Source organism: Sus scrofa, chromosome 6 (assembly GCF_054392235.1).
Source record: "Sus scrofa isolate SSC_HxYL_T2T_F1_AM1 chromosome 6, Sscrofa_HxYL_maternal_Yorkshire_Landrace_v2.0, whole genome shotgun sequence".
NCBI classification, from domain to species: Eukaryota; Metazoa; Chordata; class Mammalia; order Artiodactyla; family Suidae; genus Sus; species Sus scrofa.
In genome coordinates, this window is record NC_139388.1 from 169,190,515 (window position 1) to 169,452,539 (window position 262,025).

At 51.7% G+C, this 262,025-nt stretch overlaps 8 protein-coding genes, 1 long non-coding RNA gene and 2 other non-coding genes across 35 annotated transcripts; 8 read left to right on the top strand and 3 right to left on the bottom strand.

The window, feature by feature from the left end:
* Positions 1-2,337: 2,337 nt before the first annotated feature.
* LOC146402995 (U6 spliceosomal RNA) lies at positions 2,338-2,444 on the top strand. The gene has a single exon (XR_014808790.1). It is a non-coding gene; the product is annotated as a U6 spliceosomal RNA (small nuclear RNA).
* A 1,224-nt stretch (positions 2,445-3,668) lies between these two features.
* On the top strand, positions 3,669-47,073 carry EFCAB14 (EF-hand calcium binding domain 14). Of its 10 annotated transcripts, none has more exons than XM_021096709.2 (11): positions 3,669-4,865; positions 6,506-6,654; positions 12,613-12,758; positions 24,558-24,656; positions 25,359-25,403; positions 29,129-29,362; positions 32,001-32,105; positions 35,271-35,357; positions 37,981-38,092; positions 39,116-39,241; positions 43,525-47,073. In XM_021096709.2, the coding sequence occupies exons 1-11, from the start codon at positions 4,684-4,686 to the stop codon at positions 43,698-43,700; spliced, it is 1,461 nt and encodes a 486-aa protein (XP_020952368.1). In that variant the 5' UTR covers positions 3,669-4,683; the 3' UTR covers positions 43,701-47,073. The 10 variants fall into 10 exon arrangements, 8 of the variants coding, with proteins under 8 accessions (XP_020952368.1, XP_020952370.1, XP_020952369.1 ...); XM_021096711.2 differs by having other exon boundaries at positions 29,129-29,239; XR_014808406.1 differs by lacking the exon at positions 25,359-25,403 and having other exon boundaries at positions 29,129-29,239; positions 35,271-35,858; positions 37,211-38,092.
* On the bottom strand, positions 14,421-14,606 carry LOC146402996 (small nucleolar RNA SNORA73 family). The gene has a single exon (XR_014808711.1). It is a non-coding gene; the product is annotated as a small nucleolar RNA SNORA73 family (small nucleolar RNA).
* Positions 47,074-51,241: 4,168 nt separating the features above from the next.
* TEX38 (testis expressed 38) lies at positions 51,242-52,717 on the bottom strand. 2 transcript variants are annotated; one of them, XM_084965749.1, is made up of 2 exons: positions 52,692-52,717; positions 51,242-51,963 (listed from the first exon to the last, which is right to left on the bottom strand). In XM_084965749.1, the coding sequence occupies exons 1-2, from the start codon at positions 52,693-52,695 to the stop codon at positions 51,392-51,394; spliced, it is 576 nt and encodes a 191-aa protein (XP_084821875.1). In that variant the 5' UTR covers positions 52,696-52,717; the 3' UTR covers positions 51,242-51,391. The 2 variants fall into 2 exon arrangements, with proteins under 2 accessions (XP_084821875.1, XP_003482142.4); XM_003482094.5 differs by having other exon boundaries at positions 52,601-52,717.
* Positions 52,718-56,444: 3,727 nt separating this feature from the next.
* Positions 56,445-84,441, top strand: ATPAF1 (ATP synthase mitochondrial F1 complex assembly factor 1). Of its 2 annotated transcripts, none has more exons than XR_014808408.1 (9): positions 56,445-56,790; positions 60,303-60,411; positions 64,462-64,512; positions 65,908-69,141; positions 69,659-69,709; positions 70,885-70,932; positions 73,361-73,456; positions 75,468-75,575; positions 81,574-82,457. XR_014808408.1 is itself a non-coding variant. In XM_003482091.5 (9 exons), exons 1-9 carry the CDS (start codon positions 56,459-56,461, stop codon positions 81,766-81,768), a joined length of 1,053 nt encoding a protein of 350 aa, XP_003482139.3. In that variant the 5' UTR covers positions 56,445-56,458; the 3' UTR covers positions 81,769-84,441. The 2 variants fall into 2 exon arrangements, 1 of the variants encoding a protein (XP_003482139.3); XM_003482091.5 differs by having other exon boundaries at positions 65,908-65,970; positions 81,574-84,441.
* A 16,892-nt stretch (positions 84,442-101,333) lies between these two features.
* MOB3C (MOB kinase activator 3C) lies at positions 101,334-110,030 on the top strand. Its single transcript, NM_001445418.1, is given in 4 exon segments — positions 101,334-101,512; positions 104,753-105,221; positions 107,546-107,748; positions 108,072-110,030. Coding segments are annotated over 3 exon segments (651 nt in total). The 5' UTR covers positions 101,334-101,512; positions 104,753-104,803; the 3' UTR covers positions 108,102-110,030.
* A 3,800-nt stretch (positions 110,031-113,830) lies between these two features.
* On the top strand, positions 113,831-160,252 carry MKNK1 (MAPK interacting serine/threonine kinase 1). 13 transcript variants are annotated; one of them, XM_084958126.1, is made up of 16 exons: positions 113,831-113,910; positions 116,672-116,832; positions 123,346-123,515; positions 132,659-132,765; positions 133,636-133,832; positions 134,955-135,056; positions 137,701-137,798; positions 141,401-141,480; positions 143,062-143,135; positions 144,682-144,786; positions 149,414-149,469; positions 153,486-153,581; positions 155,215-155,409; positions 156,237-156,401; positions 157,497-157,540; positions 158,930-160,252. In XM_084958126.1, exons 6-16 carry the CDS (start codon positions 134,957-134,959, stop codon positions 159,165-159,167), a joined length of 1,251 nt encoding a protein of 416 aa, XP_084814252.1. In that variant the 5' UTR covers positions 113,831-113,910; positions 116,672-116,832; positions 123,346-123,515; positions 132,659-132,765; positions 133,636-133,832; positions 134,955-134,956; the 3' UTR covers positions 159,168-160,252.
* Positions 160,253-166,000: 5,748 nt separating this feature from the next.
* On the top strand, positions 166,001-168,986 carry KNCN (kinocilin). Its single transcript, XM_084965178.1, has 4 exons — positions 166,001-166,282; positions 167,284-167,352; positions 168,004-168,078; positions 168,808-168,986. The coding sequence occupies exons 1-4, from the start codon at positions 166,132-166,134 to the stop codon at positions 168,885-168,887; spliced, it is 375 nt and encodes a 124-aa protein (XP_084821304.1). The 5' UTR covers positions 166,001-166,131; the 3' UTR covers positions 168,888-168,986.
* A 2,287-nt stretch (positions 168,987-171,273) lies between these two features.
* Positions 171,274-179,937, top strand: LOC110261236 (transmembrane protein 275). Of its 2 annotated transcripts, none has more exons than XM_084959089.1 (3): positions 171,274-171,463; positions 172,466-172,632; positions 178,858-179,937. In XM_084959089.1, exon 3 carries the CDS (start codon positions 178,946-178,948, stop codon positions 179,480-179,482), a length of 537 nt encoding a protein of 178 aa, XP_084815215.1. In that variant the 5' UTR covers positions 171,274-171,463; positions 172,466-172,632; positions 178,858-178,945; the 3' UTR covers positions 179,483-179,937. The 2 variants fall into 2 exon arrangements, with proteins under 2 accessions (XP_084815215.1, XP_084815214.1); XM_084959088.1 differs by lacking the exon at positions 171,274-171,463 and adding an exon at positions 171,470-171,806.
* A 15,269-nt stretch (positions 179,938-195,206) lies between these two features.
* On the top strand, positions 195,207-196,441 carry LOC146402997 (uncharacterized). Its single transcript, XR_014805196.1, has 3 exons — positions 195,207-195,359; positions 196,064-196,145; positions 196,303-196,441. It is a non-coding gene; the product is annotated as an uncharacterized LOC146402997 (long non-coding RNA).
* Positions 195,351-219,658, bottom strand: DMBX1 (diencephalon/mesencephalon homeobox 1). The gene is made up of 6 exons (XM_021096716.2): positions 219,604-219,658; positions 205,629-205,733; positions 204,521-204,686; positions 200,170-200,348; positions 199,585-199,933; positions 195,351-198,786 (listed from the first exon to the last, which is right to left on the bottom strand). Exons 3-6 carry the CDS (start codon positions 204,672-204,674, stop codon positions 198,329-198,331), a joined length of 1,140 nt encoding a protein of 379 aa, XP_020952375.1. The 5' UTR covers positions 204,675-204,686; positions 205,629-205,733; positions 219,604-219,658; the 3' UTR covers positions 195,351-198,328.
* Between the last annotated feature and the right edge of the window lie 42,367 nt (positions 219,659-262,025).

A 262,025-nucleotide genomic window follows, 5' to 3' on the forward strand; every position in this document is an offset into this window, starting at 1 on the left:
ACACTTCCTCAGTCCCACCTCACTCCCCTGAGCTCCTCAGGCCCCAGTTCCCTTGGTGACCATGTGACATCCACAACATGGGAGGGCCCTGGACCAGGTGACCCCTCTTGCCTGGAGCTTCTTTTGACCACAGAATGTGTTTGTGAAATGGTTCCTGAAATGGAGACCGTCTCCTGTCTATCCCCAGACCTTCAGGGAGGTACCAGTGCACTTGTCCAATACAACTTTCTATATGATGGAAGTGTTCCGTTATCTGCTGCCCAATAAACACTAGCCACATGTGGTTAAGGAGCACAGTGGCCAGTGAGACTGGGGAACTCATTTAAACCGTGAATTTAATGTAAATTTTTTTTTTTTCTTTTTAAGACCATACCCAAGGCACATGGAGGTTCCCAGGCTAGAGGTCAAATTGGAGCTGTAGCCACAGGCCTACCCCACAGCCACAGCGACACAGGATCTGAGCCGCCTCTGCAGCCTATACCACAGCTCACTGCTACACTGGATCCTTAACCCACTGAGTGAGCCAGGGATCAAACCCACAACCTCATGGTCACAAGTTAGATTCGCTTCTGCTGTGCCACATCAGGAACTCCCTTTCAATTTAATTTTAATTAAGCTAAATGTAAATTTAAATTGTTATATGTGGCTAGTGACTACGGTATTGGGCGGCATAGCTCTAGAAACAAAAGGAGACCAAAAAAAAAAAACCCCACAAAAAACAAAATAACTGCACCTCATTTGGGGGTTTCAAAAACACTTTCGCAAAAAAAAAAAAAAAAAAAAAAAAAAAAAAAAAAAAGGAGTTCCCGTCGTGGCGCAGTGGTTAACGAATCCGACTAGGAACCATGAGGTTGCAAGTTCGGTCCCTGCCCTTGCTCAGTGGGTTAACGATCCGGCGTTGCCGTGAGCTGTGGTGTAGGTTGCAGACGCGGCTCGGATCCCACGTTGCTGTGGCTCTGGCGTAGGCCAGTGGCTACAGCTCCAATTCAACCCCTAGCCTGGGAACCTCCATATGCCGCGGGAGCGGCCCAAGAAATAGCAACAACAACAACAACAACAAAAAGACAAAAGACAAAAAAAAAAAAAAAAAAAAAAAACACTTTCGCAAGCATCTTCTCATTTGTCTGTCCTGAGAAATAGATGTTAATCCTCATTTTGCAGAGGGGAAAACTGAAACGCGGAGAATTTGAATGGCTTCCACGCTGACAGAGCTAGTCAATGTTCAAGGCATGATTTCATCCGAGTTCTCTTGATTCCAAAACTCCACTCATACCTCTGTATAACTCGGCACCACATATATCACATATATATCAGATCATCTACCTGCAGCTCTAGACACACAAAGATAAATAAGAGAGAGGTCCAGACTTTGGATAGGTATCCCTAGACAAAGATTCATATGCCACAATACGAATGTGACTATAATAATTACTCTACATGACTTTTTTCCAAGTAGTTCAAAGCACTTTCCTTTAAATGCCATCTGCATCTGATGACTCTCAGATTTATATTTCAGGCCCCAACCTCTACCCAGAACTCCAGATAGATGTATCAAACAGTCCATTTGAATAATGAATTGGGAGTTCCCGTCATGGCTCAGTGGTTAACGAATCCGACTAGGAACCATGAGGTTGCAGGTTCGATCCCTGACCTCGATGCTCACTGGGTTAAGGATCCGGCGATGCCATGAGCTGTGGTGTAGGTCGAAGATGTGACTCAGATCTGGTGTTGCTGTGGCTGTGGTGTAGACCGGCAGCTACAGCTCCGATTAGACCCCTAGCCTGGGAAGCTCCATATGCCGCAGGTGCGGCCCTAGAAAAGACAAAAAGGAAAAAAAAAAAAAAAAGGAATATTGAATTGGCTTCTCAAGCTTGCCCCAGATCTGCTCTCCTTCATCTCAGGAAACAGCAATGCCTTTCCTCCAGTGGTTCTGCTGGTGGTTCCACCCTAAGATCCTTCTCTTTTTTTGCAGTAAATATTGTTAGCTCTTTTTTTTTTTTTTTTTTTCATGGATGCACCTGTGGCATATGGAAGTTCCCAGGCCAGGGACTGACTCAGGGCTGGAAATGCCACTTATACCACAGCTGCAGCAATGCCACATCCTTAAGCCATTGTGCTGAGCCAGAGATCAAACTCATACCTTCACAGCGACCCGGTCACTGTTGTTGGATTCTTAACCCACTGCACCACAGTGGGAAATCCAATTAGCTCTGTCTTCAAGAAGCTTTCAGAATGCTCACCATCTCCACTACTGCCAGCATCTTTATCCTTCCCTCACTCTCCTCCAATTCTCTTTCCCACACAGTAGCTAGAGTGATCATTTTAAAATCTAAGCCAGGGCTCCCTTTAGCAGCACATATACAAACATTGGAACAACACCGAGAAGATTTGCATGTCCCCTGCGTAGGGATGACATGCAAATTCGTGAGGCATTCCATATTTGTTCTGCAGAACAGAAACAGATTCACAAACTTTGACAACAAACTTATGGTTACCAAAGGGACGGGTGGGGAGAAGGACTGTCCTGGGGGTTCGGGATTGGCATATCCCACACAGCAGCATATGGAATAATTGGCCAACGGGGACCTGCTGTATAGCCCGGGGAACTCTACCCAATACTCTGTGATAATCTATATGGGAAAAGAATCTGAAAAAGTACGGATGTGTGTATATGTATAACTGAATCACTTTATTATACAGCAGAGATTATCAACATTGTAAATCAACCATACTTCAAAAAAACTTTGAAAAATTGAATAAATAAGTAAATAAATAAATACATACATAAATGCTAAACCAGAGCTTAAAGCACCAGTGGTTTCCCAAAGTTCTCACAGTGGTCCATAAGGCCCTGCATGATCGGGCCCCTGATGCTTATCCGACCTCATTTCCCATCCTGCTCCTCTTGCCCTTCAGGTCCAGCCACACCAGGTCTTCCAGGTCACTTTTTCCTCCTGGCCATTGCACAACTCACTCCCTCGCAGCCTCTCAGTCTCAAACCAAAGGTCCTCTTATCACAGAGGCACTCCCTGTCCCCTTATCATATTTCAATTTCCCCCATAATATTTATCACCTCCTGACATTTAATATGTCGCTGCTCTCCCCCCACTGCAGTGTAAACTGTAGGATTAGGGTTGGCACTTTACTGGATGTCTGGTATTTTTATTTGCTAAATCTGGCAACCCTAAGCAAGTGGTTATTTTGTTCATTGCTGTATCCTCAGCAGTAGAATTGCTCCTGACACGTGGTAAACTCTCAATAAATATTTACGCAATGAATGAATGGACGTGTTCAACCGGGTCATTAATCTGTAACATGCCTAAACCTTTAATAAACAACATGCGAGCCAGAGGGTTGGGACGTCTAAGCTGGGTTAGCCCAGTTCACAGCTGGCGGTCGGAGAGGCCGATGAACTTCCTAAGCAGGTGGAGCAGCTGGGAGCTTCGCCTGAACCGCCCCTGCGCCTCCTGCAACCGAACACTCCCGAAGTACAGTGAGCGATAAATCCCCGAGGGCTTTTCTGCGGGTAGGACCTCCCCAACTAGCAGGCGGGACCTACCCGCGCAGGAGCCTGGGCCCTTTAACGCCCCGCCTCCCCATCGCCCCTCGCGCGCCCGGTGTTACGTCACCGAACCTGCGGCCAATGGGAGCGCGCCTTACTGGCAGGCGGTGCTGGCACCGCTGCCAAAGGGGAAGTGAGCTGGGGTTGGAGCGATGGCCCGGGTCTGGACCCCGCGGCCGCCGCCTCCGCCGCCGCCGCCTCCGCCGCCGCCACCAGCGAGTCAGGAGCAGCTGCGTCCGGAGCCGAAGCGGGGACCGGAGTCGCGGCTGCAGTGGAGGCGGCGCGTTTGAGTTGCCGAAAGTCGCCGGTGCCGGAATACCTCAAACTCGGCGGGAGCGCTTCAGGTGGGCTGAGCCGCTGACGCCCCTCTTGACCTGCCCCCAGGCCCAGACACCAGGGCTGGGGTCTCCTCAGGCGCGGGACTGGTTCCTCTGAGGCTGAGCCCTGCAAACAAGAGCTCTGGATCTTCCTCGGCCTCCGGCTCCCTTCAAGCTCAGGACGGAGGCCGGAGATCGGTGATCTCTCAGCCCCGAGCGTTTCCTGTGTCCGGGTTGCAGTGGCTGGGAGCCCCCTCCTGCTGCCAGCCAGGAAGGGACCAGTGCGACCCCACTGTCTCGCTCTGCACCTCCTCCTCTTCTCCCATTCAAAAGCAAGTTTCTTTCCCTTTCCACTGGAAATCTTGCCCCGGAAGACCAGAACACCCGTCCGCGTGTCCTTCCCCAGCTCCTGAAGCACCCTTATTAGTATTATCTACTGACCAGGGCTGAGAATCTCTCGTTCTTGACTTTTTATCCCCCTTGGGAGACAAAGGTTACCTCTCCTAAACACCCTCAACTAATTGACACTCCATGCCCAGGGCTTTATCCATTTTGATCACCAGCCCCCAGGACGTCTTTACGTGACTTCCCCCAGCCATCCATCTGAGTTCCAGTTTCCTCTGGGCTCCAGTCTCTAGTCCCCAGCGGATCTGGTCAGTCCCACCCCTGGGTGGGAGTGACCAGAGGGGCTCTGGCCCAGAATTCCCCACCCTGGAAGGCAGCTCCAAGGCATCGAGAGAATTGGGCATCGGGTACGAACCTGGCAGCTCAGGAGTGGGTGCCCCACTCACCCCACACAAGAAGATGAAAAAGCGCAAAGAGCTCAATGCATTGATCGGCTTGGCTGGGGATAGCCGGAGAAAGAAGCCCAAGAAAGGCTCAGGCCACCGCCTGCTTCGCACCGAGCCTCCCGACTCAGACTCTGAGTCCAGCTCAGAGGAGGAAGAGGAGTTTGGTGTAGCTGGAAATCGCTCTCGCTTTGTCAAGTGAGTAATGCAGTGCACAGAGGTGGAATGGGGAAAAGGTATCTCCCAACACGACCAAGGGGGCAAATTAAAGGGAGGGAGAAGGAAGTTCTTAAGAAAAATTTTTAAAAAGCACGTAGACCTTGGAAGGCACAGAGGCAGAAAAGCTATTAGGGAGAAGGTGAGTTCAGGTTCTGGATGAAGGATAAGTTAGAGATCTGTCTCTGAGTGTACAAAAGAGAGCTCTGAATCTAGGGTAGACAGTGGACTTGGGGAATGAGCCAAGAGCCCAGAGAGACCAAAGTGGGAGTAGCAAAGAAGCCAAGAATAGGGACAGAGACCAGAGGAACTTGGGGGACCAGGCCTTCTGCTTAAGCGTAGGAGAGACGGGGGTCTTAGGACTGCAGATTATTTTTTGCACTCTTGACGGGTCTGAATCTCGGTGATGGGGGAATATGGTGAAGGACATCCTGTGGAAAGTGTGAGCCTTGAGGGTAGTGGAGGGTGGGGGACAAAAAAAAGAGGCAGCTTTTTCTCAGACCACTTTTAGCTGTGCAGCCACTAGACAGATCCCGTAGTGAGAACAAGGATGTGGGTTTGGGGAGTTAGGGTAGGAAGGGCTGAAGGGCTGAAGGGCCTCTTCCAAGGAGCACATGAAAACAGTATTCTGAGGATGTGGAAGCAGGGGCTAGGCAGAAATTCGGAGTGCTAAAAGAGATTGAATCCTCTGTTTGAGGTTTGCTTGTTTCGAGGGGCTGTGTCCTTTTATTTTGTTAAAGGCAGAGTTTGGTTTCTAATGACCTTTGCGAGATGCGGTTGTTCAGGGCAATCCTAGGTTTGGGCTGTGAAGATCCAATGAAGTAGGAGTTCCCTGGTGGCCTAGTGGTTGAGGAGTCAGGTGCTGTCCCTGCTGTGGCTTGGGTTCAGTCTCTGGCCCGGGAACTTCCCCATGCCCTGGGCTCAGCCCCACCCCACCCCATCCCCCAAAAAGAGAGAGAGAGAGAGCTGATGAAGTAGAATAGTAAACTGGACTAGTTACCTTGTTGGGTTAGTTCAGATCTTGAATGGAGATTGAAGTTGGGTGTGAAATTTAACCCCCTCCTATGTTTCCTTCCTTCTGAGCCAATAAGCTGCAGCGTACTGGGTGTCCACTTAAATGTGCTGTTGTAATTTTTTCATTCGAGTTGCAGTTAAACTTGCTCAGAAGTTTGTAGAGTTTCTATAAGCGGAAGCAAGTTCCTCTGGAGTGAATATGTACTTGGGAGAAAGAGCGAGATGAGCGAATTATAGTTCAGGGACGGAAGGGCAGAGCAGCTGGTCTCTACGCTTCCCTGACCTGAGCCGTTTCCAGAGACCTGCACTGATGATGATAGCAGTGAGCTGCAGTGCCCACGGGTGCCTCCTGTAGCTCACAGGAACTCCCTCTGGTTCAGGCGAAGTTTGAAACCTTTGTCCCCAGTATATGAACTCTTCCTAGGCGATATTATTAGTCACTCTCAGCCTGCTATTCAGGTTTAAGTCTGTTACATTATGTTCCCTGGTAAACCAGCTGGTTATTCATTAGAGAAGGTAAGTGCATGGCCACACATGTATGCTATTTCGAATAAAACGGCATTCATAATCACTTTTGCACTTCTGGTTGAATTTGTTCTTATGATCAGGGGAGACTATTTACGATGCTGCAAGATCTGTTATCCCCTCTGTGCTTTTGTCATCCTCGCCGCCTGTGTCATGGCCTGCGTTGGCTTGGTGTGGATGCAAGTTGCTCTGAAGGAGGACCTGGATGCCCTCAAGGAAAAATTTAGAACAAGTAAGTGGTCACCCTTTTCAATGTGTAATTGTGGACTCTTCCAGGTTGTAGGACAAATTGAACCACAATGAATTAAGAGTTTTGTCCACTCTGATAAAGCAACTATATGTTCCTTTAAGCATTGTTACACTTCTTCTTCGTTGTCAGCTTGAATGCAGTAACAGTTACTCATTTTTAAATCCACAAACAAACAAAAACAGTGCTTATGCACCATTAGGACAAATAGCATTGCAGTCAACACTTAGAGTGCAGAAGGGAGGGGCTGGCTAAGGTCCTGGGCTCTAGAACCTTGGTCAACCTCCACCTGTTGCCACGTGAGAGTCCACAGCTGTAAAGCGGCAACAGTGACCCTGGGCTGTTTCCTTCCTCCCTCACAGGGCCCTTTGAGAAAGAATACGGGAGTGTCTGTCAGACAGTTTCCTCCTTAAAAACTTACAGAAACCTAGGTCTGAGCAACGCTAATAATGCTAGCCAGCATGTGTGGACTGCTTACTGTGTGTCAAGACACAATTACATACTTGTTTCATGAATGTTTAAGAGTTTAAGAGACTTGTTTTGAGTAGAAGATCTTTCTGTTTTTAAATTGTCAAGTTGCATTTTGCACATCCAGAGCCCTTTTTCTGAAAAGTGTGTTTGCGTGGTAGCTACAACCAGTTTCAACCTAAAGATCTTCCTTTAGCAACACTGAGATCTTTGGTTCTGGGTTTCAAGGGTTAATTTTCTAAACTAAGGAACCAGTTTCAAGTTGATCACAAGCACCCTATCTTGAGCAACGGTTAACATGCCAGGAAACTGACCACCAGGCTTTCTCAAGGTCATGAAGAAACCTGGCCCCAGAACTGGAATTAGAGTTGTTTCCTTACTTCCCATCTTAAGCCTTAGGAGATCCTAAGCTTTCTTTCACCCCGGCTTCTCTTTGCTGCCTGCAGTTATTTACGTTCCAAACCTGACCTAAGGACAGCTAATCCTTAGTGGGTGTGTTAATCATGTTTCTAGTGATGCTACTTTAAAAAGAAAACACTGAAATACTGACGTTGGTTGTCTCCTGAGCTCCTGATTCAGGGAAAGGGATTGGGCAGGCCACAATTCCCTGCCAGCATCATCCTGACCTATATGTTTTATCAACTGCTAGGGCCAGAGTACAGTGTAAGAAAGAATGGAATTTGTATTCCAGTTATTTTCCCTCTTGATATTGTCCTTAGAAGTATTACAAGGCGTTTTTAAGTCCGGTGTTTTCTTGGTAAGTAGTAAGCGTGACTTAGGAGTGACGTTCTGCAAAGCAGCGCTTAACCATAAATAGCCACTGATGACATCTGTCTGTGCCACTGTCTCTGTAACTAGTTGGGCCTCCTCCGTTTGTGCTGTAGCTTGTGGTCACACACAGCAGTTATTAATTCATATATTTCAAAACATTGCTCAGTTCTGCCTTCTAGGGATTCATTTTTTGGACTGTTCTGTACCTGGGTTTTCAGGACACCAGTGTAATTTATATCTTAACTGATCTTTTCATTTTCAGGAAGTTTCTTTGTTTAGAAATTTGTATTTGGGAGTTCCCACCATGGCTCAGTGGGTTGAGAAGCCTACTATAGCGGCTTGGGTCACTGCAGAGGTACAGGTTTGTGCCCTGGCCCAATGCAGTGGGTTAAGGGACTGGTGTTGTCACAGCTGTGGCACAGGTCACAGCTGCAGCTCAGATTCAGTCCCTGGCCTGGCAACGTCTGTATGCTGCGGTTGCAGCCATAAAATTTTTGAACATTTTTTAAAAAGAAATGCGTATTTGAAGTATGTACATGTAGTAGACCTGACGCCAGTCAACAGACATTTATTGAGAACTTATTAATACCAATCCCTGGAAATACTATATCCAGGAGGTGCCAGGAGCTGTCCCCTGGACTGTGAGACCTGCTTTCTACCACCGAACCTTCCCCAGGAACCTGACTGCATTTGTCAGCCGACTGAATGAAGCACATTCAGAATCGTCAGTCCAGCCACTCCGTGAGCTTTGGTTTGCCACAGTAGAAATGCCAGCACCGGGAATGTCTAAAGCAAGACGTCCCCTTCCTGGAGGATAGGGGTAGGGGCCGGGGGCATAAGTCAGTCTGAATGGCTGAACCATTGAGACCTCCTGGCAAGAGTTTTTGGTAAAAATCATTCTCTTGGCTAAATGAGTTAATCTTGTTCAACTAAAACAATCTTTGTTTGAATTATGCTTCTACTTTAAATGTATTTCAGTAAGTTTATTTCTTGTTTTTCAAGAGGACAGTAGAAATCAAGACCACCTTTGGTCCGGCTTAAATACCTTTGTGAAATCCTCAGAGCCCCGTGTTCTTTATTTCAGTAAACTCTCCACGACACATGTGAGGAAGGGAAGCAGGATTGCTGAAATATCTGAACAGAAAGCAAAGCAGATAGGCTTGGTGATTTCCCTTGTGTCCAAGGAGTAACTTGATCTTTAAGCTGAAAGTGCTGATTGCCCCTGAAACTCACTGCTCAGTATTCTTTTCTAGAACCGACCACACCAAAACACCTCCACCGTTGATCTAAAGAAGATTATTATCTATTCCCAACCATCCCTCCTAGCGCACAAGGCTAGAGTGGTGATCCAGGCAAAGTAGCAGTTTGGTCATTTAGTACAGAGCTTAAAAATGGCCTTGATGGAGTTCCTGCCGTGGCTCAGGGGTTAACAGATCTGACTAGGAACCACAAGGTTGTGTGTTCAATCCCTGGCCTCACTGAGTGGGTTAAGGATCTGGCGTTGCTGTGAGCTGTGGTGTAGGTCGCAGATGAACCTTGGATCTGGTGTTGCTGTGGCTCTGGCATAGGCCCATGGCTACAGTTCCAATTAGACCCCTAGCCTGGGAACCTCTATATGCTGTGGGTGCAGCCCTAGAAAAAGACAAAAAAAAAAGAAATGGCCTCTTGCTAATGAGGCCGTTAGAATATAAGCAGTCCGTGACAGCTGAAGTATACCAGAAAGAATGCTGGTCCTAGAAGCAGAAGGTTTGACTGTTGAATCCTGACCTGCTCATCACCAGCTATAAAATATAGTCAAGTCACTTATTCTTCTGAGCCTTCATTTTCCCTCCACAAAACATAAAGACGTATTTGTACTCCTCAAGCGCTTTGGGCACTCCTCTACCATAACATCTGTCATGCTCTGTAGTTATTCCGCGGCAACACCTTGCTGTCCACTAGACTGAGAGCTTCAGGGTCTTTTGTGTGCCCTAGAACCAAGTACAAGGGCTGGGCGCATAGTAGGTGCTCAATAATAAGATGAGTAATTGCGTACAATTTTATTGCAAACTATAAAGACATATATACAATATTGCTGTCCACATTCAAAAGGTACATACAGAAATCCCTACTTCCTGATCTTAAAAATTAAGGAAAGAGCTAGGTAAGTTCTTTTGTGTATTACTGTACTAAATTTTAAATGAATTGCTTTCCATGTTGAAAGACCATGAATTGGTAATCATAAGTTTTTATTTACTACACTTCCTTCCATCTATGTAATCAGAGTACCTTGACTTATCTCTCCTAAAAACCCCCCCAAATCAGATAATGAATATAATCCCCTCTTGACTCATACAGTCATTGGGATCCAGAGTGTTTTCAGGGCTTGCCAGATTTATAGGTTTATTAGTTAATAATTTTAATCCAAGTTATTTATGTGTTTGTCTTACTTCCTCTTCTACTTAAATCGTATAGATTACAAGAAAGAGAGAGACTCTCCCCCTACCTTGGGATGTTTGATCACTTGAGAATGGCAGGCATGTGTGGGATACATTTATCTTTATAACCTAACTGAATGTGTGTATGAAATTCAGTGAAATGCTAAGTGCTACGTTAATTTAGACTGACGGGTAAAATATTGTTACTGCATAAGCTGGATGTATTCCTATAAACTGTGTAAATCAAATGTTACATTAAAAGCACTTAGTGAAGTCTATTTATAAAGAAATCCTTTGGTACATATTTTGAAAAGTGAACAGAAATATCTAATTTCTTTTAATAATTCTGAATTTTCAGCTAGTGAGGGGTTTTCTTACGGTGAGGATACCACCACCACCCCAGTTTTTAAGGGGATTTTTGTTGTTGTTGAACTTGTTTGTTTTCTTTGTCTAAGTTAATAGGATACCATAAACTGCATTTCATACCCGACAATCATTTCACTAGACAAGCAGTTGATTTTGCTTCTTTGTACCTGGGACTGTGCTGGGCCCTGGGAACACATGACCACATCAGACCAGGTCCCTGTTCTCAGGTAGCTCTCCGTCAGTCTGGTAAAGGAGACAGACAAGTAAGCGATTACAGCGCAGTGTGTTCTGTGCTTCATGGAGTCTGGAGTGGTCAAGAGGTGATGGTGGTGCAAGGTGGGGGCAGCTATTGTGCTGAGTCTGGAAAGGAATGACCTGGGCTAAGGTGGCAGAAATGAAGAAGGGGCAGGCTAAGGGCATCGAGGCAGAAAGAATAGTGCGTGTAGTCACGAAGGCTTCAGGAGGTTGGTGTGTCAAGAAAATCAGCTTGGCTAGAAAGTAGAATGAAGTAACTATGGTGAGGAGAAGTATGGTTGGGAGGTAAACAGAGGCCAGATTTATTCAGTTAGTAATAATTACTGAAATGTGTCCGGTGTATTCTAAATGCTGACCATGCAGAAATGAACCAAAAAAAAGTCCTAGAATGTACATTTTAGTAAATTGTAAACTATCTGTCCTTTATGCTAGTTTTTGGTTTTAAAGAATACATACCATAGCTCATCAGATAAGTCTGTGGCTTTAAAAGAAGGATGTAGGTTTTACTCTGGAGGCCTCGTCATTATCAGTATTTTATCTGCTATGAAACAGAAAAAACACTCTGTAAAGAAAGAAGAGAAAGCACTTTCAGGCCTCTGCCTTCAGGCTAGCAAACCTGTCAACTTCCTAGATGTTGTTTCCCAAAAGAAAAGCCAAATAATATCCTACACTCCACCTAACATTTTCCTTTATTGTCTATTTCACCTTTAGCTTTCGGGTTAAGAAAACACTGTTTGGAGTTCCCGTTGTGGCGCAGCAGAAATGAATCTGACTAGGAATCATGAGGTTGTGGGTTTGACCCCTGGCCTTGCTCAGTGGGTTAAGGATCCGGCGTTGCCGTGAGCTGTGGTGTAGGTTGCAGACATGGCTCAGTTCCTGCGTTGCTATGGCTGTGGCATAGGCTGGCAGCCACAGCTCCGATTGGATCCCTAGCCTGGGAACTTCCGTATGCTGCAGGTGCAGCTCTAAAAAGGACAGAAAGACAAAAAAAAAAGAAAGAAAGAAAGAAAACACCATTTGCTGTTTATGAAAAAGATTTAAAATCTTAATTCTCATAACACTACTTTTCTATTTGAAATAGAAAAAAAAAATAGATTTAAACAGTTAGAGATATAACTTCGGCTGTCACCTGGAGCATTAGTGGAGTAAAGTTTATAAATCTTCATTGACCAATCATATAGCGCCTTAATTGAGCCGGTTAGTACTTAACATTTATTTATCACTTGTTGAATGCCTGGCAGCTGTGTGTAGTGCTTTACAGCCATCCTTTCACTTAAAACATCCTTCAGAAGTTGGTTAGGATTATCTCTGTATTACACATGAGGAAACAGCTCAAAGAATTTTGAGTAATTTGCTTAAGATAGTAAGTTACAGAGTTGAAATTCAGATCCAACTCTGCTGATGTTGTTTTTAACATTTTTAGCTCCCTGACTTTTAAAAGTTGTGTTGCCAGTAGTGAAATGCCCCAGTTAAAGCTTTGGTGTTAAAGATAGATATTTACATAAATAAAAGAACAGTGAGGTTGGCACATATGAATTCGGTCATTTTCCTCCCAGAATTAACTTTTATTAATCTATCTTCTTTCCTGCTGTCTGATCATTTTTTCCTCTTGGAGACATGAGGGAACTGTATGGCTGTTTATGTTTGTTCTTATTTTTGCTTTTAGTGGAATCTAATCAGAAAAGCTCATTCCAAGAAATTCCCAAACTTAATGAAGAACTACTCAGCAAACAGAAACGGCTTGAGAAGATTGAATCTGGAGAGCTGGGCTTGAACAAAGTCTGGATAAACATCACAGAAATGAATAAGCAGGTAGCAAAAATGTGATTTTATTTCTGTGTAAGCTGTGAATATTTCATGTGTCTGTTAAGCATGTATCTATAAATATAGGGAATTCACTTTAGGTTGTTTTACTTTTTGAAATGGTGTTTTGCATATTGTGATCCCAACACATTAAATTCTGGTAAAATAGGTGATAGTTAAGTATTTCCAAATATTCAAAATGTTAACCCTTTCTGCAGAGGAACAGAGTTTTACCCATTAGAGCAGTTTAGAGAGAGTTAGAAATTCCCTAGAGCAGTGTAGATATTAAATTTAAACACAGTGTCATCTAACCCCCAAGAAAATTTTATAGCTTGTTTTTACTCATTAATGAGAGCTTATTTCGTTCAATAGCATGTAAAAACTGAACAGACGCAGCCATGGAGTGTAGTGCTATATGCCATACTAAAACAAATCTGGGAACTGTCAGCAGGTAATAATTATTCTAGAATAGCATAGGAGGAAATGGCAGAGTTGGTGGAATACCTTGACCAGGCAAGCAGGCCTAGAGCCAAAACTTTTCCAGTCCCTAAATTAGCCACATCGCACATTGATTGTGAAAGAGGGGCTCTGCCAGAGGAAAAGAGCAGATTCAAAGGATGTTGATGGAGCACCTGATATGTACGTGGTGCTGCAGTCACCACTTGGTAACTCAGCCCCTATCTTCAGTTTCTGCAGTTCAGTTAAGAAAGACACGTGCACTGAAAAGAAAACTCGAGTATACCCAGAGTGCTTAAAAATAGATGCGCCATCCCTGTTGTGCTAAGAGGGTGTTCTCTTCTTCAAAGTGGAACCTCGAAGTTCAGATTCAGCCAGTGCCAGGGAGCACTGTGCTGGAGTGATGTGCTCGCGATGCTTTGAAGCCACCCTCTTCTTTCAGCAGTAGTTTGAGTGGGACAGTTCAGCACTTAAAACCAAAGATCGACGGCCCGGGGCTGTGGCTTTCAGACTTTTGCCTGGAACCCACAGTAAGAAATGTTTTCCATCATGACCCGGAAAACATAAACATATACGTATGTACCTGAAATAGAAGGGTCCCCTTTTTGGTATATAGTCAGTTACTATAATTCACAAACACTTCAGAAACTGTCGCGATGTCTTTATTGAGACATATGGGTCAGCATGGGCACCCACTTTCCACTTGTTAGCGAATCCAGGGCTCACCTGAGAATGGTAAAAACGGCCAGTGTCTTAGTGTCATTATGACAAGTTTTTAGCTCGTAGGAACCTGAGAGGGCCTCTAGGCCTCCCAGGTCATGAGACTGTACTGTCCCAACAGACCTGCCCACACTCAAGTGTCTTCCAGAATTCCTTGTCAATTTTAATAGGCATCTGGGCAACAGAACATTCTACTACTCTGCTGGTTGTTAAGGTACAGTTCCAGGGTTAAATATTGTACCCAAACTTAATATTTTCAAGCAATACAGGCTTATCCCCCCAAAATAGTGTATGACTTAGTCAGCTCTCTCTGCAAATAAAGGACCCCAAAGCACTAACTGCAGAGAAGTTAGGTGAGGTTCCTCTTCTCTCCCCAAATCAAAGTTTTTGGAACCCCAAGGGACTGCTGTAAAACAAAGCAGGTAAGAGCTTAATCCAGCAGTACAGCAAAACCAGTCACTCACTTCGGATCAGCCTAGGTCTGCATTGCTCGAGAGCTGTTCGCTGCAGCATTTGTCTCCCCCAGTCATTGTGCACAGGACTCTGAGAAGCCATAGGAATATGCTGATGCAGACTCAAGGTCCAGCTTCATCTCCAGCGTTGTGGGAAGGGACAGTACGTCACAGGATGAAGCCCTGTGCTCCCCTGTGCCACCTGGCCCTCCCAGGGTATCCGCATTGGAGAAGTTTATGAAAACAGTCACTTGCCCTTAATACTGTGCTGCCTTATGATAGCTTATTTTTTTATTCAGTTCATTTTGTGTGTGTGTGTGTGTCTTTTTCTGTCCTTTTTAAGGCCACACCTGCGGCATATGGAGGTTCCCAGGCTAGGGGTCTAATCGGAGCTGTAGCCACCGGCCTACGCCACAGCCACAGCCACAGCAATGCCAGATCCGAGCCGTGTCTGCAACCTACACCACAGCTCACGGCAACACTGGATCCTTAACCCATGGAGCGAGGCCAGGGATCGAACCCGCAACCTCATGGTTCCTAGTCAGATTCGTTTCCACTGCCGAAACAGGAACTCCTCAGTACATTTTTTAAAATTACTCATGAAGTAATTGATGGGTTGCAGCACCTAGGATTTACTAGTTAGCATTTATCCTTGGACTCTCGGTAGTAAGTGAAAAGCAGGTATTCACTCCTAGGATAAACTGTGGCCTTGCTCGTATTCACAGAGCAAATGGACAGTTTGGCCAGAGTGCACGTCAAGTGAAAGTAAACCACGGTGACGCGCTGAGAAATCATTAGCATCTCTCTGTGGGACACACTGTGGGTTCTTGGTGGTAGCCAGGTATGGAGTTTACCATTCTGAGGCATCTAATTATTCTAGAAGGTCGTGTATTGTGTTCTGAGCTTTGAGCTCAGTGATGGTGATGGCACTTAAGATGATAACTGCCACTCATTAAATGCCTTCTTTATGCAGGCCACTGTTAGATGCATTACATGTGAGGGCACCTTTTTTGCTTCTGCAGCTCCATGAAGTAAGAGGGACTTTCTCCATTTTACAGGTAAAACAGTAAAAGGGAGGCTCAGAGGGCCTCAGTGGTTTGCCCAGGTCATGCAGCTGTGTGACAGTGCTAACAGAATATGCAGGTTGCAGGAGCTGTTTGCTTTTCAGTCTTCCACCTGTACCTCCTCTGAAGGATACAGTAGGCGCTTAGTAGATAAAGCTGAAAGGTTGTGAAGTCAAGTCCCTACAAGGACTCCTAATCATTCATCACTGATGATTGTCTGTTTTAGTAACTCTCTTTGCTTGCTACTTAAAGAACACTCAACTTTAACCCGGGGCGGGGGCAGCATTTCAGACTTTAGAAGTGTAAAATGGTTTAATAAGCACCTGGTCTATAGTAGCTGTATTTAATTTTACTAATGAAAAGTTATGTAACATTCATGAAACTCATGACTCAACTTTTGGCCATAATGTAGGGCTTTTTCTTAATTATTTATACTTAATTCAACTTTTTTTTTTTTTTTTTTTTTTTTGGCCTTTTGAGGGCCGCTCCTGCGGCATATGGAGGTTCCCAGGCTAGGGATCGAATCGGAGCTGCAGCTACCCCCCTACGCTAAAGGCACAGCAACTCGAGATCCGAGCCGAGTCTGCACCTACACCACAGCTCACGACAATGCCGGATCCTTAACCCACTGACTGAGGCAGGGATGGAACCCGCAACCTCATGGTTCCTAGTTGGATTCGTTAACCACTGAGCCACGACGGGAACTCCTTAATTCAACTTTTTAGACTCTTTGAATTGCAGTGTGTGGGTTTTAGAGGTAAGTTCTATAGTGCTTGAATCTGGTCTGACATTCTAAAGGCAGTCCCAGGTGTCAGTAACGGGAGGGTGCCCCTTATCTCTCTATTCTGATGAACATATGCGACTTTGCTGTAGTTTCCCACAGATGTAGGCATTATTTCACCCAAGAGAGGAATTCTGAAAAATGGAATCCAGCTTTGCAGTTTATGGGACAGTAGCTGAGTCCTAGTGACCAGGGTGTGGTCCAGTTCTTATAAGAGAGTCAGCAGTCCTAAGTGCTGGTCAGCTCTCCAGAGCATACTCTTTGAGTGAGGGCGGCTGATACCCTGGGCCTCGAGTGATTGGAGCACAGGGAGAAGTGGCACAGCACCTCGTCTTACATTGCTTTGGCTTTCATGTCCTCCTCTGCTTTGGAGTGAAATGGCAGCTGCCAGCCAGGCACACTGGCCGTTGGCGAAGCCATTATCTTTCTTGAGGAACTTCTGACTGGCATCGGGACAGTACAGTACCTAGGAGAATAGTTTCTACCCAGGTCTCCACCCAGAACACAGCTTGTTGTCCCTTTAAGATCTGGCCAGTTGTCAGTGGAAGGAGTTGTCCCTCAGGTGGAAAAAGATAACCACATAATTGATAGGGGTTTGGAATAATCATATCCTATCCTTGCCCATCAAGTCGGTGTAGAGCCACTTGTGTATGTGTTTTGGGGCCCTGATGTTGGGACTGGGGGGAGCCCCTCCAAGTACTTTACGACTGAGCATGTTACGATGGTCTTGGAAGGCCCAGTGAGGGCATGGAGGAAAGGGCCAACCAAGGAAACCTGTCACACCCCTTCCCCAATTTTGTGATGTCTTTTTCCTATGTGTTTATTCCTCTCCCATAGTTAAAATTTCATGAGTAACATGTGACTGTATCCTTATGTAAGATTTAAATAGTTGAATAAACCTAGAGCTCTCAAGAAAATTCCCCTTCTTTGTATGTGCCCCCCAACACATAGGCACACACTCCCTGTCCCCATGGTTGTTCACTGTCAGTATTCTGGCTTGTGTTCTCCCAGGCCCCTTTATAAGCATTTAAAAAATCGTAATAGCTTTTTTTTTTGTCTTTTTTTTTTTTTTTTTTTTGCCGTTTCTAGGGCCGCTCTCGCAGCACATGGAGGTTCCCAGGCTAGAGGTCCAATCTGAGCTGTAGCTGCCGGCCTGCACCAGAGCCACAGCAACGCAGGATCCGAGCCACATCTGCAACCTACACCACAGCTCACGGCAACACCGGGTCCTCAACCCACTGAGCAAGGGCAGGGATTGAACCCGCAGCCTCATGGTTCCTAGTCGGATTCGTTAACCACTGCACAACGACGGAAACTCCAGAAATCATAATAGCTTTTAATATGAATTAGCTTATGGGTTAGCGTGCGTGTGTGTGTGTGTGTGTAACTAAATGGAGTTCCTAGGTTTATATTCCACACATCCCTTTGTTCCTTCACTATATATCTACAGCCTTAGTGATAGACATTTAGATTGTTTCTAGTGTTTTGCTCTTACAAATAAGAAAGCAGTAATTAGTCTTACACATACATTATGCACTTAATCTTTTTAAAATTTATTTTTTCTTCTAGTTTTATTGAGATATAATTAACATATAGCACTGTATAAGTTTAAGGTCTACAGCATGATGATTTGCCGTACATACTTCATGAAATGATTATCACAGTACAGTTAGTGAACATCCGGCAGCTCATGTAGATACACAAAGAAATAGAGTTTGGGATGGAAATGCTATAAAATTTGGTTGTGAGGATTGTTGTACAACTATAAATGTAATAAAATTCATTGAGTAATTACAAAAAAAGAAATAGACAAAAATGGATTTTTTTCCCTTGTGATAGAAACTCTTAGGATTTACTCTTTCTCTCTCTCTCTTTTTTTTTTTTTTTTTTTTTTTCCCCGTCTTTTTAGGGCGGCACTGCAGCATAAGGAGGTTCCCAGGCTGGGGGTGTAATCGGAGCTACATCTGCCAGCCTACCCCACAGCCACAGCAACGCCAGATCTGAGCGGTGTCTGTGACCACAGCTCACGGCAACACCGGATCTTTAACCCCCTGAACGAGGCCAGGGATCGAACCCTCATCCTCATGGATCCTAGTCAGATTCGTTTCTGCTGCGCCACGACGGGAACTCCCCGGATTTACTCTCTTCGCATTCACCTATGACATACAGCAGGGTTACTTAAACTTAGCACGTTGTGCATTACATCCCTAATACTTATTTATCTTGTGACTAGAAGTTTGTACCTTTTGACTGCCTTCCTCCTGTTCCCCCCCTCTCCCCCGCCACCTCTGGGAACCGCAAATCTGATCTCTCTCTCTGTCTCTGTCTTTTTTTTTTTTAGTTTGTTTTTGAAGTATAATTGACCCATAACACTAAGTTCCTGTTAGTCAGCACAGTGTTTTGATATTTCTGTGCCTGTCAAAATGGTCACCATGATTCTCTAGGTACTTGTGTGGCCATACGAAGGTGTTGCACTGTTGTTGACGCTGTTCCTCACGCTTACATTCCATTCCCCTCAGTCATTTTTTCTGCAGGAAGAAGTTTGTGCCTCTTAATCTCCCTCACTTGGTTCTTTCCTTCCCCCACCTCCCTCCCCTCTGGCAACCACCTGTTTTGTTTTCTGTATCTGTAACTCTGTTTCTGTTTTGATATGTTTGTTCATTTGTTCTGTTTTTTAGATTCTACATGTAAGTGATATCATACAGTGTTTGTCTTTCTCTGTCTTATTTTGTGTAGCATGATACCCTCTGGGTCCATTCATGTTGTCACAAATGGCAAGGTTTTTTTCTTTTTTATGGCTGAGATATATTCCACTGTGTATATTTGTGTGTGTGTGTACACTTTATCCACTTATCTTTTGATTGATGGACACTCAGATTGTATCCATATCTTTTCTGTTATAAATAATACTACAGTGAATATAGGGGTGCATCTATCTTTTCTATTTAGTGTTTTATTTTCTTCAGATAAATACCCAGGAATGGAATTGCCAGATCATGTAATAGTTCCATTTTTATTTCTTTGAGGAATCTTCGTACAGTTTTCCAAAGCGGCTACACAATGTACATTCCCAGCAACAGTGCAGGAGGAGTCCCTTTTTTCTGCTTCCTCGCCAACACTTGTTATTTGTTGTCTTTTTTGACAGTAACCATTCTGGTAGGTGTGAGGTGATAAATTCATTGTGATTTTCAGTTGCATTTCCCTGATCATTAGTGGTGTGGAACATCTTTTCATGTACCTGTCTCTGTGGGGGAAAAAGTCTATTCAGATCCTCTGCCCATTTTTTATTTTTTGTTTGGTTTTGGTTTTGGCTGTGCCTGGGGCATGTGGAAGTTCCTGGCCTAGAGGACCAACCTGTGCCACAGCAGCAACTTGAACCACTGCAGTGACAATGCTGGGTCCTTAACTCAGTGCACCACACAAGAACTCTGTTCTGCCCATTTTTTATCTTTTTGTTGTTGTTGTAGTTGTTGTTTGTGTACCCTCAGCAGATGGAAGTTCCCAGGCTAGGGGTTGAATTGGAGCTGTAGCCACCAGCCTACGCCACAGCCACAACAATGCCAGATCCGGGCCACGTCTGCGACCTACACCACCACTCAGAGCAACTCCAGATCCTTAACCCACTGAGCGAGGCCAGGGATCAAACCTGCATCCTCATGGATACTGGGTGGGTTCGTGAAGCGCTGAGCCTCGACAGGAACTCCTCTGCCCATTTTTTAATCAGTTGTTTGTTTTTTGCTGTTGAGCTGTATGAGCTTTTTGTATATTTTGAACATTAATCCCTCATCAGATATATCGTTTGCAGATACCCTCTGCCGTTCAGTAGGATCCCTTTTTGTTTTGTTGATAGTTTCCTCCACTGTGTAAAAGCATTTTAGTTTGATGAAGTCCCGTTTGTTTATTTTTGCTTTTGTTTCTCTTGTCTTGTTCTTCTTTCTCAAGATTGCTTTGACTATCTGGGGTCCTTTGTGTTTCCATACGAATTTTAGAATTATTTGTTCTAGCCCTGTGAAAAATACCATTGGTATTTTGATATAGAGTGCACTGAATCTGTAGACTGCCTTCGGTAGTATGGTTATTTTAACAGTGTTATTAATTCCTCCAGTCCGTGAACACAGTATATCTTTCCATCTGTGTGGGTCGTCTTTAATTTCTTTTATCAGTGTCTTATAGTTTTCTAAGTACAGGTCTTTTACCTCCTTAGTTAGATTTATTCAGAAGTATTTTACTCTCTTTGATAAAGCAAGTAATCTTGAGGACAGATGTCTAGAAATAAAATTTTTGACTTAGGAGTTCCCTGGTTGCCTAGCAGTTAAGTATTCAGCACTGTCACTGCCATGGCAAGGGCCTGTCCCTGGCCCAGGGATTTTTGTATGCTATTATAGCCAAAAAAAAAATTGCTGAATTAAAGGGTATAAATATTTCAAATTTTGGCCTACTTCTAGGTGATACCTAACAAGTCTTCTCCAGTTTACATTCCCATTAACATTGCATGCGAATGCCTGTTTCCTTATGTGCTTCTCAAAACTCAGTATTACTCATTTAAAGGCATGGGTTAAAACCTCCTTGATGTAATTGCTACTCTTACAAGGCTTAGCGTTTGTTGAGAAGATCTCTCTGGGGCTGAGGTTTCTCACCCATTGTATTTTTAAATAGAATATTGAAGACTAGTCTGAATGTTTGGAGCACTTCTGGAGAATCGCCTGTTTAAGTGCTTATTAAATTTCAGTATTAAGAGCTAATCCTTCTTTGGCATTTTGTTTGTATCAGGTGCTGTGCTAAGAGCTCTAGTTAATGTCTATCATTTAACCCTTATAGCCTGCATTAGTCATCTGTTGCTGTGTTACACTTGTCCCGAAACTTCATGAGAAAACAACAAAAAGTTATCGTCTCGCAGGTTCTCTGGGTCAGAAACTTGGAAACAGCTCAGTTGAGTTGCCCTGGCTCCGATCTCTCTAGGGTTTCAGCTCAGATGTAGGCCAGGCTGCATCATCTGAAGGCTTGACCTGGGAACGAAGGATCCTCTCTCACATGGCTGTTGGCAGGAAGCCTCAGTGTGTCCCAACACGGGCTTCTCCGGGGCTGCTCGAGTGTTTTCACAGTGTGGCAGCTGGCTTGCCCACAGTGGGTTTTCCAAGAGAGGGCAAAGAGGAAGATGGTGCCTCTTCATGTCCTAGTTTCCACAGTTGCCCACTGTCACTTGGGTCCACTTTATTCTGTGGACCCAAAGTGAGTCACTAAGTGCAGGCCGCACTCAAGGCAAAGGGCATCAGCTTCCGTCTCTTGAAGGGAGGACTGCCAAGGAATGTGTGGGTGTATTTTTAAACCGTCACACGTCCCTATGAGGTGATTGCTGTTACACCAAACTGCCAGCGAGGAAAATGAGTTCCCTGCTCACACAGCCTTATCTGCTGCTTCCTAGCCCCTGCCTCTGCTTAGACCAGCCTTCTCGGTGTTCCCCCCAGACACGCAGTGTTCACTCTTAGCCATTCATTCACTTGGTACATACTTAGTGGACAACTGTTTTTTGCACCAGGTGTTTTATGGAAAACAAAGCAGACATGTGTCCTTGATGACGTGGAGCTTACAGTCTAGAGGAGGAGAGAAACCTTGATCAGAAATCACGCTCATAAATAATCATGGTCACTTTGAGAAATGCTGTGAAGGAAAAGTATTCCTGGGCCTTTTCTGGCTGTTGCTCCCTGCCTAGTCCCTGATGCCACACTCACCCTTCTAACCTGGCAAGAATGCCTGATTTATTTCTATGTATATGTAACTTCTCTATCAGAGTCTGATCTGAGTCCTACTTCAATGAAGCCTGTCCCTTTCAACCTACGTATGTATTCTTTTCTCAGACTTTATCCACTATCACATTTTAATACTTGTTTCTTTAATGGTACCTACCGACTCCTAGCCCTCCCCTTCCCCCCTCCCTTTCCTTTTCTTACTCTCTTGTGCTCCTGCCCCCAGGCCTTCTTTCTATTCTTCAAATATGCCAAGGTCTTTCCCACACTGGGACCTTTGCCCTAGCAGTTCCCTCTGTCCTGAAATGTACTTCTTTTGATCTCTGTCTGGTTAATTCTTTATTATTGAGATCTCAGTTTAAATTTCATCTCCTTATAGAGGCCTTCTTTGACTGTCCAATCTAAAGTAGCTACCCAGTCGCTCATCAGTGATTTTCTTCTGGAGCTCCCTTAGGTTAAGTATCCAGCATTGTCATTGCGACTGCCTGGGTCGCTGCTGTGGTGTAGGTTTGATCCTTGACCCAGGAACTTCCACATGCTACAGGCACAGCCGAAAAAATTTTTTTCTTCTTCTAATGAATGCATCCCACTATCTAACATTTTTCTTACATAAAATTGCCCATCTCGTTGCACTAAAACATAAACACCAAAAGATCACTGACGTTTGTGTGGTTCACCACTGGTGTAAACCAGGGCTCGATAAATATGTGTTGCAGGAATGAATGAAAGGAAAATGATCTTAGGCACCTGAACACATCCCTCCTAAAAGGGAAGCGGGAGAAGAGTTCCCTGCTCCTCACTGCACTGCCTTGTTCAGAACACACTACTGCTCATCCCAGGAGCTCTCCCTAAATTCTGTACGTGGCGCTTAATTACTAAGTAATTACCAAGTATCTAATACTTTTCTTCTTTGTTCTTCTGTCACCTTCTACTAGGATGTAAGCTCCAAGAGAGCAGAACCTTTGGTCTTGTTTGCCACTTTCTCTGCAGTCCCGGGCACAGAGAATATGCCAGACATTTGTTGAAGAAAAAATAGGGGATCAGGTTTACTTTGTCTTATATCCATCTCTTACCTACCACAGGGTTAATTAAGTGTGTAACAAGCGCTCAGGGATTTTTGTGGTTTCTCGGAGTCCACTGTGAGTGTACTTGCTGTTGGTAGACCTGTGTCCTCATTCTCAAATTTGGGACAGGAAGGCGGGGTGGAACTAAGTTTTGAGCCACATTGTAAGATTATTAGAACATGATCTCTGTTGGGAGTTCCTGTCGTGGCTCATCGGTTAACGAACCCAACTAGCATCCATGAGGACTCGGGTTTGATCCCTGGCCTCACTCGGTGGGTTAAGGATCCAGCGTTGCCATGAGCTGTGGTGTAGGTCACAGATGTGGCTGGGATCCTGCGTTGCTGTGGCTGTGGCGTAGGCCAGCGGCTACAGCTCTGATTCAGCCCCTAGCCTGGGAACCTCCGTATGCTGTGGGTGCCGCCCTAAAAAGGCAAAAAAAAAAAAAAAAAAAAAAGTATGATCTCTGCAGCCTGAAATTGAGTATTTTACAGGTTCCGCCAGTCCCCATTCAAAAGAGAAGTCCAGCTATTTAGAATTCTACCCCTAAATAGCAGAAGGGAAGATACCTTTTATTTTGATTGAATTCCTGTTTTAATGCATTCAGTCTATCAGTCAGCCAGAAAGTCAGTGGGTATTTATTGAGCTCCTTCAGGGTACAAAGTAGCGCTTTGGTTGAGCTATTGAGTTTGAAATATTAATCACATTGTTAAACCGAAACTAAATCCCCAAGTAGTTGAAAGTGCCATTCAGGTTGTCAAGGTTCAGTTCCTGACGACTGCATTTTGTGATGCTGGACTTTTACTTTATAATATATGTTCCCACGTGAGCGGGAACAAAAGTTCAGTATATAACGGAGGTGGTATTTTTTTTTTTTTTTTTTTTTTACCAAAATGAAATCTTTCAGAGGTCCTTGAGCATTAGCTTTCTTCCTGTCTAGTTGTTGAAGGATTGAGTTGTAATCACTGCAACTTTTGGGTAATTTAAGGTTTTTGGATCTTGTAGCTGCCAGGAATGGAGTAAAGAATAATTCTTGCCTTTCCCTCTTTGGCACTGGTTTTTAAATTGGGTGGGGAGAGGAGTTCCCATCGTGGCTCAGTGGTTAGCGAATCTGACTAGGAACCGTGAGGTTGCGGGTTCCATCCCTGGCCTCACTCAATGGGTTGAGGATCCCGCGTTGCTGTGGCTCTGGCGTAGGCCGGCGGCTGCAGCTCCGATTAGACCCCTAGCCTGGGAACCTATGTGCCTCTGGAGTGGCCCTAGAAAAGGCAAAAAGACAAAGATAAACAAATAAATAAATAAATAGGGCAGGGAGAGAAGGGATGTTATTGCTGCCTCCCACATCTCACGTCTATCCAAAGTACCCTGTGGAGTCCTCCGCTCCTGTGAGCTGACGGGGTAGAATGTCTGGATCACAGAATCCCATAACATCCACAGATGCCTTGACAGCAGCTGCAGCTGGAGAATGTGTGAAGGGAGCATTCACTCTATAAATTCTGCCTTCATTGTTTGTTTCTCCTTTCCATTCAGATTTCTCTGCTGACTTCTGCGGTAAATCACCTCAAAGCCAATGTCAAGTCCGCTGCAGACTTAATTAGCCTTCCTGCCACTGTAGAGGGACTTCAGAAGGTACGTGCTATGTGTGGGCACTGAGATTAACCTTCTGTAATTCTAACTTCTTACAGATTTTCCTTGAAAGCCTGGCATTTGAAATCAGTTACTGCAAGAGGGAGTAATAGAGCATATCCTGTGTTCCAGAGAGTTCAAGTTTTGGTCTAGTTAACTGGGCCTTTAATTTGCAACAAGTTACTTTAGCTGTGGTTTATATGGATGCTTTTTATTTGGCTTTGAGTCCCAGGATTGCTTTGCTGGAACTCTGTGTTAACATATGTGGGTTTGCCTTTCAGTACTTACCTTTTCAGTCCACCATCCACGATGTCTTTATGAAGGCAGACCACTGGAGCGTGAGAGGACAGGAGAGTTGCTCTAAATTGCTATTATTGTTCATGGTTGAGAAAGAGGGGGGTTTTGGTGGGGTTTTTTGTTTGTTTTTGTGGGGGGGGTTTTGGTTTTCATTTGTTTTTTAAAAAATAATTTGGAAGAGCAGAAAGTAAAAATTCAGGATAAGTGTTGGTGACTCTGTGGAAGAAAAGAAACTTTCGGCCACTCCTGCCAGGAGTGTAAATGGGTAACAAGCATTTTTGGAAACAGTATACATTATTGTATAAAGGTAAAGAGGCACACCCTCTAAGCAAATCCCTCTTAGGTATTCCCTAGACTCTAGGGCCTAGGCAAACAGTAATTTAGAGTTTCTGTTTACTTGGTCCCTAGGATTCAGGCCTAGAGCAGGAGGCAGTGACCAACCAGATGAAGAATGTAAGTTTTGGGAGTTCCCGTCGTGGCGCCTTGGAAACGAATCAGACTAGGTCACGGGTTCTATCCCTGGCCTCACTCAGTGGGTCAAGGATCCAGCATTACCATGAGCTGTGGTGTAGGTTGCAGACTCGGCTCAGACCTGGCATTGCTGTGGCTGTGGCATAGGCCAGCGGCTACAGCTCTGATTAGACCCCTAGCCTGGGAACTTCCATGTGCCCCAGGTGCGGCCCTAAAAAGACAAAAAGGCAAAAAAATAAAAAATAAATTAAAAAAAAAAAGAAAGTGTGCTTCGAGCTGGGCGGGAGGGTGGGTAGGGGATGGACGGTGAATGGGAACACGTGCAGCATCAGCCCCTGCAGCAGGAAGCGGAAGAAGGGATTCTGGAGCAGAGGAACCCCAAATAGTGGGTATCAAATCTAGAATCTTGATTTAAAAGTTAGTGTGTAATAGTTTGATTTAATTATGTGCCAGGCTCTGGAAACATAAATTGTTTCTACAAAGGGATGAGAACTTCCTAAGCCATAAACAAAGCTTGCTATTTTGTGTGGGGTTTTTTTTTTTTTTTTTTTTTTTGTCTTTTTAGGGCCATGCCCACAGCATATGGAGGTTCCCAGGCTAGAGGTCGAATCGGAATTAGAGTTGCCAGCCTACACCACAGCCACAGCAACGCGGGATCCAAGCCGCGCCTGCAACCTGCAGCACAGCTCACAGCAATGCCGGATCTTTAACCCACTGAGCAAGGCCAGGGATCAAAACTTCGTCCTCCTGGATGCTAGTTGGGTTCATTAACCACAAAGCTTGCTATTTTATGGCCATACGACCTGTGTGCTCAGTCTCCATCGTCTGCCATTTGTCCAATATGGTCATCTGCTTACAATGTGAAAAAAAAGTAGGGACAACCTTGATGAGGCCAGATTCTTTTTGGCATGGTTCACAGGGCCAAATGGGGAAAAAGTGGTAGGCCCCTATAGCCTTTGCTACAGAAGCAACTCCGGCAGTATTGCATTTGAAAAGGAAATTGGTTTATTCTTGCATTCATTAATTCAGTAAATATTTGTGGAGCTTCCTCCAGTATGTGCCAGGCACTTTGCAGTTGATGAGAATACTAGTTTCAGAGCTTTGCGCGCGTTCGCATGGTTCTGTCAGCTGCTTCCTTAAAAAAAAATCTTAAACAAGAGCTTACTATCTTATTGCATCCTGATGGGCTCATACATCCAACCAGCGAAGATTCTTTAACAGTAGAAGTCTTTGAGTGTTTGCAGCCTCTGTAACAACAGAGCTTGCATAGATAACATCCCAGCTTAGAGACGTCTACCCAGTGTGTTGTTTCTCTGCAAATCTGTGCATTTATAATGTCAGTCACTACTTTGATTACAAGTGGCTCAGCTTCTAAGTGGTGGGTCATCTCAAATACCTAACTTTGGTGTATTTCATGCAGATTTTTTTTAATGTTAAAGATATCATCTGTTGTTCTTTTGGACTCTTGGCTGTCCGTATAATAAAAACACCCTTGATTAAAAATACTAGCGTTCCCATCATGGCTCAGTGGTAACGAACCCGACTAGTATCCATGAGGATGCAGGTTTGGTCCCTGGCCTCGCTCAGTGGGTGAAGGATCCAGCGTCGTCGTGAGCTGTGGCCCTGAGCTATGGTGTAGGTTACAGACATGACTCAGATCTGGCGTGGCTATGGCTGTGGCGTAGGCTGGCAGCTGCCTCTCCAATTGGACTCCTAGCCTGGGAACTTCCATGTGCCATAGGCGCAGCCCTAAAATAAAATAAAAATAATCACTAATGGGAGGAATTCCCGCTGTGGTGCCGTGGGGTAAGGATCCAGCATCATCTCTGTGGTGGCGTGGGTTCAATCCCTGGCCCAGCACAGTGGGTTAAGGATCCAGCCTTGGCATAGGTTTAAGCTGTGGTACAGGTCACAGCTGTGGCTCACATTCGATCCCTGGCCCAGGAACCTCCATATGCCATGGGTGCAGCCAAAAAAGAAAAAAAAAAAAAAATACTAATGGGACGCTATAAAATGAAAGATCAAAACCTACCCAAAGTAACACTCTTTTGGATGTCCCCTTATGACAGGCCTTTTTATTTATTTTATTTTATTATTTTATTTTATTTTTTAGGCCCACAGGTTTGGCATATGGAAGTTCCCAGGCTAGGGGTCAAATCGGAACTATAGCTGCCGGCTTATGCCACAGCCACAGCAACGCAGGATCCGAGCTGAGTCTGCAACCTACACCACCGCTCACGGCAACGCCAGATCGCTGACCCACTGAGCAAAGCCAGGGATCGAACCCAAATCCTCATGGATACGAGTCGGATTCGTTTCTGCTGTGCCATGATGGAAACTCCATGAAAGTCCTTGTTAAAAGATGGTTTCTGAATTATATTCCTAAGTCCCCATTCCACTTGGGCTCCTTAGGCCTAATGAAAGCAGGTAAGCTACTACCCATATCTAATTCTACTCACTAGTTACTGAAAGGATGCTAAAGCAGAAGAAAACATGCCACCACGTGGAATTTCCCCTTCATCTCTGCGATGCTGGGTTTCCCAAAAGCCAAAGGTGGTTCCACCCATTTTCACTCCAAAGTCATCGTTTGCTCCTGACAGTGGCAGTGTACAGTGTTAGCCCTGGCCATCCACCTGCAGGGCTTTATTGAGGCAGTTTGTGGGAGAACTTACCTATGGGTCTCAGATTTATAAACTAGTATTTTTTTTTCTAGGAAAGATTTAGCTTTCCGCTATGAAAATTGTGTGTGTGTGTATAGTTTCCTGTTAATTGTGTTCGTATAAGCTATGTGGAATTCATAGCTTGAAGATATTTCAAATAATCCTCCATGTGGGTCAGTGTTTAATGTAAAATAAAATTGCAGTGCTATACCACTATATTCCCACTAGGATGCCTAACACTGAAAAGACTCAGAGTACCAGTGTAGGAGTTCTCTTGTGGCCTAGCAGGTTAAGGATGTGTGCCCGAGAATGTCCACATGCCACAGGTGCAGCCAAAAAAAAAAAAAAAAAAAAGAGAGAGGGACTAAGGCTACCAGGATGGATGAGAGGATGGAGTAAAACAGTGGAGGATACATCTGCCACGTGAGCAGTCATTCACTTCCTAGGTATTGTGATGATAGAAAGTATATGGTGAAGGGAAGTGAGAGTGTATGCCCACATAAAGGCTTGTACGTAAGACTTCATAGCAGCTTGATTTGTAATAGTTAAATGCTGAGAACAACCTAAATGTCCATCACCAGGTCAAGAGGTAAACTCTGACCGATTCATACAGTGGAATGCTACTCAGCAACACGCTGAGTATCCATAATGCTGGGTGAAAGAAGCCATATCAAAAAAAAAAAAAAAAAAAAAAGTACCTGCTCACTCATTGGGTCTGTTTATATAAAATTCTAGGAAATACAAATTGATGTAAGCAGTGAAGCATATATACATATAGTGACAGAAAGTAGACCCGCAGTTGCCTGGGAACAGGGAGGGAAGAATTACAGAGGGCCACGAGGAAACTCGGGGGTGATGGAGGTTTATTATCTTGACTGTGGTAATGGTTTCGCAGGTGTGTGCGTGTGTCTGTGTATATACCGTGATACATACTGATGTCAAAACTTACCAAGCTGTGCATTTAAATATGTGTAGTAAAGCTTAGTAAAGCTGCCAAAACTATTTAAAAAGGAAAAACCACTGACCCTGCTGCATGTTTCCATACAGAGTGTAGCTTCCATTGGCAATACTTTAAACAGCGTCCATCTTGCTGTGGAAGCAATACAGAAGACTGTGGACGAGCACAAGAAAACCATGGAGCTCCTGCAGAGTGATGTGGTGAGGAAGTCCACAAACGCTGCAGGAAGCAGCACCCCTGCCTCCCCTTTTCTGTGTGATCGCGGGATACCAACTGTCCGTTTGTCTAAACAGACCCCGCCATGCACCTTTTTAAAAGACCCAGTAAGCAGTGTCTATTGTTTTTTCCACAGTCTGTCAATTAAGGTAGAGGGGATTAAAAGCTGATTCTTTTGCAAACGTGCTGGAGGGGATCCAGGGAAAAGACATCATCTTGAGAGTGGAATGGGCCAGAAGGAAAATGGAAAAGAAGGAAAAGGGAGAGGGGACGTGTCTTATTTATGTATCGCTACATAACAAATCACCCCAAAACTTAGTGGCTTAAAACAGCTGTTTATTATTTCTCACTATTCTGTGGATCAGGAATTTGGGCAGGGCTCTTAGACTGTGGAATGATTAGAGGCCAAGTGCAGAGGCACTGCCAAGGATGAAAGGCCGTCTTGGATGTTCCAGCTTTCAGCCAGACACCCGGTGACCTCAGCTTCCGCCATGTGGAACAGAACACCCCACTCCCACTAAGCCCAGCTGACCCACAGAACCATGAGAAGTAATAAACTATTTTCAGCTGCAAAGTTTGGGGATGATTTGTTAGCAGCAACAGATAACTGAGACAGAAGCAAACCCCCGCAGCGCTCAGGTATTGTCTTCAAATCTTGATGCTCTGCAGAGGTCAGCTGTCTATAGTCATTCAGAGGCCTTAGGTAATCTCTAATGGACACTCAGCTCCACGAGATTTATGAAGGGCGACAACAGACAGTACAGCCCTCACTGTCTTGCTAGGGAGACGAATTACATGTATGTGAATTCAAGACTGTTCAAGGCACAGAAATTCCCTAGTTTCTCCAGCAGTTCTAGATCTGCTTCATGTGCTCTTCAGACCTGGGAGTTTCAAAGTTAAACTGTGCAGTTTGTACCAAGGAGACCTCAGCTGTGTTAGAGCTTTAGAGGGAAAGGTTTTTCATCTTCTTCAGAGCAAGTACTCCTCACTTTTATTTAGTGGAGCTGACCCAGAGGAAAAAGCATTGATCTAGGTATCCAGACACCCTGGCTTCTAATTCCAGCTCTGCTACTGAGTAACTGTATGCTCCATAATACTAAAGACCTCTCTAACTTATTATTATTTTTTGCCTTTTCTAGGGCAGCTCCCGCAGCATATGGAGGTTCCCAGGCTAGGGGACAAGTCAGAGCTGTAGCCACTGGCCTACGCCAGAGCCACAGCAGTGCCAGATGTGAGCCACGTCTGCAACCCACACCACAGCTCACGGCAACGACGGATCCTTAGCCCCCTGAGCAAGGCCAGGGATCGAACCTGCAACCCCGTAGTTTCTAATTGGTTTCGTTAACCACTGTGCCACGACAGGAACTCCCTCTCTAACTTATTATTATCATTATCTAATATTTTAATATTTTTATACTTTTAATATCATTTAATGTTTTGACATTTTGTAGTCATTTTATATAATTTTAATCAGTTTTAATATCTCAAACATTGTCTCAAAGTAATTATTTTCTAAAATACTTTCTAAATTATTTTTTGAAATACTTTCTAAAATACTAAAATACTTTTTACTAACTCAAAAATTCATATTTTATAGAACCATGGAGATTTTTTTTCTCCTTTTCTCCTTATTGTTACCATTCGTTTCTTATAAAAGCAGGATTGACATGTCTAGAATTTCAGATTTCAAGGAAAATAATTTTTTTTGACCAGTTGCATTCTGTTATCATTAAATCTGCCTCTTTTAAACTTCCGTGGTTGCCAGTGGTAATCCTCCTACTGGCACACTTTATACGGAGGAAATTACAGGTAGGGTCTCTAAAAGATTAGCCATATAAAATGTTTCCACTAGAGGGAAAAATGTTTATAAACATGTTATACTTCAGTCTCTGCAAAGAGTCTTGAGCAGTGGGAAGGTGGTGGGAAAGGAAGGGTAACCCTCGAACATAAATCTTGGCATGTGCTGTTCAAGCTGAAAAACTAATAATGTGCATCATTGGTTGTTGTGCTCAATGCAGAAAGCCAGTGTTCCCGTGACTGGCTGTTCTTTGAATGTGCAAATTTCTTTTTCTTTCTTTTTTTTTTTTTTTCTTTTCTTTTCTTTTTATTGCTGCACCATTGGCACGTGGAGGTTCCCAGGCTAGGGATCCAGTCAGAGCTACAGCTGCCGGCCTACGCCAGAGCCACAGCAACTCAGAATCTGAGCTGAGTCTGCAACCTACACCACAGCTCACAGCAATGCCAGATCCTTAACCCACTGAGCAACACCAGGGATCGAACCCACATCATGGTTCCTGGTCAGATTCGTTTCCACCGCGCCACAACGTGAGCTCCTGAAGGTGTAAATCTCTTTCCTTCTGGGGAAATGATGACACTCACCAGGTTCAGGCTGCGTTGGTCCTGGAAGGTATAGTGAATCTGTAGCTTCTCTGGGAGTACAGGCAACACGAGGAAGGACTGGTTTCTGGGGAGTTCATTCTATTCAGAGATTGAGAAATGGAGGATCCCCGTTCCCTGACGTGGTCTAGCTGCTGATCTAGCCCCGCCTCGGGCTGGGCATCCCCAGAAGTACCTGATGCCCTCAGGCCTCGCACAGGACCGGTCACACTATAGGCTCCTGGGAAATAATTGGTTAATCTGTGGATGCCCTCTGCAAGAAGCTGGAATGTTCTGGGATCATCCCAGATGGTTAAATAGACCTAGTTATTACGTGTTGCCTGTACTAACCTCCACTCCTGTTCACAGAAGGAGCACATCTTAAAGGACACCAGTGGAAGCAACCAGATCATTCCATCGCCTTCAGCTACGTCTGAACCTGACAATGGAACCCACAGTGAGAATCTGAAACAGGTACTTTTGTCTCTAGCTTAACTCCCTGTGACCACAGTGAACTCCAGAGGCGGCCTGAGGTGTATGGGGCACAGTGTTGTGGCCCCTCGGCAGGCACCTCATGCATATACGTGTCTGCCTGAGGGCTGAGCAGAGAGGGCTGCTGTGTGTGGCTGTGTTACCATCCAAGATACTGCCCTGTCTCTTCCTTGGCACACTGATTTTTTTTTTTTTTTTTTTTAGGGCCACACCTGCGGCATATGGAATTTCTCAGGCTAGGGGTTGAATTGGAGCTGCAGCTGCTGGCCTACACCACAGCTACGGCAACGTGGGATCGGAGCCACATCTGTGAACTACACCACAGCTCATGGCAACGCTGGATCCATAACCCGCTGAGCAAGGCCAGGGATCAGACCCACATCCTCATGGATACTAGTCAGATTCGTTTCCACTGTGCCACAACGGGAACTCCTGGCAGTCTGCTTTTTCTCCTGCATGTTGATCAATGGAGGAAATGCCTCTTCACATCTTGAAAGTCATAGCGTGACGGGATAATCCCAGAACTGTTTATGAAAGGTAGCAATCTGGGCAAGTTAAAGATGGATGGATAGCAGACGAGTTCAGAGTAGTGGCTCTTTTGTGCGGCAGTATACTAAGAACATTAGAAAGCATAGCTTTGAAAATCAAGACTTACTGAAGACAACAGAAGGAAAAAGGATATTGAATTCAGGATCACATTAAAGAGAGTAAAAGAAATCTTCACTAAGAAGAATTCCTGTCCTGAGTTTAACACCCTTTAAAATCTGTGGTCATCATTCCTTTTTAAGCAGCAATCAGTACTAGAGGATGTCAATAAAAATAATTGAATCTTGTACTAAATAATGCACTACTGGTTACAGTTTTGCTACACGAGCCAATTCAGTAATTGGTATTGTTCCTAAGGTAGTTTTGTTCTGACAAATTAGGTTAATGAGCATTTCAGTTAATAATCCAGCAGGCTTTCCCGCCAGCAGGTGAGGTAAACCTTGAGAGATCGATTACCAAGCTCTCAGCTTTCTGGGATCAGAGAGTGAATCGTGTTGGTGTTCTCATCCCTCTTTCCCTCTCCGGTGTACCTGAGGTCAGGCGATTCTAGAGGGAGTAACCTGGGAGCAATTCAGAGTGAAGGGACAAGGCAGAGACAGGGGATTGATGGTCTAGAGCAGGAGAGGAGTTATCTCCACTAACTCGACGTGATCATCGTTGTTCGGGGCTGCTGGCCTGCTTGTCTAGGACATGTCTTTAGCCGGATCCCACAACTTGATTTATTTCCACTCCAGGATATCCTGTACCTCCACAACTTTTTAGAGGAGGTAAACAGTGCCCTAGTGGGGTGCCAGAGACAGACTGATCTTAGACTTGAGGGGATGAATGAGACAGTCAGTAATCTTACCCAGAGAGTCACCTTGCTGGAAGGAGGTCTGGTTGCTATGAGCGAGGTAGAAAGGCCAGTGAGCCTGTCCTTCAGCGGGTAAGCCACTTCCCTCCTTTTGGAACCTGTTCTCTGTTGCACTGTGTTTTGTCTGCACCTGGATGACCCTGCCTTCTGGCATATTTGAGAGGCTCCGAATTTGTGTTGTGCTTAATCCTTATCTCCTTTAATCCTTACACTGGCTCTGTGACATTGATGGCACGGGCGGCCCGGCGATCGGCCTGGTTTGGGAGGGAGGTGCAGAGAGGTTCGGTTGCTTTGCCAAGGCCTCACCGCAAGTTGTTGGCAGAGATAAGCCTCCTTTTATGTTACTGGTGACTCATCTGATAGGGAAGCTCCAGCACATATTCCCAAGTGAGGCCTTCTGGCTCTGTTCTTTTTCTTAAGTGATTAAGAGTGGGGGCAGAGACAGTGACAGTAACTAGAGAAGCTTTTTCATTTCCTTAAGCCTAAACTGGACTTTCAGACTTGTCCTGTGTCATCTGCATATGAGGGAGCTCCCGCTGCAGGTAATCTCAGGACAGCTATTTAAAACACATCAGGTCAGACCAGCTCCTCACCTTCAGAGATCACTGAATCCATCCTCTCCTTTTACGTGTGAGGAAGCTGAATGAGATACTGAGTCCCTCCTGCTGACAGATCGTATGGTTTACTGGTTTTCATGTTAGCACAAATAAAACGTGGTGGGTTTTTTTAATCACCTGTAGCAAATACATCGTGCTGGAATCTACGATTATTTTTTAGTAGCCGCAGGACCCATCCTTAAAGATTTCCCTTTAAGACACCAGCATGTGTAGAAATGGAAACCAGAGGCCGGAAACTGTACCAGTAACCACCAGAGCTGGAAGCAAGCCCACGAGCGAAGTCGACCTGCCGCTCACAGAAAGCAGTGCTCGAACTGGCTCTGTCACCGTGGCACCTTGGCATGTTGCCTGGACTTGGCTTTGAGGGTGGAGCCAAAAGACCTGAGGCTCCTCCTCCTTTACAGGGATGTGTAATTTACTACAAAGCTGTGAAGAATAAAGGAGCCTTACTTTAAAAAGCTCTTTTGAACTTAGCTAAACTAAGTGTAGTAGCAGCTAGGACTTTGGGTTGATTGGATGAGCGTTAGGCCTTGAAGGCTGGTTTTCAAGGCTTATAATAAGGAAAACTTGCCAGCCCCCAAACTCCCCAGTGTCCCTCCCTCCTCACTCTGTTTTTCTCTAGAAGAGGAAATTGCTAATAGTAGCATCTGTGCTGCTCTTTGTTCCAACAGCGTCTTACCCAACGTGGTTCTGTGTACAAGTTCTTTGCCTTTTATCCTTCAAAGTTTGTGAAGGAAACAGCTAGAAGCACGAGTTTCAGCTTTGTCTCTCAGGTCTTCCTCCCTCGCTCTCATTCTCTTGCTTGGATTTCCAGTGAAAATGTTCTAAGACCCTGTAAATAAGTTTGTTTAAAAAGTGCTGGCAGGAGTTCTTGCTGTGGCACAGTGGGTTAAGAATGTGACTGCAGTGGGTCAGGTCGCTGTGGAGGCATGAGTTTGATTCCCAGCCTGGCACAGTGGGTTAAAGGGTCCAGCGTTGCCGCAGCTACTGCTCAGATTCAGTCCCTGGCCTGGAAATTTCCAGGTGCCATGGATGTGACCATTTAAAAAAAAAAGAAAAAATGCCAGATGTTGTTTAAGTTTTAACGTTTGCCTTTTATATTCTCTTGTTTGGTTTCCTTTACCCTTTAAGTTGGATGATAGAGCTGCCACTCTGAAGAGAGAGTCTTTGTATCAAGTGACCAACAGAACAGAGTCAGTAAAATCCCAAAGCATCAAGGTAAATAATCGGAGGCTTTCTCTGTAGAAGGAAAAAATGCATCAGGATCCTTCTGCTTCTTTCTCAAAGGGAGCACTTTGGTCTTTTTCGCCAAAACTTCCAGACAAAGTAATTAGTATATTGATAAATAAGCAAATCCTTTATCAGGCACCTGCCCTGTGCCTAGCTCTTTGCTAGGAGCTGGGATGACCGCAGGGAGCAGGACAGACATGTGACACCTATTCTGGTGAAGCTCAAAATCCATCAGGCAGAAAATCATTAACACATAATTGAACAGATAATCTGGAGCATGACTCAGTGCCGCAAAGGAAGAGTAGAGGGTGTAACAGCATTAACAGAAACCAGGAAGGCTTCCCTAAGGAAGTGACTTTTAAGGGAAGGTGGTGGGTTATATGTACTAATGATGGAAACAGAGGTGTAGATGAACTAAAAATGATGTCTAGGAGTTCCCGTTGTGGCTCAGCAGGTTAAGAACCCGACTAGTATCCATGAGGGATGTGAGTTTGATCCCTGGCCTCACTCAGTGGATTAAGGATCCAGCGTTGCTATGAGCTGTGGTGTAGGCCGGCAGCTGCAGCTCTCCTTCAGCCCCTAGCCTGGGAATTTCCATGTGCCACAGGTGTGGCCCTAAAAAGAAAAAAGAAAATGATGTCTAAACTAAAAATTATTTCTTCTAAGATTTCAGGCTCTTTAAGGGATGGGGGGATATTGCAATCTCAGTACATATATAGTCCTTTCAAGCTTCAGCCACTTCCCTTCACCTTGTACCTTCCTTTTTTTTATTCTTCCCATATTGTCGAGATAAGGAAAGCAATCCGCGATGTGCTTTTATTCCCCAGGAAAAAGTTTGTTTTCAGCATACTCTGTGATCAGAGTATTGTTTAATATTATAAGACCTGGGCTAGGATAAATGGAAAGCCAGGAAGATTGTAACTGAGTGACTGAAATGTCATTTCAGATGCACATTGCGTTTGATATGGTCAAGGATGTGAGGGTCACAGGTAGTGAACTTGGAAATGAACCATGTGCCATGCAGTTTTCAGTGCAGTGCTCTCCATCTGTATTTGCTTTTCCTTAATAACAGTTTTGTGTTGTCTAGATAAAAATTACAAATATTAAGACGTTTGTGCTTTATAAGCTAGGCTTTTCTTGAGTTTTCTGTTTCTACCCCCCAAAAGAAATTTTTTTTTTAACTTCACCTAGAGAATGGGCAAGAAAAATGAAAGATCCAGGTAAAAACGTTGAGCCCCCCAAAAAGTAATAAGTAGTTACTACTTGAAAATAGTAGTGATTTCAGCAACAGTTCAGATTTTGACAGTGAATATGAGAATAAACTAGAGCTAATACACACTTTTGGCTGGATTTCCTGGCTTTACTTTCAGACACTTTGTATTTTTGTTACCCCAATGTCTTACTCCCTCTGTCATACCTCATCTGAGCATCCAAACTGAATGTAATTTCTCCTTGCCATAAAGGAATGAAACATTTAGTAGCTAGTTTTAGCTATATACATCCATGTTTCAGCTCCGTAAATAAACTAAGAGGGATCGACTATCCGGTAACTGTTCGTGTAGAATAAGGATCGGGGAGAAATAAGTATAGAGTGAGTAAAAGAAACGTCTCACAGTCAATATTCCAACTAAACATAGGATTAGGACTCTTCACACTAACCTTAGCCATTGAAAGCTGACCTCGCAGAAACCAGACTTCTCTCTTTTTTAGGCCTGCACCCGCGGCAAATGGAAGTTCGCAGGCTAGGAGTCCAGTCGGAGCTGTAGCTGCCAGCCACAGCCACAGCAACTCAGGATCTGAGCCGCATCTGTGGCCTGCACCACAGCTCACAGCAATGCCAGATCCTTAACCCACTGAGTGATGCAAGGGATCGAACCCAAGCCCTCATGGATACTAGTTCATTACCACTGAGCCATGACAGAGGCGCCCAAACTTCTCTCTTCTTCTAAGTAATTGTATTTTGTATATGCCAGTAGATCATCCAGGAATAAGGCAGGGTATAGGGGGAAATTTTTCTTTTTAAGATGGAAGTAAGGACTTGAATTAGAAATATGATAGCTCCTTCATATTCCTAACAGCTCCTGTCACCAGTTGAAAATTATCATGAGGGGAGAGAAGAAAGATCAGGGGAATACTTATGATTTGTTGCCTTTTTTTTTTTTTTTAAGGTGGTAAGAGCATAAAACTCTGCCTCAAGTGATCTAGTCATCAAATAAGATAGGAAAATTATTTTGTTAGTGTGAATAGTTCCTAGAAAACAACGTCCTACTCATTTAGGAAATGGGTGTCTCATCGTCCCCTGGGCAAGGGTACATTTCCTTTACTGCTGACACACGCGCGCCTTCCCCGGCTGCCAAGTGCACACAGTGAATCAGACCATCTGAGCATAATGTTCCCTTAATGGTCTAGGCTCAAATCCAGCCCGACCCTCATCAGCGTTGAGTAGTGCAGATAGCTCCAGTAATTGTCGATTCAGTCCTTCGCTGTGGCCTTCAGAGGGAGCCTGCTGGGGGTCAAGCACTGCAGGCTAAACCGGCTCTGGGAATATCATGAAGAATCAGCGAAGGTCTTCCTTCCTCCTTAAACCTTCTGTGATCTTTGTTTTGGGCAGAAAGAAGCTAGTTCAGATTCTCAGGTATCCAAGCTCCGAGAGAAGCTGCAGCTGATCAATGCCCTCACAAACAAACCTGAGAGCAGCAGGCCTCCGGAGACGGCCAATGAAGGTAAGATAGTCGGGGTTGGCTTCTGACTATTTCACGCAAGCTTGGACAGCTCACCTCCCGCACGGGGACGGGGGAAGGTGTTCCCGCAGGACTGATGGCACCGAGTGGATGATGCCCGAGCGCACCAAGGTGAAGCTGCTCCACTTTGCTTTCATTTAGAAAAAGCCCATTTTGCACATGATTTGTACTCCAGTCTATTAAGGGAAGAATGGGTAATGTTTAGCTGGAAATAGACTTCTCCATGCTGTCTGCATCCAATTATAGGCAAAAATGTTACTGCCATAGCGTCTATTAAACCAACCCAAAATGTTGTTTATGGGAGTCTTCATTTCTGTAAGTGCATAAAATTTACTTAAAAATTAATATTAGCCCTTCTGAAAGACCATTAACAAATAACGATGGGATCACTGGGCTTGAAGGGCCCTTGGCTTTAGGTGGGAACATATCTCATCAGTGTTAGCAGATGCATCAGCCTCTACTGGTGTAAGCGCTTTGAGCATGTAACCAAGGCACTAGATTATGTTGGCTTTGACCCCTACCCACCCACAAGTATTTTCATCTTGGAGAAAGCAATACAACTTCTCTTATTTTCTTTTTAGTGGGGGACAAACTATAGAGAGGCCTTGTCCTAACACTGTGCCTCATAATTGTACAGTAGCAATCTTTCAGCACCAGCTGCTCTGGTGGCACATACCCCAGCTCCTGGGTTGCCAGCTATCCAATGCTGTGCTCAAACTGAAGCTTGAACGCTTCACCTCTAAATGGGTATAACGCTGACTTGTACCATGAGACCATCCGATGGGACCACAGCTTCAGACTTCAATGTGACATAAAACTGATCTTCACTTACCCACAAAACTTCTCAATCCGTGCCTTTAACATCACCTAGTCACCATGCTACTTAATTCTCAGCTGTTTCTCTTAAATTAAGTACATTTGAAATTGCCCTGAAGGTGAACTTCAATACTGGTTGAATTTGGTGTCAGATTCAGTGATACTAAAGCTGTATATTGTTTGTTACAGAGCAAGTACAGAGTTTCACATCAGAGCCATCCACATCGCCAAAACGCCCACGGTCTCTCGGAGGCCAGATTGAGAAAGCTGCTCAACTAAGACCTATTTCCATACCGGGAATTTCTAGCATCAAAGGTAATTTTTTATATTATGAAAAGACAGAGGAAATGTTCAAAGTTAAAACTTTCTCACTCGTAAGATAAAGAATTATATCTAGGAGTTCCTGTCATGGTGCAGTGGTTAACGAATCCGACTAGGAACCATGAGGTTGCGGGTTCAGTCCCTGCCCTTGCTCAGTGGGTTAACGATCCAGCGTTGCCATGAGCTGTGGTGTAGGTTGCAGACGTGGCTCGGATCCCGTGTTGCTGTGGCTCTGGTGTAGGCTGGTGGCTATAGCTCCTATTCGACCCCTAGCCTGGGAACCTCCATATGCCATGGGAGCAGCCCAAGAAATAGCTAAAAAGACAAAAAAAAAAAAAAAAAAAAAAAAAAAAAAAGAATTATATCTAACATTGATTGAGCACTTCCTATGGGCCAGATACTTAATATGCTTTCTATCATGTATCCTGATAGCAGTCCAAGGAGTATTTTTAGTCATGTATTATACCTGTTTACTGATAGGGAAGCTGCCTAAGTCCACAAAGCACATAATTGGTTGAGGCAAAATTCACATCAAGGCAGCGTTGTTACCAATCTGGGTTCTTAGACTCTTTGTAATCAGTGAAAATTGCCAAGAGACCAGTCGAGGCGTTCAGGCAAGGCTCCCTCAGCACGAGGGCGTGAGAACGAGTAACAGGTGCCCTTGTTCTCTCTCCCTGGGGGAGGGTGAGCTGGTCCCTTAAATGGGGTGAGGGTAGGGCTGGACCTGTGGGTCAGACCAGAGTGGTGGCTTAGGTGGTGTGCCCACCCCCTTGTGGTGCTGTGTGCAGGAATCATGGGCAGTACCCTGCTTTTGGTCCCAGCACTTCAGAGTGGCAGTTGGGTTTTGGCCTTTTTGTCTCTTGTGGTTCATAATTTGCCCCATCTGCACATGCATGCAGTTAATTTTAAATCCATGATAGTTTCCTTGCATTCTGTTGCTAGAGAAGGTGGTTGTCCAGGTGCAAGAACTGCAGTAAAGGGTCCCGGGCCCTACATCTCAGCCTGTCTCGATCTGACATGGAAGTTTGTACTCTTAACCATTGCACTGTTTTGTCTCTCCATGAATGTGGGGTTTTTTAGGGGGTTTTTTGTTTGTTTGTTTTTGCTTTTTAGAGCCGCACCCTCGACACATGGAGGTTCCCAGGCTAGGGGTCTAATTGGAGCTACAACTGCTGGCCTACACCACAGCCACAGCAGCGCCAGATCCGAGCTGCATCTGCGACCTACACCACAGCTCACGGCAACGCCAGATCCTTAACTCCCTGAGGGAGGCCAGGGATCAAACCTGCAACTTCATGGTTCCTAGTCGGATTCTTTTCCTCTGTGCCGCAACGGAAAGTCCTATGAATGTGTTTTAGAGTCTTCATGCAGTCAATGAGTGCCTGGTTAGACTCGTGTAAGCAGTAGGAATACAGCATAAGAGCCAGTGTCACTTTCCTCACTCACAGATACAACAGTCTAGTGGAGAAGACACACAAGCAAAGACAGTGCTGTGCTGTTAGCAAAATAAAGTAAAAGTTGACCCTGTTTGTTAGAGTCCTCCAAAAATGGGGAGTCCTTTGGCTGAAAATCAGCAATCTAAACATTAGTGGAAAGGATATGATTCACAGAAAAATGTGTTTGCCTTGCTTCCAGCAGTGTGTTTTCTATCCCTGATTTTGCATTTGCTAAATGCCTGGAAAATCACCCATTCCTGGCACCCCACCTTTGCCTGGCTCTTCTCCTCAGTTTAGATACCTTTCCACCAGGAAACACTGTCTTACCTGCTAGGACTGGATTAGGCTCTACCTGTTTCTGCACTCATCGCATCTTGTGTTTGCACCTGTATAGTGCATGTCACTCTGTTGTAATTTCCTGGGGAGATATAACGTTTTAACTTCACTCCCAGCCCCCAGCCTAGGGCCTGGTACACAGGAATCTTTGTTAAGCAAATGAGTTATCTATAGGCTATAATTGACTCTTAAGGCATAGAAGACTTAAATTTATAGTTCCCTTTTGCAATTACCTTTTTCCCATCCCCAGTTTTTTTCTGTTTTCTGGCGACACAGGAGAGTGTTAAGCTGTGTTTATTGGTGATGCAAGTTACCAACTCATAGTCTTCATTATTATGTCAAGAATCAATGACAATAAATGGAAGACTGTTAGATTAAGAAATAACCTTCTTAATATCTATACTTTAATCCCTAACATAGGCTTCACACTTTTGAAGAACTACATTTTTTAAACGACCTGAGGCAGCAGATTTTTATTTGAATAACACTGCAAAGTGTATCACACATTCTGTAAACCATGTTCCGTATACACACAGAAACATTTTCTAGCTAGCCACTTGGTGGCAGGCATTGGGAACCAGTGTCTCACTGCTTTTCTGGCTTTCAGAGAATTTTTGAGATTTTTATTTAGCTGCTCTGCTGGGGCTGTCTTAGGACTGAAAGTAGGGACTTACTGAAAAGCTTGTCTGCTAAACTGCTTGATAGATTGGGCCTTGTTTCCCTCCCTGATTCAGGTCATTTCCATCCTTCCTAAGTACCAAACAGCCGGAGGCCTGTTGAATCTAGGTGCAGAGTTGAATAAATGAAGAAAGGAAAGGCATTTAGAAAAGATTTAAAGAAACATAAGCCTCATTGACTATCCTCTGGTATTAGAGACTGAATCTACTAAGTCATTCAGTGGGCACACAATCAAGCCCTTTTAAGTGTTATATAAGTAACTGGCCCTCCTAGACGTTCATTATAAGGCCTCTTAGCTGGAGGGAAAGGGGGTGGGGTTGGGAGAGAGAATTGTCTCTTATCACTCAGCCCCCAGCCTTAGCAACCACTGATCTCTCAGCCACCGCCTCTTTGGATTTACCTATTCTCGATACTTCACAAACATGGAATCATGTGTACATGGCCTCATGTGTGCTTCTTTCTTTCAATGTGCTCCTTTCATTTAGCATAATGGTTTCAAGTTTTATCCATGTTGTAGCATATAGCAGTAGCTCATTCCTTTTTATGACTGAATAATATTCCGTTGTATGAATATACTACGTTTTGTTTATCCACTTATTAGTTGATGGACATTAGGATTTTTCCACTTCTTGCCTATTAGGAACAATGAAGATTTGATCATTTCTGTACAGATTCTTATGTAGACAAGTTTTCGTTTCTCTTGAGAGTATATCTAGGAATGGAGTCAATGGGCCATATGATAACTCTTCAACCAACAGTATGCTGTAGTTTGTTTTACAGACTCAGGTTCTATCAATTAACTCCTTTTTTTTTTTATTATTCTTTGTAGGGTCACACCCACAACATATGGAGGTTCCCAGGCTAGGGGTTGAATCAGAGCTGCAGCTGCCGGCCTACACCAGAGCCACAGCAACGCCAGATCCAAGCCAGGTCTGCAACCTACACCACAGCTCACAGCAATGCCAGATCCTTAACCCACTGGGTGAAGCCAGAGATCAGACCTGCATCCTCATGGATACTAGTCAGACTCATTCCTATTGAGCCACAACGGGAGCTCCCTCAGTTGGCTCTTTGGATCTCTGCAGTCCTTTTCACCCCTTCAGCATAAGAATCAAATCTGGAGAATCCAGAAGGAAAGCCCTGGACAGAGAGGAGCCAGTGCATTTGCTTCTCCTGTGATTATCTGTCACTACTGTTTGGGGAGGATAGTGCCCTACAATATTCCTCTCTTTCTTTCTTTCTTTCTGGCCACACCTGCAGCATGTGGAAGTTCCTGGACCAGGGAGTGAACTGTGCCACAGTGGTGACTCAGGCCACTGCAGTGACAGCACTGGATCCTTAACTCACTGTGCCGCAAGGGAGCTCCTCCTCATTTTTAATAGGTCAAGAATTAGGAGTTCCCATCATGGCACAGTGGTTAATGAATCCAGCTAGGAACCATGAGGTTGCGGGTTCGGTCCCTGCCCTTGCTCAGTGGGTTAACAATCCGGCGTTGCCATGAGCTGTGGTGTAGGTCGCAGACGCGGCTCGGATCCCGCGTTGCTGTGGCTCTGGCATAGGCCGGTGGCTACAGCTCCGATTCAACCCCTAGCCTGGGAACCTCCATATGCCTCGGGAGCGGCCCAAGAAATAGCAAAAAGAAAAAAAAAAGATCAAGAATTAGTCTTTCTGACTTAGTGAAATCTTAAACTTACCTTTTAGGAACAAAGTATGCAAAGTAGCTTTTCTTTTAGTGCTTTAAATTCAGCTGAGACTACTTTTTAAACTGTTAATTGAATTTAGCTATACATATAGACATAAACATTTTTTGTAATTCCTTTTTAACAGATCTTGAGGATTTGTTCCACAAGACTGGCCAGGACATGGATGGGAAGCTGACCTACCAGGAAATCTGGAACTCCTTAGGTTCTGCTGTGCCAGAGCCAGAGCGTTTGAGAGCGTTTGATTTTGATGGAGACGGAGGGTACTCGCTCTCGGAGCTGCGAGTAGCTTTAGGTTTCTAGCCTCATCAGGCTGACTTTAGAAACGGTTATACCCAGGACTACCTAATAGCTATTCACTAACAGAAACCACCCTTTACCTACCCATCAGGCCTCCAGTCCTCCAAACTACTGTAGCAGACACATTGCCACCTTTTAACTTGTTTGAAAAAGCTATATAAAAGTTATTTTTTTAAAAAAAGACCATTTTGCTGATACTCAGAAATCTATGATTTCCTAAAACCAGTACGATCTTAATTTTAAAATTTCCAGACAAAAAAAAAAAAGTCAAGCCCTCTTTTTTTTCCCTCTTTCATTTTTTTTTTTTTTTTTTTGAGGGGAGAAGACTTTATCTTTTAAAACTGGAAAATGTGTACAGAGAGAATAAGCCGCCTTTTATATTTCACATAAATTTGCCTTAAATTAGCTGCACTTTATACAGACTCAGAAAATGTCTTTCCTTTGACAGATGGACCTTTTCTGTTTGTAAATATTTAAAATAGAAGAAAGAGTCATGCATATTTTGTGTGAAGTAGGAAGAATGGTTTGAAACAGGATGTGAACAAATGATTCATTTTTAAAAATCTCTGATTTGTTCTGGTAGCAGCTGAAGCTATGTCCCCATCTCCATAGACGACACTTTTAGGTGCTGCCATGGGGGGCGGCCTGGTGCTGGGGGAATAGATTTAGGGAGTGGACACTGAGGGGACAGTGCTGCCTCCAGGCTCAGGAAAGTCAGATTCTGGCTCTTTGTTCTGTCCTCTCAGCTAATCCCAGCCTGTGAACCAGAGAAGTCTTGTTGGGGATTTTCTCATTTTTAATCCTGTTTCAGGGCTTATGAGCATAAAAAGTTATCCGGTGGGAGCTACATTTTCCCCCAGAGTGAACTAGCTTATCTTCCCCCACCCACCCACCCAACTCTACCTTTAAGCTGTAACTGACGCTCGCTCGTCTCTGATATCATCTCTGTTCTGAAAGGCAGGGCTGAAGTCCCTTGGCCACCATCTCAGCTTGGCTACGCAGGAGCTGTAGAGGAAAGCTGTGCCTCTAATTCGGATCCAAGAAACGTGGTGAGATTTTACCTGGGCTAAGGCCAAAAAGGTGGTGAAATGAAACATGTGAAATCATACATCTTCTTAGCATTACAGCTCAGAAGTAGCTAGAAGCTGTCTGTCCAGAGATGCCAAACACGGCAGGCAAGCCTGGCAGCAAGTTTTTCCAAATTTAATACAAGCAGATACAATACTTCTCCCTTTAAATACTTCTGTAGGCCTAGGACTAAAGGCCTCTGGGCTGGAAGGACTTCTTCCTCCGTGTCACAGGTGTGTGTGCTGTGTTGGTCTTAGAAGCGATCTTTGGGCAACACAGAAGGGAAACCGCAAAGCTTGTTCCAGAGACCAAGTCCGGGAGAAACCAGAGACGCTTTCAGGGTCTAGATTCTGTAGTAGAGCTTGTTTCCTTTTTAGCTTTGTCTAAGTTGCCCTTCGGCCGTCAGTGCAGTTGAGCACCCTTAAATATATTTTAAGGGCTGGGTTTTTTCTTTAGATGATTTTTCAGCTTGGTGTTGGCAAACCTTGATTTTTTTCCTAGAAATACTAAAATTTAGTTAAAGCAGGGTGAAGCTTTTCCCGTGAATGTGTCTGCTTACCTCATTATGGCTCATGTCATGTCTCTCTCTCTCTCACAAACATTTTCTTTGCCTATCTGAGCTATTTTACTTTCTTGGAAAGTTTTAAATATAGTATAAAATTAGCCTGGCACTTTAGGTAACTTGAAGATAACTTACTCTTCTGGCTGCCTTTCATGCCCCCCCCCCCTTTTAATAATATATATATATATATACCCTTGCAGATTTTGTAACAACCAAATAAAATTCTAGCAAGAAATTGAATTATACTGCTATATTTGTATATATTGTACCATACATAGTATGTCTGTACCTGGAAGGTATTTTTTTTGAGAACCGATTTATACGAAATATACTTGAGGGTAATATAGCTTGTCCTTTTTAGTTTCAAATTCTTATTCCTAGGCAGATCCTTTGAGGACACCTTAACTCCTTCACTTTTGCATCAATTGTGGTATTTAGTTTATCCTCTGTTCTGCCCACCTCAAGCTTGTCTGTCTGCCGTCATCCCTGAACGAGGAGGGCAGCACCATCCTCTCCCCTGTCAAATTTGGCAGGAGTGTTCCTGCCGCACTGCGAATACCCTTGTCACACCGCCTGGGAAAGTGCCACATCTCCCAGGCAGAACTAGGACATCTTGAACTCCTTTGCGCTGAGTTGAGCGTACTCGTTGGCTTAAAAAAAAAGCATGCCTGGAGTTCCCTTGTGGTGTAATGGGTCAAGGATCCTGCATTGTCACTGCAGCAGCTTGGGTCATTGCTGTGGCACAGTTCAATCCCTCCCTGGCCTCGGAATTTCCACATGCTGCAGGTGCAGCCCCCCCCCCCAAAAAAAAGCATTCCCACAAGCCTATTATTCAGTATTAATTTGGGATTTTTATTTGAAAGTGAACTTACCCAGCCTATGAGTTCTATTAATCTGTAGTCAAGTCTTACCTCCCACACCTCAGCCCTGAGAGGAAGTCTGGGTAGCAGTGGTGGTGAGTCTGGGTTTGGTTTTGATTTCGAATTCTATGACCTCTTCACTCTGGCTGCTCCTAATCCTGCTTTTGTTAAGTTCCCAAAGCAAAGCTTCTTGGTCCTGCTTTTCTTTTGCCCTTATCTGATAGAATGTTTACCTAGAAAGCCTCCTCCATGAATGAGAACGGCAAGAAGGTATTATAGGAAGAGAGGACCTGGCTTGGGGATGACTCTAGTGTCGTGGCCTTAAGGACAGAGACAGGCCTGGCACTAAGGGTTGTGTCTGATACAGCGCAGCTGAGGGACACCCTTCACCTGCTGCTGCCGACTTGCCTCCGTTGTCATTCCCTCACTTCATGTTGCTGGATGGAACCTTCTCCCCCACCCCCACCACCGTCTCGCGGTCACAGTTGAAGATTTTGACTGTGATGGGCTCATACTCATAATGGCCTGCTGTTGATTTGTTTTTAGTGATGCTTTTGTTTGCTACACACCTCATTGGCTTGCTTACCAACGCCAGTTAGATGTGGTCCCCTCTTTCATATCCAAACCAGAACACATTTGGGTATTCCTGAGATTTTATAAAGCGTGTATTGTTTGTTATACGAACCTAAACTACCTTGTTTTCTCATATTAAGAAATGTAAATCTACTTTGCTTTAGTGGAGCTATTTTGGTAACGTTTAAGCAATTTTGGTTCTCTTTAGGGAGCAAATTCAAGGTTTCCACCCCTTGATTTGGGCTTTGCTAATTTCCTATCAGTAATACATCCATTTTAATTTATCTAAATAAAACATTTCTTTTTTCTCCCACTGTGTTTTTTTGTTTTTTGTTTGTTTGTTTGTTTGTTTTGCTTTCTAGGGCTGCACCGGCGGCATATGGAGGTTCCCAGGCTAGGGGTTGAATCAGAGCTGTAGCCACTGGCCTTCGCCACAGCCACAGCAACGCAACATCCGAGGCGCCTCTTTGACCTACACCACAGCTCACAGCACTGCCGGATCCTTAACCCACTGGGTGAGGCCAGGGGTCGAACCCGTGTCCTCAAGGGTGCTAGTCAGATTCATTAACTGCTGAGCCACGACAGGAACTCCCCCAATGTTCCTATGAGTAAAGGCTCCCCACCCCCATACCTGATCACTAAGAAAAAAAATCTGCTTTGATTCCTATTTTTATGGACTCTTTGAACGCAAAGCCTAAACAGATGATGGACATAATGTTGAAGAATCTTCCTGAAGAACCACCTGATTTGGCCTGAAGAAGTGAAGGCTTCAGCATCTGCACGGTCAGGGAAGAGTGAGCCCTGGCTTCTCTATCAACCAGAGAAGTTCCAGTTAGGCCTGTCTTTTATTTTAAGATTCAATATAGGAGTTCCCGTGGTGGCAGAGTGGTAACAAACCCAACCAGTATCCCTGAGGACTTGGGTTCGATCCCTGGCCTCACTCTGTGGGTTGGGGATCCAGCGTTTCCATGAGCTGTGGTGTAGGGCACATACGCAGCTTGGATCCCTTGCCACTGTGGCTGTGGCATAGGCTGGCGGCTACAGCTCCAATTCAACCCCTTGCCTGGAAACTTCCATATGCTGCAGGTGCTGCCCTAAAAAGCAAAAACAAAAAAAACAAACAAAAAAAAGATTCCATATAAGAGCATGTTTACAAGAAATATTTCAATGTCTTTGAAAAGAAAAAGGCTTGAAATTCATTGCAAGATAAGGATTATTTAGAGAGAGGCTGGGGCTTTTTTCACACACACACATTTTTAATTAGCTTTACACAGTTGCTAGATTCTGGAATGACACAATCTCAGTGAACTTTCCTCTCAGGAAAGACTATACATAAGAGCCTAGCTTGTTTACAAATGTGGTAAAATGATTTTCTCATTTCCAAAGTGAAAGGGACAATTTTATGCCCTGGAGCAGAGCTGAGTTTTTCTGCTTTGAACTGGGACCAAAGAGGCAGTGTTATTATCTTTGTCTCTTCTTTTAGGATATCTGCCAGAAAGTACAAAAATTAATATTCCCATACAATGGATCTTAACCTTTGGAGGAGCCATGCGTGAATCGCTTTGAGAAAGAATTTAAAAAAAAAAAATGGATGCATTTCTATGTACAATTTTAAGGGGATTACTGACCAGCCAGCACTTCCCCCAAGCCAATCCATAAGCCAAATTAATTACACCCTAACCACACAGTAAGTCATTTTCCAAGTGTTTTTGAACCAGATATCATTAGGGAAGGGATGCCATGATGTATAGTGGGAAGATCAGGGAACTTTGATGCCAGGCAGACAAATTTGCCACCTTGTTCCGCAACAGAAAAATGATAAGGCGTGGGAGTTCTCTTGTGGCACAGCAGGTTAAGGATCCAGCATTGTCACTGTAGCAGTTTGGGTCATTGCTGCGGCAAAGTTCGATCACTGGCTTAGGAACTTCTGCATGTCGCATGCCATAAGTGTGGCCAGAAAATATTGAAATGGCATACTATACAAAGCAATGTACAGATTTAATGCAATCCCTGTCAAATTACCCATGATATTTTTCACAGGACCAGAACAAATAATCCTAAAGTCTAAATGGAATCATAAAAGACCCAGAATTGCCAAAGTAACCCTAAAGAAAAACAAAGTGGGAGGCATATACTTCCCAGACTTCAGACAATACTACAAAGCTACAGTAATCAAAACAGCATGCCACTGGCACAAAAATAGACATATGGATCAATGCAACAGAAGAGGGAGCCCAGAAATAAATCCACAGATCTCTGTCAACAGTCAGTTAATCTTCAACAAAGGAAGTAAGATTATAAGTAGGAAAAATCTCTTAAGCAAGTGGTGTTGGGTAAGTTAGACAGCCACATGTAAATCAATGGGGTTAGCACACACCATACACAAAAACAAACTCAAGGTGGCTTAAAGACTTAAGGAATGACACCATAAAACTCACAGAGGAGATCACAGACAAAACATTTCTCTGACATGAATCATACCAATGTTTTCTCCCAAGGCATTAAAATTAACAAAAATAAATACAAGAGACTTAATCAAACTTACAAGATTTTGTATAGCAAAGGGAACCATAAAATGTTCTCCCTACAGAATGGGAGAAAATATTTGCAAATGCTGCAACCAACAAGGGCTTAATTTCCAAAATATACAAACAGCTTATACAACTTAACAGCAAAAAAAATAACCCAATGGAAAAATGCACAGAAGATCTAAATAGAGGAGTTCCCATCATGGCTCAGCGGTTAACGAATCCGACTAGAAACCATGAGGTTGCAGGTTCAATCCCTGGCCTCCCTCAGTGGGTTAAGGATCCGGGGTTGCTGTGAGCTGTGGTGTAGGTCGCAGACATGGCTTGGATCCCGCGTGGCTGTGGCTGTGGTGTAGGCCGGCAGCTACAGCTCCAATTAGACCCCTAGCCTGGGAATCTCCATATGCTGTGGAAGCGGCCCTAGAAAAGGCAAAAAGACAAAAAAAAAAAAAAAGATTTAAATAGACATTTCTCCAAAGAAGACATACAAATGGCCAAAAGACACATGAAAAAAATGTTCAACATCTCTGATCATTAGAGAAATGCAAATTAAAACTATGAGATACCACCTCACGCCAGTTAGAATGGCCAACATTAAAAAGTCTACAAATAGCAAATGCTGGAGAGGATGTGGAGAAAAGTGAACCCTCCTACACTGTTGGTAGGAATGTACGTTGGTACAGCTACTACAGAAAACAGTGTGGAAGCTCCTCAGAACTGCCATATAGAACTACCATATGATCCAGCAGTCCCACTCCTGGGCATATATCCAGACAAAACTATAATCCAAAAAGATACATGCACCCCTATGTTCTTAGCAGCACTATTCACAATAGCCAAGACATGGAAACAACCTAAATGTCCACTGACAGATGAATAAAGATATGGTACATATATACAATGGAATACTACTCAGCCATAAAAAAGGACAAAATAATGCCATTCACAGCAACATGGATGTAACTTGAGATTATTGTATGAAGTGAAGTAAGTCAGAAAGAGAAAGATAAATACTATATGATATCACTTATATGTGGAATCTAAAAGATGGCACAAATGAACCTGTCTACCAAAGACGAACAGAATCACGGACAAGGAGAACAAACTTGTGGTTGCCACGGGGGAAGCGGGTGGAGAAGGGACAGAGTCGGAGGTTGAGGTTAGCTGATATAAGCTGTTATATGTGGAGAGGATAAATAACAAGCTCCTACCGTATAGCACAGAGAATTATATTCAATGTCTTAGGATAAACTAGTGGAAAAGAATTTTTCTTTGGCCACACCCAGGGCATATGGAAGTTCCCAGGCCAGAGACTGAATCTGAGCCACAGCTGCAATCTACACCACAGCTGTGGCAACACCAGATCCTGAAGCCACTGAGTGAGGCCGAAGATCAAACTTGCATCCTTATAGATACAAGTCAGGTTCTTAACCCACTGAGCCACAACGGGAGCTCCTATACTTCCATTTTTTTAAGTGCCCTTGGAAACTGTCTCTTCATCTGTGAGAGGAGGGTCATGATATCTGTTTGGCAGTGTTCTTGTATTAGAAATAATGTAGAGACAACCACCTCGGAAGGCACTACATCATAGATTTAACAATGCAATTCAAGCAGCCATGCAGTGCGACTCATGGATTTCATGCTGACTGGTTTCGGCCACTACGAATCGCCGCGGCTCAAGCATCTTCAGCGGTTATCACTCTTGTTGCAACCGTGCTGAACATCCGACAGAATGGCAGTGCCTTTGGGGACCTAGCCCAAGGTCTGGCACACATTTTCTGGTCTTAAATACCAGATGGAGGAATGTCGAGCCCATCACAAGTACTGATTCAGTGTGTCTCCCCGCAGCCAATCCTCAGTTCCCATGGATGTGAGACTCAGTGAGTTTCAGCTTGATTTGCAAAGTGGCCCTATCAGACATTGCCCTCCTAACAAATGAGACACAAGGCAGCCTTGGACTTTTAAAACTCTTTCACTGTTTGACACCCAGATGGTCCCTGGTCTCTGGGTCAATACCACCTCCCTGAGGTCAGCTTCATCTCCCGAGCTCCCCCCATCCTCCGTGAGAGGCAGCTCCAATTCTGGAGCAAACGGCTTGGCCCTTTAGCAGTGCCCCCCCTGGGCCAGCGTGGGGAGGGAATGGAAATTGGCACTCCTTTGGGGACAGGTGGCCAAAGGGTAGGAGACCGAATGGTTCAGCATTGGGGGTAAGTTACACAGGGAGAAGGCAAAGGGCACCTCCTCAAAGACAATGGGGAGTGGGGAGCTGGCCTGGGGCCTCGGCCTTGGGGAAGGCAGGGGCTGCTGAGGGACCAGCTGCACTGCAGGTTGTAGGGGGATGGCGGCCTCCACCTTGGGGCTGCCGTCTTGAGCAGCGTAGCTCCTGCTCTCAGGGACGTCCAGCTCCCACGGACGATCTGAATTCTGGGCATCGGTCTCAGTCTCGGTGGCAGCAGGTGGGCCCGTGTTGATGGCTGCGTTCATGCCATAGTGCCGTCGCTTATTAATCCAGTACAGCAGCGGGCTGTAGGTGAACGTGGCTGCCCTCATCACCTGCACCCACTCCTGAGCACGTTCTTCCCGCCGCAGGTTCTTCCTCCGGTGCAGAAAGAGGATGCAGCCACCGGTTATCACAGAACACAGCCCCAAGAATCCAAAGTACAGTGACACCCACACTGAGGAAGGCAGTAGGAAAGAAAAAAAGCCAGCTGGCTGAGAGCTCCAGATGGGGGCCTGAGCTGCTGCTCACACGTCTCTTTATCAACCTTCCCATCCATTTAACCACTCTCTCCATTCCTTCCTTTTCTCCTCATTGACCTGCCTCATCATTCTTTTAGTCAATCAAAACAAGATTTCCAGGCAGTTTAAGAGGCCACCCTTAGCCCTTCACAGATGAAGAAAGCTCCGTTCTAAAGGGGTATGATCTGTCCAGGCTTCATCAAGCCTCTGGTTCCCACCCCTGGCCCCATCCAGTCCTTCCAAATGAGAAGCCTCACTAAAGGCAAAGCCATTAAGAAAGTAAAAGTTTGCCGGTGGATGGAACACCGATGCCCCACCCCGCTGCACCACACCCCTGACCTTATTCGGCCGCGATGGTTCTGGGATATTAACGCTGTCCCCTCAGGGTGGACAGAGTGACATGTCTTGCCCTCAAGCAATCCGTTTTCCAGAGGAAACCATGTCCTAACCCTTAACACTCTTCTGTGCAGGAAACCACTACCCCATCCACACAAAAGCTTTTCCCTGAGGGTCTGCCTCCCAGTCTAAGCGCACAAAGCAAGGAGCAGGGACTTGGGGAGGGAGCACATTTACCACCAGGGAGGCTGCGGTCCTCCCACCGGGCATCCATAAGGTTGAGCCTTGGTACCTGGCTGATGGCTCTGGGGAGGGAGAGCTCACCTACCCATCTGTCTAACCAGTAGAAGTCCCCAGAATGCCGGGGCCCCATTGTTCCCTAAAGGCGGGTCACTGGGTTCTGAGCACGCGGCATCCAAGGGCAGCATTGTGACGTCTAATGGAAGGAGGGGACTCCACCCGTGGGTTTCCTGGGCATGGTACATTTCTACTGCTTCTACCGGGGACTGTCGGCCCCGACCCCTGACCTATAGAGCAGCCCCCGGGAAAGGGCCCTAGGTCCCTCAGGGGCTTATCATTCCCTCGGCTTTAAAGAGCTGTCAGTGGATACCCATCCCCGGGGGACTGGTGCAGGGAGCACGCAGAGCACTGGGCAACCCTGCCCTTAAGTCCTCCAGGACCAAAGAGACAACCCACTCAGGGGAACTGTGTGGTCAGCAGCTCCTTCCTTTACAGCCTCTCTTTAGTTTCATTACCTTCCTTCAGCAAGTGCTGGCACATATTCCTGGGCATGAGGCCCTATGGGACCTCCCGGCCTCTGGCCCTACCTCTCTTTCTAGCCTCACCTTTCTCCTCGTCCTTCACACACCTCTGCCTTCTGACCAGGCCAGACTCCTCAACAGCCCCTGCTTACTCAACGCTGCTGGAGCTTTGCTCCTACTGCTCCCCCACCTAGGCGTGAGTACCCCTCCCCATGTCCCCTTCCACCACCACCCCCAGCCCCACTGAACAGCTGCTTATCCTTCAAGGCTCAGCTCAATACCATCTGCTCTCTGACAAGCACTCGTTCGGTTGGCATCCCAGAATCCCACCACCTCCAGTTGGAAGGCACTTTGAGACTTGTCTAGGCCAACTCCCATCAGATGCTTGGCAGATCTCCCCTACCCAGCACTGATCCCTGGGGAATTGCTTGGCTCAGTGACTTGCTCACACCTTCAGAGGCACCTTACAGGAACTCAGAAAATCCTGCCCTAATTAAGCCCAAGTCAGCCTCCCCAGAGGTTGCACCACTAGGACCAGCTCAGCCGCTTGGCTTCTTGCTTCCCTCTTTCAGGCCCCAGCATGTGACTTGGGGCACTAATTTGCACAGATTTCCCTCCAGGTTCCACTTACTCTGGGCTCCCCCCACTGGCTCCAGGTCACCAGCTCCCGCTTTGCAGACTCCTTTGCTAGTTCCTCCTGATCTCTAAATGTTGTGTGCCTTCGGGTTCAGTCCTCACCCTCTATCTACACTCCTTTCCTCCGTGATGGTGCTCACACGCATGGCTTTAAATATCCCATCTACACGGACAACTCTAATGCTGTATCTCCAGACTCACATACCCAAAAGGCAGGTTGAAAGCCCTCCTGGCCAGTCTATTAAGTGATCTCAAACTTAAGATAAGTTATCGCATTAAGTTACCAGGTCCCCAACCAAACTCCTAATCCTCCAGCCTCCAAGAGCCACGCCAGCCTTCCTCCTCACTGTAAATGGCAAGTCTCTTCCTCCAGCTGTTCAGGCCTGACCGTCACCCTTGATGTCTTCAATTGTCTCACACCCACATTTACCCCAGTAGCAAAATCTTTAGGCTTTGCTTTCAAAACCTACCCCGGGAGTTCTCATCATGGCTCAGCAGAAATGAATCTGACTAGTATCCATGAGGACACAGGTTTGATCCCCGGCCTTGCTCAGTGGGTTAAGGATCCGGTGTTGTCGTGAGCTGTGGTAAAGGTCACAGACACAGCTTGGATCTTGCATTGCTGTGGCTGTGGTGTAGGCCAGCAGCTACAGCTCCAATTCCACCCCTAGCCTGGGAACCTCCATATGCCATGGGTACAGCCCTAAAAAGACCCCCCAAAAAAGAAACCTACCCAGAATCTAACCACTTTCCCATCACTATCACTTTTGTCCAAGCATGACTCTGTCTCACCTGGTCTCCCTGTGACCAACCATCCCGGGTTTGCCTGGGGCCAAGGCAGGTTCCAGGACATAGGACTTTCGATGCTAAAGCCAGGAAAGTCCCAGGTAAACTAGGAAAGACTTTTCATCCTTGAGAGAGCTTGCATTCTTGCCCCCTTCACGCTATATTCCACCAGCGGTCAGAATGACCCTTTTTATTTTTTATTTGTTTATTTATTTTTTGCCATTTCTTGGGCCGCTCCTGTGGCATATGGAGGTTCCCAGGCTAGGGGTCCAATCGGAGCCGTAACCACTGGCCCATGCCAGAGCCACAGCAACGCGGGATCCGAGCCGTGTCTGCAACCTACACCACAGCTCACCACGCCGGATCCTTAACCCACTGAGCGACGCCAGGGTCGGATTCGTTAACCACCGAGCCATGATGGGAACTCCCGAGAATAACCCTTTTTAAAAGTGGCACTTCTCTACTCAGAACCTACAGTGACTTCCCATCTCACTTAGATTTAAAACCAAAGTCCTTAACCAAAGCCTACAAAGCCCTGGCGATCAAACTTCCTTTGCACAATAACCTCCTTACTAGTCCACAAGCATGGCAAAGCATGCTCCTGCATCGAGGCCTTTGCACTTGCCGTTCCCTTTATCCGCTGGGCTCTTCCCCCAGATATTCATACAGACCATTCCCTCGTTTCCTTTAGGTCTCTGCTCAAGGGTCCCCTTATCTCTGTCTCTCATAGCCTACTTTGTTTTTCTGCATAACATGTATCACTGCCTATATATTTATATTTATTGTGCCTCACCCACTAAAATGTAAGCTCCATGAATTAATATATGCCAGGAAATAAACACCTAAGAATTTCAGGTAATCATAACTGCTATGAAGAAAATAAAATAAGGTCGTGGTATAAAGAATATAAAGGACGTGCTCATCTCAGAGTTTCCCACAGCACTCCCAGCACAGGCCAGGGCCCAGAGCCCATCTCCATAAATGTAGGTTGGACTGAGCAGCATTGAAGGCACTGTCCCTGCTGGGTAGAGGCCCACCATTCAAAAACAGTTTCTATCAGGTAAGGCCCAAAGAGGAATACTTTCACAAAGATGGACTGGAGTCCCTGTAGTGGCTCAGGGGCAATGAATCCAACTAGGAACCATGAGGTTGCCGGTTCGATCCCTGACCTTGCTCAATGGGTTAAAGATACAGCGTCTCCGTGAGTTGTGCTGTAGGTCCCAGATGCAGCTCTGACCTGGTGTGGCTGTGGCTGTGGTGTAAGCCGGCAGCTGTAGTTCCAATTAGACCCCAAGCCTGGGAACCTTAGATGCCTAGCCTGGGAACCTCTGAGGCTTGGGTGCGGCCCTAAAAATCATAATCATAATCATAATGAAAGCAGACTGATCAGTGCCATCACAGCGGGCCTGCCCAGGCCTTAGCCTGTGCTTGGGCACCTGGGACACAGATGCTGACGTCACTGTCCTGGACCTCAGGAGCTCACTGGCACTTCAGGGTGATGGCAGGCATTGGGGGCGAGGGGTGGGGGGGAGAGAGAGCATTCCAGTTGCTTTATCTCCAATAAAGACTTGTCAGGGACAAATCCAGGTGTCTCTTTGGGGAGAAGAGTAGTTCAGTTTGGCTGGCGTTCAAGGTGGGTGTTAGGAAGCAGAGGAAGACATCAGGCACCTTGACAAGATGCCAGCCCTTGGACAAATCTCTCAAGCTCGGTGAGGACCAGCAGGTCCGATGACACTTGGCGCGCAGGGCCTGCTGGTCCCGGGCTCGGGGAGGAGTCGGGCGGGGACGCTGGAGCCGCAGAGCACCAGGGGCCGGAGTGGGGCGCGGGCGGGAGGCGCCTTTCCCCGGCCCCGGAACCTTGTGCGCGCGGAACCTCGCTGCCGGAGTGCGGCCGCGGCGGACCCGGAGGGCGATGGAGCGGGCGCGCGGGTCGCGGGCCGAGGCCGACGCGCCCGAGGAGGAGGAGGAGGAGAAGGTGGGGGCGGCCATGGCTGCCGCGGTGGCGGCGACGGGTGGCGCGGGCCCGGCGGTCCTGCAGGTGGCCGGCCTCTACCGCGGCCTGTGCGCGGTGCGCAGCCGCGCCCTGGGCCTGGGGCTGGTGTCCCCCGCGCAGCTGCGCGTGTTCCCGGTGCGCCGCGGCTCCGGCCGCCCCGCGGGGGGCGCTGACGGCAGCGGGGTCGAGGCCGAGCTCGAGGCCAATCCCTTCTACGACCGCTACCGCGACAAGATCCAGCAGCTGCGCAGGTGCGGGCCGGCGACGGGCGGGAGGAGGGCGGCGCGTGGCCCGCGCTTCTGATGTGTCTGTATCTGGCATCCTCAGTCCCTCTGGCAGCCCTACCAGGGGACCACTGGTACTGTTCCCACTCTGCAGATGGGTGTCTAGGCTCAGAGAGGCTGCGTCACTTGCCTAAGATCACACAGCTAGTGTGAGAGCCGAAGAGGCTGCGAAGCACCACTTGTCGTTCTGCTTTAGTTCTCAAGACGCTGAGGTCGACTCTCATGACAGACCTCAAGAGGTGACATCTTGAGATGGCCTGTCCTCACTATCGAAGTGGGAACATGGAGCCTTCCAGAGAAGGGACCTGACTTGCTCAAGGTCACATATCGAGTCAGCTGAAGCCTGGCCTAGAATTTGGGTTCCCAGGCTCCTAGCTGAGAACTCTGACTGCAAGGCAGCAGGGCATCAAAGATTAAGAGCGTCACTCTTGGCTCTCTGTCGCATCCTGTCTTTAAGATGAGGAAACGCAGGACCAGAGCAGGTAAAAGGCCTGCCAGAGGTCACACAGCTGGTTGGTATTTGTCTGACTTGGAATCCAGGGCTCTTAATGCTACCCTTCACCTTCCAGAGGGAAAAACCTGGAGATGAGAGGGGATTGAGGTGAGTATAAGGAGGCCATGGAGGGCCCAAAGAGTTCAGCTGGGAAGAGCTAAGGGAGATCAGAAGTGAAAATTAAAGGGGCTTGGCAGAGAATCTGACCGGCTGGGCCAGGCAGGCAGTTGTCTAATGAAAGGCAACCTAAGACTGATTCTGCAACGTTTTTACTTTCTGTCTCAGCTCTACTTTTACAGCCTTCGTTTACTGGTTCATCTTCACCTAGACTACTTTAGTCATCCTCTAACTCAGCTGCCGCACTTCCAGGCTTGGCCCCCTCCACCCCCAGTCGGTCTGGCTGCTGCTATAGTGATCTTTCTTGGAAAGAATAACAGAATAGATGAATGAGTCTTTTTGCTCTCCTTCCGACAGTATGCAGATGCACGCAAGTATTTGTCATCTTAAAACTTTTTCTGGACCCAAACATTCTTCTTTAGCTGCTTCTCCCTGATCCCTTTCACAGACAAGCATCTCAGAAGAGTGGTCTGTTCACACTCTGCACACTTCACAGCTCCCACTGATGCTTGTTCATGAACAAATGAGTGAATGCTTTTACTTTCCTTCTTCACTAGATCATGCCTGTCAATGTTTACACATACTGCTGCCCCCTGAACACTGGCTTTGCAGGGCAGCCCGGACGTCGGATAATGTCCGTACCTTTAGTGTTCCGTACAAGGCCCTCATGCTCTAGTACTTGCCAGTCTCCCTAGCTTCATGGACAGCAAAACTTCTTTGTGCGCCATGGTCTAGCACCAAGGAATAAAGGACTGATGTCGGGGGCAGGTGTTCCAGGTAAAGGGAGCAGCAGCATAAACAAAAATACAGAGGTGTGACACCACCTCAACCATTTGAGAATATTTGAGCAAATTTTCATTCTAATCCTAGCTCTCTAAAGTACTTATTTACATGGCTTTTGGTCCCTCTAGGCAGTAAGCTCCTTGAGGTAGGGACTCATTTCTGTGTCCCCAGAGCCTAGCAAGTTAACCAACAGGCAAGAAACAAGTCAAGTTTGTTGAATGAGTGAAAAGGAGAGACAATGGGATAGGTCCTAGAAGTTGAGTGAGATGAGAGGGCAGACTGTGTGGCCACAAGAAGGAAAAGAATGCGAGGTAGAGGAAAAGGGAGACGCGAAATGAAAGCTGGGCCACAAAAGGATCCGTTGAGCCTGGGACAAGTTAAGGAAAGAAGGAACGGGGACCAAACAGGGAGGTTGTCCTGAGATGTTTTCGAAGGAATTACTGTCCTAACTGGGTAGTGCTGGGCCGTCCTCCCTGAAGCCTGGGCTCTTGAAGCACCAGCTAAAAGTCAAGAGTGAATCAACAGCAGAGCAAGGCTGTGTGCTCTGCAGACCTCATTCTAGTCGGGTGTCTGGGTTTTTGCACCACACTCTGCACTGGGGAGCTGGGAGGACCTGCTCTAGTTTAGGCCCACTGTATCTAGAGTGTGCACAAATCAGCCGAGTCCACAGGTTCACAGATCACATGTGTATGAAGAGATGAGAAACTTAGGAGGTGACCTAAGAGCAGTGTTCAGATACTCCTAAAAAGAATTGGACATTTTCTCTTATTCCTGGGGCAGTGAGGGGTGGGTGGGTGAAAGGTACCAAGAGATTGACTTGGAGTGGTTTGGGGGTGGGGAGGTTGTTTGGCCGCACCCAGAGCATATGGAAGTTCTGGGACCAAGGATCAAACCAGAGCCACAGCAGTGACCATGCCAGATCCTTACCCCGCTCAGCCACGAGGGAACTCCTCAGAATGTTTTAATAATGAAAGATGCCTAAGGTGGGAGTTCATGGGGCTCCGCTACATAGGCCACCCCTTGCCTCTCCATCCTCTCACAGCACAGGCCTAGGTGCAGGTGTTAGCACTGGCAGCACTGACCTTGGTCCTGAGACGTGCAGCCCTGGCCAGGCAGGTTCCACACCCTACCAAGCGGGACTCCTGGTGCAATTCTTCCTTGAGGAGGAGCTGGCCAACTCTGGAGGGAGAAGGATCTGCCCAAGTACACGGCAGTGAAGGGGATGGCGTTTCAGTCACTATCAAAAGGAGTTTTGTGGCAGAGGAGTTCCCTGCAGTGCCTTGACCGGGAAGGACTCCATCTGAGGTTTGACCAAGATGTCCTTGGTTCTGCAACCTCACCCGTGACACTACAGCTCCCACGGCCCAGGATTTGGGGTCCCTGGGTGACATCTTCACCAAAGTGTGCATAGCCAAACATTGTCAGCTACATACCCTGAAGAATTCTTAACAGATGGCAGCCCCAAACTGGGCTTCCGGGCTGAAAACCAGCCCCATTTTGACATAAAGGACAAATTCTAATATTCCATCAACAGAAGTAGGTTCTTTGGAGAGAGAGTCAGAGAGAACTCAGGTGTTAAATCTGCAGAATGGGCTGCCCAAAGCCTCTGAATCTGCGGGATCTAAATGAACAGAGCTTTATTCTGTGGGAACATTTCTTCTGGTGGGAGAGGCAGGGGAGATGTCTAAGAACTAGATGTGTTCCGGTAAAAGCTTGACACCTGGGATTCCTATCTGAGGAGGTGACCGAGCAAGATGACCACAAAGTACCCTTTCCATCTTAAGGATTCAAATTCCAAGTACCCAGAGTGTTAAGTACCTGAGGGACCAAGCCCTGTGTCACCTTAGGGAACATCCTGCAGGAGAAAGATGTTAAACAGGCCCCTAGAGGATTAATAACAATTGAGTGAGTAGATTCCTTTGCCACTTTCCTGATTTGTATGCGAGTGATCGGGCCTAACTAAATGAAGACTCTTTCAGCCTCTGAATGTCTCTGTCCTCTCTCTGTGGAAGTGGAACATAGTGCTTTGTTATTTCAAAATCCAGAAAGGCCCAGGTGGTCTAACCTTTGGTTTATGTTTGATCAGGTCTGACCCAGTTGCTTTTGAGTCCCGACTGGAGAAGCGCAGTGAGTTTCGGAAGCAGCCAGTGGGGCACTCCAAGCAAGGCGACTTTATCAAATGCGTGGAAGAGAAGGTAGCACCTGCCCCCTTCTGTGTTGTTGGCTTACCAGTGCTTTAAACCCCCACTCCTGACCCTCATTTGGGGAGTAGGGTCATTGAGGGGTCAGCTGGAAAAACTGAACACAGACTCCCTCTACTCAGCTCAGGCTCTGTCCATAAATGGTGTTCTGCTTTTTCTGGTGAGGTACCATGGTCGTGGTGGAGATGGAAGGGGGTAAAAGAGTAGCCTCTGCCCCCAGAGGGTATGGTTGGGTGGGCAAGGCAAGGCACACGGGAGAGTGGGCTGTAGGGATCAGGGAAGAAATACGTATTTGCTAAATACGTATTTGCTCTTCTCATCCTTAGACAAGAATCGGAGCTACAGAAAAGCATGTTGAAAGCTCCCTGTCTGCAGGTTTTGTATCCACCGATTCCGAATCTATGATTCAACCAGCCATAGGTAGAAAATATTCAGGAAAAAAACTCTAGAAAGTTCCAAAAAACAAAACTCGAGTTTGCCACTTGCAGGCAGCTCTTTACATAGCATTTATTTTATTTACAACTATTTACATTGTATTAGGTGTTTTAAGTAATCTAGAGATGATTTAAAAAGTATAAAGGAAGATGTATGTAGGGTATATGCGAATACTCCACCGTCTTATTTAAGAGACTTGAGCACCCACAGGGTCTTCAGGGGCCTGGAACCAATCCCTCACTGCTACTGAGGGACCACTACATAGGAAAATTAATCGAATGCAGTACTTCTCAAACTTTTTGACCATGACCCATAGTAACAAATACATCTTACACTGCAATTCATTACACACATATGTATATGATTATAACTGAAACAAAATTTTTACAAAACAATGCTTACTTTCACATGCAGTGTGCTCTTATATAATTTTCTTTCTTTTCTTTTCTTTCTTTTTTTTTTTTTTTTTTGGTCTTTTTAGGGCCACACCAGAGGCATATGAAGGTTCCCAGGCTAGGGATCAAATTGGAGCTATAGCTGATGGCCTACACCACAGCCACAACCACGCCAGATTCAAGCCGTGTCTGTGACCTACACCGCAGCTCATGACAACACCGGATCCTTAACTCACTGAGCAAGGCCAGGAATCAAACCCCCACCCTCACAGAACTAGTCGGGTTCGTTAACCACTGAGCCACGACAGGAACTCCTAATATTCACCTTTAAAAATCTTTGGGAAAAAAAAACAGGAGTTCCCGTCGTGGCGCAGTGGTTAACGAATCCGACTAGGAACCATGAGGTTGCAGGTTCGGTCCCTGCCTTTGCTCAGTGGGTTAACGATCCGGCGTTGCCGTGAGCTGTGGTGTAGGTTGCAGACACGGCTCGGATCCCGCGTTGCTGTGGCTCTGGCGTAGGCCTGTGGCTACAGCTCCGATTCAACCCCTAGCCTGGGAACCTCCATATGCCGGGGGAGCGGCCCAAGAAAATAGCAAAAAAAATTAAAAAAATTAAAAAAAAATAAAAATCTTTGACCACAATCTACTGAATTGATTTCACAACCTGTGATTCAAAAAATACTAATCTGGCGGTTCACAGAATGGAATGGGAGAAGCCAAAGCCAGAGAGAACATATCCAGGTGTGGGCTGCATGGGCCTGAAACAAGGTAGTTACAGTGGAAAATTGGGATTCTGCATTGTAAAATGAGGTATTTATTTTTCTTGGAAAATAACTTTTTTGCATTAGGTATCCTGAATTTTAGGAGAATCTACTCAGTCTCTTAATAACTGGTTGAGTTGGAATAAGAACGGTCAGTGGGTTAATCATTACAAAGGAGGGGAGCAGATTCAACCTCCTGTGAAAAACACAGTTTACAACTTTATATGAACAAACAACTCCCTACTACAAATGTTTTATCAAATGTAATTTCCTATAACAAACATTTATTGTGTCAAAATTATAAGTCAATAGCTATTGAAAATATTATTGTATCATAAACTTTCAATATTTTATGGGAAAACTTTTTGCCCCTTTTTGTTACAAGACTTAGAAATACAGCTTTATGATGACAAGATGCAGAATAAGTGGAGATTAAATTATGGCAGCTCTTCGGTAAATATTCATTTAACTGTCTTTCTTATTTAGCTAGAGGGAGGCTCATGGCTCCCTTCCCAAAGCCTTCTCTTTGAGTCACTGGTTCCCCACCACATGACACCCAGCACCCCCTTTTTATAGTAAATTGTATTTAACTCTCCCTACTCTACCCTGAAATGAAACATAGACGATATAACCCACCTACGCATACAACTTCAAGGGGGGAAATAAATATAACGCCCTAACTGTAGTAAAGTATTTTTAAAAGAAAGTACAGATTTTTTGTTTGTCTGTTTGTTTAGAGCCACACCTGCGACATATGAAAGTTCCAGGCTACAGGTTGAGTTGGAGCTGCAGCTGCCAGCCTATGCCACAGCCATAGCAATGCCAGATCTGAGCCACATCTGTGACCTACACAGCAGCTCACAATGCACGTCCTTTAACCCACTGAGCAAGGCCAGGGATCGAACCCGAATCCTCATGGATACTAGTCGCATTCATTACCGCTAAGCCACAGCAGGAACTCCCTAAAGTACAGATTTCAGTATGCAGGCTCTTGGGCACAACTCTGGTGTGAGGCCTAATACAGTCCTCAGGGTCTTTCACCTGTGGGCAAAATCTCCATGAATTCATAAGCAGCCAGTGCTAACCGGTGCAGGGTGTCGTGCTGGTAGTTATTAAAACTCCTAAACCGTAAACAGTGTTGTTATCAGTGACCCACAGGAAATTCCATGATGTACAATCCTCTCTCAAGTTGTAGACTAGTTGCATTTCTGAAAAATTCAGTATTTACAAAAATCATGTTTAAAAAAAAGAAAGAGGAAGGAAGGCAGGCAAAACAAAGTTAGAGCCTAGGCCCAGATAATTGTAAAAAGGTTTTTCTCTTACAGGGATGTCTGGCTAGACATTGAAAAGCTGTACAAGATAAGGGAAGAGTCTTCGTTATGTAGAACTCTTCTGCAAAACTGCAGCTCATTTGGCCCCACTGCCCCCCATACATGCAGGTGTCACCATCCAGTCAATTACTGTGATAACAAAAAACCCAAACAAACACCCATAGATTTCCAAAGCAACTGTAGGAGAGTAGTAAAATACCCGTTTAAGTGCTTTATTAACTTGTTGTGGATTAACATGCAGTTTCAACTATCATTTTAATTATGTCATTTCAGTGGTTCAAAAGGCCACTATTTTTTAACATTTTAACATCTTCAAAATTATCTTAAAGTTGATGTGACGTGAAAGTACTGTGTTATTTAATCAACATCACTTTCTGATACATAAAATAATCATGCTTAAGATCGGTATTATCTTAGGAGTGCCCGTCGTGGCGCAGTGGTTAACGAATCCGACTAGGAACCATGAGGTTGCAGGTTCAGTCCCTGCCCTTGCTCAGTGGGTTAACGATCCGGCGTTGCCGTGAGCTGTGGTGTAGGTTGCAGACGCGGCTCGGATCCCGCGTTGCTGTGGCTCTGGCGTAGGCTGGTGGCTACAGCTCCGATTCAACCCCTAGCCTGGGAACCTCCATATGCCGCGGGAGCGGCCCACGAAATAGCAACAACAACAAAAGACAAAAAAAAAAAAAAAAAAGATTGAGTACTAGAAAAGACTCATCACTCTGCTGAGGCTGCCTGCCTTCAGGAGTGCCGCCACAGATAAGAAGCAGCTTGGAAAATACATCTTTCCATTTTCACCTCCTCTGTGGCTCACAGGGAAGCAGAGCACAAGAAACCCGAGCAGGCTCGTCCTGGAAAGGATCCCATCATCCAGAATGGCAGGGATAGAATGGACTCACTATTCGGATGGTGGTTCCTGACAGAACTGCTTTCTCATCTCTGTCTCAGAATCAGTGGAAGAAAAGTCTCACAAACAGTAACTCTTAGAACAGTATGTGCAGTTACTATATAGAGTGGAGAGAAGTTACTTAGGTACAACATTACTGAATGAGGTATCCTCACCTAGGGACGGTGGCTTTTTTCTTAAAAGTATAAGGTAACATCCTGTTCCATGGTATATTTCAGACAAACACCCTGGGGAAACAGCCTAAGAGCAGAGGATTCACCAAGGACAAGGTAGGCTTCTAATTTAATATTCTGATCTGAAGTCATGGGGAGCCTCTATGATAAGAGGCTGCAAGTTTCAGCATATTTACTGTGGTTCAGTGAGTCTGCGGTTTTCTAGCCATGGAGATGAGAAATACGTTTTGTTGAAGAAGAGTCGATTAACAAAGTTGTGATCATTTCTGCTGCATATTTCTGTGAATTTTTGTTACGATTCTGTTGTGACTTTGATAGGATTCCTAGCATAGGATGGGCCCTGGGGGTGCTAGAGGAAGTGTGAAGGAAATATAGTGATACCTTTCCTTTCTATAGGACGTAGTTTTGAAAACTCAAATAAAAACGTGTTTCTGCTGGAGTTCGCTTGTAGCAGTGGGTAAAGGATCCGGCATTTTCACCGCAGCGGCTTGGGTTGCTGCTGTGGCCTGGGTTCAGTCCCTGGCCCAGGAACTTTAACATGCTGTGGGTACAGCCAAAAATAAACCTCAAAACATGTTTACTCATTTTTTTTTTAATTTTTAATTTTTTTGCTTTTTAGGGCTGCACCCACAGCATATGGAGGTTCCCAGGCGAGGGGTCAAATCAGAGTTGTAGCTGTCGGCCTACACAACAGGCAAAGCAGCTTGGGATCTGAGCCACATCGTCAATCTACACCACAGCTCACAGCAACGCCAGATCCTTCACCCACTGAGTGAGGGCAGGGATCAAACCCGCATCCTCATGCTTGCTAGTCAGGTTTGCTAACCACTGAGCCACAACGGGAACTCCTACTCTGTCATTTAATTTACAGATAAGGAGCCGCTTCTGGTAGAATGGCAGTTAAATTAAAGGTAGCAACCAAACTTTCTCCTCTGACCAGCTGCAAAGCACTGCAGTGCTTATGAAGTGAGTGTGAAACATTTGAGAGTGGCTATGGATAACTCCCTGGACGTAGAACTGTGAAAATCTGCCCGGCCCGGGGCTCCCCTCTCTGAGCATGCGAGTTTTCTTAAACTCATTCTCCGATTATTGAAGATCTGCTTTACTCTCCTGACTGGTTGCTTCCCACATGGCTTTCAGATAGACTTAAACTGTGTTTTGTTTTTGTTTTGTTTTTTGTCTTTTTGCCTTTTCTAGGGCCGCTTCCATAGCATATGGAGATTCCCAGGCTAGGGGTCTAATTGGAGCTGTAGCCACCGGCCTACGCCAGAGCCACAGCAACGCGGGATCCGAGCTGCGTCTGCAACCTCCACCACAGCTCACAGCAACGCCGGATCCTTAACCCACTGAGCAAGGACAGGGACCGAACCTGCAACCTCATGATTCCTAGTCGGATTCGTTAACCACTGCGCCACGACGGGAACTCCAACTGTGTTTTGTTTTGTTTTGTTTTAATTGTTGGTGTTAATTGCCATTTATTTTCTCTTTCAGACTCTCAGTTCAATCTTTAACATTGAGATGGTGAAAGACAAAACTGCAGAAGAAATAAAACAGGTAATGAATGAAAGTAAGTTGCGTACTTTATCAAATGTGTGCCCTGTGAACCAGATCTGAAAGTAGAAGGGAGTACACATTTCCTGGCAGCTCTGTCTAGTCAAAATGAAAGGCAGTTGTTGGAAGCAAAAATGATGAATTACATGAAAACTAGTGAGTAAGAAAATTTATTCTTCTTGGTCTCCGTCCTGTGTATCTAATAAACTCACATTTCTCCTTTCTTTTCATTCCTATTGTCCACATCTTATTTTAAATCATCGCTATTCTATTCCTGGATTGCTGTATTACCTTTCTTTCTTTCTTTTTAATTTTTAAAAATTTTGTCTATACCTTTGGCATGTGGAAGTTCCCAGACCAGGAATCAAACCGTGTCAAAGCAGTGAGCCAGACTGCTGCAGTGACAATGCTGGATCCTGAGCCCGCTGCACCACAAGAGAACGTAGGTGCTACCTTTCTGAATAGGTTTCCTGCTCTCATTTCTGCCACTCCCATTCCCCTATCATATCCTTACCAGTTCAATTCTGAAAGTTCTACTTTGCATGGTGTATCGGAGAACACCAATACTCCAAGTTCCCTTTGTGGCTTGGAGTTCCCTTTGTGGCTCATCGGGTTAAGAACCTAACTAGTATCCATGAGGATGTGGGTCCAATCCCTGGTCTCGCTCAGTGGGTTAAGGATCTGGCATTGCCACAAGCTGCGGTGTAGGTCACAGATGCAGCTTGGATCCATCGTTGCTGTGGCTGTGGTGTAGGCCTGCAGCTGCAGCTCCAGTTCGACCCCTGGTACGTCCATATTCTTTGGGTGTAGCCCTAAAAAGCAAAAAAAAAAAAAAAAAAAAAGAACACAGGCTATGCTGCCAGTTTTAAGTCCTAGCTCTACAGCTTGCTAGGCGAATGACTTCGATAAGTTAGTTAACCTCTCTGGACCTCAGATTCCCTTTACAGTGGCCATAATGATAATCCTTACTTACCTCATAGAGGTGTTTGGGGAATTAAATGAGTTACTATTTGTAAGGTGCTTGCAACAGTGCATAGCACAGAGTAAGTGCTAGGTTTGTGTTTTTAAATAAATGAATAAAAATAACTATTATGTTAGTAACCTGCTCTCAAACGTGCAGTGACTTCCCACATCCCTTTGCTTGACGTTTAGGGTCCGCCGTCATTGCAGGACCTTTTGCAGGAGGCTTCCTGGACACCTCCTCCAAAGCACTCATGATCTATCCTGCTTGTTTGGTTATTCCATATACCTTGATTTGTATGGCCATTTACATTTTCACATCTGATTCTTTGCTCTCTAATTAGAATATAATAAGCTATTTATTGGCATTTATTTTAGGTGTATTGATAGAATCGAAATAGTTAAAAAAAAAAAAAGGCAGTATACTCTCCATCAGCTACTGAGTACTTTATGTGCATTCTATTATTATATGCTCATGACTCCCTTCTAAAGTAGATGCTATTATTCCCAGTTTACAACTGAGGAAACTAACTTAAAGAGATTAAGTAATTTAGTGGTAGAGCTAGGACTCAAACCCATGTCTGTCTGACTCTGCATCATATTCCCGTACAGGAAGTTGGGCCATTTAAGGTTGTTAGCAGTTGCCTTATATATTGTGGTGAACCTGTGTTGGGCCAGTTTCTCTGGGTTTCCTTTAGGAAACCATTCATTCATTTCGTCAAGTATTTTTGTTTCTTGGCTGTACCTACAGCGTGTGAAAGTTTCCCAGGTCAGGGATCAACCCTGCGCCACAGTTGCAGCCTGCACCACAGCTGTGGCAACGCCAGATCCTTAACCTGCTGCACCACATGGGACCTTCCTCATCAAGCATTTATTAAACGCTAGCATCTATGCCAGATGTAGAAATGAGTGAGAGAATCCGCTACTCTCAAAGAGCTTTAGCTTGGTGGAAATATAGACACAGAAACAAAACCAAAAAAAGGAACAGCACAGAGTTCCAACTTCTGTTACTAAAGGCTTACTGCAGAATCTCCAGGAGACTTCAAACTGCCTTAAGGAAGAAATGCGAATAGAAAGTGGACACCAAGCATGTCCTTCAGGGGAGAGAGAAGCCAGGCCCAGGAGGTCTGATCATCACATGACAAATATCTTTTAGACCTGTGTTTTTAGATACAAGTTTGTATTCATTAAAATAGTCATGAGGGAGTTCCCGTCGTGGCACAGTGGTTAACGAATCCGACTAGGAACCATGAGGTTGCGGGTTCCATCCCTGCCCTTGCTCAGTGGGTTAACAAATAAATTAATTAATTAATTAATTTAATTAAATAGTCGTGAGTCACTAAGGCCAACTATGTTAGGAAATGAAATGTCTTTCAGTCTTACAAATTTCAGGATTGATTCATAAACTACTAAAATAAATTAAATACACATAAGCAGGATATGCTGTCCTTAAAATGAGGAGACAGTGTTTTGTTTTGTTTTTTCTTTTTTGGCCACCCCCGGCATATGAAGTTCCAGGCCAGGGATCAGATCTGAGTCCCAATCTCAACTTGACCCACAGCTGTGAAAACACTGGATCTGGAACCCACTGGACTGGGCTGGGGATTGAAGCTTCTTCCCAGCACTCTCAAGATGCTGCTGATCCCGCCACAGGGGGAACTCCAAGGAGAGAGTGTTTTGACATGCAAAAAAAAAAAAGGCAGAGCAACCTTAGGCTGCCCAGAGAGTGATTTGGCCGGTTCCTAGGAGATTATAGTCCTTCTGTGCTTTGTGTTGGTGAGATCACACTTTGATTAGTATCTTCACAGTATCTTGAAGTATCTTGTGGACCCACATTTTAATGGGAATGTTGACAAAACAGCAGCTCTAAAGGAGGGTGACCCATTCTTCCACACCAGCTCGCTCAGGTGACACATTGGCTATGATGCCTTCTCCAACTTCTGTGTTTTTGCTAATGCTTGTCATTCTTTGCTTAGAGTATGTCCCTTATCTTCTGTCCTACCTGTTTATCTTCCCAGACTCCCCCTCACCTGACTAACTCCTGATCAATCTTCAGGATGCAGCTCAGGTGCCCCCTTCTTCTGGCACTTTTTCCCTTACTTGGGTTAAGTGCCTCTTCGTGGCTCTCAGAGCACCTTGGCTTTGGTTGCACTGTAATGCTGTTGTGCTAAGCACGAGCACAATTTCAAAGAGTCTTCACAATAATCCTCTGAGGTTGGTACTATTACTGTTTTATTGTTGATTATATTGATGTTATTTAGTGACTTTGAGTAATTTGCCCAAAGTAGCATATTCAGCAGATGATAGGAGCTGGGATTTGTACCTAGATCTGCCTGACTTTAGACTCTGGATTCTGAGTGGTTGATGTCTGACTCTGAGAAGGCTCGAAGTTGTCTAGGCAGAAGGGTTTGGGGAGAGAAGAGAGAAAATGTTTTTTAAAAAAAGAGTCTTTTACACACAAAGCACATCTTGGGAGAAATGATTAACAAGGTCGCAGAATCCATTTCTCTGACAGAAATTTGTTATTAAGAGTTACAGTTTAATCATCTAGAAGAGTAGGTGGTATTAAATCTTTTCTGTAATCATGTACTGGTAATAAAAGTATTACGTTGGGTTTTCCTCCCTGTTATCAAATAGCATATTACTCTGAGCAGTGAAAGCTGTCACCACTTCTTGGTGCAGGTTGAAAAGATTACTGATGTGTCACAGACACCCTCTCTTTTTTGTACAGATTTGGCAGCAGTATTTTGCAGCAAAAGATACAGTCTACGCAGTTATTCCTGTAAGTAGTTTGAAGGGGAAATTGAAAGTGTTATAGCATGAAGGTCAAGGCTCTAACCTTAGCAGGCAGTTGCCTTTACTTTTTCTATGTTTATTGCCTCTTGAGAACTTACATTTATAGCTCTGAGGGTTTTTATTATGCCCTGAGCACCAAAGATTGGAAGCTCCATATGGTGTATTTATGGCTCCTGTTTTTCCTCTTCCTGGTATAGAAATGTCTCTTTGAGTCAAGTCTCTGACAAGGGAGCATGGTGTAAGTTTATATTGCTGAGCAATTTTCAAATGTCTGTATTTCTTTTTGGTGTTTTCCAACGAAGCTGTTAGGATTTAGGATAGGGCCTCTGGCATAGCTTTCTTCCCTTCCTATCGACAAGTGACCTATATCTGAACTGACGTGGAGCTTCCTGCTAGTCTTTTGCTGGCATTTCTCCTTAGCAGGTGACATTTTGTCATTGTTGTCATGTATTTTTTCCCTTCTCAAAATTGCTGTCTTGGAGTTAGGCAGGGCGACAGCTTGACCATTGAGATCTCTGACCAGGAGGAAATGCTGTTGACTTCTTCTGGTGTGAGGTCCTGCTAACTTGTACCAGGAGAAAGCATTTAATGCACTGGCTTACCAGCTAGTTCTTTAATTGTTCTTCTCTGAAAAGGAAGTAGCTTATTCAGTTTATATCAAGCACCCAAATATATACTGAGTCTACATGTGTAAGTTTAAGGAGGAAAATTTATAGATGGAAAAGTAAAGCCAGGCCTTTTGGGTCTTGTGAGTATTTCTCCCCCCTTTGCACATATACCCTTGCCTTTCATGGGTTCGATGGTCAAAAAAACTGTACTCTTCATAACATTTTCGATCTCTACTTCTGACTCATTGTTTAAATAGGCCTGCTTAGCTCTCCCTCACACAGATTTAGTGAGCTGATGTCTCTGGCACTTGGCAGAGTTCCTGGAAGAGTTTCTAACTTTTGGAATATAAAATCTTCACACATAATTCTGATATTGAATCGGAAAGCACACATCTGCTTTTTCCTCTCTTTCGTAAGAAAGATTTGTAATTGATGGAACTTGAGATTGTTTTAGTTGTATTGCAATTCTAGAGTTCAGTCTTGGTGAATTTAAATGTGATTATGGCCTTTTATATTTTCTTATCTCTGAATTTTATTCTTTTCTAACCTACAGAAAGAGAAATTTGACTTGATCTGGAACCGGGCTCAGTCCTGTCCAACAGTAAGTTTCTAGTGACGATATGAGGGTTGCTTATTAGTGCTGCCAGACAAGGATGTTTTTTAACCAGTCCTCTTAATACTCCATGCACTCTCCCATGTTATAGTGCTCAGTTACTTAACAAAGATGCTTGCATGTTGATTGTACTGATAAGTGAGATTTTCAGCCTTGTGGAACAATGTAGGTTTGGCCCAGAAAGTCTGTACTGTTTAGCTCTGAAAGATCTCAGCCCTTTCTGATGTGGATCTTTATCAGTGTAAGTGAATATTGGGGGTAACACCTGGAAACTTAATCTTTTCAACCTCCTTTAAGTTTCTCTCTTTTTTTTTTTTCTTTTTTTTTCCGTGGTCTTTTTAGGGCATATGGAGGTTCCCAGGCCAGGAGTCAAATCAAAGCTGTAGCCGCAGGCCTGTGCCACAGCCACAGCAATGCCAAATCCTTAACCCACTGAGCAAGGCCAGGGATTGAACCCATGTCCTCATGGATACCAATCAGGTTTGTTAACCACTGAGCCATGATAGGAACTCTCAGCAATAAAAAATTTTTTAATTTCTACTTTTCAAAAGACAGAGTTATGAAAATGAAAAGCCACAAATTGGGAGAAAAATTTTGCAAAACATGTATTAACATATATTGACCTGTACCTAGACTGTACTAGAGACTCTTAAAACTTAATAAGATGACAAGTAACCCAGTTTAAAAATGAGCAAAAGATTCAGACAATTCACCAGTGAAGTGAAGTGGTTGATAAGCACCTGATGAGATGTTTCACCTCATTAGTCATAATGAGAAAGCAAATTGAAACCACAGTGAGATACCACTAAATGACTAAAATTTGAAACACTGACTATGGCAAGTATTGGTGAGCATATAGAGCAATGGAACTCTCATATATTGCTGTAATAATTTAAAATGGTACAACCACTTTAGAAAACAGTCTGGCAGCTTCTTCAAAAGTTAAGCATATACCTGCCATATTAGCCAACCATTTTACTCCTAGATATTTTCCTAAGAGAACTGAAAGCATATGTGCACATAATGACTTCTGTTCTTGGCAGCTTTATTTGTAATAATCAAATACTGAAAAATATCCAAGTCTATTACAGGTGAATGAATAAAGAAATTGTGTATATGTATACATAAACATCGTATACATATATAACAGAATAAAATTCAGCAATAAGAAAGAATGAATTATTGGAGTTCCTGTTGTGGCGCAGTGGTTAACGAATCTGACTAGGAACCATGAGGTTGCAGGTTCGATCCCTGGCCTTGCTCAGTGGGTTAACGATCCGGTGTTGCTGTGAGCTGTGGGGTAGGTCGCAGATGCGGCTCGGGTCCCACGTTGCTGTGGCTCTGGCTCTGGCCAAAGCCGGCGGCTACAGCTCTGATTAGGTTTGCTTAGGAATGGTTGGAGGGAGGAAGGTATGAATTACAAAGGGATTTTTGGAGAAACTTTTGGAGGTGATAGATGTGTTCGTTACGTTGATTATGGTAACAGTATACATACGTCAAAACGATTCTACTTGTACACTTGAAATATGTGTAACTTGTACTCCAAGTATACCTCAATAAAGCTTTTTCAAAGTGGTTTTTCCCTATTAGTCAGGCACTGAGGTTATCTCATCTAATAATAGTAAAACAAAGCTTGAGTGTTGGCAATAAGGAGACAATTCCGTGACTAATGCCTATCGGACTGGTCATACTTGGTTTTGTTCTGGCACCATTTTCTTCACTCCTCCCCCCAAATTCATCTTGAGCGTAAAACTCATTATTTCTTGGTGTTTATAGAGTCAAGCTTCAGTGTCAGTCTCAGATGATAGAATATAAGTGATGACGAAATTGTAACAAAAATTAATTCAGCAGCATTAGAAAGTTTAGAAATTGAACAAGACCCAAAAGTTTATCACTAGAAGAATGGATAAAATTGTGGTAAACTTCTGTAGTCAACTCCATATAACAGTGAAAGTAATGGATTAAAGTTACATTTATTGACATGAATAAATCAGAATTATTATGTGATGTGTAAAAAAAGTGAGTTGCAAAAATATGCATATAGTTTGAAAAGATTTAAGTTTTTAAACATGCAAACAATGTCATTTCTTGTTTATGGACATATGTATGCCTACACATTAAAAGCATAAAAACCTAGAAGGGAATGATAGACACCAGATGCAGATTAGCTGTTATTCTGGAATGGAGTTAGAATGGGTTTACAGAGAGAGCTTGAACTGGGTCTCTAACGCTTTCTTTCTTAGGCAGATTGGGAAGTGTGTAGGTGTTTTTTATATTATCACACATGAATTTCATAATTTTTTAAAAGTTTTAAGACCAAACATTGAAGAAGTAGAGTGAATGACACAGGGTGTTTGGACATAGAACAAATGGTTTTATTTATTCATCTGTCTCCTTGTGTATTTGTTTCCCACAGTTTCTGTGTGCACTACCGAGAAGAGAAGGTTATGAGTTTTTTGTTGGACAGTGGACAGGCACTGAACTGCACTTCACTGCGCTTATAAATATTCAGGTAAGTGGCTTGTGCTCATCCCCTAGACAAAAGAGGCCTATTCCTTTGTGGACCTACAGACCCTTCTGAGGCTTGAGAACATAGAATATGTACTAACTCTCAACGGTAGCATTGATGAGCTGTCACACTTTGTATGTTGGGCTAGCTTTTTTGGCCCTACTCAATACCTAGAAATTGGAAAGATTCCAAAACACCTTCTCTGACTATTTCTGGGTCTCTCCTCTCTCTTCCCCAGACGTCTATAACATGTACTGCATGTACCTCACTTAAGCAACATGGGTGAGTTATCACAGTTATCTTATAGCACGAAGGCAGACGCCATGTCTTACGTGTGTTTTATCCCCCAAGTCAGCATTTTCCAAGGTGCTGGATACGTAGTTTTTATTCCATAGATGTTGTTTAGTTTGCTTCCCTCCTTCCTTTTTTTTTTTTTTCTTTTGTTTTATTCCCAAATATTAGATTAAGAAGTTTGAGCCAAAGTATGAGAAACTTTTAAAATAAAAGTGTCTTATGTGAGATCATCGCTAAGATTGACATTCTGTATTTGGAGGCCAAATCTGGCAAAAACGAGCATGTTTTATAATGGCTTTGAAAGGGAGCACAAAGTGAGACTGAGGATTTCTCATGACTGTATCCCTTGTGACTGTACCCAAAAATTGTGTCATGTTTCTTTAAAGGAAGGAAGGGGAAAGAAAATAGAATGAGGGAGTAGCTTTCATTTTAATTCATCCAACAATCACTTATTGGGCACATACTATAATAACCAACATTTCATGTACTTACTATGTGCCAGATGTTTTATATGCATTATGCAGTTTAATCCTCACATACACCCCGCTAGATAGTTACTAATGTTATTTCTACTTACACAGAAGAAAGTGGATTCAGAGAAGTTAGTTCATACTGCTAATAGTATGTGGTAGAGCTGGGTTTGACTGACTCCAGGTTATTGACTCCAAAGTCTGTGAACCTAACCATTATGCAGTTGTGTTGGAAACTATACTAAGACTGCTCTCATGAAGCTCATATACAAATACAGGAAAAAGATCCAGGATTGTAATTATGATCAAAATGATAGTATATTTTATGTATATTTTGGAGAACTAAGATGCTGAACTGTTGAGAGTACAGTAGCAATTAATTAGGTATTGATAACTAAAAGGGGAGTTCCCTTGTGGCACAGCAGGTTTTGGACCTGGCATTATTACTGCAGCAGTTCAGGCTGCTGCTGTAGTGTCGGTTCAGTCCCTGGCCTGGGACCTTTCACATGCCACCAGCATAGTCACCCCCCTCCAAAAAAAAAAAAACCAGAGAGCTAATTAAAAGGACTTTTGCTGAAATTTTAAAGATGAAACCCAGAGATCTTTTGAATGTGTGGTTATTTCCTCCTACATTGTTTGAGGACCATAGCTTTCAAGGCAGCCTCTCTTCCTAGTCTGGACTGAGGTCTAGTAACCCCTGCCCTGTCCATTCTTCATGAAATTATGATGTTCCCATTCTTCCTTCCCCTCTACCGCCCACCCAGATCATATTTTAAAGCTGTACATTACAGATCTGGCCCATGTGCAAACTCTCCAGCTGTCTGCTACAGCTTAAAAGAGCTCAGTCTTCAGAGCCAGCCAAGGGGAGTAGATTTCAACTGTGAAATGCACTAGTCCATAAAAGTGGCAATTACACAGGCATATTGCTTTCTTTAGAACTTGATTTGGTAGCTGCTTGTGCCATTTTGTTTTTAAATATATGGCTGTGATGAAGGATTCACTGCCTACTGTAAACATTTTCTGGGAAAAAAGCCAAACCTTTTTCAATTGAAGACACAAATAACACTGTGCAAACTGTCAGTTTTGCTGGGCCTTGGCAGGCCTGACCACCCCCACATACCAGTCCTCCGAATCACTAGCCACCCAAGGGACTAAGAGCCAGAATTTCCTCCAGACTCTCTATTGCTCTGAAATTGCAGTTTTGTTGTGGTGGTGCCTTATTGAGCCGTGATAAGTGTTCCTCCTTGCAGACCCGAGGGGAAGCTGCAGCCAGCCAGCTGATTTTATATCACTACCCTGAACTTAAGGAAGAAAAGGGCATAGTGCTGATGACAGCGGAGATGGATTCCACATTTCTGGTAAGAATCAACTCTTACCATTTTGGATTTACCTGATGGCCCTTAAAGGTATCATTCTTCTGCCAAAGTTCACAAGTGGTAAAATTCCAGAGACCTTCATGTACCTATTTCTCGCCTAAGGTGATAATAATTTTGTCTTGCTCAGGCTCTTCCAAATTGAAGTTAGTACATATTCTCATTAGTTTATTCACAGTTTGGAAATTCAAAAACTCTAACAACAAAGTTTTCTTTAATAACTTCTTTGGTCACAAGACCTTATCTCATCTGAATTTGCTTAATAGCTAAATCTTCACTTACACTGATATGAGGCCACTAATCCTACTTGATGTGGAATATTCATGCATTTTACTAAGGAAATATTAATGTATTTGATTATGGTTGAGTTACATAATACAGGTATATGGTTTCTGCACTTACTACTTTTCTAAAATCCAAAAATTCTGACTCCAAGGTACATCTGGCCCTAGGGGATTCGGGCAAGAGACTGGACAAGTAGATGGCTTCTTAGGTGTAGGGAAGAGTTCAAAGTCCAGACGCATTCTCAATCTTTTACCTTTCTCCACACTGTTCACATGTACAGCATTCATCATACCTAGTGGCTTTCCCTCCCCCTTTTCCCATTTCCTGGGATAGATCATTGACCATATGCCCATAGGTAATCTGTTTGTTCTCTGTATATCTAGGCCAGGAACAGTTTTGTGATTACTCGCAGCCTGTTTGTCTAGGGCTTGTTCATTTCAGTCTCATTTATGGCAGGTTTAAGTCCTGGATGGCCTCCAGATAGCGAGCACTTCAGTGCCTCTTCCTCTTGAGGTTCTTTATGACGTCACCCACGTGTTTTTCCCAGGAAAAATACGCACAGGAAGGGAGACGTGATGGCCCTCAGCTAGTATCTCACAGTAGCAGTCAGCCCCAAGTCTGGGGCATAATGAAGACTCTCCTTCCCTGTCTGCTATTCCTGTAACTGTTCAGTCCCACATCTCCATTCTTCTACCCATCGCACTCAACTGGAAGTCACCCAAAATCCTATCCAAAAGAACGGAATTGCCATTAACTGAGATGACAAGCAGACAAGATTGCAGGAGGAATAGGTTTGGGAGGAAGATCAGGAGTTTGACTTTAGGCATGTTAAATACGAGAGGCCTATTAGATATCCACGTACTAGACAATTAGAATATGTGAACCTGGAGTTCAGGGGTGAGGTCCAAGCTGGAGAGGTAAGTGTGGGAGTTCTCAGCATACAGACTGTTACCTGAAGCTATGAGGCGGAATAAAATCACCAAGGACATTAATGGAGACGGAAAAGAGAAGAGGTCTGAGAACTGAGCGCTGGAGAGATGAGGAGGCGTAAGCAAAGACAATTAAAAAGGGAAGTGTCAGCGAGGGTGGAGAAAAACTAAGGCGGTAGAACTCGCTGGAAGCTAAGAGAAAATGTTTCCAGGAGTGGTGGTGCTCAGCGAGCCGGAGCTCACCTGCTGGTGGGCAGATGGGAAGGGGACTGAGCATTTTTAGACGTGGAAGTCTTGGGGACCTTTGCAAGGGCAGTTTCAAGGACAAAAGCATGATTGGAGTACATCGCGGAGAGGATAGGAAGAAAAGTCAGGAAGCGTAGAAATAACCATGTCTTTCCAGGGATGAAAGGGAAGGGGAGAATAGGATTAGGGTACAGGAAGTGGGAATAAGAGCGTTTTTTGGTTTTCTTTTAAGTGAGAGAAACAACTTATTTATTTATTTATTTTGTCTTTTTGCCTTTTCTAGGGCCACTTTCCGCGGTATATGGAGGTCCCCAGGCTAGGGGTTGAATCAGAGCTGTAGCCGCTGGCCTACTCCAGAGCCACGGCAACGCGGGATCCAAGCCGCGTCTGCAACCTACACCACAGCTCACGTCAACGCCGGATCCTTAACCTGCTGAACAAGGCCTGGGATCAAACCCGCAACCTCATGGTTCCTAGTCGGATTGTTAACCACTCAGCCACTATGGGAACTCCATAACATATTTATATGCTGATGGAAAGAGCCAGTAAGAGGGAAATATTGATAATGAAAGAGAAAGAGGGGAAAGTTGTTGATATGGGTAAGTCTGGGCATGAGGGGTTGATCTTTGTCAGAAACGTAAGAACAGGAGAGAAGCCAGGATAGAAGGAAGCAAATACAGTTAAATGCATAGAGGTAGCGGTAGCTTATAAGAAGTTCTCTCCAGATTGCTTAGTGAAAGGAAAGGTTATCAGCTGAGAATGAGGGTGGTGGAATAGGTATTAGACATCTGCGTAGGAAAGAGAAAGTGTGAAATTGTCTGGGGCAGGCCCGTGGGTTGAGAATATGTTCTACATCTTTACAAACTAAAAAAATATTTTGAGGCCTGTGAAAAGTATATAACATTCAAATTTCGTATCTGTGAATAAAATTTTATCATTTCTATGCTGTCGATGGCTACTTTACCTCTACAACAGAGCGTGGAGTAGTCGCCGCAGAGAACGGGTTTGCCAACATTTGATGCAGGAAGATGGGAGAGCGAATGGCCAGACAGATACAAACACAGAGAGAAGGGACTGAGAGTTGGGTTTAACTAGGGTTACGGCTTAGCCAGGTGATGAAATGAGTAAGACAGGGACCAGGAAGTCAAAGGCGAATGAATGCGAAGGAATGGTTGTAATTATTGATGTGAAATGGACACGGAGGGAAGTGGGAACATACGGAGGGTTAGAGGCAGAGTCGCTGTGCGTCTTCCTGCAGTTAAGGGGTTTTTGAAGCTGGGAGTGAGTATAAACGATAGCAAATAGTAGACAAAGTATGGATGTTTCAGACTGAGGTTTGGAGGGAATACGGTTACTACGTTTTAAGATTTGACACAGGAGTGAGTGATGTAGAGATTGTACTTTATTTTCTGGTCTCCAGCAAAGCATGGCATCTAACCATGTTGAAAGTGGACTCTAGGAGTTCCCGCCATGGCTCGACGGAAACTGACTAGTATCCATGGGGACGAAGGTTCCATCCCTGCCCTCGCTCAGTGGCATAAGGATCCCGCGTTGTTGTGGCTATGGTGTAGGCCAGCAGCTACAGCTCTGATTTGACCCCTAGCCTGGGAACCTCCATATGTTGTGGGTACGGCCCTAAAAAAAAAAAAAAAAAAAAAAAAAAAAAAAAGACAAAAAGTGGACTCTAGAGGTCAGAGAAGACCCTTTCTGCCTTAGCATTTTTACCAATCTAATGATCTCAAACTGCTGCACAGTTCCCGTAATTATTAAACTTTCCCTGGCCTTCTAACATTCAACAGCATACCAGACAACGCACATTTGCCTTTTAGAAATTGACTTGATTATGCGTTTCCAGTGTAGTATGGAACTAGACAGGTTAGAATTTAATGTAGAGGTACACGCCTAAGAGGCGGGAAACCCAGAAATACAAGTACATAATTCCCTGTATACTCGTGCATGAGTTTGCACTTGAGGCATTGTGTTTCCAAATATCGTAAAGCAAGTAGGTAGATTATACATGGAAAATAGAGGTTTCTTCTGAACCAATTAACTTCAGTGATGAAAATTTGGTATAGTATTCAAAACCCTTATTTGGTTCCGCATGTGTGTCAACAGATTATTTCACCGGAATGCAGTAAGTGTGGGGTAGAGACAGGAACAGGGTTAGGGTGGGAGCAGTTCTTGACCCTTCTTGAAAGAGGAGGAAATGACACCCCAGCTGAACCTCAAAGATCAGCAGGAGTTTAGCAGAGTAAAGGGGGGAGGGGGCGAATGTATCAGACCGTGGGAATGGAATACACAAGAGTTAGGAGTCATAAAATAACATGGGGTATTACAAACAGTTTGCTCCCACTGGTGGGTTGTGTTTAGAGAATTGGCTTTATCCTGAGGGTGCAAAAGTATCATTAAAAGATTTTGAATGGGGGGCTCTTCTCCCCCCCCCCCAGCAGCCCTGGGAGCTATTTGCTTTCCTTTAGTAAAGACTTTGCTTGCTTACAAAAAAATAAATAAATAAAAAAGATTTTGAATGAGGATTGACCCATCAAGAGTTGGATTTCGAGACCATCACCCTTAATTATTTGCTTCCCAAATATTTTTTGTTCTAGCCTGGTCAGTGGATCATTTAGAGTACAACTGCAGTAGTCTGGGCAAGAGGCAGTAAAGACCTAATCTGTAGCAGAAGTAGCAGGAATGGAGAAGAGAGATGATCCCAGAAATATACAGGGAATAAAATGGGCAAGACTTGGGAATATGATTGTAGCTGTGAAGGCTGAACGAAAGGGAAGGATCCGCTTTGTTAATATACCTCCTTGTTGAGCACCGTAGGGGACTAAGGTGTTTATCTCCATGGGTCTTGGAAAGGGAAGAGACTACTGCTTCACATTGAGTGGTAAGAGCAGGGGGCATGGGGTGAATAAGTGGCTGGGCGTGGGGAGTGCAGGGGGATTTTCCATAACCCTCTGTGAGACACATTTGCACACATCTCTGTCCCAACTCTGCCTACCACTCTAGTGGTCTTCTAACTCGTGATCAGAGCCCTTTGTCCGAACCAAATCTTATTATGGAAAAGCCCAGAATATAACAGCTAACAGAGAGGCGAAGGGACCTGGGGCATCTCCACCAAGCCCCTAGGACTCTGCAGTTTGAACAGCACTGTTGTAGCCTAACCTTACCTCCTCCAGTCTAAGCCTCAACTCGCAGTTGACTGTCAGAGGCCCTACGGTTCAAGGCCTTGGAGGGTGATGGTAGTAGCTGCCTTAGATTATGCATTTGCTTTAGAAATGGTTTGTTCTTCGGGCATGTTTGAATATAAGGAAGATGAAATTGAAGGAGTTATCGACCTTGATCAATCTTAATTATTTTAGCGCCCCCTCTCCCCCCGAAATAGTATCAGGGTGGAGTGAAGGGAGTACCAGCCTGGGAGTCCGCAAGTCTGGTCCTGGCTCTGCCACTTACTGGCCACGTGACTGTGAAGCCATCCCAGACCCTCAACTACTTTGGTTTCCTGGTCCATCAAATGAGGACTGGGTCGACTCTGAGGCCCATTTCAGCTCTAAAATTGTATTAATTTGAAATGTCCAATGTTGTGGAAAATGGCTTTTGATTGAAGATCCAGTCCGAGATTAGTGCCTGCTCGTGAGAATGACCTGAAAGGCCCGTGGGAGGGAGTGGAGGTGAGGGGTCTGGGGTGTTTATCCCCCTGTGTTCAGCCCTCTGTAGCTGGACACAGCGCACCTCTGACAGTTTCAGTAGAGACTTTCCATTGTCTTTCGGGCTTAGGTTTTGGCTGTGTGAATACTGTAATCATGAATAAGTGCCTCTGATCAGCTAGAACTGGAGGATGTATTGAAAGCAAAAGTAAGAGGTTTTGAGGTAATTCTTTTGGGAGCTTTCAAGAGGGTAGCCTGTGTCCTGATGCCACTCATGTTACATTGAGTGGTCTGGTCACCATTTCCCGGCTACTGAGCTTTAGAGAAGACGGCTCCTTCTCTTCCCCGGAGCTTCGCTGGTGGATTCGTTAGAAATGACTGCATAGCAAATTACCACTCCAAAACTTAGTGACTTAAAAACAACAAATATTCCGACTAGCACCCATGAGGATTCACGTTCAATCCCTGGCCTCACCCAGTGGGTTAAGGATCCAGAGTTGCCCTGAGCTGTAGTGTAGGTCACGGATGCGGCTCAGATCTGGCATTGCCGTGGCCATGGTATAGACCAGCAGCTGCAGCTCCCATTTGCCCCCTAGCCCAGGAACTTCTATATGCATGTACGGCCCTAAAAAGACAAAGAAGGGGTGGGGGGAGGACAGAGATCATACAGTATGATGCGTTTTATGTTAAAGGGAAGCATGGGGTAATTTGGGTACACAGAGAAAGGGCACCTCACCAAGACGTGGGATGCCAGGGAATCTTTCTGGAAGCACTGATTCCTGGGTGAGGTCCCCCACCTGCCACAGGACTCGGACACAGAGCTTTTGTGGCCCTGTCCCGGAAAGACCTCACTGTTTTTTTTTAACCTTTCAGAATGTTGCTGAGGCACAGTGCATTGCCAACCAAGTTCAGCTCTTCTATGCCACTGATCGGAAGGAGACCTTTGGGTTAGTGGAGACCTTTAACTTCAGGCCCAATGAATTCAAATACATGTCTGTCATCGCTGAGTTGGAGCAAAACGGACTTGGAGCAGAACTGAAATGTGCTAAGAACCAGGATAACACTTAGAGCTGTGAGCTTGGCGCATAGAATCTGCTCAGCCCTGGATGGTCCTGAGACTCCCCAACACTTGAACTCTCGGGAGCTCAGCATCTGCAATGAGCAGTCTCTAGTAGGTTGTCCTGTGTGCTTATTGGAAGAGGCGACATGGAGGCGAGCCCTGTTCCTTGATATCCAGGAGTGAAGGTACCCAGGCATTCTGATAATCATCTCCAGGTGTACTTGACGTTTCCGTTGTAAATGTTTGAGGTCAAACCAGAGACAGCCAAGGATCCACGAGATGGTTGGCCTGCTTTTACTCAGTGTACTGGTGCATTTGTATTCTGGCCGTTTGGACTGCACAGCTCCCAGTGGGTTAGTTCCTCGTGCTGATGCGGCAGGCTAGTAAGCTTGAAGGCCTGCAGTTAGATTGGCCTTTACCTCCTTTTCCCACTGGGCTGACCAAAGGCATAAGCCCGATACCCTATATTTGGACTCTAGGACAACCAGACAGTGCCAGCTAGATGCCCCCAGTGTTGCCTTTAGTGTAGCTTGTTTGGAATATCAGTAGATTTCAAGTACGGTTAAACACGCAGGTACCGTGCCTACATATTTTTAACCCATAGTTGGTGGCATCTGCTTCTCTAACTTGGCCTGTTGGAATTTGTATATTTGGAGGGGCTGAATTAGTGCAGTGTAAATAAATCAATACTTGTAAAGAGAGGATCAATCCAGATTTGCATTTTTTAAAAAAAGAATAACTCTAAACCATGCCAGTACTATAGAAAAAGTGAGTAGAAGCAAATGTTCCCATATTGGGTGTGGGAAAAATGTAGCAATAAAATAAAGTCTGGCTTACAATATTTGTTAGACTAAATAATGAAATCTGAGCTATGTCCATAGTGTCAGTGCTGTGGGCCGATTTCACCCAAACTCGTCTTTGGACCCAGCAGTTGCTTGAAATGCCAAAAGCAAGAAACAAGCTCTCCAGCGCCGGAAACGCAGGTTTGGTTTGTAGAGTCCCTGTTGGGCTCCAAGCTCAGTGATAGAAGAGCGTGCTGGTTACACACCAGCCTTCCAAACTCGGGCCCAGAGCCCCCCGTTTTGTCGTCAACACCTTTGTTATGCCTCTCCTTCTCTTCCTCTAACTGCCCCACTGCTGCTCCTGCCTCTGCCCTGGTGAGTGTCACTGAACACGGCGAGTGGAATGTAACCAGGATTGGCAGTTCGTGTGTGTTTTCTTTACTGCAGGAGACTTATTATAGGCTGGGCCTGTCCCCAAGTTCTTTAAATGGGATTGGACTTCCCATTATTTTCTGAGTTATGTATATTTTGTTGTACTTTTGAGTCTGTGTGTAGAAAGAGACAGGGAGTATTCATTTAACCTGGAAAGGTGGCTGGTCTTTCACAATTTCTCTAAAGGTTGAACTGTTTCCTAGTACAAATTCAGGCCTCTGGTCCTGACAGTTCATTTTTTTGAGAAACTTGAGTCTGGATGTTTTGAGTCCCAAGCATTTTTTATATTGGGTGAAGTTTCTTTCATGAGTATGTTTGCTCTTCCCTCTAGATGTACCCACTCTTTAGCCATAATACATTTCATAACACCTCCACCAGGGAGTTCCCTGGTGGTCTAGTGGATAGGATTCGATGCTTTCACCTCTGCAGCCCACGTTTAATCCCTGGGAACTGATATCCCACATTAAGACACTGCGACGGCCAAAACAAAACAAAACAACCACCTCCAGCAGAGGATGAGAAGATGATGGGAAAGAAATCAGAACTGGCTGCTCATTTTATTGTTCCTCCCAGCTTTGCCCTAAATCCCTACTCACCAGAGAAGGGACAGTTACGTTGGACATCTGGCTGTTCTTTATATGTACCTAGCCAGATCTGCCAAAGAACTAAAAGAAAAGCCTAGCGTTGATCAGTACCCTGGTACAACATGAAGTTATGGCAGGTGGACAGGCGTTCAAATTAAGTGACTCTGGGTTCAGTGATAGGGTTCATCAGCTCCGTAATGTTGAGCAGATTACTTAAACTCTCTAATTCTGTTTCTTCATCAGTAAATTGGGTATAATAACATCTACCTCATAGGAATATTTTGAGAATGCAATTAACTTATATAGAGACTCTCACAGAGCCAATAATTGTTAATGCCCTTCCTTTCCTCTACTTCCCCTGCCTCTCACTAAAGGCCAGCGGATGAGGTGATCATTCTTCATTCCAGTCTTAAGAGCAAACCTTATCTCACAGGTTCTCAAAACTTTAGTTTGCAATAGAATTACCTAGAAAGCAGACTCCCAGGTCCCAAACCCCAACCTGGTGAATCATAATCTTTGCAAAAGGTACTAGGAATCTATATTGTAATATGTGCTCCAGATTCTGATGTAGGTAATTAGCCAGCCACACTTTGGGAACCATTGCCGTATCAGTTCTTCACAAAAAAATACCCATTAGCCAGGTCTGCCTTTCCTGTGGACACTAATCATAGAATCACGTTCCTCTGCTCTTTGCCTCCCATAGTGGCCCCTCTGCGTACTTTATATTATATTTACTTATGTACGCGTATTTTTTCCCCGTTAGACTGAGAGCTCCTATAGGGCCAGAGTCTATCGCCATTCCCAGTACCGAGAATATGGCCTGAAACATGGAAGATACTCAGTTTTCTGTTAAGTAAATAAATGACATGGATTTTAGCCAAAACATTACCTTGTGTGTATGTCTATATTTAAATAGTTTGATTATGGGAGTTCCCTTGTGGTGCAGCAGGTTAAGATCTGGTGTTATCACTGCAGTGGCTTGGGTCACTGCTGTGGCACAGGTACGATCCCTGGCCCAGGAACTTCCACATGCTGTGGGCGTGGCCTAAAATAAAATAGTTTAAGAGGCTTTATTAACACACATAGATCAAAAACTTAGTAGAAATAATCTGCAAACCAAGATAGCAAGTTGAATACACATCTTTTATACCTGAGCTGATCTCCTGCACTTCTTCGGCGGGCTGTCTGCTCAGTGCAACTAGCGGCCGCTCACAGAGTGCCTGCCTGCTCGACAACCACCACGTCAGGTGCTGACGCAGGAGGGTAAATAGGATGATACCTGCACTCTAGCTCTGTTCCAGCACCACCGGTGCCTCTTGCTCTGATTCTGTGCCTTCCATCTAGCAGCTGGTCTTAGTTGTCCCTGTCTTGTTCCAAAGATGTGGATGCTGCTAATTCTTTCTGTCCCAAGCTGTTGGGAAGCGGGAGCCCCATGCTCTGTTTTTTGCAGGCTCTGCAGCACTGACCTGTTGTTCCGTCTTGGAGAAGAGGTACAGATGCGCACTCCCTTAGTCATTTGATTTAGAACAGGGTCAACATCCATTAGTATTTATGGAACTCCTATTAGATGCCAAGCACAGTTATAGGAAACTGGGGAAGAAAGCCATGAAGAGGACAAATAAGGCCCCTGTTCTCATGGAGCTTATATTCTTGTGGAAAAAAAAAAATGAATAAACCAATAGGATTATTTCAGATACCGGTAGTGCTATGAAAATTTTAAAATGTAATAAAATGTGGAGTGGCGGCAATACCAACGGTCAGGAACGCTGTCTCTGCAGAGGTGACAGCTGACGCCCGAGCTGGGGAAGGTGCCAGGTTAGGAGAACAGCAAGTGCTGAGGTCTTGAAGCAGAGCCAAGCTGAGCATGCCTGTTTCTGGGCACAGACTTAAAGGTTCAGTCCCGCCCTTGAGGAGCTCACGGTTCAGCGAGGCAAGACCCTGACATGAATACTAATTACTGTACAAGGCGACCTGACCAGTGCCATCCCAGAAGAGGGGCGAGGAGGGTTAGGGAACGCTGTTGGGTGCTGTGGGGAATGCAGATCTTGCCATGCCGTGGTGCCTGCTGGGAAGTACCTGTGGCTTGATAGGAAATAAAAGGTAGACAATATTAAAGTCTCAAAGAATCTGTGTTCCTTGCAAGAGACAGGTGGCCCTGTGTTTTCATAGTTAGTCTCAAAATATATATGCATTCACAAAACCACTACCATTTGTTACTAGGGGCTTACCATGTGCCAGGCACTGTGCTAAGCCCTTTTCTTGGATTGTCTTGGTCCTTCCAACAACCCAGTGAGGTTGGCAGGAACCTGCTGGTTGGTGGGATGTGCTGCTGCACTCCTTGCCCCTCCTGTCCTCCCCCACCTCCAGCTCAAGTGAAAGGGCAGCTTGCCAATCACCCTTAACCCCAGCTCCAACAGCCAGCTCAAGCCTTAAGGAGTTATGAGACGGCTCTTGAACTCACCTTTGCCTTGAGAAACAGATGTGCCAATTTTCTTGCCAACAACTGAAGAACAAAATGCACTCATTATTTCTGATTCATCCAAACTTTGTTTCAAAAGACATCACGTCCGGAGTTCCCTTTGTGGTGCAGTGGGTACCGAATCCGACTGGGAACCATGAGGTTGCGCGTTCGATCCCTGCCCTTGCTCAGTGGGTTAAGGATCCAGCGTTGCCATGAGCTGTGGTGTAGGTCACAGATGCGGCTCAGATCCTGCATTGCTGTGGCTGTGGCGTAGGCTGGCGGCTATGGCTCCGATTCCACCCCTAGCCTGGGAAGCTCCATATGCCGCAGGAGCAGCCCTAAAAAAGGCAAAAAGACAAAAAAAAAAAAAAAAAAAAAAAGAAAGGAAAAAAAAGACATCACGTCCTACATAAAGAAGAACTTCTTTGTGCTGTTTTATACTGCATGAAGCTCTTTGGTCTTCGTGATTCTCTTAATGTGGCAGGTTGGTGGCAGCATCTTTATCCCTATTCTGCTAAAAGATTTGATGCATGAAAAGGCAAGAGATGAATGAAGGTCACTGCGTTAGGAACCAAGTCAGAAATAGAAGTCATGCTCCAGACTTAATGGTATCATTTCTAACATCCACAGAGCAGGCTCATCCCTCACAGTCACAGGGCTACTTCTGAGCTCTCTGCGCCTCAGGAACTGGAAAGACTACAGGAAAAATCAGTTCATGCCACTTATGAATCCTCCCAAGCTGCCCAGAGCTTTCAGAACAAAGTCCTTTGGGTTTGTTTTTGGTTTTGGCCATGCTCACAGTATGCCGAAGTTCCTGGGCTAGGGATCAAACCCATGCCACCGCAGTGACAATACCAGATCCTTAACTGCTAGGCCACCAGGGAACTCCAGAACAAAGTCTCTTTGGATCAGCTCACAAGAGTTTTTGGAAACCGTTGCTGGTGATTTCCCCAGGCTCATCTCTTGCTAGGCCCCTCCCGTTCCCTTAGATCCTGCCAATCTGGATGACTGACCGTTCCCTGAATAGAACTGTGCTCTTCCTCAGCAGAGGGGCTCTGATCTTTGCATAGACTTTGGCAGCTTCAAATGCCCATGCCCCCTTCACCACGTGGATTCTTATTTGTCTTTCAAAGCTCCACTGAAGCCTCTCTTCCCCACTCCATGCAGTCCCTGCCCCGCCATGTGCTCCTCTTGCTTTCCCAGCACTTGTGTTCTGCCTTTGCAGGGCTGTCTCTCCCCCATAGACTGGACACGCCTCAGAGCCATGGAGCCTATCTTACTGGACGTTGTATTCCCAGTATCCCCCACGAACCCCTGCGCAGAGAGAAGATACCAGTGAATGTGGAACAAATTCCTCTTAGATGACTCCTCGACTCACCACCTCTGTCCACAAACATCCCTCGCACAAGGAGAGCCAGCCCCGGCCAGCACGGTGTGATTACTTCCCAGCCGCAGGCGGCCCTCTTGCTTGCTCTTATTGCAGAGGCTGCCTGTGCAAACAAAGCCAAGGGGCCTTCGAGGAGGCAGCCAGTGTAGGGTTTGCACGTGGAAAGAACGGAACAAACTAGTGGAGCGAGACAATGAGAGTGCCAGCCTGGTACGTTCAAGCTCCTGCCTTGGCTTCCGGGTCTTAGCATTAAAAAGATCTTAGACACTGTCCAGTCACTGGTTCGCGACTGTGCTTTCAAGAAATCCCAACACAGGGGTTCCCATTGTAGTTCAGCATATTAAGAACCTGACTAGAATCCCTGACTAGGTTCGATCCCTGACCTCACTCAGTGGGTTAAGGATCCAGCGTTGCCACGAGCTGCGGTGTAGGTCAGATCTGCAGACCTGGCTCAGATCTGGTGTTGCTGTGGCTGTGGTATAGGCTGGCGGCTTCGACTCCAATTTGACCCCTAGCAGATGTGGCCCTAAAAAGAAAAAAAAAAAATGAAAAGAAAAAAATCCCAATAGTTCCTTAGAGGTGGGGACCCTGGGTGCCTGGTCCTTACCCCCATCTCAGCCAGAGAAGCAGTGTTTTATTTACTGGGCTTCCCCTAAGCTGTCATTTGAAGAAACTGTTTCTAAGAAAGATCGGAAAAAACCGGGTCTGGTTGAACTTCCCACCCACGATAGAAACCCCACCTACAGCATCTCCAAGCCATTGGGCAACTGTTTGAAGGGACTGGACGCTCTCTGCCCTGCCAGCTGACCTGGGCCCTGCAGAGACAGCTGAGTGGTTGCAAGTTGTCCCCATCCTGCACTGTAACCGTCTCTCCCTCCCTTCAGTGGGCTTTGCTCTGCCTGCCATAGTTAGACCCTCCCAGAGAAGTCCGTTTTTCTACCCCACAGCCTCTCCTGCCGATGTGTGAAGATAGCTCTCAAGTTGCCTTGGAATCTTTTCATCAGATGAAACAACCTTCTACCTTTCCTCATATGCCCCCAAACCACAGCCCCTGCTTCTGGACAAACTCGCCAGCATCTGCCTCATGGCTGGGGCTTGGAGTTGAACCCAAGATAGTCTTGTAAGGTGCGCAGAGTCAATGCAGGGCAGCAGTCCTTTGCGAGTTGGCCTGGCCCATTTGACTGTCACCTCTCCACATTGCCACTCACTAAGGTCACCTTACTGACTGCACCTTGCCCTTCGCTGAGCTGTCTCCCCACAATCTGCTGTCAAACATGGCTTTTCCTACCTGGAATCTTGACTCTGGAGTCTCCATACACATCCCTATTTCATTTCATCTGTCGGGTTTCAGCCCAGTGTTCCCATAATATCTTGACTTGAATCTTGACTATTGTCCAGACCTCCTGTCCCTCCCAACAGATGTGATACTCACTTTTCCCTGATGCTCTTCTGTATCTGCCATGGCAGGAATCAGAGGGAAGTGGTGTCCCCTCAAGTGTTTCACTCACCCCTTACACAGACACACACATCCTTGCCTTCATTTGAAACAGCACTGCTAGGTCCTGTTTAGCTTGTGGTCCACTGTGATCCTCAGACCACTTTTGTTGTTATTGTTCCAGCCTCCACGGTATCCCATGAATCCCCACCTTGCATTCTTATTTCCTCAACCTACGTTTATTCTCCCATTTTGGTCTTAACCAAAGGAGCTGACAGATCTTATATTTTGACACTGACTTTGCAGGGGAAGGGAGGAAGCACAGAGGCATTTTCCTGAGCCTCACTTGGAGCACGACTCCCAACAGACTCCGAGACGTTTGCTTCCACTGCCTCTGTTTCCTCCATTTGAGCTTTTCGACAATTTGATCTTTTCAACAATACGATGAGGTTAACGTGACTCCCATTTTACAAACGAGTACGCTGAGAAGACAGCATCACAGAGAGTAAGAGTAAGGGCTAAACTGGCATTTCAGCTCTGCCTTAGGACAAGTTCCTCAATCTCTCTGGGCCTTTGTATCCTCACCCGTAAATTAAAAAATAATGGTCCTATCTCAAAAGTTAAGAAAAGGATTAAATGACATACGTAGAGTACTTAGCACTGTAGTTCACGCAAAATAAAAGGGCAAAATAGTACCTGTAAGACTGAGTACTTTACTAGGCACACATCCCCTATACAGAGGAGGGGGCACTTCTGCTTTTGGAACGCAGAGCTTCTGTTTCTAGAACACAAGTTTCTATTGGGCTCTTTTTCCTGAACTATGCTGCCATTTTCAGAAATTCCCTTCCAAGAATTTAGAGAGGCTTGAGCAATAATAGTCATACCGGAGAGCATGCCATTAGGAAGGCTGGATTCACTGCAGGTAGGAACAAGGAGGGGAAGGCTGATTAAGCCCAGACAAGAGCGTACAGGTTGGAGTAACCACTGTTTCTCTCTCTTTAATCACCAGCTGGCTGGACCCAATGCCCACACCTGGGCAAAGGGAGGGAGGCATGAGGGCAGGACCCGGAGCCCAACTTCTGACATCTGGGTCCAAAGCCAGGTAGAACTTCAAGTTCCAGGCTAAGGCGCCTGCCTGATTATTTGTGAGGGGCTGATCAGACCAAGCTACTTCTGATTACAGACCTCTACTTATTTAATTCCTTGTCAGCTCACTAGACATAACAGTATACGGCTTAAAGAGCCCAAAGCCAGAGTTCCCTCGTGGATCAGCAGGTTAAAGATCCAGCATTGTCCCTGCAGCAGCTTGGGTCACTGCTATAGCACCGGTTTGATCCCTGGCCCAGGAACTTCCATGTGCCAGGGGCACAGCCAAAAATCAAAATCAAAAATCAAACCAAAAAAAGAGACCAAAGCTTGTAATTTACCCACCTGAAGCCTCGCCTCTGAAATACACGTTATTTAGATCTGGATGGGACCTGGGAAACTATTTATTCAGAAAAAACAAAAACAAAAAGCCTCCAGGTAATTCTGAGGTTCAGCCTGATTTGGGGCCCCCTGCAATAAGTTATCGATGTTACAGCTGAGCAAAAAGGCCCCAAGGCAGCTGAAATGACTTCCTGTGCTTCCAGGGTATGGATGGCGACTTTCCGCCCATCCCTTTGCTGCACCCTTTCTCTGCACTTTCATCCCAGGCAACACAATTAGAAAATATCTGAAAAAGAAGGGTTTGATTATTGTCTGCTTCTAAGGAAGATTTCTGGGAAGAGGCAGCTGCTCTAGGCGTGCCTCAGGTGAGGTCCTTGAGAGAGAGCAGAAGGCGGGGGCCTTCTGAAACTCCTGGAGGCCAAATGGCTTTCTCATTGGATTCTCAGTGAGAGCTGAGAATTCCCCAGGGCACATGACCCCTGGAGCCAAATGCTGGATTACCTGTTGCACTGGATTGTTGTGCCTGGCCCCTGCGGCTGCGCAGAGAATTGCGTGTTGCCCTTGGAGGCTGAAGCTCTCCATCCATCCTGTGTGCCCTCGCCTGTGGTGAGTGAGCAGAGGTGGAGATATATAGAGAGCTGGGCAGGCAGCAATGATGGGGAATGGATGGGAACTCAGCTACAGCTCGGCTGGCAGACTCACGCTCCGTTGCAGCTGGGATTGATTGGCTGGAACTTTCTCGCCCTTCTCGGTTTGTCTCAGAGCCAGCAGCCTGTACTGTGTCCTCTGGGTGCCCTGGTGGAGAGGGCATTGCTGTTAGGGTCAAGGAAGCTCTCAGTATCTCGGTCTTTGTCCACCGTGTGCCTATTCCCAGAGGCTGGACACCCTCCGCTCTGGGAACCAGGCGACCGCCAGGTATCCTTCTGTTTCCCGAGCTCCTCCTCTCTGTGCTTTGGTTTCCTTCCTATCTCCTCCTCTTCTTCTTCGTCCCCCCCCCCTTTTTTTTTTTTCTTCTTTTTACAGCCAAACCTGCAGCATATGAAAATTCCTGGGCTTGGGGTCGAATAGGAGCGGCAACTGCCGGCCTACGCCACAGCCACAGCAATGTCAGATCTGAGCCGCATCTAAGATCTACCCCACAGCTCAATGCAGCACCGGATCCTTAACCCACAGAGCGAGGCCAGGGATCAAACTTGCATCTTCATGGATACTGGTTGGGTTCTTTACCCTCAAAGCAACAACAGGAATGCTTCCTTCTCCTTTTCTACCCTTGGCTCTCGCTACCTGAATTTCTAGATGCCATCTGTTTGGGATATGACCTGTTGCAGCAGATTTTGCAAGGGTATCAAAAGAGCAAGCAAGAAATCTGAGGGTAGTTGATGATCTTAATGCTGTTAATTGTTTAAACATAAATCCAGACACAAATGTCTGCATTCATCTACTTTCCCAGGGGACTTTTAGAAAAGTGTCTCACGCCCTTTCGGAGTTGTCCTCCTTTCCCTGATTTACTGGGTAGGTCAAACGAGTACATCTGCTCAGGCAATGTGAGGCAGGAGGGTGGACTGTGAGTGGAGTTGGGAGGCCTGGGTTTGCATCCCAGTTCTGCCACTTTCGGGCTTTGCCTCTTGGCCAAGTCATTTCACCTTTTGCTGCCAATACTCACCTCCCAGGGTTGTTGCAGAACTCAAAAATGTCTGGAGTAAGCATCCATCATAGATGATTGGATTAGGAAGATGTGGTATATGTACACAATGGAATACTACTCAGCTATAAAAAAGAATGGAATAATGCCATTTGCAGCAATATGGATGGAACTAGAGACTCTCATCCTGAGTGAAGTAAGTCAGAAAGAGAAAGACAAATACCATATGATTTCACTTGTATCTGGAATCTAATATACAGCACAAATGAACCTTTCCACAGAAAAGAAAATCATGGACTTGGAGAATAGACTTGTGGTTGCCAAGGGGAGGGGGAGGGAGTGGGGTGGGCTGGGAGCTAGATGCAAACTATTGCCTTTGGAATGGATTAGCAATGAGTTCCTGCTGTGTGGCACTGGGAACCGTATCTAGTCACTTAGGATGGAGCATGATAATGTGAGAAAATAGAATGTGTACATGTATGTGTGACTGGGTCACCATGCTGTACAGTAGGGAAAAAAATTGTAATGGGGAAATAACAATTTAAAAAAATAAAAATTAAAAAAAAAGAAAAATCATTAAAAAAACAAAAACAAAGCAAATGTCTATAGAGTGGTGAAAGAACTTTGTAAGCCAGAAATTTCCTTACAGCTATCAGTTGTTGCTACTGTTCCATGAGAGAACCCACTTTTCAGGGTTAATAACTCAAAGAGAAGACAAAACCTCACGGGCCGAACCAAGGGAGCAGACCTGCAAAGCTCTGAGACCTTTCTGTGCCAAGGGCTCCCTGCAGAGGAGGGTTGATTCCAGGCCATTGGTGTAACGCCGGAAGGCTTCCTGGAAGAGAGGAGTACACACCCTTCATTCCTTTAGCCTTGAGCAATGCTGCGCTCCTAGAGCTGCTTCTTGGAAACGGCCCAAACGCAGCCCATGACCAGCTGGATAACAGCTTTGGGAAGTCACAGGCTGTACTTGCCTTGGAATCCAGACTCCGTGGGGTGCAGCGTGGGGCTCCCGCTCACTGCCTGAGTTGCTGCTTCCTGGATGCAGGGGATACAGTTTCCCCACCTCCAGGAAATGAAGCCAAGAGGGCACCTAGGGGTTCTCTAAGACGCAAATGCAGGGCAGAGTTGAGGGTGTCATCTCCCATCTTTGTTTCATGCCCCTCCACCCCCTCCCTCTGGGGGGCAAGGACAACTTAACAGCTGCAGAAAGACAAATCTCTCTCCTCCCCAGGGCTGATGAGGAGGAGAAATGAGAAAATGCATGTCAAGCACAGGTATGGAGAGGGCTGACTGAATGGCTCTTATGTCCGTCCTCATTATTTATCTTTGGGCTGATCCCTGTTGCTCCCTGGGCCTCAGTTTTCTCGTGTCCTCTGCAGAGATTAGACTGAACGATAGCCAAGGACCTTTCTCCTTGAAGAGCCACTCCGTCTCTGAGCCGCTGCTTGCTAAGGATCTTCTGCAGGCTCAGTCTTAGGAACTATGAAGTGGGACACCTGGGCCTAGTGGAAGTTCCTCAGAAGACCGAGGCTTTGTCATCACGCCCAAAGCAAGGGCAAGCGCTGCATGTGGCCCCGAGACAGTGCCTGGCATCTAATGAGCCCTCCGGAAATGCTTATGGAATAAATGAATGAATGAATGAAATAGATGTACTGTTTCCACCCCACCATGCTGTCTGATGTTAAAACTCTACTAATCTACCACTGTTATTACTGGACGACATCGGCCCAGACCTCTTGGAGGTGCCCCATTTTTACCCCACCCCACAAGTGGCAGGGGGAATAGGAAGAGGTGGTCTTAGCACCCAGGATGCTCTAAGAGAATACCGTAGTCCGGGTGGCTTATAAAGCACAGAAATTTATTTCTCCCGGTTCCGAGGCTGGAAAGGCCGAGACGAAGGTCCACAGATCCACGTGCTGGTGAGGACCTGCCTCCTGCTCATAAACAGCTGTCATCTCACTGTGCGCTCGCACGGGGGGAGGGGAAAGGAATTCTCGGGGGCCGCTTCTCTCCGGGCGCTAATCCCATTCGGGAGGCCTTCATCCTCTGACCTCAGGACTTTCCCAAAGCCCCGTCTCCAAATACCATCACGGTGGGGATTAGGTTTCGACATATGAATCTGGAGGGATATAAGCATTTCAGTCCATAGCAGAGATGCTCAAACCTTAGTCTCCTGTATAAATACCACTGGGAAGCTTGCTAAATGGCAGATTCGTGGGCCCACCCCAGAGACACTGAAATAAAATCTTTATGAGCAGAGGCCCAGAAATCCACCCTTTTCATTTTATTGTTGAAATGTTCAAACACAAAGCCAATAGTATAATGAATCCAAGCCTCCATGACCCAACATTAAAAAATTTCAACACTTGACATTCTGGTTTCATTTGTGCTGCCACCCACTTTCCTTCAAATCCTGGATTTCATGTTATTTCATCCGTATGTACTTCTGTTTATATTTCTAAAAGACAAGACTTTAAAAAATTCCTAAAATAAATGACTCCTTAATATCAAAAGTGCAGTCCTATTCAAGTTTCCCCAATTGTCTCATTAATTTTCTTTATTTTAAACGTCATAGGATTTTTTTCTTTTTTTTTTTTTCTGCCTGAGCCACTGCAGTAACTACACTGGATTCTTAATCTGCTGTGCCACAAGGGAACTTAATAACAAAGGAATTTTTATTGAAATCAGATTGAATTTATTCATTAACTTAGGGAAAATAGACTTTTTTTTTTTCTGGGCCATTCCCACAGCATGCAGAAGTTCCCAGGCCAGGGATCAAATCCATGACAAACCAGTAACCAGAGCCATAGCAGTGATAACACTAGATCCTTAACCTGCTGAGCCACCAGGGAACTCCAAAATTGACATCTTTAATACTGACAAGTGTTTCTGAGAATGCTTATCTTTCCATTTGCTCATCTTATTGTGTATCCATCAGTGTTGTCAGAGTTTTTTCATATAGGTTTGCATCTCTTGTTAGATTTATTATATTATTTTATCATTTCTTGTTGTCATTGTAACTGAGACTTTCTTTTTTCCATTATATTTTCTAGCTAGCTGTAGTTTATGTATATTTTATACTCTGCTACCTTACTGAGGTCTCTTTATAGTAGATTTTGAGTTGATTTCTTGGGTTTTCTAGGGAGACAACCATTTTGTCTGCAAATAATATCTTTCCTTCCTCTGTTTCAATTTTTTTTTTTTGGGGGGTCTTTTTGCTATTTCGTGGGCCACTCCCGCAGCATATGGAGGTTCCCAGGCTGGGGGTCGAATCGGAGCTGTAGCCACCGGCCTATGCCAGAGCCACAGCAATGCGGGATCTGAGCCGCATCTGCAACCTATACCACAGCTCATGGCAATGCTGGATCGTTAACCCACTGAGCAAGGCCAGGGATCGAACGCGCAACCTCATGGTTCCTAGTCGGATTCGTTAACCACTGCGCCACGACTGGAACTCCCCTCTGTTTCAATTTTGAAACTTCTAATGTCTTTCTCTTACCTAATTGCATTGACTGTTACTTCCAATATGACGTTAAATAGTAGTGGTGACGCGGGCATCCTAGTCTTGTTTGTGACTTTAGTAGAAATGATTCTGATATCACTGCCTCACAATTATGTTTTTAACATAATAAATATCAGTATTGTAACTACTCCATTTGGCTCTGAAAAAGATATATTTTATTATATTAGGAAAAAATGCACCTAATTTCCATCTTACAAGAGTTACTTTTATTTTTTTACAGCTACACTCTTGGCACATTGAAGTTCCCTGGCCAGGGATCAAATCCATGTTGCAGTTGTGACAACCCTGGATCCTTAACCCACTGCACCAGGCCAGGGATCAAAGCCCTGCCTCTGCAGCTACCCAAGCTGCTGCAGTCAGATTCCTAACTGCGCCACAGTGGGAACTCCAAGAGTTAACTTTTAAAAATCAAGAATGAGTGTTAATTTTGTCAAATGTTTTTCCACCACCTGTGGAGATGATCACCCTAGATCCGTTAATGATTTTATTAATAAATTTCCTAATTTTTGGTGGTTTTTAAAATGGAAGTATAGTTGATTTACAATGTTGTGTCAGTTTCAAGTGTACAAAGTTTTATATATACATATAAATATATGTACATATAAATATATACACACACACACATATATATATATATATATTCTTTTTCATCTGTAGAATTTTCCTCATTCTGGATTTTGCTGATTTCTTCTCCATAGGGTCATTTCACTTATTCCACTATTCCCAGTCCTCCCTGTAAGTAGTAGTTAGATTTCCAGGCTTAGTCAGAATCAGATGGTTCTCTGTAAGGAACCCGCATGCTCACTGGGAATTCTGAGGCAAGTGTTACTGAACATACTTGGAGAAAGGATGCTGTGGAGGAAGGAAGAAAATGCCGTGGGAATTGGGGCAATCGGAGGAGGCTTTCCCGTAGGAGGAGGGCTTTGAACTGGGGTGGTGCTCCAGCAGGCAGCCCCAGAGGCTGTACATAGTGCAGCACCGTGGCAGAGGAGGGATCAGCATTGGACAGAACTTTCTGTGCAGGCTTCCTGATGGGTTCTGTGGAAGAAAGAGGCTGGCACACTGGCGAACCCTCCCACCCCCACCCCAACCATCACTCCCACTCCTGGGATACACTGGAGCTGAAAACCGATCCAAGTGATTGGAGGGCGGGGGCCTGGGGGAGGAGGCAATGTCTCTCAGGGCCGTGTTGGGGGTCAAGTTGGGGGGCTGAGAAATTGTCTTAAGGCCCTTATGCACCCCAAGCTTCCACCGCAGCCTCTAGAGGTCTTCTTCCCAAGAAACCTGGAGAGGGGAAGGCAATGTCTCCAACTCAAGGAGTGAGTGGGGAGCCGGGAGGGAGGAGGACCTTGGAGCGCAAAGCAAGGTTCTCAAGGTCAAGGGGGCCCTCCTGCTCTTCAAAGGGATTGAAATCCTCCAAAGCCCATGTCACAGGGCACTGAGCCACTATTGCTTGCACACTTCCCTTCCAAGAAGTGAGTGTAGCCGTCCAGGCTGCACTGTTGGGCAGCTCTGATGTGCCAGGGGTCTTGGGTCTCTGCCCCCTGCCCTCCAGGGTCACAGAAACAAGGGCAACCCTTCTTCTACACAAAAGCCTGCGAACTGTTGAAGGCAGCACCCTGAGAAGGACTGGCTGCAGCCTTCCGTTTTTACAAGAACCATCACATCTGATCCTCACGGCTCTTGCACGGGGGCATATCATTATCGTGGTTGTTTCTATATTATGAGAGCAGAAATAGGCTCATAGAGACCACACAATTTTTTTTTCCTTTTGGCTTTTTTAGGGCTGCACCTGCAGCATATGCAAGTTCCCAAGCTAGGAACCAGCCTACACCACAGCTCACAGCAAAGCCAGATCCTGAACCCACTGAGCAAGGCCAGGGATCGAACCCACATTCTCATGGATCCTAGCGGGGTTCGTAAACCGCAGAGCCACGAAGGGAACTCCAAGACCACACAATTTTGATGTACATGCTTCTCAACCTCGTCTTCCCTGTCACAGTTCCTTGAACTTTGACTTGTTTTTTATTTTTTTGCTTTTTTAGGGCCATACCCGTGTCATCTGAAAGTTCCCAGGCTGGGGTCGAATCGGAGCTATAGCTGCCAGCCTATGCCACGCCGACAGCAATGCAGGATCCAAGCTGCGTCTGCCACCTACGCCACAGTTCATGGCAACGCCAGGTCCTTAACCCACTGAGCGATGCCAGGGATCAAACCCGCACCCTCATGGATACTAGTCAGGTTCGTTACCACTGAGCCATGACGGGAACTCCCTGAAACGTGTCTTCTTCAACTAACCTCAATCCCTCTTACTGCCATGGTTATTCTTTGCTTTTTCTGTGTTCCGGGATGGAAGAGCCAGGATGGGAGATCCTGCCTTCTGGATAGGGAAGGGCAGAAGCTGAAATAGAAAACTTTTCTTGAGAGACTGAGGAGAAGGTGGGCCCCATCAGGCTGCAGGAGCAGCCAGATGCCTGATGGGGTGAGCTGGGGGTACGGTTGCTCATTCTGGGAGGAGTATGGGAATGGGGGGGCTTTCCTGGCAGAGGAGGGGCTGGGGAGTTCCCAGGGAGAGTCGCTCCATATCAGCGGAGTCACTGAGTAGAGGCAGAAGGAGGAAGCTGGTTCTGAGAAGGCACTAGACATGGTATGGCTAGAAGATGCTTTTGTGGTACAGATGGGGAAAGTTGAGGCCCGGAGAGGGGCAGGAGATTTCCCAAAGACACCCAGCGAGGCAGGAGCCCAGGTCTGGACTCCACTCCAGCCACTGGCTTTCCCATCAAGGAGCCCGGGCTGCGCGGTAGAAGAGGGTACATCCTCAGTGAGGTCTCTGACAAGTCCCGCCACGCTGTCAGACACGGCCCTGCGTGAGCGCAAGGAACAGCAAGGAACAGCGTGTAGGTATGCAGGGCTGTGGTGTTACGATGTGCCATCAGAAAGGGCAGGAGTAACCCAAGGACACACAGCTCATGCGTGGTAAACCCAAGACGTTCGTCGGGGTCTTCTCAGCCCCAGCAGAGCCTCCCAGAGTGAGCCACAGGAAGGGAGGCCAGGCGTTTGCGGGATCTGGGCTACCTCTGGCTTCTCCCCACTCTTCCACCTGCCTCCCATTCCACAGGCCAGCCCGGCGGCTCGCATTGAGGCAGACAGCTGGCAGCTCTGCAGATACGCTGGGAACTTCTGAAGTTCCCTCAAAATGGATCTATGTTTCCCACAACGCGAGATTCTGTGCTTTTCACGCTTCACCAAGCAACCTCCCGCCTATCTTATAAAACCCAGCTCGGAGGTACAGCAAATGACCATGTCCCAAGCCGCAGATGGAGCCACATCACATTCCAAAGACGCTCACAGACCATGACCCGACCACAGTGAAATATAATTAGAAGTTAACAAGAAAAATATAAACCTCCCGTAAGCTAAAAACCTAAAAAACACACTTCTAAATCATCCACGGGTTAAAGAGGAAATGACAAGGAAATTATGAAATGTTTAGAACTGAATGATAAGGAAAGCACAGCAGTTTCCATGTCCTTTCAAAGTCACAGTGCCAGGGCCCACAGGCCAGTATTTCCGTTGCCCCTTCGCGTCCTCCACATTCCTCGCAGCTCTTGGCCGCAGGAGGCCCACCTGTATGGGCTGCATCAACTGTTCTCTGGTCCTTGGCTTCTGCTAGGATTTGGCCAATGGGGAATCCTGGCCAGAAACCAGAGGGAGGGCACTGAGGTTTCTTTTTACCCTCAGTCCTTTGCAGTAAGATTGCCGTGGGCCGGGTACGCCCCCCGAGCCCAGGCCACAGCTCTGGTCAGCAGTGCCATCCTCAGGGCTCCCACTTTTACCCCTCCCTCCCAGCACCCCTCCGACCTAGAGTGGACAGCAAAGGGCTGCTAGTCCTTCGGTGATAAGCTATCCCTGTGGTTTCCTTACACCCTAACTGCACCTCCAAGTACTGCCTTCTTTACACGCGCCTCAAAGCGCCTACTCTGGGCATTCCATGTGTTTCCTGCAGATAACTCCGCTCCAGCAAGCGCTCGCCTCCGTCCATTAGCGTCTCACATCTGGATAATTGAGCTCTGACCTTGTGTCCTCTCTGTCCTGTCACCTTGGCTGACCTGTCAGCACCATCACCTGACCCCTGCTCTCAGGGCAGAGTCATGCTCAATAAGTGGTATTGATTAGGATAGCAAACAAATGGACGACTAGGTTTGAATTCCTTCTGCGTACAGTAGAGCAGGCAAAGGCTTGCCCATAGAGGATTTGGGGGCAGAGTTAAGACTCAGACTCAAAAAAAAGAGAGAGCTTTTGATGGGGACAAAAATAGGTATTCAACAAAAGAATGAATTCTCAGTTCATTCGCCAATAAAGAGCTGGAGTTCTTGGAGTTCCCTTCGTGGCTCAGCGGTTAACGAATCTGACTAGGATGCATGAGGATGCAGCTTTGATCCCTGACCCCTCTCAGTGGGTTAAGGATCTGGCGTTGCCATGAGCTGTGGTGTAGGTCACAGATGCAGCTCGGATCCCACGTTGCTGTAGCTGTGGTGTAGACCGGCAGCTGTAGCTCCCATTCGACCCCTAGCCTGGGAACTTCCATATGCCATGAGTGCAGCCCTGAAAAGCAAAACAAAACAAAACAAAACAACTGAAGTTCTTTTTTTTTTTTGCTTTTTACGGCCACACCCGCAGCATATGGAAGTTCCCAGGCTAGGGGTCTAATAGGAGCTACAGCTGTGGGCCTGTGCCACAGCCACAGCAACGCAGGATCCGAGCTGGGTCTGTGACCTACACCACAGCTCACAGCAACATTGGATCCTTAACCCACTGAGAAAGGCCAGGGATAGAACCTGCAACCTCATGGTTCCTAGTCGGATTTGTTTCCGCTGCGCCACGATGGGAAAGGAGTTCTTAGTTCTTAAGATCTACTGTGTGCCATGCAGCAGGCAGAAGATTGAGATAAAGGGGAGCCCATGGGGCATCTCTGCCATGTAAACGCCCGTCTCCTGCCTCCAGCTCTCCCCTATCCCCGCCTGCTTACCTCCCACACCCCTCCAGGGTGACTTCTGTGGTCTATCTGTCTGCTTTGGCCTTCCCACCCTAGAAGGCCTCCAACCTTCCCTCCTAACCCAGGACAAAGGTCCCCGGGCCTTGGGCCCACAGGGGGCGTCCTTCTGCTGTGGGCTATCCGTCTGCTGTCAGGGTGGACCCCAAGCAGAAAGGTAGTGAGAGCAGATTAGGTCTTGAAGCGTTTGGATTTGGTTGGAAGAAAGGAGGGAAAGAAGAGATTTCAAAGTGGGAACAGCTGGAACAAAGGTATGGTGGGGGGAAATGGGGTGACTTCACGTGAGGAGAATCTGCCCAGCCCAAGCCAAGACACCAGCCCTGGTGTGGGAGGTGAGTCTGTGATTTGGCACTTTGGGGGGGCTAGCCCTTCTGGTGCTGGGGTGACGGCGAGAGGCTCAGCTCATGGTTCCCTAGGCCTTCATTCATTCATTCATTCATTCATTCATTCAGCACAGTTATTCAGTGACTGCCATGTGCCAGGAGCTGTGCGGGAGCTGAGGGTATAAGAGTGGGTAGGGCAGATTTGATCTCTTATGGAGCTCAGGGACAAGGGAGGCCCAGAAGATTCTAGGCGGACAAGGAAACGGTCATTCACCATCAGCACTTTTGTTTCTGCTCCAGACGGAAGCTGGGCTTGTCCCCATTTCACAGTCGAGGAAGCTGAGGCTGCCTCCCTGGCGCTCCTGAGAGGGCCTGCGGCTTCGTTAGTGCTTGGCCCCTGGGAGGCCTGGAGCTTGATAAGGACTTTCCGGAAAGGCGGGTGTGTTGGAAGGGGGGTCCCCTTTCCCCGCCCCTTCCCCGCCCCTTGGCCACAGCGTGGCGGGGCCGGGAGGGCCGGGGCGGAGTTGGCGTCACCTCGGGGGCGGGAGGGCGACCGCGGACCCGGCAGGGCGGGCGGGCCGGCGGGCGGACAGTCGAGAGGACCGGCGCGGCGGGAGGCTGGCAGAAGGAGGCGACCGGGCGCTGGGGATGTGACCCCGAGGCCGGCCCGGACTCGCGCGCACCCGCCCGGCGGACCCGGTGAGTGAGCGCCCGCGCCCCCCGCGCCCCCGCGCCCCGCCGCGCGGACGGCCCGGCCTCGCTTCCACTTTCCTTTCTCCGGCTGTCCCGGCGTCGCAGCGGCCGGCGGCGACCTGCGCCCAGAAGCAGGCTGGCCGCAGCCCTCGGTCCGGGGCGGAGGCCGGGAGCTGGGAAGTCGGGGTTGGGGTCGGGCGCGTCGGTCGAGGAGGGCGTGTCTCTGGCGGCGGAATGTCAGGCCTGCTCCTCTGGGTCCTGCGCCCGTCTCTCCGGACCCGGGGCTCGGGCGAGAGGGGCGTCGGGGGCCTGGAGGAGGCCGAGGCGAGGGCGCGGGGGAGAGCTGAGAGCCCTCGCCCCTACGTTTCTCTCGGATCTCTGCCCTCAGCCCTCCGCCTAACCCCCACCTCCACCACCCCCCGCCACACACACACACATCGCTCCTCTAGGCTGGATTCTGGGTTCAAACTAGGTCCAAGATCCTGTTCCAGGCCTGGGGGAGTGGCCCGTGTGGCCCTGCAGGGGGCTGGGTGTCAGAAACAGGCAGGGCCGCTCCGTGGTCTAAATTTAAGAAACCCAGATTGCCCCCCCCACCGCCCCGGGAGCGGGTCGCCACTGGCCACTTTAGGAAGTGAAAGGACATCCAGAGTTAGGAAACAGGGGCCAAGGGGGGAGGGCCATGGTTTGGGAGGTCAGGAAGGGGACAGGGATTCTGTGAGAGATAGAAACTCGGTAAGGGAGTAGGAGTGGGACGTGAAGACGGACAAGGGTCTGTGATAGAAGGGCACCTATCCATCCCCCTGCCCCTGAACTTTTATTTTCCTGGGAAAAGACCCAGGCCTTGAAATTTTGCAGCAGGAAGGTGGGACTCCAGCTCACTGGTCAGGACACCCACGATGCTTGGGGTGTGGGGGAGACTCAGTCTGTTGGGGAAACAGGAATTAGGTCGTTCTCGTTAGTGGAAAGATGCTTCCCTTTCCCTTCCACTCCCCGCACCCCCTTTCCCCTTACCTCCACCAGACCGGAGACCAGCCAGTGCCATGTGAATGCCAGGTCCTCAAGTTCCCTTCCTGGGCCTGTTCCCCATCCACAACAAGTGGGTTGGGCCAGTTGGTTTCTCAGGACTATGTCAGCCCTATGGTTCTTGATTCTGAGCTTTCCTTAAAGCCTGAGCATCCGCTATGTTCCAGGCCCTGACCTTGGCTGGGGGATAGGGTTGGTGGGGGGACAGCAGTGGTCAAAGAGCAGCCTCCACCCAAGGACAAAGATCTGGGTTCAGTAGAGGGGGCTGTGGGAGGAGGTCACATCCAACCTAACAGTAGGAGTCAAGCCAAGGGACTGAGAAAACACACAGAGGCAGGAACCGATGGTAGGTCCAGGCAGCGGGAGGAAGCCCAGGGTGGCTGCTGTAGGGATGTGGGGTAGGACAGGTAGGGCGAGGTTTTGAATGCCAGGGAGAGGGTCTGTTGGTAGCTGTCAGTGAGGGGGGTGTGCACAGGTGAAGAGCCCCGGGACCCTGGCTCACTGTAGTGTGACTGCAGTGATTTTGAAAGCACCTGCTCCAAGCTGAGTTTAGAGTGCAGGTGGCTGCTAAAGTGCAGCTTCCTCTTGGGTCAGGAAGCTCAGGTCCCGCACTGGGGACGTCTTTGGGTGAGAAGTTGAGGGGTAGGGGATGGATGACCTGCCTCATCTTTGGGGATTTTTCAAGAGGACAAGATCCCGCCGGGAGACCTGCCCCTTCCCTCCAAACGCCTCTCTCTCTCGTTTGACTTGATTCCCCGCCTCCCGACCTGGACGTTGTGTGTACAAGGAAGAATCCTCATTTCAGACACGTCTCCTTCACCAGCTTGACTTGTTGTCTGACTTGACAACTCACATGTGCCTTTGGTTACACCCAGTCACTGCCTTCTTCCTACCCTCCCTTCCCCAAGCCTGTACCGCATTACTAGAGATGTGAGGGAGGAAAATACTCCAGGGTCAGCTCTGAGGTCAAGGCCAGGCTTTGTGGCTGTATGCAAACCTCGGTCCATGTCTAGAGTCCAGGGCTCAAGTTGACCAAGGTAAGGGTCAGTGTTTAGTCTATATTCGGCCTTAGTGCTCGGTCTGGGGTTGGGGTCTGTGCTCCTGTGGCTAAGTTCCAGCGGGTACCCGGGGCTACATTTCTCAAGAGCTCACACACACAGGAGAGGAGAGAACTACCCTGGAGTCCCAGGAACTTGACCTGTGAGTGACCCAGGAAGTTGCATGGGCCAAATCTCTGCCTGCTGCAGGGGTCACCCAGCAGTGGCGGATGAGACTAGAACCCAGGTCTCCTGCCTCTAAGCCCGGGGCTCTTATCACTGTCTCCAAAGTCTGTTCTGAATCTGAGATCCTTCCATTCTAAGAGGCAAAACAAATTCTTCTGAATTCTGGATAGGCCCAGCTGGGTGATCTGCCTGTATCTTCCTACCTCCTCCCAATGCCAGGCACACAGTGGAATATCTACTGTTGGGTGCAGCGGGAGGGGCTGGTGACTTGCACAGGTTCGAGTGTGGATTTCAGGCTGGAGGAGGCCGGCTTGGGAGGAAGGATCTCCAGCTGCTGTTGAAGGAAGCGGTGCCCTTCTAGACGTGCCACCCTCCCCCTCTCCTCTCGTGCCTGCAGCCACACTCGGAGGCCACCCAGCTGGCCATATGAGGGCTCTTTCCTCTTTCAGGGTAGTAAAAGGAAAGGACATTTTTGGTAGAAAAGTCCCTTCTGCTCCCTGGGAATCCCCGGTGACCGGATGCACTAGGGGATGTCCCAGAGGAAGACCAGGGGGGGAGGCCCTCCCCCCTACCCCCAGCACAATGCAGCCAGGCTCTCCCACGCTGCACCAGCTAGCCCCTGGGACCCCAGAGGTCACCTCCTCCAGGCCCCTGCCTCCTGGCGGGCCTACAGGAAGCCTCTGCCACCTCTCTAAATGGTCCACAGCAGGTCCGAGGAGCACCTGCTTGGAGCCGAGGTCCAGACGTCTCTGAGACGCAATGAAAGTGGAGAGGAAACAAAGCAAGATGCGAGGGGCAGCGGATGCTCGGCCGGGGGAGTGAGGGTGGCTGAAAAATGGGGCAGGACCCTGGCCTAAGGGGATGAAGAGGATCTGGAGGCCAGGCCGACCTGCCGAGCTTGGCCAAAAGCCCAGAGGTGAGAGGGAAATGATGTGTTGGGAAGTCAAGCCCACGTGTAAGGTCCTGACCACCGCGCTCCCCATGCCCTTGGCCCCGGCAGGGCATCCGCAGGACCTGCTCCTGGAGACCCGGCCCTCGGCCCCGCCCGGCCATGGCGCTGTGCTTGAAACAGGTGTTCGCCAAAGACAAGACGTTCAGGCCGCGGAAGCGCTTCGAGCCTGGCACGCAGCGCTTTGAGCTGTACAAGAAGGCGCAGGCGTCGCTCAAGTCCGGCCTGGACCTGCGCAGTGTGGTGAGGCTGCCGCCCGGCGAGAACATCGACGACTGGATCGCCGTGCACGTGGTGGACTTCTTCAACCGCATCAACCTCATCTACGGCACGATGGCCGAGCGCTGCAGCGAGACCAGCTGTCCGGTCATGGCCGGCGGGCCGCGCTACGAGTACCGCTGGCAGGACGAGCGCCAGTACCGGCGGCCCGCCAAGCTCTCGGCGCCGCGCTACATGGCCTTGCTCATGGACTGGATCGAGGGCCTCATCAACGACGAGGATGTCTTCCCCACCCGAGTGGGTGAGTGCCGCTGGCAGACAGGCCGGGCCTGGCCGGGGAGGGGGGCAGCCGGCGGAGCTCGTGGCGCGGATCAAGCATTTGGTCTGATGGAGCCACGTCGTCGTCGCAGAAGAGGAAAGGCAGACCCGGAGAGACGGCCCGGAGCGGGCGTCTTGAGCTAGGGCTGCCCGACTCCCAGTTTGGGCCTCTTCTTTTCTGAAGCCGGAGGGGCCCTCCAGGGACCGCCCTAGCGTGACCACTATGATTCTCAGAACCTTCCAGAAGAGGTGCACCAGGGGGCTCCTAGCAGGTCGCCCTGCTTGGGCTGATCTGACTTGCTGCTCCTGGGAATTCCCTCTGACTCTTGGCCCCAAGAAAGGGAAGGGGGTGGGGAGTGGGGGGCTGGGTGATTACACCTCAGAGGGCTCTCTGGACAGACTTCTCCCTTGTCAGACCCAAGCCATGGGGCCTTTTCTTATCTCAGCGGGGCAGTGGGGGGGCAGGTGAGGGGAAGGGGAGAGGGTGATGTCATCCTGACCGGGAGTCCCTCCCCCGCCCAGGCCATTGCCAGTGAGGCGGGGTGGCTCAGACGATGAGCAGACCTGATGCTGCTGTTGGGCACAGCAGCCCTGCCCCACCTGGCCTCCTGCTCTGTGCCAAGGCTCTGAGAATCAGAGATGGGCGGGGCAGGGTGGTCAGGCCCCTGGGGGAGAAGTCTGGATGCTGAGGACACTGAGTCACAAAACCAGTGTCCATGCCCCTCCCCCGCTGACGGCCTGCCGTTTCCTGCACTATCATGCCCTGCGCAGGTGTCTTCATTTCCCATGGGAGGAAACGGAGGCCGAGAGAGGCACAGCGCACTGAATCAGGAGGGACTCGCACTTTCAGCTCAGGTCCCTTGGGGCCCAGGGCCCCAAGTCTCGGTGTGCAGGACAAGTCTGAGGGATCTGGGCTGGGCTTGGGAGAGCTCACAGGGAGACAGGACTCGGCCCCACCCAAGAATGTGAGGAAGGGGAAGGGCCCCAAGGAGTGGGGTGAGCCAGTGTGGGCCTGTGCCGGAGCTCTTGTTCCCTTCTGGCCTTCTGCCTCAGGCCTGTGCCATCCCAGGGGTCTGTGCCTTAGCCCTGGGATGGCTCTGCCACAGCAGAGTAGAGGCTGTAGCCACCAAGATCGCCCCCGTGAGCCTGGGGAACTGTGCAGAACTTGTGCCTTTTTCCCAGGTCCTGGACCTTTTCTCTGGTGGAGTCTGTGGCATGTATCTTTGAGAGGTGCTGCCATGTGGTGCAAAAAAGGTTTGAATCCTGCCTCCAGTCTGTCCTAATGAATGGTTCTGTGGCTTTGGGCAAGTAGGTCCACCTTTATGCACCTCTGTTTTATCATACGTAGAAGGCTGTTACACCATTATCATACCAGGCTAAAGGTGCAAAGGACCCAGCACAGGGCCTGACTCACAAATGGAAGGTTCTTCTAAGGGCTATTGACCATCTGAAGACCTGAGAGCTATCTGCAGTACTTCTCGAGGATTTAGTAATTGATTCTCAGGATTGGGGTCTGGGGCCTGCTGTGTGAATATTGCAAAGGGGAAAGAGTTGGGTGGGGCTGGAGAGAGAGGTCAGGATCCGATCATGAAATGCCTCGAGCAGGTGCCAGCCTGGGAAGTTAGGACTCAATCTTGAAGGCCCACTTTTTTGATGTTTATTTTTGCTTTTTAGGGCCGCACCTGCGGCATATAGAGATTCCCAGGCTAGGGGTCCAGTCAGAGCCGTAGCCACCAACCTACACCACAGCCACAGCATCTGAGCCGCATCTGCGACCTGCACCACAGCTCACGGCAACACCAGATCCTTAACCCACTGAGCGAGGCCAGGGCTCGAACCGTATCCTCATGGATACTAGTCGGATTCATTTCCCCTGAGCCACGGGAACTCCCAAGGCCCATATTTTTTAAAATGGACCCCAGGTGTTAATGAACTCCCCTTAGAAGGGCATCCAGGTCATGTGAGAGCACCTGCACATGCACGTGTTTCCGGGGAGACTTTTGGCATAACTTCCATCATGGTCTGAGAAGGGTTGATCAGTGACCCAACAAGGTCCCTGAGTCCTGGTGATGGGAAAAATCTGGAAGATGATTTGTATTTCAGCAGAGGAGAGGCACAGTGAGGTTCATGCTTCATTAAAAACGGAAGCGTAGCAGAAAATAAACCCCGATCTTGGTCTCCCATAGGGAAGTGTGCTAGGGAAGAGGCCATACTGGGAGAAGGCTGCCCACGTCGGGGAGGGCAGGTTTGGGCAGAGTTCCATCACCAAGATACTGATGCCCCACTTCTGTCCACCCCGCCCCCCAGGAGTTCCCTTCCCCAAGAACTTCCAGCAGGTCTGCACCAAGATCCTGACCCGCCTCTTCCGCGTCTTTGTGCACGTGTACATCCACCACTTCGACAGCATCCTCAGCATGGGGGCCGAGGCGCACGTCAACACCTGCTACAAGCACTTCTACTACTTCATCCGAGAGTTCAGCCTCGTGGACCAGCGGGAGCTGGAGCCCCTGGTGAGGCCAGGCCCCCGCTGCCCACCCCCTGCCAGGGCTAGCCTCTGTGCGTTTTCAAATCCAAAGGCTGTCTGCTTTAGAAAACCCAATACCCAGTTGGATCTGTTAGGGGATGAAATTCATTTCACCATGGATTCTGTGCTGTAATAGCAAATTCATTCCAGGATCAGTTTACAAACACAGATCTGCAGGCGGAGTTCAGGGGGAGGGGGGTGGGAAGGGTCCAGGCTGGGGCAGAAGCATGGCCACACCCAGTGGTTTGGGAAGGGGCTGCCTGGCAGGTTGCGCTCTGACTGGCCTGTCCCCACCTTGTGTCTCTGCAGAGAGAGATGACAGAGCGGATCTGTCACTGAGCCCAGACCTGGACCTTGTTGCCTGTCAGATGGACCATCTGAGCACAGAGTGGCCGGGGGAGGGCACCCTTGGGAGTCTAGTGGCAGAGGGACCTGAAGGCCCTGGGACTCTGCCACCTTCCCAAAGCCCCGACTTGTGGTTCTCAGAGTCTGCCCACCTGTCCCCCTGACGGCTTGTGAGTGGAGAAGGGGAGAGCTTAAAGGTGGACAGACAGAAGGAAAGGAGGCGTTAAACCCCTGGCCGGACGTCTGAAGGGTTTCTGTTCTGATACTTAACCCTCCCATGTGGATGTGGCTGAGGTGGCAGGAAAGGTGCAAGAGCATGAGCTGCCTGTGTGTGAGTGGACACAGATGACACATGTGCTTGTGCGTGTGTGTGTGTGAGCTTCTGACTGAGGAGTGTGTCTGTGATTGCTAGCTGCCTTAAACCCTTCCTGGCACATAGTAGGCCCTCCATGAATGTGAGCTACACGGATGGATGGATGGATGGATGGATGGAATGAAGGAAGAAAGCAGGGATTAGGGCCATCAGACCATGCCCACGTAGGAGTGATGACACGTCCCTGTCTCCACTGGGTCTGTCTGACCCTGCATGTAAGAGCACGCGATGTGGTTGTAGATGTAGCTCCATGCTTGAACCTTCCAGGCTTCCGTCTTCCATCAGTATGAGTTCTGGGGAGCTGTGGGGAGGTAGGAAGGGGACCCCTGCCCTGAAGACCTAGGTGCCTGGCCCACCATAGCCGCAGGTTCTGATTTGCTCAGTCAGAGATGCTCATAAGCTGTCATTTCTCTCACCCCTCTGCCTCCAGGAAGGTCTGATTAGAGACAGCCTCCTGGGCCTTGGGGGTGATCCCTCATGTCCACAAAGGTTCCTGGTCCTTAATTCAGGAATCACACACTCCAGCCTAACTCCCTGAATCTCCAGATGTGGTTGTGAGGATCTGAAGCCCAGCGCAAGATAATCCTCCAACCCACGGAGTTCGTGAACTTGAACTGGGAAACTCCAGACCCTTGTCACCTGTCTGGGACACTGAGGACCACGTAGCTGTGAATGGACTCTTCCAGCCTTGGAAAGCCCCCAGCCTGCAAAGTTCTGCCTCCTTCCCAACAATCCGTGAGACGTTCCAGCTGGCTGGATCTCAGAGCATAGCTATCCACAGAGCAACTGGGGTGTTCGTTCAGCCCTCCATTTCTCAGTGCTTCCCTGCCCAGCCCTGTGCCCAGACCCACAGGAGGGGAAACTGAGGCAGGGGTAGGGCCCTCCTAGAGCCTCCAGGCTGGGAGGCCAGGATAGAGAGCCAGAAGGGACCTGGGGAATCATCCAGTCTCACTCGCAGAAGGAAACAAGCCAGGAAGCGAGGCCGGAGAGACGGTCCCAGGCCTCCCAGGAAGGCTTCTGCAGAGCCGGAGGAGAGATCAGGGCATCTGACTCCCACCCCAGGCCTGCGGATGGCTGCATAGGGCGAGGAGATGAACGCAGAAAGAGGGCTTGACAGCCTTTCTCCAGGATACAACTGTCCCTGCTTTGACCAAGGATTTCTAGCCAGATGCCCGAGTGCCCTACTACCCCTCTGGTCTGCTGGGGTTGTCTGCCGAGCCAAGCCTCCAAAATTATGCCCCTCTCCGTGGCCCAGCAGCTGCCAGATCTCTGGGGAAGCAGATGGAGCTGCTGGGGCCGGCCAACTGGACCCGGGACAGCTGCCTCCGGAGAAGTTCTCGAGGGAAACACTGGCCTAGCAGCTTTGCCAGAACCTCTGTGTGAGGCGGTGGTCAGAAATTCTCCCGAGCAGGACTGGGGATTGGAAGACGGAGTCTAGGCTATGGCCAGTGCTGATTGTGGGAGGGGGTGGGGGTAGGGAATCTATTTTTGTGAAACAGAGGGAAACTTTATTGTTGTTATTTTTGGTAAAATAAAAGAGGCAAACTAAAGGCCCTGGTGGGAAGCTGTGGCCTGAGTGCCACATGGCTCCTGGGCAGGCTGTAGAAGGAGCTGGGCCAGGATGGGGCAGGGAGGGCTTTCTGTCCTGAGATCCTGGGCCATGTGGAGGGCTGGCTGGTGTGGTCATGTCTGGCCCAGCTCTCCAGGGTGGGGCCACCAAGGTTTTCCCAGGGCTCTGGACATTCTGGACCCAGAATTCCTGGGCTAGGCTGGGAACTTCGGTGTGGGGAGGGCTGGCCTTTGCCTTCTGGGAATTCAGTCTCAAATCCCAAGGAGAGTCTTGTTTTGGCTCAGGTCACCTTTATTGGAGCTAATGGGTTAGGGGACAGGGCAGAAAGACAGCCCTAACCCTAATCGCAACAGAGGAAACCCTTCTTTTTTTTCTTTTTTTTTTTTTTTTTTTGGTTTTTGGCTTTTGGCTTTTTAGAGCCATACCCACGACATATGGAGGTTCTCAGGCTAGAGGTCTAATTAGAGCTGTAGCTGTCAGCCTACACCACAGCCACAGCCACGCCAGATCTGAGCCACGTCTGCCACCCACACCACAGCTCATAGCAATGCTGGATCCTTAACCCACTAAGTAAGGCCAAGGATCGAACCTGAGAAACTTCATGGTTCCTAGTTGGATTCTTTTCCACTGTGCCACAATGGGAACTCCAGGAAACCCTTCCTAAGGGAAGCTGTTTGTTGGATGCTGGCTAGAGCTCCAAGTTGGGGTGGAGGGACATGGGGCTGACCCCTGAGCTTATTCCCCAGGGACACCCAAGGCTCTTAGCTTAGGTCTTTTTTTTTTTTTTTTTTTGGTCTTTTTAGGGCCGTACTCGCAGCATGTGGCGGTTCCCAGGCTAGAGGTTGAAATGGAGCTGTAGCTGCCACCCTATGCCACAGCCACAGCCTTGGAGGATCTGAGCCTCATCTGCAACCTACACCACAGCTCACAGCAATGCTGGATCCTTAACCCACTAAGCAAGGCCAGGGATCGAACCTGAGAAACTTCATGGTTCCTAGTTGGATTCTTTTCCACTGCGCCACAACGGGAACTCCAGGAAACCCTTCCTAAGGGAAGCTGTTTGTTGGATGCTGGCTAGAGCTCCAAGTTGGGGTGGAGGGACATGGGGCTGACCCCTGAGCTTATTCCCCAGGGACACCCGAGGCTCTTAGCTTAGGTCTTTTTTTTTTTTTTTTTTTTTTTTTTTTGGTCTTTTTAGGGCCGTACTCGCAGCATGTGGAGGTTCCCAGGCTAGAGGTTGAAATGGAGCTGTAGCTGCCACCCTATGCCACAGCCACAGCCTTGGAGGATCTGAGCCTCATCTGCAACCTACACCACAGCTCACAGCAATGCCGGATCCTTAACCCACTGAGCAAGGCCAGGGATCGAATCTGCGTCCTCATGGATGCTAGTCAGATTTGCTTCTGATGAGCCATGATGGGAACCCTCAGTTCAGGTCTTGCTGCCCTTCACCCTCAACTTCCCAGGCAAGAGTTGAAAAACACCTTGGTTCTTAAGCATCAGCAAAGGCCCACCTAGAGCTCTTCTTTCTACCTGAAAAGGAAACAGCCTGGCTTCATGCAGTGACTCTCCTGAGAGGCAGAGACCTGGGTTCCAGTCCCAGCCCAGCCCCTAAAGTACTTTGGCGCATTCCTTTCTCCTCGGGACCTCAGTTTCCCCCCATCTACTTCATGACCAGGGTGGGAGTAAAGGACTTAGTGATCTCTGAGCTCTTTCGCTGCTGGTCTGGACCACTCGCAATAACAGCAATAACAGCTAACGCTGTGTGTTAGGTACCGCTCTAAAGGCCCGACATGTATACTAGCTTGTGGAGTCAAATGCGTCTTTAACCAGGTGCTTGGCTCCCTTCCCGGTGCCAGGTATTCCTCCTTGCATTGCTCTAGGATCTGTAAGGCCCTCCACTCTGCAGCCCCTTCTTCCGGCTTACCAGAGGAGGCCCCAGTCCAGCGTTCTAAAAGGTGGCTCTGCTTGCACACCTCCTCTGACAGGTCACTCTCTACTTCCTCAATTAATGGACAGCTTCGATTCTTAGCAACTTCAGGCTCTGGGCTCATAGTTGCTTTGGAATGCACCACGTGAGGGTAGATTTATCTCCGAACTGTGGCCGAGGCCTTACATGGGAACGTATGAATACATCAGGAAGCCCTCACAAAACTATTTTGAGAAATTCAGAGGGATGCTTGGAGATAACAAGACACAGAAAGAAAGAGATAAAAGAGAGCTGGGGCCTTGGTAACAGCAAGAAAAGACCCCCCCCCCCGCCTCCCCCAAAAGGCAAAAGTTGGCAGAAGAGGATCCTGGGAGAGGCAGTGTTTCAGGGATAGAGGGACAGTTTGGTTGGGCAGCCAGGCTGCAGAAAGCTTTGTTTTCCCTTTGGCTCAAGATCCATAAAACTGTTTAGGGAATGAGGAAGCGAGCCATTCTCCCCACCTGGAAGCAAAGCATTCACCTGCTGAGTAAAAGACGCCCACCACCCTTGGCCCCCATGAACACTGTGGCCTCTGGAGGTTCTTGCTGCTACTCCCTCTAGGAGCTGTATGGAATGCTTGGTGAAGGGGGCCACAGGCATGGCTGATGCTTCATCAGATTTGGGAAGCCCTTCCTCCTGTCAGCCCCCAGAGCCCTCATCCCTGGCATTAACCGAATTTGGTTGCCATATGAAGGAACATTGCAATTTTGAGAACCCAGGTTGGAACATAAGTCTGAGTGACTCGGGGTCATCCGGCTATTGAGACATTCAGGGAATAGAGATAGGAAGAGGCCAGCATGGTCTCTGAGGACCTGAAGCTTGGATGGGCCTGGAAGGCAATGTGGGAGAGGTCAACTTACACAGGGGCCTTCAGGTTGAACTGAGAGATCCAGGAAGTAAATGAATACAGAAGCTTGGGAGAAACCCCCTGCGCCACCCGCCTCCAGCCATCACCTAGACTGAGAAATCTAGCAAAGCCTTGAGTGTTCCCAATGTTTCAGACCTCCTTTCTTTATGTAGGCGAGACAGTTGAGGAAAGGGAGCCCAGAAGAGGAAAGGGAACAAATGTTTGTCAGGTGGATGATGGGAAGGAAGTCCAAGAAGCTCTGTAACAAGCATTGCTCATCAGACCCTCACAACAATCCTGAGACAAGCAGGGAAAGGATGTTTACTTCCATTTCCCAACGGAGGAAACACATTCAGGCCCTGACCTAACCCCCAGTCAGCACTCTCACTCCCTCATCACACTGGCAGCCTGAGGGAGGGACAGGAGCTGGTTGAAATTTGAATGTATTTGCAGGAAGTTTTCTGCAAGAAATGAACACAATGGGAACTCCAAGAAATGAACTTTAAAAGTTTTTTTTTCTTTTTTTTTTAACCACTGGGGGGTAATGCTTTACTCAAGGAAAAACTCTCACCGTGAAATTACAGGCACCCAAACCTTTTAAGCAATTTTACAGAATTTGTTCTTCTTTTAAAAAAAAGACTAGCACCATTTCCCCCTATGTAAAAGCCATTAAAAAAATTCCTTCCCAGCATACAGAAGCGCTCAATAAATATAATTACACCTGCCATTGCCCGGCCTCCGCCCTCCAGGCGCTTCCCTGGCTTCCAGACCTTCTCTCCGAAAAATTCAGCGTCGGAAGAAAGTAAGCCCCGCCCCGCTCCCCCAGCCATCTCCCGCCTCTCTCGTACCACGCCTGCGCAGTTTACTGAGTTGGCCCCACCCTCTCCCTGGGCGTGGCCACCGGGGCGCAGGCGCAGCCCCGCCCTCCCACGCCCCGCTCAGGTCGGGCCCGCCCCTCGCTGCTAGTACCGCCTCTTCCGCGTTCTCGGCCGAGCGTCCTGCAGGTGGGGTGCGCGCCGGCGGCCCCGCGGGAAGTCCGCTGAGGTAAAGCCCAGACGGCGAGGTGTCCCTGCTCGTGAAATGGGGCAGGGGTCTGTGACTGAGTCGTGTGCCCGGGGTGGGGCAGCAGGGCCTTCAGAACGGCCCGAGGTCACGACCCGATACGGCCGCGAGGGGACCGCCGAAGGCGACCCTTCTTCAGGGCGCTCCTCCAGGTTGCTTCTGGGACCTGGCGGGACCCCGACGGTGACGAGCTCTGCGCGCGGCGCGTGTCCCGGCCCGGGCTCAGCCTGTGCCTGGGGTCGCGGCTTGGGCTCTGACAGGCGTTCGAGGTCGAACTGCCCCACTTGAGGCCAGTTTGACACTCAGTCCCTCTCAGGCGCTGTGGCAGAAGTCGAGGCTCAGGCGGTCCAGTGTCATGAAGTTTTCCATGTGAGGAGTTTATCGTGTCTGTGTACCCCATTATTTAAAGTTAACTGTGTTCACTTGAAAGCTCCTGGCCACTGTGGGTCCATGTACAGCGGAGAGGTCATAGCACAGTCTCTGTCCTTGCGGACTTTACAGGCTCCCTGTCGGACGGTCAGTAGCACATCAGCACGGGTGACAGGATGGAAGTGTTGGAAGTGCTTGACTTCGTGTCACGTAGCCCCGGGTTCAGATCTCACCTCTGCCACTTCCTAGCTGTGTGGCCTCAGGCGAGTCATTTCCCCTCTCAGAGCTTTAGTTTCTCCTGCATAAAAAGGGCATATGGGAGGGTCATTGTGAAAGGTGCATAGGCCTCCATGAGCCCCCTCGGTGGCATCTGTCATGAGTTGTGTGCTGAATACTTGGTGCCTGAAATGGCTGCGATTTCTGGGAATTAGGTCATTTGCCCTGGGGTACTTTAGAGAGGCCTTGCGGGGAGGTGACCTAGGTCTTGAAGCCTCAGTGGGATTTATAGGTTTAATTGACCTTGTGGCTTGGGTCAGTGCTAACTGACCAGGGCCCATGTGCCCAGCACTGTGCTGGGCAGTTCATGTATATCGGTTCACCAGATCGTCAGCTACTGACCAGGTGATTTCAGCCCCGCTGTCCTTAGCCTCGGCCCCTCTAAAGAAAGCTTGTCTGGAAGTGATGTAAAGAGGAGATCCAGGGTTGGTTTTTTATGTGGAGCTGGTGGTACTCGCTGCCCAACTTCTCCCACATCTTCCCATTCTGTGATCCATAGGGTTAATTGGAGTTCTTGGCTTTCTCTGGAGGCCCTTTATGTGAGTGGATTTTGAGGATTAGAGGACCTGGTAAGGGAGTGCCTCTTCTACGCAGATTCCATGAAGCTGAACCCTGGCAGTGAGAAGCTCTGTGAACAGGAGCTGTTGGATTTTAGCACCTGCTTATGAAGCACCAGTGGTTTCCTATTAGGTGATCCCATGCCAAGTCTAGTAATTTGGTTCCGTTTGTCCTTTTCATGGGTGCCTATGGGATCTTCCTGAGACGGTATTTTCATCATGTTATATGTTGGCTCTGAAATCTTCGTGGGCCTCGTTGCCTACCACATAGAGGTTGGACTCCTCGGCCTCACAGACGAGTCCCTCCAACATCTGTTCTCAAATCTCTCTCCTGCCGTTTCCCTTTATTCTCCCAAACCTGCACCCTGTGCCCCAAGCAAAATAAACTAGATGTTTTGGTTTTTTGTTTTGGTTTTTTTTTTCTCTCAAACACTCCTTGCATGTTCCTTTGCCTACATTCCCTCTTCCTGGAGTTCCAGCCTCCTCATCTTTCAAGGCCCGTGTCTATGTGACCTGTCAGCGAAGCTTCTCTGATCCCCCTGCTGGGTTAGTTGCCCCCCTTCCCATCTTCTGTAACAAAGCCTCACCTTGAATATAGCTCTCTTCGCAGTCTGCCTTGGGGTGTGTCACCCCATGTGTGCTCTAAGTGCATTGATGGAAAGGGATCCTGTCTGTTTCTTCCCTCCTTGTCTGGCACATAGTAGGCCTCTACAGTGTTTGCAGTTGAATGAGTCAGGGACATTTTTTACTTACTCGCTTTGGTCTTTGTTTTATGAGCTTTCAGGTTCAGAGTGGGCCTTTGTGTTCTTCCTTCTCTTTGTGCCTAAGGAGAGCCCTCGTTTAGATTGATGTGGTGCCCTAGTTACAGGCATCAAAGGCAAGAAAGTGCAGGAATTTTGCGCAAGGCAGGATTCTTCATCTCCACTATTGTTTTAAAGCTCTTGTCTTGCCTTTGCTGTGAGTTTTGTTGGCGGGGAGGTGGTGCTCTGTTCAGGAAGCTGCACTGAATGTGACATAGGTCACACAGGGGAAGGTGCACAGGTGGTTTACTAATCAGTTGTCCTGGACTTGGCCTTGGCCCTTCTCCTCTGGGAACCAGCAGTTACGATTTTCCCTTGCCAACAGCTTCAGCATCTGGAACAGAAGGCAGTTTGTTGATCGTAGAAAAATATACCTTGTTGAAAGATAAGGAACTTGGGAACCATCTCGTTCTACTTCTTCAATTTTATAGATAAAGAAAGGCCCGCATAGGTGGAAAGGACTTGACCAAGATTGGACAAGACATCAGTCAGTGGTGGAGGTAGAACTAGAAGTGAAAAGTCCTGATGCTGTTTGTTCCAGTCTACTATATTATTGAGATCTAACATTTATTGAGTATTTACTCTGTGGCAGATACTGTTCTAAGTGCTTTATATGTAACATCTCAAAACTCTATTTTATACACTTGGCAACTGAGGCAGCTACAAATCATTCAGACCTACTTTCAGATTCCACAACTCTGCTTTTTAATATGGTTTTAATGGCTGTCTTCTTCTAACCAGCGGGGTAGAACAGTTCTCCAAAGAACTGGCTCCCAGATCACCTTTCCTCTCTGTGAATGAGGGACACCCTCCCAGCCATGTCTCCCTTTATCCTGAAGAAATGTCTTGAGAGGAGTCCAGAGTGTATTGAAAGAAGAGATGAAAGAATGAAGCAAACCGACGTGAGTATTGGTGGCTTTTAGTTTAGGAATATTAGTGTACTTTAAAACTTGCGTGTTGATCAAGTCAGGAGTTTTAGAGTAAACTTAGTCGAGGATCTTTCTGTAAAGTTTCCTCGTCAGTGGTGGCAAGATTCAAATGCGTAAACACAGCTCGTGGTATATACAAGACTGTGGTATTGAGAAATATACACAGAGGAGAGTAATGCATTTCCTGCCCTCCTGGAAGTAATTGTCTTCTCAGAGCCTTCTCCCTCCAGTGTAGTTGGGAAGATAGATGAGTACATAAATAACTGAAATCAGACCGACTGCAGTAAATGGAGTAAAGAATGTAAACAAAGTGGGAGTTTGGGAAAAGGAGAAATTAATCCCAACACGACTGAAGGAGGTCTCGCAAGGATTCCTGAATGTGGAAAATTGATGCTGTGCCTTGGAGGAGGTTCATTCCTGTGAGAAGGAACAGATTGAGCAGGAGTCTAGAGGCGGGGTATGTTGGGGGACAGGAATGGAGGTGATGGAGAAGAGAAATAAGCTAAAATAGTGGATTATGGCCACAATGTAGAGAAGGACATGGGGAGAAGAATGCTAACATTTACCAGTCTCTACTCTGCATTGTTGTTGTTGTTGTTGTTTTGGTTGAGCCTTCAGAAATTCCTGGGCCAGGGATCAAACTCAAGCCTCAGCAGTGAACCCGAGCTGCTCCAGTGACAACGCTGGATTCTCAACCTGCTGTGCCACAGGGAACTCCTACCTACCCTGCTTTGTGGCTGACAGTATATTAGATGCATTACCCACTGTAATTTGTTTAATTCTCAGAATCCTATAATATGGGAATAGTTAGCCCCAATTTAAAGATGAACAAATTGAACCTTAGAAAGATTAAAGTGATTTGCCCACGGTCAGGTCGCTGGTGAGTGATAGAGCGTGGTCCACACCTATGAGTGTTGGATTCGAAGACCCATGTACCTTTCATTGTGCTGCGAGGCTCTGAATGCCATGAGCAGGGCTCTTTTTAGTCAGCCTGGCTGCAGAATGAAGGCTAGTAAGCAAGTCCGAGAATGGGGACATCAATGAGGAAGCTGGTGGAATAGTCCAGTCCAGGCTTAAACTGTGAACCACTGACCTAGTATGGAAGCTGCCTGGTGTAGGTCTGCTTGATTGGTTTAATATGGGAGCATTTGGGCAGCTCCTAAAGTACCATTAATCAGCGCATTGCCATCTTCACTAGTAGAATCTTAGAGTCAGTCTGCAGAGGCTGCTGGCACCCTGGTATTTCAAGCACAGGTTCTCATGTGAGATTAGTAGTTCATTAAAACAGTGTTTGGGGAGGAAGCCCACATAGCACATACTGTTCGTTGATTTTCTCACCCTCAAATCCAACAAGAACGTATAATGGAGGAAAGAGAACTACACTTGCAGTCAAGAAGCATTCAAGTCCTAGTTCTGCTCATCATCCTCTGAGAGTCCTCAGTCTTAGCTTCTTTCTCTGGAAGCTCATGTCTGAGATCACTTCTCTTGCTAATGTTATGTGTTGCTTTGCCGTTCCTGCTTGGGGCAGTATAAGGAAGAAGCTGGGAACATGAACTTGCATTCAGAGAGTCTAAGATTTAAATTCCAGCCTGTCACCCTTCTTCCAGGGAGACAGTAGTAGACTCTAGAGTTGAACTGTGTAGCTTTGAGTCCTGACTCTGTCAATTGCTGGCTGCTTGACTTGGACAAATTACTTCACCTTTCTGGGTCTTAGTTTCTTCACTTGTAAAATGCCTACAAACATGACCTACCTTATGGGGTTGTTATGAGGATTGAGATAGCTTATATTAAACACTTAGCACAGTGCCTGGCACACAGTAGGCACTCAGTGAATGTTAGCTTAATAGTAATACTATGAATAATTATTATTAATATCCAATTAGGTATTGTTTTTATAGAAAAACTATTTTTAGGGCCATGTTCCCTTCTCTGAAAATGTCTTACTGTGACATTGTTTGCCTTCTCTTTCTTTCAATGTCCCATCAGGAAAATTTGAAATACAGCCATACCTCATTTTATTGCACTTTGCAGCTATTGCATTTTTTACAAATTGAAGGTTTGTGGCAATCCTGCATTATCAGATGATGGTTAGCATTTTTTAGCAATAAAGTGTTTTTAAGTTAAGGTATGTACATTGGGGTTTTTTTTTTTTTTAAGATATAATACTATGGCATCCTTAATAGACTACTGTATAGTCTAGATGTAACTTTTATATGCCTTGAGAAACCAGAAAATGTGTGTGACTTGCTTTATTATGATATTGGCTTTATTGCTGTGGTCAGGAACCAAACCCTCAGTATCTCCAAGGTATGCCTGTACTAGATTGTCACATTGCTGGATTGCAAAGCAGGACATGACAGAAAATGCCTGTAAGAAAAGTAGCAATTAAAAGTCAGTGGCTCTTGGAGTTCCTTGGTGGCTCAGCAGGTAAAGGATCCAGTGTTGTTACTGCTGTAACAAAAAAAAAAAAAAAAGAAGAAGAAGAAGAAGAAGAAGAAGAAAGAAAAAAAGATCAGTGGCTCATTAGAAAATTCTACCTGACTCGTGTTTTCACCACCTGGTCTCCCCTGGAAACAGGAACAGAGCCGTATATTTATTTCCTTTTGCCCAGCCTTCCACAGCTGTATTCCACAAAACCCCTCCAATTCATTTGCCAAGAAGTACCACAACAGTATTTCAGGAAACGTAGTCCCTAATTTGGTTCTTCTTTTTCTCCAGCTTAAGCCCCTGTGGCCTTAACTTAAGCCATTTCTTCTTGTTCCATTTCCCATGAATATGGAAAAGTTCCTTCTGATTATAAAGGGAGAATGAGATCAAGATTTTCTCATGAGAACCTTTTGTATACTTAAAGCCAGAATCAACTTAGGCCTCATCTTCTCTTCTCCAGGCTAAACAGCCTTGGTTTCTTTTACTTTGCTCTTAAAACCTATTTTCTGTTGCACGGATCACATTGGTCATGCTTCTTTTCTTTCTCTTAGGTCTTTCTACTTCTTGGCAGTGACCCAGACTGTGCTTAGTCTGCTCATAAGAGTCCAACTAAAACAGTTTAAGGGAGGAATAACTTCAGGTGTTTTTATTCTTTCATTAACATTCATTGAATGTTTGCCCCATGCCAGGCGCTATGCTCGGTGTAGGGGACCCAGAGATGAATCAGACACAGTCTCTGCCCTATCCGTAGCTCACGGTCTAGGGGAAGGTGTGCAGTAAATGTTACAGGTGCTGTGACTGAGTTATGCTCGAGTGTGGGAAGCTGGAAATTATTTAGGGCAGTTAGGTGGAAACTGTCCAGCCAGGACTTCTGTGGGGGAGTGATAAAGTGTGGTGCTGGAGGGCTAGGCTGGGGCAAGACTGTGGAGGCCCTGAGTGACAGCATAGGAGCTCGGTTATTCCAGAGGCAGTGGACACCAGTAAAGGTGTTGGAGCAAGGAAGTTCCAGGCTCAAATCTGCCTTTGGGGACCAAGGACAAGGCACCACCTCAGCTTATCTGTCTTTTCTGTCTCCCCACTGACATTTTCTGTCTTAAAAGTAATATGATAGACCTCTTGTTTGTATACTTGGGGAGGATGGTTTGCTCTAAAACTTCTGCACAGAGACTAGCTCGTAAGCTCTGGAAAAATTTCATTCCCTGTGCGTCAGGATGTTCCTGAATAATTGAGAGTTGGGCGCCTGGTCTGTATAAGACCCAGTGGCCAATCTGTGAGGTTTGACCTGGCCTTATTCACCCCTTCCCAGCTCTGTACCACGAAGAGGTGCAGGAATGAGGAGGGGGTTCCAGGGCTCATCTGGGTGTTTAGCAAGGAGAACTATGGGGAGTCAGTAGCATGAGAGCCAGAAGTTCTTTCTGGGGAAGACAAGAGGCCCATCAGAATTTGGAATGGTGTCAGAAGGAATCAGGGCCAACCAGGCACTTAGAATCCTGGGTCATGTGTCTGAAAACCTCCAAATTCCATCTCTGCCTTTGTACTTGGCTCTCAGTTTCTTCTATCCTGCTGCCCCATTGTGGTTTATAGAGTGGCTGGTTTGCTTTCTAGGGTCACACCTGATCTGGGGAAGCCATATCCCAAGCTAGAGTAATAATTACTATTTATTGAGTGCCTACTATGAACCAGGCATTGTGCCATGAACTTGACCTGCATTAGCTCATTTAATTCTCACAAAATCCCTGTCATGTAGGTGTTATTGCCCCCATTTTACCGATGATGACAGTGAAGCACAGAGAGGTTGAGTATTACATCATTAGCACGCGGTAAGGCCAGATTCTGAATCTATGCCCTAAAGGCTTGAAAGCCCATGTACTTTCTACCTCTCCAGCCCAAGAGTGGCTCCAAGCAGCAGAATAATGCAAAGTCCATAGAGGAATTCTGAAGGTTGTTTTTACTATAGGCCTAGTAGAAGTAGAAGTGAACAGAGAAGTGTGTGTGTGTGTGTGTGTGTGTGTGTGTGTGTGTGTGTGTGTAAGAATGGAGTTGGGGGTGCGGGGGGGATAAGCTGGGTTGGCAAACTGGCCTACAGGCCATATCTGGCTTATCACGTATTTTAGTATCGACTGCAAACTAAGAATGCTTTTTACATTTTTAAATGGCTTGGAAGAAAATTCAAAGAAAATTAATATTTTGTGACGAAAATTATATGAAACTAAAATTTCAGCACCCATAAATAAAGTTTTATTGAAATATAGTGACACTCATTTACACATTATCTCCAGCTGCTTTTGCTCTACAAAGGCAAAATTGAGTAGTTGTGACAGAGACCATGTGACACACAAAGTCTGAAATATTGATGGCCCTTAACAGAGAAACAATTGCTAACCTCTTACATCAGACAACAAGAAGGGTCAAGGGTTTTAAACCTGCGGCAAGACTAAAGGCAAAGAGTTAAAGTCAAGGCATTCAAGGTTGTCCCCTGGAAGTGCTGAGGCCATGAGGAGAGGAAGCGTGACCTTCTTTGGGTCCTGGAAATAGTTTTGTTGGGCCACAGAGATTTGCTTGGGAATAAAAACCATAATAGGGATTATTCTTTGTGGTAACATTCTCAATTGAACAATAAAGAAATATTTTGTGGATGAAGTGATCCATTCAGATATTTACTGAGCCCCTTTTTCATGAAGATACGACATTAGATGCTGGAAATACAAAGATGAAAAAGATATGTCTTGGCCTTTGTGGAGCTTATGGCCTCGTGGGAGAGCCACATGAGCATGAGTAGAGCCAACTCCGAGTATTATGATAGCAGACATGGTTTCAATTAAATGCTGGATGAAGTAGAGAAAAGAGTCAGGAACCATTCCTATAATTTGTGAGCCTGCTTTCAGTAATTTACGATGGACCTGGAAGGATGAATAGGTGTTGTTTTTCACGGAACTACAGGCCAGGCTGAGGGAGGGTCTGACAATGGGAATATTTGGAGCTTATGAGGTTGGAGGAGAAAGAGACGTTAGAAACGATTTAAAAGTTCTGTGGCTGGGTGACTGGCAGGATGATGTAATCTGATGGAGAAGAAGAGAAAGGGGGAGGGGGGTGTGAGGGGGCTGGGGACAAGTCCCGTTTGGAACATGTGATTTGAGGTAATGGGGAAACACTTTGGCTTCCCTTTAGAAAAACACCAGAAATGTTGGCAAGAGCACCTGGAATTTGGATTTAAACTACATTTTCAGAGCTTTTCCACTGGGAAAAGAGGAAGTACATATTCATTTCGTAGAGAAATTGACAAATCAACTTTGGCACATGATAGCTAGCGCTGTGAGAGTAAAAATAGCCGTGGACATGCAGAGAGTGAAGTCATCAGATGAAGACTAGCAGTAGTCGTGCATTGGGCGTCAGACTGTATCCTGTTCATGCCACCTGCTGCTCTCAGCGTCTACGTTACGTCCTGACTCTTGCCTCCTGCTTGTGAGCCTTGGATCTGATCACTAGGAGATGGAGCCAGAACTCACTCATCTCTAAAAAAGTGGACAACAGAGACGTGGGAGCTTTTACCTTCCGCCTCAGGCTCCTCAGTGAACAGAGGTGTCCATATCTGCCATCCAGGTCCATTTATGGCACCTCGTTAAACCTTCACATGTTTTGTGTCAGCATCTTGTTTTATGCGGTTTGATTTGGTTTTGTCTTTTTTACAGCTGCACCCGCAGTGTATGAAAGTTCCCAAGCCAGAGACTGAATCCGAGCTGCAGCTGTGGCAGCACCAGATCCTTTAACCCACTGCGCTGGGCTAAGGATGGAACCAGAGCCTCCACAGGGACCTGAGCTACTGCAGACAGATTCTTAGCCCACTGCACCACAGCAGGAATTCCTGTGCCAACATCTTAAGTGCTCGGCATCTGATTTTAAAGATGGTGACAATCTGTGATTGCCTTGTGTTACCTCCTTACTGGTAACTGGCACATAAGTTTGGGGAACACAGGTTGATTTTATCTTCTCTGGTCATTTGTTTAAAGTCAGCATTTTTACATCCTTTCTGTTTCTGCTTTCTGACAAATTTCATGCCAGGTATGATAAAGCAGAGGCCGATGAGGAACTGAAGAAGGCCTGCCACATACAGAGGCCATTGAAATACTTCCTGGAGCTGGAAGACAGCCGCCCCCCTGACAGGAGCATTATTGCCTGTGGAGTTTTAAATTTACAGAGGATTCACTTTGCAAAGTTGGACAGACCTATAGGTAAGTTTTGGATGCAATTTTACTTAACCTTTTAGATTGCCTCAGGTTGAAATTGCAGTCTCCCCCGCTCTCTGAAAGTAGAGCATTCCTCTGAAACCTTTCTTAAGCCAAAATGGTGTAAAGCAGTTATCTTGGGACACGTCTTGCTGATGGATGCACAGAATAAATGGAGACCAAGCGCAGATGCTCAAAGACACAGTTCAGAGCTCTGGCAGCTTGATGCTGAGTGTGGTTCTTGGGGAAGGAACTTGGCTGTACCACTCTCACTGCTCAGGGTGCCTTCTGCCTCATACTGTTTGCTGCAAAACAAATGCTAAACCCTATTTTCACTTCATCCTTCTTCATAAAAATGAAACTCCTCCTCGTATGTCTTGTAAACAGATACGTACTAATGTGGGTCTTTCATGAAAGCAGAGTGGCGGAAAGCAAACTGTCCAGAAGTGAGGAGACATGTATCTGCTGTTGCCAGAGGAAGGGGTGATCGTCACTGCTGTGGCTCAGGGCACAGCCAAAAAAAAAAAAAAAGAAAAAGATTTGAGTGTTCAGTTGGGCAGGTAGGATTAGCTGGGCCGCCTGCATGCCTAAGATAGTTACCAAGTAGGGAGAAACATGTTTCCATGAGAATAAAATGGCAGAGAGAATCATAAGGAAAACTGTGCAGTAAGCAAAACGTATTTATTTCTTTTTCATTATAACCAACTGTATCATAACCAAAGTCAAATACAACAGAAGTATAAAAATAAAATTCTGTACCCACCCAATTTCATCCTCCCAAAGTAACTGTTGGTAGCATTGACTTGAGGTTTATCTTTTCAGGTTTGGTTTTGTTTTGTTTTAGGGCCACACCCGTAGCATATGGAAGTTCCCAGGTTAGGGGTTGAGTCAGAGCTATAGCTGCCGGCCTACACCACAGCCTCAGCAACGCCAGATCTGAGCCACACCTGCAACCTACACCACGGCTCATGGCAACTCTGGATCCTTAACCCTCTGAGCAAGGCCAGGTATCTAACCCGAATCTTCATGGATACAAGTTGCGTTAGTTACCACCGAGCCACAACAGGAACTCCCAGGTTTTGTTTTTTAAATAAGTGTGACGTATAAGAGGACATGTTGAGGTGTTCTGTCTGGCATGCTGACCTGAGTGCGCCTCGTGCCTGGCAGGTTATAAACACTGCCTCATCTGGAGATTGGTTCAGGAGAGGGCTGGGTGAGAATGGCTGTAGCCTGATCTGTGAGTTTTCCTTTTTTGCGGCTCTGCCACCCTTCTTCACCTGAAGCTTGCTTTCCAGTGCCATGGTCTTCCCCTGCTCCCCATCCCCAGCTAGCTGCCTTTCCAGAATTCCCTCTTCTCAGATGGTACTACTTCTCTTAAGGTTACCTGGCTTTGGTTAATGACCACGTATTGAGGTTCCCCTCTGTGCCTGGCTCCATACTAGGCAGTAGGGATAGAGAGAAGTTAGACTCCCTGCCGTCCTTCAAGGAGGCTGGTGGGCTTTGACTCGTCCACCACGTCCGGTCACTGGGCAGGAGCAGGACCAGCTTTGCCTCTGTGGCTTCATTCCCTCTCCCAGTAATACCCCTCGCCTCTTCCTTCTTGTCCCTACCTCAGCGACACGCCTTCCTTGCCTTCCTGCAGGTTGTCGTCCCAGCCTCACTCTGCCCTCCAGTCCCTCTCCTGCCTCCAGTTTTTTCTGCCATCCCCATTAGTTTGATAGCCCTAAAGCACAGCTCCAGTGGCGCCCAGTCCCTCCCCGTTGCCTAGGACAGTGGTTTACAGGTACACTCTGCAAACCCTGGGGTCCTTGAAAACCTTTCAGGATATCTGCAAGAGCAAAACTATTTTCATAACAGCCCAAAGATACTATTTGCGGTTGCAAAGCAAGAGCAGGCAAAACTGCTGGTGTCATAGCGTGGATCCAGGCAGTGGCTTGAACGTCGCTAAAAGTCATTGTATTCCTCACTGCCATGCACTCATGGTTTTTAAAAAATGCCGTTTTCACTTAAGAAAGTCCTCGATGATGCAGTAAAAATTATTAATTTTATTGAATCTCAACCCTTGAGTACACGTCTTTTTAATATTGTGCGTGACACAGGGAAAATGGTCAGAAAGCACTCCTGCTGCTTACCAAAGTTCAGTGCTTGTTGCGAGGAAAAACACTTGTGGGATTGTCTGAATTGCAAGCTGAACTAGTCACTATTTTCATTTTTCCCTGAAAAGAATGGCTAACTAACGGCTGGTGAGGCTGGAAAGTAAACAGGTACCAGATGTTAGAGGGCACTGTAGGCTATGTTAATAAACTTGGGGAGCTGACTTCCGCCTGCCTTTTTCAGCTTTTTATACTATCTTGGTCACACCAATCTGTTCTTTTACTCTTGCCTGCTATTTTTTTCTTTCTTTTTTTAAAAAATTGAGGTGTAATTGACATACGACGTATTTGTTTAAGAAATACAGTGTAATGATTTGATATCTGTGAAATGATCACCACAATAAGTCTAGTTAACATCCATTACCATACGTAGTTGCAGAATTTGTGTGTGTGTGATGAGAACATTTTTTTCTTTCTTTTCTTGCTTTTTAGGGCCACAGGTATGGCACATGGAAGTTCCCAGGCTAGGGGTTCAATCGGAGCCACAGCTGCCAGCCACAGCCACAGCCACAGCAACTCGGGATCCGAGCCGCATCTGCGACCTACATCACAGCTCATGGCAATGCCAGATCCTTAACCCACGGATCGAGGCCAGGATCCTAGTTGGCTTCATTACTGCTGAGCCATGACGGAACCCCCTGATGATCATTTTTAGGATCTACTCTCTTAGCAACTTTCAAATATTATTTCAGGTATTATTAACTGTAGTTGCTATGCCATACATTATATCCCATGACTTATTTATTTTATAAATAAAGTTTGTACCTTTTGAGCCCTTTCACGCCCAGTTTTACCCACCCTCCACCTGCTATCTCTGACAGTCTGCAGTCTGTTCTCTATATCTATTAGTTTGTTTTTATTTTTTTCAGATTCCACATATAAGTGAAATCCTACAGGTCATAGAGTATTTATCTTTCTTTGACTTATTTCACTGAGCCTAATACCCTCAAGGATCATTCCATATTGTTGCACGTTGCAAGATGTCATCCTTTTTTATGGCTGAATAGTATTCCACTGTATGTATATATGAGTATCAATGGAGACTTAGGTTGTTTCCATATCTTGGCTATCATAAATGCTGCTGTAATGACCAGGGAGGAGCACATATCTTTTTGAGTTAGTGTTTTCATCTTCTTCAGAAAAATACCCAGATATGGAATCCTTGGATCATGAGGTAGTTCTTTTTTCCTGCTTGCTGTTTCTTAAGCACATACTTCCTTTACCCCCTTGGCATTGCCTCTTCTCATTCCATCAGGAAATGCAGTGACAGCATTGAGGGCTGCATATGATCCCAGAATCAAAACAGAGGAAGAGGATGGGCCTGGATCTAGACCTTTGGGCCCTGGGAATCTTAGCATCCTAGCCCTGTTTGAGTCCTGTTGTGTATCACCACCCCGCCGGCACCTTAGTGGGCCTCGAGCTGCTTTCACTGTAGTGAGCGAGACGCTGTGGCCTGCATAATGCTCCCAGCCCCACTGTACCCTGGACTCTGGCGCAAACCTGTGAAATACCTCAGCCCCTTGGAATCACATTCACAGACTGTCCTTTGATCAGGACAAGCTGGTTTCACAGGGAGCTTCTTTCATCCATCATGTGTTACATTTGACTAGCTTCCGTCTGACAGTACTCTTCCCTTGACCTCGTCCCTACGTAGTGATGATATCCACAGAAACCAAATCGACCAACTGATAGGTCAGACAGGAGAGTACAGTAACCTTGTCCTGATAGCAGAGCTGCCAGCGGAACGGTGGGATTGAACTGGCTCGTTGCTCATCCTACCTGACAGGCCAAAACACAAAATACAAAACTGTCTCAGAGCAAGGAGAGGAATCTTCTGATAAATTAGGTTTTAGACTAATGTAATGATGACAGTGTGACGGTAATGCCGTGTGTTTGGATGAACTAGGGCGGAGCTGCCCAGCATTTCGACAGCACAGCACACAGAGAAAGGGATGTCGTTCAACCTGATGAGAGGATCAGTATCTCCCGGCATCGTCAGTGGGGAAGCTCAGTGAAAAGCTTGGATTCTGAGCAGGCTATCTAGATTTAAATCCCAGCCCTGTCGCTCTGATCACTATAGCTGTGTGGTGGTGGCAAATAACGCAATCTCTTTGTACCCAGTTTCCTCACCCCGTACCCAAAATGTGCATAGTAGTTATCCTTGCCTCACAGAGTTGTAAAGATTAAGTAAGTTGGTATGTGTGAAACGTGGTCTTTGTAAAACGCTGAGAATGTTGCCTGGCGTGCGGCAAGCACCCGGTAAGTGTGTGTGTGCTGTCACCACTCACTTCCGCGTCACAGAAGTGACGTTCCAGTCTGGTCTCCCCAGTTCCCTGCTCGCTGCCTCCTCCTCTGCTCACATATCTTAGTCTTGACCTCTTCCTTAGGGGTGCCCATCCCCCCTCTTTTCAGTCCTCAGTTCTCTGTTTGGGGGCCCAGCCAGCTGATGACTGCAAAGGCAGCTGAATTGATAATTATCCTCATTCGCTTACTCTCACTGCTATTCCTTCTCTAGAAAGCTCTAGTGACTGCGGGACTAACTCTCACAGGTTGGGAAGTGAATCAGAGACCTTGACATGAACTCTCAGAGGATTGGGAGAGGAGCCTGGACCGAGTCTGCCAAGCCGAGTTAGCCAGCAGAATCATGTTCTTGGGGAAGAATGGTCCTCTTTGGTGTCCCATGCCAGATGTAGGAGCCGCTCAGTTCTCTCTAGGCTCTACAGAAGATGGAGAGCAGACCTGGGCAATGTGGCTCATCAGGCTTCCCGGAGAGATGACACGGAAGGGCGGCCTTGGGGTCAGCGTGTGGGCTGAACAGTGGATTGGTGCTTGCGTGTCAGGAATACCTGTGGCTATTGTAGTCCCACTGGGTGAGACGCGGCCCCTGGTTGTCTGCTCTGCGAGTCCTGGGCCTTCTCCCCATGCAAGAGCCAGGTTGGTGATTGCATCTGTATCTTTAACACTCACTATGCTTCCAGTCAATACCTACTGACTAACAGGTCTTACAAAGAAAGGAGAATATGCATCCCTACTCTTATCATTCTTTTGGGGGGTGGGGGTTTGGTGCTGCACCTGTGGCGTGCAGATGTTCTAGGGCCACGGTTGAACCTGCACCACAGCTGTGACCCGAGCCACGGCAGTGACAACGCCAGATCCTTAACCTGCTGCACCTCCAGGGAACTCCCCCTACTCTTATTTTAATGAGGGAAACAGGATAAAGTTATGCCTAGGAATAGAAACACATGTATTGAGGAGGAGGAGGATACTGTGGTGGTGAGACTGCACGTGACCTGCCCCTGCTCCCCCTACAACTGACTTGTCATCACCCCTCCCGCTCTCTGCTCCAGCCAGCCTGGACGATTTGCAGTGGCACTAGCCAGCAAGCTGCCTGTCCTTCGGGCCCTAACACATGCTCCTCCTCTCTCTCTCCCCAGCCCCTAGCCTGGCTGGTTCCCTCTCCTCCTTCAGGAGTCAGCTGAGCTGTCCCTTCCTCTAGTGAGGAGACAAGTTTTAGATACCTGTCCTTTGCTCCAGAGTTCTTGGTACTCCCATCACAGCCCTTGGCCCACTGAATTGAAATTGTTTACATGTCAATGGGTTTAAAGTCCACGAGGGCAATCTCTTTGTTTTCTCACTCTAGCACTGGACGATCAGTAGGTGCCCAGTAAATACATACTTGTTGAATGAATACGTCAGCAGTGCTTTCACCTCTAGTTTCTTACTTGCTCCTCGCAAAAGCCTTGTGATGCAGGGAGCCCAGGCCTCACTCTGACCTCATTTCGTATGTGAGGAAACTGCTACTCAGAGAAGTAGCCTGCCAGAACTCACAGTGTAGAGAGTAAGGACCTAGAACAGTGTCTCTCAGGCAGGAATGTTCAATGCTTTTTTGTGTTTTGTAGGTTTTTTCCCACAAAGTTTTTCCTTTTATTAATTTTTTTTCCTTTTTTGGGGGGGGCACACCCACAGCAGTTGGAGGTTCCCAGGCTAGGGGTCAAATCAGCTGTAGCCACCAGGCTGCCCCATGGTCACAGCAACGCCAGATCTGAGCCACGTCTGCGACCTACACCATAGCTCCCAGCAACACCGCATCCTTAACCCACTGAGCGAGGCCAGGGATTGAACCTGCGTCGTCATGGATACTAGTCAGTATCCATGGAAAGGATACTGAGCCACGACGGAAACTCCAAGTTTTTCCTTTTAAAAAATAGCATTTAAAAAGACAAAAATTGAAGTTCCTATCATGGCACAGTGGAAACAAATCTGACTGGTATCCATGAGGATAAGGATTCAATCTCTGGCCTCTCACAGTTAGTCAGCAATCCGGCCTTGCCGTGAGCTGTAGTGTAGGTTGCAGACACAGCTTGGATTCCGCATTGCTATGGCTGTGGTATATAGGCTGGCAGCTACAGCTCCAATTTGACCCCTAGCCTGGGAACCTCCATATGCCATGGGTGTGGCCCTAAAAGGAGCAAAAACAATTAATTAATTAATTAATTTAAAAATAGAAATAGTATATTTTTTTTGTTTGTTTTGTCTTTTTGCCTTTTCTAGGGCCGCTTTCCGCGGTATATGGAGGTTCCCAGGCTAGGGGTCTAATCAGAGCTGTAGCCACCGGCCTATACCAGAGCCACAGCAATGCAGGATCCGAGCCACGTCTGTGACCTACACCACAGCTCACAGCAATGCCGGATCCTTAACCCACTGAGCGAGGCCAGGGATCGAACCCAAAACCTCATGGTTCCTAGTCGGATTCGTTAACCACTGCGCCACAATGGGAACTCCGAAAATAGTATATGTTTTCTTCAAGATTATAAAAATGATATAGTCAAGGCACCAATATTCCTGAAATGTTTTTTCTTCCCCTAATGTTGAATTTCAAAACAAAGAAATCTAGGTATGACCTGTAAAACTGTACAGTCAGACTCTAAGTTCCAGTGTGCATTGGTGAAATATTATTGTGTATTTTGTTGAAAAATAAAACTTGACTAAAACAATAATAGCATTTAAAAAGTAATAAATACCATTGTGTAAAATTTGGAGGAACACTGAAATATATAAGATGAAAGTAAAAGTCGCCCTGTCGTACTGAGAAAACTGCTAAAGATCAGACATGACCTGGACTTGAAAGGGCAGCATTGTTTTTGAATCCCAGTTAAACCACTAACTAGATGTTTGGCATTTAGTGAATATTTAAACTCTGAGCCTCAGTGTCCTCACTTGAAATAATGTGAAATATTTACTTTTGGAGATTATTCTAAGAATTAGAGATACTGTATGTAAAAACACCAGTGCTTGGCACCTAATAGGCACTCTTTCAGATTGTGGTAATGTTAACATTTTTACTTCTGTCTAGTCTTTCTTTTTTTTTTGCTGTTGTTGTCTTCTTAGGTCTGCACCCGCAGCACATGGAGATTTCCAGGCAAGGGGTTGAATTAGGACCTGTAGCCGCCAGCCTACACCACAGCCACAGCAGTGCCAGATCTGAGGCACATCTGTGACCTACACTACAGCTCACGGCAACGCCGGATCCTTTAACCCACTGAGCGAGGCCAGGGATCGAACCTTCATCCTCATGGATGCTAGTCAGATTGGTTTTCACTGAGCCACGACAGGAACTCCTGTCTAGTCTTTCTGCTCTGTTGTATGTGCATACAAATACGGTTTTTGAAGCACATTTATATTAAATAGATCACTGGGTCCTTACAGGGTTGCTGGAAAGGGCAGGTTTATTTTTTTGGTTTTTAGGGGGGTCTTTTGGCTGCTCCCAAGGCACTTGGAAATTCCCAGGCCAGGGAACGAACCTGTGCCATAGCAGCAATCCAAGCTGCTGCAGTCACAATACTGGATCCTTAACCTGCTGCACCACAAGAGAACTCCAGGCAGGTATTATTTTTGAACCTAATTTGTAGATGAGGAATCAGAGATTCTAAGAGGCAGAAGGACTTGGGCTTGGTGCCACATCTGGTTATGTCAGAACCAGGACTTTGTCTTGGGTCTCCTGATGCCAAGCTCTCGAGCTTCCCTGCCAGCAGTGTGCTGCCTCTCCAGCTCCACCTCCAGTACACAGGATACACAGTGTGGCCACCAAAACTTGCCCAAGAGGAAGGCAAGGGCCGAAGGCAGTGAAGTGCGGGGAGCCTCCACGCCGGCTGGGGTCTGTCTGCAAGCACGAAGGAAGTGCTCCCTCCTCCCTCTGAGATAGCAGACCCACCGCCCAATCCCATAGCAAAGACCAGGCTTCTTGCTAGACCCTGAAGGACCTCTCAGCTTTGCCAAGAGGGAGTTTATCAGGGAATTCACAGCCTGAATAGATAGCCATACTCTGTGCCACCTGCAGGGCAGAGGTGTGCTCTGTACACTTGGTACCTAGAAGGCCTGGGTGACAGGCCTGCCCCTAACCCTGAGTATGTGCATCCTGTCACATCATTGTCATTTCAGTGCGTGTTTTCTGATGCCTGGTACGTCTCTGATGCTGTGCCATGACTTACAGGAGCTGCCAAGAAGAACGGGCAGCAGCCTGGCCTTTAGACACACTGGGGAGAGCGTGAGGCCAAATAAAGCCAGTGCTTTAGTATAGCTGCTTGCAGCGGGTTTGGGAGCAGAGGATGGAACACCTGGCTCCCGTTCTGTTCGGTAACACCATTTATTTGCATAGGTTTCCAAAATGTTTGCTCAAACCTTAACTCATTCTAAACGAGGCGAGGGGAGACGCTTGAGCTGGCTTTGATGGCCAAGACAAGTTCTTAGGCCCAGGGAAGGAGGTGAGCCCAGGACCAGCTTGTTTGTAGAGCCCTGCACCCCGAGGAAGCCTTTATCAAATGATCGCACGCATAATAAACTAAGATCCCAGTAGGGTGTATGCACAGGCTCCAGATGAAGTCTCAGCGCTTTCGTACGATTATGACGCATCTCCATCCCCCTCCCCCTGTAAACAGGGAAGTTAAGCTTTTTTTTTTTTTTTCACTTCACTGTCTTCCTACGTTTTTTTCTTCCTAGTTTCAAAAACAACCCTCCCTCAACAAGTTCTGTTTCCAAGAAAAGTCTTAACCATTTGTCCTTTCTGGCGCACCCTCTTCCATTGAAACCCATGCAGAATAGACCAGGTACTCTATCCTTTTGTGTGCGAAGCCATAAAATCTAATACAGCATGTGCGGCAGTGCTCAGAGGTTTGCTTCTTCTGCAAGAGGCTCCTTCAGCCCTGCCTTGGTGAAAACCAAGCATAAATCGCCGCTAACGGGGTTTTCTAGCTACAGTCATAAGTGTGTCTGGGCGTCCCCCGTGAACCGTAACACCACCACCTCTCTCACTGCTCCTCTCCATGGCTGCCTTTGGGCTGTTTGGCTTGTCCTTCGGCCCTCCTTCAGAGTGTGGGCCGGGGAGGGAGAAGGGGAAGTGAATCCCAAATCTGTCCACTCCACACTGGGCTTGCAGTGCTGGGGAGAAAATGGATAGGGGCAGGGGTTGCCACTGGACTGCACGCAAGGGCAGGGCGAGAGGGACAGGGGTCCCTCCTTCTCAGCCTGCTGTCCCAGGGGCCGGTACCCCCTTTCTGGGCTCCTGAATATGGGGACCCTGTGTTTGATGTCTGCAGAATTTCTCACTATGTTGGGCGGCCAATCCTTTTCGTTTACCTTGGTGAGGGTGGATCTTTGGATGCTGATATATGAGTTCAGTTATTTGAATTCATAGTGTGTTGTTGTCCCCGGATAATAGCTTGTGCATGAAGCTGTTAGCTAGAGCTGTATTTTGAGATCCTCTGTGGATTCCTTTTATCCATGTGTTTATCTGTTCTCTAAAGTGTAAATGAAAGTCTGCTGTCATCAGATCCTAAAAATGGAAGGAAGAGTGCACCTCACCTGAGCTGGCAGACACCTGGCTGCCTCCCCAGGCTCTCTGGATCGTGGCATTGAAACGTGCCATTGTTCTATGTGCTTTCTCCTAATGGCTGTTGTGTACTTGCTTCTGCGAACAGAGTCCTGTAGACGTGCATCGGCTCTAATCAATCTTCCTGAGCAGACTTTGCCATCCATTTCTCTGAGCGCGTTCCGCTGGGGTCCTCTGAGAAGCGAGTGGGCCTTCCCCTCGATGGGCAAAGAGCCAGCTTCCATTTCGAAATCTCTCGGAAAAAAAAAAAAAAATCCAGGAACCCAGAGCCTGTGTTTATTGAAGGTTGGTCTAAAAGTCCCTCACACTGTATGCCCCATCAGCACGCGAGCGCCTCTATTTTAGAAGGATGTAAAGGTTTAATCACCCTGGTGGGGATTTAGACCCGAGACTTGAGAGAAATCTTATTATTTCTAACTGCAGGCAAAGAGTATTAAGGCTCCACTCTGGATCAAGGGCATGACATGTTCTATGAGTAATTTATCTTTAACAGGGGAAGGGCCTTACTAGAGTTTCTTAGAAACAGGCCTGTGATTGGGCACCGGGTCATTATTCCTCCTTTTCTCTTTCCCCCTTCCAGTCTCCTGCTTATTCTTTCTGTCCCTACCCTGTCTTGCCCAGTCTGTCCAGTGTCTGAATGTCTGCCTCGCAAATCCTCCCTTTAATGTGGGGAGCCAGGTGCTTGCCAGTGAGAGATGATAATGTTTTTACAATAAATGACCGCATCCAGCAGCCTGGCGTGGACCCATCATCTGCAGGCCTGGAACGGACCCTACCTGCATCCTCTCAAATAAGGCGCCAAGGAGGGAGCGTATGTGCTCGGTCTCATGGGCACTCACGTCTGTGCTCTTGGACGTGAAGTAATTTAGGGCCATCCTTAGCCCACCCCTGCCCTGTTGTACCCTCACAGAGGCATCTCCACTGAGGGCCTTTCGAATCCCTATGCACTTCCTCAGGGCGGTTACTGAGCATGTGACTTCATTTGCATGGACCCCTCCAAACCCACCTCCCTTCTTGCTTAGCTCCCTGGGTCCTGCCTTTCTGGTGCTGAGGTGGGGGATGTCAGAGGTGGGATTCTGCTTAGGGAGTCATCGTTCCGTCTGGGGACTACAGTTTGGGGGCAGCTCTAAATCCATGTGCTAATGAGCTTGGTTAGAGCAGGCTTCTGCTAACCTCTTTTAATCTAGCCCATCTGTCTGAGTTCCTTTCCACAGCTAATGATCTCCTATAATGGTTTTGCCTTTAGTTTTGCCTCCTGGGTCAAAACAGATCAATAGTCCTCACAGATATTTAAAAACCGTCCGTGTAAAAGCTCCTGGGTCCTCCCCCTCCTTTTTGCCCTTCTGGGTGAACGGATAGCTTGATCAGCACAGCGATGTTTCCCTTACGTCTCTTCTTTTCTCCCAGAGATGGGCAGCAGTGAACCCGTTCCCATTGCAGAAAGTGACAAGAGGAGAAGGAAGAAGCGGAAGGCCCGGGCCACCGATTCCTTGCCGGGGAAGTTTGAAGGTTGGCCACTCTCTTTGCTCTCTTAGAGCTGGGTCCGTGGCTCCCAAGTGTGGGGGGAGCGTCTTGGGAGCCCGTGGGTATAAGTCATAGGCGCATCATCTTGGAGCCAGCTTCATGGTTCTCTGTGTGGTAGGCATGAAAGATAGGGTTGGAGAGTTTACAGAAAGGAGTGAGGCGGGGTGGGGGGGAAATGGGAAAAGCTCTAGAGGGGGCACAGGCCTCCTCGGAGTGGTCTGAACACTGCATCAGGGATCGGACGACCAACCTGTCACACTTGCACGTGGAGCGAGATCGCCTGGTGTATTTCAGCCCTTTTTCAGATGTGATCGTTCCCTCAGCTGGTCCTGAAGGGGCCGAGGGGGAGAGCAGCACATAAGGGGGGAGGGACCATTGAGGGCCATGGCTGCAAATAAAACTTAAATCTTCTAACAGCAGAGAATTCAACTCCTTGAGATTACAGCTACTTATGTGGGTCTGACACCATTTTAAGAGCATGTTGTGTTCAGGAGACAGGATGTTGGGTCATCAGACATTCTGAACACTGTGTGTGAGGCCCCGGGCCCAGTGCTAGTCCTGTTATCACTGAGCAGGGGATGGGATGAGTGGCCCACTGGACACTTCTGTGGAGGACCAAAAGGATCCCCCTTTACCTGTCTTGTTTCTTTCATTACGAGGCCTGTGGTCCCTTTCCAACACTGCAGACACATTAATGAGTTGATCGTTTTGTAGAGTGGTCCTAAAAACAAGCCCTTTGTGAGTCAGGAATATTGGACCTCCAGCCACCAACCTACCCTGACACGTGCAAAAACTAACACTCAAGGGTCCATTGTGAGAGAAGCATGTCTTAAAATACAAACAGAAAAAAAAAAAAAAAAAATGCAAACAGCAGTGTGCTTTCTTACAAACACCTCTGAGACCAAACCATGATGGAACCAAGAAGGTGCTTAGGGTAGGGTTTTTAACTCAGATAGTAGACGTGTGTGTGTGTGTGTGTGTGTGTGTGTGGTGGCAGTGGGTGTGCAGGAGGGGAGTGGACAAAAGTCCCAAGCTTTTTAGAATAGTTTCCAAATCAACAGATCTCTTTGAACAAACACAAGAGTATTTCCTGTTATTCAAGGATCGCAGTTACAAAGTTCCTTATGACTAAGAGTGATAAAATCTAATTTCATGGTTAAAAAGTGTTTTACTCAGTAGTGTGTGGGTTTAAATGCTAGGCCGCCTAAAGAGGAAAAAAACTGACCGTGAGGGGAGAAGGAGGTCAGCTCGGCAGAGGCTGTGGTGGAGCACGGCTTCCCTTGGAAAGGGGTCAAAGCTGTTTGTGAGCTTGAGGAGGCCACCTAAGTGTTCTTGCAGCCCAGGCCGTTGCTGTGTTAGAACTGCTCTGACTCAGCACCCCCAAAACCTCGAGGCATCCGTTTGCATCCTACTTCTGTCTCCTGTTTCCTGTGGGTGACGTCCTGAAACTTCTTAAAAACCTCTAGTGACTTCCATTGTGTGTGGTATAAAATGAAACAGTGCTTTATTCCTCTTTGTCTCACCAGTGCCTAATAGAGCTGGACACATAGTAGGTGCTTAAGAAATAAGTAGCTGAGGAGTTCCCGTCGTGGTGCAGCAGAGGTGAATCCAACTAGGAACCATGAGGTTGCAGGTTCCATCCCTGGCCTCGCTCAGTGGGTTAAGGATCCGGTGTTGCCGTGAGCTGTGGTGCAGGCCACAGATGCGGCTCAGATCTGGTGTTGCCGTGGCTGTGGTGTAGGATGGCAGCTGTAGCTCCGATTAGCCCCCTAGCCTGGGAACCTCCATATGCCGCAGGTACAGCCCTAAAAAGCAAAAAAATAAAATAAAGAAATGAGTAGCTGAATGGATGCTGTCCATTCAGATCACACCCCTCTGTGAAGATCCCTGATCCCCTGAACAGATTTAACCTTTCCCTTCCCGCACTCTTTTTACTGTTACTTGTCCCTCTGTGATAGCACTACTGGCCACTGCTTGGTTTATTCCAGGGTCACTTGTGTATGTGTCTGTCTTCCCCACTGGATTGTGACTCTCAAAGGGCAAGGACTATGTTTTAATCCTTACTCTGTCCTTACTATGAGTCTAATATGCTGTCTGACACATATTAGGTGTTTGGGAAGCATGTGCCCAAGGGAACACCTTTCACTGACTTCGTCTCTAAAATGAGGAACAGGGAGTTCCTGTCATGGCTCAGTGGTAACGAACCAACTAGTATCCATGGAGATGTGGGTTCAATCCCTGGCCTTACTCAGTGGGTTGAGGATTCAGCTTTGCCATGAACTGTGGTGTAGGTTGCAGACATAGCTCGGATCCTGCGATGCTGTGGCTGTGGTGTAGACCAGCAACTGTAGCTCCAATTTGACCTCTAGCCTGGGAACTTCCATATGCCATGGGTGTAGCCAGAAATAAATAAATAAATAAGAAACAAGCAAACAAACATGATCCTGCAATGTGGCCTGGTTGTTGTGAAGCCCAGGCCCATGGCTGGGAGCACTGGCGGCCTCCCTTGTCGCTGAGTGCTGCGGCGTCACTGTGTGCCCACGTTGTCAGACTAGGGAAGCCAAGTGACAGAGCTCCTCTTTCCTTCTCTGCAGAGGGGTGACTCATCCTCTGTTCCATTTCACCCTAGATATGTACAAGCTGACCTCGGAACTGCTCGGAGAGGGAGCCTATGCCAAAGTTCAAGGTGCCGTGAGCCTGCAGAATGGCAAGGAGTATGCTGTCAAAGTGAGTGTCTCATCTGGATGCTAGCTTGACTTTGCAGAGAGTCCGTCTTAGCTTGTCTAAAACCAGATAAATTTTATATTCCAAGAAATAGTGGCTAAATGAGAGTGAGAGCTCTGAAGTTGTATTCAAATTTTGGTTTCTTTCTCCCGGCTTGCTTTCTGTGTAACCTTGGGCAAGTGATGCTACCTGTCTGTCCTTTAGTTTCCTCATCCGTATAATGGGTGTATAGAACCTGTGTAGTTTGGTGGGGTGGGGGTGTTTTGTTTTGTTTTGTTTACTTTTTTGCCGCACCATGGCATATGGAGTTCCCTGGCCAGGGATCAGATCTAAGCTGCTGTTGCGGCAACACAGGATCCTTAATCCACTGTGCCAGGCCAGGGATTGAACCTGTGCCCCTGCGCTCCCAAAACACTGCACCACCGAGGGAACTCTGAACCTGTATAGTATTGTTGTGAGTATTACGTAAGTTAATATGTGTGAACTACTTAGAACAATGCCTCTGATGAATGAAGTTAGATTCAGGGAACAGACAGTCAGATGTGGAGTTAGAAGGCCTGTCTGAGCTTCTGTGGGACTTGGGGCAAGTCACTGAACCTCTCTGAGCCTCGGTGCCCCCATCTCTAGAATGAAGGTAATAAATACCTGCCCTTCCTGTCTCTTGGAATGGTCATGAAGACGAAAGTGAAAGGGAACTAGTGGAGTTAACATTGTGGCTCCGCAGTCAACGAACCCGAATTGTATCCATGAGGGTGCGGATTAGATCCCTGGCCTCACTCAGTAGGTTAAGGATCAGGCGTTGCTGTGAGCTGTGGCGTAGGTTGCAGGCGAGGCTTGGATCCCACATTGCTGTGGCTGGGGTGTAGGCTGGCGGCTTTAGCTACAATTGGACCCCTAGCCTGAGAACCTCCATATGCCTCGGGTGTGGCCCTAAAAAGACAAAAAAAAAAAAAAAGTGAACTAGTAGAAGCTGAAACACTTCACAGGTTATGGGATGCTGTACAAGTGATGGCCAGCAGCGAGGTGATGAGAATGAGAGCTCAGCTTTGGGGCCAGAGAGTTGGCTGCCAGCTGCATGACCTTGGAGTGACTTACTTTGCCCCTCTGTGCTTTGGTTTGCCAACTCCACATGGAAGAAGGGATGGATTTAGGGCAGTGGTTCTCAGTGTGGTCCCTGTGCCAGCAGCAGCATCCCCATGGCCTGGGAACTTGTTGGAGATGCAGATTATCTGCCCCTATCCCAGACCTGCTGAATCAGCAACTAGGGGTGGGCTCCCGGCAACATAAAGAAGACTTGCCCACAGACTCAACTTGATAATTCTTTTTTTTTTTTTTTTTTTTTTTTGTCTTTTTGCCATTTTTTGGGCCACTCCCGCGGCATTGGGAGGTTCCCAGGCTAGGGGTCTAATCAGAGCTGTAGCCGCCAGCCTACGCCAGAGCCATAGCAACTCAGGATCCGAGCCGCATCTGCGACCTACACCACAGTTCATGGCAACGCCAGATCCTCAACCCACTGAGCAAGGCCAGGGATCGAACCCACAACCTCATGGTTCCTAGTCAGATTTGTTAACCACTGAGCCATGACAGGAACTCCTCAACTTGATAAATTTTAACAAGCAGTCCACGTGATTCTGGTACCCACCAGAGACTTCAGATCATCTACCTGAGCCACCTGGTCTAAGCACTGCCTCATACAGGCAAACCCAACCAAACTGGCTCCTAAAAGAAGCATTTCTTCTTTTGACCAATTGGTCATAGTCCCAGTTGGATTTATGCTAAGCCATGTTCCTTTTTGTTGTAGTATTGCTTCATGTGGTAGTAAAAGTACTGTCTTGACTCCTTTTTGGAAACAAATCAGTAGAAATTACAAGTAATTTTTTTTTCTCTTTTTGTCTTTTTAGGGCCACACCCGCTGCATATGGAAGTTCCCAGGCTAGGGGCCTACGCCACAGCCATAGCAATGCAGGATCCGAGCTGCATCTGCAGTCTACACCACAGCTCACAGCAATGCCGGATCCTTAACCCACTGAGCGAGGCCAGGGATCGAACCCACATCCTCATGAATAGTAGTTGGGTTCGTTAACCACTGAGCCACAACAGGAACTCCAAAATTACAAGTAGTTTTTAAAAAAATATTCCTAATGTGGTTAAAATCACAAATGTAAATTGATTTTCAAAGGTGTGAATACATTCTTGGACGAAAGAACTATTTCTTCAAGTTTGCCCGTCCTCCATGCTCCCTGGCATCTTGGGCAAACACTGGACCCTGGCTTGGCGATTCTTTGGTTTCAGAAGTTCTGCCTGTGTCTCACGTCTCTCCTGTTCTTTGAAAGCTCCCTAGAGACGGGCTACTCCTCCAGCCTGGCTCTTTGCTGCTTGTTTTTATTAGGACTTCCATGACTCCTGTTACAGACCGACAGTCGAAATGGAATTTCAAAATAATCCGGTCCTGAACCTCCTCTGTAACTCCTCACATAGTTTCCTGTGTTCTAACCACCCTCATCTCCAGTAGCAGGACTTCCTCAGAGAAAATTATGCTGTTGATGACTATCCCCTGCTAGAAAGTTCTCCCTGACTTTGATCTGATATGCTTGGTGAATAAACACGTTAAATAGCTTCTGTGCCCCAGCACCACACCCGACTGCTCAGAAAATGGGTCCAGGGGTTTACTAACAGACGTGGGCTTATTTGGAGAACTACTCTTGGTTGTGGGTGTCTGTGCTCTGCCCACTGGAGAAGTCTTGGAATGAAGGAACCGGATGTCTGCCCACTTAGCACGTGGGACTGTGAGGCAGAGCCAGCTTTGCCGAAGACGTGCCCACAGGCACACTGGCAGCTTGGAACTCTGGATGGGTCTGTAGAGATGTGCAGAGTCAGCCAGTCTCTGTGCAAACCATCCGCCCATCTGTTGGCTTGCCCATTCCTTCAGCAGTACTTGCCAGGTACCTCTAGGTATAGGGAGCAGCCCACAGTATCATGGGGGAGACAAAGCCTGTAGGTTCTGTGAGAAAAGCCGTGTAGGATATAAGCGGGTATAGGATAGCAGGGACCTTGGAGGCAGCTCTGGACTTGAATTCCAGCTCTGACCAGAGCTCCGGGCAGAATGTTTTACCCCTGCCTATCTTTCAGGACTGTGTTGTAAGGGTTAACTGAGATTCTGTACCTAAAAGCTTAATACAGTGCCCGCCAAAGAGTAAGCTCTCAGAAGAACTGCAGAGGCGGCCTTTGCACGGGGCCCTGGAGCTTTAGCTCCTTTTCACGTGTCCCTTTTCCACCTCACTCTTCCTTCAGCAGCAGATCCTTCAGAAGAGCTTGTACATTCTTATCCTTAAGGGGAGAGAAGTGCCTGCAGGCTGGGAGCTTGGGAGTGCTTGTTCTTTGGGCGGCTTGGGTGGTGAGAGTGGAACAGGCCAGGCGGCCGCAAAGCCCTCAGGCCATCTGTTGCTTTGCTGACAGAGCCACAGTCCCTTGTCCCCAAGGCCTACTCCAGATTTGGGCTTGAAAGTGGATTTGGGCTGAATTCGACCTGCATTCTCCCGGTGGGCACCCACTGAGGAGTGTTTTAACCAGGTGGGTGTATGTGACAGATTTTATTTTTCACACAGATCATCGAAAAACAATCAGGACACAGTCGGAGTAGGGTGTTTCGAGAGGTGGAGACGCTCTATCAGTGTCAAGGAAACAAGTGAGTATGGTGTTGAGTTACTTGCTGCTCCTCCGCGGAATGCTCGGCTGAAGAAAACGAGGTTATTGCCTCCCATCTCCTGACCCCAGTGGTTGGCTGTCACCCCTTCCCGGAAACTGCATATAACTCCTTCCGTCTTTCAGTGTTTAAAAGAGGTGGGTGAAGAGAAGCAGCACCAGCAAAGAAGCTACCTTCTGTTTAGGCTGAAATACTGTTCATTTCAGGAATTCAAGTTAGGAGAGGGAGGAATCCATCAGTGGCTGCTTGGAGGGAAATGGGGTTTTCTTTCTTTCAAGCGCCCGAGGAAAGTAGGCTGGCTGCATGTTGCCTGGTAGAAACCTACAGGGACCTGCTTTAGTTAATAGATGAGAATGATGAGGATTCTTAAGACTGCACTGTTTTCTGTTCTAGCATATTTACATACAGGCAGCTACTGCTGAGGGTCCCCGAACCTCATTTAACACTCTTGGCTTCAAAACTGGGCCAAGGTGGTCTCTAGCCCCATCTTAGTCTGCTCACCACCAGCTCCAAATGAGTGGCTGTCCCACTGTGGCTTTAAATCAGGGTCACCTCTAAGACTCCGCTTCCCTCTCTTTCCCTCCATGGCAGGGTCAGCAGGGAGCCCGTGGCCGGTATTGATGGCTTTGTCATTAAGCTTGAAGGAAGGGGGCTGCTGTTGATTTAACTCCAGGCACTGCCTCTACAATCTTCTTTCAAATGAGGCCATTTTGGCCATCTTATTTGGACGCCTTCTCGCTAGTAAAAGCCCAGTGTCTCCCAAAGTGGTCAGCATTTTTTTATGAGGGACAGATTTTTATTTTCAGCCCTGCAGCTTCTGAGTTCAGCATTACAGACTCTACTTGGTTTATTTCGTTCTTTAAAAGAAAAAAAGCCCCCAACACCTCCAATCTCCAGGCCGGTGGCTTCCCTGCTGAGTTACAAGACGACCTTGTTGGCAGAGCGCGGTAATGCTCAGGCAGACGGCGAGTGCTCACCGGGGAAGGCCACAAGTGCTACGCTGGCCGGGAACGCGGCCGTTTCATTAAGTAGCGCTTAGCAGTTAGGGTCTAGCGGTGCCCACGTTAGGCCCCAAGTCTATTTGACAGATGTTTCCATTTTCTCCAGGCAATGTAAATACTGCCCCGTGATTTATGGGCAAGAGGGAGGGCAAGTAATTATTTGCTGCTTGCCTCCAGGACACACACCTACTATTCAGTGTTATTAGCCGCAATTGCTTCCAGTCGGCTGCAGATTTTATTCAGTTTAATGTGACCGGGACTTTTTTATAACTCTACCTAGTGGGTTTTAGGGTTGGGGTTTGACAGCACAGACTCGGTAAAAACACCAGAGACTAAACATTATGGAAAGATAAGGTGACCTGAATCTTGCTAACACCATTGGCTACTTCTCAAACATGGGTCTTCAATAAGCATTCTGATTTCAAGTTCATTTCTGCCCTGTTACAGGGCATTGTTGGCTGTTTTGTTGTTGTTGTTTGTTTGTTTTTTCATTGTGTATTTGTAAAGTGGGCTTCAATATATAATACCATTTTCCCTTTCCCCCTATTTTTCCCCATTTAAGGAACATTTTGGAGCTGATTGAGTTCTTTGAAGATGACACAAGGTTTTACTTGGTCTTTGAGAAACTGCAAGGAGGTACTTACTGTTGAGTATGTGTTTGGACTTCTGATTAAGACCCAGGGTGGTGATCATCCATCATGAATCCCAGAGACTTCGAAAACGAGTCAAGCTAATAAAAAGGATGAAGGACTTAAAACTGCCCTTGATTTGGGAGAAGGGAGGCCGGAGGGAAGGATGATAATTAGCATTTTGCAGAACTTAGAATGTCACCTGTGTGGGCATTCTATAAATGCCTTCTCGTTATAATAGGACTCGTATATAGATACATGTAGTCATCAATTGATCAATCCGTTGTTTTGACACATTCGCTGTTTAACAGAATTAATTATGGGGTGGAAGCGCTTGCATACATTGTGAAGTCCAGAATGGCTCACCAGAGGACAAGTGGCCCACCAGAGGACGAGAAGGGCCCATTGTTTAGGGCGCGGCCCAGGGTAGAGAGGAGACCTGAGAAGGTGCCATCCCTCAGAGGGAAAATGCCATTCTTGACCATCACCATTACTGCTGTCAAAACATAAATCGCAGGACGTTCCTGACGTGGCGCCGAAGGAACCATGAGGTGCCGGGTCCAATCCCTGGCCTCACTCAGTGGGTTAAGGATCCGGCGTTGCCGTGAGCTGTGGTGTAGGTTGCAGATGCGGCTCTGGTGTAGGCCAGCGGCTACAGCTCCGATTTGACCCCTAGCCTGGGAACCTCCATGTGCCACAGGTGTGGCCCTAAAAAGACACACACACAAAAAAAGTGTGTGTGTGTGTGTGTGTGTGTGTGTGTGTGTGTGTGTGTGTGTGTAGAGAAGCCCTTTCCTTCCCCATCACTCACCCAGCGTGAGCTCCGATTTGACCCCTAGCCTGGGAACCTCCATGTGCCACGGGTGCGGCCCTAAAAAGACACACACACAAAAAAAGTGTGTGTGTGTGTGTGTGTGTGTGTGTGTGTAGAGAAGCCCTTTCCTTCCCCATCACTCACCCAGTGCCAGGATACAAGGTGAAGGTTAGGGAAGAGGTCTCGAGCCAAGCAGAGGGCTACACAGAGGGGCTTGGTAAATGGCAGCCATTGCCAGCAAAATAATAATATAATTTTAAAACGGGAAAACTCAGAGGGTAAAGCAGTTTTTTCCCCTTTTTCTAGACCTTTACATATCCGGTGGATATCTGGCGTTTCCTTTTGAGAGCATGTACTCTTTGAATCTAAGATCAGATGCAGAGGAGAAAAAATTCCTACAGAGAGTCCCTCTCCCCCACCACGTGGATTCACTTTCAGTTCTATTTGATTTCCGCAGCCAGATGTGCCCCAGTGGCATCAGTATTTTTTGGTTACTTGGATAGCTGCTCTCTCTCCCTTCTGTGCTCATCATAGACAGGTACAGAAGATAGCCGTCCAGGTCTGTTTAGTCCAGTTTTGCACTGGTACCTGCTCTGTGCCAGGTCCTGCACATAGTGCTGGACATTGAGTGGTGAATAAGCCTATGTCCCCACCCTAAACTTGTGAAATCTTGACCTCTGAGAAGTTATGCTTACTAGCTCCTGAGAAGGCCTTTCTCGCTCTCCCCTCTGCTCTCCAGGCTCCATCCTGGCCCACATCCAGAGGCAGAAGCACTTCAATGAGCTAGAAGCCAGCCGAGTGGTGCGGGATGTTGCCACTGCCCTTGATTTCCTGCACACCAAGGGTGAGTTGGGCCTTGGCTGCGGTGGGTAGATTGGGCTGGTCGCCTCTGAGGACTGAGGAAGAGAAGCAGGCCAGCTAGAGGGCTGGGCTGGGAGCTGGTGCCGCTGGCAGGCCCACCAGGAGGTGAGGGGCAGGCCTGGACGGTGGGTAGATGTGGAGCAGGATAGGGCTGCAGGAGGAGGAGTGAGGAGGAAGACAAACAAACTTCATGTTGAACAGAGTTTATCTGAGTGTGTGAATATGGGTGATCTTTTCCTCCATTCTTCATATGGGTGAAGAATGCAAAACTCATGCATGAGACGAACTAGAGTCTAGTACAAATATCTGTGTGTTATTCAGCCTAGTCTTCTAAAATATATCACCTGTATCTCTCTTTTAAAAATTGGCATGAGGAGTTCCCGTCGTGGCGCAGTGGTTAACGAATCCGACTAGGAACCATGAGGTTGCAGGTTCGATCCCTGCCCTTGCTCAGTGGGTTAAAGATCCGGCGTTGCTGTGAGCTGTGGTGTAGGCCAGCAGCTACAGCTCCGATTAGACCCCTGGCTTGGGAACTCCATATGCCACGGGAGCGGCCCTAGAAATGGCAAAAAGACAAAAAATAAATAAATAAATAAATAACAGTTAAAAAAAAAATTGGCATGATAGGGGAATTCCTATTGTGGCCCAGCTGAAACGAATCTGACTAGGAACCATGAGGTTGTGGGTTCGATCCTTGGCCTCCCTCAGTGGGCTAAGGATCCAGCGTTGCCATGAGCTGTGCTGTAGGTCGCAGAGGCGGCTTGGATCCCGTGTTGCTGTGGCTCTGGCATAGGCTGGCAGCTACAACTCTGATTAGACCCCCTAGCCTGGGAACCTCCATATGCTGCGGGTGTGGCCCTAAAAAGCAAAAAAGAAATTTTTAATAAAATAAATAAATTTGGCATGATAGGGAGTCATGGCACAGCAGAAACAAATCCGACTGGTATCCATAAAGATGTAGGTTCGATCCTTGGCTTTGATCAGTGGGTTAAAAATCCAGCATTGCCATGAGCCATGGTGTAGGTCATAGACAAGGCTTGGATCCTAACTTGCCGTGGCTGTGGTGTAGGCCAGCAGCTACAGTTCCAATTCAACCCCTAGCCTGGGGACTTCCATATGCTGCAGGTGCAGCCCTAAAAAGAAAAAAAAAATTGGCTTGATAGTGTATATGTAGTTTTATGTCTTGTTCACAATAAATGGAAAATGCATTTTTCTATTAACGTGGTAATTTTGAACAGCTTGATGGTAAATAGACTACGCTTGTCTGAATTACACTTCAGTTTACAGTCCCTTATCTAGAACTTGTGTAGTAAGTTAAATCTTTCTGCAAATCAAATGTTTTTACATTTCTAGAAATACGTTTGACTATTACATACATTATTTAAATTTGCCAAACATCACAGTGCCATGGCAAAAATGAATTCTGGCTTCACCTTTTTACCAGCCATGTGTAATGCCTACTTCCTAGAACTATGGTGAGAATTAAGAGAGAGAATGATGACATTGTCAGCAGTAGCCAACAATTCTGTAGCACTTGTCATGTGCCAGGCACCGTGTTCTAGGCCTTTTATGTCTATTAACTCCCTTACATGATCGTGTGTCTGTTACGTGTATGTTGTACACATAGAATGTAGTCAAGCGGGGAGTTCCCGTCGTGGCGCAGTGGTTAACGAATCCGACTAGGAACCATGAGGTTGTGGGTTCGGTCCCTGCCCTTGCTCAGTGGGTTAACGATCCGGCGTTGCCGTGAGCTGTGGTGTAGGTTGCAGATGCGGCTCGGATCCCGCGTTGCTGTGGCTCTGGCGTAGGCCGGTGGCTACAGCTCCGATTCAACCCCTAGCCTGGGAACCTCCATATGCCGTGGGAGCGGCCCAAGAAATAGCAACAACAACAACAAAAAGACAAAAGACAAAAAAAAAAAAAAAAAAAAAAAGAATGTAGTCAAGCGTAGTGCCTCGCACGTAGTAGTTCTTCAATAACACTTCCTCCACCCTCCTCCCCACCGGACAGAAGGTGTGTTTTTCCCTTAAAGCAAAGCCTTCTGCCGCGTGGGGGTAGGGGAGGAGTGCATGCTTAGCGGCTTAGCTCTCCTCTCTTCCCTTTCGTGGATTCATTGGTCATGCGTGCCCAGGTCCGTGTGCAGGCACGCTGCTCACAGATCCCGCCTTATGCAGGCTGGTACGGCATGTGCGGGAGAGCAGGGTCACACATCCACCTCGCTTGTCTGGTGGCTGAGGAGAGCAATCCATGCTGCTGGGGCCCAGGCCGGCGCCTGACTAGCACATGGGATGAAAACCCCTGGAAGAGGGTGTCTGTGCATTGCACAGCATGATGAATAGCAGTAGTTCTGTTTCTGAAAGCTGGGATGCATGTACGTAACACCTGCCTGACAAAGATTTACAACTGTTCCCCAAGCTGCCTCTGTAGATTGCAAAACTGGGTCACGCTTTTTACAAGATCCATACCTGGGGGGGGCGGGGGTAAAGGCGCTTTTGTTATTTATTTATTTATTTGTTTATTTATTTATTTATTTTTACAAGAATACACTACAGGGAACAGAGGCTGCTGGTGTCTTAAGAATTTTGAAGTGCTTGTTAACACCTAGCTGGCCTGCTGCCCATGTGACTAGAAGTTGGAGGGGATGAAATACGATTTGCAGTTGAACTTGGCTGTTTTCTAAATAACTTCACGCTGGAAAGATGAATTGGGCAAGAATGGGTCAGCCTGAAACAAGTTCCATACTTTTAAATACTGGACACACTGCAGCTCAGCCTCTGGGAAATGAACTGGAGCAGCTGGATGGCTGGTGTGCTCACTGAGGCAGGCCCATTATTACGGCCTGGCTCTCAGTTCTCAGGCCCAGGAACAACGGGGCCATTGGCACCTATTTGGAGACTAAGGCTCCATGTGTGGCTTGTGATCCTTCTATGGGAGCACTTGCTGTAATGGAAAATATCTTTCACTTTTAGTGCGGCAAGCTGCAGCCTGGCTCAATTTTGTGCAGCCTGGACCAAGTTGCTCTGGGTTCTCATTCAATTAGGTGACTGATGAAGTTACTTAGCCTGCTGGAGCTCAGGTCTTTCCTCCCTAGTGAAGTGCCTCTGGTGGGCCGGGCCTCTGCCTCCTTCGGGCAGTTGGAGGTCTGCCTGAGAAGTTGATCAGCAGGGGACTTGTAGTGAAGCAGATTCTGCTTTTCCCTGTCATCCTGCGAATCCTCTGCCTCTTCCCAGTACTTTGCAGCAGTAGCTGTTTGGCTTCTGCTTGACTTTCCAGTGCTTCTGTCTCTGCACTGTACATTCTGAGGAGGAAAGAGGAATGGGAAGTGTCTATGTCCACCCTGATAACACCATGGGCATGAGTTGGTTCTTAGTCCCTGTCATTGGTTAGATGGTGGCGCCTTCTTGGCCAGGACAGCTTCTTTTTTTCCCCCTCCTTTTTACTGCCACTTCCTGCGGCATACGGGAAGTTCCTGGGCTAGAAGTCAAATCAGAGTTGCAGCTGAGGCCACAGCTACAGCCATATCTGCAACCTACACTGCAAATGCGGCAACACCAGATCCTTAAACCATTGAGTGAGGTCAGGGATCGAACCTGCATCCCCATGGAGACTACATCAGGTCCTTAACCCACTGAGCCACAATGGGAACTCCAGGTCAGCAACTTTTAACGCCTCCCAGGGTAAGCTGCTATCATCTGCAGTCTCCTGAGGAGGTCTGACCCAAATGCAGGGAAGGTTTTTCTTAAGAACAGCACCTTGGAGGAGTCCCGTTGTGGCTCAGTGGTTTACAAATCCAACCAGGAACCATGAGGTTGCAGGTTCGATATCTGGCCTTGCTCAGTGGGTTAAGGATCCGGCATTGCCGTGAGCTGTGGTGTAGGTTACAGATGCAGCTCAGATGCTTCATTGATGTGGCTGTGACGTAGGCTGGTGGTTGCAACTCCGATTTGACCCCTAGCCAGGGAACCTCCATATGCCACAGGTGCAGCCCTAGAAACAACAAAAAGACCAAAAAAAAAGAACAGCCCCTTGGAGCCAAAGCAGCCCTTGCTGAGGTTCTGGTAGGACTGTCTTGGATGTGCAGAGCAGGTGAGAAGGCAACCAGACAGGCTTTGGGAAACTTGTTAAACACTTGATCCTCTGAACATTCAGGGGGCACCACTGGAGGAATCTTTTTCTCTTTTTTTTTAAATCGGCCACACAAGAAGAAATGAGGTAGAGCAGTCTCAGCCCCCTGAGATGCTCTTAAACAAGGCACTAATTATTTCTGCATTGCTGTTCCAAGTACAGCCATTTGCTCTTTGCTCTGCTTCATATTAGGCTTACTCTGGGTTGTCCGCACAGTGCTAAGAGGTAGGCTGGCTGGGATCATTTAGCCCTTCTTATCCCTGCCAGACTTCTAAAGCTTCTGCTTCAAAAGAGCTTGCAGAATCAACTGTGCTCTTGGTTTGTGTCTCTGGTTACTTCTGTTTCCTGCAGCTCGTTGATTTTTTAATGTACCATAATTTGGAATTAATCTGCACACAACAGCATTTGGAAAAAATTAATTGCGTGTGGAATGCGTGATAATCATGTGCATATGTTAACCATTTCTTTGCTCTTTGTCATTTCAGGCATTGCTCACCGCGATCTGAAGCCAGAAAATATATTGTGTGAATCTCCAGAAAAGGTACTTAGGGCCTGATTTGGGGTGTCACAGTTCACACTGACGCGGGGAAGCCACCCTTCCTTTCACCGTAGATCACTGGCAGCTCTTTTGGCCTCAGGTACCAAGTTGAACTGATTATAATGGGCACGTGGGACTGTTACACCTAATGTGCAGTGTTTTTGCATCCCGAGCAGGGCTAATCCTAGGCCCTTCTGTGTCAGCAGTTAAGCCTGAGAGTTTGTAAAATATATGAGACCTGCACAAAATGAGTGTTTTCTAGTCCAAAGAGCTGCCTTTGGAGCAGTAGATATGAGTCATAAATAACTCAACCTGACATCAAGCAGATCCCTGCCTTTAAATGACATTTATGTTTTATATGCCAGCTGGTGTCCACCACCAGAAGTGATCATTAGAAAGCAAGTTCTTGAAAAGAGCTCCTGCTTCCATTTTCATTTCCAAAGGTGCCCGTTAAAAAGAAGACACTTAGGGAATTCCCATCATGGCTCAGTGGTAACAAACCCAACTAGCATCTGTGAGAATGCGGGTTCGATCCGTCGCCTGGCTCAGTGGGTTAAGGATCCGGCGTTGCCATGAGCTGTGGTGTAGTCCCAGACGTGGCTTGGATCCCACCTTGCTGTGGCTGTGGTGAAGGCCGGCAGCTATAGCCTCTGATTCGATCCCTAGCCTGAAAACTTCCATATGCCGCAGCAGGTACAGCTCTAAAAAGACAAAAAGGCCAAAAAAAAAAAAAAAAAAAGACATTTTATGCTTGGTATTGAACAAATCCAACCTATTTTAAACTTAATAGTAATCTACTAGTAATTGGAAGCGTTTGTATTTCTGTAAGCATGTATGAATTTGACAGGTTGTTTGTTAGGCGGGATTTAGGCCCCGGTGGTTTTCGGCTCCCATTCATAGCCATGTGTATATCCACGTGCGTGTGCATGACACCCGTGTCTTGGTTTGAATTAACGGGTGGCTCATAAATAAGGAGCAGCTGTGAGGGAGCATGTGCATCAGCTTGCTGTGTCCAACTCTTGTGTTTATTCCAATAAGATATTGGGACTTCCTGTCAGAAGATCTGGCATAAAACTTTATAATTTATTATGATTGTCGTTACAGTTATTAATAATAATATTTCCTGAGCACTTACACTGTGCCAGGTATTTGCACTTATTTAGTATTTACAGAATCTCATGAGGTAGATACTATCACTGTCTTCATTTTATGGATGAGGAAACTAACGCTTCAATAAAGAAATTTGCCCAGGAGTTCCCATCGTGGCTCAGTGGTTAACGAATCTGACTAGGAACCATGAGGTTGCAGGTTCGATCCCTGGCCTTGCTCAGTGGGTTAAGGATCCGGTGTTGCTGTGAGCTGTGGTGTAGGTCCCAGATGCGGCTCCCATCCTACGTTGCTATGGCTCTGGTGTAGGCTGGAGGCTGCAGCTCTGATTGGACCCCTAGCCTGGGACCCTCCATATGCCACAGGAGCAGCCCTAGAAAAGGCAAAAAGACCAAAAAAAGAAAGAAAGAAACTTGCCCAAAGTCACTCGGCTGATAAGTAGTAGAGATTAAAACTAAGGTGGTTTCGGAGTTCCCTGATGGTGCAGTGGGTTAAGGAACTGGTGTTGTCACTGCTGTGGCTTGGGTTCAAACCCTGGCCCCAGAACTTCTGTATGCCGCCACAGATGCAACAAAAAAGAAAATTCTAAAAAAAAAAAAAGCTGAGGTAGTCTGACCCCGGACTCCACTGGAACTCTGAACAACTCTGTGCAAGTGCCTCTGGTTTATAGTGTACTCTGGTGTCCTTTGTTTATAGTGTACTCTGGTGTCCTTTGTTTCATTTGACCTTCATGGCACAGGTTTGTCACTCCTTTTTATGGTTAAGAAACTAAAGAGAGACTGAGTGTCAAAAGGTATTATCAAGAAAGTGAAAAAAACAACCCACAAAATGGGCGAAAATATTTTAAATCATATATCTGATAAGTGTTTAATGTCCAAAATAGATAAAGAACTTCTAAAACTCAACATCAAAAGGAAAGGACAACCTAATGAAAAAGGGCAAAGGACTTGAGTAGAAGGTATACAAATGGCCGGAAAGAACATGAAAAGATGCTCAATACCCTTAGTCATCAGGGACATGCAAATCAAAACCACAGTGAGATACCATGTCACACCTATCAGGATGGTTATAATAAAAAAGAAAAAAAAGAAAATAAGAATTTCCTGGTGGCTCAGTGGGTTAAGGATCCAGTGTTGTCAGCACTGTGGCTGGGGTTGCTATGGTGGCGCAGGTTCGATCCCTAGCCCGGGAACTTCTGCATGCCGCTGCTGCAGCCAAAAAGAAAAAAAAGAAAAGCAGAAAATAAAAAGTGTTGATGAGGATGTGGGGAAACCAAAACTCTTATGCATTACAGGTGGGAATGTTAAATGGTGCAGCCACTTTGGAAAACCGTTTGGCAGTTCCTCAAAAGGTGAACATAGCACTACTGCCAGACTCAGCAGTTCCACGTCTCTGTACCCAAAAGAGTTGAAAATGGAGACTTGAATACCAATGTTCATAGCAGCACTAGTCCCAGTAGCCAAAGCTGGAAACAGCCCGAGTGCTCATCAACACAGATGGGTGGGCGAACAAAACGTGGTGTATTCATATAGTAGAATATTGCTCAACCGTAAGACAGAATGAAATTCTGACACATGCTACCGCATGGGTGAACCTTGAAGAGAGTGTGCTCCGTGAAATAAGCCAGACACTCAAGGACACACTTTGTGTGATTCCACGTATATGAAATATCTGGAATGGGCAAATTCATAGACACAGAAAGTAGGTTGGGTGTCACTGGAGTTGGGGGGGGGATGGGGACCTATTGCTTAACACGTACAGAGTTTCTGGGTTTTTTGGTTGGTTGCTTGGTTGGTTTTTGTCCTTTTAGGGCCGCACCTGCGGCATATGGAGGTTCCCAGGCTAGGGGTGGAATCGGAGCTGTAGCCAACGGCCTATGCCACAGCCACAGCAATGCCAGATCCGAGCCACATCTGCGACCTACACGACAGCTCATGGCAACGCTGGTCCTTAACCCCCTGAGCAAGGCCAGGGATCAAACCCATGTTCTCATGGATACTAGTCGGGTTTGTTAGCTGCTGAGCCACAGTGGGAACTCCCAGAGTTTTCGTTTGAGGTTAGCAGTGTTGGAAACGTACCGGTAATGATTGTACCACAGTGTGAATGTGGTTAATGGTACTGAATTGTACACTTAAAATGGTTAAAATGGCATATTTATGTTCTATATGTTCTTCCACAATTAAAAAAAAAAAGTAAGCGAAGAATGAAAAATGTAAGGGAGAGAAAAGGGAGGGAGGAGCGAAAAAGAATCGAGAGCCCACGTCCAGACTTCCCCAGCAGGGCGCTCTTGGGACCAGCACTTGTGACTTGTGCCCCACGTGCACACAGCGGCCTCGCGCTTGGCTCCAGAGATGACTCATGCTGGCTCAGGTGCAGCATCCAGTCCGGTGATGCCACCTACAGTGACCAGCCGCCCCAGTTTGCTCAGGCCTGTGGGATTTCCTGGAATGCAGGACTTGCACTGCTTAAACCAACAAAGTCCCAAGCAAGCAAAGTTGGTCATCCGAAGCCACCAGAAGTTTAGGGTTTTGTGGAAAACTCCTTTGCCCCAGCACTGAATGGGCTGCAAGGAGTCCTGCAGGAATACGCACTAACTTCTCTAACTACAGCATTGGCAGGAGTTCCACACATTGGCTCCTTGTTTTATATCAAGTGCACAGCAGTCTGGTGCCATATAATGCACACATTTTTCTCCTAGCTGGGAGATGAGGCAAGAGCACGGGGAAGGGGACACTTTAGGATAAACCTCAGGTGACCTCTGATTCACTCAAGGAGAGGAAACAGGATCTGCCAGATCAGGCCGTGCTGCAGCGTGGCAGTCATGGCGACTGTGTGCCCACGTAGTCACGCTGTCACCTCATGCCCTTTGCTTGCTCCTGTCTGTAACCTTCACCTCCCATTTTCCTTTTCAGGTGTCTCCAGTGAAAATCTGTGACTTTGACTTGGGCAGTGGGGTGAAACTGAACAACTCCTGCACCCCCATAACCACACCAGAGCTGACGACTCCAGTATGTATGGCTGAGCACCTGTGTCCCCGCCATCTGAGCTCCTGTCCCCGAAGCTCCAGAGATCAGAACAGAAGGCTAAGGAAGGAAAACCAAGCCTATCTATACACTTTCTGCTGCCCCGAGTTTGGCCTCATTTCTTGTCTTGAGAACCACCCCTGCCCTCCTTAGTTGCTGATGAAACTGACTTAGAGCTTTTAGTGAGGGGTGGGTCTGCCACCAATGAGGAAGCAAATTATATCTAAAGAACAGGCTGAGCCCTGACTCCTGGCCCAGGTGAAGGGCGGGGAGTGTGGTCTCTGTGATGAGAACTGAGGTCCAGACTCTCTGCACATAAGCGCCTGGCTAAGTTATCCTATTGCTTCTCCACTTCCCATTTCCTGCCCAGATGGTGCTGCTGGGAGCTGTTTCTTCCTAAGACAGGTCTTGTGCATACTGTACATACTGTAATTATTACAATTCTTTTGAAATTTGCGCACTTCATAAGTGAGTTTTCCTGATAACCTTTTTTTAAGACATACAGTTAACTATGCCCACATCTCCTTCTCAGCAACATTATTAGAAATGTTTCTGTATTAGCTGCTGCTGCGCCAAGCTACCCTGTTCTCACACGCATTAACTCTAATTGCCAATAACAAAGAAAATGTCCTTTCTCACCATCTTCCCATCGAATTAGTTGTGTATGTTAGGGGACTGGGGGGAGCTTTGTCTCCTGGTGAGCCTGAAATAATGAAGAGGGAGCAAAAAGAACTTGCTTGGTTTTTATCAGCACTTTTCTGTGCAAGGATGGGAGGAATGAATCCAGGATTCTTGTCCTCGGCTTGCCACTGCTGTGCCGGAGCAAATCCCCGTCCCATCCTTGTCTTTGGTTCTCCCATCTACAAATGCAAGAAGTGAGGAGACCTGCTTTGTTCCAAGAGCATTCCTACCTTTGATGGGCTCCTAAGTCTAGCTTCTTCTACTTCCATGCTCCAAGCTAGCAGGGAAGCTTGGCAGGTCTTCACTTTAAGAAATCCTTGCAGAGTTTCCGCTGTGGTGCAATGGGATTGGCAGCATCTTTGCAGTGCCAAGATGCAGGTTGGATTCCTGGCCCGCCACAGTGGGTTAAAGGATTTGTCGTTGCTTCGGCTGCATTGTTAGGTTGCAACTGCAGCTCAGATCTGATCCCTGGCCCAGGAATTCCATGTGCCATAGGGCAGCTGAAAAAGAAAAAAAAAAAAAAAAAAAAATGTTTTCAAAAGAAAAATCCTTGCTTTATGGAATCGGATCTCATCCCAAAAGTTGTGTTCCTGGTACCTAGAAGAACCTATTCATTGAGTGACTGTTTACAGAGAGCCAGGGCAGAGAGCGAATCCTGGAGCTTCCTGGCCAGGGATCTCCACCTCCTGGAGAAGGACCTGAAAAGATAAGAAGGTGACCTGGAACTGGTCATGCGGATCGTAGGGAAAGAGAGGACTCAGTTTTAAATGTCCAGTGCCCAGCTTTTCTAATTGTCCTAGAGGCACCAGGCGAGCCCTCTGGCTGGCTTTCCTGACAGCTTCTTGCTCTGCAGCTGCATCCTCTTGCTCAAGTCTCATACAGTCTAACTAAGCCTCTCTCCTCTGCCGCTCCCCCCTCCCCACCCTGCTCCCCGCAGTGCGGCTCTGCAGAATACATGGCCCCCGAGGTGGTGGAGGTCTTCACGGACGAGGCCACCTTTTACGACAAGCGCTGTGACCTGTGGAGCCTGGGCGTGGTCCTCTACATCATGCTGAGCGGCTACCCGCCCTTCGTGGGTCACTGCGGGGCCGACTGCGGCTGGGACCGGGGAGAGGTCTGCCCGGTGTGCCAGGTGAGCGCAGGGCCTGCTGGGGGCCCAGCAGGACCAGGCTTGGGGACTGTGCCGGATCTGGAAGGGGCTGTATCGAGGGCAGCCACCAGGCGCCACGGAGATAATCAGGCCCTCGGCCCAGCGAGGCGTTCAGGGGAGGGTGTTAGGATCCGAGCTGAGCCGAGTGAGTCTCAAAGGAAGTGTCTGGCCCCGGGGGAGGAGAGGCAGGAAATGCAGGTGGAAGCAGCCACACAAGCAAAGACGGGGAGCTGTGAAATAGCTGCCTGTGTGGACGGAGGAAGAGGAAGGATAGGGTGTTGGTGGGGAAGGAGGCCCTGGGTGGAGTTCCCATTGTGGGTCAGCGGGCTAAGACCCAACTAGTATCCATGAGGATGCGGGTTCCATCCCTGGCCTCGTTCAGTGGGCTAAGAGTCCGGTGTTGTCGTGAGCTGTGGTGTAAGTCACAGGCATGGCTTGAATCCAGTGTTGCTATCTACGGCTGTGGTGCAGGCCAGCAGCTTCAACTCTGATTCGACCGCCTCCCCGTTCCACACGCCGCAGGCGCGTCCCTAAAAAGAAGAAGGAACAAAACAGTCCAAGGAGGGCCCTGGATGAAGGGCTGAGGAGTTGGGCCTTGTTCTGTGGTTGATATTCCTCACTCGTCACCCTCCTGGCCACTCCTGCCAGCCCAGGGCATTCTGGGTAGTTTGATGATTTGGGCGGGGTGGGGGGGCTGGTCTGGGAAATAGGCCACCAGCTGCACCTGGTCGACTGGACGCAGGTGGTAAGACCATGACAGGCACCATCCCCTGGCCGGTGTGGCCTCAGGAGGACTCTCCTTTACCTAGAACAAGCTGTTTGAGAGCATCCAGGAAGGCAAGTATGAGTTTCCGGACAAGGACTGGGCACACATCTCCAGCGAGGCCAAAGACCTCATCTCCAAGCTCCTGGTTCGAGACGCAAAGCAGAGACTGAGCGCTGCCCAAGTCCTGCAGCACCCGTGGGTTCAAGGGGTGAGTGACCCGGGGGGAGCAGCAAGGCCACGGGGAATCTCTCACACCCCCCGGTGGCTGGCCTCAGCTGGAGGAGCCAGACAGTAGCTTCGATCGCTGTGCACGTAGAGTGAACTGACCCCTGACCTAACTGCACACGGAGCCCTTAGCAGTGTCAGGGACTTGGCTCTAACCTTGGCCACAAACCAACCCATAGGTGACCCATGCCTCCCTGAAAGGACAGAGGCCTCTGGGAGATTCGCCACATGCACAGCAGCCTCAGTGGTAGCATGGTCCCCTGTCATTAGCTGAGAGCACGCAGAAGCAAGGCCTTGCCACCCCCCTTGCTGTGCGGCTGCCCTGGGAACTCATAGGTTCTGCTCTTGGTGCTGGGCCTGGCTACAGCTTGCCTGAAAGGAAAATGCTGGTGTTTTCCCCAAGGGAAGGATCCAGGTCTTCACTAGAAAACATTTTTAACCAGACCCTCCCGGGGGTCTGCCAGACCTCCTGTGATTACTGTGTGACTTGTTAGCCAGCCTCAGTGGCCTGACACTGGAAGGAAGCAAGCACTTCCAGGCCCAGTTACAGGGGGCACCCAATCAAAGGGTCTCTCCCAGCCACCCGAGAGCTGCCGTCTTTACTGAGCATCTCCCACGTGCCAGACCCTGGCCGTGGTGGGAGAAGTGAGGCCCAGGCCCTGTCTTCAGGTTCTGATGAGGAGAGGGAGCCAGGGAGTAAATGGTGAGATAGTGTGACAAATGCTTCTCAAAAGTGCTCAGGGCACCAAAGGACAGGCACCCACCTCTGCGTGGGACAGGGCCTGGGGGGCAGCAGGGAAGAGGGACTGTCTCACAGGGGAAGTGACCCGGCAGCTGGTCTTGGAGGGTGATCAGGACTTGGCCAGGGAAAGGACGGGCTCTCTGTGCCGAGGCAGTGGGTCGGGAGCCGCACCCTGCTTGCTCTTTCCTTGGAGGCTCTGGCCCTGCGGGCACGCGTGGCCAAGTCCCTGTGCTGGGCCCAAGCCTGCGGTAACCTGCCCGCTCTGCTGGCCCGGGTGGGGGCAGCTCTTGAAAGAGGGAGCAGCGCTCACCCACACGTCTGTCCTTCCCGTTCTAGCAAGCTCCAGAAAGGGGACTCCCCACGCCGCAAGTCCTCCAGAGGTAAATGCTGCTGCCGCACTCAGCGTCCCTTCCTCATTTGGCTCTGACTTCCCCCTCCGGCTCTCAGCCAGCCACCCCAGGGCCCAGGCGGGGGATGGGGAGCCATCTCTGGGCTCCAGTGTCCTCCTCCTGAAGGGGCTCCTGCCCTCCTTCTCCCCACCCCTCTTCCTGTCTCCCTCTGCAGGGAGGTCTGTCTCCCTCTCTTCTCTTCACCCACCTGGATGGCTTCTGCCTTCTCGTATCCTTGAGATCCTGCCTTAGGCGTTTGCAGGAGAAAAACCTGTTTTGTGGAACCACTTGAATCCTAACTGGAAAGCACTGTTTGCTGCCCACAGCACACCAAGTTTCCTTCTACTGCTGGGGCTGGTGCAAACAGCAGGAATCTGGTTCTGTAAGGCAGGGGGCCCAAGTGTCATATGTGGTACTAGACAAACCACAACAATGGCCCCTGCACAAGAAATACCACCCGCCCACCCGGATGGTACTAAGGGCTTCGTGCATATTGTATCCCATAAGCTTTAAGGTAAATTTAAACGAGAGGTGTTTCCATTACCCCAGTTTCTAGACAGGAAAACGTTATAGGAACAGAGAAACAAGTTAACTTACTCAAGGCTATGCAGTAGCCTGGAGAGTTGGACTTTGAACGCGGATCTGTTTGATTCTGGTGCCTTTTAACGCTTTTAACACTAGATGGTGCTCCTTGTGAGCACTGCCTTGCTCCCGAAGGGCCAGGGCTAAAGCCTGTGGGAAGCCCTCTGGGAATCAGCGACCGGGACAGCTTTCCAGAGCTACCCAGTTACAGGAGGAAGTCTTCCCGCTTTGTATTTACAATTCATTGGAGCTCAGCATGAGTTCCTCCCAGGTCCCTAGAGCTTCATCCCAATGCCCTGAAGTTCCAAATCTCAGATCCACCTGAGAAAACCAATTCGGCAAACCCAGAGCTCCTGTAACCTGCCAGCCCTGAGCCGGCTTCTGGGGACACAGACACAAAGGCACAGCCCCTGCCCTTGGAGCCCCCTGCTCTGCCAGGGGAGAGGGATGTACGTGGGTGAGTTTCCTGTGCCATGGACCTTCCTCTGGCAGAACTGTGTGCAGAGCCCTGGGAGCTCAGAATAGGGGGCTCTGAGGAAAGGCGGTGTCTGTCCCAGCGATGAAGTCCAGAGATTATCCCTGAGCTCAAAGCCTTTCTAGGGTCAGATTCCAAACCCATGCAAGAACTTCTTGGGAGGAAGCAGCCTGTGCTAGCTCAGAAATGTCCAGTGGGAGCAGAGAGCCACAGCAGCCGCTGTGTGTGTGGCGGGGAGTCGGGGTGCTCTCAGGGAGCTGGCTGGCTGACCCCACTGAGCCCTGCCTCTCTCTCTTCTGTGCTCCCACACCCCATCCCTGCAGAAATAGCAGCACAATGGACCTGACACTCTTCGCAGCCGAGGCCATCGCCCTGAACCGCCAGCTGTCTCAGCACGAGGAGAATGAACTGGCAAAGGAGTCGGAGGCGCTGGCCGAGGGCCTCTGCTCTGTGAAGCTTTCCCCTCCCTCCAAGTCACGCCTGGCCCGCCGGAGGGCACTGGCCCAGGCAGGCCGCAGTGGAGACACACAGTCATGCCCAACAACACCCACAGGGCTCTGACCTGCTCCCGGCCCCAGGCCTTGCCCCCTGGAAACCTGTGAGGGGCTTGCTCCGCGGCTCCGTCTAGGCCTCTTCATCCAGGAAGGCTCAGAGGTTTCCCAGCCCAACCCCCCTTTCCCCAGAGTCATCAAGGAAAAAGCTTTTTCCAAAGGGGTTGTCTTTGAAAAGGAAAGCAATCACTTGTCACTTTGCATAATCGCCTACGGCAGGGACGTCTCTTTGCTGGGCTCCTGCCCACCTGCTCACCCGCCTGCGGATCCGGGATCCAGCCCCCTCTCGCTGGCTGGCAGTGGTGGCGGCTGAGACTGTGGCCTTCAGGGAGCCAGCCTGGAGAAGCGTCAGTTGACAAAGGCTCTTCCTTCTCTCTGCACTGTCACCCCGCCTCTGGCGGTCCTTCCACCTTCCTCTGTCCTCCGGACGTCCTCCCCCTCGGCCGAGTGAAGCCATCCCCTCAATTCAGGAAGGGCAGGGAGGCTTCTGCATCCCGAAGCCAGATCCGTCTTCCAGTCGAGAGCGCAGAGAAGCACGTAATCTTTCTTTGCCGTGACCGAAATGTGTCCCTCATTTATCATCCTCTTCCTTGTTTGGGGTTGCTGCTAAAGTCAGTATTATTTCGTTTTTAAAAGCGTTTGGGGTTTTTTTTGTTTTTTTTAAACCGTGCTCTTCCAGCAGAGATGGAACTTTAAACCCCCACTGTGAGCCCGTGGACTTTCCAAAACTCTCACAGCTCCCTCTCTCCTGAATGTCCACACATTTGAAAGGTTTTAATCCGCTATTTCCTATTACTCTGACTGGTTTTAAACTGTTCAGATGATGAGCGACTTAGAGACCGCATGTGTCTGTTGCTCTGTCCCTCAGGCCTGGGCCTGTGAGAGGGAGCTCTGCCTGATGTGGAGCCAGGCCGGAGGCTGCCCGCCGCCCTGGTCTGAGCCACGTGCTGCCGGGAGCACGGAGGCACATCTGCCATCAGGCGGCTGAGCCGCTGGTTACCTAAGAAAATCAATTTTTTGCATATATCAGACACTTACACAACACGAGGATGCTATTATACATTGCGCTTGTCTTAATAAAACTCTTGGATTCCAGAGGCCTTCCTGGTGGTCCTTTCTTCACCTGCAAACCTGAGGAGGAGACAGGCCTTCTGGAGAAGGGCTGAGGGCCGCTGGTCAAGACCTTTACCGTAGCCCCTCATCCCTGGATCCGGAACGCAAGGTGAAGGAGAGGTCAGCACTTCTCTTTTTTAGGTGAGGGAGTAAAATTCATCAAGCACCTGCAACTCCCACTCCGGACCAGGACCGAGCTGGGTAGGAAGCAGCCCCTGCCCTCGGATGTCACCAGCAAGTGGAAGAGGCTGCGATGGCAGCCACCACACACGCTGGCTTCAGAAAGCGCTGTAACAGATGTGCCCTGTCCCCAGCCCGCCCACCCGAGTGCAACAGAGTCCCCTCTCTCTGAAGCAGCGTAAGCCTCTCTTGTGTCTCCGTCGTGTACCCAGGACTGTGCTTGTCCTGCCAAAGTTGGCAACAAAGAAAACCAGCGCCTTGCACCTGCAGCCCTCGTGTTCATGGAGCAGAGGGCCTCCGTGCGCGTTGCCCCCGTGAGCCTCAGAACCAGACTCCGAAGGCTGTGTGCGGAGGGCCTTTGTAAATTCCTAAGGAGGTGCAGAGGGAGGTCCAAGTGTCAGGGCAGGAGGCTGGGCACTGCTGCCAGCTTCTGTCCCTGGGAGAGCAGAGAGCCGAGCCAGGGTGCAGGGCTCTTTGCTGCAGGGGCAGGTCCTGGGCCAAGCTGCCAGCTCTTCTGCACTGTGAAGCCTCAGGGTTGGCAAGGACCTACTTTCTGTTGACAGACCTCCCTTCGCAGGAAGCTTGCCATCCGCACACCCCTTCTTCATCTGCCCAGAGTGGGGTGGGCTAGATAAACAGCCTGTAGAATCTGAGCCTTTTGGCCCAAGGTCTCCCTGTCTCTGGGGCCTTGGAGCCAGGGTGTGAGTTTTGTCTCTGGAGTCCAGCCCCACCCTGGTCAATCCTCCAGGTTGGCCCCACAGGGAGGTGACTCACAGGGGCTTCCTGGACCAAGCATTTCCCCTGTTCCCACTCACATCCACTGGCCAGTCCTCTCTCACCTCCCCAGCTCTGTGTGAACGCTACTCTGCCTACCTTGGTTTTGTTATTGTGCCCTTGCTAAGGAACAGGTACTTTGGGAGAAGCTCATAGGCATTATCTCATTTTTTAAAAATTATTTATTTATTTATTTATTTTTGTCTTTTTGCGTTTTCTAGGCCCACTCCTGCGGCATATGGAGTTTCCCAGGCTAGGGGTCTAACGGAGCTGTAGCTGCTGGCCTACGCCAGAGCCATAGCAACGCGAGATCCGAGCCGCGTCTGCAACCTAGTACACAGCTCACGGCAACGCCGGATCCCCAACCCACTGAGCAAGGACAGGGATCGAACCCGCAACCTCATGGTTCCTAGTTGGATTCGTTAACCACTGCGCCACGACGGGAACTCTGGCATTATCTCTTTAATTCTCACAGCAGTCACATGAGGTAAGGCACTGTTTGACCCCACTTAGCGTGAAAAGCCGAGCAGAGAAAGGAAAAGAGGAGCCTGCCCACAGCTGCACAGCTAGGAAGGTGGAACTGGAATTCTTCCCTGAGAGACTGGATACCGGGAGCTGTGCTGCCTGGGTCAAGTCCCAGCTCTCCCACTTACTGGGCCTGAACCTTGGGCAAGCGGCTTAGTCTCCGAGGGTCTCGAGTTTCTTAAACCAAAAATCAGGGAGGCTAGAGCCTTTACCTCATGGTGCTGTTGTGAAAGTTACGAGTTAGTGAATGGGAAGTGTTTGGAGCAGTTCCAGGCACACAGAGGAGGTGCTCAGTGAGCATGAGCTGTGATAGGTGTAGTTTTTTTGATTGTCTCCTGGGGCAGAATTGCTCAGCTGGGCCCTGGTGATAGACACCCTTTCCTTAGCTTGTGAGGGTAGAAACGGATCTGAGCTTTCCACGTGGGCCTGGCCTCTGGCCCCTTGTGCGTTCCTCCTAGTGACAGGCTGCCTGTCCCTCTGCTGGGGTCCCTGTCTCCAAAGGGGCAGCTGTGGTGCCAGGGGAAGAGCTGGGTTGGGGGGCCAGGGACTCCGGGTTCTGGTCCTCCCCCTGCACTGTTCACTAGGTGACCTTGGAAAGACCCTTGCCCTCTCCAGGGGCCAGGCTGTGTGTCTGGCTCTGCTGAGCAGCGGCAGACATGCCAGACACGGTGAGGAAGGCTCTGGGACCTGGCACCGAGGCTTCCGGGTCCCAGCGCTACAGCTCGCGCTTCGGCTGCCCTTGGAAGAGGGAGAGTCCCAGACCTCAGGCCCGGTGCCCAGACCCAGTTAGCAGACCTGAGCCCAGTCCGTCCTAATCCAGGTGGAAGCTGAGGACCCCTATCTGAGCTGTCTCGGGTCTCGGGCACAGGGGCGAAGTCTCTCCTTCCAGGCGTCCACCTGTCTGAGCTCCCAGGGCCCCTCCTCCCTCCTGGCCAACTGCCCCTCGCCAGATCCAGCTCCATCAACAGCAGTGCCCTGGTCCCCTGCCAACTGCTCCAGCTGCTGAGGTCTAGAGGGGAGCAGCGAGAAGCAAGGTCCCCCCATGGCTGGCACTCTCGTTGCCATGGTAGCAGTTGCCTTGGAAGCTGCTTCTTGACTTCGGCTTCCAAACAGTCCGGGAAAGCTGCCCGTCCCTCAGGGGATCCGTGAATTAATCACACTCTTTTCCAGGGTCCTCGACCCTCAAGGAAAATAAACAGAACTGAACCAAGCTGAGGCCTTTTCGCCCACTCTTCCTCCCACCCTCATGCCAGCCTTGGACTTGGTGCTTTAGAGAGGCAGGCACCCTCTAGCCCTGGCCTCCCTGCGAGACAGGGAGTTTGTGACATTTTAGCGGTGACCGGTGGCCTAGCCACACTCTGGGTCAAGGGGCGTGGAGGACCCAGGCTTCAGCAAGGAGGGCTCTGAGCTTGGGGGCTGGCGCCCTGGGCTCGCATCTCGTGCATGCCCTTTCTTTTTCAGGGCCGAAATGGGAAAGAGGAAAGAATTGGCAAGTCTCCCTCTCTACCTTTGTAATAACAGAGGAGCAGGCATCACAAGTTTCCAGTAGCTTCAGTGACCTGGTCCTGAGGAAAGATGGCAGCCTTAGCTGATTCTTCTGAATGCGGTGTCTGCCTCCGATGGCGGGTTGCCAATTCCTCCCACCTCAAATAAGACAATTAGAGATGTGCAAGCGGATGTCCCAGCCGAGCAGGGTGTCTGGACGCCGGTTTCCATCGAAGACTGTGGGGCCGTCCTTCTACCTCCCCGAGTCTCCGTTTCCCCATCTGTGCTGGGAGGGAGCTGGGAGGTCCTGTGTTCCGTCATCTCGTAGGTGATGGTGGCTTAATGCGACTCCACATTCTCTACTCCGCTTCTGCGCCCTAGGGATTTACAATGTCAAGGAAAAACCGTTATCTTAGAATGCGTCTCCAGTGTTTAGGGTCAGGAGGTTCTGAAATCTGAAACTCCCTGCCGCCCACCCCTGCCGCCCTCATCGTCAGCCACCAGAGGCGTGAGGCCAGGCCCCAGTGCCAGGGTCCCACCGCAGAGACTTGGCCCCAGAGCCTCTGTCCTGCTCTTGGTGTGGGAGCGCCGCCCTCAGCCTCGCGGCAGGAGCGGAGCTGGCACAGGCCCTGCCCGCCAGTTAGGCGACCCCTTAGTGGGCGGAGGCGTCGCGGAGGGCGTGCAGATTCCCAAAGCCTGATGCCTCAGGAATGTGGTCTCATGGACAATTATTTTGATGGCTCCTTCTAAACCTAGTCAGCGGGTGTCTGTCAACCACGTGACAGGGACATGGGCTGTCATTTGATGCCTAATTAGAGGAATAATCAGACCGTGTTCTGGCGAGAGGCACCGGGGCTGTTGGTAGCAGTGGTTGTGGCTGGCGACGCCCACCTCCAGGGGCTTCCCCTTATGGGGACCAGGAGCCCGGCCCTGGGGCCCATCTGTGCTCGGCATTCATCCCTCCTCTTGCCACACTTCCAAGTTCATATCTGTCCCCACCCAGGCCTCACTCCGTCTTGCTGGCAGTACTTCCCTCAGCTGAAGCCCTGGCCTTCCCAGGCCCCCACCCCACCCAAGGAAAGCCTCCCCTTAGAGGCAGAGGCCCCGTGGCGCCCACGGCCCTCCTCTTTGCAGCTCCAAGCCCTCCCCGAGCTCTGGCCTTATGTCCAGAAGCCCAGCCCAGGTCCCCTCTAGCCATTCAGTGGCGCTCTCTTCTTGAACCTGCCCGGGAGGGGCTCACAGCCTACAGGGGAGACAGAGAACAGGTTCAAGTGCCAGGTCGTGGGGGCACGGCCACTCAGGTGCCATTAGGAATGGCTCCTCAGAGTCAGAGCTGCCCAAGCAGGGACCTACAGGGAGAGGGTTCTCCAGATGGTAGGGACCGGGCACGCACTCAGCAGAAGGGCCCCAGAGGAGACGGGGAGGGCCGGGGCAGGAGGCAGCCCTGGGGGCAGGTGGAGGCAGGAGACCTTGGGCTTGGCTGGGCCAGAAGGCAGTCGTGGAGGCAGAGACAGGGAGACCCAAAGGGAGGCCAGTGGGGCCGGTGATGGGACCCTGAGAACTGCGCTGATCCATCAAGGGCCAGAGAATGCAGTTAGAATGAGGGCTGGGCCTGGAGTGCGGGACGGGGCTGGGCCTGGCTGGGTTACCGCTGCCCGGCCTTGCCTTGGTGGATTCAGCAGGTAGGTCAGTCAGGCTGGGCAGAGGTACCGGCCGTGTCCCAGTCTCCTGACCCTGGCTGCCAACACCCAGCCCTGCCAACTCCTCTTCCCAACCTTAGCCCCCAGCCCGCATGTGCTTCCTCCCACCCGCTGCCCCCACCACTCCTCTTCCCTGCCAGTCCCCCAGCCAGGGGTCCCCGGGAGGCTGGGAGGGCTCACCTCAGCCCACTGACAATTAAAAGGGGGCGCGTAGCAAACGTCCCTGAGGAGAAGAGGGTTGCCTGAGATGGTTCTCACACCAGGACCCCTCGGTCCTGCCGGGAGCCCAGAGGGTGCTGGGCCGCAGGAGAGGGAGGGACAGTGGGGGCAGAGAGAGGACTTGGAAGGACACTCCCCACCCCCCCATCCCGGGACAGAGGAGGAGCAGGGGGTGTCCCTGTCTCTGGAGCCTCGTCCAGGCCTCCTTCCAGGCCTCTGTCTCCGAGTCCCCAAGCAGAGGCCCCAGGGGCACCTCTGACCCAGGGCACAGCAGAGTGGGTCCTGAGCATGTGGCCAAGGGGTCTCCTCACATCTCTGGCTGCCGAACCCCATGTGGAGCCACCAGCTCGGGCTGCCCCTCCAGGACCAAGAGTGGAACCTGGGCTGCCTGCCCTAGCAGGCCTGAGCACAGCAGCTCACGTTGCAACCTCATGAATAACTCAGCACCTCCTGCTGCCTACATCTGAGGAAGCCCTGTCCCCTGGACCCACCCCCCCCCACCCCTGCCCCATTGCTTTAAACTTTAATAGGCTGAGGCTGGGTGGCTGTTGAGCAGGCTCCAGGGAGCTGGGGCAGGATGTCCTGGGCGGGAGAGCTCGGGCTGAGCTCTCCCGAGACGAGGCTGGCAGGGGAGGACCCCATGGGATAGGCCCAGCTCTCCAGAACACTGGCAGCCAGGGCAAGCGTGGCAGGAGTCTCAAGAGTGGTGTCCAGCTTCGGGGGCCTTTGGGAGAGGAAGAGTAAGCTGGGGTGACCTGGCAGAGATCCTAGGTCAAGGTGGGGCCGGGGGCCCCTGAGACAGCTGTGGGGTAGGGTTACAGATACATCCAAGACTAACCGGCTCAGGATCTTACTGTCCAGAAACTCCCTCCATGAAGGCGGAGCTCCAGCAAGAAGACAACCAACAGGACCGAGACCTCCCAGGCTTTTCTGGGGACGGGCTCCGCTGGCTGGAGGCAGAGCCCCGGGTAGGCCTGCATGGACATCCCCATCAGCAGCAGAGACTTCCACTGCCTGCAGCTGGCCTGCGTGGCCCTCGGCCTGGTGGCCGGCAGCATCATCATCGGTGTCTCCGTGTCCAAAGCTGCGGCTGCCCTGGGCGGTATCTTTATTGGCGCCGCTGGTCTGGGTGAGTGGGTGCTGGGCTCTGAGAGGGAGCAGGGGCCATGGTCAAGGAGAAGGGAAGGGAAGGGCTGGGCCAACAGGAATTGGCTGGGGAGGCGGGAAGCTGGAGGTGTGAGCAAGGCAGCCATGGGGTCCCAGGGAGGGAGAGGGAGGCTGGGGTGAGGGGTGCGGAGGAGGGAGCCGGCAGCCACTCCGCTTGGGCCACTCCGGCTCTGGCTCGCCGGTCCCCAGCCCTGGGGCCCGCTGGAGCTGGGTTGATGGCGGGCGTGGGGAAGAGGACAGCGCTCCCTGTGGGACCCTCCTTGAGCCAAGACAGGATCCAGCCCAGACAAGGGTTTCCTTTTCTTTCTTCAACTGTCTCAGCAGGACATCTGTCTGTCCAGGCGTCTGTCCATCTGTCTATCTGGGCCAGTTGCACTGACATCTCTGCAGCAGTGCTGGGTTCCCTCCTTCCCCCGACTCCACCCCCCTGGCCCATGAGCAGAACCAGAAGCACAGGCCGGTGGGCTCTGACCCTGTGAACTCCGGCCAAGGGCCACAGACCCTTGGGCGTGGGTAGAGAAGGACCTGCTCTTCTGCTACCCCCACCCCCAAGGTCTGGGTAGAAAGGAGCACACCAAGGAGCCCCCCAGGCCTTCCCGGGTGGGCGGGGCACGGGAGAGTTGGGTGGGGGTGTCAGCGGGCCCATTTCCAGCCGGCTGAGGAGAAACCTACCTGCTCATCATCCGGGCAGGGCGGAACCAGGAGCCTGGGCCTTCGCAGCCCGCAGCCCCTTCACCCGAAGGCACGGCTGCCCCCTCCCTCCTGGGGCTGGGTGTTGGGAGCCCCCTCCCCCCAAGCACACACTCTCAGGCTGCATGTTTACCGCCACGGTCCCAGCCCTGTCCTCTCCCGCTCCTCCCACGCACATCCAGAGCCCACCCCCAGGGCTCTCAGACAGCTTCGCAGTTCAGACCACACAGGCTCCCTGTCCGTCATGGAACCCCTCTGCGTCCCCCTTCTCAGGGCTCCTCATCTTGGCCTACCCCTTCCTGAGGGCTCGGTTCAACCTGGACCACATCCTGCCCGCAATAGGTGAGTCCTCTCTCCGGCCCCCAGCAGACCGCTCTGCCAAGGGCTGCGTGAGACACTTTGTGTGTAAGTCTGTGCTCACAGGTGTGACTGGTCCTGGCGGTGCATGTTTAAGTTGCTGTGTGTGTGTTGTGCGGGCATTGCCATGACTGCACTGCAGCAGGTGCCAGCCCCCCACAGAGGTGCCTGAACCAGCTCAGAGCTCCTAGAACTCCCATCTCCCCTGATAGATTCGCCATCTCCCCCAAAGCCTCCAAGATCTCCAGATAACCCCACTTCATCCCTGAGCCCCCACAAAGACCCTCTATCTCCCCTAAACCTTCGTATACTTCCCCATCTCACCTCTGCTCCCCGCACACACGCTCCCCTCTCCATCAGTTCTATGGGGCTCTATGTCCCCAGGTCTCCCGACGACCCCCACCTCCTTAAAAATCTGCCGTCTTCTCCTTCACGGGCCCATTTCTACCACCTTCTCCCCTCCCCAGATCAGCCCAGATCAGCCCAGATCACGGGGGAGATGTAAAGGAATGCAGTGGAGCAAAGACAGCTGTCGGGACACAGATTAGACAGCAGGAAGGACTTCCCTTCCCAAAGCGGGACTCGATGTGAGAGCGGCTTGGTAACCAAGGGGTCTGGGGTGGTCTCATCCCCCAGGGAACCTGAGAATCCACCCCCAGCCAGGACCCGACCAGCGGGAGGGAAGATCCAGCGCCAACGGCAATAGAGAAGGTAAGTAGCAGAAACTGCAGGGTTCCTCTTCCATCCTCGCCTCTGGGTGTGCAGCTCCGGGGGGCCCCGGGAAGCCCAGAGGGAAGGGCAGAGGGGGCTTCTCCAACCACAGGGAGGCAGCGGAGTTGGGTTTCTCTGGTCCTCAGGGTCTCCCGGGTGGGACACCACTCTGCGCTCCCCTCCCCCAGGCTCCTTGCCCACTAGTTTCTCCCGCTCCTCTCCCGCTTGGGGAATCCAGCTCTCAGAGCTGGCACCTGACGCGGGGGCTCTCCCTCCTCCCCCATCCCCGCACGCTGGAAAATTTCTGAGCAAGTTTTTCGAAGATGGCCCCAGGCCTAGGTGTCTGCTGCCAGTGGTGACATGCCTCCTACTCAGCCAAAGGTCCCATTCCAGACCCTCCCCCAAGCACTTTGCATTGAATTTGTTTCAATCGATCACACACGAGGCAGGCTTTACACATGGGACAACTGAGGCACAGGGAGATTATGTGGGAAGCGACGGAGCCAAAAGCCAGGCCATCAGCCCCGGTTCCTGCCTCCGACACCCACCCCACGCTGCTGTCCTCTCCAGGGGCCACTCTGACCACCTGTGCCTCTTTAAAGGGGGCTGGAACTGCCACCCAGGCCTCCCTCCCTCCCGATCCTATCCCCCTCTGACCCAGGGTCTCTCAGGGTGGCTCTGACCTAGGATCTGTCTGCTCAGCCAGCCCCATCCTGGTCTCTCCCTCAGGAGCCCGCAGCAGCCTGTCTACCGTGAGCAGAACCTTGGAGAAGCTGAAGCCAGGGGGTAGGGGGGCTGGGGAGGGCTGAGACAGGAGCTGAGGAGCGGCCCCCTGCTCTGCCCTCTCACCTGCCACCCCAACCTCAGAGCCCTCCCGGGTCCAGACCAGAGCTGAACCAGGCCCAGGCCCTGGGGATGCCAGACCTGCGCTCACCAAGGCCACTGGAAATGGAGTCCACGTGGCTGGGCGGCGCCTGACGCACGGTGGCTCTGGTTTCAAGCTCTTGACCTGGATTGTCTCTCTGGACTGCAGCTCAGCTTCCTTCCCTTTTTGATCTGCTGACAGGATTCTCTGGAATTTGGGGCCCAATGATACCCTAGTCCCTTGCTCCAGCCTCACCAGGGAAGTGAACCACGGGCTGCCGAGAACCACACCTGGGGTCTGAACCCCCTCAGCCCCACAGCCTGGCTTGGGCTTCAAGTGCTCGCCGGCTGGACAGAGGGGCTGGACCAGGCTCTTCTGAACATCAAAAGCTCTGGGCAAGTCCTCAGGGATGGCCTAAGCAGCAGGGGAGCAGACAGGGACGTAGCCTAGAAAAACAAGGTCACTGCCTCGACAGGAGCACAGGTGAGGCAACTCCCTGACCAGAGCGGGACCGCCCTCCTTGAAGAAAATCAATTTCACCAATGCTGGTAGGGCGGGGAGACCTTGGCTCCTCCAGCCCAAGGGAAGTCAGCGTCGTCCACCTTGCGTTTCCTTCCCTCCTGCTCCCTGCCCCTTCTTCCTCTCAACATCATCAGCATCATCAACAATAACTCTGGGAGTTCCCGTCGTGGCGCAGCAGAAATGAATCTGACTAGGAACCATGAGGTTGCGGGTTCGATCCCTGGCCTTGCTCAGTGGGTTAAGGATCTGGGTTGCCTTGAGCTGGGGTGTAGTTCGCAGGCGAGGCTCGGATCCTGCATTGCTGCGGCTGTGATGTAGGCTGGCAGCTGTAGCTCTGATTCGGCCCCTAGCCTGGGAACCTCCATAGGCCTTGGGTGTGGCCCTAAAAAACAATAACTGCGGTCAGTTTCCTAGATCAGTAAGGGAACCTTTCCTGGCGTGCATCTCCAGTCCCCACAGGCAGCGTCCCAAAGAGATGCCTGGGGGAGCGGTGGGGAGGGAGGAAGTGGAGGTGGCGGCGCCTGAGCCTCGGGGATTGCGGATTGCGGTCCTCCCTCACCCACCACCAACCCTTCCAACCCTTCCCGGCCACTACCTCCCAGGGGCGGGACTATGGTATCTGGGTGCCTGGCAGGAGCAGATGCAGAGCAGTTTGGGGGATCAGATTGGAATAACTTAAGGACTGAGTCATGACAAGGCCAGCGTTATGTCCTTTGGGGAAGAACTGAGTCGGGGCTCAAAGCCTGGGCTTGTTTCCTCGCTCTCCCCTGCCATGGGAGACCTCCTTTCTCCCAGTCCAGGTGAGTGTCCACATACCTCCTGCCCCCTCTATCTACCCCCGAGCCCCTCTCCATCCGCCCCGTCACAGGAGCAGCCGTGTGGAGACACAGGCCTTCTCCCCATCCATGGTTTGGAAGAAGGTGAGGTTGGGCCACGCAGGCAGGGGTGGTGGGGTGGGCAGTGTTAGGGCGAAGTGCCCTCTCCCCTCTGAGCAGGTTCAGCACCCTCCATTCAGCATGAGGGTGGGGGGACCAGGACAGGTCATTGGACCCCGCTCTTCCAGCAATCTGTTCAATAAATGAAATCAGAACGAAATCAGTTCTGTCCGAGAGCCCTGTTCTTTTTCTCTTTCTCTATTTTTGGCTACACCCTTGACATGTGGAAATTCATGGGCCAGGGATCAAAATCAGGCCACAGCAGCAACCTGAGCCACAGCAGAGGCAATTCCAGATCCATAAACTGCTGCACCATCAGGGAACTCCCAGTAGCCTTATTCTGACCTCAGCTGTGGCTGTGCCTGGCCAGCTTCGGGCTGGGTGCTGAGAACATAAAACGGGGGAGTGCTTGGTCCAGGCGGCCCCCTGGAAGTCACTTCCCCACAGGGCCAACCTGGAGGACCGAGCAGGCTGGCGCTGGAGTCTGGGGATAAGACACATCCTGGTTCTGTCTCCCCCCCTTGGGGGGCAGGAGCTGGGCAAGAGGCTGTGAAGCCTCGGCCTCAGTTTCTCCACCTGCAGATGGAAGATGGGTGGTCCTTCCAGGCCACTGTGAGGACGCAGGCTGCCTGACACACCCTTCACATCAGGGAGGGTTTACGAATGGGCAGGTGAATGAATGAGGTGGGGTGTTGGAGAGGCTTCTCCAGCTGAACAGAGTCTCCGGCGTCCTGGAAAGTCAGCCCTCAGGCTCCCACCCAGTCCTTTCAATGCAGTCCAGCCTGGAGGTGGGCCAGGGCCCAGCACACCTCCCAACGCCCCACCCCCAAAGAAACCCTTACAAATCCCACCAAATCCCCCCCGGAGCTGTCTAAAGGGCTCGAGGCCACACCTCTTTCTAGGGTGCAGGACTGGTGGAGCGTGATTGGAGAAAGGGTGCTGAAAAGAAGCCCCATCCCTGGAAGAATCTGCCTGCCCCACAGCTCCACCCCCACCCCGGGAGGGTGGGGAATCCAACCGAGACTGAAGGCACAGCCCTGGGACCTATACCCCTTGCTCTAGAGTGAGTGGCAATGTACCCATCCCCGACTCGCCAGGTCCAGACCGCAGAGCGTGGGGGCGTGGGCGGCTGGGAGGTCATCGCCAGGGGCTTGAAAAGCACGAAACCCAGAGGCGGGGAGGGGAGAAGCGGGGCGGAGCAGAGCCAGACAGGAGAGGGGACTTGGTGGGAAGGCTGCTCCGCCTGCCTGCCCGGGGTCAAAGCGAGCCGAGCGGCCTCAGCGACGCGGAGAGGGGCGCCCCCGGCCCGCGCAGCGCCGCCGCCCCGCCCCTCCTTGGTCCCTGGGGACTGCTCCCCGGCGCTCCCGCCCCCCCGCCGAGCCGGGGATCTGCAAGCAGCCAGCCAGGTAAGTGAGGGGGACCAGCCGCCGCCCCACCCAGCACCCCCAAGTTGGCACCCTCTGGCTGCCCTGCTCTCTAGGGATCCTTCCTCCCCTGGGCGCTATCGGGAGCAGGACCTGCAGAGAGGTGTCCACTGGACCGGCTTCGGCACGTGCAAGTACACGCGGGGGCGGGGGGGGGGGGGGAGGCTGAAGGAGAGCAAGGGGGTGAAGCAAGAGGGGAACGGATGGGGAGGGGAGCTTTGGGATTGGGGGAGATACTCCCACCAGCCCTAACCCAGGGAGCCGTGCCCAGACAAGAGGTCAGGGACCTGCAGTTTTTCCGCATGGTTCTCTGAAGAAAGGGAGGGTGACAGGAGCAGGACACAGAGCATGCCTTGGGCCCCTCTGCTCGACCCTGCTCCCTCCCTGCCCCTTTAACTCAGGGTGAATCTGTCCTCTGGCCCCCACGCCCTCCCAAAGCCCCCAGTGAGAAGAGAATCAAAGACATGGGCACGGAGCAATTTCAAAGCCTAGAGACGGAGGAAGGCAGGAGACGGTGGCCCCTCTGACCTTAACCCTTGGTTTAACCAGTACTCCCTGCGCTCCCGGGCGCTCCCGGGAGACCTGGGCACTCCAGCGGGGAGGTGGCAGCAAACAAGGTGGATGCAATCCCTGTCCTCAAGGTGGACCAGTGGGGGATGCAGAGCTGGACGCAGAAGTTACCTATCACCGAGGCAAAAGGAAGGCTTCCCCAAGGCAGTGACGTCTCAGCTGCACTCTGCCCGTTAAGCTGGACTTGGCCTGATGCAGGCAAAGGCAACCGGAGCAGCATGGTCCCCGATCACACCTGGTGAGTTCAGCTCGACTCCAGCAAAATCAAGAGGGCGGCCTGGAAGGAGCCAGGGCCGGGAGAGCCTGGGGGGCGGGGGGCGTTCAGTCGGCAGAGATGGAGGGGTCAGCAGCAAGACTAGAGAGGAAGGGATGCGTTCTAGAGACGCCTGAAGGGAAGAAGCTGCAGGGCTTGTGATGGGTTAGATTGGACATGCATGGAGGCCAGCCTGCGAAAGGCAGGCGAGGGAGCAAGGATGAAGCCCGGGTTTCCGTCTGGGAGTCTCGCTTTGTGGGAGAAGATGAAGTTTGTGGAGCCTGTTTCCAAGAGGCAGAGAATGTTTCCAGGGAGGAGGGATCAGGGAGCCAAAGCTGTGGAGAAGTCACGTTAGCTAAGTCTTCACTGCACCCAGCAACGACGAGGCAGCTGGTGGCCTTGGAGTGAGCAGAGTGGGAGCACAGTGGCGCAGAAGCCAGATGGGACTGGCCTGGCCTTTGAGAAGACGGTAACGTAGGGATGTAGCCAGTGCTCTCGAGAAGGGGAGGAGGCTAACTGGAGGCAGACGTCGGGGGAGAGGGGGTTGGTTTGGTTTTAAGAGGGAGAGGCTTAAGTGCCTCCAGGAAGAGCTGTGGCGATGAGCTCCGACTAGGAAGAGGGAGGTTCCCATGGAGACTTGAGGTCCCGAGTCACACCAGAGATGCATGGAGGGCCCGTGCTGCCCAGAGATGCATGGAGGGCCCGTGCTGCCCAGCTGGTGATCTTCTTGTTCTCGGGTGGACCCAGAAAGCAGCTGAGGCTTTGTGGAGAAATCCTGGAAAGAGGGTTCCAGGATCAGATCAGAGCACAGTAACAGCAAAAGGCTGTGGAGTCGAGGTGAAGAGCACAGATTTAGAAGACACGCAGCCTAGGAGTTCCCGTTGTGGCTCAGTGGTAACAAAGCCAACTAGTATCCGCGTTCAATCCCTGGCCTCGCTCGGTGGGTCAGGGATCTGGCGTTGCTGTGAGCTGGGGTGTAGGTCACAGACTCGGCTTGGATCTGGCGTTGCTGTGGCTGTGGTGTAGGCCAGCAGCTGCAGCTTTGATTGGGCCCCTACCCAGAGAACTTCTGTATACTGTGGGTGCGGCCCTAAGAAGACAAAAAAAAAAAAAAAAAAGAAGAAGAAGAAGAAAACACACAGCCTAGATTTGAATCCCAACTCTGCCACATGCTATCTCCATGTCTGTGACCTCAGGCAAGTGACTCAACATCTCCCAGCCTCTGTGTCCCCGTCCAACATCAGAAATGGCAATAGCATCTATCTACAGTGTGGCCACAGGCTTAAATGGGTTAATAATATAAAGAGCTTAAAACAGCGTTTGGCACATAGCAGGTGCCGAGCAAGTGCTTCCAGAGTGGTAGCAAAGGGGTCTAGTCCAGAGTCAACTGTCTGGGTTTTTTGGAGGTGGAATGGTTCAGCATGATGACAAGGGTGACGAGGTCCTTGGTGTGATGAGGGGGAGGGTAGCTGGTGTGGCACAGAGGACTTGGGCATTGGCGATGAGACGCCAAGGAACTAAGCAGGCCCAGAGTGGGGCCATTGTGCAAAGGATGCTGAAGTCCCTCAGGGGACTTGGGCTGGAGGAGAAAGAGTGGTGTCCCAAAGCTCCCAGCCAAAGAGAAGCCTCCAGAGGTACCTCTGCTGGGCAGCAGCTTCTTTCGACCAGACTGGCAGGCAGCCGAGAGTGTGGGCCTGTGTCTGCAACTCTCGGTGTGTAATGCATCTGTGCTGGTGCTTCTGGGTATGTCTGGTCACTGAGTGTACACGTGTGATGTGTGTGTGTGTGTGTGTGTGTGTGTGTACATGCACTCAGGGATGACGATTGTCGGGCTACAGGTGTCAGACACAGGAGCTGGGAAGCCACCGCGCCAGACTTCATTCTCTTGTTTCCAGCCTGGGGAATAGAGAGAGAGAGAGTGTGTGTGTGTACGTGTGTGTGCACGCGCCTGTTGCCTGGGCGGGGGTAGGGGAGCTATGGGATTGGCTGGGGGCGGGGGGGTGGCAGCTTTGGGAGCTCCCAGCAGGCGGAAGCCGGTTGGCAGGAGCTGAGTGCTCCCCCCAGGCTGGTGAGTAAGCCGGCAATGAGCAATGGTGACGTGGGAGGTTCCCTGAGGAGGGGGCTGGCCCAGACTCCCCCGCCCCAAGGGGAAGAGCAGGGCTAAGGCTAGGGAAGCAGGGGGCTCTTCCGTGAGGGGTAAAGAGCTCAGACTGAGCAAGTGAAGGACTCAATCTCACGTGGAGGACAGGGACCTGGGACCAGTGCCTGACGCTTGGACCGAAGCCCCAGCCCTCTCACCCAGAGGCTCCTGGGCCCTTGGAGCAGGAACCTGGGGCCAGGAGGCCTGGCAGCTGCCCCGGTCAAGCAGCTGCTCTAGAACAAGACATCTCAGATGAAGGGCCTGGGGTGGGGGTGGGGGAGCAGGCTGACCTGAAGGAGCTTCAGATGAGACCCCCGCCCTAGGAGCTCTGCATCCCCCTACTGGGGACCTCCCTCCCTGGGCCCCAAGCTTGTGGATGTTCCGTCGGACCGTCGCCATCAGTGACTAGTTTTGAAAATGATCGAACATCTCTACAGCTGCCCGTCAGCGGGAATGCAGGTGTAACAGAAAGAGCATGGCTTTTTCAATCTAATGGCAACAGGGCAGGTGCTCCCCTCCCCAGCCTCGGGCTCTCACTGTGAACCAGGCTGAGGATTGCAAGGAGGCCGTACTCAGGAGTAAACGGGCTAGCGCGGGGAAGGTGCTTAGCTGTCCAGGGTGAGTGCCCCTCCCCCCAAATCAGAACACCCCCACCCCCAGGCAGGTCGTGGGGGAAATGGCTTAATCCTGGCCCAGAGCAAAGAACAGCCGTCTTACAGTTAAACGTACCTTCTTGTGGAGATCTTCCGACAAATGGGCAGTGACTTCTGAGTAAGTTTCCGCGGCCACGTCCACCATCCACTGGCAGCAGGATGCCAGATTCAGAGACAATAACCTGGTTAAACCCTTCCTTCACATTCGGACAACCGAGGCCCAGAGGGTGGCCTGGCCTTCCCGCGTTGCCCAGCCAGACCAAAGGCAAAGAACCCGAGTCCTCTGAGGCCCGGCCCCTAGCGTCTAGAGCCTCTGCTTCGAGCTGTTTATGGTCCTGACTCCCACATGGGGTCCACGAGGCCCCCCCGGCCGAGGCAGGGCAGGGGAGACGCCCGCTGCTGGACCAGGGTCACGCGCAGCCACATGGCCGCGGTCAGAGCCCTGGCTGTGTGGGAAAAGGCCAGGCTCTGGTCTGGTTCGGCCGCAGACTCCCTCCAGGCCCCCGTGTCCCCCAGGCGTAGACGAAGGAACCAACCAAGGTGGATCTCTACAGGCTCAGCCGCTTGGGGTGCTCCCTGGGGAGAAGGCTCTCCCATCCTCAAAGCCAAGATCCAGAGCCATGGCCGCCCTCCTGCTGAGGCAGTGGGCTTGAGGACTGGACGGGAAGAGGCAGAAAGCGCTCGAAGGGGACCGCAGTCGCGCCAACGCAGAGGAGGGCCCTGCTTCTGAAATGGAATGGGCCACCCCGGAAGTGACAGATGTCACAATTCATGGGCCAGAACCAGTCACAGAGCCCCACCCCATCACAAATGGGCCAGGAAGTGCAGTCATAGCTCGTGTGCAGAGGAGGGGGGGAGTGATTTGGGAAGAGCCCCAGTGATCCCCACAGCAGAGCAAGCCAGAGCACCCATGACAAAACAGCCTCCAACAGCCCCGGCTGCAGGGCCACAGGCCACCCGATGAGAAGGGCAGCGTAGCCGCAAGTGCAACCGCCCAACGCCCTCAACGCCTCCCCGCTGCGAGCCCCAGATCCCAATGCACCAGGGTGCAGGCAGCTTCAGGAAAAAGCGCATCTGCCCTTAGCCCATTCTCTGCCTGGGGTGAAGACTCTGGGAGTTCCCCAATTTCCCCAGTCAGCCAGATAAGCATCATTCGTCGCCAATTAGCCCCTGGAAACTCAGCCTTTCGGGCAGGTATTTGCTTTAGGTGACCTGAGTGTGCTAAGCCAAGGAAGGAGCAAAATGAGTTTACCCTCCTTAAGACACACAAAATACACCCTGTTTGGAGTTCCCGTCGTGGCTAGTGGTTAATGAACCTGACTAGGAACCCGGAGGTTTTGGGTTCGATCCCTGGCCTCGCTCGGTGGGTTAAGGATCCAGCATTGCCGTGAGCTGTGGTGTAAATCACAGACACAGCTCAGATGCAGCGTTGCTGTGGTTGTGGTGTAGGCTGGCGGCTGCAGCTCCCATTAGACCCCTAGCCTGGGACCCTCCATATGCCGTGGGAGCAGCCCTAGAAAAGGCAAAAAGACAATAATAATAAAAATAATAATAAGTATCAAGCAGGTGTAATCTTCAGTGATATCGTGGATATGAAGGTGCTTTGCAAACTGTAAATAGCTGTAGCCCTTCAGTGGTGATGGTGGATATTGCTGCCTGGCAGAACCAACAGCTACAGATTACAGGGAGCAGATGGTTCCTGCATATATGGAGCTTCCTGAGGAATCTGTGGCGTGTAGATGCCCTCCAGGGTCAACACGTGCTTTCTTTGCCAGGATCTGGGGATTTCAGAATTCCTGCCAGCGTAACGTGTCAGCTTCTGGCTGGAGGCCCTGGAGAAGGACCACCTGTCTCCATGCTGCCAGGGGAGGGAGCCCTGGAGTTTCCAGATTGGGCGGGCCCCCAGGTGGCCCCCAGGCCCTCCGACCTGCTTGGGCCAGACCTGTCCAGGGCGAGGACCCCAGCTGCCCTTCCCTGGCACCAGTCCTCATTTTCACACACCCATCATCAGATTCTCTCCCGCTCCGCTTGGAGTCAGGAAGGAAAATTCAGGGTCTGTCTCTGAGGCCCTCCCACTTGACAGGACTGACCCCCAGATCTGAGACCTTAGAGCCCCTGGTCTCTCAGGCACCACCATGGTGACATGGGTAACACTGAATCCTCACTACGCCCTGCACTGTTCTAAGCACTTGATGTAGCTTAAAGCATTTAGTTATCACCACACTATCAGGTGGGTTCTCTTATTAGTGGCATTACAGGTGTTAACACTGAAGCACAGAGAATTAGGCCGCCTGTCCAGGTCGCGTTCTATTACTCATCCAGCCTGCTCTGTGCCAACCAGCGGTACCATCTGATTATGCCCCTCCCCTTCCAACTCGGAGCCCTTTTCTATACTTTGTTAAATACAGTGCCAGGATATAACCTCATCCTTTGAGGGCCTTTATATCTGTGATTTCATGTTCTAAAACAGAATTCTCAAGTAGATGTCTTAAATTCCCCAGACTCTGATTACATTACCTTGGCTTCTGTGTGCATTTCCAGAATTCTCGAATCCAGTGATGGATCCCACAGTCAATACAAGAACATCCTAGAAAGGGGATCCTGATACCCAGGGATTGGGCTTTTGAGTCCAGGCTCAACGGTAGACTCCTGGGGGGGTTGGGATTGGAATCTACTAGAATGCCCTCCAGGAAGGACTCAGGACCCTGGGTCTGCTCGGCCCTCACCCATGCAGGGACTGTCCCTTCTCACTGACCATCTAAAACCTCAGGGGCTCCTCACTCTCACAGGGTCACTCGCTCCAGGCCTCACATGATATTTGGGAAAGTTAACGTCATTGCTACGCCAACCAGAGCCGGGGGGGGGGGTGCCCAGGCCCAGCAACAGGTCATGAGGTCCTGGTCCCGGATACTGGGTAAAACGTTAGATCTGAGTTTCAGGCTCTGCTTCTGGACCAGCTAGGGCTATAGACGGGATGATTTCCAGGGCCTCTACGGCTCGGGGGAGGAACGCCCCTGAATCCCAAGAGCTGCCACCTGCCCTCTGATTAGGACGGATAATGATTTTTACTCAAGGGGCACCTAGGCACTGCCGGGCCCTGTACCGCTATTGACTCACTCAACTAAAGAAGGCCTCCTGGAGGAGAGGCGGTGGAGGGCCTGCCTGTCTGGAGGAGGAGGGAGGGAGGATGACAAGACCAGCCACGAGGAACTCCAGGGACCCAGTGGGGAAGGATTCATCCCACGCGGGGCGGGCGGTTGCTTCCCAGGGGCCCGGGGCCCGGGGCCCGGGGCCTGGCCGAGATGACCTGGTGTGAGCTTTACACTCGCAGGCGCGGAACCTGGCCACCGAACCGCGAGGGGAGCGAGCGGGCAGCCCAGATGCCCTCCTGACCTCTCCCTTGCTCTGTGCCCGCAGTTCGACGGTGAGCGGAGCCCCTGACATGTGGGCTGGCCAGGGCCAGCGGCAGGAGGGAGCTTGGTGAGTGCCCGGAATCCGCAGGCCGATGCCGCCCCCGGAGAAGCGCCAGGGTCCCCCGGCCCGGGCGCCCGCGGGCCGCCGCGCTCAGCCCCGGCTGCCCCGGCCGCCGTCGCCGGCGCTGCTCTGCGCCTGCGGCCTGTGCGTGCTGCTGGCGGGCGTGAACGTGACGCTGGTGGGCGCCTTCGCCTCCTTCGTGCCCGGGCACAACGCGCCGCTCGTCGTGGGGCCGGCGCTGCTGGCGCTGGCGCTCGGCTTCTTCGCGACCTGCTGCGTGTGCAGCCGCCGCGGGCCCGCGCCCGGTTCGCACTCGGCGGCCGCCGCGGGGCCCGGCCGGGGCGGTGGCGGGCGGGTGGCGCTGGAGATGGAGAGCAGCGAGCGCACGGCGCAGGACACCACGGCCGTGCAGCTCAGCCCCGCCGCCTCGGCCGCGTCGTCCGGCCGCTCCAGCCCCGGCCCCGGCCCCGGCCCCTTCGCCCTGGAGGCCCTGGCGCCCGCAGCTGGTGCCGCGCCGCGCGCCGACGGGGTCCAGCTCGACCTGCCCCGGGAGCGCGCCGCCCCCTAGCGGCCCGGGTCCCTGGCCCCGACGCCCTTGTCCCAGGTCCCTCGGACAGAAGGAGAAAAAGCCAAGAAAAAGCCAGTTTTCATGCTGGGCCGGTGCTGGGCACAGGTAGTCCTCTCCGTCCCATCCCTGGAACTCCTGCGGAGGGAGCAGCGCCTTGGCCCCTTCGGGTGGCGTCTGCGGGGCCCTCGTTCGCCTCCCTCCCCGGACGGCAGGGAACTGGGCTGCTGGACCTTTCCTCCCTGCCACCCACGGCATTGGGCACTGGGAGCGGGGCTGAGGGCCAAGGGAAGCTGGGCTGGGCACACTCCATCCTTCCCGCCTGACTAGAAGCAGGGGGAGCCGCGCTGGGGAGGGGGGACAGGGAGGCGTGATGAGGGGGCTCCCCCGACCCTGAAGTTCTCCCCGTGATCCCCACTGTGCATTCCCGCTGGGCCTCGCTTCACAATAAAGCATCTCTGGAGTCAAGTCCTTTGCCTCTGCCCTGGTGCAGCCCAGGGGTGGGGGGGTGGGGGACTGACTCCCAGGCCCCCTGGATTCTGTGGTCCTCCCAGCCTGTGGCCAAGCGCTTCATCATTCCAGCACCAGCCCCTCTTGGAGACCTGGAAGGGAGCCCCAGGGGAGAAGAGCGTGTGGCTGCGAAGAAACGTCGTCGGTCTGAGACCGTGGGTGCCTGAGAACATCTGTGGAAACAGGACGAGGGGAACTGGATGAATATGAGTGTGACGGTGGGTGAGGCTGCCTGGCTGCGTGTATAAGAAGGGGAGCGGAGGAGTATTTGGGGTGATACTGTCTGACGTCGCGTGTGAGTGTGGGGGGCGCATGGGGGGCGTTGAGGTCTAGATCACCCAGCAGAGACAGTGAGGGGAAAGGGCTCCCTAAGTCTTGCAAAACCTACACCTTTCTCCTGGCCTGGCTGGGCGTGCAGAGCCTCAGCTCAGCCTGTCTTCTGTCCAGGTGGGTGAGGGCCTCTGCTGGGGGAATGCAGGCTGCCCGGCAGGAAGAAATAAGAGGGCCGAGGACCCGGCGAGAGATGCTGCAACCCTGGGCCAGCCCCTCCCGTCACTGCAGGGATGCATGCTGGCAAGCCTTGCCCAGCCTGCTGGCCATGACTCCCTGCCCAGCTCCCCCTTGGCTTCCCCAGCCTCTCTTTCTCTTTCCTGGCTGGGCTCTGCTACTCTTCTGCCCCGGCCGGGTTGCTTCCCACCCCAGCCCTCAGGCTCTCCTGCTGTCTCCCCTCCCACTGACCCGGAGAAGAGTGAGTGCCTGTCGGTGGGTGCGGAGCAGGTCCTCTCTATTAATTAGCACGGGTCAGTGGCCCTAACCCTTGCAGCATCTAGCCGCTAATGACTTCTTCTCAGAGCCCTTCCCCATCCCACCTGCACCTGTGTGTACAGGCGCGCACGTAAGGAAGACGTCCTCCCCAGACTCCGGGCCCGTCTTCTGGTTCACTGGTCCACAGCCTCAGACGCCACCTGCTGCCTCGGTGGAGCAGGGGGTGAGAAGGGCCAGGGCTGGTGCCGCCTTGGGTGTGGTCTGGGCCACCCTTCTCCCACCACCTTCTTAGGAAGAGGCACCCCAGATTCTAGCCCCAGAATGCCAGGCCCAGCCCTTACCCCTCTCCCATCTGCTGGCAGAGGCCTTGAATCACACCATCAGGGCTGCTTCTCTAAGAAGACTTTCCAGATCCTGTCTGGGAGCCTGGCTGGCTGCTGGGGAGGACGAGTGAGCAGGTGGCAGGATTCAAGGCAGTGGGCTGCAGAACAATGGTGTGAGTGAAGAGAATGCGAGGAAAACGGCGGGGCGCGGGGGTGGGGTTGTTGGAGTCTCCCGTCCATTGCCACCCCCAGCTGAAAGTCACGTTTTGTCCCATCTGTGTCCCCTCTCCTTCCCCAGGCACCCCAGAAGATATGCTCCATACCGCAGGGCCAGCTTTCCATTCAGACAGCAAAGGCCCCGATATCTCTCCAGGCCTGCCCCACCGGGGAACTCCTCCGCTCACACTCCACAGGCCCCTCTAGGGCAGTCCAGCCACTGAGCAGCCAGCGAGGCCCCCAGGCAGTCCTGCTCTCCACACACAAGGGGGCTGGAGGATAGCCCTGTCCCTGTACCCCTGCAGGCCGTCCCGGGCAGGCTCCAGACCCTGAGGGCAGATTGGGGGCTCCAAGAGGGCAGAGGGGGGCAAGTTTCTGTGGACAGTGAGGACTCTGACAGCACAGAGGTAGCACGCTCCCTGGCCTTGAGGAATCTGAGCAGGGACCTGCACCTCCTGCAGGGACACTGCCAAGGGGGCCTGGGATGAGGGCTAAACCCTCCCATCCCGACTCCTGGCCCTAAGACTCAGAGCCGAGGCTCCAGGGTCTATCTTCAGAGGCCCAGCGGCTGCAGTGAAGGACATACAGCCGGTCCTTCTAAAAGGAGGAGTGCTGGAGTTCCCGTTGTGATGCAGCAGAAACAAACCCGACCAGGATCCATAAGGATGCGGGTTCGATTCCTGGCCTTGCTCAGTGAGTTAAGGATCCAGCATTGCCATGAGCTGTGGTGTAGGTCAAAGGCTCAGCTCAGATCTGGCGTTGCTGTGGCTGTGGTGTAGGCTGCAGCTGGAGCTCCGATTCAACCCCCAGCCTGGGAACTTCCGTATGCTGCAGGTGCCACCCTAAAAAGCAAAATAATAAAAAATAAATAAAAGAAAAGGAGAGCTGCTGCCTAGGGCCTGAGGAAGCTCGGGGTGGCACTGTGAACCCCACCTCACAGGGGGAACTACTGATGGCCAAGAGGGAGCCCAGTGAAGGGCCGGGATTCCTCCCTCTCCTCTTTTTATTTTATTTTATTTTATTTTTTCCCTCCCTCTCTTCTCACCAGAAGAAACGAGGCCAGCCACTTAGGACCATATTTTACTAATTAATTCAACAGATGATTCCCGAGCCCTACTCTGCATCCATAGTTTGGTCAACAAGCTTTGGGGGATCTTCTACTCTACTTGCGGGAGAATGAAATAAGTAAACAAACAAGACCAAAAGCATCAGCTAATGGATGATGCTCTGCAGAACAGCACGATAGGAGGGTGAGACAGAGGGACTTGGATGGCGGGAGACGGCATCTCTAAAAGGCGACTCTGCCTGACAAGAGCCAGCCATGCAAAGGTCTAGAGCAAGAACATTTTAAGCTCAGAACACGGTCATCGCAAAAGCTCCAAAGCAAAGATGAACTTGGCCTCTGGGTGTCAGGGCCAGAGAGCAGGGCTGCAGAGACAAGGGCAGGAGATGAGGTTGGAGAGGGTGGGGAGGGGGCGTGTGGCTCCGCTCCCGTAACGCTTAGGAAGCCAGGGGAGGAATGAGGATTTTATTCTCCAGGAGATGGGAGCTACTGGAGAGTTTTAAGCGGAGAAGTGACACGATCTGATTTATGATTGTAGCGCTGGCTCTGCCTGCTGTGTGGGCAAGAGCATGCTGAGGGACACCAGGGAAGAGAGGGGCGGGGGCGGGAGGTCACTGCTGGGAGAGATGCTGGGCCGGAACCAGAGTGGTGGCCGTGCGCTGGGCAGAGTCTACATCCATTTCTGAGGTCTCCCTGTCGGGCGAGTTTAAAGGGAGTGAAAGAGAGGAATCCGGGAGGAAGTTCTAGAATTTGGGTTTGTGCCGCTGGGTGTGTGGTGGAGGAAAGCAAGGGCTGTGGCCAGACGCAAGGGCTGTGAAGCCGGGGGCGCTGCCCAGCAGGAGCTGCAGCCCTGAGTTCCGGAAGGACAGCACCTGGGATGCAGATGCGGAAGCCGCTGACCTGTGGGTGGTGGCGAAGCCCTGAGTCCAGATGCCGCGAAGGAGGAGAGATGAAGCCTGGGAGCCGGAACCTAGAGTCGTCCAATCTCTGAATCCAGGAGAGAGAAGGGACTAGAGGATGCCCAGTTCTGGATCTCACCCTACCTTCTGGGCCAGCGCCTTTCTGCTGAGGTCTGTGCACTAGGACTTGGGGATTAAGGAAAAGGGAGTGGAATGTGAACTCCAAGAGGCTGGGACGTCTGGCTTGTTCACTCCCTGCCTCCCTGGCCCAAGGTAGGTACCCAACAAATATTGGCTGAATGGCAGAATGAGTACAAGTTGTGAATGGTATCACACAGCCGAGAGTCTGGGTCCCCCACACGAGGGAATTATCAAGACGCCTGACTTGGGATAGGAAGGGAGAAAAAAAAAGTCCCTTATCTGTGTGGGAGTTCCCTTGGCCAATTCCCATTCTCTACTTTGTGGGGAGGGGAGGTGGCACAGGAATATAGAGCTGGCTCTGTGGCCATGAAAGGATGCATCTGAGGGCCAAGCTCCCCTAAATAGGCGATGGACAAATAGATGGGCTGACGGAGGAAATCGGCAGTGCTAGGGCCTGCCACCAGAGGGCACCCTGGGCACATGAAGAGGATAGAGATGCCAGCCCAGCCAGACCCCGGCAACTTCCTTTTCTCTTCTGAGGGCTGGGGGCCTGAGGAGATGGGGAAGGGGAAGATGGGTGTGCACGAAGGGGGCGGAGTTAGAGGCACCCAAATTTACTAAGTGACACCTCCAACCGTGGAACTTGACCTTATCACAGAAGGAGCCCTGAGGCTGGACACAGGCTTATCCTTTATCAAGGACACAGGCCAGTCCTAGGTCTGGTCGGAGACTGAGCCCCTACCCTCATCCATACTGAGTCCTGACCTGAGCTTGACCCTAACCACAGTCTGAGCCTTGATCCAGCCCGGTCCATACAATGAACCCTGGTCCTGATCTTAGCCTGAATTCTGACTTGAACCTTGACCTGTACCGAAGATTGACCCCTGACCTGGGCACAGACTGAGCCCTGACCCTGATCCATGCACTAAGCCCTGATTCTGACAACTGACTGAGCCTGACACGGGTCACAGAGTCCTGAATCTGGTCCCAACCTGAACTTGGATCCTGAGCCGTACATTGAACCCTGACCCTGGATTAATACTGAGCTTTCATCACAGTCACAGACTGAGCCTTGATCCCTAAGACTTGTCCCCATGCCCCATTGACTTAAGGACCTTAGGCCAGGCTCCGGAACAGAAGGAAGTAACTTCTGGAAGCAGTTTTGAGGGAGAGAGAAGGAATTCTGGGTCTCCGAATGGTTCAGAAACTCCTAGAAACTGCACGCCTGAGAACCAGAGAAAGGCCAGTTCTAAGCTGTCCAGGACACAAGGGAGGAAGGACAGCTGGGCCTTCGCCAGATGCCCCTGGAGCCCTGGGTGTGGTCCCCTGCCTGTGTGTCTGGGAGCCTCCAGCCCAGGCACCTCTTCCACCTGCACTTCCGACTCCAGTGGAAACCTGAGCAAGTCCCTTATGCCCCCTGGCTGTGCCCCATCCCTTGTTATCTCTTGGGGAAAGAGAAGGTGACCGGCTCATGACCGAGGGCCTGTGTCCCCATCCTGTTCCCTGGCAGGGAGAGACGCCCCCTCACTCGGGCTGGTCACAGCAGACAAGCAAGAAAAAGTGAATCGTGCTGGAAGCGGCCCCAGCCAGGCCCCAGCCTCAGGTTAGCAGTGGAGGGGAGACAGGAGCGTGGAGGCCGGAAGTAGGCCTCCCAGAGGTTCTGGAACATTCCTGGGGTCTGGTGTGTTTGAGGCAGCACCCTGCCCAGGTCAGGGTTGGGCTGAGGGCGGCGAGCTGGCCTCTGCCAGGCCCTGGCCGGGCTCACCTTGGGCGGCACTGGGGGGGGTGGGGGGCGAGCCAGGCAGGAGCCGGGGCGGGGGAGGGGGCGGCTCGAGTCAAAAACGCTGACGCCGAAGACAATGAGCTCTCCAAGGCTGAGGCAACTCATTTGGTCCCGGCCACGCTTTATTAAATTCTCATAAACCTGTCAGGGGGGACAGGGCTCGCTTCAGTTTACCTCATTAGCCCGACACAATGACAGTGGGTGGGGGGGAGAGGGGGCGGCCGGGAGGCCCGCGCTCGGCGCTGAGAACCGAGCCAGCCGGGAAGATAATTGAATTAAGTGGCTTTTGTTAATGGTTTTTAAGACTCCGAAGTGTAAATAACATTTAGGGACTTTCTTTTAATGGGGCTGGGGTTTTAGAGACCCGGGGAGCTCAGGGGAGGCCCAGCCCCGGCCCTGCCCCCTCCCCCTTCGGGGGGACCTGGGGCTGCGTAAAGTTAGGCTCAGAGCCGCCAAGGGAGGGGCCCAGAAGGTGCCACACCTTCCTGAGGGGTCTTTGAACCGAGATGGGGGGGCAGGGAGGCGGGCGACCTGCCCAGGCCTGCAAGGTGGCCTTGGACAAAAGGGCCAGGGCTCTCAGGTGCTGCTGGACGCGTGGATTGGGAGTGTCCAGGGCCTGGGCCTTGGGCGGGGGGCAGCGTCCGCTCCTCCCTGAGAGGTCGCTGGGACTAGGTTATGGCTGCATGGCTTATGGCCAGCGGGAGGGACCCCTTCATAGGACATGTGGGAAGGCTGCGGTGGTGGGTGGACACGACCCCCAGGCTTCCTGAAGGAGCCCACCTGAACTGAGCTGGAAGGGAACCTGCAGATGGGATGGGGAGCTCGCCTCTCTGGGAGCGCAGGGCCTGGGGAGCTGCATGTGAGGAGACAGGGACACGGACAAGCGGCTTTGGAATCTGTCCCCCGGCTTTCTGCAATTACAGCTTCTCCCTCCCCGCAGACCGGACCCAGCCCAGGAGCTGTCGGGGGCTGGAGGCGAAGGGCTCTGGGCTAGGTAGGTCCCAAGGGGCTGGAGGTGTGGTGGGGCGGGGCTGGCCCAGGGCCAGCCCACAAAGGGTTAAGGCGTTAATCGCCCTGCATGCGACAAAGGGAAGTGAGTTTTCTGATCCAGAAAGGATCAGTCCCTGGGACGCCCCATCAGGCCCTTCAGCGTGAAATTACACCCCAGCGGGGGGTGCTCCCCTTCCCCCCCACACACACTAGTCGCCTAGGCCTGGCCCAGGATTAGGGCCTGGAGTCATCAGCTTAATAGAGCCCACCCCCGCCCCCACCCCTTCTCCCCTAGTGCCTTCAGTCCTGCCTCCGGGCCTGCACCAGCCTCTTGCCTCACCGCTGTCCACCTGGCTGTGCTCTGTCTGGCCTCGATTTAGGGATGATCATTCCATCTGTCTTCTCAGCTGCACCGGGACCCCACTCCCTGTTTTCGTTTCTTCGGAACCTTTTTTTTGGGGGGGGGGGGGCACACATCCACAGCAGGCAGAAGTTCCAGGTTCCCAGTTCAGGGATCGAACCCACGCCATAGAGGTGATCCACGCCATGACAGTGACAGTGACAATGCTGGGTCCTGGACCCCCTAGGCCACCAGGGAGCTCTGAGTTTCTTCGTAACCTATCACCAGCACCTTAAATGTATCTTTCGGTGTTGGTCTGTTTGTTGTCTGTCTCCCCACCCAGGACTGAGTGCCTTGGGCACGAGGACGGAGACGGACTGTGCTGCAGCACCGCATCCCCAGTTGCCAGGCTCAGTCCAGCACAAAGACGGTGCTCAAGAAACATGGGTTGAGGAGTTCCTGTTGTGGCGCAGTGGTTAACAAATCCGACTAGGAACCATGAGGTTGCGGGTTTGGTCCCTGGCCTTGCTCAGTGGGTTGACGATCCGGCGTTGCCGTGAGCTGTGGTGTAGGTTGCAGACGCGGCTCGGATCCCGCGTTGCTGTGGCTCTGGCGTAGGCCGGTGGCTACAGCTCCGATTCGACCCCTAGCCTGGGAACCTCCATATGCCGCGGGAGCGGCCCAAGAAATAACAACAACAACAACAACAAAGACAAAAAGACCAAAAAAAAATAAAATAAATAAAATAAAAAAAAAAAAAAAGAAACATGGGTTGACTGAGGCCCCTCCCATCCACCTCGCAAAGACCAGAGGCGGTTCCTAAGTTTGGACATTGGAAACGGGGACAAGACTGAGAGGAGGGACATAAAGCCTGTGCCAAGACAGGGTCCTGGAAGAGACGGGGACCAGGCTATGGCCTTGGCCTCAGGCCCAACCTCATCCCTAATGGAAAAGGACAAGGCAGAGTTCCCGTCGTGGCTCGGTGGTTAACAAATCCGACTAGGAACCATGAGGTTGCGGGTTCGATCCCTGTCCTTGCTCAGTGGGTTAAGGATCCAGCGTTGCCGTGAGCTGTGGTGTAGGTCGCAGATGCAGCTCGGATCCCGCGTTGCTGTGGCTGTGGCTGTGGTGTAGGCCAGCGGCTACAGCTCCGATTAAATCCCTAGCCTGGGAACCTCCATATGCTGTGGGAAGTGGCCCTAGAAAAGGCAAAAAGACAAAAAAAAAAAAAAAAAGAAAGAAAAGAAAAGAAAAAAAGCAAAAGACAGGGCCCTGCATGGCTAGAGGGGGCTCACTCATCCTTGGGCACCACCCTGGAGACTCCTTCGCCTCACTTCTGGGCAGCTGCTTGGCCTTTGCCCCCTGCATGCCTCCAAGCCCATCTGCACCCACAGCTGGGCATACGGTTCAGCTTGGGAAGAGGCCCTGGACGGCACACCTGAGGGAACTGGGGGTGGAGTCACACAGAAGAGAAGTCTCAGCAGGGCATTCAGAACCAAGGCCGCCTGAGGCAGGCAGGCCGCCTGAATAGACTGCCCTGCAGCCTCTACACGGGAAACAGAGGCCCAGAAAAGGCCTGGGCCTGCCCAAGGCGGCACAGCAAGGCCAGAGAGGAACGGCGCTCCCGAGGTCCCAGGCGGAGCCCGGCCCTCTCGTTGCTCCCAGTCCACTCGGACAAACGCAGTGTGGGTTCCACAACAACTCTGAGCCTGGCTCTGCCCATGGCAGTGCCTGCTCAGGGAGCTCCATCTGGGTGTGGTAAGGACTGGGCCTGGGGGTGGGGGTGCTGGGAGGGGGGTCAAGAGAGGCAGGGGGCTTCCCCCCACCCCCGCCTGGACAGATCCGTCCAGGCCTCCTGGAGAGAGTGCCTGTGGCTGGGTTCTGACGAGGGATAGGCTTTTGCTCCAGTAGGGGAGTCAGCAGAAGCAGACAGGAGGGAAACGGCGCGGTGAGTGTGCGAGGTACCACGCGGCCCACTCTGGCTGGACGGCCCAAAGCAACGTGAGTAGGTGTGTTCTCCGTGTCCCATCCCACCCCCGAGGCCAGGCCTGATGAGCAGGAGGCAGGTTTCAGCTCAAATGAGGCCGAATTCCCCACAGTCAGACCTGGAGCGGGCTGTCCCGTGAGGTAATGAGCTCCCCGTCCCTGCAGGTCTGTGGGCAGGGGTGGGGTGTCAGTGACTCCTGCCCCATTGAGGACTGAACTGGAGGGCCCCTCTGAGGAGGTCTGTTCTGAGAACCTGTAGCAGGAATCCCCAGACCATCCAAAGGCCTGGCCCTCCAGTAGGCAACCCCCACGCTGACCCCTGTCCATCTGCGTGGGCTCGGCAGGATCCTGATGGGGGAGGGAGAGAAAAGAAGACAGAAAGATTCCTTTTGCAGATCCAGCTACTCCGGGTCCTGCGTGTGTACCTGGAGCTTCCACCCAGTCCATTCTGAGGGGCTTCCGTCCAAGCCTGACAAACATAAGGACAGAGGCCCCAGCAGGACTTCTCCCATATCCCATAGTTCGAGAGGCAGGTCGGGGCTTGCTGGCTGCATGTCTTTCTCTAGGTGGCTGGCTTACCCAGAACAGACTGAAGGTAACTCTGTTTTTATTTTTTGGTGGTTTTTTTTTTTTGTGGGTTGTTTTTGTTTTTGTTTTGTCTTTTTAGGGCTGCAGGTGTGGCATGTGGAAGTTCCCAGGCTAGGGGTCCAGTCGGAGCTGTAGCTGCCAGCCTACGCCAGGGCCACAGCAACTCAGTTTCCGAGCCTCGTCTGCAACCTACACCACAGCTCACAGCTACACTGGGTCCTTAACTCACTGAGCGAGGCCAGAGATCGAACCCTCGTCCTCATGGTTACTAGCCAGGTTCATAACTACCTCTGAGCCGCGATGGGAACTCCAGACTGAAGGGAACTCTGAAAGAGGCAAGCCTTTCAGGCATCTTAGCAGCCCTGCCTCCAGAGGGGCGGTGCAGGCTGCAGAGGAACCCCAGGCCTGAGGACGCTCTGCACCTTCTAAAAGAACCCACCCTCGGGAGTTCCGTCGTGGCGCATTGGAAATGAATCCAACTAGGAACCATGAGGTTGTGGGTTCGATCCCTGGCCTCGCTCAGTGGCTTAAGGATCCGGCATTGCTGTGGCTGTGGTGTAGGCTGGTGGCTACAGCTCGGATGAGACCCCTAGCCTGCGAACCTCTATGTGCCACGGGTGCGGCCCTAAAAAGACAAAGCAAATAAATAAAAATAAAAGAACCCACCCTCCCCTTCATCGCTCCCACGTGGTCCTGTTCACTCAGCCTAACCCGCATTCTTCCTGAGGCCCTGGGGCTCCTCTTTCCTGGAATTCTCCCCTTGGGGAGAATCTTAAGGAAAAAAGAAAAAGTTCCCGCCCTCCTGGCCCCCCAGCACGTCTGTGCCGATGGAGACGAGGGGAAGGATGGGGTGACCTCTGAAGGACCCAGGCTTCCACGTCTGCAGCCTGCTCAGGTGGGGACCTCAACAAAGAGCGGCTTTGTGAGCACACGCTCTCACGCACCCGCACCCGCACCCGCACACGCCCCACACAAGCTCTTTCCAAGAACAGCTCTTCAAGCCTGGCTGCCAAGATAAAGGAGCCACTGGGCGGTCAGCCTCCAGGAGGAAATATCGCTCCAGTGGCCTTTGTTGTTCAAAGGGCTTTGCGAAATCTCCAGACTCCTCTTGGAAAGGATCCCAGGCTGGGTGGTGGTTTCCCCGCAGCTGGGGACGTTGGTGAGGATGATGGCACAGTCTCAGGGGCCTGGCAGGGGCGGGGGGTGAGGGGGGCACCCCAGAGAACACAGGCTTGGAGTCATTAGCAGCCATGGCAGCGGTTTCATCCTTCACTTCCAATATTAGCTCACTTGATTCCCACAAGCCTGGGGGGGGGGTCGTAGGCAGAGGTCTCCCCATTTTTCAGATGATAAAACAGAGGTTCACAGAAGCCTAGCAGCTTATTAAATGGCCCCACAGTGCATTAATGCTAGAAATGAAACTGACTTGGTGGCAGTCACAGACTTAGCTCAGCTCTGCCTCAAATTGAGCTCAGCCCTGGCCCCATTTTGAGCCCCACTCTGTCCTCTCATTGAGCTGTGACTTGCCCTAGACTGAGGCCTACCCCTGGCCCCGAAGGATCCCTGATCCCAGCCACGCACAAAGCTTTGACCTTGGCCCCACTCTGAGCCCCAACTCTGGCCCCTAACTGATGTGCCCCAAGCTGATCCCTGCTGATTCTAGCCTCAGACTTCTCCCGGATCTGTGGCTGCCCTCTTGGCTGTGCGCCCCAGGAGCTCAGAGACTCATGCTTCTCATTCGATGCTGCTACTTCACATTCCTGTGTGGGGGGGGGATGATTCGGCCAGGGAGGCTGAGTCTAGTTTTGTTGGCCAGCACTTAACCGTAGTATAATGATAGCAATGGTAACACTAGGCGTTCTACAGATGTTATCTCATCAAACCTCACAAAGAACCCTGAAGTTGGGTGTCGCCATTGGCCCATTTTACAGATGAGGACACTGAACCCCAGGATCAGCCTTGGAGGAGGTGTAGAGAAGCAGTGTGCTCTCAGGAGTTCCCGCCACCCCTCCAACTCAGCTGCCCGGTGGGGGACAGGGGTGGACAGAGAAGGCTCTGCTGGGAGAGGAAGTGGGGGCATTTGGGCAGGTGAGAGACGTTGAGGACTTTCCAGAAATTCGGACTTTCCAAAGCCACAGAAGGTCCAGGTGAGTCCAGCGGAGGGAGAAGGTAGTGAGGGAGGGAGAGCAGCTGCCTAGCTGGAAGAGTCCAAGACAAAATGAAGACGCGGAGTTCTTTTTTTTAAGAATTCAGGATTTTGGAGTTCCCATCGTGGTGCAGTGGAAACGAATCTGACTAGGAACCTTGAGGTTGTGGGTTTGATCCCTGGCCTCGTTCAGTGGGTTAAGGATCTGGCATTGCTGTGGCTGTGGTGTAGGCCGGCAGCAACAGCTCCAATTAGACCCCTAGCCTGGGAATCTCCATATGCCGTGGGTGCAGCCCTGAAAAGACAAAAGACAGAAAAAATAATTCAGGATTTTTGAGATGGAGACATCACAATACAGGGCTTGAGCTCAGGGGCCTGTGTGACTGCCCAGTTCACACTCCTACAAAGGTGCCCCCAAGAGGGCAGATGGGGTGGGAGCTTGGATGCATGGACCTGAGCGAGGACCCGGGTGTTACAGCTGACGCTCGGGCCAGGGTCTGACTCCCATGTGGGTACCCAGGCAGCAGGCCCGGGGCAGCAATCAAGGAGTATCTCTGGGCACCAAGCTGGCAGCGTGGCTAGGAGGCCCGTGTCTAGAGGGGAGCTGGAGCCGTGCTCCCGGTGTAGGGGGTGGGGGCTGTCTGGGGTGTGAGTCAGCCAGGAAGAGTGCACGTCCGGGGTGGGGCAGGCTTGCCACCTCTGGCAACAGACCACAGGTTGTGTCGCTGAGGGCTCGTACGGGGGTGTGTACATGAGGAGGAGAGACAGACGGACACCCTGAGAACGTGTAGTGCGGTGCAGAAGCCAGCATGTCCCACTGTATCCCAGTGAGGGTGTGTGTGTGTGTGTGTGTGGCTGAGTGAGAGGAGGGCGTGTGGTCACTGGGAGTGTGGGAGTGTGTGTGTGTGTGTGTGACTGTGGGCGAGCATGTCTGCAGATCCCTGGGGTGTCGTGAGGGACCCCGATGTCCCAGCCTGCCCTGGCCCAGCCCCCAGGCCTTGGAGGGGCCAGGCCCCCTCTCAGAGACATTCCTGCCTGTGGAAGGTGGGCAGAGCCCCACAGGCGGGCTGATCCTGGGCCAGTGGTGTCAGGTTCCTGGTGCCGGGCCCTCCCTCGGCAGCCCTCTGAGGGCCTTTGTTGGAAGTTCAGACGAACTTGTCAGGGGGGCGGGCAGGAGGCCACCTCCTAATCGGCTTTCCCAGAAGGGAGAGCAGAATGAGAGATGCAGGGGGGCTCCAGCCCCAAGCAGCTCTGTGGGAAAGAGGGGAAGGGCAGCCCCATCCCCCAGGACCCTCTCAGATGGGGCCCCTTCCACGGGGCCCCCGAGAACCCGGGCCTCTGGACCGAAGGATCACTGGGGCCAAGGGCTAAGGAAAGGATTCAGGGAGGCGCCCCGGGGAGACCCCGCCTCTCTCGTCTCCCCCTCCAAGGCTGTCTGAGCACCCACTGCAGGTCGCGCACTGGCCACTCCGCCCCTCGGCCTCCTCCAGACCCTCCTCTTTATCTCACCCAAGCCTCCCGGGAGGCTGGACATGGCTAATGATCCCCAGTCAAGAGAAAAGGAAACTGGGGAGTTACTTTCTCACGGCCAACGGCAGGCCAAGAACGGCTGGTCCCAACGCCACGGCAGAACCTTCCTTGCATATCGTCAGCAGTTCCCTGAGGTCCCATCCTCAGCGTCCCCCGTGTGGTCTCAGTGGCATGGCTTCATTCCCCAGCCCTGCTGACCACCAGCAAGGCGAAGGGCATGGATTCCGAGGTCAGCCTTGTGGGCCGCGGGCTCTCCTCTCCCGCTCCTGCGTCCTCCCCTTTCATCCTTTGCAGGGATGTCCCCCCTTGATAAACTTCTTATACATCTCATCCAACCCACCAACCAAAACAAACACACACACACAAAAAGCAAAAAACACCATATCTCGGTTCACCCCTTACGAGCTGTGTGGTCGTGGGCAAGTTCCTTAACCTCTCTGTGCGTCCGTTTTCTTATCTGTTACATGGGGATAATAGTGCCTACTACACAGGATCTTGTGAGGATGAGTGACTTCATATGTGTGAGGTGCCAGGCACAGAGCAAGTGCCATGTACGTCCTTATTAACTGAAGTCTAAGCAGCGCAGACAGATCCTTCTCTTGCTCCCAACACCTTCCCTTGAGTAAGTAGAAGGCGCCTCAAAAGAGCAGCCTGAGCTCCGGCTCCCTCCCCTCGCCCAGCCCGAGGGTTGCCGTTCACCACGTGGTCAAGTCCCAGACTCAGAGCACCTTGACTCTTCCCAAGCCCACAATCAGCACACTCACTAGTCTGACCCCCGCTCTCGCCCCTCGTCCCCCAGCCCCCTGTGGATGCCACCCTCCTCCCAGCAGGACGTGGCATAGGGCCTCCTCCCTGAGCTCCCTGCCACCTCATGAACCACCATGCCGTAAAGGCATTTGGGGGGGGGCGGATTTACTAAAATGCAAGTCTGATCACGCCACGCCCCCACTGGGAATAGCTCCCCATGCCCCCCACGGCCCTTGGGCTTGAGTCCAAGCTCCCAGCCTCCCTTTCCCTCCTCGCGCCTGACACTACCCCCCAGGGTTCCAAGCTCCAGGGCTTTGTGCCCCAGGGCTCGCCAGCAGCTGTGTGTGCGCTGTGTCTCCCAGGACGCTCTTCTCTCGCACCCTCCTGGGGAACACGGGACCTCTGGGACTCAGCTCAGATATCTCTCGCCCAAGGGGCCTTCCTTCAGCACATGGCCAGGCATACAGCAGGTGCTCAGCACGTGCTGAGTGGATGACTGATTCGAATGGCAGGGTCCGCGGGGTGCCCTCCCTGCCAGCGAAGGTGTGTCCCTGGGGCTGAGGTATGTAGGGCCAGGGGGTGACGGGTGACGGCTCTGGTCTGGGAGGGGCAGAAGGAGATTTGCGTCAGACATTTGATCTGCCAGCCCCTCCCGGGGAGGCGGGAAGGCCAGGCGAAGGGGGTGCTCCCCGCCCTAATCCTCAGCCCACTGGGGAGAAAGGAATGCACCTCCTAGGTCCAGCAGCGACCTGAGAAATGAGAAGGTCAGGGCCCAGGGGTCCCCGTGGCCTGAGGCACCTGCACAGGTAGCTCCCTGCACGCCATTCAGCCTGCTGGGGTTCTACCAGGGAGCCCCCAGACGGGTCTCTAACCCCCAGACCCCAAACTCAAGCTTGTACCACCCCTTCTGGCTCAGGGGCCCTGTGCAGACGCTCTAGAACCCCAGGCAAGGGCCATAGAGGCTGAGTAGGAGGGATCGCTGGGCACCTTTTTCTTGCAAAGAGTCCCTTCACAAATCTCCACTCCAGCCAGCCACATGGCAGGGTCCCTCTTCCTCCTCTGCTTGCTTACCTCCCAGGACAAAGCGCTCCCTCCCTCCACAGGCTGCCCATCCCACTGGAGAACAGCTCTGGCCTTGGATCCAATGTGCCTTTCTGTCATTCCCACAGAACCCGCTGCCCCCTCCATCCTACAGACCCACCCCCCAGGCTACCCCACACACCCCCAGCTGGTGCTGGCTCCAGGCTGCCCTGCCCTGCGGCTTGGGTGAGGACCAAGCGGCCAGCAGAAGCGGGAGTCCTTCCCCGCCTGGGTCCCTCTGCTCCCTCTGCTCCCTGTGACTGTCCCAGAGCTGTTAGGGCCCTGGGGGTGGGGGGTGGCCAATCCAAGGCAGGCCTGCCACCTCCCCCACTGGCCACAGCGCTGCCCTGGCTGCGGGCAGACCTTGAGACCCACGGCTCCCGCTCAGCCCACTCAGCCCACCAGGGGCGCCTCTGGGAATAAAGCTGGATCGAGGGCTATGCTGCGGATTCTCTTTTATTAGCCAAGTAGGACAAAGAACAGGTCACAGCATCACAGGAAGTCAGACAGACAGACAGACAGACAGAGGGACACACACGACAGAGTGTCATGCTGCACCACGCAGGGGGAGGAGCAGGGGCGGGGGCATCTGAGTCGTGTTTTTTATCAACTAACAGAATAAATAAATACGGTACACAGTGGTTTTGCCATGGGCTGGCACGACCTCTAAGCACAAAAGGTCACAAAACAGCTGGTTTGGAAAGCAATCTGTACAGCCCGCCGCTGCGGAGTCGGGGTGGGGGGCCCAGGCCCCTGGACCATGCTCTGAGGAGGTGAGGACGCGGGGAAACGGAGGCCTCAGACACGGGGAGAGGAGCCGAATGAGGCCTTCCTGGAAGGGACTGTTCAAAGCCTTGGGCTCTCAGCTGGGAGGTGGCCGAGCCGACCTGGGAGAGGCCGCAGCCTCAGTCTCAGGTGCGGCGGGCCCCCCCACCCCAAGCTCATGGGAGACACAGGGCCTGGCTTACACGTACACTCCCCTCTCTCTCTCTGGCTGCTTTCGGTCCCTGAGACCGGTCCCCTAAACTAGGTCGAGGTTTGTCCCGGGGAAGGAGTAGTCGTCCAGTGCCCTGGCCTCCTCCGGGCTGGGAGATTGGAGCGAATGTTACAAAGCTCGGAGGGAACTGGGCTGAGAGCTGGAGAAGGGCCTGGCTTCACCACGACAGCACAGGACTTCGGGGCCGACTTGCTCCTGGCGAAGTCAGGGGAGGCTTCCTGGAGGAAGTGGTGAGGTCTAGAGCTGTTGGATTCCAAAGCCCAGTGACGGTCGTTTGCCTCCAGAGACAAGCAAAACGCTTTGGCAAAACCATGCCTGGGCTACATGAGATTATTTGCACTTCCTAAACAGACCTTCCTGGCACTGACCCCAGACGATAAACCAGAAACCCCCTCTGTCTTCTAGAGTCTCTGCCACCCCGCTGTGCCCCTGCCCAAGTCTCTCCCGTGATCTCCTGTGGCTCTTTGCTTTACCTTCCAGATTCCAGATACTCGATACTGGTTCAGCTGATCCCCCGCTTCAGAAGACCTCATCTGCCTGCCTTGGTCACGGCCACATCGAGGTGAGGTCTTTCTCCTGGGTTTCACCCTCAGCCCCACCTCTCACGAAGTTAGCCACACTTCCCCATCGCCCATGCAGTCTAAAGCATTGCTTTGTTCAAACAGCTTTCCTGGCCCAAGCTACCATGCCCTTCACTTTTTTTTTTTTCCCATTCCAAGCCTTCTCCGTCTGCCGCAGCCCGGACAGCCTCCCCTAGGATCAAGGGCATCGCCTGCTCTGTCAACCAATCTTCCCGAGGCCCCGGTGGACCCACCCCTCTCTTCCCACTGGGAGAGGGGACAAGCCTTAGGGATCTTTACCCTGGTTTTCAGATGCAACTTCTCTAAGCAGGGGGGGGGGGGCTTCAGTGGGGAGCCACAAAGCCCCGGGGATCATGACCCAGCATCTGCACAAGCCATTGTCCTCCCCTTGCCCTGAGCCCCTGAGCCCATGTGAAGGCTTGGAGATGGGGTGACAGAGAGGCTGGACTAAAACTCAAGAGGAGCAGGATCCAGTGCAGATTGTCTCAACTCAAAGGGACCCCTTATACTTCTTGGAGAAACTGAGACCCAGAGAAGGTGGCCATGCTCACGGAGAGGCTTGTGCTTGCGACACCCGTGGCTCCGCAGCAAAGCGACTGTCCTTTTCTAGTCTCTACATTGTGCTTTTGAGAGCCTTTCGGTGCTTGCTGTTAGTTTAACTAAAAGCTTCTGCCCTGCAAAGCTGTAGGCACAGAATGTCAGAGCCGGGCAGGATGTTACAGGCCACCTAATCCAGGTGGGGAAACAGCCCGAGAGAGGCCACAGGCTGACTCAAGGTCAAACGCCTGAGGTCCTTACAATTGCCTCTGGGCCAGCACACCCCCCTTCCCCGGGACAGAACTGAGACCCCCGCCTTCCCTGCCAGGTGGTTTGAGTTTCTGTGGTGAGGACCTAGAGTCCCACCTTCCCTCCCGGCTCAGCCCCACGCCAGCCCTGGACACTAGCTTTGGAACCTGGCGGCCCGGCGGCTATGGGACCGCTTTCCTCTGCAGATCCGTCTCGGAGGGCACCCCCTCCCCACTGCTGCCCTCCACCCAGGGATGTCTCACCAAAGAGGGGTCTAGAGCCCTGTGGCCAGGCCTGGATGAGCCTGGCAGCCCGCCTCCCTCCTGGAGGTCCTACAGCCAGGAGGTTGCCGTCCACTGCCCGCCCCAGTCTGACTCCTGCATCCGCACCCCTCCTTCTCAGCGGGGGGACCGGGTTGGGGGTGTTCAAAGCTGGAAAAGAGAGGTAAGAGAATACGTCCTTCTGGCCTCCAGGCCTGGGGGAGGGGGGGTGTGGGAACTAGCGCCCCCTCCTGCTTGCAGCTCCAGTGGCTACAGGGTCTCCAGCGAGGGAGGGCGAGGGTCCTCTCGCCTCCGTTGGGGATGCAAAGAGGCGCTCGAGGGGGCGCCAGCGGGGAGGCGACGGGCAGGCCGGGAAGAAGCGAAAGAGAGGAACAGGGCGAAGGACAATTACTAAAACCAAAAAGCTACAACCCCAAGGGAACATAGCCTGGGGACTGACGACACCGACACAGCCAGCACCGAAGAAAGAAAGCGGGAGCGGGGAGAAGGGACCTGGGGGCCGGGGGCGTGTCTAGGGTGGGGAAGACAGCGGCTGGGGAGACGGGGTGGCCCACGGGACAGAGGCAGGGAGAGGGAGTCGGGGAAGAAGGAAAGGGGAGAGAGAGACGGAGAGACGGGAAGGCCAGGCCGAGTGGGATGCAGAAGCTGCGGGGCGGAGGCAGGGGCGTTGGAGGTAAAGAGATGGGGGGCGGGGCCTGGGGCAGGCAGGTGCCTGAAAATATAGCTTTATATATTTATATTTATATCTCACATTCCACACACCAACTTACTAGGGGCAGAAGGGGAGGGAGGGAGCGACGGGAGGAGGCGGCACAGGTGGGGGTCTAGCCAGCGAGAGCCTCTTACTCCCCGAGGCGACGGGGGGCGGGGAGGGGGGGGCACCGGCCTCTCACCGCCTCCCCATTGGGCCTCCGTGGGATCCAAGCAGGGCCATGCACAGGGGATGGAGCTCTGGGGGAAGGGGCAGGAGGCAGGACTCCCGAACCCCTGCATCCCTGGGCTCACGGACTTAATTAACTCCTAGAGAGCCGTCTTGGGATAACCGTGGGGCTGGGCTGGGGGCACCCAGGAGCCCTGGCTGGGTGCGAGGCCAGCCGTCAGTTGGGCAGCGTATCGAGTCCCAGGGAGGCGGCGTGCTGCTTGGCCCGAAGCCGCAGGTTCTCGATGCTCGTGGTTTTACTGTTCAGGGCAGCCGAGGCCGGGGCCAGGCCTGCCGGGGGCGCCGGCAGCAGCGGGGACCCCCACACGCCCTGGTGGGCCGCGGCGGCCGCCGACAGGGACTGGTAGTAGGACTGGCAGTGCAGTGAGCCCAGGGGGGCCATGTTGACGCCCAGGTAGGGCACGGCGGCGGCGGCGGCGGCCGCGGCGGCCGCGGGGGCCGGGCCCCCCACCTCGAAGGACGAGTAGTGCACCAGGTTGTTGGTGGCGGCCATGTGCTGGCGGAACTGCTCCTGCAGACGGAAGAGGCTCAGCGGGGAGGAGGAGTAGGAGTGGGAGGGGCCCAGGAGGCCGCCCCCGGGGGCTGCGGGAGCCAGGGCCAGGCTGCCCGGCGAATCTGCAAGCAAAGAGCCAAGAACCGGGGACTCAGGACAAGGGCACAGCTCTCCGGGGGGCGGCGGCGAGGCGGGGGAGGGTCCCTCGACCTTGCCACCGCCTCGGCGCTGCGGGGAAGACAGGCTTTGGCTGAAACCACATCCATCCACCTCGGCCAGGGCATCATCCCCTGAAGCAGCCCCCAGAGTCCGGGGAGGGAGGGAGCACCCTGGGGGAGCTCCCTGCCAAGGCCCCACGGGGGCTTCTTAGGGAGATGCCTGCCTCTTCCTTTCTAGGGGGGTCATCTCACCTCCCCCTCTCCTGCCTGGGGCTCCCATCCCCCTCCAGGTCTCAGCTCAACGGCCCCAGCCCCTCCCTGCCTGGGCCCAGGGTTTGTGTCTGAGACATTCCTTCCGCCAGAGGTCCATCCCTTGGAAAACACAGCTCCAAGTCTCTGCTGCAGGGGGGGCTCTCTGCTACCCCTCCGATACTCCCTCAGTTTGCACTGGTACATCTGCACTGGTCGTTAAAACACTGGAATATTTCCGTAATGATTGATAAACATCTCTTGCCCTGAGCTCACCAAGCACCCCTCCCCTGCCACACAGCCCCTTCCCTAGAACCTCCTGGGCCTTCCCGGGATTCTGCAACGGAAGGGTGACCAGAGGGCACCGGCCTGCTATGGCCAACAGCTGAGTGCCACGTGTCAACTCTCTCCATGCTCTGACCCACGTGGCACAGCCAGGCCCCTGTGCAGCCAGACCTGGCTGTTCTCCCTGGGCTGGGCCTCAGCCCACCCACCGCCCCTGCCAAGTCTTACCTGCCTTGGGGCTGCCCCTCTTGCAGCCCAGCCCCTTGCTCTCAGCCCCAGGGCTTCTCTCAGTTTTGGGATCCTCGGCTCCTGCCCGGGGGTCTTCCTCCCGGTCCGGCTGGTCCTCGGGGGCTGACTCACTGGCAGATTGCTCTGACAGGCTCAGGTGAAGCTCAGCAGGGGGGTCACCGCCGGGCAGGCTGGGGGGCTGCTCAGTCTCCAGCTGGGTGTCTGGAGGTGGGGCCTCGGTCTTGCCTTCCCCGTGGGAGCCCTCAGCCTCCTTCTGCTTCTGGAGCTGCTCTTTCTGCAGGCTGCGCTGCTTCTTCCGGAACTTGGCCCGACGGTTCTTGAACCACACCTGGGGATGGGAAGAAGTGAGCTGTGGAGCACGGTGCTCTGGGAGGGGAAATGAGTGATAATACACCCCCCCCCCCCCCCGCTGCCAAACACACACCCTCCCGATCTCTTCTCAAACTCCCCTCCTGTCACTGAAGGCATCCATGGAGACACCGGTATTGCTTGGGCACCGTGGGCTGAAATGCTGGCTCCCGGAAGCCAGATCGACGGGCTGGTGCTTAAGGAGCCAAGCCTTACCTGCACCCGGGCCTCGGGTAGGTTGGTGCACATGGCCAGCCTCTCACGCATCACCACGTCTGGATAGTGAGTCTTCTGGAAGGTCTTCTCCAGGGCCTCCAGCTGCTGAGCCGTGAACGCCGTGCGACTGCGACGCTGTTTGCGGTGCTGGGAGCCATAGCGGGCCTCCAAGATGATATCTTGAAATGTACAGCCGTTGGAGGGCAAGGACAGGGGGCCCATTTAATTATGGGAAATAGGTTTTGACTCTTACCCTGCTCTGACCCACCGGGGTCCGGCCCTGGCAGGACCCCGGCCCTCTCCCCTTGGAAATCGCCCATCTCCGCTCCATGGGGCTGGATTTTCAGGACTGTTCCACCTGTCACTTGCCATCAGGACCACAGAGGTCTAACTCACCCCAAGAATGGCAGTTCTTGTTTGGGTGGGGCAGGACAGGCAGGTGGGTGGGCACTGCCCTACGATCCTTAAAACCCCGGGACACCGTGGATGATACTCAGAGCGTACATAATGCTAATAACTTGGAAGTCCCCGGCACCAAGGTTCTGAGAGCCCACGACCCTTAGATTCTGGACACGGACAGAGGACCGCCCCGACCATGAGAAGCCAGGCTGTGAGCCTGGGACTTATCTGCCAGGTCTAATTAGGAGCGGTCTGACTGAGCAGATGGAATTCCCTGGCCCTGGATCCTACGTCCTCTGGGCCTGACTATCGACATCCCGTCCGGCCTGATCCTCGGATGGCAGGGCCTGAGGCTCCTGCTCTTATATCTCCTCATCAGAAAGCCCAGCTCTGGGGAGTTCCTACTGTGGCTCAGTGGTAATAAACCCAACTAGCATCCATGAGGATGCGGGTTCGATTCCTGGCCTCCCTCGGTGGGTTAAGAATCTGGTGTGGCTGCGGCTGTGGTGTAGGCTGGCCGCTGCAGCTCCAATTCGATCCCTAGCCTGGGAACCTCCATATGCGGAAGGTTCGGCCCATAAAAGCAAAAAGAAGAAAAAAGAATAGAAAGCCCGGCTCCGGCAGAATCCTCAGAACACAAGAAAGGCTTGTTGCATGCAGTCTTTTTTTTTTTTTTTTTTGTCTTTTTGCCATTTCTTGGGCCGCTCCCACAGCATATGGAGGTTCCCAGGCTAGGGGTTGAATCGGAGCTGTAGCCATCAGCCTACGCCAGAGCCACAGCAGTACGGGATCCAAGCCGCATCTGCGACCTATACCACAGCTCACGGTAACGCCGGATCGTTAACCCACTGAGCAAGGGCGGGGACCGAACCCGCAACCTCATGGTTCCTAGTCGGATTCGTTAACCACTACACCACGACAGGAACTCCTTGTTGCATGCAGTCTTGATCCTTCTGGCTGCTTCCTCTGGGAGGGAAGGACAGAGAGAGGCGGTCACCACAGGCTCGGAGAGGAGACAGGGCTGGTGGACCACAGATTCCCACAGGCCTCGCTGGCCACATGAACCTGCCAGCATGGATGTCGGCCTGGAGTTGCTGTCTAGCCTCCAGCTCTTCTGCTTGACTAGTCCTTGGAGGATAACCAGCTAACCTCTCTCCTCCTGCCTCCCATCACCCGTAAGTGGACCTTGGACTATCTATGCTGAAGGGAACCGGAGCCGCGTCAGCCTCTGCACAGGGCTGCCGGGGTCCTTCCCCTGCACCCCGAGAACTGGAGAGTCAGCACAACACCCTGTATGGGGAAGAAGGAGGAAAGTGGGTGTCCAGGAAGCTTCAGGCTTTGGGAAGGAGCTGCTCCTCCTTCAACGAAGAGCGGAAGCCTGGAACCCCTCACTAACTGGCACTAATCCCAGCCTGGACTGAGCCCCGAGCTCACGCTGGTCACACCAGGGGAGGGGAAGGCGTGGACCCCTCTCGGCACAACTCTGGGTTGGGGAGCAAATGCTCAGCATCCTGCTGTGGCTCCGGGGACTGTCGGGGGCAGGGGGTAGTCACAGCTGAGAGGCCAGGCTGCCTGAACCATCAGCGAAACCTCCTGCCAGAAGGTGAGGCCTCCTGGCAAAAGCCTGCCTGGAGCTCGTGTCCCTGCTTCCTCAGATTAGGGACCTGGGGGGAGTGCTGAGTATGCCACGTCCTCTGCTGCCGCCAGCAGAGGTGAGCCTCCATCCCTGACTCTTCCTCGCTGGGCCCTGGAACATGGTCAGGGGCTAATATTACCACCATGATGGGCACAGGGAACTCACTCCAAACCAGAGAAGCAGCCGTAGTCCAGGCAGGACTGCACCCACGCTCCCATGCAGGAGACAAGGCCCTCATGCAACTTACAGAAGGAAACCAGGGGCTCAGCTAGAGCCACTGAGCCCCTCCCAGAGCCTGGCAGGGTCTAAAGGAATAGAATTGGCTGCCCCACCCTCCCTTCTAGGCTGGAACCTCTCTCCAGGCAGGGTCCCCCATCCCATCCCGTTTCTGGACCTCTACTCATGCTAGTCCTGCTCCTTGCCCTTTTAAGGTGAAGCCCTCCCTGACTTCAGCTGCTCATGCTTTTCTGATCTGTTCCACCATTTGATCCTGGCCGCATTCCCCCTGCCGCGCCCTCTCACGGACGATGGGTACCTGGTGTTCCTGGGAGTGTCCTAAAGCCCTCTGAGGGCCGCTTGGCACAGGGCCAGAACAGTTCACCAGCTGCTTGAGGTTTGGCTCAGGACAGGATGGGCGGGCGGCATCATCTCCCAGGAAATCACGCTCCCCGCCTATGCCATCAGATCCCTCCCATGACCACCAAGGGCAACCATCATGGAGCGAGGAGTCGGGGGACCACCCGCAGCTCCCTCGTGGGCACTCGGCCTAGGATGTGGGTAATCCTGACCTCTGAGCACCTACCAGCCCCTGCTGAGCCCAACCATTCTATGGGATGGGCACTGCCATTGTTCCCTGTATATGAAGGGGGAGCGTGAGGCTCAAGAAGATAGGTGTGTCGGAGTTCCTCTCGTGGTGCAGTGGTTAACGAATCCGACTAGGAACCATGAGGTTGCGGGTTCGATCCCTGGCCTCGCTCAGTGGGTTAAGGATCCGACGCTGCTGTGAGCTGTGGTATAGGTCACAGATGTGGCTCGGATCTGGCGTGGCTGTGGCTGTGGCGTAGGCCAGCAGCTACACCTCCGATTAGACCCCTAGCCTGGGAAATTCTGTATGCCGCAGGTGCGGCCCTAAAAAGACAAAAAGACAAAAAAAAAAAAAAAAAAAAAAAAGAAGAAGAAGAAGAAGACAGGTATGTGGGCAGACCCTACAGTGACTGCAAGTCTGTGACTTCAAAGCTTATATTTTTGGCCATGATGTCACATCCTAAGCTCCTACCCCACCCCTGCCTATTTAACCTCTCCGAGCCCCTGTCTCCTTGTCCATAAAATTGAGATTGATAGCCTCCCTTTACCAGAGTTGAGTGGTTTGGTGCACAGAGAAAGCGTGCGAGCACCACACAATGCCCAGCACACAATCAGTGTTCAAAACACAGGAGCCAAGGAGTTCCCACTGTGGCTCAGTGGGTTAAAAACCCAACTAGTATCCATGAGGATGCGGGTTCGATCCCTGGCCTCGCTCAGTGGGTTAAGGATCTGGCGTTTCCTTGAGCTGTGGTGTAGGTTGCAGATGCGGCTCGGATCTGGTGTTGCTGTGGCTGTGGTGTAGGCCGGCACCTGCAGCTCTGATTCAACCCCTAGCTGGGAACTTTCATATGCCATAGGTGCAGCCTGAAAAAGCAAAAAAAACAAACCAAAAAAACAAACTACAGAAGCTGTTATAGATGTGACACCCTGGCACGGCCTCTCGCCTCCTACCTCAGTCTCTCCATCTGTGAGAGAGACCAACGAATGCTTCCCTCACAGGGCTGTTAGGGAATCTGAAGGCATAGGGCAGCTCCAGGGCCCAGCACAGTGCTGGCAAACAGGGGTGCTCCAGACACTCACATGTAGACTTCGGTTTTTTTGGGGGGGGGTTAGGGCCCCCAGTGGTGGCATATGGAGCTTCCCAGGCTAGGGGTCCAATTGGAGTTAACAGCTGCCAGCCTATGCCGCGGCCACAGGGACACGGGATCCGAGGCGCATCTTAGACCTACACCACAGCTCACGGCAACGCCGGATCCTTAACCCACTGAGCGAGGCCAGGGATCGAACCCGCAACCTCATGGTTCCTAGTCGGATTCACTTTCTCTGCGCCACGACGGGAACTCCCACATGTAGACTTTGAATTGACATCTATCTCCCGGGGTTGCGGAGGGACTGGGTCTTCCTGAGTCTCCCTGAGGAAACATTCCCAGGAGCAACCTTCCCCAGGACCTCTGCCCCGCCCCAGCGCCCCCGTTCTTTCCCCAAGGTCCCATCCCCACAAACGGCCCTTACCAGCCAGGCGCTCGGCCAGCGTAAGCGCGTGCACCGACGGCCGGTAGTCGGGGGCGTGCTGGGCCTGCTGGGCCGCCTGCTGGTGCAGGTTGTACATGGCGCTGAGCGAGTTCATGGCGTGCAGGGAGTAGCCGTTCACCCCGTAGTGCTGCATCGCGACATGTGCCTGCAGACAGCGGAGGCGGGGGGACGTGAGGCCGGGGGAGACCCCGGCCCTGGCCCGGACCTTGGATGCCCACCTCACCCACCCCCGACAGCTTCTGCCGCCCCACGGGAAAGCGGCCCGCCTTGCCCACAGCTAAGCGCGTGAGGGCGCCTTCACGCTGTATTCATGCACCCCGCATTCACTGCTTCCCGCTGTGGGACGTGTGCGGGGATTAATGCTCTGGGCCCTGGAGTCAGACTGCCTGCGCTGCCATCTCCACTCTGCCACCCGGGAGCTCGGGGGCTTTGGGTAAGTCGCTTCACGTCTCTGATCTTCAGATTCTCCATCTGCAAAGCAGCACTTATCTCATGGGGTTGTGGCAAGGATTAAGAGAAGCATTTACTGGAGTTCCTGTTGTAGTTCAGAGGTTAAGGATCTGACACTGTCACTGCGGCCCTGCGGGTTCAATTCCCCTATCTGGAAACGACCATATGCTGTGGGTACAGCCAAAAAATAAAAATAAAAAAAATGTTTAGGGAGTTCCCGCTGTGGCACATCGGACGTGAATCCAGCTAGTATCCATGAGGATTCAGGTTCCATCCCTGGCCTTGCTCAGTGGGTCAGGGATCCAGGGGTGCCGTGAGCTGTGGTGTAGGTCGCAGACGTGGCTCAGATCCTGCATTGCTGTGGCTGTAGCAGAGGCCGGCAGCTATAGCTCCAAGTCAACCCCTAGCCTGGAAACTTCCATACGCTGCGAGTGCAGCCCTCAAAAGCAAAAAAAAAAAAAAAAGAAAAAGAAAATTAAAAAGAGAAGCCTTTGCAGTGGGGTCTAGCATTAGCATGGGCACAAACATGCTCGTCACGGTGATTTATCGATCTGTTTGCTGCTTCGTGCAGCGTCTCTTCGTTTAGCCACCCAGGCACTTACTCGTCTGCACATCACGGCCTCACTCACACACTTACTGCGTGCTCAGCAGCCGCCGAGGTTCACATGGGGCCGCGTCCAGAGCTGGACTGTGAACTCTGAGGCCTTCCTCTGATGAGACAGTGGATTACAAGCCCCATGTGCTGCACAGGTAGAAGAAGGCTGTTACTGTGACTGTTACACACGCACTGCCACTGCCTCCCCCCATTCTCACCGCAGTACCAAGAGGCACCCAGGTCACGAGCAATGAACCCCATTTACAGATGTGTCGACTGAGGCTCGGAGAAAGACCAGTGACGTGCTGAGGCTGTGCAGCCCCTCCAGGGCCTGCCTCGCCCACACCACTTCATTCTTTGGTGGCCAACACACCAGAGAACACATTCCTTCCGCTGAGGGGACTCGGCTCCGCACGGGGCTGCCGGGGTCCCCCAGCCCCAGGTCTCCCCCGGACCCCCATGGTCCATCCGCGTGCCCGCCAAGCATCGGCCTGAGACGTCGTGTTTGGAATGTGGTCCATTTGCTCCAAGAAGACCGTGTCCAGGCGTCCCGGCTCCCCACCCTCGCTCAGGTGGACACATACACAAGCATCCTCAGCATACACACACAAGCGTGCACACACACACACTCACACACATTTTCCGCGTACGAAAACACGGAATTCTCAGCAAAGCATTCACATAAGCGGTCACACTCACACACAAAGTCATCGGCATTCGCAAACTCCACGTCACTGTTCCCGCGGTCCTACCCACAGCCGTCCTCACAGCTACCTCCCCGTGCAGCAGGTGCAGCTACGCCCAAACATGACACCCGTACGCATCCATGCGTGACACACACTCATTCGGCAGATTTGGTTACCAAGCGCCTACCTACGAAGGACCCGCCTTCATGCAGTTTGCCTTCCAAGGGCGGAGGCATATAAAACAGCATATAAACCTGTATTAATAAAGCCGGACAGGAGTACGTGCTCTGCAGAAAAGTAAGGCAGAGGAGGAACATGACGGGAGGAGAGGTGAGGCTGTTCTAGAACCTGTGGTCAGGAAAGAGTGCTCTGATAGTCCACGTGAGCCACGTGGGACTCAGGCGGAAAGGCTTTCCAGGCACAAGGAATGGCAAGAACAGAGGCCCTGAGACAGGAACAAGCTTGATGTGAGGGTGAGTGGGGGGACAGCAAGGAAAGCAGGGTGGCTGGAGCACAGGGGGGAGGGGGAGGGGGGAGAGACGAGGTGGGAGGGCGAGGAAGGGGCCAGATCCCAGGCAGCTTCATAGCCCACTGTAAGGAGTTTGAGAGGGGTTATTTTTATCTTTTGGCTGCACTACTGCAGAAGTTCCGGGTCCAGGGACTGAACCTGAGCTACAGCAGTTTCAGTGACAATGCCAGATCCTTAACCCACTGGGCCACCAGGGAACTCCCCAGAGTTTGGATTTTATCCTGAGTGTGATGGGAAGCCCCTGGAGGGTCTTGAATAGGCGAGTCACAGGCTGATTTGTCGTTAAAAGCTCACTTGGGCGGCTATAGGGAGAACAGGCTGCACAGGATCAAGAAGAGAAGTGGGGAGACCTACCACTGCAGAAGCCCAGGCCCTTCCCCTCGGGTGGCACAGGCGAGGCTGGGGACAGGTGGTCAGAAACAGGATGATGGGGGAATGGACATGACTGCCGATAGGTTAGATAGAAGATGTGAGGAAAAGAGGCTAAAAAAAGGTGACTCGAGTTTTCGGCCTGAGTCACGGAGTAAAGATGCGTCTTCTCCTGAATCCAGAGCTCTAGGGGAGAAACGGGCCTGGGGAGTGGGGTGGGAGGATGGAAATCAAGGCTCTTTGGGGACAAGCTAAGTGTGAAGCCCGGATCCGGCTTCCTAGGACACGTGGTAAATGGAAAACTGGATATACAGGCTGAGGGCTGAGGTCTCAGCACCTCGCACGGGACACCTACCAGAACCCCACTCTGGGCCCCACAAACATGAGGGAAGAATGATACACACGGTGACATGCAGTGTTCAAGCCTTTGCATCGCAGAAGGTACCACAAACAAAGCTAAAAGGCAAAACTGGGGAGATCCTTACCATACAAGACACAGCCAAAGAGACAAAAATAAATAGCACAGGTAAAAATGAATACCCCGGAATACATAAAGAGCTCCTATGTAGAAACCAAAAAACGGTCCCCTTCATAAAAGACAGACGATGACAGCAATGACAACCTGGACGTGGACACCCCCAGCCTATGCCTCAGAACATCCATGCCAGCAGGACCTCCACCTAGACGAGTCCAGCAGCAGCCTCACTCAATGCCCACCTCCCAGGGCACCTCACTTAGCGTTAATCTCTGCTGTTTAACCGCATAGATTTAGTGCATTAGTTATAACCCTTGTTTGATCTTTTAGTTTTCTCCACATGTTCTATGTGTTCACTATTTATCTCCATGTTCTGTGTTTTACAAAATAAAATGTTTCTTATTAAATTTAAAAAAATAAAATAAAAGACAGACTAAGCAAATGAAGATACAACTTTTTTCTTTCTTTTCTTTTTTTTTTTCTTTTTTTTTTTTTTTTTTTTTGTCTTTTTGTCTTTTAGGGCCGCACCGGTGGCATATGGAGGTTCCCAGGCTAAGGTCGAATCAGAGCTACAGCTGCCAGCCTACACCACAGCCACAGCAATGCCAGATCCGAGCCACATCTGTGACCTACACCACAGCACATGGCAACGCCGGATCCTTAACCCACTGAGCGAGGCCAGGGATCGAACCCACGTCCTCATGGATGCTAGCTGGATTCGTTAACCACTGAGCCAAGATGGGAACTCTGAAGATACAACTTATTAAGGAAGGAAAACAGCCCTCTGACGTATGACCAAAAGCTCAGCCTTCCCTGTAACCAAAGAAATAAAAATAGAAACCATAAAATAAGAATTTCACCAGATTAGCAAAAATGAAGAAAACGGAGCCCCCAGGGTTATCTAGGGGAGTAGGAAATGGTGCTTCCCCTCCCTTACTGACCAAAGAGCTCTTTATCCCAGAGTCAAGAGCCTTTAGAGAGGAGTTCTCTTGTGGTGCAACAGGTTAAGGATCGGGCATTGTCTCTGCAGTGGCTTGGTTTGCTGCCGGGGCGCAGGTTTGATCCCTGGCCTGGGAACTTGCGTGACAAAAACAAACGCCTTTAGAGAGAGTACCATTTGACTCAATTTCACTTCCAGAAATGTATCCTTCAAGTATGCAGAGATACGTATACAGGAATATCTGTCACGGCTCTGCCTACAACGGCAAACGATTGGAACGCTCACTGTCCATCGAGAGAGAATTCGTTCAGGAAATGAGGGAACAGTCACGCCAGCAATGGAAGATGGTGCCACGGTGTAAAACAACGGTGTGTGTATGTGCTGATGCTCGCAATGTACTGTCGAGTGGGAGAAATAGGTAACTGTGCATGATGCGATCCCATTTCTGTAATGCATGTATAAATATGCATAGGCAAAGCGTCCGAAATGTTAGCAGAGGTTATCTCTGGGAGATAACCGATGGGGATTACAGGTGAGCTTCACATTTATATTCTTTCTTTCCTTTCCTAAGGGTGAGGATGGAGGGACAGTTATCTTTGTGCTCCAAGGGATGTGGGGATGCAGCCAGGCTCCAAAAGGCGTCCCAAGCGCCATGTGGGGAAGACAACGGAACAGAGTTTAGAAATAATGGTACCCCCCCCCCACTGCTGGGCTGGAATGTCCCTCCCCCACCAAACTCAGGGCTTTGTTGCCTTAAAACTGCTGTTAATGGGGTAAGTGGCATTTTAATTGACTTAATTATTGCTGATCTCACAGTTTTCGATGCACGACAAGGCTTTATTAACTGAAGCCAGGAGGGGTGCCTCTCTCGGCTCCACAACCGCCCCAGCCCACTGGCCCCCCTGAAGGCCTCCAGAACTTTCCCAGTTTGGCGTCTGCCCGCCCCTCCCCTCCAGCCTGATGCCACATCCCGCCCCACCCCACCCCTACCCTGGTACCCAGCGATACCAGATGACCGGCCGTGCGTGATTGTCACGTTTGCTCCCGCTGGGCCTCCACCAGAAGCATCATTGCCCTTCATCCCCCCGACCTGACAGGGCCTGGGTCAACTGACAGCTACTCCTCAGAAGCGAGGCCTTCCCCACCTGCCCCTCGGAAGGTCTCTCTCCTCTTTAGGCTCCACGTTAACTGCGCTCGGGCCATGGAAATGAGGAGGAAGAGGATGACAACAACGACGACAGCAGTAATAATAGCTGCCCTTTGCTGAACGCCCCGAGCCAGGCACCACCCAAAGCACCGCAGGTGGATTTTTCTAATTCTAGCCCCTGGATCAGCGTAGCGCGATGACACCTCTACTGCCAAATCCCAGGGGCTGGCACAGAGGCAGGGCGCAGGAGTCAAGGAGCAGACGGACGCGTTCATAGTAACGACTGTGTATCGAGGGCCGCAGATACACCAGACACCCCATCAATCCTGCCGGCGCCCCAGGAGGGAGGGACTCACCACCCCCTTCTCGCAGACACGGAATCGGAAGGTGAGACTCACTAGATCATCTGTGAAAGGCCAGGCAGCTGGGAAGTGGTGGAACAGGTTTCCACAGGCTAGTGGGCTAGTGTTTCCTACCCCAGGCGCAGGGGCTCCTTCCTGCTCCCGCATCCTCTGTTCCCTGACTCCTGGCGTCTCTGGTTTGATCCGAGGCAGCAGGAAAAGAGCAGAGCGAAAGCACTTCCGTACCCGGTGTGTGCACGTACACGCACGTGTGTGCCCCTGCGAGCGTGTGTATGTTGTGAGAGAAGGCTGTGCGAGCCCGAGCTTCTCTCTCCCAGCCTCGCCTCCTCTTCCTTCTGCAGGTGGACACCAGGGCCCAGGTCTCCTCTGAGGCCACAGAGGGGCCCTTGACTGTGGAGGCCGCTCACCATCCGAGCGGCCCACACGTGGTACCGCAGGCTCACAGGCCCGGAGCGCATCTCAGCGTTCCTGTGTGGCCGTGTGTGTACACAGCCCGACCGTGATCGGGCACACGACTGTGTGTGTCTGTGTCTGGGTGTGCATGTCTGTGGACCAGTGTGAGTGAGTGTGTGTGTGTGTGTGTGTGTGAGATCAGAGGAAGGCACACTAAATGGTACCCTCAGAAGTCATGTGGTCCTGCCAGGGTCTGAGGGAGAATCAGAGAGAATTACAAAGAGAAAGAAGGAAAAAAGGAAAGAAGGAAGGAAGGAAGGAAGGAGGGAAAGAAAAGAAAAGAAAAGAAAGAAGGAAGGGAGGAAGGAAAGAGACAGAAAGAGGGAGTGAGAAAAGAAAGAGAGGGGGAGGGAGGAAGGAAGGAAAGAAAAAGAAAGAAAGAAGCAAAGAGATGGAGGTGATGCAGAGAGCAAGAGAGATCAACACAGAGAAAAGAAACAGGCCTGTCGCACCCATCTGGGCTTTTCTGCAACACCTCACACAGAGCCTGGGACGCAGCCAGTGCAGAGTAAAAATAAATGCTGCATGGATGAGAAAGGTGCACAGGCTAGGAGATGCTAGGGGAAGAAGGGCCACCACAGCCCAGTATGGTCCTCGGGGCCCTGGTCCCACCACCTCCTCTGTCCCCAGGACCATAAGCCTGGGTCTGGGGAGAACCTGCCCAGTCGGCCTTTTTCCAGCCGTGGGGCAGCCCAGGCCCGCCCCCGGGGGGTCCTCAGCCAGGCCCAGCAGCTGGAGCTGCATCCACATCCAGTTCTGAGTGCCGTGGGTCCATGAGGGAGGCCAAGAGCCACCCAGGCTGGAATCCTGCAGGGCCAGTGGGAGCCTCTAAACAGGGCCCGGCACCCCTGGCCTCAGGCCGGGTCCTGCGTGGGCTCAGCCCACTGCACACTCCAAACAGAATCAATTATATATTTAAAAGGTGCCGCCCTGCAATTCCTGGCGAGCCAGGAGAGCCATCCATCATGGCACGACCGTGTTTCACAAGCTGTCGAATTGTGCTTACATTGGTTAAAAGAATCTTTATATTTCATTAAGCAAGCAGATCGGCGGATCTCCCGCCACAGGCGCCATATAGATGGCTTTAATTTTCCAAATCTGCAAATGCATCCGTTATGTCCCCGCGTCGCTGCTGGCTGCGGCCTAATGCCCAGCCAATCGAAGAATCAAGCAGAATTTTATTAGGGGGCATTTTTTATAAATTAACTGCGGCACTGCTAGGAAACCACACGGAAGGCATCTTTGATTAAAAAGAAAGTGGGCCCTTCCGCCTCTGGTCACACCTGGCTCAGCCACCCCCCAACCCACCCCAACTCTCTTCGCCTCTTCCTCCCCTTTTCCCAACTTCCAATCCCCCCTCTGTGTCTCCTCACTCCCTCACACAGTGGAGAAGAAACCAGAGAACAACTTTGTTTAAAGGCAAGGAAGGGACGCAGATGGGGAAGAATCAGACGTCTCGGAGCCATGTGCCTCCTCCGTCCCAAGCATGGCCAGACACAGTATCTCATTACCGAGGACAGCTACCTCTTCCTGAACCTTAACCTTGAGCCAAGCCCTCTTCTTTACACTTGAACAAGCTTCAACCCGCCCCGCCCAGGTAGGGCATGTTATCCCCACTCTATGAATGAGAGAGCTGAGACTCGGAGAGCTGAGGTCACCTGCCCGAGGCCCCGCAGTTAGGAAGGGGTAGAGGCAGGACAGGAGCCCCAACACGGAGGATCTACCTGGTGCTTATTTCAAAAGTGTGGCCCAGAGCCAGGCCCCTGTGAGGACTGGCCTGGGTGCCAGTGGCAGCGGGAGGGACCCTAGGGAGCTTGCTGCCCTGGACTTCCTTGCCAGAGAAATACGGCTGCCCCCTTAGGCCCAGAGGTTCCCCGGTGACCCTCTGGGGGGACAGGCCCCGGCAGCCATCCCTCCTGCCAAGCCGTTTGGAGACAAAAAAAGGATTTGTGCTTGGCAGGTAGAAGAGCAGGCCTACACGGACCTGGCAGCTCCGGCACAGGGCTCCGCCCCACCCCCAGGCTGCTGTGTTTCCTTGGCCAGGGTCCTGCCTTCCCGAACCTCTTCTGCTACAACGCGGACCCTGGAGGGAGAGAACTCTTGGTAGTGGGAGGTGTGTAACCCGGGGCTGGCCAGTCACCTGAGGAGGCTGAGCAGGAGAGATTCCTTGGGGGGGGGGTGCACATAAATGTGTGTGTTTTGGGGGGGGGGGTCACAGACGAAGATGACCTGGAGTCTTCCAGCTCTGAGCTCCTGGGTCCAGGATTTTAAGAGGAGCTCTGTGCCTGGAACATGCCAGATTCTCGATTATGGCAACTTCACCCCTTCCTTACCCCGACTCTGTGAGGGAGGCGTGATGACTCTTCCCACTCAGCAGATGAGGAATTGAGGCTCGAGGAAGGTGAGTTACCCGTGGCTGGCTTGTTTGGGAACTGGAAAGGCTGAGCTGCCGTCCCAATAAACACCCCTCTTCCCACGTCTGTCCTTAGGCCTGAATAGCTGGGACTCAGCATGTGTCGTGAGAGGCACCAGGACCTCTGCCCCACCTTGACCAAGGACCCTGCGAGCACCAGGGCTGTGGGCAGACCTGAGAGGAGGGTATCCCCAGCTGCTCTCTCTCAGGTACTGTTTATTTTCCAGATCCACTCTCAAGTCACTGCGGAACCCTCCAGGCTCCCCAAACCTCCACGGTCGGTATTAGGCAAACAAAGGTGCAGGAAGCCCAGGAGCCAGCCTCCTTCTCCCCTTGCCAGGCGCCAGGCTCCCCCCAGCCATGCCCCCCTTCCCAGGAGGGTGAGCCAGGGTGTCAACAATTCATTGATTCGACACGGCCAGCAAGACCACAGGGAGCAGCCAAAGAAACACATTCTGGAGACACACACACTCATTGTGTCCACTCCCCCACGCTCGCTCTCACCTAATCCACTGCACCCCCTCCCACCGACCGAGACACGGCTCCCCAAAGTCACTGTGTAGCTGCCTCCTCCTCTGGGAACACTTCCCCTCCACCAATATCACCTGGAGCACTCCTGATCCCACACACTGGCTTAGGCACCCCCTTCTCCAGGAAGCCTCCCCTGATAACCCAGGCTGGGTCGGATAACTTCTTTGGACTCCTATCATAGCCTTACCTCACCAAATCGTAGCTGCCCATTTGCCTGCCCTTCATCCGAGCTATAATAATAACTATTTGGGGGAGTTCCCTGGTGGCGCAGCGGGTCAAGGATCCAGTGTTGTCCCTGCAGCACTGCAGCGGCTCAGGTCGCTGCTGTGGCACCAGTTTGATCCCGGGCCCAGGGAACTTCCACATGCCACAGGAGCAGACAAACACCACCACCAATGAGAATAATAATAACTTTTTTTTTTAACCAGCCATCCTGAGAGAGAGACCTGACAGGCAGCATCTCATTTAATCCTCACCGCAATCTCATCCCAGTTGACTCAGAAGAAAGCCGAGACCTAGAGAGAGAACGTCACTTGCCCAAAGACACACAGCTAAGCAGCTTAGCCAAGATGGAATCCAGGGAGCGCAGCTCTCAGGCGTGAACTCGGGGCTCACCGAGAGCCCTTGACCTCCGCAATCCAGCGGGGCAGGGTCTGGCTCAGGAGCCGGTACTCAGTAGCCAGCACAGAAGACATTAGACACTTACCCACAGGTAAAAATAGAGCCACTGTTTGTCAGGCCAGGAACACCAAGCTAATATAACGAGTTCCAGCTCCAGGGGCTCAAATCCTAGCAGAACAGTCAGGTGGTCAAGTGCCCTGGGTGACGGGAGAGCCGCTCTGGGAGATGTGGGGAGGCAGCAGTGCCCAGAAGTGAGTGAGCCGAGGCCCAGCGTCGCCTCCTTACCTGCCCTACCCTGCAGGGAAGACCCCATGTCCCCACCAGAAGCCGGGCCACCTCCTGCCCATAGCTTTGGCCCTGACTTTGTCACAGGCTGAGCCCTGACCCTGTCCCACGGGAAGCCCTGGCCACTGCTCTCATCTTGGCCACATCCGCCCCTCTGTAGCACCCCGACCCCCACGTTGCTACCAGTAACCCCCCACGGCTGGATCCACATGGTGAAAGAATGGCGGTTGAGGTCCAGAATCCCTGGCATCCCCCTTCCAGCTCAGTTGAGGGCCCCCAAACTGATCCTAGAGTTGGAGCCAAGGACCACAGATGGTGGGCTTCAGGGTGTGTGGCTTCACAAGGGTCAGATCTGATGGGGTGCGGGTCTCTGGGCACCTAGAGCTCCTCAGTTTCTCAAATGAGCGGCTCGCCAAGAGAATGCTCATCTCTTGGTTTAAGGGATGGGGGTAGAGGAGGGATGGGGCGGAGCGCCCCCCAGCGGAAGAGCCCCAGAGTCCTGGGTGGGTCTCAGGACAGACCCCCGGCCCCACGGCCCTCTAGACAAGAAGCCCAGGAGCTTAGTTCCTACACAAACTGTTATCCATGAACATCCAATTATCCCTCGGTCCAAGCCATTAATTATAAATCAGCCGCTAATTGGGGTAATTAGCCCCCCGCAGGCTAATGGGCCGAGACTGAGGGAGGCCCCTCCGCCTACTGTTCTCTGAGGTGCCTCGTGTTGGGGAGGGGGGTGCAAAGAAATCAGGCAACCAGCGTTGATTTTTTTTTTTTTTTTTTAAGGCCGAGAAATGCGGCAGGGGAAGGAGGAGACGATGAGAAAGGCCAATTTTTGTTGTCTGGTTCTCGAATCCCATTAAGCCTCTGCTCCAGAGGACAGGCTGGCCCGGGGGGAGGTCTGACCGCAGGTCCTGGGAGTCAAACTGCCGGAATAACTGCTCAACTCTCTGCTTCCTTTCCCGTAGAGATGCAACTAGGGATCCAGAGAAGAAAGCCGGGGGGGGGGGGGGGGACCCGGAAGGAGCTGGAGGGCAGGCGGCACAGGGTCACCCACCGGCCGGTGCCCACCTGTCACCTGCGCAGAGAAGTCGGCCTCACTCTCCGGGGCCCAGAGTCCCATCCCGCAGGGAAGAGCTGCACCGCTCCAGGATCTCAGAGACCCAGGTCTGGTGGGGCCCGGAAACAGACTGCAGAGTCCCGGTGGAGCCACTGCTCCAGGCCCAGGTTTGGGCCTGGAGCTGCTGGAGGGGTGTGTCTTGCTGCTGGGAGACCCTGGGTCCTGCCTAGCGCGCGGACTCGTGTCCAGAGAGATACGGGGACCCGTGGCTGCAGGGACACAAACAGCCCGGGGGCGCAGAGCTGTGGGGGCTGGAAGGGGCCGTGAGACCCAGTATGTTCCAGCGGGGACACACTGAAGCAGCGCCTGCCGCGGTGGTGGACTGATCGCAAGAAGCGACCTCGTCTGGGAAATGCATTCTGGCCTGATGAGCAGGCTCCCAGGACTCTTCCCTGACGCTGCAAGAAACCTGGCTAAAGTTGGGAGAACGCGCCGCGCCAGAGCTGAGATGCCTGGCCTGGGAGGTCCGCGCATCCGGCGGCCCTGGGCCGAGTCAAATGTGTTGTTCAAAGAACAGAGACGTGACTACGCGAGGAGAGAGATGGCTGGACGGTGGGAGGACGGGACAGGATGACGGAGAGCCCAGCTCCGTGACCCTCTCACCCCAGGGGACACTGAGGCGCAGGGAGGAGCAAAGACTCGCCCAGGGTCAGAGACGATGGGTACTCCGTGCAGGATGAAGGTCCCAACTGGACCACACGCTCCGCTCGCCAGCTCTCGCCAGCTCGCCACTCACCGTCCCCCCAGCACCCCCCCAACCCTCCTGCCTGCTCAGTAATGGGCTTTGGCGGGCGGCGTCGCCCGGGGCCTTGATTAGATATTTATTGCTGTCATTTACATGGGCACTGTGGGGCCGCTGAGCGGGACTGTGGGGAAGGGGCGGGTGGAGGGGGGGGAGAGGACGCAGAACGTGGGGGAGGTGGGGGTTGGCTTCTCGTGGACTGGAGACCCGGCAGGAGGGGTGAGCATGGAGCCCTGGCAGGAGTTGTGGACACACCAGCCTCTGGGCTGCACCGAGTGAGGGGGAGAAGTGGGACCGTGGAGCCTCCAGTAGGTGCCCTGGGAGTGTCTTCCTGAGATACACTGAGTGTCCTGTGAGTTTAATCTGTGTGTGTAATATGGCGTCTGTTCAAGGGGTTTTGTGAGTATGTGTCGGGCAGATCTGCCTCCGTGCCCCATGCATGTGTGTGTTTCTCTACCTGTGAGACTTCTCACCTGAGTGTGTGAATGAGCCACCTATAGCCCAGGAAACGCTAACCCACACTGCTGACTCTGTGGCGGTCAGTGTGTGTGTGTGTGTGTGTGTTTATCCTTGTGTGTCTTTCCATCTGCATGGCAGGGGGAAAAAAATGTGAGTGTGTGCACACAGAGATTGGGGAGGGAGGGGTCTCTGCTCCTCAGTCAGATTCTGCAATCTTCAGACGGGTGGGGGGCTCTAATCACCAAACTCAGTCGGGCATCACCAGAACCCAGGTTTCAGGGTGGCAGGCTTGGAGGCCTGCAGGCTGATCCCCCATCTCATCCCTGACAGAGTCAGAGTACTGTCAGCTCGGGTCCTCTGGAAACTTTTGACTCCTAAAGACCCACTAGGCAGTGGGGAAGGGAGTGTGTGGGGGCCGAGTCCCCAGAGCAAGCTACGTTTGCATCAGAGCAGAGAAACGGCTCCAATTTCCAGAGCACACAGTTCTGCATGTGAAAGTGGTGGGGACCGGTGCAGGGGTCCTCCGAAAACTCACCCATGGCCCTGGAAGCTGACCCCGCAGAGCCCGTTTGGAAGTCTGGGTGCTCGCCTTCGAGGCTGCCTTCGCCTAGGGCGGGTTTCCACTCCTCTGCGCCTTTGCCCTTCGGTTCGGCCGCAGCCAGGTTCCCGCTTCCCAGCAGGAGTCGGCGCCCATAAGGTCTGAGCGGGTGGGGAAAAGCACTCACCCCCATCCTGAGAAGCGGCTCCCTGCGTCTTGTCCAAAGAGCATATCTGTATCTACCCCGGCTACTGGAGGAGAGAGATTTGAGCCAATTATTTGGATAATTTGCTCTCACTGGATGGCAAATTCGATTTATTTCTGACCGCCTACACACACAGTAGCAAAGCTGGTTTGCAGAGAGGGGTAGTAGCGAGTAAATTTACTGACCCTTTGGTCTGACTGCCTTGTCCTTTTGGGGAGGATGGAGGATAAAGAGTCGGGAAACCCGAATCCCTGCAACATTGAAAACAACTTTCACTCCACCCCACCTAAAATCAATAGGCGACAGGACCTCCCAGGAAGATGCTGGACCCGGCCAACCCGCCTGCAGCGCACAGGATCCCGAGCTCAAGTGAGAAAGACTCCGGCCACAACAGCGCCGACGCGGCTGCAAACCAGGAACCCGCACGATCTTTGCCGCTGCGGGGCAAACTGCCTCTGCGACGGGAACAGCCTGGCCCCCGCCCCCACAAGGCCCGTCGAGGCAGGAAAGCCCTCCTCTCTCTCCGAAGTCCTTAAACTGGAGCCGCCTCAGCAAACCCGCACTAGCCCGACGACGCCACACCTCTAGGGAATTTTGTAAAACGGAAAAGACCGTCCCGCGCCCGGGGAGGACTGGCCCTGAGGCTGCGCTCGAGGCTCCGCAGGTTCCCTGCTTTGGGGCGGGGGGGCGGTCCAAACACGGAATGAGAACCGAAAGGGCGCGGATCCAGCCTCCTCCCAATCCCCAGTCCACGACTCCCTCATCGGACAAATCACCAGCCTGGGGAACGCGCGCCGCACACACACGCAGACACACACACGCAGGCAGACACACAAACTCTGGTATAAAGGAAAATTCGGGCCCCAGATTTGGGGAAAACCTGGAGAAGGAGAGATACCTGTCCTCTCGGGCCCCCTACACGCGCCACCAGGGCTGCTGCGGCCCCTGCCCGGAGCCCGGAAACTTGTGATGGGCGAGAAAGTTCAGCCAGTGGAGTCGGGGACACCGCTTGTCCCCGTCCAGAACCGGATCACAGTCACTCAAGGTGGGAGGTTCACACAGGAGAGGCTCTGGCAGTGCCCCCAATCCCTTGATCGCTCCACTCGAAGCACCACGAAGCGGCTCCGGGGACTGGCCCCAGCCTGCGGTTCCCCGCCGCAGCTCAACCGAACCACGCCAGCCGGGTCCGCGAGAGGCAAAACGAATTCCAAGGTACTAGGCCCGCTGTGCCACAAACACCCACCTGGGGGACTCCAGCCTGAGGCCGCATTTACGAAAAGAGAAGCCGGCCGGGCACTGAACCACCCCCAACCGGAGAATTCGTGCAGAATCGCGATCCCAAGAGAAAAGGCGCGGTCGAGGGCGGTGGAGTTTGAGCCCAAGCCGCGCGGGCAGGACCAGTGCGGGATCCCGGGTAATGCGCGGGGCACCGCGGCGTTCGCCCAGCCGGCTGCGTGGACGCGGGAGCTGGAGAGGCGTGGGAGGCCCCTGCGCTCCCCGGGCTGGGACCCGAGCTGCGAGCCGCGCCTCCTCCCCAGCCCCGGCCCCGGGCTCCGCGACGCCCCGGGGCTGCATCTGCTCCGCATTACCCCCGCCACCTCCTCCCCGCCCCCTCCAAACTGAGAAGGATTTGTCTCCGCTTAATATCCAAACCTTTTTTGTATTTATTTTTTTCAGGGGGAAGTAATATCTTCCAAATGAGGCAAAACCGTGACGGATCCGAAGCGTTCTCTGCGGGTGCCTGCGTCTCCGCGGGCCCGGGCTTCCGGCTCTGCCTCGGCGCGTTTCTACCCGCGGCTCTGTCTTCTCTCTTTCTCGGAATTCCGAGCGCTGCGCTCTTCCTGGCTCCTTGGGCTGTTCGCTCTCGCGGACTCCGCTGGCCGCCCGGGGTACCGCTCCCTCCGTCTCACCCTGCGGGTCTCTCGGTCTCTCCCTGTCTCCCAGGCCTTTCCCTCCTCTTCCTCTAACCCTGCGCACTCGGTCTGTCCCCAGGTCCCTGGCCCCCAAGCAAACTTTCCAGTCCTCCTAGCGGGTCCAGGCCTGCAGGACCCCTCGAGGGGTGGCAGTCCCCGGCGCTCTCCGCCCGCGTCCTTCCCGTCCCAGCGGCCCTCCCGGCTCGGCCCCGCGGTCCCCGCCCGCTCGCACCTGGTCTCCCCGGCCCGCGCCGCCGCCGCCGCTGCCATCTACGCGCGCCTCGTCCGGGGCTGGAGTTTTAAACGGCGTTTCCCGGGCGCCCCGCGCGGCTCCGCGCGCTCCCCAATGGCCCCGGTGGCTGCCAATCACGCGCCGCTCCCGCCCCCGCCCCGCCCCGCCGGTGCTGCAGAGCCGCTCTCGGCCCAGGCTGCCCGGGTCCCAAAGTCTGAGAGTCGGTGGGTCTGTTGGCCCGACCAGCGTCCGTCACCAACTCTGAATCTCGGTATTCCGGTCTCCAGGCCAGGGGTCTCCGCCTTTCCCGGGTCTGCAGAAGCCTCAGGCCCATTTCAAAGGCAAGGAGAGGCCTCGAAACCTTGCCCTCCCGCGAGGCCTCATTCGCGGCGGGGGGCTTAGCACCGGGGTCAGCAACGAGGACGTGGGGGCGCCTTGACTTACTCCCACGCCCACTGTCCCTCCAAGACTGGTCCCGCGCTGTGAACACACGCACTCACTCTGTCAGTCCCACACATCCACAGTCCTGTCACCCCCGTGCCACCACACCACCCCACAGCCAGCAATGAGAACTCACCATGCACACACTCAGCCCGTACACAGGCTGGCGCTCCCAGCAGCAGGTCACCCCTCTGGCGGCTGGAGGCCTCTTGGAGAAGCTGCTGGCCTGGAACTCGGCCTCACGCGAAGCCACATGCACCTGTCTCAAGGAAGACAAACACACAGTGCCTGACCCTAGGAGGGAAAATCCTGGGCCTGGAATCCTCCCGTTCTGCCAGTGCCCCCCTCCCTCCAGGCAGGACTGGTTCACAGGAAGACACATTCTGGAGCCTGGCAGTGATGGAGGTTGGCCTCCTGAAAGGTGTGTCTGGCATGTGTGCCAGAGGGGCAGGTTCAACCACACTGCTGGTGATGCTGGTGTGACCAGGACCTGTACTGAGGCTCTATGTGTGTGGCTGCTGTGTGTGGAGGTCACTGCAGAGGTGCTTGGCCAAGCGTGGGTAGGGGTGTGTCCCTGCATGGCTGGGATTCTGTATGGCCTGCCTTTGGGCACAGTGGCAGCAACTGCGAGTCACATGTGGAGTGTGTTCTTGTGACCTGTGCTCCCAAGATCACAGGTCCACGTGGAGGCTCCTACGACCGGAAGTCCTTTTTGTGTGTATAACCAATCCTTGTGCAATTGTGCGTCCAAGCGTGATTGTGAATCCAGGTAGCCAAGTGCAGGACAGACACAGGACAGGCTCATGCCCTTACACTCAGGGTGGGGCAGCTGGGCCTTGGTTCTGGCATTTCCTCTGGTCTGTATGGGAGGCTTTTCATCTAGCCCCTGGGAGCTGGCTGTTTCCTTAGCGCCAAAGGCATTGCGAGGCTGAAGATACTGACTGGCCGATGCTGTCAGTAGGTTTGAGAGTCCCGGCCTGGGTCCAAGAAGTCGGGAATTTTGGCCTGGGAGGGCCAGAAGGGGCCACAGACAGACGTGAGGGTCTACTCCAGGCAGAGTTAGGGAGTGAGCGCCTCGGAGGGGGCGCTGGGGAGCGGTGGGCCTCAGAAGGGAGGGGAGAGGAGGGGGGCGGTAAGAGGATTAGGGCGCTTAGACCCTTCTCTCCCACCAGGATGCCCCACCCCCACCCCCAAGCTCCAGAAAAGATTTCTTCTGCCAAAGCAAAACCGTTTAGGCTCCATTTAAAGGGACAAGAAAGGTGGAGGCGGGGGCTTTAAATAACCTTTTAATTTCCCTTCAGGGATCGGGCCCTGTGAGAGAGGGGAGAGCAGAGGCAGAAGGGAAGGGAAGGAGCGCAAAGGCGGACGTTTTTGGCCTTAGATCCTCAGGAGAGCAGCGCCCCACAAGCTGGAAAAAGGCAGGGAAGGACGCTGCGCCCCCACCTGGCTGCCCTCCACACACGAACGCCCGCACACGGAGGGTCTTCCAGAGTCTTATCACCCACCATGTGCACAGTCACTCAGTCACAGCCCTGGATACAGGTGCACACACAGAGGATCAGATATGCAGACACCCCAACAAAGGGAGTGTCACCAAAGTCCCTCCCAGGGTAGCACCGATGTGGAGTCCCTCCCTGCCCCTAGCCAGCCCTACGTGGTGCAGCAAGAAGAATCCTGGCTGCAACTGGGGCTCCCCTTCCGGCTGGAGCAAACATCATGTCCCTTTGCCCAGGGACCCAGCTCCAACTCACCCCTCTAGGTCCCACCTCAGCAGGACCGGGGCTGCTGGGCAGACGTGGGAGGATAAGGACCTCATCCCTGCCTGGGCCTGATTGGGGCCAGGCCTGCCAGGCCCGGACTTGGAGAGCAGACTGTTGAGGGAGAGCACAGGTTCTGCCAGCTGAGCTGAGGGCCACTAGGGCTCCAGGAGACAAATCACAGGGCTCAACGAGGCACTTGCTGTTTGAAGGGACTTGTCTGCCACACAGACTCTGAGCCCAGTCTGGGAAGCCCTTGCTTCGGGCCTATCCCAGGTCCTCGCCAGGGCCAGCTGTCCCAGTCCCGGAGGTCTGGAGCTGGTGGCTGGGTGGCCAGGATGCCTACCGCCTCATGGTACACACGGGGCCTCCACACAAGGGGACTCTGTGGGCAGAGGGAGCACGCGGTGCAGTCACACTCCCGCCCCGTGCACTTCCACGGACATTGCGGTGGCACCGTGCTGGGCTCTGAGTGGATTGTGGATTCCTACGGGGAGGGGAGAGCAACATCCTTGGCCTGTGCTGGGACAGACAGTAAGAGAGGAAAACAGGGCAGGATGGCTAAGAGCAAGGTGTCCCAGGGAGGCCTGGGGCGTTGGGGAGCTTGGCATGCAGCAATGTGGGTGGGTTTTTCTGATCTAACAAAATGATTCCGAAGGTGCCACCGTCTAGACAGGAGCTAAGAAGTGGAAATGATTCGGGGCCTCCCTCCCTAGCCTGTTCCTGGAGCCTCTCCACCCACCTGCCCCAGGGCTGTGGCTGACACCTTCAAAGAAAGGCTTCCCAGACTGGCTGGGGACCCGCCCCCAGGAGACCTTCCGGGGCTGCGGAGGCTGGGAGTGGGAGCAGCAGCAGCGGTTCATTTCCAGATGCACACGCATGACGTTATCCTGTGAGTTATGTGCATGCAGTGGTTACATGTATGTAATCCTATATTTGTGTGTAACACATGCATGTACACGTTTAAATATGTACGATGTGGATGCAGCCCTGCACCTGGTGGGGGAGGGGGATGTTCCTAAATTGGACCAGGGTGGTGGGGAGACAAGGGATGGGTTCACTTGGGAACTTTGGGAAAGTGGGTGCTCGCAGGGCTTCAGGCAGACCTGGAAACTGAGACCACCGGGTCCCAGCCGTCTGTGCGAAAAGATCTGGGGGTGAGAATCCGAGGTCCCCCTGAGGTCCAGGTGAGATCCCAGCCCTGCCATTTCTGGGCTCGGGTTAGAGCAGCAATGCCAAAGCCACCCCCCCCAAAACCCACCACCTACACACATCCTGAAAGAGAACCCCGACTCTCTGCGCCAGAGGGGAAGGGGCAGATGCAGGAACGGGGCCGCTCCTTTAGGCGGCCCCGAGGGGCAGCGCCAACCCTCTGCTGGCGCCCGAGGGCGCTCGCCCGGGAGACTTGAGGCCGGTGCGCCCCGCGCTCCTTCCCGGACGCCCGCTCTCCTCTGCGTCCCGACCGGCCGGGCGTCGGAGGCCTGATGTGGGCTCCGGGTGGTGGGCGCCGAGGCCCCTTCCCATCCCGGGACCCATCCCGCGCCCACGGCTGGCGCTCCCGGGGGCAGCGGCTGGGCGGTGGCGGCTTAGAGCTAATTCGAGAGCTCATGGCGGCGGCCCGGGCCCCCGCGGTCCCCGCGGTCCCCTCCCCGTCCCTCCCCCCGTCCCTCCCCCGGCCCCCTCCCCCTCCGGCCCCGGGCAGGGCCGCCGGCCGCCCGCAGCTGCGCGGTCCGCGGCGATTCATCATCTTGATCCATGGCGCGCGCTGACGGCGGCCCCGGCCGCGCTGACAAGACTAACAAAGCAATTTGCCACGAGCCATCTCCTGGACAGGTTATTAGCGCGGCTGCCGCTTAAAGAGCCCTCCCCCGTCCCAGGCCCCGCGCGGGGCAGCTACCTGCTCAGTCCCCTCCCTCCGACCAGCTACTGCCCCTCAGCGCGCACAGATGTCCCTGCGCGTTCCCGGCCCTCGCCGACCACCCCGGAGTGCCCCCCCCCCCACACCACACACCCTCTCAGTGGCCCCGCGTGTTCCTTCTCCCTTTCCGGACTGGCGACCTGTTGGGGGACCCCTCCCTCCTACCAGCTCCTGCCCCCCGCGTGCTCCTGGCCCCTTCCTACCACCGTGCATATGCTAACTGAGGCATCCCTCACCTCTCACTCCCAGAGGGCGCCCTCGACTCTCCGCCAGCCTCACCTCCTCCACCCAGCCCCTTGTCATCAGGGATCAGAAAAGCCAGCTTCGGGAGAAGGGGTTCTCCTACTGCGCCTTTGAGTTTTTTCTGGCCTCTTTGGCTCCCAGGTCATCTTACTGTGGGGGGTGGGGGTGGGGCAAGGCCAGCGGGGTGACCGAGGAGGCAGCAGGACACTCTGGCTTCTCCAAGGGTACCCTGGCCAGGGACATGGTGAGTCTGGTGGACTTTCTCTGAGGGGCGGCCATGAATGCCAGGGGAGGGGCCCCATCCAAACAGAGGCCCAGAGAGAGGCAGAGACATGCTGAGGGCCACACAGCAGGTCAGGGCAGAAGAAGGGCTGGAACCAGGTGTGTGGCCTCCCAGGCCTGGGCTTCGTCCCTGGCGGCAGCACTCTGGGAAGCAAAAGAGCCCAAGAGGCCAGGGTGCCCTCACTCAGCAACTCCCCTCCCGCCTGCAGAGGCGGGTGCTGGGCCAGGTTTGTCTGTATCCAACCTGGATAAGGAAGGAGCAAAGCCGGTCACACAATCAGATCCCTAAGAGCAAAGTAACTATTTGGTCATTTCATGCCGAAGTCTATTTCTTGAAAGGATTCTCCAGGTAGAGAAGATGTGGCCTGGTTCTTTATATACATGACAGGGCTGGGGGGGCGGGGGGACTGGACATGCCCTGGGTGTGTGTCTGGGTGCATGGCCAAGTGTCCATGTGTTTACTTGCACAGGTGGGGGATGGTCAGGTGTGTCTCTATGCATGTATGGAGGGTTTCTCCGTGTTTTTGTGCACTGGGGGGTAAGTGTGTCCTTTTGTGTGTATGTGGCGGCCTGGGAGGGGCCAGCCTGTGGCATGTGTGTCATCGTGTCTGTGCACACCTAGGGTAAGTGGGCTTCGGGCTAGGAAGGAGCTCCCACTCCCTTGTTCACTCTTCTCTTAGATCCAGACCCAGTGCTCCCAAACCATCAGCCTCTGCAGGTGGACCGTGGGGAGAGCAGGCCCTGCTCTGAGAGCCTGGGGGAGCTGCTTCCACTGCATGTGGATCTAGGAGGGGGCGCTCTTTCTGCGGGGCACGTGGTCTAGAACCTCCACTAGGAGCCAGGCTGGTGCTGAGCGCTGGGGTGGGGGCAGGGAAAGGGACCCTGCACCAGGAAGCCGGCTTTTTTCCTTTCCCTCTGGCCATCCAGGCCGTGTCTCCACCCGCAGGGAGGCCCAGCTCTGTCGCTGCCTGCGCCACCACTGCGTCCCTGACGTGAAATATGGGGGGCGCAGGCCGCACTGGGGAGATTTGTCATCTGTGCTCAGCGGGTGACTCTATCTGCAGACTATTAGAGTATAAAATATATTTTACAAGAGTTTTAGCTACAGGTGACTTGCTCTTTATTACTAGATGTGGGCAAAATCAATACTTCTGTAACTAAAAGATCATTTATTTTGCTTTTTGAAACATTTTTCAACAGGGGTACTGGCTAAGCTTGCAAAGCTATGATTAAGAGTTATGGCGGCGCCTGTTTCTCTTAACCCTTAAAGGACCGCAGCCCAGGGGCTCCTGGCGCTGGTACCTGCCCGTGGAAAGCAAGACACAGAGACACACATCCCACCTGCAGCAAACACAGACACAGAGCCTGAAGGGCCTGTGCCCCCACACCAGGAAAGCTATCCTGCGATGCACAGATTCTCATACATGTAGACATAAATGCTCCCAGGCGACAGAAAATATATGGTGGCCCCCACACTCCTTCCCACCCAGAAAGTGACAAGTCAAAGGCACCAGAGCACAAATGCATGATGCAGGAAAGCCACCAGCGCACACTTGTACACACACGTATCTCCCATCTCATGCCCTCACACACTCACGTACACACCATGACAGGAAGAAGAGCCCAATCATATTGGGCTGACTTCTGACTCTGGGTCAGTGGCCAGGCAAGGAATGGGGGGGTTCTGAAACAGGGGTTGGAAGATGCTGAGGAGGTCTCACAAATGCAGTTCTGGCCACGACTGGGCAAGGAATGGAGAGCGTCCTGGAGTGCCAGGGATCTGTGGAAGCTGGGCCTTCCTCCCGGCAGAGCCCAGCTCTCCTCAAGCCCTCATCCACCCCCATGACAGCACTGCCCCTTTGCTGTCAACTAAAGCAGGGGTTGGTTTTTCTGGAAGCCGCCATAGAGGAAAGCTGAGAAGTCATACACCTCTGTCAAAACTGCTCATTAGTGGAGTTCCCATTGTGGCTCTGGTTAACGAGTCCGACTAGGAACCATGCGTGAGGTTGCGGGTTCGATCCCTGGCCTTGCTCGATGGGTTAAGGATCTGGCATTGCCGTGAGCTGCGGCGTAGGCCGCAGATGCGGCTCAGATCCTGCGTTGCTGTGGCTGCGGTGTAGACCCCTAGCCTGGGAACCTCCATATGCCGCCGCGGGAGCGGCCCTAGAAATGGCAAAAAGACAAAAAATAAAGTAAAAAAAATAAACTGCTCATTAGTGACCACCCCTGGCCTGGGTGTGTTCAGAATAATTAAGCAGCCTCATACCATTCCCAGAATGGCATTCCCTAACCCGACTGGAGGTGTCCGCCAGCCATTACCTGAATCCGCAAATCAGCATCAGCCAGTGGTTATTTATCTCAAGGTTGAGGAGAGATGCAGAGGCAACAATGACTTAACAGACTCATAGATGAAGCTCTAATGGTGAGATTCCAAACGGTGAGCTTGGCCAAGGGTATCAGTTATCTATTGCTGCATAGCAAATCACCCCTAAATTAAAACAAACATAGATGATATCACAGTTTCTGAGGGTCAGGAATCCAGGAGCAGCTTAGCTGGGTGGTTCTAGCCTGGAGTTTCCCAGGGGTTGCGGTTACATTGGGAGGGCTACAAAAGCTGAAGTCAGGTTGGGGCTGGAGGGTTCTCCTTCAAGAGGGCTCATTCATAGGGCCGGAGGTTGGACTTGCCCATGTGGCTCGCTGCATAGAGCTGGAGGTTGGTGCTGGCTGTCAGCTGTGGTGCTTCACTTCTCCTCCGTGTGGTCTTTTCAGCAGAATAGTCTGGACTTCTTCTTCTTCTTCTTCTTTTTTTTTTTTTTTTTGGTAGCAGCATGCTGTGGCTTAAAGGGATCCAGTTCCTAGATCAGGGATGGAACCCAGGCCACAGCAGTTCAGGCACTGAATCCTAACCACTAGACCACCAGGGAACTCCCTGGCTTTTTTATATGGTGGCTTGGATCCAAAAGAGAGAGAGAAAGGTAAAAAATGAAGCTGTAGTCTCTTGTAACCTCATCTCCAAAGGGACATCTCACCACTTCTGCTCAGTTCTAGTCACTATAAGCAAGTCACTAAATCAAAACCATACTCAGGGGAGGAGAAGTAAGCTCCACTGCTGAAAGGAGGAAGTAGCAGAGAACTTTTGGACATATTTTGAAAACTATCTTAACTGGGGAAAGGGATAGTTCCACCCCACCCAGTGTCTGCAAAATGACAAGCGCCTCTTGATGGCTCCTCATCCGGAAAAAGCATATGGAGCATCCTGAAGTGGGGAGGGCATGATCACGTGATGGTGGGGACTCAGGTAACCCTTGCTCAGGACCCCAGCACAGCAGTATAACATGCATAGTCATGAAATGCACAGACCCTGGAGCCAGTCTGTCTGGGTGCATAGCCAGCCGTGGTCACCAACTGGCTGTATGACCGTAAGCAAGTCACCTAACTCCATGCCTCAGTCTTCTCATTTGTAAAATGGGGGGAAAAAAACATACTTACCCCTAGGATTCTTGTAAGGATGAAATAAATGAGTTAACACTTAGCAGAGAGCCTACGGCGTGGTAAATGACACAGGAGAACCTGCTAATATGATCGGTTCCTCCCTCGCACGGGCAGCCTGTGGGTTCTTCTTCACAGGGATTTATCGAGCACCTTCCATGTCCCTCAGACGAACCCCACACACCCCACACCGCCCTAATTACGCTGGCCCCTCCTGGCAGTGGGGGCGAGCAGGGGGCCGGGCTCCTTGAGCTCCATTTGACCCTGCCAGCCCAGCTCTGCCTTTTGTGGCCTCTCTGGGAATGTCGTGCAGTATGTTGGCCACAAACATTTTATGAGCAAGAGGACAGGAAGAAATTTTCCTCTATCGACCCGCAGTCAGACCTGCTCCCTCCCCCTCCTCTTCGGCTGTCCCCTGGGTGAGGAAGGGGACAGGGGAATGACTGCCCTCTCAGCAGAGTTCCCCAGGGGCAGCCCGGCCTCAGGGCCTCTTCCCCCAACCTCCCCAGGGCCAGACCCGATTCAACCACCGCCCCACCCACCCCCAGCCTGGGTCCAGGGGGACCTGGAGGCGAAGGACCTATAGTCCTCCGCCTGTTGGAGCAGGGACTCCTTCCAGGTCCTCTGGTCTAGGAGCCCCAAGGCGTTTCGCTCGAACATCCAGAACAGAGAAAAATAAGGGTCTTATAGGCAAGTGTGCTTAACGCTACATCTATTCAATATGAAGCTCCATCCTCTCAATTTGGGATTATGTCTTTTCAACTTTTTTGACACTAAAATATTCTTTCTTTTATGAAATGATGCTGATAGCAGTTGGTAGTTTTCTCTCAGGGCCCTCGTAGGGACGCATTCACAGCGGGCAACCTTATGCAGGAACCCACATTTTTAAAACGTTACTCTCCTCCATGCAGGAGGGTTCGCATCCCCACTACACTAGGAAGGTCTCCTGACCGCTGGCCTGGGCTCAGACACGGGTGAAAGGGGGAGCTCGCCCCCGCTGGGCCAGCCACACCGTGTGACTCAGGACAAGCTCCGTCCTCTCTGCAGCCTGCTTGGTCGGTGGCCCCGTCCACTCAGTGAGGGGGTTGGACAGATGTTCTTGCTCGGCGCACGATCTAGACCCGCTCTGGCCTCTGGCCCGGGTGCGCACAGCACTCGCCCCCCTGCGATGACTGCTGGTAGGTGCTGATATGCTGGAGGAGGCCGTTGAGGCCTGGGAGTCACCTCCACGGCTCTGAAATGCCCTTCGCCAGGCTCCACTGGAAAGGCAGCCTCTGAGCCGGGGGCAGGGACAGGGGAGGCGTCTTCGGCCTGTGGCCAGGGAGACCTTCGTGATGCACCAGGGAGGCAGCGAAGGATTTGTCTCAGGGGCTCGGTCTGGGCTGAGTTCTCGGGACCCCCCCTCCCTTCCCTGCCCCCAAGGCTTGGCTGGAGCACAAGGGGCCCCTTTGTGGGGCCTAAGCTCAAAGCGCTGCTGCTTTAGCGACCTTCGGGGATGAAAGCGCCAGGAGCTGGCGGCCGGGGAGCTGGTGTGGGGGCAGCCCCACTAATCCCTGCGCTTTCGCCAAACAAAGCTGCCAGGAGGGGCTGGTTCCCGGGAGATGATCCAGAGACCCGATTCCTGGAGCCTAACCCGCTCTGACAGCCCGCAAAGGAGAGGCCCGCTGCCCGCCCCAGTGGCCTCAGCTCGGCCTTGGAGGCTGAGGGGGGCCTGGCCTGGGACCTTCAGCACTTCCTCCTGTCCCGCCGTGGCCACCTCTCCCCACCCCTGAAGTATTTCTCTGCTTCCTTTCCCTCCACGGACCCCCTAATCCTCAGCCCCGAACCCCTCCACCTCTTTTCAGGCCCTGATGCCTGAGTCCCCCAACACCTCCCGTTCTTAATCTTCAACCCCTAAATTCCCCCATATCGCAAATCCTCGGCCTCCCTCCCCCAAATATCCCAGTCCTCAGTATCCCAGACCCAAATCCCTTAGCCTTCAATCTTCTGTCTGCTAATTGCTCCATCTCAGTCTCCAACCTCCCAACTCCCCGGTCTCTACTCTCTGGTCCTTAACGCCGGCCTCCCAGCTTCCAGCTTCCGTAAAACACCCGTTCTCCCGTCCCACCTGACCTGTGGTTCCTCCTGCTCCCCAGGATACCTCTGGCTTTCCCTGCCCCATTCCCCTGCATCTCACTAGGCTTCCTGCCCTTCTCGTGCCCAGACCTATGCTCAGCTTCTCATGAGAAGACCAAGGAGGGACACGATTCCGAGGTAACCCCAATTAAACACACCCCTCCCACCCAACACTCCCCCTGCTGGGATCGCCCTGGACTCCCGGGTGCTTCATCCCAGTCTCACAGCTGAGCACATTCTCAAACCAGGGGAAGGGCCGGGGTCTCTGCTGGGCTCTGTCGTCCGAGGAGAGCAGCCTTGGGCGTGGGGGGTGGTCAGCAGGGCTTCCTGCTGCCCCTCCCTCCCCCCCAGGCTGAGGACACCCGGGATACAGAAATCTCCACCGGACCCAGAGAGAGCCAGGTGTCTGGTGGGGTCACCCAGACCAGCAGAGGCCACTAAAGAGCCAGCATGGCTTTGGGGCCCACAGGGAAGGGGCTGAGCAGGGCAAGAGGGTTGGATTCCCAGGAGCGGGGTGGGGGCCAGGCTAGCCCAGGGCCTTTTCCCACCGGAGCCTCTGCCGCCTCCACTCACTAATCTCATTACAATATTTACCAACCTCCCATGGTCCGTTTGGGGCCGAGGGGGCTGTTCCCCTGAGAATCTCAGCTCCAGTTCCCAGCAAAAGGCGAGGCCCAGGAAGGTGTGGAGGGGCCCGAGAGGACTGCACCAGGCCCTCGCTCCTGCCTGCCCAGGTCACAGGGCTGAGACCCCTCCCCATGCAGTGTAGCCTTCTTTGGGAAGTGTCCCTGCCAGGTCACTGCTGGGCCTCTCATGCTGTCCCAGCCCAGAGCCATAACGATTGTGATATTATGTAAATCTGGGGCCATGCCTTCCTTCCGAAGGATGCAAACCTTACTGGCAAGCTTTTAGGCACTGACGACAAGGAGGGGGAGGCGGGCCCCCAGGGGGGCTCCACCTAGTTGGGGTCAATGTCACACACACTTGCTTTGACGTCACACCCAGGCTCAGCCTCTTCCCGAAGTGTGTGCGTATGTGTGTGTTGGGAGGGGGTGCCCTGCAGCACCTGTCTCGGCTTTTGCTGAGGAATCAACAGAAGCAACTTTGTTCTCTCTCTCCCTCACCTGTGCACACACGTGTATACACTATTTGTTAGTGTATCGCAGACATGGTCACACTCTCACCCAGGGAAGGCCCATCTCTCCTAGCCCCCTCCCTCTCCTCTGGTACCACTGGGCACCAGACAGCTCCATCAGGGCCAGGACGCCGTGGCTAGGCTTGGGCCCGCTCCCTCCCCAGCCGATGTAGGTGAGAGTCTGGTGGAGGGAGGACCCTGCCTGTAGATGAGAAGGAAGGACTCTTAGAGCGGCAAGAAGGGAGACTCCTTATCGCCCCCAAATAGAACCCGTTAAGAGGAGGAATGCCAGTCGCCAGGAGGGCCGAGGACAGTGCAGGTGGCCCTCCCAGAGGAATGAGAGCCCCTCTTCCACCTCCCTCCAGAGGTCTAGGGCCAAACTCATCCATCTCTCCCAGGATTTCAAATGGAAAAGTCATTCTGGGAAACAGGCAAGCATTTCTTTAAGAAGCAAACAAAAGAAGGCCAAATTCAGGCTGGGTCAAAGCTCACGCTTTCCAGAGGGCCCTCTAGGGTTCCAACCCTCAGGGTACTTAGCTCTGGGGGCTGTTCCAGCCATGGGCGAGGACAGCTGTGGGTTGGGGACTAGAGAAAGGATTGGGCGCCCCCTGCTGTCTGACCTCTAGAACTGCATCTTTTCCCTTGGGCGCCCTGGCCAGGTGACCACCCCCACCCCATCCCAGTCACACAAGACCTCCTCCTCTCACCTTCACCACCTGATGCCCTTGGTTGGGTCAAAGAACCTACCTATTCTGCCGTGGGGTCCCAATTCCCTACTAGCCGCTGATTGGAAAAGGGGATGGCCTGGCCAGCACAGGGGCAGTTGTCTGGAAGATGGAGTTTCACAGGCTCAGTCTTGTCTTTCTTTTTTTTAAGTTCTTAGTTTACCTATTTATTTATTTATTTGTCTTTTGTCTTTTTAGCACCACACCCGCGGCATATGGAGGTTCCCAGGCTAGGGATTGAATCAGAACTCTAGCTGCCAGCCTACACCTCAGCCACAGCAATGCCAGATCCGAGCCTCGTCTGCGCCCTACACCACAGCTCAGGGCAACGCCGGATCTTTAACCCACTGAGCGAGGCCAGGGATCGAACCCGCAACCTCATGGTTCCTAGTTGGATTCGTTTCTGCTGTGCCACGACAGGAACTCCTCAATCTTGTCTTTTTAGCCCTTCAGGGGCTGCGGGAGAGGAAAGACTAACACAGGAAGCTGGTGGAGAGAGGGGACACTGTGACCCAGAGACTAAGGACTGGGAGAAGAACTGAGGAGGGAGGAGAGCACCGGCAGACAGAGGGGCACAGGTGAGAGGGGAGGGAAGGGGGACACAGGTGCACAGGTGAGGCCACAGGTGATCTGGACAAGAGCAAAGGGGGCGGGGAAAGGGCCGAGTGAATGGAGGCCACCAAGGGAGCAGGAGTCGGGGGCCCCCTGCCGCCTGCCATCCACTGGTGCACATCCAGCCCGTGTGTCCAGCCAGCTCTGTGACTGATGGCCAGGCCCCCACTGGGGCACTGAGGACAGGCACTCAGCAGAGACAAACAGCTTGGATGTCTAGAGCCTCTGGACCATGGGGCATGGTGGGGGCAGTGGGCAGAACAGATTGAGTTCAGTGCTATGGTCAGAAGTCCAGACCTGGGGGTGGGGGTGGGGGGCCATGGTTGGGAGCCAAGTCCCAGAGTCCTCACACAGGTAGGCCTAGCCCCTCTCTCCTGCTGCAAAGCCTGAAGGGCGCCCTATCCAGCTAGGCCGGAGTCCAGGGTGCTCAGGCTTCCAGCCTGCGGAGTGCCCTTCAGGGCAGGACAGAGCCCTGGGTTCTAACCCCCCCGCCCCCCACGCAGTGTGCCCCGGCAGATAGCCAGGCCCAAAAGAAGGAGAGAGGCAAACTCACGCTCTACTCTTAGCCCTCATCTTCCTCCGTCCCCTTGGTGTCGTGCCTGCATAGGTGGAGGGGGTGTTACTAAGACCACACTTACAGGTGGTCCCACCTGAACTCATGATTTCTGTCCCCCGAAGCACTTACCTGCCGTGTCCCCGGAGGAGGAAAGACCAGCTTCAGTTATCTCTCCTCAGCAAGGGTCTTTTGAGGCCGGGAGGGAGGCAGGCTAGGGTGAGCCACCCAGCAGATGAGCCGGGCTAGGACGTGGGGGGCCTGCACTCACCCGGGGCTCGGTCCACTCTCCAGGGCCCTGTGGTGGGTTCGCCCATCTGCCCCCGGCCTCTTGGAACCTTTCTACACACATTTCACAAAGGCCCGAAGATCTGTGGCCATAAGGAGGGGGGAGGGCCTGGGGAAGCAGCCTTGAGACCTGCCTTCTGTCTCCACATTCTGTGAGGTTGGCTTGATTGTGCAGTGAGTGCCCCTAAGGGGTCCCAGGAACCTGGTACAAAGAAAGGCCCCTTGAGTTTCCACATGAGGAAGCAGTCAGCAATGAGAGAGGTGGCCAGGGAGGTGCTGAGCCTCCCGTGCCTGAGAGAGTTCGAGAAGAGGTTGCAGAAGGAGGCTGGATGAGGATCCTCCCAGACCTGGGGCCCCAGGCCACTCCCAGGTAGGAATGAGAACATCACCCACCCTCAGGAGGAACCCCCTGCTCCCTACTCTTCCGCCACAGATGAGTGGTCCCAAGGGAGAGTGGCCTCATCTCTCCAATGTCCCTCGCCCCCCCAACCAGCTTCCCCAAGGGAGCCTGGTGTCCGGGCTTAAAGATGGCCAGGCCTGCTCCCCACAGCACCCCCATCCCGCCCCCGCCAGGTCTCTTGCTGTGTCTGGCTGAGAGGGGAGGGGACGCCAAGGGGCTGGGGAGGGGGCTCATCAGCAGTTGCGGTGCTGCTAATAGACTATCCTCGGCCACATCCTATTACCACACAGCCCCTCCCCAGCCCCCCAGCCTGGCTGGCCTGCGCCTCTCCACGGCCCTGGGGACCAGGCATCAGATTGGAGTCAAGATTCCGAGAGTGTCATTTGCCGCCGTTGATGGTGCTGATAATAGGGACAGGCGGGCGGGCGGGAGCGGAGGCGCAGAGGCGGATTCTCGATTAAGGCTTCCCCCCACCTCGGCGCAGCCGCCGCCGCCGCGAGCGGGAGGCAGGCCAGAGCCGGCCCTGGGCAGGCAGAGCCAGGAGGGTGTCGTGATGGGCTGGGCAGCTGGCCTCTGCCACCGCTGTCTGCTCTGCTAGTGCGAGCCAGGCCCTGGCAGGCAGCTCGAGACCTGGGCAGGGTTGAGGTCAGAGGACACCACACCCCAGGAAGGGGTGGAGGACAAATGGGAGGCCCCAGAGCAGCGCTTTGCCACACGGGGCCCCGAAAGTCTGCCTGTTTCCATCCACTTCACTGCCTGGGACCCCAAGCCCCCTGCTGCTGAACAGAAAGGAAGGTCCTTGCCGTCCTACCTGCTTTCAGAGCAGACCCATACAAGAGGCTGGTAACCCTCCCGAGCAGCCCCCTGGGGAGCCTGGCAGAGCCTCCTCTCAGCAGCCAGAAGTCCTGCTGGGAGCTTGGCTAGCGATGGTTTGACAGGGGAGCTCCTCTGGGACCCCCCCACCCCCGCCACTGCCCAGACCCCCTCCGGTGCCATCCTCCACAGTGGACAGCCCTCACCAGCGCTGTCCCCAGCGCTGTCATTGTCACCACTCAGCCAGTGGTTAAATGCACAGGCTCTGGAGCGCCTCAGATTATGAGCTGTGTTACCTTCACCATCTTCAAAGTGGGGATAATGTTGGCTGTCTCATAGGGTTTAAAGGATGACTCTATGCAGAGAGCTTAGGACAGGACACGCAGTGAGTACTCCATGCACTGTGCTGTTGTCATTATAACCCCTTTTCTCACCATTACAAATTTCATGTCCGTCATCTCCACCCTCATCCCTGCCTTCCTGAGTAAGTCATAGCAGGAGCTCCCGCTATGCCACCGTGGGTTAGAATCGGACTGCAGCGGCTCAGGTTGCTGCAGAGGTGCAGGCTCGGGTTCGATCCCCAGCCTGGTACCGTGCGTTAAACATCTGGTGTTGCCACAGCTGCAGTGTAGGTCGCAGCTGCCGCTCGGCTTCCATCTCGGACCTGGAACGTCCCTATGCCATGGATGCGGCCATTAAAAAAAAAAAGGTAATAGCAGCTGTTGCTTACCTAGTAGTCACAATGTTTCAGGCACTGTTCTAAGTATTTTACGTACATTAGCTCATTTAATCCTTCTGACAACTCTAGGAGGTAGGGGCTATGACTATCAGATGAGGAAACCGAGGCACAGAAAATTTAAAATAACTTGCCTAAAGGAGATCCCCATTGTGGCTCAGTGGAACGAATCTGATGAGTATCCATGAGGATGCAGGTTCGATCCCTGGCCTCGCTCAGTGGGTTAAGGATCTGGCGGTTGCCGTGAGCTGTGGTGTAGGGCGAAGACACAGCTTGGATCCTGAGGCGCTGTGGCTGTGGCGTAGGCCGGTGGCGAAAGCTCCGATTCAGCCCCTAGCCTGGGGACCTCCCTATGCCGCGAAGGTGGCCCTAAAATAAATAAATAAATAAATAAATAAATAACTTGACTAAGGTCACACAGGTTGCAAATGCCAGGGTCAAACCCAGGCCAGGTGCTTACCAACCATGCCCCGCTATCTCCCATTAAGACCTGCTTCTTTGCCTACAGTATGGCCCCCTTTGACTCTCGCCGACACTTCCCCATCGCCGCCACCATCATCAACACCCAGCTCTCTCCCCTCCCCCACCAGCACTTTTTACCCCCACCCTGCCAGTCTCTGTCTCCGTGGGCATCGCCTCCACGCCAGTCTCAAGCACCAGCGGACTCTCAGCGCCGTCACTCACAGCCTCCCCAGGACAGAGTCTCGCTTCTGCTCTGCGCCCTGAGAGGAGCGAATGTTCCCTCTGGGAATGTCCCCCGTGAGACAGACCTGCTCATGTGGCCGGATCTGGAAAGGACTCTGGAAAGAACGGACAAAGAAATTTAAATTGCTACAAAGCTATTCAGGTGCCAGCTAGAATTTCAGGTTGGCTGGAGCCTGCAAGATGTGCTTGGCAAAGCTGACTTCTCAATCCCCCCAGGAGGCCCAGTACGGTTTAAACACCCTTTTAGCATATTCCGAGCGCCTCCGATGTGGAAAGACACCTTCCACCTCACAAATAGCTGCGCTGAGAACAGATTTGTCAACACAGACACAATCCTCCTACTTGGCGACTTAGAAGTCGGCCGTCTCAACCTACGGAAAGCCTGGAAACAGGAGGTGGGCACAGCTTCCTTCCTCTCCTTGTCCCATTTCTTCTCCAGTACATCCCACCTCCCACCTCCGCCCCTCAATGCATACCCAACACCAGTAAATAATGGACAGATGAACTCTCCTTGGGGCTGGAAGAGGAGGAAGAATCTTGCTGTCCATGGTACTGAGATAGCCGTGCTCTTTGGGAGCGCGCAGGTCCCCTCTTGTCCTTTACAGGTAGGACTAGTCTTCAATTTTTCCAGGACCCATCACAAGTTGCCATTCCCGTCACTGTTTGCAAAGCCTCTCACCATTCACAGAGCCCGTCCCAATTTACAAGGCCCCTTATTGTTTACTGAGCCTATTGTTGTTTGCAGAGCCCATGGCTGTTTGCAGAGCCTTAATTCCATGCCAAGCACATCGATGTTTGCAGAACTCATTACCATCTGCAGGGCACATCCCATGACTGACTTCTGAGGCTGTCACTGTGAGAGATCCCGTCACAATTTGCAGGGTATGTTAGTATTTTCAGAGCTCAAGACTTCACAATAGACCACCCCTGTTTAGAGAGATAACCCCCCATTTAGATCTCATGGTTTGCAGAGCCTGTCACCATTTGCAGAGCCCAAGATCAAGGCCGAGTAATAGAGGGTGCTCCAGCAGCTCTTATGATACATCCTCTCCAAGCACAGAGCGAGAGAGAAAGACAGGTAGAAGTGGAGCCAGAAGGAAAGAAAAGGAAATGAATAAGAGAGGAATCTGTATTCATTTAAAAAACAAATTAAAAAAAAACCCAAACTATGGACCTATGCCTGTGTCAGGCTCTGTAAACAAATAAATGGGGAGGGGGAGGTGCAATAAACATGACCCCCAGTTCTTGAGTCGGGCTTCGTGTTAAGTGATTTATAGTACTGATCTCATTTTATCTTTCCTACAGAGACAGAGATGCTCCCATTCCCATTTCCCAGATGAAGAGGAGGTGCCTGGCTGGCAGAGATCAAACAACGTACCCATCATCAAAGGGCATGTTAATAGCAGGTCCAGAGCTTGAACCTGGGTTGGTTTGTCTCCAAAAACCATCTCTACTGCTTCTCATGGGGTAAAAATGGAGGAAAAGGGAGGTGAGAGAGGACAGAGAGGTTGGCTACCCGTCCGAAGACGGACAAATCCCTGCCTTTGAAACAGTCTAAAGGGGGAGGTAGGCCCTTGACAGATTTCTGAGTGTCCCTGGCCTGATGCGACTGAGGGGACACCGAGCGTCTGGGACAGCCCGTCTCCCAGCCTGGGGACCGGCCAGCTTCCACTCTCCACTCAGCTCTGGAGTTACCACGGCCTTCATGCCTGAGCACGAAGGTCTTAGGGAGCCACACAGAGGCTCCTCTGGAGGCTGGAGACTGAAACAGAGAGACCCAACCTGAGAAACACCGAGATCCAAAGACAGCGATCAGAGACAGAGAGGGACAAGCAAGAGCCAGAGCCAGGGTCACAGAGGGAGAGAGAGCGACCGAGTCAGGCAGAGACAGAGACGCAGATTACAGGCCCACGGAGAGGCGGCGTCTGACATGGGGAGCCACCGAGAGAGAGAGAGAACCAGAGACACAGCGAGACCAAGAGCAGCAGAGGCGGGGATAGGAGCTGGGAGGGCCTGAGGTGGAAGGAGGTTCGGCGGCATCGGTCTGGAGGTGCACCTGTTCAGCCCCCACTCAGACGGTCCATAGCACCTGGCAAAGGTGGGGGAGACTCTTACTGAAGAGGCAAAGGCCCCTCCCGGGATGCTCTGGATGCGGGTGTGAAAGAATCTGCCGGACACCCATTGCTGGGTAAGAATGTGCACGCACCCAAGCCCCACAGTTTAAGCTTATCTCTCTCCCCCTTAACCTACCTTGGGGGTGACCCAAGGGATGGACAGGTTGAGCTTGAGTGATTTGGTAGACGAATCCCCTCCCCGGACTTGAGGCCTCAGCCCTCTCCTCAATCACCAGCATCCCAACCTCCCCAAACAGGCCAGCACTCTTCCCAAAACCATACACTTGCCGTGCAAACCCGGCAGGCAGGGTCTTGTGCACCTGCTTCCCTCCTGTCGGCCACCCCTCCCCCCCCATGTGGAAATCCTTAAATTCCTGCTTCCAAGTTGTGCCCCCACCCCCACCCCGGGCTGGATAATGGGATGACTTGGAAAGATCCCTGCTGGGTTCTGGCTGTGTGGAGGGTACAAAGTAAACAGGAGACACTGGGGGGCTAGCACACAGTAGGTGTGATCAATTATCCAGGCAGGGACCCCTTCCTCTTTGCTGTCCCCACCCTGAGCCCCAGGGACAGCATGGAACATGCCCAAACCGGAGAAGAGTGGGTGGGTCAGAGAAGAGAAAAGGCAGCAAAGAGGCCCCAGGCAGACATGGGGTCTCACCGCAATCTCTACCCAGCTCGCCCCTGCCCCCAGCCTCAGATGGGCCATGGGCTTCTCTCTCCAGGAAGGTAATGGCTTCTGGCCTGAAACAACTGAGCCGCTGAGAGCCCCTTCAGGGAGCCTCCCTCTCCCCACCCACGCCTCCTACACGTGCACTTGGGGGCCGGCGGGGGCGGGGGGGGGGTAGGCTCCCCTCCCCTCCCCTCCCCTCCCCTCCCCTCCGGGCAGATGCCCAGACTGGCTCCCCATCCCCTCTGTGCTCTCCTAGGTAATAAAGCTTGGTGGGGGAGGGGAATGGCAGTGGATCCCAAGGTCTCCCTCCTTTGGGGGGGAGGGGTGTCAGATTTCCTTGGCTGTTGGATTTTTTTTTTTTGGCCGGTTGCCTCTGGTAAACTAATTAGAACAGTAAGAGTAATAGAAGTTCCCACGGCTGGAGCACCTACTCTCTGTGAGTCACTCTGCTACATGTGTTACATACATGTCCTTTATGGAGATCATATGACGAAGAGATTATTTTATCCCCATTTTATTTTTTTTTATTTATTTTGGTCCCACCCACAGCATGAGGACAATCCCGGGTCAGGTATCCAACCTGCACCACAGCAGTGACCCAAGCCACAGCAGAGGCAATGCCAGATCCTTAACCTGCAGAGCCACCAGGGAACTCCTATCCCCATTTTAAAGATGGGGCCTGGAGTTCCCATTGTTTGCTCAGCAGCTTAAGGATCCAAGGTTGCCTCTGTGAGGATGTGGGTTCGATCCCTGGCCTCGCTCAGTGGGTGAAGGATCCTGCGTGGCTGTGGCTGGGGTGTAGGCCAGCAGCTCTGGCTCCAATTCGGCCCCTAGCCTGGGAACGTCCATATGCCGTAGGTGCAGCCGTAAAAATTAAATAAACAAATAAATAAAAACAGACGAGGCATAGAGAGGTGAAGAACCTCTCTCAAGGGTATGTATCCACCAAGAGGTACAGCAAGATTTGCACCAGGGCAGGCTGGGGATGGGAGGAGGGCACAGCCCAGCTCAGGAGCACGGAGATGCTGCTGAGATCCACCTGGCAGACCCCTGGGTGTGCAGAGGGGGTGCTCTTTCCCTTCCTCATTCCCTTTAGTCCTGAAGGTCTCCCCCTGAGATGGGCTCCTGCCTTGGCAACCCCTCCCCACAGCTTGGCTGCCGATTAACTGTGACTCAGCCCTCCCTGCAGCCAACTAATCAGCTCTGCCCCATTGGCAGCCAGAGGAATCCTTGCTGAGCATGAAATCAGGCCTGACTGCCCCATGGGGGGCCGGGGTGGGGGAGATACCTCTCTGGGCCTGAGGAGTCAGACCAACTGGCAGGTCCTGGCAGGTCAGGGATGCCCAAGAGAATTTCTTCCTGAGGGCCTGTTTCCTCCAAGGGATTCAAGACCAAAATGTTGGAGCAGGGAAGGCCCGCAAGGGACCCAAGCCCAGAGAGCATCAGGACTTGGTTCTAGCTACACAGGGAGGGAACTAACCCCCTACCATGTCCAGCAGCCTGAGACACCACAGCACACCTTTGCACCACCGTAGAACCCCCCTCTCCCACTGACCAGGGTCAGGAGGTCAGCCCAGACCGCCTTAAGATGGATCCTGATTCCAAGAATAACTCCCTCCCTCCCTCTCTCTCTCACACACACACCCTCTTCCCAGTGACAACAATGAGGGGCATGTGACAGACACAGGCACACATATGCACACAGCACAGAGGCCGGAGGCCGCAGCCAGCTTGCTAAAGACTCATTAACCCCGACCCCTCTTCCCCACGATTGAGTCAGCCACAGGGTCCCTTTGATCACTGCCTAGGGCACTGGGTGTGGCAGGGGTAGCCTCCATGCCTCAGTAATTGCCCTTTGCCACCTTGGCAGCAGCTGTGGGGACTGAGGAGACGACTCCGTGCAGTGTCCACTCTCTGCCCACGCCAAGGACTGGCCTCTGTCAGAGGCTCGGGGTGCGTGTGCGTGTGTGTGTGTTAAGAGTGTGTCCATGGTCATCCAGTGTGTCCAGGATGAGTGCCCGTCTGTGGCGTGTGTGCCCCCAGTCGTCGTGCATGGCTGTGATGTTTGTGAGAGGGTGTGAGACTGAGGAGATGCGTCCCATTGACACAAATGCACACGTGTTACCACGGACGGACCCCGAGCATGAAAGCATGCGTGTTCCCTGGACACACCCCAGTCACACACACAGAACATCTCACAGATGAAAAGTGGCTGAGACGCTCCTGACGGCCTGCCTCGAGGTGTCGTGGAGCTGGGTCTGTGCCCTCTTCCCAGAGGGGAAGGGGAAGCTGCAGCCCCACTTTGTCCCCAACCTCCTTCCCAATGGCACCTCAGGGAGGCAGCAGGCCAGAGGGCCTGGGGAGGAAAGGCTGGGACCTCCAGCCCTGCAGACACTACCCCCAGGCGGGTTTGAAGGCTCGGCCCCTCCCACCCCATTACAGAAGCCCCAGAGTAGGACCAGATTCCAGAGTGTGGGCCACCCTGGCAGGCTCACACTTGGAAACACATGTGCTCACAGACACGGGCACATCCTTGTCCTCAGGGCCCTTCCAGGGGAGAGGGGCACCCCCCCACACACACTGTCCCCCATGTCAGCACGGGCCTCCACCTGTGTGGGTGGGGGTTTCTGCTGGGACAGGAGGGAGACCCCACATGGGAATGGAGGGTGGTGTGTCTCCGAATGGTGGAGGGTCTGCCTGTGTCTGCACGTGTGTATGTGAATGCTGGCGTGGCCAGCGTGGCTCGACTGTGTGCGTGAGCACAGGCCTGACTCAGTGTGCGATGCCCAGCCTGGGTGTGCATGCGTTCTTGCAGCTTGGGAGGGTGATGGGGCGGGGGGGGGGGGGGGGCTTGTGTACGTGGGGCTATCGTGTGTCACTCTTGTGTGAGTCTCTAGCGCGTGCGTGTGTGAGCGTGTGCGAGCGTGTGCCTGGAAAGGGGCCGCGCCGCCGGCGGCGTCTCACCGGGCAGGCCCCCCGCGGGCTCCTCGACGGCGCCCGGCGGCCTCCCTCCGCCCGCCCGGGGGCCGCCCCGCCCCCTCCGCCCGAGGAAACTTTTCCCAAATCCCCGAGCCGCTTAGGGCGAAGCCGCCCCCGCGGCCTAATCCGCGCCCCCCGCCGATCTGCATAATCGGGTTAGCGGCCGCGCTCCCTCCCGCTCCCGCCGCCGCCGCCGCCGCGCGCGATTCTCTCGCTGTCACTTAGGGAGGCTCAGCGCGATTTGCGGCCTAATCCCCCGGGATCGCTCGGCCGCCGCTCCCCGAGGGGCCGCCAGATTGTTCCCTTCATAATTGATTGACTCTATTTGCCGGATTGGGACTTCAAAGCGCCGGCGGCGCGGGGGCGCCTGGGAAGGAGCGGGGCCCGCGGCGGGTCGGCCGGCCGGGCCGGGCCGGGCGAGGCCCCTGCCCCGGCGGGCGCCTTCCACCCCGCGGCCGGCGGGCCGGGAGCCGGGAGCCGGGAGCCGGGAGGTGGGGGGCCGGAGCCTCGGCCCGTGACGAGGAGGGCGGGGACGATGATGCCGCCGAGGTCGTGCCCGCCGTCCGTGGCGAGGTCGGGGCGGGGCACGGCGATCGCGCGGCCCCCCGCCACCCTCCCAGCCCCCGAGAGCCTGCGGAGGGGGACTGTTCCCCCAGGTGGCAGGCGAGGAAACAGGTTCAGAGAGATCTCTTCCCTCTGGGAACTCCGCTGCGCTGGGGCCTGGGGATCCAGCTGGGAGCCGGGCTGACCTGGCTCTGTCTCCCTGTGAAAGGCTTTCTAGCGAAGCAGGCCGAGGCGCCCAAGAAACAAGCACAAAACCCATGATCAGGAAACCAGGCAAAGGGTGAGGACGGTGACTTGCCGTCGGAGTCGTCAAGGAAGGCTTCTGGAGGAGGCGATGTGTTCCCTGGAAGCTGCTGTGTGAAGAGCTGGGAGACAGGCCATGGGGCAGAGCCCCAAACCTGAGCAAGCAGTAACGCTGAGCTTGTGACTCTTGGGCTGCCTGACTCCAAAGCCCAGAGGCTCAGCCCCGCCTTCCCTTTTCCACCTGAGACTGAGGGCCAACCTCGGCGCTGGCCGAGCCCTTAACAGGAATGTCCAGACCCGCGGGCCCAGGCATTTGTCCAGCTCCACCCCATCGCTGGCGCTTCCAGATCCTGCCCGTCAGAGACTGCCTCCGTGGGCAGCCCTGCACCCAGAGCCTTTCCAGAGCTAGGCTCTGCCGCCTCCCCCACTCCTGGGGCAGCAGGGGCCAGGGCAGGGCAGGGGGGAAGCTGGAGGGGGCCCTGCACGGTGCCCAGCCATAGCCTAGCTCCCAGGAATCCCTGGCCCAGACTCGGGAATCCCCAGAAACGCTTAATTAATTCTTGATTACCCACTGTCTCTGCAGCTGCCATTAACCACCTCCCCAGCCTGGGCTCAGTTAGGCCACGTAATTAAATTAGTGCAGGGAGAACACTTCCAGGCAGGAGCAAGGTACTCCTGCTGGGCCTCTTAGACGTTCTGGGGGACTGATTAGGAAAGGCTCAGAGACACCAGGGGCCACACGGCGGGGCCAGAACTGAGGCTCAGGTGTAACTCCCCCAAGTTAGTTCCGGCTCCCTCATCCCGCCTCTCTTGAGACCTGTACTCTCAGCACATCTTTTAAACTTTAAATGCCTTTATAAGGACAAGAGATTTGGTGGCTGTTCTTAATTCAATTTATGCCAACTCACTGAGCTTTTAGAGGGTGGATTTGGGGCAGGAGAGGGGAGACCCAGATGTCCGTGGGGTAGGAAGCAGCAGACAGAGATAAGGCTCGTTCCGCACAGAGGCATGTCCCACCTCAGGATGGGAGGGGTGGGGCAGAGCGAGATGGTTAGGGCAGGGCAGTAGCAAGGAAGGGGGAGAGAGGGAACAACAGAGGCTGAGATGGTGCCCAGGAGCTCCCTTGGGGAAGGTGGGAGTCACTTGGCTTCTCACAGAAGAAACCAGATAAAACAGCCCAAAAGGTCACCGTGAGAGTGGAAGTACATGCACCATAAATTGAGACAGGAGGGGCCTCTGGAGTGAGGAGGGCCTCGCTGGAGCCGACTGCCACATCCCTTGAGCCAGGCCCCCCTCCCTGCATCTCCCCTCCCTCAATCCTGGAGGATGCTGGCTGGCAGCCCGCCCTCCCCCAAACCCAGCTCCTTGTCACTTCAGAAAATCAGAAATAAGCCTTGGTGATTAGAGGGAGACGCGCGTGAGATGGGGCTTAGAGGCCCAGGCTCAGGGAGGTGTTAAGAGGCGAGTGGGACTCAGCGTATTAGGGGGGCAGAGCTAATAACGTCTCTGGGTGCCCCTCCCCCCAGGACTGTAGAATCCAGGGGAGGAGGGAGAAGGAGAGGCAGAAGGGGAAGGGATGAGAAGCTGTGGGGAAGAGAAGAGAGTGGACAGAAGGAGGGGCAGCGGAGAAAGAGGCGAGGAAAGAGGAGCTGATGGGGGTTGGGGGGGAGAGGAAAGGCAGGAGGATGGGATTGAGGAAGAGGAGGGAGTGAGACGTGCAAGCAAAGGAGAGCTGAAGGGAGAAAGCAGATGAGCTGAAAAGTACAAATGAGATAACAAAATATCATTTTCCCTACTTGATTGGAAAAAAAAAAAAGCACTTAAAAAGAAGCTGGAGTTCCCACTGTAGCTCAGTGGGTTAAGGACCCAACATTGTCCCAGTGAGGATGCAGATGTGATCCCTGGCCTGGCTCAGTGGGTTAAGGATCTGGCGGTGCCATAAGCATGGGGTAGGTCACAGCTGCAGCTCCAATTCAACCCCTGGCCTGGGGACGTCCTTTGGCTGCAGATGCAGTTGTAAAAAGGAAAAAAAGAAAGAAAGAAAGAAGAGGAAGCTACTATCCAGTGTTGATGAGAACAGAGGAAATGGAGCCTTAAGAGGACATATTGGCACAACCCGGAGGGGCTGGAGGTGGAGGGCATTTTGGTAGTAGTTATCAATGTTTCAAATATTCCTCCCCTGGGGCCAAGCAATTCCACGTCTAGGCATATGTCCCACAGCACAGCTGGCCTCTGTCCACAGCACCCAAGAACAGGGGTGGTTGCTGCAGTGATGCTTGTCACTGCCAAACATCAGAAACAACTCAAGGTCCGTCAAGAGAGGACTGACCGAGTACATTTCGGAGCAGCACACCATGGAATACTATGTACCCAGGAAGAAGGAAGAGTTCTGTTTGCTGAGGTGGAGAGATGCAGCTGATAGATTGTTCATGAATAGAGTAGTTCCTTAAACAATATGAATAGTAGGGTCCCAATCTGAAAAGCCAAAATAAAAAACCCACTTATAACTATGGGTGGGGTGTGTGTGTGTGTAAATGTATAGAATCAAATGTCTAAAAGGAGAGGGAACTCCCAATTACCGACTATGGGATTTACGAGGCAGGAGGTGGGGTGGGGATTTAGCTTTTCACTTTGTATTCTTCCGCATTATGTTTTCACAATCAGTTTTTTTTCAAACCATGTATTAGTTATGTACTAATAATACTTAAGAATACTTTTTTTTGGTCTCTTTGCCTTTCCTAGGGCCGCTCCCATGGCATATGGAGGTTCCCAGGCTAGGGGTCTACTTGGAGCCGTAGCCACTGGCCTATACCACAGCCACCACCATGCCAGATCCGAGCCACATCTGCGACCTACACCACCGCTCATGGCAACGCCGGATCCTTAACCCACTGCGCGAGGCCAGGGATCAAACCTGCAACCTCATGGTTCCTAGTCGGATTCATTAACCCCTGAACCACAATGGGAACTCCAAGACTACTTCTTTTTTGAAAGAGGGATGTGGAAGGGAACGTGGAGGGAGCAGTCAGGAGGAGTGGCGCATGGTGGGGGCGGCCCAAGAGAGGAGGCTACCACCAGGCAGTGCCCCAAAGTGCCCAGACACGTTCCTTACCCCTTGTCCCCATCATGGAAAATCTGCCTGAGGCCCGAGTCACTGAAGGCTCATTGGGGTTTAGGCTTGTTAACGCTCCTGCACGTATTTGCACTGAGAAGAGCCAGTCGATCCGGATAAATGACGCCCCGTGGGACTCCAGGGTGGGAAGAGTCAGGGGGAGAAAGGGCCTTTCGGATGATGAGCAGGAGCGCAGTGTCTTTAGCCCACTCTGAGGAGAGGGAGTGTGCTCGGGAAAGTGGGAGAATCCTGGGACTTCGGTGGGGCGGGAGAGGTGGAAGGGAGAGGCCCGTTCAGGGAGGCACTGGGACCAAGCCCTAGTGGGCAGGATCCTGACAGGCAGCAGAGAGGACCCCAGGAGGGGGCACCAGGACTGGTGGCACCATCCCAAACCCTACAGACCGGACCGCAGGTGGGGGTGGGGGAACCTGCTCCCCGAAGGGAGCGAGGAGATAAGCTTGGTGGAGGCGGGCAGCAGAACCTCTGCCCACACCCAGGAGCAGTTATCCAGCTCACAAAGGGACGGGGTCCCTTTCAGAAGCATTTCATAGGCTGCGCTGAAGTGTAGCCTATGGCCCAGGCCCTTCACACCCACTGGAGCATCCTGCACCCCCAGGCCCAGGTCACAGCCCTCCCTCCTAAATCGCCCAGCACTGAGGGCAGCTGGGGAGCCGTCTAACAACAGAGGTAGCTCGCCGGCTGGGCTGGCAGGTCTCTGAGGCTCCCCGTTCTCCAGCCAGCGGGCATGGTTGAATCTGACCCTGGAAGCTTGGGGGGCTCCATGACTCTGGCATAAACGTGTCAGCAGCAGGGAAGGGGCCAGAGGAAGGACGGCCTCTAGTTCTCCCCAAAGAGACTAGCTGATGCCAGAGGGGGTACCCCGAAGGGGAGCCAGGCCCCGGCAGCTAAGGAAGAGAGAGGGAGGCTCTGGGCGAACATGGGAGGGTCGCTGTGGCACAGTGGCTGCTCGGGGAACTCCATGTGCTGCAGGAGCTGGAAATCCCGCCGCCGCTGAGGAAGCCGGGCGAGGCCCTTCCCCGGGTAATCCCCACCCTCCATAATCCCCTCCTCTCTGGGGTCAGGAAGACAGGGTGTGCTTTTAAAGGATCAGCTGCACATTCGTTTCCTTCTCCTCCTCCTCCTCCTCAGGCCTGACTCGAGGCCCCTGTGACAAGGCAGGGAAACGTTTAATGAGTTTGTATTCCCCTAGGGCACGGTGAGTGACAGCCGCCCCCGGGGGTCACCCCTCTGCCTGTCCTAGAAGAGGATGCAGCAGCTGCTGGGCTCCTGCGTGTGCGTGCGTCGGGGGGGAGGCACGCCTGTGCCCCATCTCCGTGCACCTGGGGCTGGGCTAGAGAGGGACCGGCCAGGAACACTCCTTCCCGTGAGCAGAGGCCACTGCCAAGTGTCAGGGCAAAGGGGAAGGACGTGGGGGGTACCTCTAGCCACAGACCCCAACCTGGACTCCTCAGGTCACCCCCCACACATGCAGCCTGGGCCCACTTTGTGGGCGCGAGGCCTGAAGCCGCCCACAGTGGGGTTTGAAGGAATTGGGGGACACGGTCGATGTGGAGGCCCGCGTCTGCATGGATAATGAGGCCAGGGACTGGCTTGTCAATAGCATTTAAGTACTTTTCTCCCATTTTCAAGCCAGACTGAATTATTTATTCGTTTCTGGTCAATCGCTGGTAATGTCGTTAGCGTTTGTCCATCAAAGGTAGGGAACAGAGGGGAGTGGTCCCCCTCAATGGACCCCCGCATCCCAAACTGACCCTTCAATATCAATCTGTCCAGGCCCCTGCCCCTGCTCTCGAGTGGTCCAAGGACCAGAATTTCTCAGAGGCCTTGCTTGTATCCAGGACCTTCTCGGACCCCAAGTGTCACAGCTTCCAGTCCCATGGAGCTAAGGACCCAAGGAGTGGGGGTCCCTCCTAGCCTTCTCACACACGCACCCCATCATTCGCTTGAAACCCATCCTCCCACATTCAGGCATCACGGTCTCTGGCTGACCACTCGGTGAACGAGCCAAAGCCTGGCAACCGAGGACCTGGACGGACAGTGGGGTGGAGGCCCCAGGGCAGATAGTCTGGGTGGGGTCTCCCCTTCTCTTGGTCCAGAGCCTGGTCTGCTTCCTCAGACTCAGTTCCTGGGGTGGGGGTGGGGGGTCCTTCCTTGGCCACGGACTAGGCTCCCAAAGTAGAATCCTGCTTCTCTCTCAGACCAGGCTCGCAGGACGTGAGCTGCCTCCCCCTCTCAGATGAAGCTCTGAGACCAGGGCTCTTTCCCTCTCCTCAGTCACCTCCCCAGACAGAATCTGCCTCCTTTTTCAGGCCAGGATCCCAGCCTGGGTCTCCTTCTCCCCGACTCAGCCCACAGGACGGCAACATTGTTGAAACCGAAGGAGCCAAGGACTCAGCCCCAGGGAAGGGACTGCCGGGCCTCACCCGGCTGGGCTGCAGGCATCTCACCTAGGTCAGGAGCTGCTGCATCCAGGTCCTTCACCGAATCTTCTCTCCCTGACCTTGAGACTTAAAAAAAGAAAGTGAGGGGTGAGACTTCTCACGGAGATGGGGAAGGAGTGTGCAGGGGGCTTACGGAGAGCGCTGTGGGCAACGACGCCCAGGAAGCCCCGGGGGAACAGGCCTGGGCGGAGGGAGAGGCTGAACTGGGCTGCAGTGGCCATGGCGGCCTCGGCCAGTCTCCCAGGAAGCTCTGGTGCTGAGAGGGCCTCTCAGGGTCCTCCTAGGTGGAGGTAAAGGGCCAGGGTTGGGAGTTCCTATCATGGCTCAGTGGTAACAAACCTGACTAGGATCCATGAGGACACAGGTTTGATCCCTGGCCTCGCTCAGTGGGTTAAAGATCTGGCATTGTTGTGAGCTGTGGTGTAGGTCGCGGGCGAGGCTCGGATCTGGCGTTGCTGTGGCTGAGACATAGGCCGGCAGCTGTAGCTCCGACTGGACCTCTAGCCTGGGAACTTCCATAGGCCACAGGTACGGCCCTAAAAAGGTCAAAAGCGGGGGGCGGGCAGAGCTGTGTCCTCCTGCATTGGCCAATCATCCTGTGGATGCCCTTCAGGGAGCAGGCATCACCCTGGGGGAGGCAGCCGAGAGCCATTCCCCAGGGAGGAACTTGACCGTGGGCCGTTAGCAGCCAACATGCCAGCAGCTGCAGGAATGAGTGCTCTGGCCCTCGAGGAGGAGCTGGGCAGCCCCACAGCTCCCACTACGGGCTTTCTGGGCAGCACGGATCCATAGGGCCCTGAGTTTCTGTGGGACAGCTCAGTTCATGGACATGCAGGTAGTTATGAAAACTGGGGGGATGGCTAGACCGGGCAGTTTGGGTGGGCATCGCAGGATAAAAAGGTTTGGGGTCACAAGGAGGGCTGGAGCCGTGTTGAGAACAAGGCAGAGATGGTTTGGGGGGACACCAGTGGACCAAAACTTTGGAGGACAGAGGGAGTGCGGTGGTCTTCCGCCTGCTGCCGTGGCCGGGGCCCACGGACGTCTGGTGGGCCAGGAGGGTTTGAGCAGCCCGTGGATGGAAAGAAGGCCCCCCCAGCACTGCCGGCTCCTCAGTCGCTAAGCAGGATTAGCCTCCTCTTCCTCAGGAGGAGGGGCCCTGCTTCTGCCTCAGCCACCAGCTCTGGCCCTAATCCCCCTCGCTTTCTAATCCACCCACGACTTTCTTAGGCATTAATGTTGAGCTCTCGGCTCCCTAAGCACCACCCTGAAGATGGGAGCCAGGCTCTGAAGGGAATTAGGCCAGCCTCAGAGGACCGCTCTGCAGACAACGGGAGGGAGGCCGAGAACTCCCCCCCACCGCCCCTCCTCGGCTGCAGCCTGCCCCCCCCTCCCCAGACAGGGCCCAGGGTCTCATAGGGTCTCATCCAGCTAGAGCCAGGTGAGGAGGGGGTGCACAGAGGGGCTGAAGAGAGGGGGGTCCCCTGGGGTAGGTGTGGAGTCCAGAGGTGGTGCGGACAAGGACACGAGGGTAACTCAGGCTGGCAAAGGCAGAGACAGGAAAGTACGAGACCCTGCGCGCTGGGAGAGACGGCAAGGCGGGACGGAGGCCGGACTGCAAAGGGCCTGAGTTCCTCCAGCTGAGGAATTTGGACTTTACCTTGGGAAGAGGAAGGAGTCGCGGTGGGGCAGTGGCAGTATTCAGAGCAACCGCTTTGGTGCCTGTGAAGGGAGAGGGGCAGAGATTGGGGGTGAGAAGGCCTTGCCATGCCAGCGACAGGCTGCGAGACCCAAAGAGGACACCTGTCCAAGGTCACCCAGCACCAGCTCCGGGTGCGGCGTCACAGCACAGCGCCCCATGTGGTGGCAGGAGCAGGTGCAGACCCAGCCAGGTTCAGGGGTTCCCTGTGCCCCTTGAAGGAAGGGGAGAGGTGCCCTGGGGCAGCGAGATGGAGCGACAGCCCACTGATTATCAGCTGCTGCCCTACCAGCCCTCTTTTTTTTTTTTTTTTTTTTTTTTTTTTTTTTGTCTTTTTAAGGCTGCACCTGCACCCACAGCACATGGAGGTTCCCAAGCTAGGGGTCAAATCAAAGCTGTAGCCGCTGCCCTACCGGTTCTGCGACCTACACCACAGCTCACGGCAATGCCAGATCCTTAATCCACCAATCGAGGTCAAGGATCGAACCTGCATCCTCATGGTTGTAAGCCAGATTCGTTTCTGCTGAGCCATGGTGGGAACTCCCTTACCAGCCCTCTTAATTGTACGTTATTCCAACTCTTTGAAACAGGTAGCAGTGGCCTGGCTGCAGCAGGGGACAGAAACAATGGCCTGGTGAGCAGGCCACTTGCCCCAGGGCCCCTCCCTCTGGGGTTGGGAGACCTGTCAACCCCACTCCAGGCTTGTGAAAGTGACCACACACAGGCCTCTCTCCTCTGAGAGGGGCCCAGGTAGGGAGCAGAGAGGAGGGGGTGCACGTCCAAGGAGACCAAGGTCCTGGAAGCCAGGAGGGGGTGCCCATGTCTGCCCATGAGCGGCTTCCTGGGAAAACCCAGCTTCTTTCTCTCCCCTTCCTACCCACCCTCCCCACCCCATCCCAGGCTAAATTGTCTGCAGGTATTTCTTGGGTGATTATTCGTATTCATTAAACCAAGGGCTTACTAAAATTCTCCTTACTGTATTTCTTGAGGTGGAAGGCTGTGGTTTGCCCATTTTTTTACAGATGAGAAAAATGAGGCCCAAGGGGAAATCACTTTTCCTACCCCCTCACAGCCAGCGACAGCGCAGAAACCAGGGAAGCAGAGAAGGTAGGACGACCACCCAGGAAGCCAAAGCAGTGCAATGGTTACAAGTATGACCATTGGAGCCTGATGGATCGGGTTCAAATCCAAGCTCTGCCCGCCGATTTCTAACAGGGTTCCAAGTTTCTCATTTGTAAATAAGTTAATAATGCCAATTCACAAGCCCCCTCTAGCAACGGCTGTGTAGGAGAATAGACATACGGTGTCCCAGTGGGAACCCCAGTGGGGTGATGGGGGGGCACACAGTTGCTGTTGTCACTACCCAAGGCCACTGAGTGGCCAGGCAGAGGGACAAAGGTGGGTTCCCAACTCAGTCTGCTTCCAAAGCTCTCAAATGCACCTGCCCAAAGGTGACAGCAGGCAGCTGGGGTCCCCGGACCCCTTGAGGGGGGTGGGCAGGAGGGCCAGCGAGTCAGGATATCGAGCGGGTGGTGGGATGTTTCAAGGCTGGAAGCTTCATCACAGCAAGTTCGTGAGGCCATCCCAGCTGGCCCCTCTCATTGGGCCCTGCTAATGAGCTTCCACTGGATTATCCGTTCCCACCTCCACTCGTTTACTCTGTCAAATCGAGTTTGCATTTTAAATGGGAATTTGACAAGACGGGCAATTTGTCTGCTGACGAGGTTAATGGGTGTTAGCCCTGCGGACAGAGGAGGGAACCCCTGCCCCAGCACAGCCTGGCCTCTGCCCAGATCAATGACCCCGACTGCGGCTCCTCCCTCCACGGCAGCCACTCTGGGCCTCCCGGTGTCCAGAGGCTGTCCCTGTATCTGGCTCACCACCTCCAGGCAGTCTGCCCAAAAGCACCCAGCCCTGGGTCACGGTCTGCTGTTCAGGCTGGGTGACATCCTGTCTGCCTGGACTCAGACAGAGCTCCTGAGGGCTGGGCCATGTCACCCCTCTCAGACTAGGGACCTCCCCTCTCAGACCCAGGTTCCCAGGGCAGGGCCAGCTTTTCCCTCAGCCTTGGGCTTCCAAGAGTTGGGCAGTGCCCCCTCCCTCCTGCTTCCCTATCCCCTCCCTCCTCCATATGGGACTTGAAATGGAGCCAGGAGGACTGGCATTGCCACATGCTAAGTTTCAGTGTAGGATATGGCTGGAATGGTTGCAAAACCATCACCTAAACCAAGCCCCAAGGTTGGGGCTCACAGGGGAGCTGGAGAACCCTTCTGAGCCTCCCTGAAGGGGTCTGGCTTCCTCAAGCTCCCTCCTCCAAGGCTGAGCAAGAACCCAGGTGTCTGGGGCCGGAGCTGGAGCCGAGGCGTGGCACCGGGCCAGGGTGGGCTCGGCCTGTGGAGGAAGATGCTTCCGCTTCCCCTCCTCTGAGGCCCAGCGCCCTTCCCCGCCCCGGCTAATGTGCCACAATTACCTCCTAAGTGCCCAAACAAATGTGGCTGCTGGGGAAAGTGACACGGGCTCCAGGTGATGGATTCGTGCCATCGGGGAGCCGGGCAGAGCGGGCCCCGAGCGGGGGGGCAACACTAATATTGTATCAGCGTCGGCGCCGGCGCCACGAGCCGGTGATGAATATGTGTCACTTTACACGGCGCACACTCGGGGGCCTGGCTGCGCAGGCATGGAAAATAGAGTGTCTGGGATTAATGATATTGAAAATGATAGAGAGCAGATTGGAAATGGCTTCGCCCGCCCGACCCGCGGAGATGGAAACGTACCTCACAGCTATCTGCCTGGCCCGGGCCCCCACCTGCCCCCCCCACCCTCCCCCAGCCGCAGAGGCCCACGCCCGATGAGGGCCCCGCGTCTCTTTTCCGCCAGCAGCATCTTGAGACGGCAGGTGTCGGGGGTGCACCTGTGTGCAGAGACGACAGGGGGGCAGCAGTGAAATCTCAGCCCCTGACTGACCTTTGTCCTTGGTCCCGGATGAGCCTGACCCCCAGCACCCAGTGAACCTTGACCTTGGCGCCAGACCAAGCCCTGACCCTACTGCCAGCTGAGCCCTGCCTCTGGCCCCTGATTGAGTCTGCAGGAGCCTGAGCCTCTCACAAGACCAGGAGGGCTGGGGAGATGGAGCAGGGGAGGTGCAGGGATGGGGCAGCGTAGTGCGCCCCCTGCTGGAGGGTAGCTCAGAGCCCCGTTAGTCACTCCCTAGCAAGAACTCCTGAGTCCAGGAGCAAGGGAGCATGTGTCTTGTCCACTGATGTCTTTTTTTTTTTTTTTGTCTTTTCGCCTTTTCTTGAGCCGCTCCCGCAGCATATGGAGGTTCCCAGGCTAGGGGTCTAATCAGAGCTGTAGCCGCCAGCCTACACCAGAGCCACAGCAACTCGGGATCTGAGCCACCTCTGTGACCCACACCACAGCTCACGGCAACGCTGGATCCTTAACCCACTGAGCAAGGGCAGGGATCGAACCCGCAATCTCATGATTCCCAGTCAGATTCGTTAACCACTGCGCCACGATGGGAACGCCATCATTTTTAGTGTTTAATTCGGTTGTTTGTTATGACTGTGTCTGCACACTTAAGTCCGTACTTGTAGGGGTGTGTGTGTGTGTCTGTGTGTGTATCCGTTCACAAATATACCTGTGAGGTTGTGACTGGCATGGGTAGGAATGTGGGTGCTGGGCTCGTCCCCCTGTGCACCCTGCTGTGCACAGATATCTGTGGGACTCCGTGTGTGATATGAGCGCGCCTTGCCTTAGGCCACTCCGTGCACGGGTATGAATGCACCTGTGGTCAGTGTGCGTGGATGTCTGTGTGTGTCTGTGTGTCTGTAAGGCTGTGTATGCTGACCCACGGATGGAAGGACTCCGGTATGTGGGCTGCAGTCAAGGCAAACTCTTTCACGAGGCCTGGTCCTAACCACGGGCTCAATTCCCAACATCAGGGCAAGAGGCCTGTCCTTGTTGGACCAGAATCCATCCCTGCTGGGATTCCAGAAGCCAGATGGACAGCAGCCCCGAGGTCCCCCGCCTCCCCTCACCACCCATCCCAACACCAGTTCCACGAAGGTGAGGACAATTCACCTACATCAACATCATTCAATCATTCATTCATTCAATAAGTACTTTTTTTTTTTTTTTTTTGTCTTTTTGCCTTTTCTAGGGCCACTTCAGCGGCATATGGAGGTTCCTAAGCTAGGGGTCTAATCGGAGCTGTAGCTGCCGGCCTACGCTAGAGCCACAGCAACGCGGGATCCAAGCCACATCTGCAACCTACACCACAGCTCATGGCAACGCCAGATCTTTAACCCACTGAGCAAGGCCAGGGATTGAACCTGCAACCTCATGGTTCCTAGTCGGATTCGTTAACCACTGAGGCACGACGGGAACTCCAAAAAGTACTTCTTGAGAGTTCGTGATATGGCAGTGACCCTCTTTGAAAAAATACCTTCCTAACTTCACGGAAGGCACAATCCATGGGAAGAGACACACAACAAGTAAACAGATAAGCAAACAAACTGATGGAGGGTTAAAAAGTGCCACAAAATAAGTATTCAAAAGGCCACAGTAGAGCGAATGGGGTGACGCGCCATTAGATGGAGTGGTCAGGCCTGGCTCCGCCATGCAGGTGACACGTGAGTTGAGGGGTGAGGAGCCAGCCCTGCAGACAGAGGACTGTGAGTGCAAAGGCCCTGGGCACATGCTAGGCTCAGTCAGGAGAGAGAGGTCAGGGGAGACCCAGGAGGGAGCGTGGGGCCAGACCAGACTGGGCCTAGGAAGCCGGGGCGAGGAGCTTAGGTTCTGCTTTCAGTGGGATGCAGAGCCACGGGGGTGGTGAACCAAGAGAGCAGTATGATCATGTTGGCATTTTAAAAGAAATGGGAGGTGCTGGACTTCCCGTTGTGGCTCAGTGGTTAATGAGCCCAACTAGTATCCATGAGGACGTGGGTTCAATTCCCCGTCCTGCTCACTCCCTCAATCTGGCGTTGCTGGGAGCTGTGCTATAGGTCACAGACTCAGCTCGGATCCCATGTTGCTGTTGCTGTGGCTGTGGCGTAGGCCGGCAGCTGTAGCTCCAATTGGACCCCTAGCCTGGGAACCTCCGTATGTCTCGGGTGCAGCCCTACAAAAAGGACCAAAAAAAAAAAAATAGTAGAAATAGGGGATCCTGTGAGAACAAGCAGAAAACCTTTCAGGAGGTTTTGCTGTCAGCACCAGGCCCAGGATCCCCCCAGCACCACCACCAGCTGGTGCTTCACTGAGTCCCTCCCTGCAGCGTCTTGGGGCCCTGAGTCCCCACACTCTCCCCAGTCCCACCACCCCAGCCCTACCTGGACCCCCTCTGCCTCCTGGGGTGTCTTGGAAATGCTGCCTCCCCCAAAACCCCCTGAATCTTCCAGCCCTGCTCTCTTCCAAAGTGCAGCCCCGGGAAATCTAAGAGCCCCTATGAAGCGAGCAGGAGGGGAAGAGGGAGCCTCACGCCCGTGGGGAGAAGCCCAGGTCCAAGAAAGCCTCCAATTCTGAAGGGCGAGGCGCAGTGCCCAGGGAGCCCACGCTCAACTGTGGGAACTCTGAACCCCACCCCCACCTGCAAGTCCACACGTCCCAGCAGATTCATTGCACATGGGGCTCACCTCCCCGTCTGCCCCTGGGCTGTGAGCTGCTGGAAGGAGGCATACCAGGTGTCTGATTCCTCATGGGCACAGCGCTGGCATAGGGAGGCCCGTGGGGAAAGAGCAGAGCAGGAGAACTGGCAGCAGCCAGTCCCACGGGGTAAGGGCAGGGAGCAGAGCTGGCTGACCTGATTCCACCTCCAGAGCCAGCATCACCCTTCCTGCCCCAGTGCCAAGATACCCAGCCCCCAGGCAGGCTCCCCATGGGCAGTTGGCAGAGGCTTCTTTTGGAGGAGGCAGTGAAGGGGAGGCAGGAGGGGGGCTGAGGTCTGGGGGGGGGGCTGTGACCCCCCTCTGCTCCAGTCTCTAGACTTCGGCTCACGCACTTTCCCAGTCTCTCCCAGTCTCTCTGCTCCTTTCACTCCCACTCCCTCCGTCCCAGCCTCTCTCTCCCTGAGTCATTTGCAGAGCAGAGATGGCCGAGCCCATCTGGGAGCGAGACCGCGCCGGTGACGGAGGCGCAGGTAATAGCCGAGCGGAGGAGAGAGACATGGAAATTTATGACATTGAAAATGACTGAGAGAAAGTGTGTGTGTGAGTGTGGGAGAGGGGGGGCAGAAAGGGAGAGGAGGGAGCGCTTGTGCTCTCTCTCAAACATGCACCCACCCACACACACACACACACACACACACACACACTCACACACACACACACACACTCACACTCCGGGCCCTACCCCTCCCTCAACCTTGCAGATAGAAAAGGACGTGGGGAGACAGAAAGCCGGCCCAAAGACAGACAGACGGACGGTAGGGGTAGGATAGAGAGGGCAAAGCGAAAGAGCTGGAAGAAGAGCAGGTAAGACCAGGGGACAGAGGCTAAGGACCTCTGTGGGCGGACAAGCCGAGTCCGGCTGTGATGCCTACTGAACTCTCTCCCAGTGCCCCTGGAGCACTCGTCTGAGGGCAGGGGAGTCTCCATGGCATATAGCAGCGTGGAGGCTGGAGTCTGAGCTGGAGATGATCTAGGGCCGAGGCTCAGAAAGGGCCAGAACATGCTCCAGGTTGCACAGCGGGATGTTCTTCCTCCCAGCATGGCTGTTTCCCAGGCCCAGGGGCAGGGGCAGGGACAGGGGACCAGGAAGTAGATGGACTAGGTCTTGTGACCGCCCCCAACAGCTCCTCCCTCTGGACCACAGGAGGCAGGGGAATGGCCAGAAAGATCTGCCCACATCCTTTCTTTTCTTCATTTTCTTTCGTCTTTTTAGGGCTGCACCTGCGGCATATGGAGGTTCCCAGGCTAGGGGTATAATCAGAGCTGTAGCTGCTGGCCTGCACCACAGCCACAGCAATGTGGGATCAGAGCCTTGTCTGAGACCTACACCGAAGCTCACTACAACGCCGTATGCTTAACCCACTGAGGAGGGCCAGCGATTGAACCCGCATCCTCATGGATCCTAGTTGGGTTTGTTACCGTTGAGCCACAACGGGAACTCATGCCCACATTCTCTTGAAGTCAGAGGGGAATCTGTTCCCTTGGGGTGTTGAGCCCCGAGTCCCCTCTGCCCCAGCTACCCTTAGACCCAGGATGGTGCTGCTGGAGACCAGAGGAACTAGACGGCCTTCAGAGCACTGAGCCCCCACCCCCACCCCCTGGCCACCCAGACCCAGCAGGCTCTCTCCAGTCATCCTTCCTCAGGTCTGCTCTGCTACTCCTGGCTCTAATGCTGTGTCCTGCCAGTCACCAGATCTTCACCCAGGGCTCAGCTCTCTGTTCCGATTCCCACCCTCTCTGGGCTGAAGTTTCCTCATCTGTAAAATGGGATATTAATACATACCTATGCCTATCCTCCTTGGTCCAGAGAAGCAGTACCAGGGCTCAGGGCGGACTGTGGTCTACCTAAGCCTAGAGAGCCTTCTCCGCTGGAGAGTGTGGGGGCATCTCACCTCCAGAGGTACTCTCAGAAGTTCTGGCCGACGCTGTGGGTGAAGGTGGGAGGAACAAGACCCCCCCAGGCATCACCTGCCACATACACACAGCCCTCTCCCAACGAAGCTGGTATCTCAGGTGCTCAAAGGGCTGAGCCCTCCATGCCCAGGTGCAGACAGAAGGCTGGGGTCACACAGCAGAGAAGGTCTAAACCGCGCCTTGGTCTACTAGCCCAGGCCAGATACCAGGGCCCTTGTCCTGCCAGATGTGGGCCGGACAGTGCCTTGGGGCTGTGAGAGAACCTGCCCCCATCCCCCACAGCATGGGGCCTATCTCTGAACAGGTGTCCAAGCTCCCACAAGGAGAAGGCCGCTTCCTGCTCCACAGTCCTGCCTGCTTCTCCCTGCCAGCCTTCCAGCATGGTCCCTTCCCCTCCCTGTCCTCTCTCTCTTCCCGGCTCCATGGCCCTCTCTGCTGGAAAGCGTTCTTGGATTAACCCTTCCTAGACCAGGACCTCTGAAGCACTGGTAGAGTGCAGGAGTTGAGAGCATACGCTTTAGGGCCAGAAAGGCCCCAAACCATAGCTCTGCCCCTTGCCTGGGGAACCTTGGGCTCTTCATTTAATGTCTATTGGCCTGATTTCCTCACCTGGCAAATGGAGCCATAAATGCGGGCCCCAGGACCACGATGAGGCTAACACGAAATCATGGATGTAAAGTGACTGGCAGAGAGGAGGGGCTTGGCAAATGCCAGCTGGCATTTGGCCCCCCCATACCCCATCGAACCGCATCTTAGCTTTCTGTTGTCCTTAGAAGGATGAGGGTGAGGGGAGAGGAGGAAGAGCAGGGGCAGCAACTTCAGAAGAATCCTGCTCCCTTAGAAGAGCCTCAGGTTAGCCCCTAGAGGGACTTCCTCCATCTGAGACCCGGGAGGAGGCCACGTTTCAAAGGGCCCACCTGGCCCAGCCGGCTCAGAGGCCCGTGCCTTCCTCCCAGAAACGGCTCCAAGGCAGCAGCCGCCGCTCCATCTGGGGAGCAGAGGGGAGGTGAAGAGTTCACTCGGCCCACGGGCTGCAGGCCCAGGGCCTCCCACCCCGCCCCAGCCCAACCCCGTTGTGGCCGCATAAAAGGTGACGGATGGTTAATGGGGGAGATAACAGGATTCATAAGGGAAATTTATCGGTCACTCTGGTGGTATAAATATGTTTATAGCAGACCAAGGGGAAATGAAGAAGCCCCAATAAATCACTGCGAAGCCACCAGCCATTAATAGGCAAGCGGCCACAGGAACCCCAGCATCGGTGCTTGTAGACGCCCCCTCTGGCTGCCCGCTAATGGCACGGCAGGCCTGCAGACTCCTCGGGCCAGCGGCCGGCCCGGCCACATTGCACACTGTGGTGGGAACAAGGCCCCAGGGGCCGCCTCTGCCGCTCCTGATACGTCTTGCCCAACTTGCTGTGACCCCCTTGGTGGCCCTGGGCTCAGTGAGACTGGAAAGGCTGAAGGAATAGGACAGGGGGTGCACAGGCCCGGTCTGGGAGGCCCTGTAGCATGGGGCTTAAGGAGACTCTGGAACCAGACGACGCTGCCACTTCCCAGTCCCTGCCCTTCTTGGAGTTCCCTTGTCTGCAAAGTGACTTCACAACCTCAGAAAGCTGTCGAGAGGAAGAGAAAGATACCCCCTCATCACAGTGCTTGGCACCCATAAGCCTCAATAGATGGTAGCAATTTTTTTTTCTTTTTTCCTTTTTTTTTTTTTTTTTTTTTGCTTTTTAGGGCCACACCAGTGGCACATGGATGTTCCCAGGCTAGGAGTTGAATCAGAGCTGCAGCTGCCAGCCTGCGCCACAGCCACAGCAACTCGAGATCTGAGCAGCACCTGCCACCTACACCACCGCTCATGGCAACACCGGATCTTTAACCCACTGAGCAAGGCCAGGGATCGAAGCCGCAGCCTCATGGTTCCTAGTCGGGTTCATTACCGCTGAGCCACAACGAGACTGGCAGTGGTGGCTATTCTTATCCTTACTTTAGGCAAGGTCTTCCCTCTGAGGGAAAGGGCTGTGCGGCTGTGAGAACACTCACGTAAAGTGGATTGCACTGTTCCCATTTTATAAGCTAGGAACCCTCAGGCCCAGGAGTTAAGAAGCTATCAGTGGCCACGCAGCTAGAAAAGAAAGGCTCTGCCTGATTTCCACACCTAGACTTTTCCCTCGGCCCCAGTTTAGACCCTGCTGCTTCTGCTTTCCCGGAGGTTCCTGTCTCCACCCACTGCAAAGGAAGAGAGCCTAAAGCACTAAAGGCAGAGCCCTGGGGGCTGTGGCTCCTCCCCACCTACCCTCCTGGCCATGCCACTGCGCCTGCCCTCCTCTCACTCATCCTGGGCATAGCAAGGACTGGACTCAGCTCCCGCGAACTCGCCCCTGGCACCAGGGTGGGTAGAAACCTTCCTTGTGATCTACACAAAATGCTTTGCACTTGGCCTTTCCCATTCAGACTCTGGGCCTTGGTCAAAGCCTCAGTCCAGGCCAAAGGCCCCTCTAGCCCAGCTCACGCCTACATTCATTCACTCTGCAAATACTCCTGTTGCTGCCTCCATAGGGCATAATAATAACCAAGGCCCCTCCCTAATGATGCTTGCTAAAAGTCACATGGAAAAGTCACACCTGGATCATGGAATAGAAGGGTATGTGCCAGGGCTGGGGCAGGTACAGCAGCTGGGGAGGCCCAGCGTCAAAGAATGAGCAGAAGCCTAGCAGGAAGACATTTCCAGGGAGGGAACGCCCTGTGTGAGAGCCCGGAGGGCAGGCAGGACTTCGAGAGACCCTGGGGCTGGGGCGGCCCCGTCTCTCTCAATGCTGAGCATCTGCACAGACCCGCGGCCACCAGGCTCTGTCCGCACTTTGACCCAGGTCTTCACCCGCAGCCCCAGATCACCTGAGGACAGGGCAGCCTGCTCCCCAGTTTGCGGCTGGCACAGGCCCCTCTGCAAGCCATGCTCCTCACCCCTCACTCTCTGAGACCCGTTTTTATCCCCAGGGCCCCAGGCAGCCGTCCAGCCTCCCCCAGCCCAGGAGGCCTGGGTCTCCACCCGGCCTCGGCAGTCTTGGGGCGCCAGCTCTCCGGCCTCCGCCCCGCTCTCGGGAGAAGGGCCTGAGCTGCCTCCGCCAGGTTCTCTGCGCGTTTCTCCAGATCGGTCTCTCCGTCTCTCTCCCGGTCTCTGAGGGGCTCGGGCTGGCTCTCCCCCAGCCTCTCTCCCCGTCGTCGTGCTCTCCCTCCCGATCCCGGGCTCCGTCTCTGCCGTCTCTCCCTCCCGAGGCCGGGCGGGGGAAATCGCTCCGTAAATAGGCGGATGGCCCCGGGCGCTCCGGGCGCAGACACTCGTTTTTAGAGCCGGTAATTGACTCCTTTCAGTTGATAATTCATGGCTTGCATATGCGCTTTAATGCGGGCGCCCGGGGAGGGAGGCGGGAGGGGCGGCCCGCGAGCGGAGCGGCGAGCGGCCGAGCGGCCGAGCGGCCGGGGACGAGCCGGACCCTGGGCGGGTGGCGTCCGGCGACCGTCTGCCGGCGTGCGGGTCCGTCTGTTCCGCACCGCCACCCACCCCCCCGAGCCTGGGCGCCGGGATGAAATCCAAGGGCGGCGGGTGGAGCGGAGAGGCCCGGACGCGGGGCTGACGGGCCGAGCCTCCCCTTCCGCCCGCGGCCAAAGGGGAAGCTGAGGCTCCCAGAGGAGGTGGGTCTGATCGGCCTCCCACAGGACAGAAGCAGGACCGGTGCCCCCTTCCCAAAGGACCCTCGTCCCGCCAGGCCTCAGTCCCAGTTTTGTAGAACCAACCGCTCCCCTGGGAAAATTTCCTATTTCTCGGCTGAACTCCTCCTCCCCAGGAGTGACGCCCCCAGCCAGTGCTCAGACTGGCCCCCCAGGAGGAGCTGGCTCTTCCCTGGGAATTCTGGACACAGACGCCCACCGAACTGACCTGGCCCCTCTCCCCACAGCCGCTGACAGGCTGAGCAGGGGCAGCCCTCTCCCACCTGGCCTTCACCTTTGGGGAGGTCCTGTCTGGAGGCTATGGCAGGTGTAATCGTTATTTCCATCTTGCAGACGCCAAGGAGGCTTGGAGAAGCTGGGAGACTTGTCCAAGGCCGCAGAGGCGGCAGATGAAAGTAATAGGAGTGGGACGGGGAGACGGAGCCCATGCCCCCGGCTTGGAGGTGCCCTCTGCCCCACACAGGCCTCAGAGAAACGCCTACGAAGAGGGACTCTGAAGAGGCCGATGACCTGCCCACCGTCACACAGACCAGCCAGTGGTTTCTGCTGAAGATGGCAGTCAATGAGAGGTCAGAGGTCAGCGCATGAGCTGGAGCTGGGACTGGGGAGGAAGGCAATTCTTGGCCCCAAACATCAGCTCAAGAGAAATGAAAGCCCAGTCTGGCCCAGGATGGGGTTTCCCATTTACTCTGCCCCTTGGACCGGTATCTCACTCCCTTTCCCCAGGCTAATTTCAGCCAAGAATAGGATTCTGCCCCCCATCTCCTAAAATCTGCAAAGGCACTTGGCTTATTCCTCCTGCCTCATCTATCTCCACTCGCTAGTGTCCCCATCTGCGCAATGGAGTCTGGACTGGAAAAGACCAGATAGATGACAAGGGAGGAGGCCAGGTGAGGTCTAGACCCTGTGAAGCTCAATGCTGCCCCCTGGTGCCCAGACTGGTGCAGCCAGCAGGACGCAGGGAAAGGAAACAGGAGGCACTTGAGGCAGAAAACCTGTCTGACTCCCACTTCTCTAAGCCTCTTAGACCTTCCTCTTACGGAGGAGGTAGGAGAG

Coding starts and splice junctions, on each gene's coding strand:
- EFCAB14 (XM_021096709.2), top strand. CDS start 4,684: ATGAAAAAGCGCAAAGAGCTCAATGCATTGATCGGCTTGGCTGGGGAT. Junction 25,404..29,128: donor TGACCAACCAGATGAAGAAT/GTAAGTTTTGGG, acceptor GTTTCCATACAG/AGTGTAGCTTCCATTGGCAA. Junction 32,106..35,270: donor ACAGTGAGAATCTGAAACAG/GTACTTTTGTCT, acceptor TTACCCTTTAAG/TTGGATGATAGAGCTGCCAC.
- TEX38 (XM_003482094.5), bottom strand. CDS start 52,637: ATGGATGCCCGGTGGGAGGACCGCAGCCTCCCTGGTG. Junction 51,964..52,600: donor GGACCGCAGCCTCCCTGGTG/GTAAATGTGCTC, acceptor TGCCTTCCTCAG/TGTGGGTGTCACTGTACTTT.
- ATPAF1 (XM_003482091.5), top strand. CDS start 56,459: ATGGAGCGGGCGCGCGGGTCGCGGGCCGAGGCCGACGCGCCCGAGGAG. Junction 60,412..64,461: donor TCAAATGCGTGGAAGAGAAG/GTAGCACCTGCC, acceptor GGTATATTTCAG/ACAAACACCCTGGGGAAACA. Junction 64,513..65,907: donor GAGGATTCACCAAGGACAAG/GTAGGCTTCTAA, acceptor TTTCTCTTTCAG/ACTCTCAGTTCAATCTTTAA.
- MKNK1 (XM_084958126.1), top strand. CDS start 134,957: ATGGGCAGCAGTGAACCCGTTCCCATTGCAGAAAGTGACAAGAGGAGA. Junction 137,799..141,400: donor GCAAGGAGTATGCTGTCAAA/GTGAGTGTCTCA, acceptor TTTTTCACACAG/ATCATCGAAAAACAATCAGG. Junction 157,541..158,929: donor ACGCCGCAAGTCCTCCAGAG/GTAAATGCTGCT, acceptor CCATCCCTGCAG/AAATAGCAGCACAATGGACC.
- KNCN (XM_084965178.1), top strand. CDS start 166,132: ATGGACATCCCCATCAGCAGCAGAGACTTCCACTGCCTGCAGCTGGCC. Junction 167,353..168,003: donor CCACATCCTGCCCGCAATAG/GTGAGTCCTCTC, acceptor CTCATCCCCCAG/GGAACCTGAGAATCCACCCC. Junction 168,079..168,807: donor CGCCAACGGCAATAGAGAAG/GTAAGTAGCAGA, acceptor TCTCTCCCTCAG/GAGCCCGCAGCAGCCTGTCT.
- LOC110261236 (XM_084959089.1), top strand. CDS start 178,946: ATGCCGCCCCCGGAGAAGCGCCAGGGTCCCCCGGCCCGGGCGCCCGCG.
- DMBX1 (XM_021096716.2), bottom strand. CDS start 204,674: ATGCAGCACTACGGGGTGAACGGCTACTCCCTGCACGCCATGAACTCG. Junction 200,349..204,520: donor GCTGGCCGAGCGCCTGGCTG/GTAAGGGCCGTT, acceptor GTACATTTCAAG/ATATCATCTTGGAGGCCCGC. Junction 199,934..200,169: donor TACCCGAGGCCCGGGTGCAG/GTAAGGCTTGGC, acceptor TCCCATCCCCAG/GTGTGGTTCAAGAACCGTCG.